This window comes from Poecilia reticulata, chromosome 10, assembly GCF_904066995.2.
Source record: "Poecilia reticulata chromosome 10, P_reticulata-male-v2, whole genome shotgun sequence".
Classification (NCBI taxonomy): Eukaryota; Metazoa; Chordata; class Actinopteri; order Cyprinodontiformes; family Poeciliidae; genus Poecilia; species Poecilia reticulata.
Genome location: NC_088839.1, coordinates 26,471,224 through 26,719,589, shown reverse-complemented (window position 1 = coordinate 26,719,589; position 248,366 = coordinate 26,471,224). Strand labels below are relative to the sequence as shown.

Sequence of the window (248,366 nt, the reverse complement as noted above, 5' to 3'; positions counted from 1 at the left end):
TTTAAGGCGTTTTAAACGTTATCATTTTTGCTCTAATTCGATGGATACAGACACAATTATCTGTTTACTTGTAAGCATCTGTTGATTTATGAAGATCAAATTACATCAGCCTCACTTCAATATGCTCTCTTGTCTTTCCCACATTGAGGAATGACTAAAACAAATTGTCTTGGTTTGTAACGTTGTGTCAATGTCATATTTGTACTCCTAACGACCACAAGCAGAAATACAAGAATCCAATATGGCTGCCATGCATCTAAAATGGGGAAAGTTACAGGGACAAACTATTTTCTTGTACACCTGCTGGGTTGTATCTAACTAAAACAGCAAAAGCACACCCTGTGCCGTGTTTCAGTGCATAGATTGAAAATAAATGCAATCTTAGTTGCACATCAAGATTTTCAGCTTGCTACAAGAATGCATTGAGCTCTGGTGTGACAACATTCCTTCATCCCAGATCCAAAAAAACTGTCTGGTATCTGCAGCCGCTTATAAAGGATTTTAAGAGCTCTATACAATTCAAATAAGCCTTGCCACTTCACAGAAAGTAGTCTATAAGGTGAGGACATTCAAAACAGCTGCCAACATTTGGCCATCCCGTTATCCTCAGAGCAAACCACAAGATGCTAAAAGAGGTATCCAAAAACCCTAAAATGTTATTAAAATGTGATTGTCGAAGTAGATCTACAATCAGAAGCAGATTGCTCAAGTTGACTTATCAAATTAAAACATGAGAACCAGGCTGAGGTTCGCCAGAGAGAACAGAAACAAAAACCAGGATGTCTGGAACGTCTTTCTTTGGAAAGATTAGTCTAAAATTGTTCAATATAAACCAAACATCCAAGGTAAAGAGCCTCATACTGTGAAACATGGAGGTGGAAGAGTCAAGGTTTGGGAATGCTTTTGCTGGCAAGCTCCGCATTATTATGGTGTATTAGAGGCTTCTCAGGGAAAATATGAGATTAAAGCTGCATCTAGTCCCTAGAACATCACAATGACTCAAAACATGCAGAGATAGCCACAGATTTTAGGGTTAGGGTGTCCTAACCTTTTCCTTCAGTTAGAGTAAAAAGTCTTTCGTTTTTTCATAACTGGTGGGAAGGTTATTTTAATAATATTTTAGCTTCAGAGGTCTTTCAAACATGAACTTTCAAAAAGAAAAAACAAACAAAAAAAGCGATTGGAGTTGATTGGATTATATGGTAAAATGGCCTACCATAAACTCTTGCAACCAGAGCTGAAAAGTTTTATCGCCTCACCGCGCTCGGATTTACAAGAGCTGAAAGTGCTTCGCCGTCCATCGTGACAGAAAAACAGTGGAACAATCTTTCAGAGAGTTGACACACGGAAGTCCTCCACTCAGACGTAATAAATTAACCAATTAAAATCCCACAAGGGCAAAGGCTATAGATCAACTTATTTCTAAAGTAACAAGCCGCAGTTGACATGTCAAATTGGAAAAAGTGGAGCAACACCTCGAATAAAACCGGATCTTACTTCCAACAGTGAAATTACACATTTAACATAGACAGAAACACTTCTAGACTTTATAATATTAAAAAATTGAATTGCAGTCTCTATTGAACCTCAAATATGCTAATTTCTTTACACCGCATTTGATTAAAAATCACTGATCAGCGAAAGGTGCCTCGCCATGTAATGTTTGAATTTATTGGAGCGGATTTGTTTCTCACACTTGTTTTAGCAAATAGAAAATAAGAGTTCAAACATATTTTAGGTTGGGTCTAACTCTGTTAATGTATTATTTAAAAAAAAGGAAATAAAAGGTGATAAATCTTGTACAAAAACACTTTATTTACATTTATAAAGTTGCCATTAGACGACAATATACCCGCATCATTAAAAGCTGCTCTTGTGCTAAAAAACAAGTGAAAAATGATTTGTCAAGTAAACGCATCGGTTCAAACTTTACCGGAATGACTCTTTTCTTCTTACATTTTTATCAAGCACATACACTTCCTCACAAACAAAGCACCATATTTATATCTTATAAACTCACAAACAACTTAAAAGATTTTTTTGACTTTTTTTTTTTTTTTGGAGTTGAAAAAAATTTCCCATTTCATTAGAACTATTCTATTAAAAGTAATATTTCAAGAGCCTCCAGCATGTCGTTGTAATACAAAACAAACAAACAAACAAACAAACAAACATACATACAAAAAAATAGCAAAGCGGGTTGGGAGTTCGGATCCTTCTGCTGCCCATCAAGTGTCCCGCATGTCAGCGTGTTGGAGTGCTCGGTTTAGGAGAGGTGGCGGACCGGACGGTCCACATTTGGACTGTTCTACTGAGTCACAGTCACCTGCTGGATATTCCTGATAGACGGCAAGGTGTTCATTCCCTGAGGAGGGTACAGAGAGCTGTGGATCTCCGTGGGACTGAGGGAGCCCGGCACCGGCAGAGGGCTCACGGAACCCGGGTCACTGTGCACAGACCCGCTGCTGCCGTCAGACTGACCCAATTTCTTCTTTATCAGCTTCCTCTCTTTCGCTCTGCGGTTCTGAAACCATATTTTCACCTGAGAAAAGAAACAGTGAAATTCAGAACTAAAAATATTATATTATATTATATTACATTATATTATATTATATTATATTATATTATATTATATTATATTATATTATATTATATTATATTATATTATATTATATTATATTATATTATATTATATTATATTATATTAGTAGATAGGTAACTCTTCTTCTTTTGAACATGTAAAACCACCTTATATTTATTTCACTTTACATTTTTGTAATTGAGTAAAATCTATAGCTTGTTAATTTTAAATTAGATTGTTATATTTCCTTCGGTTTTAATATATAAAAATAAATTGGGGTTTTGGCGTAAACTCCAAATATTTTCGTAAGATTTTCCAAAGTTTTTGATAAAGGAAAAAAACACACAAAAATACAAATAAACAAAACAATACATATATTTTAAAATCCCTTTTAAGCCATTTTTGTCAAAAACAATAAACAAGATAAATCCTAACATCCAGTATATTTAAAGAAACAATACCATACTCTGTTAAGGCAGTATTTAAAATACAAATAAAAACAGATGGATATTAGAAAGCATGCATTTATCATAAAACTTTTTCTTAAACTTGCACAGGATGTAAATAAACAAATCGAGATAGAGAGGACGTTTTGATATATCTTTTTTCTTCTTCTTCAATGAAATAATGTAAAACAATGTTAACAACAACCTTCGTATTATAAGCATTTGTTTTGAAACTGCTCAGACAGTTGAATAATAATTCCCTGAATTTTAGAGGAAATGTTGCCACATTTTATTAAGTCTTTAAAACATAAAATAGCTGAAGTACGCTATATTTAATGCTAATCATATATTGTCATGTATAAAATCTGTAAAATTGTTTTTTTTTCTGCTTCTCTGCACATAAAATCAGAAAACAAAGCGATACAGTTGTAAGAACACATTTTTGTGCTATGAACTGGAGAAATGCCACATTATGTTCACATTACAGCCAATGTTGTCAACGTTTTGCCACCTTTTTATCAAGCTTTGGTAATAATTTGACATATTACACCTCTTCTGAATGGATATGGATCAACATTACGCAGGAGAGTATTTTTATGCATACCTGTCTTTCCGACAGACCCAGGTTGACAGCCAGTTCGGATTTCCTCCTGATGGTGATGTATCTGTTGAAGTGAAACTCCTTCTCCAGCTCCAGCCTCTGATGGTCTGTGTACACTACCCTGTATTTCTCCTTCGTTCTTGTTTTACCTGAGAACAAGACAAATGGATCCGGTGAGGACAAGAAGGCTTTATTTATTTATTTGTTTGTTTTTATCTGAATGATCGTGAGTCTGCAGACAGCAGGTTGGGCAGGCTTGCTTGTCTGGACCGGCCAGGCATATCTGAGCGCCGCATCGTTATTCAGCCGCGTCTGAAATCAACATCTTCTCCTCAGATACGCAAATGGAGCTGCTTTTGATCTGGTTCTGATGACAAAGTGAATTTCAAAGAACCAGGTCTCGATTTTCTCTTTGTTATTAAGCAAAGACTGAAGTTAGGAACAAATATGTGGAAATTGACTGTGAAACAACTGAATTTGTTTGATGTATTCGACTTTACATTGAGCTATAAAAGAGAAATAAAGTAAATTAAAATGCAAAACAGTTTATTTGGAAATATTTAATATTGAGACAGTTTAACAATCTGCTTATTTTATTTCTGGATAAACGCTCCCAGCTGCGTGTGTGTGGGAAAAAGCCGAGAAAAAGTGACTCTTTCTGGGTGAAGTAGTGACTCTGGGGAAGGAATCTGGCGCATATCAAAGTGGATATGACTGGCAGCGATGGAAGCAGCAAACAATGTAACAAGGAAGTCAAGCTCACAACTCCAGGAATAATGACATTAACATCACAACTGGACACGGCGCCGATTCCTCACACCTTTTTTTTTTATTTTTAATATCCACCCACAACAGCAGATAGAACAGTTGGCAAAGCTGTAGCTTTATTACATTTATCACTTATATTCGTGTTCATAAACACCAGATAGATAGATTTATTCTCGGGGATCATTTCATAGGTTATGGGAGATGGCTTGCGTCTGCGTAAAATCCAGATTTATGACGCAAAATGGAGGCCTACGTCTGTCCAAGATGACGTTCTCACCTGTAGAAGATGCTTGTGCCGTTTTGCTCATCCACTGGTATGAATTGCGCCTTTCTCTCTCAGGAGAAAGCTGTGCAACAGTAACGTTGTCCGGCGGCGGCTGCAGCACCGCAGCTCCGGGGGGGTGCATGTGACTGTACTCGGACGAACAGTAAGAAACTTGTCCAGGAGATGAGTTGTTCATGGGGGGAGGAAGATTGTTAGGAGGTCCAAGACTATATGCACCCCAGTCCTCTCTCGGGGCGCCATACGAGGGTCCCCAACTGGCCCCGGATTGTGCGTGCGTGTCCATGTTTGGCACATGATGGTATCCTGTAAAGTCGGGGTACTGTGGAGACGAAACGAAGTTCTGTGGAGGAAGATTGATGCTCGATCTTCTTACTGGCCCTTGGTGATACATCCCGCTTTCTTTATCCAGTAAGTATCCAACGTACATATTTTGTACAAAAAAAAAAAAAAAAAAAAGGTTTCTAAAGTTTTTCTTTTCAGCAGCAGAGGGGAAAATGCAGCCAATCTCACGGCGACATTTTGACCCTGCCAACTGTTAGCGTCGATCCCTGCGCTCTTTGTAGTCCAAATGGTTTCCCAGTGTGAAATGCAGTTTGTCTCCAGCTTTACATGATGCGTCCAAATGACAAGAAGCTAAAGGTACACTGCGGCCTGCCTGAGGCCGGCCAACTCTTCGATCCTCGCAGATTTACATCTAAATGGAAGTGACCGGTGCTGCAGGCCTGAATGTCCCTTGCGTCTGTCCTGCAGCGCGTCATCCTGTGACAGTGGGCCTATCCCGAGCACGGGTTATCCGCTCCATGAATAAATTATCACCAGGGCCTATCAGCTGCACACACGGGCAATAAAACAGGCCTGCACGTCCACACACGCAAACAAGGAGGCCTGTGCGTAATTACGCACAGATTAACTTTTACAATAAATAGCTTGTTAAAATAATTTACCTTCGTTGCTTAAGATTGGTGACTATTTAAACTTTTATCACTCTGAATTAAAACGAAACCATGTCTGAAATGTTACTGTGGGAACCGTGACCACGCTTCACACGTAAACCCGGACTTATTTGTCAGGATATTCAATTGCAAACGAGGTGCAAAGTATGAGAGACTTTTTCTTGTTTCGTATTCCGTTCACACCTCTAGGTCGCACTTCGCAGCTAATTCCGGTTACAAGGAAACTCCTGCAGCCCCCTCTCCTCCTCCCAGAGACAAACAGTGGCCGGTGGCACCATCAGTCACCGCTGTCCACTCAAACTGCTTTTAATCTGACGCTTCACAAAAAAAAAAAGAGATGCGTTTGAATTCAATTATCGACTGAAACATTCAAGCACATTTTTAAGGAGGTGTGCATTAATAATGTTATCCTTCTTTAAATCTTCTTTTAAATCACGGCCTACTTGTTTATTGGTCACAAAAAGTTTATGAGATAGTAAAAGTGAGATGCTGCACACTGATCTGCAGAAGCATCTTTTAAAAGAGCCACGCATCATTTTTCTTTTTTCTTTTTGACATTTTCCCACAATTTTCTTTCATTGTTAGTTACAAAATAGCTGCACACGAAAGCATAAATGTGTGCATTTTAGACTAAAACTGCAGAATAAAACCTCGAATAAGCCAATTTGAACAATATAAATGTATTTTCAACGTGTTTTCCGTCCAGTCTCTCTCATTTCGATAGATTGTGTTATTTTGTAATCAGGGTATTTCTGCAGTTTTCGCACTTCACGAAGCTTTTTGGACCAAACGATGCCCCCTTGTGCTGACTGATCACGGAAGCACATTTTATTGTCTAACAGGCTCACATCACATAGACGTCGATGAAAGGTGGAAAATACGTTATTTTAATTTGGTATATTTATCTGAGAAGAACCGCAGATTAGATTTACAAAATCTAATTCAGATTAGCAAAATCTAAATTGGGGGGTCCTTGTTAACCTCCACAGTCCACTCCCTGTCCAGTCCGTCACCTTCCAACCAACCAAATAAATAAATAACAAACAAATAATGGTTGATTTGTGCACAGTATGCATTCAACATGTTTAGACGTTAACAAATGTAACGAAAACCTGAAAATGACGTACATGACTTAAAAATACAGGTATATCTCAATAAATTACATTATAATAAATTAAGTTAAAACTATTTTGATAATTAAATTTAGGGAGTAAAACAAGGATGAAAGTCAGTGCGACAGGTGTCTTGCATGTTCTGGATTCATCTGTGTTGTTAATGCTCAGACTCTGGCTGCAATCGATGCCTCATGAATCTCTTGAATGGTCTTTGTCTCATAATCCTCTAAACGCTTTAACTTTTGTCTGGACCCTTTTTTGCCAAAGTTTTTCCTTCCACTAAATTTTCAGTTAATATCCTTGGATACAGCAGATGGAAAACTGAAATTCCTTCATTGTTTTTTCTTTCTTTTTTTGTATTACAATCCTTTGGTTTAGTTAAAATAATCAGTTATTTTCTGTCCGTGAAGAACAGTAAAACAGTGCAACACTGCCATCAAGTGATAAAATTAAGGCACTGCAGAATGTCTCATTTCTAACGTCCAAAACGGAGGTGGATCTACTTCAGTGCAATAATTTATTGTGAAACATCAATCAATGGAGTTGAATAATTACATTAATAGTTTAATTTGCTTTTTTTTTTTTTTAAGTCGGAGCATCTTTCTCCTTATTTAATGAGTACAGTATAATTCACAGATGTTTGAGAAGTGACCACAGGAAAGGAGACAAACTAGGAACATCTGCGGCTATTTTTAGACAAATAGTTGACACACAGGCACTAGTGATGAGTTTTAATCTCTAATATAAAACATCTGCATAGAAAGACGTGGAAACACGAGCCAAATACTTTGTTTATGGGGTGTTTTACTGACAGCAACAGACTCAAATATTCTTTCTAGTTTTTGTTGTGTAATATACTCCATCAATATGTAAATTATTGTTAGAGATAAACATGAGGAAATGTTACTCTCAATGAAATGTATTACAGAAAGAGAAAATATATCATGTGCTTGTTTGTTACTTATCAAATTCAAAATGTGCGTAAACTCTACACAAAATTTGTTATCAGCAAATCAAATAAGTAAACAAACTAATTAGCAGACTTAAAAACAGCGCTTCAAGAACATCTTGTACAGTCATATTTTAAAACAGAAAAAAAGAGAAAACAACAACCAGTTGGCTGAAATGGAATTTACTCATTCTGACAAAAACAAATTATTTTCTGAGAAATATTTTTAGATGTGGGTATGTGGGGTTAAAACAACCCCAAACAGTCTGTGTGCTGGATGGATGTTACTGATTAAATAAAGGAGTCACAGCTGTCTGGCTCACTGGTGGAAGACGCTACAAGGCAGGGGTGGAAGCCTGAGTGGTTCTGGGTGTTCATCGACGTAGCTGGCCGTAAAAATCAAATCATCCGCAGACTTTCCAGTTTACATGTCGGTTTGCAGGGGAAGTATTTCTGTTGCAGCAATTTGGACTTTATTGTTGTTTTGTAAATATTTGAAGCTTCTTTATTGTTGAAGGGAACATCTGAATCCACGTGTTGATTTACTAACAGGTTTGTAAACCGGACAGATTAAAGAACCTATTTGATTATTTTCTTTTTTTCCTTTCCTGTTTATTCTTCCTGGTTGGGATTCTGAATCTGATACAAATCTAATAAAACTGAACTTTGATTGTTTAATTTGTTATTGTGATGATTCTTTAAAGAGGCAACTTTACATAAAGCCAGCATTATGAGCTTTCTATTATATTATAAAGTTATTTCCTCATCAAAAACCTTCCATTTAGTGTTGCTTTTATTCTTTCATGGATGTTTGAGAAATCCTGTCTTCTCCATGGCAACCATTCAGCTGTGAAAAACGCCTGGGTGGACGTAGCTCCGCCTTTAAGACGCAGCTCCTCCTCAGAGCTGCAGTTTCCAAGCTTCCGAGTTTCTGCTTCACAGAGGAGCCCTCACCCAGTCAGCTCCTTCAGACTAGCCAGCAGCAATTAGCAAACACCTGGTGGAACTGCTGTTCTCGTTATAGGAGCCACGTCTCAGTGAAACGCTGGTAAAAACGTTGTTGAAGGGTTAATAGAGAAGCCATGTTGTGATGACTTCCCGAAGGCGGAGTTTCAGAATGAGCAGGACTTTTTAAAGAGACAGAGGCTCAATTTCAAGGGCTTGAATTTCTTTTAAGTAATATTTGTGGCATTGTGTGTCTGGGAAACACTTAATACTGCCCTTTGAACTTTAAACTTTGCGGATGCAGAAACATTTGATGCTGAAGTTGAGCTGTTTTTGCTCCCACACACACAGAGCAGTGAACACCAGTTCACCCTATTGTTTACCTTCCTGGTAGGGGGTAAAGGAGGCGTACTGAGTGCTCCTGCACCAACAGGAGCTGGGGACCAGACGCTGTAGCCATAGTGGCATCATTAATGCAAACATGATGGAGTTGTGTTGTTGCTCAGATGCATGTCTGCAGTGTTAATGCCTCTCTCTCTCTTTCTCTCTCTCTCTGCTGCTTCTGTCTGCATGTTTGGTGAATTTAAACAAAATGTGCAGCAGCAGACCCTCACGCTCGTGTTTCCAGCCTCAAGCTGTTTGTTATTGCGCGGTGACTGGTGTTCCCTTCTCCTTTCATCCTTGTTGCATCCAATTTCTTTGCAGTTATGTTTGGGTTAACTGATGCTTCATAGAAATGCAGCTTGCCTTAAAGTTTTTTTTTTAATGTGTTTTATAAGTTTTGCTGACAAAAATATGTTTTTTGGGGTAAAATATTGCTGCAGACACAATAAGGCAAACAGAAGCTTTAAAAGATTATTTTAAAGTTTTGTACACACTTGACTGATGGATTGCAGTGCAGATCTTTGGTGATGTGTGCGGTTGGATCACACTGAGTTTGAATCATTTCTGTCACTACGCGGTTTCAGTTTTTGGTTTTCATTTAAAAGTATTTGGAATAAGAAAAGTGGGACTGCAGGAGACACAGATGTGTGAGCTACATTATGTTTCCTCATTGAGAACTTTTACAATAAATATCTCATTCAATCAATCAAAGCAAACAGACTCTTAAAATACATAAAAGTAGAATAAAGTATAAAATACTGTACGGTAAAGGCATAAATATCATGTAGTTATATGGATTAGTGTGTTCTTGCTCAAACTAATGTGTAACAAAGTTGGTTAATTTAAAAATGGATAAAATGAGCATGTTTATTTGAGCATTCAAACAACTATTTATAATTAGTGACGGTAGAAATTGTTAAAATCAAACCATTCACTAAAAATTAAAAAGAATCTCATATCTAAAATTTTAACAACTATATTTGGTCTAATTCTAATCTAAATATTCAGTAAGGTTGAAATAAGATTAAAAAAAACTTTCAAGTAATTTTTCAGCAAGATAGAGGAGCTACTTTTAAATAAATAATTCACTAATAATGATTTTTTTTTTTTTAAAGTACTAGTTCTACTGGCAAATTATTTCACTTATAAGATGGAAAAATGTCGTTTAAGTGGAACAAGTACTTTTTCATCAACATTAAGGAATTATTTACTTAACTTAAGCTTTTATATCTTGCTGAAAAGTTAATTTTAAGTTAGTTTTGTCTTATTTCAGGTGCACTAAAACCTGGACAAAAATACCAGCCAAAGGATTGAAGTGATCCCAGATCAGCCAGACACCAGAGTTGTGTTGATTAACTCTGACATAATGATTAAATTTGGATTATTACTGAATTTATTAACCTTTATGGTCTCATTTTTGTCAAATAAGAAGCTGCAGCTGGCCTTCGTCTGAACGTAATGAGCAGCAAGCCAGAAAACATTAATTTTGGTTGAAGTAAGTTCATTTGGGGGCCATGTTATAAAATTCAGGTGGCCTGCAGAAATTGGCAGGAGAGCAGAGAGTCTTTAAAGGTCAAAGGTCAAAGTACAAGATGTTGTTCTTGCTTCATTCTCCACAGATGTTTTTGTGATGTTTTTTCCTTTTTCCAGATAAACTCTTTATTTAGCGTAATGAGTTTTTGCCTCGGCTCTCCGAGGTTGGGTTAAAGTTAGGAGTTTTCATGGAAAGTAATAAACTCATTGTTCTGAATTTAGGTGAGAGGTGTGAACGTGGTTAACCCGCCGCTCATCTGCATCTGTGGGGTCTGGGAATGCCATTGTGTGGGCATCTCTGTCTCCAGGGAGGTAACATTTAATTTTCTTCCTTTCATCCTCTTTTTTTTTTTTTTTTTAAACATTTTTTGCATAAAAATCCTCTGTCAGATGGAAATACAAGCTGTATCCCAGATGTTTCTCTTTCACTTCTTATTAAATTGTAACTTCAAATGTTCTGTGAATTCATTAATGGTTCTGCTTGTGTGATTAATGGAGTGCTTTTGCAGCTCTGTTTGCTTTGGGAAGAGGCTGTGGAAGCGGTCAGGGGGGAGTGGGAGTGGGGTGAAGGGGATCATGAGTGTTATTGTTAAATGAGGAAAACACAATCAGACAGCCAATGATGGTCACTTATTAACGTAATTATCCTGCAGTCCGCAGGATGGCAGTGCGTTTTAAAAAAATCTAACTATTGTGGAGGAAAATAATCAGTGTATTTTTTATTTATTTTTAAATGCTGCTGTGCTGTTGAGTCAGATGAATTCCTGATGAGAAATTACATATTTTTAGAAAAGCAGACTAAAATAAAATAAAGATTAAGGTTATGGATTTACAATGGTTTTTATTTATAATGGCTTTAAATTTCTCTTAAAATCTTTACAATACTTGTTTTTGGGCTGATAAACTTGAACAAAAACTGCTGGTCTGTGACTGGTGAATTTTTGGTAAAACATGTTTGTTTTTCATTAGTGGGTAGAAAATCGAGAAATTTTACTCAAGAGTAGAAATATTTTATAATATAGTAAAAGTAAAAAGTACAGTGCAGTAAGAGCAGTTCAAAAAGTAAATTATTTCCAAAATGCAACTTGAATAAATGTAATTAGTTACCAAACTCTGTTATTTCCTTATGATGCAGTCTATTAAAACAAGTGCACCAACTCCTTTGTGGCAAAACGCATCATGATGCTGCCACCACCGTACTTCATAGTTAACAAGATATTTTCAGACAGCAATATTTCCTCTTTCTTTCTCCAAATATTATAATCTTTGACTTTTTTTTTCAAGTTGAAGTCTTTGTGCCTGAGTCCATTTGTAAACTGTAAAGTAGCTTTTTGTATTGCTTTTAGAGTGATGTCTTCTTTATTTTTCAGCCGATGTTGGTATGGACTCACAACTCTGTCTTACTGGCTTCATCCAGAAACTTCACAAAGTGTTTTGCTTTTGTTCTGCAGTTGATTTGGACAATTTACTCCAAAACATGCCCCTCTTTTGGGGGCACGAGCAAGACGAGATTATCATATTTGCAAACTTTGATTAACATCACACTATTTTTTCTTAAATCTTTAACTTGAAAGCAGTGCTGTCCCTCTGGAAATGATCCTCCAACCTGCACAGGAATGGAAAATCACTGCGTCAGATGCAAAAGACAGAAAAAACATGACAGTCACGAACCCCGCTCCCCTCCTACATCCTTCCCCTGTTTGTTTGCATCTTATATTCCTGAAATAGTCTGCACAGGAAGTTGTTGACATACATTCAGATCCAATGCTTGGCACTCACCTTACTGTAAACACAGCAAAGGACAACAGGGGACAGTCATGTCCCATGTCCCCTAGTGTGTGTGTGTGTGTGGGTGTGTGTGTGTGTGTGTGTGTGTGTGTGTGTGTGCGTGTGTGTGTGTGTTTGTGAGGACCCCTCACTTGGACACACCTAGCGCCGGTAAAAACTGTCTCCCAGAGGAAGGCCAGTGTGTGGCGCCCTCCGGTCGTGACCAGGATGATTAAGAGTTCCTTCCTTTCCTGCTCAGAGGCGGACAATGTCCCAAGGAACAGACAGGCTGCTGACACCTTGTCACAACTAGGAAGTGAGTCTTCCACAATCCGAGGACCAGGAGCCGGGCCCACACTTCAGCCCAGACAAACCTCGCTGCGAATAACTCGGAAGTTTTTGGTTTACTGAGTCAACAGGCTGGGCTGCAGTCTTCTGCATCACAGTCCCAAGAGGTTTGCTTGATAAGTCTGAAAGGTCAGGGAGGCAATTATAGGAAAATCATTCACACTGAAAATATTAATTTTTCTCAGGAAAAATGTACAATTTCTTATTTTTTCAGTAAAATGTGAAAATCAAGGAAGTTTATTCTTAGTTCCCACAAGACTGAAGCAGAAGTGACCCGCGTCATTTTAGTAGGTAAGCATGTGCAATGCGTAGCGAACCTGTGGCTTTGAGCCCAACAAAAAAAAAAAAAAATGTGGACACTCTTGACCGGGGCCTCCCAAGGCATATGCGATTAGGACCCCCACGCCACCAGGGGGCCCCCAGGAGCACCAGGCTAGCATGATAGACAAATTTACATATATTTTAAATAACATTGAATATTGCAACCTAAATGCTATTACACACTGAAAAATAATAATGATTATTTTCTTTCTGTTGATGGCTGCTGCCACTATTTAGGAAATATAAGTTATAATTTTTTGTGTTTATCAGCTGCTGTTACTTTCAAATAGTTAAAATAAGAATGCACACTTAAATACCACTCAGCATTTCAAAATCCAAATTAATTTTTCTTTTTACTTTGTTACTCTTTAAAGGTTAAAATCAGTAGTCATAGTAGCACTGGTATAAAGCATGCTAATTATAAATGATGCTAATGATAGAAGGTGTGTTCTATTTCATTACTGAGTTGCTGCCATGCGATTGGCTGAGTTGGTCGTTTTTTATGTTAAGAAGTAATTTCACAGATGTAGGAAACAAAGTTGCTGACGAGTGTGTCTGTTAGTAGCACAAGTTCATGTCAAAACTCTGTGCTCTTCTAGAGTCAAATCTGGAGATTTTTCAGTACTTTTTAACTATAAAAAACTCCAGATCCCACACATGCTGGACACTCACTGTAACTTTAGATCGGCGGTAAGGAACGGCATTTACAAAAACTGCCATGGACCTTAAATCATCCAGTACTTCGTCTTCTTCTGTAAATTACTGTAATGATACTGTATAAATATGAATCTTAAATTACCGTATTTTCCGCACTATAAAGCGCACCGGATTATAAGGCGCACCCTCAATGAATGGCCTATTTTAAAACTTTTTCATATATAAGGCGCACGGCATTATAAGGCACATAAAATAGACGCTACAGTAGAGGCTGGAGTTACGTTATGCATCCACTAGATGGATCTGCACTAAAGTCAATATCAACAAAACAGTCTGACTCAGGTCGGCGAGGAGAGCCTTCTGCGACTGGGCCGGGGCGTGGCCGGACGATGGTCACCCTTCTCCGTTCGCACACAGCATGTTTGTGGAGATGTGGTGCTAAATGACCTGCAGATGACCTGATTATCAGGTCGGTAGGTAGATAGGTCAGTCAAACTTTATTAACAAACCAGCGTTCTGACAACTATCCCAGCATGCACCGCACGCTTCTTCTTCTACGGGCGAAAAGAAAGTCGGCGGCTGCTTACCGTAGTTGCTAGACCTGTTGTGGCTCAATATTGGTCCATATATAAGGCGCACCGGATTATAAGGCGCACTGTCGGCTTTTGAGAAAATTGAAGGTTTTTAGGTGCGCCTTATAGTGCGGAAAATAAGGTATTTAAATAAACGTGGTCTCTGGTTTTATCATGTAAACATTGACTTAATGTTAATATGTTCACTTTTTTTGTGTGGACAAACTGAGTCAATAAAGCAGAATGTGATTCTTAAACCAAAATTAAAATGTTTCCAGAGTGTGTCAGGACTCTGATGCTGGTGAACGAAATATAAAAATATAAAAACCCTTTGAGACCAAATGAAAAATCAAAACTCATCCGCAGCAGGATGGAGCCTCTCCTCTTTGAGTCACTGATGTCTGCATCCAGTTTCCACCTCTGTATCCCAGCAAAGTGATTCAGAAAAAGTATTTTTTCCCCAAGAATGGAGTCAGGACTAGAATGACTGTATAAATATATAAATCTTCATTCATTTATTTACTTCATACACTCTGTTAACAGTGTTGGGTAGCAAGCATCACACGTTAATAAATCTAAGCTGTAGCGCTCCATGTCGGGTTGAGTTACAGAAGGAAGCTTTATCTTTATAAATGTGTATTTGTCACAAATAAATGCTATAAAGTCAAATTTTCCTATTACAGTGAAGGTGAAATGTTCAAGAGGGAGAAATGAGCTAAACAAGTGAGGCGTGATCTATTCTGACGGAAAGGGTTATCCTTTAAGCACAAAGCAGATATATATATAAAAAAGACATAACACATCAAATACTGCAAACGTTAACTTTCTACTATATAGATATGGGTTAAATATAAACAATGCATCTAAAATCTTTGCAAAAAAATGTTACCTACAACTGTCTCAATAAAATACGGTAACAATACAAAATACATTTACTTGATATCACTTGGTATCAGTGCATAATTGTTCCCCACTTCATCTGAAAAAGCATAGATTCATTTTTACTCACAAATACTGTTTTTTTAGTGGTAATTGAACACAACATAGCTTTAAACTTTCACTCCACGGTTTCTGCTTCCATGCAGATGTTGCAAAACCAGACTAAGCTGTTGCTGCTGATGACTCAAAGTTTGTGCAGCCAGTGTTGGAAACTTTGCAAAACGAGGCTCAGAGAACAGCCTGCTCACCTGTTTACGAGGAGAATTCCTCTACAGTTCAACAAAAACAGGAACAAAACACGGGAAAACGTCAGAAAATATGATCTGGAAAATATCCTTTGGTTAACCGTTAAATCTGGGTGAAAAGCGAAACAACAGACGACAGTGTTTGCAATCTCTACATAAATATACAACTTGTTTCTGTAATACTTTTTGGATCAAATGTTCCTATAAAGATTTATTCTAATTACATGTGTTGATATACAAATTGTATTTTAGACCAAAACAAAGGAGGAGAAATAAAATAGCAGTGCAGCGTTTAATTCGCACCAAACAGGAGGAGGAAATCATAAAAATGTTTCGCGTTAAGGTAACATCTGAACCCTGTTTCCTTTATTAACCTGGGAGTTTTAAAACTCTGAACAGCAAAGCAAACAAATAAACTGTTTCCTGTATGGGTAGACCTGAGTTAAATCAGCAACTTTTTTATTTGTTGGATAAAATCACACCTCAAACGGAGATTACAAACATGAATGTTTTCTATTTTTTTATTTTGTACAGTAGTTTAGGCTACCACCTTTAGTGCTCTCCTGGCATAAAAACCCTTAGAATAAATGAATCTTCTGTTGTAGATGAGTGTGAATTCAAATCTCACATTCAGAAGAATGTGGAAAAATCCACCCTGATAGTAATATTTGTATTTTATTTTACAAGAAGTTTTGTTTAATTATGAGAAAATAGGCATAGTATCAGCAGAATAAAAATGCAGTTTTACCAGAAAAATGTTGAAAATTATGAAAAAAAGTAAGTTTTAGTAAAAAGCTTCCAGAGTTATAAAAATCTGACATGAGCGGCTCAGTTTGGCTCTTTTTTTTTCTTCTAAATTTGTTTGCTTAAACTTCTGCTATTGGAGATTTGATGCTGATATTAAAATACGAAGTATTTCCCTATTTTTTATGATATTCTCAACATTTCTCATTTCAATTTTTGTTTTCATAAAATTGTGACTTTGTGCTCTTATTTTACGACTGTATTCTGCGAATATTGACATTATTCTCTTGATATTTCAACATTTTGTCGTACGACTTTACTCTTCCATTACCATAGCGACAACTTTATTCTCATAATAAAAATATTTAGCCTGCCTCTAATAATTCATTGTAGATTTTACCTGAATTCATAGCCCAAATAAACAAGAGTGCATTGGTAAAAAAAAAATAAATCAGATTTTCCAGAAATTAAATCCTTAAAAAACAAAAATTTTATTAATCAATAAAATCGATTTATCGCCCCATCATAAGTCGCAGTAATAAATAAAAAAACAAACGTAAATCCTCCATATAGGTTTATTTACTACGCCCTTAAGAGAACTTAAAATTTTCCGCCAGTTTATGCTACATTGTTAAAAGATAAATTTATTCTAAGATTATTTTATTCCTTCTTGGGTTGAACTGGTCTTTGCGGATCGTTTGGGATTGATGCGATTTGTTTCACAGTAGATCAGAGAAATACCTGAGGCTGTTTTCAGCTGTTTGACAGTGAAGGTTGGGACAGACCAGCAGCATTATCGAGAAGCCAACATGTGGAAAAAAAAATACGGGAATCAACAATCCAGAGATCCACAGGGGAGCGCAGTGGAGCTGAGTCACTTCAGAGTCCGTGAACAGGGAGTCTCGTCTTTTCCTCCCCGGCCGCTGACGCACGGGGGGAACAAAGCCGAGGCCTTGACGCTTCCACTCTGGGGTCCTCCGGTGGGGTTCGGGTGGAGGCTACACGGGAGGCGTGGAGTAGCGCACCACGGAGTTGTAGTCAGGCGGTGGGCTGTGGCACTCCAGGCTGACGTCCAGCGCCGAGTCGTCCAGGCTGAAGTCCAGCGGCGGGACGGTGGGCAGGAACTTGTCCTTCTCCGGGTCGTTCAGCACCGACTCTTTACTCTTACTCACCGCCTTCATCCTGGAAACACAGAGGAAGGAAAACATAAATAATGTTTTAGTTTTATTTAAAGTATGTAACTTTTATAAACAGTAAAGAGTTGGACAGTAGTTAGTTACTTTTACTTGAGTAACTTTTTTAAAAAATGTACTTTTAGGAGTGTATTTTGTTAGTTTTACTTTTACTTGAGTAACTTTTCTAGATTGATGTTTTAAAAAAGATTCACCAGACACAGACAATCACCTGTTGTTTTTGTTCTTTATGGAAATAAAACTGATTTGGAAACATTTTCTTTTGCCTGATTTTGTTATTTTTGTTGTCATTTTTGTACTTAAAATACCAAAAATTTCCACTCAACTTTATATTTTGGCTTATCTGACTATGTAATTTTTAAATATTAAATGACTGATAATTTGATCAGTTACTCAGTACTGAAGTAGACTTTTTACCAAATTCTTCTTGAGTAATTTCTTGGACGGATACTTTTTTACTTTTACTTGAGTAAAATTACAATGAAGTAGCATTACTCTTATTTGAGTACAACCTTTGGATACTCTGCCGCCTCTGGTACTGAGACAGATAATCTGTTAAATAATCCAGCTCCTCTGGCTTCTCCCAATGCTAATTAGAAACAACCAATCGGAGCCAGGAGGCGGGTCTTAGTGCTGTCAATCAAGGGTTTTTAATGCCATTAATGGGCCTTATTTGCTAGGGATGTGTAATAATATCGATTTTGCGATATATATTGATATTTTCTTTCCTAGAAAAAAATCGATATTCATCCGCAAGTATCGTAACATCCACTGTCACCTTGCTCACTCACTGCTTGCTTCGCCAGGAGAGTGATTCGGTCATCTGGTGATTCCTTCAGATGTTAAGTGTCAAGGTTAAAAAGGTATCAAACTATTCAGAGCAGGTACTTGGTGCACTTTATTTACTTTACAAATGCATGTAAGCTACAGTTTGTACTGTTTCAATTAAAAGAAACATGTTTTCTCACCACTTCTTTGATTCATTTTGTCCAGTTGTCGACTTTAAGTCTGTGTCCATGTCCAACCAGAACCAGGTATTGTGTAGTTGGTGCTTTTAATCAGTTTTCAGTTAAATTAATTAAATCCAACTTTATAACAGTCACAAAATGTCACCAAAATCACCCTGTCCCTCTAAAATCTTTCAGAAAATCGCAAAGTGTATCGAATTATATAGTTTGCTGAATATCGCAATATATCGTATTGTGAGCAGAATATTGTGTATCATATTGTGAGATTATTGTATCACTACAGCCCTATTATTTGCATGACTGTAAAAAAAAAAAAAACATGCCTTCATAAAATAAAACTGGACGCCTGTTTGATCCAATTTCCTTTACATATTTCCAGCCTTATAACCAGATAAACCTCCCTGTTTTCATGCTCGATACAATCAATCATCCTGAGGTTTTTCTGCTTCCTTTTATGACTGAGTGTTTTTGTCTTGGACCAGAACCTCTCCCTTCAGAGTAAAGGTCAGCTCCCAGCAGGAGCTGGGACACCAAACTGGAATTCGGTCTTGATTAATAAACTATCTGGTAAACCAGTTATTAAAGCGCAACATGTTATTTTCTCAGTAGTGGAGTGGAGTGGAGTTTTTCTATTGAAAATGTTGGAATAAGTTAGATTTATGGTGTTTTTCTGGGTGAAAGAAGGAAGGCGACTCCTGCAGGGGAGGTCCTTGTAAACCCTCTTAAGTTTAGAAACTGGCAGTGATTGAGCGGCTGCCCAGCGAGAGACGACTCCCCTTGAAACACAGATAATTGTCTGGATGCTTGAGCCAACTCTTTGTGCCGGGCGGAGGGTTTGATTGGACAGGCAGACCCATAATGTTTCGTTTTCAGATCTAAAAGACACTTTGAGGCGAAGTGGTGTGAAGTTGGGTGAGCTGTAAGTAAATTACAGCTCTGTCCCACATGTTACTCCCCCCCAGCTACAAGCTAAATCAGCTGTTTTTCATGCAAGTTTCGCCTCTTTGCTCTTTGCCTTGATGAAGATAAGCACTTTGAATTCAGGCTTCAGTGTAAAATATAGAAGCTAAATTTATAATTTTGGGGATTTTGAGACTAAATCTCCACCATATTAGACGTGTTCCTTCAGTAAACCTCTAAATTGAGAACATATTGCCTCAGATTTGTTTTCCTTCTTCAAACAGCTTCATTTCTCACTGAAAACTGCTGGATCCTCGAGTTAAAAGAAGATTTTTCTTTGTTTTTAGCTCTTCCTTTTCTCTCTAGCATCTCTATTATTTTGACTCATACACAGTTCCTTTGGACAAAAGAGAAATCGGGCCGCTGACTTCTTTTTACATGTGTGAATTTGTCTGACAGTTATAGCGTCTGCATTCCAGCCCGCTGAGCCGGTTTCCACGCTGGTTTTCTGTGATCGCCGTCTGTGTTTGTGTTGGTTCGTTGCCTCTGAAGGGCACTGGGAAGGTCGCAGCTTACGTACGCCAAGGCCATGATGCTCAGAGGTCGGCCTGCCAACGACATCAGAGTCTTCATGTTGTCGGACGAAAGGCCCATGCCGCTGTCCGACTGACCCTGAAGAACAAGAAGATGGGAAATGATTAAATGATTATTGCTAAAAGTGTAAGAGAGAACAGAGGTGTGCAGGAAGTTTTGCATTTGCTTTCCAAAGAGCAAGACATTTATTTGAAGTAGTCTTTAGGCTTTCTTAATGTCTGTGAAACCATCTTGGTTGCTTTTTCTACTTGTTTGCAGCTTTTTCACAGAAACACAGTGTTATATGTGAATCAATCACGGATAAAAAGGCTCCTAAATCAATTATAACACTACTTAATTACACTGCAAAAACACAAAATCTTACAAAATAATTTTTGTCTAGTTTCTTGTGCAAATGTCTTTGTACAATTGAAATAAGACTGAAAGTAACTTTGTTGGAGCTTGGTTTAAGTCAGGGGTCTCCAAAGTGCGGCCCGGGGGCCATTTGCTGCCCCAGAACTGACTGCGTGTGGCCCTTCAAGAATGAAACAAATGTGGCCCCCAGCACAGTGTTTGATGTTTTTATTTTCACTTAGTTCAAAATTACCACAGACAAACTAAAACTACTCTTAAAATTTAAAATGTTGGCAACAGAACTAATTATTTGTTTTAAAAAAATGACGCTCCACATCTATTCAGTGACTTTGCTGCTTCCATTAATTAATTTATTAAACCTGATTAAAAACAGCAATAAAATCAGGCCTAAATCCTGATTTTATTGCTCAAAATTGACTAAATTTTGTTACATTTCTTCCAGTCGACGCCTAAAGAAATTGGAACGTGAGTCACATCTCAAGGTCTTTTTTACGTTTCACACATCCTTGTCCAACAACAAACTGGAGTTCCTTATTTGCTTAATTAAATTATTACGTGTTTAATTTAACTGGTAAAAGAATGTTTATTTTGGCCATTACTGTGCAATAATTGTGACACAAATCGGTGTTGATGCACCAACAGGATGGGATTTCTTCCATTTTTCTTAAATCACATGTCAACCTTAAGGTCAGGGGGCCAAAAACGGCCCACCAAAGCTTTTTATGCGGCCCTCTGGACTCTAGAAGGCATCAATCCAGTTTTTCGCAAATCATCGAAATTTATGCAAAAGATCTCTAAAAAGATTGACAGAATCAAATTAATAATTTTATGTTTTATTGCAAATCTTCCACAAAATCGTCAATCATTGGGCTTAAGTGATGCTAACTCCCACCTGTAGGTGGCAGCATTTCTTACTAATATGATACTGCGGCCTCCGCCTTTCTTGATGTCAAATTATAGTCCGTGATTGATGCAGTGAGTAATAAAAGTCAAATTTATCGTCATAAATAAGTGCAAATATTTCTAAATTAACACAATAAGTTTGTGATTTTGACTGCAAAAAACAAAACTGATCAATATGAAAAGATGTTTAGCATTATTTGATTTACAGAGAGAAGCTATTTATCAACATTTTAGCAGTTTAATTGGTTTTATCAATGCATTCATGATATTGATGTAGCTCAAAATCAAAAGGACTTTGATATTCCTGTCTTAAGATACTTTTTATGTTCTCTTGTCCTCTACTTTCCTGATTTATTTAAGCTCACACTGCAAAACCAAAATCATGATCAGTTGCAAGGAAAAGACAGAAAATGTGTGTAAAAGCAGCTGAAGTCTGAAAAACAACTTTAGGGAATAACTTTAAGTCTCAGTAGCTGCACCCAAACAGAGCGTTCATTTTGCAGTTTGTGTTACTGACCTCCTGGTTTTCATTTGTCCCGTTCTCCATGGTGATCTCATCAAAAGTTTTCACGCTAGCAGGGCGGATCTTTATGTTCCTGCGGGAACGAAAAGAGAGAATCCAGCTTTGAGACTCTGTTCTGATTCTACAGAGTCAAGTTCAGCAACAGAACCACGGGAACCTAATCATTTATATCAACATCGTTCAGCATCCATGACACTGTACTTTGATAACACTCACTGTTTGCTTTGCATTTCAACACTTGGAAGCTCAAACAGAAGCTCGGTTTTTACTCCAGGGCTGACTGTCATTACCGCCTTTCAGCACCTTCTCAATAAACACTCTTGGAGGAGCTGTGAAAACCCAAGAGCTCAACAAATATTTTTATAAGTGGACTTAAATCTTGACGCCAGTGCTGTGTTTTCTTTTTTGGGGGCGGGTGGGTAAAATCTCAGGAGCTGCGAATGTGTACATTTCTTATCGGGTTCTCATTGTGCTCTGGCCACAGCTAAACATATCTTCTGAGCTAAGAACATTTTGTGTTTTTGGATATTTTTCAGTGCAGAAAAGTAAAAAAAATCTGGGTTTGTCCACAACGATGTCTTAGAAAGTTCAAGAGGAGAGCAGAAGGAAAACAAAGCAAAAACGCAAAATGTTGCCTAGTCTAGTTTCTGATTTGAAATAAGACAAAATTATCTTACAAGTAACTTTTCAGTAAGACATTGAAGTTTGTTTTAAGTCAGTAAGTCCTTAATATTGTTGAAATAGTTCTAATTAGAATAATAATGAAATAATCTGAGCTTTTTTTAAGTGAATAATCCATTAGATTAAAATTCTAGTTCTACTGGCAGATTATTTCCCTTTTCCCATGTTATCAGTGAAATTATCTGATTATGGAACAAATACTTGATTCATCAATTTTAAGGAATTATTGAGTTAAAACAATTTCCCATATCCTGCTGAAAGGTTACATATATTTTTTGTTCATTTCATAGATTTGCATTAAAAGCTTTATGACCTGCATCAAATGTTTTAGATTTCTTTCCACAAACTTCTCACAATAGTTTGCTGGAGTTTTGGCCCATTCCTACGAACGTCTGTTCTTTTTCCAGTGCAAATATCTTAGTACACTTGGGATAAGATAAAACTAACTTGGAAGTAATTTTTCAGAAAGATATAGGAGCTTGTTTAAGTAAAATCAACATTAAGGAATTGTTGATTAGAACAAGCTCCCATTTCTGGTTGAAAAGTTAGTTTTGTCTTATTTTAAGTGTACTAAGATACCTGGATTATATCTAGACCAAAAATAATTTTCTGTGTTTTTGCAGTGCAGCCAGGCTTGCAGCTCTGTGCAACTGGCCACATAATGAGCTGGAATTCGATTATAAGCAAAATGCAAGACAAATGTAAAGATAAAATAAGTTAAGGAGGTTAAAGTGTCACATATGATCCTACTGGAGCCGTAAATGTCAACACCAACATTTTAAGATACAGAAGAAGAAATCTGCAGAGCATAAAAATCTGTCAATTTTTTCAAGTTTAGGGAAAAGTTTGGTGAAATTTTGTCAAATAATTCAGTAAGGGAAGGCGCATAAAGTGCAATGAGTTTGTTTATGTAAGGTAGCCAATGAAGAGCAATCCGAACTCTCACCAGCTGCCCCCCGAGTCCCGGTGGGAGACGGGTCGTGTGGACGTCTCCTCCGTCTCCTCAATCTGCTCTCCCACCTTCGCCAGCAGGGCTGTGTTGATGGGTATGTAGTGTTTCCCCTCCTAAATCAACACAAGAGGTAGATTTATGGCTGGTGCTGTGTGCGCTGTGCAAACAAAAACATTCAAGGTTGGTGGCGGCAGGCCAAAGAAACCAGGGTCATGCTTAATAAATCCAAAACCGTTTAATATGAAGTTTAAGCAGCCAGTTCATCACCGCGCTTTATCCTATTTTGAGGCCATGTTGTGAGAGAAATTAAATCCCTTTATCTTCACAGTGTCTTGATTAATATATGTGTTATTCAGGTTTTATTTGACAGGCTAACACAGAGTGGTAAATAATTGTAAAGTGGAAGAAGAATTATGGATGTGAAGGCACCATTTTTCAACTTTTGCCACAGATTAAAATAAATATCAATCTCAAGGTCCAAGGACCAACTCTGTCACGCCGTTGATTTTTATGTGGCTCTCTAGACTCCAAATTTTATCAATAAGTCCTTCCAGTTTTTTGCAAGCCCACAAAATTCATGCAAAATCAACAGCAAATTTCCCTCAAAAATGGCCAAAAGCATTGAGTATTTGTATTATTTCATCTTTTGTAAATTTTTCAGTGCTTAACTGTCTGCGCACTACAACTGATTTCAGCAGTTTATATATCAAAACGTTCAGCTTGCTCTGGAGACTTCTACTCTGTATTTTGGTAATTTCAGCTTTTGTTATTTTTTAAATATTTTACTCTCACGCAAATTTCATCCTCATTGAAATTCATGAAAATTTCACAAAATTCTGTAAAAACTCTGAGCTTTTTGGCATCTTACTACTTCTGCCTACATCCACCTAGAAACTTCATTCAACTTTTAAACAGTTCACAAGACATTAGGCTATCTCCAAACGATTCAGCTTTCTTGTATCACTTATGGTTTTTCTAAAATCACGATTTAAGTTTTATGTAAGTTTTTGCCCGTTTTCAGTTTTACAGTGTAATCCAATGGCGGAATTCTTCAACTGACAGAGTGTACACTCTAGTAACTGATGATTTTTGGTTTTTCACAAACAAAATGCTGCTCTTTGCACATCTTTCACCCCAGAGAAATAATTCATGCATCAAAACGTAGCCACATGCATCTGCTTTGAGGGAATATAAGCGTCATTGCAGTAGGTTTCACGGTTTTCTTCAAAACACTCCCTGAGTGCAGGGATATCACCCCTTCCTTCACTGGGCTCCATATAAAATATTTTCAGCATCATCTGGTGCGTTCGCTCTACAGATTATTATTATCACGACTGTTTTGCAAGGAGCAGCGACTTTTCTAGTTGTTTTTAAATTTCTTCCAGGTTAACATCTTTGCAGTCGGAAGTTTGTGACATTAAGCAGCGCCCCCACCAGACAGTCCTGCGTCTCTCCAGTAATCACTTTGCTCAGCATGTGGTTCCTTTTATGGGATGTGTGCCGTCATCCCAAAGTTGCGCTCAAGTTTCTTACTGAGTGTTGTTTCCCCTCTGAAATTACGAGGCTCAACGCTTCTTCCTGACGATGTGAAATTCCCGTGACTAATCCTGGTAATCTAGTGAGTAATCGTGTAATAACAAAAACAAGTTTTATTTTTCCAAACCTAGAGTTGGAGGCACCAATCTTTAATTGTTTAAAGATTTTCTCTTTGTTAGTGTCAGAAATATACACAGAGGCTCAAATATATACATACATTCCAACTAACATTTGAAACTATGGCTCATCCATTAACAAGTAATCGCTAACTGTAGTGTACAGACTCAAAAAAAGGCCATTTGCTGAAAGAACAACACAATCAGAGCAGTAATTAAGCAAAAACTATATACATTTTGCATTTAAGATAAAAAGTTTTCTCCACAGAACTTAAGAAGCATAGTTTTAACTCAATTCAGTAATAAAATCTCCTATTTAGCACCTTTTTCTCTCTTCATTTTAATCAGTTAGTCTAAAAATGAATCACCAGGTCACCCTACACTGTACTGATGTAAAGTAAAGCAGAAAGTACTTACCGTATTTTCCGCACTATAAGGTGCACCTTCAGTGAGTGGCCTATTTTAAAGCTTTTTTCATATATAAGGCATTATAAGCATTATAAGGCGCATAGAATAGACGCTTCAGCTTGGGTTGCCAATTTGTTCCATACTCTATTATTACACAACCACATTTGTAAAGAAGTGGTCCCCGAGTACTTTATATAGTAGTCTGCCCCAGTCGTTGTTTCACTCATGGTGTTGATGTTGCGATATTGTGCCCAACTGCTTTCTGGGTAACACAGACCAACCGACACGCTGCCGCCGCAGTCTCTGTCTCTCTTTTTTTTGACATGGAGATGTTAAAACTATTTTTTCACTGATGGAAAAAAAAAATCAAGCGTTCACTAAAAAAAAATAATGTTTTATTGCATTTCAGACAATACAATATTAATTTAAAAAAGGAACTAAATTGGTTTTTAATGAGGCTTAAGTAGTTAAATGAAAAATTATTTCTATTTAACTTAGTAGGAGACATTTGTCCAAAGATTTGTGCCTGCAGGTGCTTCTAAACCTGTTAATTATAGAAAAGCATAATAAAATCAACTTTCTGTTCTTAAATCGCTAAAGTTGTTTACTGAAAAACAAGACTTAAATGAATCAGTGATACTTTTTTCTGACTATAACTGTGAATCCACTAAGTGTGAGTCCATGAACTGAAGCTCCAGCTATGCAGAGTTTTCCTTTGTTTTGTTTTGTTTGTTTTGTGTGCTGTACCTGTTGCACGCTGGCCTGCAGCAGATCGCCCAGCCTCTCCACCAGCTCAGTGAAGGTCGGCCGCTGCTGTGGCTCTCCCTGCCAGCAATCCAGCATGGTTTGGTATCTGTAAGGAAAGGAGAAGCTTTCAGCTCCAGAAGCCTCAAACCCGCAGACTGTGTGTTTCCACTGATATACAGTGAAAATTAACACTTTTAGGAAGATGGAAAACAACCGTAGGCCCTGGTGGTTTTTCATTCTTCTGCAGAAACAAATGCAGCCTGTTCTCCTCATGACAAGCTGTCAGCATCTCCTCCATTTAGTGGAGAATTAGAAACATCTGTTACAGAGCGTGCCTCAACTTCAACCTTTCTTATATTTTATTAAATTACAACCACAAATTTGAGTGTTTTTTATTTAGATTTAATCCACTATAAGCAGTTCGTAATTGCAAAGTGGATCAGATTGAAAGCATCTGAGAGCAATTTTTATTTGGTCCTGCAGATTCTCAATTAGATTTAGGTCTGAGCTTTGACTGGTCCGTTCCACTACATTAATTTATTAGATGTAACACTGCAAAAACACAAAATCTTACCAAGTATTTTTGGTCTAGTTTTTAGTGTAAATATCATAGTACACTTAAAATAAAACAAAACAAACTCAAAAGCAACTATTCAGCAAGTAACTTGTTTTAAGTTGATTCCTTTAAAAATTATGAAAACGTACTAACTAATTTCACTTAAAATAAGACATTTTTTCAATGTTATAAATGAAATAATCTGTCAGTGAAACTAGTAGATTTTTCATCATTATTCAAGAACTATTTACTTAAAACAAACTCCAATATCTTGCTGAAGAGTTACGTTAAAGTTATGATATCTGCACTAGAAACTAAACACAAATAATTGGAAATATTTTGTGTTTTTGCAGTCAAGCCATTGTTGCTCTGGCTGTTTGTTATGAGTTGTTGTCTCACTCTGAAATCTTCTGCAGCTTCAATGAGTTTTCTTCAGGGATTTCCCTCCGTTTAGCTCTTAGCATGACACTGCCACCACCATGTTTCACCTCAACGCAGGTTTTCACCAATAAGTCTCACTAATGTTCGCTAACAAACCTCTGAGGCTTTAAAAGTAGAGCTGTGTTTACACTGAGATTTGATTAGACACACATGGACTCTATATTCCTATTATGTGAGTAATGAAGACGATTAGATACGGTGGATTGTTTTTTTAGGGACACTTTGCAGATTTTTATTTGGAAAAAAACACCAAAACCGTGCATCAGTTTCCTACTACTCCCCTTAAATGGTTAACTTTGTAATTTATAGAAGCACCACATCTTCACCTTATTGATTTATTACATTTTCATCTTATTAATTGCAGAGCTCACTCTTCCACTTGTCTTTCCTGCATGATCTGAAGCATTTTATTGACCAGGAAGTGCACACAATGCATCGGAGCACAATTCAAGACCCTTCCTGCCTGCTTCTTAATGAGAATAAATAGCACAGCCCCACATCACCGGGAACGCAGAGTTACTTTTTTGGAAAAGGAAGGATTGTGTTTTTAATTCATCTGATGGGAAATGAGCATCCTTTTATTGTGTACCCACTCTTTGCAAAGCATCCGGTGCATTCCTCTCCGATGCATCATAACATCGGAGAGGAATGCCAGATGAATTTCAGCCGGCAGAGGCGCAAATTAAAGGGCATCCCCTTGTTGCCTCGTGTGTTTTTAATCATTCCTCTATTTCCAAATTGGTTTGAGTTGATCAAAACATGAATTTTGTAGATTTCAACAGCACTGTGCATCCTGCTTGACCTATTACTCAGTGTATCTACACTTTAAATTAAAGCTAGACCTCTTAGTTTGAGAATGTAAAGTATTTAATCTGGTGGAGCCGTTTACCCCGAACTGGTGATGGAAACTACAGAAGTCTTGATCCGTCCGGAAACTTACAACCTGTTTTATTTCGCAGATCAATTCATTGTCTCTTTAGTGTGGCTGATAAATGATTTTTTTTTTCTAAAAATGCTTTGAAATGCTGAACCTTTTGATTAAACATCATTTGTATAAAGTGTATTACAATCTGACGGAGGTTTAAATTAAAAGCAGACACAGACGTCACGCTGAGGCTGCAGGGGGAAAAAAAATAAATCACTCAACTCCATCGCTGACTGACAGCAGCGACACCAAAGAAGAGGACTGTGTTCTCCCACAGATATTTATGTCCAACAGAATCCTCCAACTTCTGCGCAGAAATAAATTAGGTGCTCAGTTTCGTCTGTCAGAAAGCCCTGCAACGCCTGAAAGCTCGACGTTTGAACGGTAATCAGCTGCTAAGGTTTCCTCCCACAATACTCAGAGCCGATTCTTGTCATACAAGGAAGAAGCTAATTATGTTAGCGACAAACAGGAAGTAAAACTGAAAACATTAAATAGCTAGTAGATTCTTAATATTGTGTTATACATTATATATGATGTTTCATTTGTATTCACACCTCTGGATCTTCCCCATACTTGGTCATGTTACAATTATAAACGTTAACGTATTTCACTAGGACTGAGTGTGATTGATGAGCAAAATAAGACGCAGTTTTTAAAATGTGGATGAAAGGAAACCTACGCATTTGATCTCCACAGTATTTTTAACAGCGTCTCGATCCTCTTCTACGGAAGATGATTAGGGCCACAGAAAAAAAAAGAGTTCAGATTTTTTTTTCCTTACGATTTTGACTCAAGAAAAAAAGTCAGATTTTTCTTTTTAATGGCTCTAATTGTCTTCTGTTCTCTTTTGTTGGAGTGTTAAGGGAATAAAGTCAAAATAATCCCACAATACAAAGTATTTCCAGAATAAAGTTGCGATAGTACGAGAATAAGGTCGTAACAATATCAGAATAAAGTCACAAGAAAATTAAAAAATAAAATTACAATAAAATCATAATATTACAAGAAAAAAGTCATAGTATTATATGAGAAACTATGAAAATTAAGTTGTAATAACACGAGAATAAAGTCATAATATTACAACTGGTAATATTATGACTTTATTTTCCTATTATCTTTAATTTATTCTCATAATTCCGACTTTAATCTTGTAACATTCTGACTTCATTCTCGTAATTTTATTTCTTAATTTTCGTAGCCCTAATTCTCCATCATAACAACTCTCAGTAAACCCACTCATTTAAAAGCTCCCTAAAGACTAGCAGTGCTCTTTTAACATAAAGCTTCCCGTTTTTATGAAGCTTTATTAACATAAATTCTCACATTTCAGAAGGAGCGTAATCTGGCGCTCTCATCCTAGTCCCGTCTTTCAGCCTGCAGCAGAACTCCTCGTCAATCTGGACCCCAGGATACGGAGAGGCACCTTGGGAGACGCAAAGAACAGAAACCGACGTCTGCATCACATTTAGCTTACAGCATTTGTTTTCCTTTAAAAAGAATAATTTATAGGGATACATAAATGGGAAACATGTTTTAATGGTGTAGCTTAACTGACAATGTGAAGTGACATCAAACAGAAACATAAGCAAGAGTTTTAAAGAAACGCATGATTCATTGCTGATAAGGCTGAAAGCTAATTTAAGACAATCAGAAACAGTTGCATGATGTAACTGTGGTTTGCTTTTAACATATGGTAAAAAAAAAAAATGTGTTACTGTTATTCTCATTCAGACTCCACCATAAATCCGTCTGATTTATCACTGAACCGGCTCAAAAGGGAACCTCCGTTCAACTTATTTATTTTTCATCCGTAATGTGGGAAATAAAGAGCTGAATGACTTCTTCCATGCCATAAGAAAACATAAAGTGAAACATTATATTTTATTTTTATTTGTCCAAATCCCCAGTTTGTCATCTTTGAGGCGATCCAAAACATATTTCTGTTCCAGGACTTACTGGTTACATGGATCAAAACTCCAGGAGAATTTTTATTTAGGTGAAAGTTGGTGAGAAACATAGTAAAAAAAACACATCAAAAAAGACCAAATTAAGCAAATAATATGGTTTCTTTGATGTATTTTTGACAGCAGTTGGATTTTGTTACCCACACGATGCTTTGAAATCTAATAAAATCTTGTTGCACAAAAAATATTAGTTTTAAATTCATAATTTTATCACTAAACAGTTTTCTCTTTAAAGCCATCAGCTTATTGATTTACGGCTCTACAGTTATAGTTTTTGGCTCTAAGCTGTGAATTCAATCAGAGTCACAGCTGATTTGTTTAAAATAATTGCATTTTTTAATGCTGGTATTTATTTTTTGACTTATGGTTTTTGAGTCACAGTAAACACAACCCGACTGTAAAAGTGCCGCCTTGTGTCCTTTTTAATTTAACTGAGGGATGAAAGCAGTGCAATCATCCCCTTATGTTCTCACTGTGACTTTTTACTGAACATTATTTTATGTTAATTCATGTTACAGAAATGAGTTGGGAATCACGCTGCCTGTTTACACAGCAGGGTACTGAACTTTGAAATCAACTCGGTTTGCTGTGATCCGACGCTGCAGAAAGGAGATTTAATGTCCCTTAACCCTTTCTATTTGGTGTATTGTTGGAGATTTTTTTAATTAAATTTTTTTGCAGTAATTTGAATAAAGTGTCACTTGAGGCATTTTGAGTAGAACATATTTACAGAAAAGAGGTTTTTTTTAAAGGAAAATTTTATATTTCTTTGTACAGTTTTAACTTAATCTGTGTCTGGCAGCTGAAGGAGGAACAGCTTATCCTGCTCTCTCCCGTCCTTACTGATAACTCTGCTTGTGGATTATTCTTAAAGTCACAATTTTTATGGTTTTATTCACATTATCGACATCATAACGGGATTACTTCAAACCTAAAGACCAGGAGATTTTCTCACTTTTATTTTTACCTCACTTTTCTTCACCTCCAAGTTGAACTAGGGCAAAATGCCCCCGTTCGACCCCAAGGACATTAGCAGTATTCTACAACGACTTCAGTTTTTAGAAACAAAGATTCAACGGCTGGAGGTGAACTTTGAGATCAACGCTACCTGTGGATATGAAACAACTCTTCCTCAAATCAGCGGAGAGGTTGTACACCCCGCACCAAGCAGCTCACCCTGGATCGCTCAGGGAGCCAAGCCAAAACAAAAGTCTCACACTGCAGATCCCATGAGACGACTAACGGGGAGAACCCCTCACCTGGATGAATCAGCGTGGCCAGCTCTGAGCAGAAACCCACCTTCAACCTCAACACCTGCTCCGCCAAAGAATAACAAACAAGCAGCCGGAACCAAAACGACTACACCGAGCCCACTCCCAAGGACAAAGCGACCAGCCCGAGCCTCAAAACATCCTGACTCCGTGGGAATCCCACTGAAAAACAGATTTTCTGCACTTCAGCACGAGCCTCTGAGTGAAAACCCACCTTCAAACATCAGCAATGAGGCTAAACCAACGCATCCACCGCACAAAGCTCCGAAGGACAAAGTGACCACCAGGAAAACGAAAGGTATGCCAAGAGTGCTTATTGTTGGAGATGAGGCAGTAAATAGAATCAGTCATGTTTGCAATCCCAAGAAAACGAGAGTGGTTTCTTTTCTTGGTGACACTGTATCTGATCTGACCCGCAAAGTGCTCTCTCTAACCACTGATCAGCCAAACATGGAGACTTTGGTTGTGCATGTTGGAGCCAACGATCTGGCAAAGCAAAAATCCGAGATTCTGAAAAAGGACTTTAATATTCTTCTGGACACTATGGGAAAATTAAAAATGAAGTTATTTCTCAGTGGTCCAATTCCATCACCTCAATGGGGAGACGAAAAACATTCCAGGCTGCTTATGATAAACAAATGGCTGATTAAAACCTGCTCTGCCAGCTCAGTGACCTTCATCGATAACCTCTGGATCTACTGGCAGCGCTTTCACCTCTTTGGAAGAGGAGGACGCAATCTTAACAAACACGGAATAAGGCTGCTCACTGCAAACATTTTTCATTTTATCAACAAGAACAACAATGTGACCATCGCTTCAGAAGAACAGGCTCAAGGATGTCTGATTAGGATGGAGCCCTCCGCATATCAAGAACAAACTACTCCAATACAAACTGATAAAACATCGGCTGTGAACAGAATGACTGGTTCCCCTCCGCCTTCCCCCATCCCACATCTTTCCCCCCTCCCTTCTCCTTCCACCCTCCCTTCTCCTTCCCCCCTCCCTCTCTGCTCCTACACTCACTCACACTTATTAGAAAGTGACCCACTAAAGAGAGTCGGGCTTCACCTGAGCCGCTTGAAAATGCTGGTGGAGAATTCAGGTCAGAGAGAAAGACGGACGGACTCTTTCTCATCCCAGCTGGATAGTATGGATCAACAGGTTCGCCTCGGCACAACTCTCACTTCATCTAAGCCACCTGCCTCTGACCTCCCTGAAGATCCAGCACTCTGCATTTCTGAGGTCTGAGACCGGGGTCCAGATATTATCCTTACACCCGTCTTCCTCCAGAATGTGTCTGGCCCCCCAACATTGCGTAGCAGGACAATACCTGTCCGGATCACTACAAGAACAGTTACAAAAAACAGAAATACAAAAAACAGTGGTCTTAATTCAAACCTCAGACTGATCCCCTGTCTAAAGGAACCTCAGACTGAAGAGCTTTCAGCCTCCGAGTCACTTAAACTGGCTCTTTTAAATACCAGATCTCTCTGTTCTAAAGCTCTATTAATTAATGATTTAATCACTGAGCATAATATTGATGTTTTATTTCTGACAGAAACATGGCTGAATGACAATAATGAAGCAATCGTACTAATTGAATCAACGCCTCCTACGTACAATTTTTTAAGTGAAAATAGAAAACACAAAAAAGGAGGAGGCGTAGCTTCAATATTTAAGAATACCATAAACTGTAGTAAAATCTCTTTGGGTAATTTTATGTCTTTTGAATATCTTGGAATCGAGGTAAAAGGCCACAAACGAACTTTGACACTAACTCTATACAAAACACCAACATATGTGGAAAATTTCTTTGCGGACTTGAATGAGCTTCTATCTCTCATATGTATTGATTACGATTGTTTGATAATTGTCGGTGATTTCAACATTCATGTTGACAACCCCCAAGACCGAGGGGCTAAAAAGCTCTGTAATATATTAGAGAGTTTTGGTTTAACACAACATGTCAAACAAGCAACACACACTCAGGGACACACACTGGACCTGGTTATCAGTAAGGGTGTGAATATTTCCAATGTCTCTGTAACTGATATTGCCCTGTCTGATCATTTTGCTGTTTTCTTTGACAGTTCTTTATCCGTTAACCCACTTGAACAAACAGCTACTATCACAAAACGTACTTTCACAGAAAACACAGCAGAAACATTTAATCAAATCTACTCTTCTTCCTCACTCTTAAGTTATAGTGACGTAGATAAGTTGGTGGATGATTTTCAGTGCAAACTTTCAGATATCATTGATTACATTGCCCCCACTAAAGTGAAGGTTGTGACTGGTAGGAAGAAATCTCCATGGAGAAATGCACAAGTAGTTCAATCTGCAAGACAACTCTGCCGTAGGGCCGAACGGAAATGGCGTAAAGGTCAACTGCACGTTTATTATGACATCTACAAGGAAAGACTACGTAACTATCACACAACACTGAAACATGCGAGAGAAGCTTTCTTTGCAGATGTCATAAACAAAAACATTAACAATGCTCGAGCTTTATTTGCCACTGTTGACAGGCTCACAAATCCTCCAATGACGTTACCACCTGAACTTCAATCTATTGCCGCCTGCAACAAGTTTTCTAGTTTCTTTTCAGAGAAAATTCAAAAGATCAGAGGATTAATCTGCTCATCCACTCCAAAGACAGTACTAATGCTGGGCCCAAACAAAACAAATGCAGGAAAAATGACCCAATTTCTACTACTAAATTATAAAACCCTAGAAGAAATTATAAGTCAATTAAGCTCCAGTTCCTGCTGTCTGGATGTCCTACCCACACATTTCTTTAAGAAAGTCCTGCCTGTTGTTGCTAATGATCTGATCCAAATAGTAAACTTATCGCTCTCTTCAGGTGTTTTCCCCCAGGCTTTGAAAACAGCAGTTATCAAACCACTTATAAAAAAGAACAATCTAGACAAATCCCTACTGCAGAATTACAGGCCGATCTCCAACCTCCCATTCATCAGCAAAATTATTGAAAAAGCTGTTTTTAAACAATTAAATAACTTCCTAACAATAACAAACTGCTTTGACTCCTTCCAGTCTGGTTTTCGTGCTCACCACAGCACGGAGACGGCCCTTGTAAAAGTGTTCAATGACATCCATATAAATACAGACTGTGGGAGAACCACAGTGCTGGTTCTGTTGGACCTCAGTGCAGCTTTCGACACTGTTGACCACGACATTTTACTGAATCGACTGGAGAGTTGGGTCGGACTCTCCGGTCCAGTGCTCAACTGGTTTGAATCTTACATAAAGAACAGGGATTTCTTTGTTTCAATTGGAAACTTCTCATCAGAGAGGTCAAAGGTCACATGTGGGGTACCCCAAGGTTCAATCCTAGGACCCCTTCTTTTCAATATTTATATGCTCCCACTGGCAAAGATTATAACAGGACATAGGATTAGCTACCACAATTATGCGGATGATACACAGCTCTACATCACGATGTCACCAGGTGACTCTGAACCCATCCAATCACTGAATAGATGCTTAGAACAGATAAATGTGTGGATGTGCCAAAACTTTCTCCAGCTAAACAGAAACAAAACTGAAGTTATTATCTTTGGACCTAAAGAGGAACGAACTAGAATCAATGCACAGCTTCAGTTATTACAACTAAAAACCAGCGATCAGGCCCGAAACCTGGGAGTAGTGATGGACTCTGACCTGAACCTTCAGAGCCACATTAAGACAGTCACAAAGTCGGCCTTCTATCACCTGAAGAACATCTCTAGGATTAGAGGACTTATGTCTCAGCACGATCTAGAGAAACTCATCCATGCATTTATCTTTAGCCGCATTGATTACTGCAACAGCGTCTTCACAGGTCTGACTAATAAATCAATCAAACAGCTGCAGCTGATCCAGAATGCTGCTGCTCGGGTTCTGACTAAAACCAGGAAGATAGAGCACATAACACCAGTTTTAAAGTCCCTACACTGGCTCCCTGTAGCTCAGAGAATAGACTTTAAAATACTGATGTTAGTTTATAAATCTCTGAACGGTTTAGCACCACAATACCTTAAAGATCTGTTATTACTGTACCAACCATCTAGACCCCTCAGATCTTCTGGTTCTGGTCTGCTCTGCATCCCCAGAACCAGAACCAGACGAGGAGAAGCAGCATTCAGTTTCTACGCACCACAGATTTGGAACAAACTTCCAGAAAACTGTAAAACAGCTGAAACACTGGGTGCCTTTAAATCTCAACTTAAAACCCACCTGTTTAGAGTTGCTTATGGCTAAATTAGGGTTAGAGTGCGGGTTTTGATGTCTTCCATGTTTTTATGTCTTTAATGTTTTTAATTTTTTTCTTCTTTCTTTTCGACGTTTTAATGATGTGATGTTTTTTGTTTTTTTATTTTTATTTTTTAAATTTCTCTCTTTCTCACTGTTTATTTCTGTTTTTATTTTAATTATGTAAAGCACTTTGAAATGCCTTGCTGCTGAAATGTGCTATACAAATAAAATTTGATTGATTGATTGATTGATTAATTACTGCTCTGAATATATTGTTCATTCAGCAAATAGCCTTTTTTGTGGCTGTGTACTCCATTAATTAGGGCTGGACAATAAATCAGTAACAATAAATATCATGATATTCATGTGATCAATATCAATAGATAATATATCTGATAGAATATTCAATATATAGAATATTAATTGAACTCTGATCCAGAAGCACACAGCATTCTGGGAGACGTAGGCAGTAAAAAGGCTTTAGCTAGCTAAGCAAAGTTGGTGGAATCAGTGAACTCACTCACTTTTTGGTTACCTAGCAACAACTTGCTGAGTACCTTGCAGTTACCTAGCAACAACTTGCTGAGTAACTTGCGGTTACCTAGCAACAATTTGCTGAGTAACTTGCACAGTAGCAGTTTAAGGTTTTGCCACTGTGTCTCATAACTACTTAAAAATAAAAAACAGCGGCGTGAAGTGAACGTCGTGGATAAAACTGGAAAGATCATGTCACCAGTCTGGCAGTACATCAGGTATTTAAAGTTAAAAAAAAAACAATAAAACAATAATTATTGATATTGACTGATATAAAATGCTAATATAGTCCAGTCAAAAAAATTTGTTGATGATTATTACAGAGATTAATCATGATTAATCTTTTTAAATCTTAGTAATCAGGCCTGGATGTGGCTTGTAAAATTAAACCTAAAACTGTAATTAATCATAATTTAACATAATACTCACTGCATTATGGGTTGGTGACACTCACCTAGAGAGAAGATCTCCCACATCAGGACACCGAAGGACCAAACGTCGCTCTGGGTTGTGTAGATCTTATCAAATATGGCTTCAGGAGCCATCCACTTCAGCGGCAGCCTAGCCTGTAACCAATGATTGATTCAAGTTCATCTTTCTCTCCCATTTGTATATCAAACTTATCAATCCACACAGGAACTACACATAAACATCTACGTTTTTACCCTGAAATCAGTTAGCAGAGCTCAAGATGTCGTTTCTTTCTGCCAAATCTGCAGCAGCTAACTGTTAAATGCAGACAGCTGTGTAAATAACGGAAATAAAAATAAACTTACATCGCCTTTGCGCACATAATCCGGGTCCTTATAAATGTCTCTGGCCAGCCCAAAGTCACAAATCTTCACCACATTGTTCTCAGACAGTAAAATGTTTCTAGCAGCCAAATCCCGATGAATGCACTGATGACAGAGAGAAAAACACTCGCTCAGACTCAAACTATTTGAACTCAAGCATGACAGGCTCCCCAAACTGGCATGCAAACAATGGGGCAGGATATACATATGGTCAAGAGATCAGTAATAGTGCTGCGGGATTTTTTGTTTTTGCTTCTGTTGGAGGTGTTTTACAACAATAGCATTTTTCTCTAATCAGTTTCATCCGGTCTCCCCAAAACTATGAATGGGATCAAGCTTGGCATCCTTTACAAACCTCAGGGGAGACATTATCCAGAAAACACAGCTGAAAGTGGGTCAAAGCAGCAATGGCACGGTCACTGTAGGCCAAGGGTGTTCAATGTGAGGCACGGGGGCCATTTGGGGTCTCTGGACTGACTTTATGTGGCCCCCTCCAAGCACAATTCAACCACAAATTGATTAAATTAAGACAAAACTTTTCAATTAAAATCTGCTCACAAAAATGTTGGAGGGAACACAAAGTTTCATCATATTTTCATGTTAAACAGGACCTACATCTACTTATTGAGTTATGCTCTAACGTACACCTTAATGAAACTTAGCCAAACACAGGAAGTGTTTTCTGACACAGATCCTGTTTCTGCTGTAGGGAACAGACAAAATAGTTTTCACTTTTCTTCAATCAAGACCAAAATAATGAGCAAACTAAATGTTTTTATTTAACAAGGAAAATGTGCAAAACCCATCTATGATCCCATTGATAAAAAACAATCTGATTACTTTATTTGTTTAATTAAAATAGTTTATGCTTAGTTGAGTAGGTAAAAAAAAGTTACAACATTTTTGGAGATTTTAGTTTTTACACTGCAAAAACACAAAATCTTACCAAGCATTTTTAGTCTAGTTTATAGTGCAAATATTTTTAGTTTACTTGAAATAAGAGAAAACTAACTTACAAGTATATTTTCAGTAAGATACAGGAGTTTGTTTTAAGTCAATGATTTTTTATTATTAATAATAATATTATTTTACTTGTTAAAAGTGAAGTAATCTGCCAATGGAACTAATACTTTTGCATCAATACTAAGGAAATATTGACTTATTTATTGCTGAAAAGTTTCTTCCAAGTTAGTTTTGTCAATTTCAAATGTACTATGATATTTTCACTAGAAACTAGACAAAAATACTGTGTATGTTTGCTGTCTGAAAACATGCAAAACACACTTTTCAACATTTTCACATTCTCCATTAAACTCTCATCATCACATGAATCCATGTCGTGTTTTTAAACGAGAATTGGTTCTCAAATCGTTTATGCTTGTGCACAAGCGACTGCAGAAGGGAGTACCTTGCGTGACGCCAAGAACTCCATGCCTTTTGCAACTTGAAAACTGTAGCAGATCAGATCCTCCAGCGTCAGAACTCTCTTGTATAAATCCTCCGGTTCTGTAAAATGAAAAGCATAAAGTGTTTTTCCATCTAGGATGATTTTTCAAACATCCAAAGCAGCTAAATCTCCTCATCTACGACTGTTTTTCAAAGCATTCGGTGTGATCAGCCTCATACACCTGCCAGATAAATCAGACAAGATAAAACTTCCCGTGGGAGGAACAAATATAAAGACAACAAGTCAACTTAAAGTGATGTCCTGTTTCCTCCTCTTTAAAACATCCGTAACAGATGAGAGATCAAAACAGCTTCTTTTGTGTTTTTTAACAAGATGTCAGGTGAAACGTGTGGTAATGAGCCTCGTCTGCTGAGCAGCTTCTCAGGAGTCCTTCCACCTCTCCACCTGAGTAAACAGCTAATCAGATCTGAAATAACACTTCGGAAATAAAAAGGCCGGCATGCTGAGCCCGACAGGAAACAAACAGACGCCTCCCCAGACTCAGTGGGATGACAGCGGCTCCTGCTGCAGCGATTGTACCGCCGAACGGGGGGAGGAAATGTCCCATCAGACCTGAAAACAATCTGCGGGGAGCTCTCGTTCCAGAAACGGGCTTGGCCCTTTTACCTTCTTCCTCTTCCTCCGAGTCGCAGTAGCTCTTATCTTCGTTAAAGCCGGAGCTGGCCGAGCTTCCGGTGCTGGCCACGCTCTCCAGGCGGCGCTTCATCAGCTCGCTCAGCTCGCAGCCGGACCCCGCCGACACCACCTTACCGTCCTGCCGCTGGCCGCATCAGGACGAAGCACAGAGTTAAACACTGCAGCTGATTAATGTTAAGATCAAAGGATCACGCTGCAAAAGCACAAAATCTTACCAAGTATTTTTGGTTTCTAGTGCACAGAAATCTTACTACACTTGAAATAAGACAAAACTAACTTATAAGTAACTTTTTGGGATTTTAACTAGTTACATTTACTTGAGTAGCTTTTTTAAAAATATGTACTTTTAGGAGTATTTTTTACTTTATAGTGATTTTATTATGAAGTATTTCTACTCTTGCTTGAGTAAACTTTCTGGATTTTCTACTCACTGAATGAAGAATAAACACGTTTTAACCAAAACAATCACCAGACACAGAGACACACCTGCAGTTTTTGTTAAAGTTTAATCAGTTTTTTTATTGAAAGAAACTGATTTGGAAAAAAATTATTTAGCCAGTTTTTGTTATTTTATGTTATTTATATAAATTATTGTAATTTTGGTCCTTAAGATTCCAATATTTCCATTTAACTTTATATTATCTGATTATGTAATTTTTAAATTTTGATCATTTGATCAGTTACTCAGTAGTTGAGTTGACTTTTTTACCAAATACCTTTTTACTCTTACTTGAGTAAAAATACGTTGAAGTCCTTATTTTATTTCCAATGTTTTCTTCGATTAAAAATATTCCCTGGAGAAAACATGGTCCTATTCTGCAAAAATCCAATATCTTACTGAATAATTTTGGTCTAGTTTCTAGTGCAAATATCTTAGTACACATGAAATAATACAAAACTAACTTCCAGCAAGAAACAGTAGCTTGCTTTAAGTCAAAAATATTGATGAAAAAGTATTAACTATAAGTAAAATAATCTGCCAGTGGAACAAAACATTTTAATTTAAAACCTGGGGAAAATGTCCTGTAGGATTTTGGTAAGATTTTGTGTTTTTGCATGAAGAGAAAGAAGAAAGCTCACCTTGTACACCAGGAAGTCGTCTCTTTTGCTTCTTAGATAGTTGGACAAGTTTCCGTATTTGCAGAACTCCACAATCATCATTAAATGTCCTGTTAAACACAGTTTTTGTGATTATTGATACTGATATTTTTAATCTACAACCTGATTAGAATTTTGTTACAGGTTTGCTCATCTCTAAACACCCTCTGCATTGCAAAAAAAGAGAATCTTACCAAGTATCTAGTTTGCACTTTAAATAAGGCAAAACTAACTTAACAGCAACTTTTCAGCAAGAAATAGGAGCTTGTTTAGAGTCAATAATTTCTTAATGTTTATGAAAAAATAGTAAACCCACTGGCAGATTATTTGACTTATAATGAAACATCTTTCCCTTGTTATAAGTGAAATGATCTGCAAGTGGAACCAGTACTTTTAATCAATTTTAAGGAATTATTTGTTTAAAACCAACTCCTATTTCTTGATGAAAAGTTACTTTTAAGTTAGTTTGTCTTATTTCAGACGTACTGAGATATTTTCACTAGAAACTGGACCAATAACACTTAGTAACATTTAGTGATTTTGCAGGGTGAAGCTCACCTCCAGGTTTGGTGCAGGCTCCCAGCAGGTTGACCACATTCAGGTGGTTGCCGATGTGGATCAGGATCTTTAACTCCGACATCAGAGCTTTACGCTCATTCGATGTAGCGCCACCTGCAGAAACAGACAATTTCAGTAAATATCATTACACTGGTTTTTTTAAACTTTGTTTTGATGAATCTCTTGAAAACCTTCCTAAAAATATATTTTAGAAGAGAAACAGACAACCTCCACTGTATCAACAATGAGAAGAAGGTGCTTTTCTATTTATATTTCTTTATTTCTATATAATACTTTATTTTTAACAATTTTCCCTAACAGTTTTTAAATAATTTTATGATTTTCATTATTTTTAAGTGCAATTTAGCAGCTTTATATTTATAAGTTACAGTTTTCAATCTTCATTTATCAAATTTTACCAACATTGTTTTTCACTTTCTGTTTGCAGCTTGTTTACTTTAATCTGTATCTTTATGAAGATTTAAAAAAAAAAGTTTCTGAACGCTTAAGAGCTGCTTGAAAATAAAATTTGTCTATAGTTTCATGGATTTTGTACAGTCTCAAATAGATATGTTTGCATATGTTTCCAAAAAACTAAAATAAATAAAGGATACCGGATTTATAAAGCAGCTCTTAATATATCTAATCACAACTCAAAAAAATAAATCCAGACAAAATAAGATAAGCATGTGTGCTTAGATTACATATCTGATTGCGGTAAATTTAAACAATAACAATGTCTTGAAATATACAAATGAAGACTTTTAGTCTGCTGCTTTGGCCAGCATCAGATTTATGAGACAAAAGCAGCCATGCAGTCTGAAGTCACAAAGCTGCTGCTTTCCATTAAATCTGACCTGCGTCCACTTTTCCTCTCAGAGTCTGTGATTTATCCCCAGACACAATTCATAAAGATAAGACAGCAGACAATAAGTGCAGCTGAGAGCCGTAATGTTGATGTTTGATATTCACTTTCTGGTCTTTTGGTTCTAATAAAACTGAAAACATTTTTAATTTAGCTGCCTGTTTTATGCCTTTTAACTTTGATGCAGATGTAACTCATTGGAAATATTTGAAAAAGTAAAGAACATTCATAAAACTTTAAACCACAACTAAACCAGTGTTGTGGTTTAGTTCTTATTCTATTGTTTTAAAACAATAGAATAAGAAAGTTTGAAGATTTGTTGATAATTTTGCTCTCATTTCTTGCACTTTTGAACTTTTCTTCATCTGCAGATGTGAAGGACTCTTACTCAGTCCCTACATTAGCTGGAAGGTTAGAGGTCTTAGCCTTTAGCTCTGCCTCCCTCTGCAACAAACACATCTCCAATTCTTTGCTTTGAACTATTAAGTCGCACAAACACCATTTGCACATGTTTTTTTTAGTTTTTTTTAGAAGAGAAATTCATTTGGTTGGTCTCTTAACCCAAGGAACTGATGTTTTTCAAGTTTTCTCTTTAGTCATAGCTTGTTTTTACTCTGTTTCATTCCCACCTTTAAGCATTTTTACTGCAACAGTCTTGCATGTTGAGAGCTTGTCAATCCCAAAAGCAGATGCCTCGACGACCTTTCCAAAAGCTCCGTGGCCAAGAGTTTTACCTGATAAAGAAATCAAATATGTCAGAAGAGGATTTAAATCAGACTCCCTGGGGATAAATAACCAAGCATACAAAGAAAAACAAAAGTTAAGGTTGCAGAAAACATACGGGGGCTTTGATATTCTAGTGTTTAGAGATGAATTTATGGTCCACTTAAGCCGGGGCGACAGTGCAGGTCAGTGTTAAGTGATGACTCAACTGTGCAGCTGCAGAGCGATGCGACATCTCTGCCATCTATCTTAGTGGCACTCACGATGAACAGCTTCCACAATTACCTCTTAACCCCTCATAATGTTTCTTCCTGACAGATCAGGAAGAAACACTAACAGAATTTATTCTAAATAAATCAGTTAGAAGTAAAAGAACTAAACTGGATGAATAACTTGGTTCTGTTAAGTATGCACATCTGTAAACATACAATGTGGAAAAATCTAATCTTACCAAGTATTTTTGATATTATTTTTTAATAATACCAAAGTAGTAACTTTTCAGCACAATAGGAGTTTGTTTTCAGTCAATAATTCCTTAATGTTGATGTAAAGATATTAGATTATTTCACTTATAATAACACATTCTACCCATGCTATAAGTGAAATAATCTGCCACTGCACTTTTTCATCAATATTAAGGAATTATTGACTTAAGCAATTGTATATATTTTGCTGAACAGTTACTTATAAGTTACTTTTGTCTTATTTAAAGTATACTAAGATATTTGCACTAAAAACTAGACAAAACTACTTGGAAATCTACAGACAGGGGTGTCCAATTTTTTTTCCCCCGTTGGCTAAAACTGTCAGCTCAAATGCCAGGCCAAAACAAAAAGAAAAAGAAAACAAAAAACATTTTTTACACTTATGAGATGGGAAAAATGTTTTGTTATAAGTGAAACAAATCTGCCTGCAGAATTGGTACCTTTTTAAATCGATATTAAGAAATTACTGACTTAAAACAAGCTTGTTGAAAAGTTACAAAAGTTACTTGTAAGTTAATTTTGTCTTATTCATCTGTGCACTAAAATCCAGACAATAATACTTAAATCTGATTTTGTGTTTTTGCAGTGCAGACTTTGTTCAAACACCTTTAGATTCAATGTTATCCTCCAGTTTTCTTTGGTAGGAGTCGACCAACATCTAACATCTTGAGTTGTTAATGTGTGCAGAGTTTCCCCAGACCGATCAGATTATGAGGACAGGTGCCTCCACATCCCAACAAACATTCATACTAGTGTTAATGTGCAAATGTTCGACGCAATGGCTGTGACATGTCTGGAAAGAATCAATAAGTCAAAACAAATAAACATTTTTATACTCTTCTCTTGACTGAAACTTCATACAATCAGATCCTGTTGATTATTTGTCACTTTTCTACAAACTCTGACTCTACCCAGGCAATGCAAAGGCTCAAATAATTGATGGCTGGTGTAAAATAAAGAATGCTAAATGATTTCTTGTTATAAATGTGTTTGTTTTTTATATGAATTGTACAGGACAGGTGTCACAATAAGGGGACAAATCTTTCCATTTTAAACAAAGGTGTGGAAATATTTCAGAGCATGTACATGCAGTTAAACTCTAAAAATTGGCAAATGACACGTGATTTTCGAGACTTTTTTCAAAAAGCCTCCAAATTGAATCCTACACTTGAATACTACACTCTAGTGGAAAACTGAGACTCTTGAGCAATAAAGCAGAGGGGGACTGGACTTCTTCTAATGTTTCTTGAGGATTTTTCACCTTTCATCCAAAAGACGTTTTTCGTTTTCAACATGGTTGCCAGAAGCAGGATTATGAGTTGCAGTCATGACACTAATTGGTCTGTTAAGGCGATTAGGACGAGTGAGTCACAGCTCTACCCTCTGCTCAGCTCAGTGTTTGGGTTGCTCACACCTCGGGATCTCACATTGCACCATTACAGACGTATCTGGATTGTCAAGTAAAAACTGACCCGACGTTAAACATTGCAGTGACTCACATGTCCCAATTGTCCCTTTAGTGACTTTAATGGCTCTAATAGTGTAAATGTTCTGACTAAAACTTATAAGCCTGTTTCTTTCAATCATGTTCACAACTGAAAAACCTTTTGAAGTTTATTTTAGCATATTTTGTGGATCAGTGACACATAGTCAGTATTCTTTTGGTTGGGAAAAATGATAATAAACGCATTATGTATCAACTACGATGCAAAATCAAATCTGAGCGTGTGTTAAGGTTATATTTTTGTTGAAATATTGAATTTTCTGAGTATTTGTTTTTTGTTACTGCAGCTTACCGAGACGCAGGCGGTCACGAGGAAACTCCCACTTGCTGCTGTCGTACTGAAGAAGATCGTTCTGCTCATCGAGAGGATACTCATCAGGATCGATGATGATGGACGGACCCATCTTATAGTGCGCCGGCTGCTGAAAAGGAAACAGAAGAATCACAATTATTATCTATAGTTTTTGTTATTATCTAGTTTAGTTGAATAAAACATTTGAGCAAGAAGACACTTCACTTTAAAGTAACTACTTATTTTACCTTTGAATAATTTAAATTATTGTTTCAAATTGCAGGAACAAAATTTCTGATCTGATAATGAATTTTACTAAATATCACAATGAATTCAACTCAAAAACATTTAGTGTTAATGGAACATTATCCGCTTTAAAATAATCATTTGCCTTAATAAAACACAAGAGTCAGATCAATGTAACGCACGTCCATCTCAGGAGACAAAAACACGCCGCTAAGCATTCTGGGAAATAGCTCCCACTCCTGTATTTTTCTTCATTCGATTTTTTTAAGTGCTAACCTACAAACTCTAGTTTATTCAACTCTGGGAGGTTTGACAAAGTTAATAAAAAGTTAACCCAACTCGCTACTGTAAGTTTATCTTTCACAAACTCACATTTAGGTTCAAAACCTAAAACTGACTAAATTCATTTGACTTGAGTAGAAGACAGTAGACACAACTAAATGACGACTCAGATGTTTTACAGTGTAACTATAACTGCTGATGATGAGTGTTGAACATTAATTGTTCCTCTTTAGGCCCAACTACTTTAGTTTTATTTCTGTTTAGTGCTGTGCTCAGCACTGAAATAAGTTCTTAGTTAATAGTTTCTTACATCTTAGGTTTCATTTTGAGCAATAAGGCAGAAGAAAAGGCTGAGATGTTGTTTCCACATGACTCAGCTGGACCTAAACACTTAGAAATCCAGCTAAATGTATCATTCAGTGTTAAACTGCGTCACAACCAGCATGGGTTAGTGATGTCAGTGAACCAAACTGGTTTCCACTTGGAGGAAAAATCCACAGAATTAAAGCTGCAGCGCTCTTACCTTTCTCAGCTTTCGGATGAACAGGATGAGCATAATCCAGAGGAACGTGGCAGCGGCTCCAGTGGACACCAAAATTATGACCTCAATGTTTGACTTGCTTTCATCTCCTGGAAAGAGAAGAGCTGTCGTCAGCTGCCTGGATGCTTTGCTGTGAAATCGGTGCACGCTTTTCAATTCGATTGTTAGCAAGAAGCATTTGGAGAATTTACCATCAAAACCCAAACCGTCTGTTGCAAATTTACAAATAAAAATCGCAGTTGTTGCCTGAAGTCACCAAGGCTTTTATGTCAAGACATTCTTTCTCTGTTTTGTTTACTTGTTAACTTCCTTGACTTTTTCCTGTGGATGCACAGAAAAAAAAGAGGTGGAATCAAATTTTTTTGTGGAACAAACACACCGCATTTCTCCCAAGGATTTTTCCTTCAAACATTGTTTTTGAAGTAATTCGTGCAATCACTAACCGTTTATTTTCCAGTCTCCGACTAACATTCACACAGAAAGGACAACTATAAATCTTGATTAAAGAAAGGCTGAATGGCTTAATCAGTTGCAGTGTTGTGGAAAATTACTCATTTCCACATTTTGTTCACAATGCAACCACATAATGGGATGTGTTTATCTGGGTCAAAGTAGCATATAATTGTGAAATAGGATGCTCATCTACGGACTGAAATGTCTAAAGACGATCTTTACAAAATTGGATGAATGGGATCCATCTTAAAATCTTAAAGCTGCAGTAACTTTTATAAGAAAAAATATGTTTTAAATATTTGTTGAAACTGTCACTATAGTGTGATAGTATAATATGAGACAAATAAACTGAAAAAAAAATCAAGCTCCTGCGCCTTCTTCCAGTGCTAACTAGAAACAATCAATCAGAGCCAGGAGGCGGGTCTTAGCGCTGTCAATCAAGCTCTGTGCTACGATACTGCTTCAGCAGCATTAGCTTGAGCATCAATAACGGTGGATAAATGATTTTCCTGTATTGGTGAGTTATATCTCCGTCATCAGCACATTTAGCAGCACGTTCACAACACTGATTTACAGCGCTAAGACCCTCCTCCTGGCTATGATTGATTATCAAGGAGGATTATGACACTGTCACACCACTGTGACAGTTTTAACAAATATCCATAAAACATATTTTTATGTAAAGGTTACATACTGCAGCTTTAAGACCAATTCTTAACCGGATTTATGTATGAACTTTGACTGGGCCATTTTAGCAGATAAAAATGCTTTGATTTATAGACCTTTCCATTGTAGATCTGGCTGCATGCTTTGATCAGATTCTCATGTATTGAGTATTTTGCTTTGTTTTTATTCCACCAAATATTGATTTCTGAACTCTTCTTGAGTTAAAACATTAGTGTTGTTGTTTTCTTTGCATTATTTGAAGCCTGAAAGCACTAAATCTTTTTCATTATTTTAACCATTTCTCAGTTTCTGCCAATAAATACTAAATTTTGGCTTGGATTTCCAGAGACATGTTGTCAGTAGTTCATAGAATAAAATAACAATGTTCATTTTACTCAAACTTAAACCTATAAAAAGTAAAATCAGAGAAACTGATCATTTTATGGTCTCTTAATGTTTTCCAGAACTGTATGTTTCATCTCCGTTAACTCCTTTCTTAAAATCATTCTGCTCACCAACTCCATGACAAGACAGTTAAAAGTCAATTTAAAAAAAAGGAAACTTTTTCACATGAAAATGATCTTATAAGGTAAAAACAGTTTAGGTTTCTCTTAAATTCCTCAAAGTTGAGATGAGAATCCAAAATGACACCCAGATATTTAAACTCATCAACTTTTAGGATTTCTCGCTGATCAAAATTTGCGCCATATTGTAAAACACACTGCAGCCGCCAAACCTTTAAGAGTCATTAGTGACACTCTTGACACTCCACAGAGGTTATGTCCTCAGGAGAAACGCTCACAGCCAAAACCTTGATCATAAAACCCATGAAGGAATTCACTTGGCATTCCTGGCAGCTGCCAGTTTTCCGTCAGGGGCCATTTTTCCTCACTAAAGTCAGGCCAAAGCTATTTGCAGTGATGAAAAGAAAACAGGGGGCCAGAATGGTCTCTTTGATACCTTGGGATGTGGAGATAAAAAAAGAAAAGAAAAAGGCTCCGGCCTTGCTGCTTGGACTAATTGGTCTGTTTGATCTGATCTACTGAGCTGATGTTTTTCTCCTCTCTCTGCAGAGAGACGGACTCACCCAGCACAGTGATGACGGCGCTTGTTTTGGCGAATCCCTCAGCGTTTTGGGCCACACACTCGTACCGGCCCTCGTCATCTTTTTTCACCCTTTCGATGATGAGGGTCCCGTTTTCTCTCAGTGATACACCTGCAACACAAAGCTTTGAGCTGATTGTGGTATTTCAATATGAAAAGCGCGATTCCCTACACTCAGGATGCGCAGATGAGATGATTTCTGCATCTCACAAATAACAGCACCAACAAAATTTGCATACATTGATGCTTTATAGTTAAACAATTGAATAAAATTAGCATCATATCATGTTATGTGGCGTTATTCTGAAACATACCAGGACTCTCTTCCACTTCGACACCATTTTTGTACCACCGGATCAGCGGACGAGGAACCCCCGAAGCAAAGCAGTCCAAGACCAGAGTCCTGCTGCTGTTCACGTCCAGATTGGTCAGATTCTGGCTGAGCAATGGCCGCTGCCTCTCTGCATCAAAATGAGCAGAAAACTGAATTAGAGCTGCAATTAATTTAGAGAAAACATTGCAACAACCTGTGCTGGAGTAAGCAATAGTATGGAAGTCCAAAAGTGCCACAAATTGTTGGAATAAATGAGTCTGTCATTGATTAGTTAAATGCGGCAATAGTCAATTAAAATAAACAAATTTAGAAATAGTAACAGTCTTTATTGGAGTCCGGCAAAAGGGAAATTTGGAGTAGCAGATATAAAGTTTCACACAAATAGTGAAAAGCAATATGCATGAGCATAATGCATAGGTTAAATAAATGTTTATTTGATTCACAAAAAGCAAGTGCACCAATTGCACTATTTAATTATTACACTGTCCTGTTGCAACACATCCTGATTTAATTTTATACATACTCATACGTAGTGGGCGGGACTATCACTACTCCTGAAATACGATTGGAATGAAGCTGACATGCTGTTCAGGTCGACCAATCAGATGCTAACGTTTACTTAATGAGCTGTAGTGAAAGTTTTAATTATTTCTTGGCATAGGAACCATAAAATAAATATAATTTAAACATTCAGTAGTACATTTCATGTATTTTTACTTTATATATGTAATTATTGACACATTAACTATTTTGATTCAAATTAAGATCCTGTCTTGTGGTACTTTATTAGACATGATGGAAATGTCGTTTCTAACCTTTCAACTCCAAGGCGACCATCTTGACTTTGGACTTTTTCGGTTTCTGCAGCTTATGTGCGTGGCACTGGTACCCTGCGGTGCTGCTTTCAGACACATTGCGCACATTGAGAGATATGGAAATGGAGTATCGGTCCACCAGGAGGTTGGATACCTCGGTGGTGATTGTTTTATTCCTGGAGTCCAGCCACTCTAGGCCTGTGTAGAGGTAACGGGTCGCCCTACAGGTCAGGGTGACGTCGTCTCCCTCTATGGCTGTTCGAGGTTCGATGGCGACTTCCTCCAGTTCATCTAAACAGAAGAAAACTTTGCATCATCTCCATAAATCTTCCCCAGCTACAAACGTGCCCAGCCGTCAGCATTATTATGCACTAGTCGTGCTCTTTAAACCATAAACCGCTTGTCAGAAGAGAAGGGATGTCAAATTTGAAGTTGTTTCCTGTTTAATCACCATTAATTGGAAGCATGTTGGTGGACAGCGTGCCTGACGGCACTTCTGCGCTCCAACTGGAGCGAGAATGACTATGTGACCCACGGGAACCAGACTGCTTGTTTATTCAGTGTTGTTGGAAAGCATTCTCTGTTCTCTGAAGACAGATGTTATTACAATTGTCCTCTTCTCTTTTATTTCTCCATCTTCCTCACCCTTGGAGGAGAGCCGGGTGCCTCCTGGGAATCGAATAAACCTGCAAGTTGTTCAATTTTTAAAAGGTTTTTCTGCTCATAAGGAGAAGTGATTTGCTCAGGTTTTATTAAAATACAAAAAAAAGTGTTTTTCTTTATTCCAACACGTCATTCCTGCTATTATTACATAACCGTCTCAACAGACAACCTTTTGGGGAACATTTGGAAACGCTCAGATGCACATGAAAAGTAAATTCTCACTCGTGCACACAGGCTGAGAGAGAAAGAGGAATGACCTGCTGGCACCGGAGCAGGAATGCAGTTATTCATAGTTGTTTTTAAACGCGTGCCATTACAGCGCCCCATATGGCTCAGGACACGTTCGCCTCTCTTCCCCCTTTCGGGCCGTTCAGCTACAGTGGAAGATGTTTTCAATTAATGCCCCCCTCTGGTCTCTTTATTGCACAACACAATCTGTGCATTCCTTTCCCGCTCTTGCAGTTCATTAAAGCGAGCACTGCAGATCATTTGAAATAATCCAGCATTTCTTTGAGCGACACTTACCATCAACGTAGAATGGGAGAGTCATGCGGAAAGTGTCGAGTTTGTTCTGGGCTTCGCAGAAGTAAAGTCCAGACACACGAGCGTCTCTGATTACCAGGGTGCTCACAGTCTACGAGAGATGATTCAGATTAAAATCAATGATTAAACAGATTATCAGAATTATAAGGAATATTCTCTTTTACGCTTCTGTCACCAAGAAAGCTACAAGTCGTCATGTAGCAAATTATTCACCAACTACAATGTTTAGTTCACTTTTATTTACTTTACTCACTTCAGTTTACTTTAGTTCAATTCACTCTACTTTAGTTCAGTTCAATTTAAATTCTTTTGTTTCACTTTATTTCTGTTCAATTTAGTTCACTTATTTTTGTCAAACATGTTCACATTCACAATTCAAATACCATAATATATATTTAGATAATAATTTGTGCAGTTATCTAAATATTAAAGTATAAATGTATTTAATCCAGCCCCCTTTCTTTGATGTGTCTTACTTTTTACACGTTGTTCTTTATTTAAAGAAAGGAAAAGGCAAAATTTTGTGTGATTTTGTATACATACCAGGAATCTAACTAACTATAATGGAAGAAAAATGATACGTGATACAAATAAAAATCTGAAAAATGCGATGTGGTTTTGTATTTAGCCATTAATGTGATATCACAAACTAGAATCCGTGTAAGTTTAAATCAGGACACTTTAGATCAACCAGTTAACCTGACATGTTTTAGGACGGTGAGAGGAAGCCGGAGTACCCAGAGAGGATCCACCAATCCACAGGGAGATCATCAAATCTCCAACCAGTTTCTGTGAGATTTAATCTCAAAATCAACACAGATTTTTCATTTCTAATTTCCACACATTTCCAGAGAAGATTTCTGGATTTTCATTTTACTTTGAACATTTACCTAAACGCCGTCCAATCCCTACTTACCTGCAAACGACTATTTCAGTGTGTTGTACTTCTACGTACAGAGTCCTGATGTTAATGAACGGATACATCTGGATTTTTAAAGCCCACTGAGTCACCCTCAAGCCTTTGCTAAAGGCCGAGAGCTGGGCCACAGTGTGTATTTCCTGGAAAGCAGCACTAATGACATACTCAATTTATAAAAAATACAACATTTTAATGGCGTAGATAGACAAAATAATAACTGCAGCTTGGATGAGAGCCAGATGGCGGTGGTTCTGTTTAACATTTTTGGGAACATCTGTTTTCTTTGGCATGCACTGAGCTACAATGAGGAGGATTGTCTGGTGTATGCTGGGTCATAACTTCCTGGACTGCCATTGTGTTCGCTCTCAGACTAAATTAACCCGTTTCAGCCCCTTAAAACGTCCGGGCAGCACCGAAAGATTAAAGTTGTCGGCCAATCCATGCTGATATGTCATCTGTAAAAACATGGCGGAGAAGTCTTATCGTATTATGTTACCCTCCATGATGCAACCTGAGATTGAAAACATTCACACTCCTCAGAGGTGACCTGACCAGACGCACTGTGACCCGCATGCCTCCCCCCCCTCCTACCCACCAGGCCAACGTCTTCCCTCATACTGTGAGTTGGGCGAGCTTCGCCTCTCCACTGGGCCGCTCCGAGGCCCGGCCCCGACTGTGTTCTTATTCACAGGCCAGCACGATTTATGTGGGCTGACAGAGAGGAATTTGCTGCCAACAAATCCCTCTCCCTTTAAACCGCGGCTTGTTATCATTGACCCTCAGTGCTAACCCTCATAAAATACCAGCGACTGGCCACAAGCATGTGTAAATTAGTTATGCCGCCCCATTTATGTCAAGGAAATATTAGAACTGAGGCACTGTGCATTTGATAAATTTACAGTTAATTAAAGGTGACCTATTATTCTTCCTTGAACTGGCTGGATTGGTTTATGGGCTAAACAAAACATGTTCATTATACTTTTTATTTTTTTTAACAAAATCCTTCTTAGATGATGAGGTTTCAGTCTGATCGGTTCTGCTTATTTTGAGTTCCAGAATTAAATTAATTACACAATCATACATCTTTGAAAAGCAGAACTGCACTGTAAAACATTTAAGCTGCATTCAGTTGTGTCTACTATCCTTTACTCTTTAAGCCAAATAAATTTTGATTTTAAGATTTTCAACCTTAATATGTGAGTTTGTGAAAGATAAACTTACAGTGGTAAGTTGTGCTAACTTTTGTCAAACCTGCAAGAGTTGAATAAACTAAAGTTTTTAGGAAAGAAGAAAAAGATAGGAGTGGGAACTATTTCCCAGAATGCTTAGCGGCATGTTTCTGTATCCTGAGATGGAAGTGCGTTACATCAATCTGACTCTTGTGTTTTATTATGGAAAATGTTTATTTTAATGCTTGAGGATAATGCCCCGTTCATAATAGAAATGTGGCTCTTTAACTGGGTGAAGGCAGTTTTTTTTTCTTGCAGAAAGTAAAATAATTATTTGGTTTAAATTGCAGAATTAAGTGAAAACTCACAATTCAAGATGAATGATTAATTGATTAATAATTAATGTTATCAGAATTTGAAAACAATGTTTAGACAACTTGTATCTTGTTGTTAAATCAACTTCATGGACGTTAATTTCTGAGCACAATTTTCTTGTTGACTTAAATTTCACTTTCAGGGCAGCAGGTGGAATTTGATGTTCAAGTTAATCCACCTTTAAAACAAGGAAGCAGCAAGAGGTTTCTGGATGTTAAGTCAACAACAAAATACTTGTCTTTTCCAGCAGCCATTGTACAGCGCATGCAGCAGTAAAACCAGCATTTCACTAGTGGAATTTGTACTTTTTCATTTATATTAAGCAATTATTGACTTAAAGAAGAAGCACCAGTATCTTGCTGAAGTATTATTTCAAGTGCAATAAGGTATTGTTACTAGAAACTAGACCAAAAATACTTGGTGAGATTTTGTGTTTTTGCAATGAGGTTAGCTGACTGCTAGCCTCAGGCGTCGTCATTTAGAGGTCAAATGCACGGATCTACACCTCTGTGTTTAACGCACAACCAAATCCCAAATAAATGAAACACACACGTGTTTCAGAGCGTTTCTCACACGCAGTAGGACTGAATGCGTGCAGACTTCATTTGAATCAGATGGACTTGCGCACCAGCTCTGTGCATTTGTGTTTGAACTCAGCGAAAAGTCATTCAGATGTCAGTCAGATGTTAGAAGCAGTGCAAGTATTTTCTCTGCTGCATTTTTATGGTCTGAAGATATTTTTCTCTCTCTCAAACTGTCACTGGGTGTTGAAATTTTGTGTTTAAGTTGGCTGAGGCTTCCTTATGCCTATAGCAATAAAGCAGCCTAAGTATCTCACGTCTTCCTGAGTATTCCTGGAATAAATCACGTCTCTTTAAGTGCATAAAGGAAGATAAACAGATTTTGTGCCGGTTAAGGGAGCTGAGGACATTTAATTGTTTGTGGTCACACAAGGTTGCAGAATTAATCAATTAATAATTATTGCTATTTTTTCAAGGTAATTATGAACAAAAAAAACTGACATGAGCTGTTTAGAAATGAATAATTTAGTACACACCTTGTTTTTTTCTTGAACCAGTTCCGTCTGGACATTTATACTGGTGATCAAGTTGTGGAAATTATTACTTTGTTCATTAAGCGTCACCGGGACTGGGTCATTGTCGGAGATGCATCTGCAAAGAAAAGAAGTTTTAAAACTCTTTATGTTGCATTTTCAATAATCCAAACTTATCCTGCAAAGATTAGATCAACAGAAACCTAAACAGCAAATGTCATCATATTCTAGAAAAATAAGAACATCTGAAACATTTATAGATCATAACTGACCTTTTCTGTGTTTTTCAAAGCTGTGTTTAACAAAAACTCTTTCCAATCCGCAATGTTAAAAGAACTATTGCACATCAGACTTGGTTTATTTATTAAAAAAGATCTGTGGAATTAGGAAAGGTAAATTGAGCAATGATTAAACAGCAAGACCACGGCTGTTGTTTGTGAGCATAAAGTGTAAATTACACAACTAAGGTCTAGGACTAAGGCCTCCATATGCAGGTTAACCCCTGTGCCACCACAGCACCACTTTTCATGTTTTTTAACTATTTTCAACGTCCGTCAAACATGAAAACGCCTATCATGAGCTACAACCCAAAATGCAAAGAAGTTGCTCATTAAACTGATTGAGGTCACTTCTTGGAGAGAAAACTATCTGGGAACAGTCCAAGTCTGGATTGGGTCTGAGAATTTGATTTGAGCCAGCCTCCCCTCACCCCTCGTCCCTGAAACCTTTCACTGCTCGTGGTGAACAATTAACCTGATGAGGCAAAAAGGAGAGGAGGAAACAGCAGTAGCGACAGGAAGGGCTGTACACCGCCACGTACAGGAATCGCCGCACTCTGGACTGAGGAGATAAGGCCGATCCTAAACCTTGACGGTCAGCTGGGAACAGCTGATAACTCCTCAGCCTGGAGATAAAGACATCCGCATGTTGCCCCCCTCGTCACCTCTAAACCCCCCAGTTTTCTCCAAAAGATTAAAGGTGACCCATTATGCTTCCTTGAACAATTTAGGATAGGTTTAGGAGCGATACAAAACTGTTCCTTGCAGTTTTTGCACAAAGTAATTCTTAGATTAGGAGATTTTAGTTCTGCCTATGAGCAGTGTTAGGGCCTCTTTTCACTTTAAATCCATATAAACTGTTCCTGGCCACACCCACCAATTCAATGTTTACACTTGCACATGAAAATGGCTGAAAACAGATGCGCACTTATGCAATCGTACGTCTTTGAAAAGCAGAAGTGGAGCCTTCTGCACAACCAGCAAGAAAGCAGCAAGTTGTTTCTGGATGGTAAGTCAACAACAAAACACTTGACTTTTCAGGCACAGCATATCTGGGCAAAGTAGAGAGTCTTTAGTCAGAGCCTTCCTCTAATTTGTTGTAACACAGACTGCTACAAGAGATCTTTCCTGCCTACAATAACTCTTTGAAGAATTTGAATTAATATGACATTTAATTTCCCATCGAGATCAATAAAGTATTTTTGAATTTGCATTTGAATGCATATAAAACCAGCTGACCAAACATTCTGGAACGCTGCTGGGGTTGCTAGGTAACAAGTTGGATTATTTTGGGGTCGCTAGGTAACGGGGAAGTGCCTACTGATTTATAAAGTTACATTCAGAAGGTTTTTTAAAAAACGTCTCATTTTCCAGACACTAAAAATTATTAACTTATTGCGTAAATGTTGCTGCTTTTGTTTTTTTCTTAAACTGTTTTGACTGTTTTAGAAGCAGTAGAGACGCAAATGGAAGAAGTTTTTGTATAATACGTCCCCTTTAGGATTGAGGTATGAGCTTGAAGGGCCATATTTTGGATTTACAGTGACATGTTCTGTGTTGGGTGACGCTTGTATAAAACAAACATTTTTGTGCAATTGGCCTCCCACCAGGCTGCAGTTGTTCCTCCGTCTCATTAGCTGGTCACCACAGTGCAGCCACTGTTCCTGATGCCAGCCTCGATTATGCTTAGGTCTGTACAAAGACTTTGTTTGACCTCTGCTTTGATTTATCAGAAATTCATAAACCGCACGTTGTTCTTGGAGAAAATGTAAAAACTTGCAGATTAAAATCATCTAGCATGAAACATAATTTAGTCTCCTTCGGTCCACTTTGTTGTTTTTGTCAGCGTAGTCTGAGGCTGATATGCCAAATGTAATGGCCCATTGTTTTCCTGATTTTAGCACTCCAAGGTTTGCTGGTACCCCCAACAGACCAGGACCTCAGTAAACGTCCTAATATTTATTCTTTTCGCGGGTTCACTTCCAGGCCGGCATTCGTGCAAAGTCACTCGGCGCTGTTCAGCTTTGCAATAGCTCAGGGAATCTGAGATTTAATAAATTTCCCCCATGTTTCTCATTCAGCCCACAGATCTATTGACCAGAAATGTGAGGGCAGTTCTTGAATGTTTCCATGTTTCGATTTATTTGTCATCTTCGGGGACAGACTGAGCTGAATCAGAGTGGATGTGTTGCAATGTTGGCTACCCAGGGCGGAATGGTGACTCAGTTTCCTATAATAAGCATTTCCTCATACTTGTTTTAGCTTGTGGTGAATCTGGTGGTCATAATTAGTTCATTCTTTCATTAGAGATTAAATTAAAGATAAAACCCCTATATTCATTCAAAGTTCAGTATAAATATTTTTTTCTGAAATAATAAAAAAAGAGAATCATGATTTTGCACAAATCTGTTGTAGCTTTTTTCTGAAATTTAGAAACAGAAAGTGAAATTATTGTTATTCAAATGAAAACATAGGTTTAGAAGACAGTTCTTCTTAAAGTGCATCCATGATCTGATTTCTGCTCATTTAGGCTTCACTTTTGCTTTAAATGCAGCGTTAGCTCAGGTTTGCTGGTGGAAAGTGAGCAGGGATCTGTGTCAGACAGCAGGTTCAGTAACCGAACTCAGTGAGTCTCTCTGTCTCCATCATAATGCTGAACCGGCTGATAAGAAAAAAGACTCGAAAGGACTTGAAATACCAAGTTTCAGATTTGGGACTTGAAGATAAAGTCTTGAGACTTGCAAAACACTGATCGGGTCTCACCTCTGTGAACTTGATGTTTTAGCTTCCAGTAAAGTTTTTTGTCGAGTGGGAAGCTACAGAACCGTGACTGAAAACACAAGATGGTGACTCACTGTTCACTGTTCACTGTTGTGCTGGTGTGACATGGCTGCCACAGCCAGGTGATGCTGGGCAGCGGCACGCCGAAGGCGGTGCAGGTGAGCTGTTGCTGCTTGCCAGCCATGTACGGCTGCACGTCCTGGTTGGAGAGCTCCGCCTCAAAAATAGTCGGCTTAACTGCAAGAAAAGAGAGAGAAACAGGTTGTGGTATTCCATAATGTCCATCCATCCATCCATTTTCTTGACACCCTTGTCCCTCAGTGGGGTCGGGAGGGTTGCTGGTGCCCATCTCCAGCTAACGTTCCGGGCGAGAGGCGGGGTCACCCTGGACGGGTCGCCAGTCTGTCGCAGATTCCATAATGTCTTATAATGAAAAACGACAATCATGATTGATAGCTGAGGGGAAAAAGGCATCTTTGAGTCCAATTGTCCTTTAGATACTGTGCAGAAGAAGAATGGCAGGGCGGCTGGAGATCCAGGGGCCTGGAGGTCAGAGAGCGACCTTTCTGCGACCTCACGCTCCGGTCACTGATTCAACCGTGTAATGAGCAACAGATCAAGATACTTGTCCCAACTCAGGAGGTTGTCCAGATCACTCAGCAATTCCTAAATATTCACAAGCTACAATGATTAATCGGATTAATCGTGATTAGTTGTGATTCATTTTAATTAATTGTGATTAGAAGAGAGAAGAATGTACTTTATTGATCCCTAATGGGATTGCCAAGCTACTGCATCCAAGATCCATTCATCCATCCATTTTCTTTACACCCTTGTCTCTCAGTGGGGTCGGGAGGTGCTGGTGCCTCTCCAGCTAACGTTCCGGCCGAGAGGCGGGGTCACCCTGGACAGGTCGCCAGTCTGTCGCAGGGCAACACAGAGTCTGACAGGACAAACAACCATGCACACACACACACACTCACACCTAGGGGCAATTTAGACAGACCAATTAACCTGACAGTCATGTTTTTGGACTGTGGGAGGAAACCGGAGTACCAGGAGAAAACCCATGCATGCACAGGGAAAACATGCAAACTCCATGCAGAGAGGCCGGGGCCGGGAATCGAACCCAGAACCTTCTTGCTGCAAGGCAACAGCTCTACCAACTGCACCACTGTGCAGCCCACTGTGCATGAAACTGAACTGTTTATTTGCATATTATGTTACTGTATCGCAAAGAAAAGGCCTAAGTGGTTAAAAGAAAAAAAGCAGAATGTACCAATTTTTATTCGATTAATCGATTAATCATCAGAATATTTGATAGCATAATCGATTACTAAAATTATTGTTAGCTATACAAGGTTGAAGTATGAAAAATCCCACTTCCATCCGTCAAGCATTCAGAACTCGTTCATAACTTCAAACATCAAAACCCACATAGTTCTCTAATTGTTGCCTGAAATATTTATTTACTTTTGTTTATTTCTGTCTGAGCGCGTTTTGTTTTTTTTGTTTTTTTTTCAGTCATTCCAATAACTAAAACTGGCATAAAGCCTAACAGTCACGGATCATAAATAAAGATTGCACACGCCAGAAGGGGTCCAACTTCTCCACTTTTTGGCACGGCATCGGGATTTCTCAGAAAACTTTGAAGAAGTTAATAGAAAAGGTTGCGCCCTCTCTCCCCCACCATGGCAAGCAGTGCCTCTCTGTTCTCTATAGAAAGCAGACTACCCTCAACAGGCCTAAAATGTTTACAGCCTCAAGTGTTAACGGCCATCAGCATGGCTCATAAAGTCATCCAAACACTGAAATCCAGGTTCTTGTACTTGTTGCATAGAACATTTTGTTTCTGTGAGCAGCCCTGTCTGTGTGTACACATGCGAGTGGCACAATAGCGCTCTGGCCGTTTACACGCCGCCCCAAGCCCCTTCAGAAGAGCCTCAGTAATCAACAACAGCTGCCTGTGCTACGTCAATCCAGCGCTGGAAACAACAAGCCCCCAAATTCCTCTCATTCTGGAGCTGCTACCTGCCGTCCAGAGCAGCTGGGCCTCAGTCGCATTACCTCAGAGCGCTGCGCAGCGTTGGCCTACCTTCAACGATCAGAGTGTAGCTCAGATTCCTGAACAAGCCCCGGCTGCCCACGGTTATGGTGTAGACCCCAGAGTGCCTCTCCTTCAGTTCGAGGATGGACAAGCTGTAGATGGACATCTTGTAGCAGGTTGAGTTCTTAAAAATGCCGACGCCGTCTTTGTACCTGGGATTTGGAGGGAGAAAAAATTTAATCATGATGATTTAAATAATTAGTTTTTATTATTATCTGAAGCAGATTTTTTTAAATGTAGCTTCATACACTGCAAAAACACAAAATCTCACAAAGTATTTGTGCAGCTATTTTACTGCTCTTGAAATAAGACAAAAATAACTTAGTTTGTTTACTAACTTGTAAGCAAAATTAATCTGCAAGTTAGTAAACTAAGTTAGCTTACTGACTTGATTTAGTAAACAAAGTATTTTTGTCTAGTTTAAGTGCTGCTATTTTACTGCTCTTGAAATAAGACAAAACTAATTTACAATCTGAGCCAGATTGTAAGTTTACAAGTTATTAAACTAGGTTAGTTTACTAAATTGACTTAGTTACCTAAGTTTAGTAAACTAACCTGTTAGTTTGCAAGTTTACTAACTTGTAATCTCCACTATGTTAGCTTACTAACGTACTTTAGTAAACTAACTTAGTTTACTACATATTATTTCAAGTTTACTAAAATGATTTGCACCAGACCAAAAATACATAAAATTTTACATACAATAAATTTTGTGTTTTTGCAGTGTAGGAGATTGTCAACATCCTCTCACTACAACAAAACAAAATATTACCCAAGTATTTTTGGTCCAGTGCAAATCATCTTACTAAAGTTGAGATAAGACAAAACTAACTTAAATAAATTAATAAAGTATATAATTACTTAATACACTTTTTCTTTCTTTTCTTTTTTTTAAGTACTGGTTCCACTGGCAGATTATTTTACTTATAACAATACATTTTTCCCATGTTGTTGCTCCAGTTTCAAGTCTTCTTCTGGTACATGATAATGAAACACATTCCCACAGCATGATGCTGCCTCCACCTTGTTTCACCACAGATGAACAGCGTCAGTTTTCAGATACAAAGAACTGGCATGTAAAGTCAAACTGTGTTCTCATCTGACCAGAAAACCTTATTCCACTTGTTTTCTTGTAAAATGTAGCCTACCATAAAATCACGTCTGGTGGTGGCAACGCTTTGACTCTGGGATCCAACACAACCTTCTTTGTATCCTCTCGGACAATCACCAGGCCGCTGTTGCTGTGTTTATGAGATATGTTGAGGAATTGATGCTCTGCAGCAGAAGAGAAATTATAAATAAAACAGAAACCCACTCTGTTTAATGAATAATATCCAAATTATCCTCATATCACTACAGAAGACCCCCTGTTACATCATGCTTACCATAGACAGTTACTCTTGCTGAAGCATTGTGGTATGTTATTCCATCAGTCGCAGCTGCGCAGAGATACACTCCTCTGTCTTCCATTGTTATGTTTGGCAACACCAAAGTCTTGCTCATTTTGTTAAAACGACCACGTGTCAGATCAGCTTTGTTCGTATGGTATCGATTTTCCTGGGGAGAAAAAAGCATCATAAACATCACTGCTGTAAGTTTTGACGGTCACATTTATAAAGCCATGCCTTGCTTACTTTACGCTTTGGAAAATCCCAGATGAACTTTATTCTTCCGTTTGGGCCCGTCTCCCCGCTGCAGTTAAGGACAAGCGTGTCGCCAACCAACACTTTGACACGATCTGGTGTGACTTTTAAATTATTTATATCTTTAGCTGGAGAACGGAGGAAAATGTGTTAGTAAATGTTACATTTTCTGCAAATTTCTCAGAATAAAATTTTAACTTACAGAATTTGTGTGGAATGTAGGAGGACGTGAAGTAATTCCCACCAAAGTGAGAGCTACAGGTGAGCAGCACATAGTAACTATCAGGAATCGTGAACCCCACTTTGGGATCCCACACCGTCTCTACTTCTTTTGACAGCGGTGGATTCTGTAGTGATAAAGGCAAGGTTACTTGTTTTAAGCAACATTTCTAAAGTTCACCTATTAGCCTTCTTTGAAAAGGCTACTGTAGGTTTATAGGATGCATAAAACATATTATTATTATTATTATTATTATTTAATAAAATCATTCTTAGATGATGAGATTTTAGTCTGCTCAGTTCTGCCTATTTTGAGCTCCTTTCATAATGAAATGTTATGAAATAACATAAGCTGCAGCTGGCCACGCCCCCAAATCCAACGCTTGCACGTGAAAATGGCTGCAAACACATGCGCAATTATACAACCGTACATCTTTGAAAAGGCTTAGTAGAGCCTCCTGCACAACCAACAAGAATGCAGCAAGTGGTTTCTGGATGGTAAGTCAATGACAAAACACTCTTCCTTTCCAGCAGCCATTACACAACAAACACTGTGGTAAAATTAGATGGCCAAATATGCTGGAGCTATGCTTGGGTTGCTAGGTAACGGGCAGAATTCTGCTGGGGTTGCTAGGTAGCGGTGCACTGGAACTTACTAATAGGAAGGTTTTTGACATGGTTTTGACATGGCTCATTTTTCAGACACCAAAAAATTTTAACTTATTGGCAAAAAAGCAGCTTTCTAAGCGTTTGTGGGGTTTTTTTTAGAAGCTGTAGAGACACAAATGGACGTACAAAAACGTGAAAAATGTGTCTGGTAAACATCACAGACTGCAGAGAAAAGCTTTCAACTTCATTTAATATGCAACTTCTGCTTTACTAAGATCACCTGGGGACTAACATCTGCTAGAGTGAGCATCTAATTAGTTTTATCTGTGTATACTGAGCGTGACCTCGGCAATCATTCATGCAAGTGGAGCACAGAGTCTGAAAAAGCTGTACGTGCCAGCTCCTGTTTGTTCCCAGGTCAGGAGACAAGCGTTGGGCTGGGACAAGAGGCAAAGGATGAGAAGGAAGTAAGGAGGCCAGGAAGGAAGGAAGGAAGGGTGTCATAGTTATAGTAAAAACAGGAAGTTTGTACAATCTGTGCCATTAGATTCTGATGTGATAAACTTTAGATGAAATAATGAATGGATATCGTTAAATGCTTTATACCTGCCGTTTCCTGAACCATGTGCCGTTTCTTTTCTGTTACATTTCCTGATGCTTATATGAGGCTAAATTTGGAACCAGGGTCTATTTCTGCAGAAGAGAGCTCCTGGAGCACCTTCCTGTCCTCACAGGAAGCAGACAACACGACTCTGTTTACCGCAGCTCAGCTTCAGAGTTGGGTTACATTTACTGGAGCAATGTTTTGGAAAAAAATTCACTTTTACGAGTATTTTTACTGTGCTGTACTTTTTAGTTTTAGTTTAATCTTAGTAAGAAGTATCGCTGCTCTTACTTGACTAAAATTTCTGTATTGTCTACTCACTGAATGAAGAACAAACATATTTTAAGCAAAGGTTCACCAGATAAAGTTTTATATTGCAAGAAAAAAAACTATTCTGCCTAATTTTCTTATTTTGTAATTATGTTATCTATATCAATTGTTTCATGTTGGTTCTTAAAATACCAACATTTCCACATAACTTTATATTTTGGTCAATCTGATGATGTAATTTTTAAATTTTAAATGATGAATATTTTGATCACACTGCAAAAACACAATATTTTATCAGGTTTTTTTGGTCTAAATGTTTCTTGTGCAAATATATTTGTTACAAGTTCCACTTCACAAAGAGATAAGAGTTTATTTTAAGTCAATAATTCCTTAATGCTGATGAAAAAGTACTAGATTAATTTGCAGATTATTTTATTTATGACATGAGAAAAATGTCTTGTAAGTGAAATAATCTTTTTCATAAATTCGAAGGAATTATTGACCTAAAACAAGGTTATGTTTCTTGCAACAAAGTTACTTACAAGCTAGTTTTGTCTTCAAGTCCACTAAGATATTTGCAGTAGAAACTAGACAAAAAAGATTGTGTAAAAATTTGTTTTTGCAATGCATGAGTCGCCTTTTTTCCAAATACTTTTATACTCTTTCGCAAGTTCTTGGACGGCTTCTTTTTACTTTCACTTGAGTAAAAATATGTTGACCACACATAAAGTGTGGGAACCAGTTTTGTCCATGACGGAGACCCTCCACTGATGATAAATAAAGACTCCCTGCTGTTAAATTAACAACAGTTCTGTTTTCTCAGATGATGCACCGCGTGATTTTTCAGAGTTTCACATGAGCGCTTACAACTATTTAACCTCACAAGCGGAAGGAGGCGTGTGTGAACGTTTCTTACCGCTATCAGGTGTACAACAGCATCAGGTGAGGTGGTCCTGCACGGCACGACGAGGGTGGTTTCATGTTGGTAAATGCTCAGAAACAGAGGTCTATTAGAGGAGTAGGGCTCAACAAACAGCTGTTCAGGGTCTACAAAAGGAAAAAAGCCACCAAAATTAGCACCATATATGAAAATATGTAGCAGAAGAAGCCGTTAATTAAAAAACAGACAGAGATTCTGGGAGCAAGATTCCTGCAGAGCTCTCTTATAAAAAAACAAACAAAAAAAACTATGTTTTCACTTCAGGCTAAACCTTCCAGATGTTTCAGTTCTTTATATTTATTATGAAATATTAAAAACACAAATCTATAATTATCTTCCATAATTTCAAATTAAAGAGTCCAGACAGACAGACAGACAGACAGACAGACAGACAGACAGACAGACAGACAGACAGACAGACAGACAGACAGATAGATAGATAGATAGATAGATAGATAGATAGATAGATAGATAGATAGATAGATAGATAGATAGATAGATAGATAGATAGATAGATAGATAGATAGATAGATAGATAGATAGATAGATAGACACAAAGATTAAAAAACAAATAAAGATGGAACAAAATAGAGAAAGAAGGAAATGAAAGAAAGAAGAAAGAAAGAAAACGCAAAACAAAGCAGGAAAAGAAAGAAAGAAAAGGAATAAAAAAGAAGAGAAAGAAGGAATTGTAGAACTAAAGGAAGCAGAAAAAGAAACAAAGTAGGAATAGAAGGAAAGACTGAAGGAAAGGAAGAAAGAGAAAGAAACAGAGAGAGAAAGAAAGACACAAGGAAAGAGAGAAACAGATATAATGAAACAAACCATAATCTTGCTTCATTAGAAAGCCACTTTAAATGTTATAATTTTTTTTGTTTTAAATGTTTGCATTAATTTATGCGTCATAACATCAAAATTAAAAATACATACAGAGGCAGAATTAAAACATCTGTCATAATCAATACATTTATCACATTATTGTTCAAAGTGTTAGGAAGAATTGATGCTCCTCTAACTTTATCCATTGGTATTTCAGGTTTCCCATCCCTCCTTTAGAAATAAAGTCTGTGCAGCCATAATTCACTGAGTCAGTTGGGATTGTCTCCAACTTCCCATGACGCTCCAAGGATTGGCACGTATTTTTATTATTGCCCGAGCCTCCCAGCTGGACGGCCTGCGCTGAAAAAGGACAAAATCCAGGAATTCAACGCAGAGATGAACCGATTAGTTAATTCTGCCCAGATAAGGCTGCAGAGCCCAGGAGGAGCTCTTAGCTTAGCGCCTGCTGGGCAGCCAGGCATCAAACTACAACGGTGGGAACTCAAACAGTCTGCGATCGGTGTGAGGTCAAGCATTATTGGCGTGATGAAGGGACTTTTATCTGAGAAGTAAGCGTGTATCATAATCTAATAAACAACTGAGGGGCTTTGAAAGTAGTTTGCCAGACTAAACACGGGCAGAGTGGAAACCACATTCCCAGAGCAACAGGAAAGGAAATGAAGAGTATCCAGCTTTGTTCGAATGCGAACCATTTCTTGGACTCAAATCTAAGAGCTTTGTATTTATATAAACTTCTTTACTTTGGAGTTTCAGCTCAGGCTCCGTTTGAAGAGTACAGGAACTGTAACCGGTGCGATGCAATGCTTTAGGGAAGACTTTGGAAAACAGTAGCAGGAGCAGGAAATCAGTCAATGACCAGAGCTTCCTGTGCAATCAGGCTCACCCTTTAACCTCCAGGAGAAACCACAGCACAAACTACTCCCCTTCTCTCTGTTTCTCTAAGGAAACTAGAGGAAAACCGATGAAGGAGGCTGCAGACTAACAGAAAAATGGAGGATAAGCACAACTCTATATAGCTACAAGTCCTTCTGCTTCTGGTATTCATTAATATTTAAGCTATTCTGCACCAAAGAGCAACAAAGCTAAAATTTGGGGTCTCAATATGTAGAAAAAGGTCAAACAAAAATAGCTTTGTTTCACAAGGACTGATAAATATTTGCTTTTAAGAAGAAAAGACATTTTGATGCCTAATATTTTGGGATCCTTTTGTTTGTAGTTTTGTCTTATTTCAATTGTATTAAGACATTTGCACTTGAAACTAGATTAAAAATACTTTTGGAGTGTTTATCTCTATATTTAGAGCAGAGGTGTCCAAACTTTTTTGTCAAAATCATTGAGTCTAAACTAGTTTAGAAAAAACCCTAAACTAAAATAAAGCATTCCTTATGTTCATTGTAGATCCAAAACTTAAAAAAGAATTTGCATGTTAGCTGTATTAATCAACATCGAGTTTAAAAAATGTTTTGGCTCAATTAAGCAAATTTATTCTCGGTAAAAGAACAGGATTTGGGTCATTTTCTTTCAAAATGTTTGATTCACTGCAAAAACACAAAATCTTACAGAGTATTTTTGATCTAGTCTTTAGTGCAAATATTTTAGTACAGCTGAAATAAAACAAAACTAACTTACAGGTAACTTTTGAGCAAGATGTAGAAACTCATTCTAAGCCAATAATTACTTAAATTATAACCCTATAAATGTAATTTTATTTATGTCATGGGGAAATATCTTGTATGTGAAATGATCTGCCAGTACTTTTCTAAATCTTTTTTTATGTTTTCTTCTTGAATCTGGGACCATTTTTCATAAAAAAACAGGTGTGCAGGTTTGACTGACACTCTGAAGTTTTGCAGCTCATTTGGGATAACCTTTGACCTCATGGTTATCTCTCAGGTTGATGTCTAGCCCTCTCTGGCTTGTCTGAGAGTTTTGGTGGCCTGTTATTTCTTGGCAGGTCTTCTGAAGAACAATGTTTTCCCCTTTTCTACAAATCTAGATTTAATAGTGTTGTAGGCTGAATCTAAATCTAAACTGCTTTGTTTCATAAGGACTGATCTGTATTTGCTTTAATAAAAAAAAATGCATACAACTTTTGATGCATAATATTTCTAAAGGAGTGTAAAATAGATTTTTTGATTTTTATATCATTTTATTCCCTCATCAAAAAAAAAGCTGGAGTGTTGCTCTGATTGATTAATTCAGGTGTGTAGCAGCACCAGTTCTTAAATCAGGTTTTAAAACATTGGAGGCATGCGTCGGGTCAACGTTTTGTCAGGAGAGTTTCCTCTGTCTCACCTTTCACATAGATGTAAACTGAGGAGGAATGCTCTGAGCCAGATTTGGAGTATTTGCAGGTGTACGTCCCCGTGTCGTTGGCCGTTAGGTGTGTGACTGTGAGTCTGCTGCAGTGCGAATGATGCCTGGAGTCACACTTTTCCACCTTAACACCCTCCCCCAACTGGATCAATCGATTTGCAAGGATCCATTGTAAGATGCCATGACCTCTGGAAAAAAGAAAGAGAGGGAGAGAGAGAGAGGCGCAGATGATGATATTTACCAACTCTGTGCATATTTCAGAACTATTTTTAGTTAAAGTGTCACAGCTGGCAAACGGCCTTGCAATCTTTTCGGTTCAGGACGACAGCGGCTGCTTCCCCCCCTTTGGGGATTTTCTGCCCTGATGTTCATCCTGAGTTTATTTGGAGTTAATCTCGAGTCACCCGATACCTTGAACTTTCACATGGGAACATGTTTCTCTTGAAAGACGTGCTCAGCTAACACATTCTTTCCACGCAGAACCCATTTTAAAACTCTCATTAAAGCGATCCCAGAGGAACATCAAACATGTCTAGTATGCCGTTGCCTTTGCCTGCAGAAATTTTGGGTCAACCAACCTTTAGTTCTCATCCAGTGACAGAAAACAACGCAGGCCTATATGCCTCCGAGAGGCTCGCCATACATCGCCTTGTAGGGAAGCATTACATTAGATAGCCACTAGTTTCTGTGCATTCTTTGCAAGCCTGCGAAATGATGCAATGCCCCAAATACTTCATCAATGTGGATGTAGCACACTTGGGTCCCACCAGCTCTAAAGGAAATAGCAAGAGGCTGATAAATTTGGACCACCACCACTGGTTCCTGTCAAACGCTCTCCCCGTTTCGCTGTGGCTGTTTATTTTTCCTCTGGTCTGCAGCCTCATATAAGACATAAAAGCAAGAAAATTGCATTTTTGAATTCTCTACTGGGTACTGCTCTGAAAACAAATCAAAAACTAGATAACTGGATTTCTCTGGTTTTGTATGGTGATTGCAATTAGCCATTAGTGGTCACATCTTCAAAACCAAAAGTTTATCTTATGTGGATTAAATCCACAAAAATACCAACAGATGCATAAAATTTCCTAAAGTTTCATCATAAATATTCATATTTTGAATATTTTTTGTATGAAATATTTATTATGCAGTGTATGTTTAAGACCATACACTGCAAAAACACAAAATCTTACCAAGTACTTTTACCAAAGTTTAGTGCAAATATCTTAATACACTTCAAATACAACAAAACTAACTCACAAGTAACTTTTCAACAAGACATATGAGCTTGTTTTAAGTCAATAAATAAATAGATTTTTTTTTAATACAAGGCTTTTAATATATTTCCTTATGTTATAAGTGAAACAATCTGCCAGTGGAAAAAGTACTTTTTCATCAATATTAAGGAATCATTGATTTAAAAAAAAGCTCATATGTTGCTGAAAAGTTACTTTTAAGTTAGTTTCTTCTCATTTCAAGAGTACTAAGATATTTTCACTAGAAACGGGACCAATAATACTTGGTAAAATTTGTGTTTTTGCAGCGTAAATCTGGTTAATTGTAATTTATGTTAAAAATATGGATAAGCACTCATGCCGCTTTGGGGAAGTGTAAACTTCACCATCGCTGGTGTGTTGCGCTGCATACCTGCAAGTGAGGTTCAACGAGTTTCCCTCATGAAGAACCAGTGGATTATCAGAGGGGCGGATTTTAGGATCCCTGTCCACTTGTCCTGCAAAGACACATAAACACACACAGCTCAGCATTTACAGTCCCTCAGTAATGGCGAGTGTCAGTCACCATGCGAATGCCAAACACCGGTGGAAATTCCCATGATTCACCACATTGCTATGCTTGTGGGTTTCTTTCTTTTGTGCCGTTCTGCCCCTGCCTCTGCAAAGTGACGACCCGCTGCGCCTGTTTCCGGCACAGGAGGGCAGGTTGCTGAATCGGACGGAGGTCCGGGGTGAGCAGCTGCTCGGACAGAGTCAAAGAGCTGCTGCATGTGTCAACCACAATCTATTATTTTTTTATTCAGACCCTGTGTTCTGAATGTTTGATTCTCTCTTTCCCGGCTTCTATCGCTGTTTGTCCAGCAGGTGGAATATGTTTCAAATCACTTCCACAAAAAGCTAAAAATCAAGAAATTCATGCCCTGTTTCAGAAACGCATTGTTACTGCTCCATCTGTTATTTTATACTGATCACGTAATATTAAAAACATGAATTGAAAAAAATATATATTTTTCCTATTCATAAATTTGGAAAAAATTATATATTTTTAAAATAAATTTTGCTAAATTTTTGATACATTTTTCAGTTTAAAAATGGGGAAAATTTATATATATATATATATATATATATATATATATATATATATATATATATATATATATTTTTTTTTTTTTTTACACATTTTAAAATAATTTTTCCACATTTCTAAATTGAAAAAAATTATTTAAAATTGTGTACCTAAGAATTTTTTTGTACATTTAAAATGATATAAATGTTATATCATTTTAAATGATATAACATTTATATCCACTATATATATATATATATATATATATATATATATATATATATATATATATATATATATATATATATATATGTGTGTGTGTGTGTGTCTTACATTGGGATAATATTATTCTTGGTTTTCACAATTATTCAAGAAAAGAAGAAAAAACAATTTTTTCATAAATTTTATTGTATTTTTAGCAAAGTTTTTAATTCACAAATGTAAATTCAAAGAAGAATTCCTTGTTTTGTGAGTTTGAACCTATTTAACTACTTTCAGCGTATTATCTAACTTCAACTTATGTACATGATGTTGCAATAACCCCCGGCTGTTGTTGCTACTTCTACATGGTATTCTGTTTTTTGTGTACTTGTTCCGCCTCGTTCTTCAGTAATAATAATAATAATAAAATCTCTCTTTGCAGCGTCTGTTGAGAGGTCTCTCTAACAGAGGAAGCGCTGTGCGATTCCCCCTGATGTTCAGGAGCGACCGCAGTCCCAGATGTGGTTTCCTTCTTTTCAGAAAATCCCTGAACAGACTGACACAGCAGCCCAGAAACACGAACTTTATCAACTCTATCCTTCAAATGTGACCGTCTTTGGGGAAGGTTGAACAATGAAGTCGCATAAACCCGAGCTGATGGACATGCATGTGTAAGCACATGTGCACCTGGAAACCCTGACAAGCACAAAGCGTTTAGGAATACACACACTCTGCACGCTGGCCAAGTATTTTCCTATTATTTGGAACAGCTGTTGTGCTAAGAATGAGCCAACGTTGGCAGTGGTACTTAATATCCACTTCCTAACCAAATATTACAACATCATTGTTTTATTGTTTAAGGCTGAGCAGACTGGGAGGACTTTTCTCTCACACGCTGTCATGTTGTTTCACCACATAATTTTAACTACATCAGAGATTTTCTGCTCTTGGTGTCTTGAAACCGACCCATTGAACCATTTCCCATTTTGTGACCCCAAACAGTTTATTGGGATTTTACTTGATAGAAACTATGAAGTTTTGTGAAGTGGAGGAAATATTATGCTTGGTTTTCTCTGTTTCTTTACTAAGAGAGTTAAAAGTGCAATATGGATAAGTATTCAGCCTCTCTGAGTCAATGCTTTGGAGAAATACATTTATTGCAGTTACACAGTGGAGAAAGTACTCCTCTGATCGCAGCATGATACTGCCGTTACCGTGTTTCTTATTACAAACAGTGTTTTATGTTTTACTTTGGTCCGATCTGATCAAAGCTTCAATCAAACTTTATTAAGACTTAAATTCAATAACGGCTTTCCTCTTTTCTCATTTGCATAATGACCAGATTCACGGAGTGCACACCCAGAACTAACTAGTTACGTTTACTTGAGTGACTTTTTTTATTTTTTATTCACTTTTAGGAGTATTTCTGCTACGCTGTACTTTTTACTTGTACTTGAGTGATTTTATTTTGAAGCATTTTTACTCTTACTTGACTCAAATTTCTGGATTCTCTTCACAATAATTGAAAAACAAACATGTTTTAACCAAAAATTCACCAGACTCAGACACACACCAGCAGCTTTTGTTAAAGTTTCATAACTTTTATTTTGACAGAAACTGATTTGGAAAATTTTCTTTTGCCTGATTTTGTTATTTTTTTGTTACTTATATGAATTATTGTCATTTTTGTCCTTAAAATACCAAAATTTCCACTTCATTTAATGTTTTGTTCTGTTTGATGATGTAATTTTAAATGTTAAATGGTTAATTTGATCAGTTACTCAGTATTTGAGTAGACTTTTTATCAAATACATTTTTTACTCATACTTGAGTAATTTCTTGGCTACTTTTTACTTTTACTTGATTAAAACTATATTTTAGCATCTCTACTCTTATGTGAGTACAATTTTTGGGTGCTGCCTCCTCTGTCTATGACTAATTGTTATCTTAATTCCCTTCCAGAGCTTTAATCTCTCTTGAAACATCAATTTTTCATTTGAGATGTTCAAACGTTGGGATGAGTTTTTTCTGCTTAAACCTTCCCCACATATTTTTTCCTGACCTTTCTGCTGTATTTCTTCATCTTTGCGATGCTGTTTGTTTTCTACAGAACAGCATCTGGATTTATACTGAGATTAAATTAAACACAGATTAATTCTGTTTGCAATTATGTGATTACTGAAGGAAAATGCTGGACTGGATTTCATGCAAGTGAAGCAGAGAAAGTAAAAAAATAAAAAAGTTCTGTTTTTGTCTTGGCTTGTCGCATTAAATACCAATGAAATACAGCTTGGGTGAAACTGAAGGCCTGGGGACCAAATCTGGCCCGACGAAGCTTTTTATGTGGCCTTCTAGACTCCAGACATCCAATTACATCAATTAGTCCATAGAACTTTTTGCAAATCTGCAAAATTTCAACACAATTCCTACAAAATTCACGTGAAATTCACGCAAAATCAATCGATTATCACATTTTTTCTGATTTTACAACTAATTTTCTTCAAAAATTGTCAAAAACATTGAATTTAAGTCTTTCGTAAAAATTCCTGCAAATATGTATAAATTAGTACAACAAACTCTGTGATTTTGATAGCAAAAAAACACAAAACCAATCACAAAATCCTGAAGGGACTGAAAAAATTTTCAATATCATTTAATTTAAAATTTTTTTTTACTGAGCATATTATAATAAAGCAGCTATTAATTAATATTTCAACAGTTTAATGGGTTTTATTGATACATTCTGGCCCTGTAAGAACTTTCAGATCTGGATACGGACCAAAATAAAAATAAGTTTGACACCGCTGAACTTAAATAAATAAGACCGAGTTATACACTGAAAATCAAAACCCGCCAGTTGAAAAACGATGTGAAAATTGGGCATCCTGTCCTCTTAAGCTGAAATAATTTCTTCCCCTTTTCCTCAGTAATGAAATACAGATGGATGAAACAACAGGGGTCACAGGCATGAAAATAAAGACAAGAGAGCAAAAAAAAAGGAAATCTCATCGTTGTCTTTCCCACAATTCCCACCTGCCGCTGTCCAGCTCTGACCCTGCAAAGCATCCAGACACTCCTAACCCCCTGTACCAGCTGTGTAATGCATTCCTGCTGGATATTTTCTGAAGATTCCCACAATTTGTGCTTATTTTGATGGTTCAAAGGGTCCTGGAGCTGGTTTCTATTAGCATCTATTAAAGGGAAATAACAGGTTTGGATCAAACAGCGTTAAGGAGGAAGAGGATGGGTGAAGAATACACCAGCTGAATAGTATTAGATGTGTAAAAATGTGTGGTAATTGCAGTGGAAACCAAATAAGCACAGTACAAAGCGACTTATAAACTCTGTCTGCGATTAAGCTAGAGAAAATGTTTCCTCTTTCAGATATAATTGCTAAAATGATTTTTGTTAGAAAATTTGAGGAATTTTCCTTTAACTTTCTTGAAATTCAGAAATTTACTTATGTGCTCTTTAGTCAAGTTTCTGGATAAACATGCTTGGTTATAAAAAGATGATGATATTGTGTCATAAATAACATTTTACTTTGTTAGAAAATAATGTTGGTAATACTTTTATCCTGCATACAAATATAACCACGCATCACTTTGCGAAAACGTGTTTGTAAAGGCAAAGTGTTACATAAACAGAAGTCCTGAGACAGGAAACACCTCTGGCAGCGAGTCGTCCATTTTGAACTGTGCGTCAAAGTCGCTTGCAGCAGCTGTTACATAATAAAAACCAGTATTACTGTAAGAGGTGGCTAGAGAGTCACTGAATCAAACAGGAAACTTGAGACTCTGCCCTTCAAGTGCGGGAAATAATATGCGGAATTCCCTTTTCTTCTGCAGAAAATACATCACATCTTCCTGGTTTTCTGGTAAATTATGACAAAGCTGGCAGAAAAGGGAACCTTGACTAGCATTTTGACTAAACCTAAATTTAGTCAATTTTAGCAATGCTAGTCAACAATATTGTTCCTTTGTTCAACCTTTGTGACAACAAACAATGTTGCGACAGGGATGTGCGATATGGCATAAAATTCATATCACAATAAACAGCTCTGGAAAAAATTAAGAGACCACTTAAAATTCTAAATTTTTTAGATTTCACTTTTTTATAAGTAAATGTTTGAGTAAAATGAACCTTATTCTTTTATTCTATGAACTACTGACAACACGTCTCTGAAATTCCAAGCAAAAATTTTATATTTGCAGAAAATGAGAAAAAGTTAAAATAACAAATAAGATGCAGTGCTTTCAGAGCTCAAATAATGCAAACAAAACAAGTTTATATTCATTTAGAACCAACAGTACTAATGTTTTAAGTCAGGAAGAGTTCAGACATCAATATTTGATGGAATAACAACAAGGTTTTCAGTGGGATTGAGTGCAGGGCTCTTCATTTTTTCCATATATTGTGATATAATTTATATAACTTATAAATCCTCAATGTCTGACCGTGACATCTGCTGCGCTCCATCTGAGCATCGCGCTACTACCACGGGAGGTTAAACCTGAGCTAAGTTCAGATAATTTATGTTTTTGAATCTGTCTTTTTAACGAGCTCTTCCTTTACGCTGTTAGCCATGCTGCTTCCCACTTGCTCTGTTTTTTGTTGCCAAACGGTTACATCATCAACAAGCTTTACCATGGTTAGCCGCGGTTACAGATTTCTATCGTTTCCACAGTATATATCGCGCATTCCTAATTGAGAAAAAGCTAAATTGGATTTAAATGCTGCAAAAGTGGGTTTATATTTCCTAGAGTCCCAGCACTCTCTCCACCACAGCCACCTGCCATAATAAGAAACATTTGCCCTGCAGTTCTCTACCACAAGCAGACTTCTTTACCTCTTCTCCTTTTCTGCCAACTGCAAGGTTATGACAACAGTTACTGCAACCGTCTTTTTTATTAGTCATTTATTAGCCTGTGGAGATTTGAGGGCAAAATGCCTCTGACTCCTCTTAAAAAAGCAAAAGAAGTGAACATCTGGACAAGATGGGTGGCCAATCTAAGTTATATAAAGCTGAGATGAGCCAAGAACCAGGAGTCTCCTGCACGGGAGTCCAGATAAGTAAACCTAAAGAATTCCTGCTCCATAATGTGTGATTAGGGCAGGTAGTTAGACAGAAGCCCCATGAAATTAAAATTCCCTGCAGGACTTAAGGAAAATATATCGCTGCAGACGAGCCCATGCATCCAGATGTACGGACCAGATGTCCTAATAGTCAAATAAGAACAGAGACATATAAAGTAATTTGTAAAGAAGGACGTCTTCATTTTTCTTCTTCTTGTTTGACAATCCATTTCGGGGGTTTTTTGGGCGATGCGTCTCAGTCTGTGCAGACTGAGACGCATCGCCACTGAGCAATGAGCCCCCGCTGACCTTGGCTGACCTCTCACCACTCCCATTTTACAGTCTGCTTTACGTGTATGAGGGAAATGCAATAAATGAAAGCAATGCAAGGCTCCACGTTTATAAAAAATATGATTCTCAAAGCTTATTTATGAAATTAAAAGAGTTTTTCCTCTTGGAGGAAGAAGAGTTTCATCGCCAAAAGTTATGACTCAACCTGAAGCAACTTAAAAGTTAAATATTAACAAATGACCTAACTTTGTTCCTTAGGTTCCATAATTGACAAAAAAAAGTGCTTTTATGCTAATTTCATTGAATTGAAAGTAGCCCTATGACTGTGTTAAATTCACAGTTATCTAACAGATTCTACTTTATTCCAGTTAAAATATGTATCTATCAAAAGCAGATCTTTATCTGTTACTGCAGGGAATGACGGTGTTCACCAGGGCTCTGCTTTAGGTTCAGTTTAGTTTGACTTACACACGCTTCATCTGAGCTATATTTTCCACAATATTAGCAAATTTCATGTTTGCATGAATTGTTATGCTGATGACACTCAGTTGTACCTCACTTAGTTTACATTAAACTGATCAGTAACTAATGCTACATTTCCATTGTTACAGTGAAGACACCCAGTTGTACCTATAATTTATTCAATATGTGTCAGATATGAAGCTGGTCCTGAGGATGCAGAGTTGGATGACTTATAATCTTCTTTTTTCAAGCCCAGATCTCTAAATGAAAATACAAATTTAAATGCAAATATCAAATTTTCTTATTTTACCTGTGTTACCATGAGCTACATTTGTTTTGAGAATCACAAAATGTTCTCATTTTTATGGAAGAAAACATATAACAACATTTTTGATTGGAATGAACGTACTTAAATTTAATCAATCTTATACGTTTATTTATTTTATGTTGCCAAGTAATGGTATTTATCAGGTTTAAATATATGTTAAACATAATTTCCAGTTTTTATGACCTGTGTTTTTTTATTTATTGTAATCACATTTAATTTTTGTGTATTTCTTTGGATTTCATCCGTGTTTTAAAACTTCTAAATAAGATTTTACGCCTACAACTTTAAGGTTTTTGTTGTACTATTTGTTTTGTTGAGTTTTGTCAAGTTTCTTTATTAAATGTCCTTTTTAAATCTTTATTGCCTTTTATACATGTGGTTATTGCTTCTCTGCATAACTCAGAAAATTATTTTAAAAAAGCATTCTGATCCTTTCATTTTGTAGAGTTAAGAGTAACATCACAATTTTATGTCCTTCAGCAAACCTGTTACACACATCAGCAGATTGTCCCTTATAAAATGCTGCTCCTCAAAGAAACAATGCCCCCTGCTTCCTTTCTGCCATTGTCTTGTGCATCAGGTTTGAGATATTTAAAAATCATCTCAAGAAGCTACGGGAAGACATTTTTTGTGCTCAGGTAGCGTGTCACATTTCCGTGACCTTTACTAGCCAGAACAATTCCAAGCTGCCTCTTGTCGCTGCATCCGTTTCCTGCGTGCGTCTTTCCCACGCTTTGTGCGTGGACAGTGAAGGAAATCTACTTAAAAACACTGCTAACAAAAGCTTCATATGCTCAAAGTGTGTGTGAGTGGGAGGGAGGCAAAGAGTAAGAATGGGAACAATGTTTCCTTTGTTTGGATGGGTTGTTTATTTGGAAGCCTTAGTGTGTATCGACCTGACACAAGGTGGAGGAACATCCATGTTTTCTGCCCCGTCTCGTTTTGCAGGAGCTGCTCTCAAACAATGAAGCTGGATTCACAAACAGAAAAAAAGAGAGAGGAAAACTTGCAATGTTGTCTTCCTCACTCAGAGATAACAATTCCTGGAATAAACTGTTTTTCCTCAAAAATAAAACAAAGAGCAAAGTCTTGAAAAAAGCTAGGAAAAACAGATTTGTCCATGAAATCACTCTTGTGTTTCCAGAAAGAAGTCTCCCAGTTTACCTGCCAGGTTTAATTGATTTTTACGACCCGTCTTTTTAAGGAATTTCAAAGGGACAATACTGCCTCTGGCGGAAGATGTCAGAACTTCAACATCCAAACAGAAAGTCCTAAAATGTGGGTGCAAGCTGTTTTCTGTATCCATATTTAAAAAATAACCCATAAAAGTTGGACACCATTTATAGGTTACAACCAGCAGTATAAAACGATTCATATTCAGCGCTTCCTTTAAGACTAGAGCCAAAAACAAACAGAATCATTCACAGAAATGAATCAATATTCACGCTACAATTTTTTTCTCCATAGTTGTATTCAATATCTTACCAGCTGTGAGTGATGAGCAGCAGAAGATGACGGCGAGCAGTTTGAAGCAGCTGGAAGAAATCATCCTTCCACCATCAAAAAAATAAACAAAACTTGCGTTTAAAATATTAATTCCCTCTCGGATTTTTTTTTTAGATCCAGATATCTACCAAAAGTCCCCCCTTTGGAGCGCTGTCTGTCGTTTCAAACGCGTCTTTTAAATCTGCAAAGCCTCTCTCAGGTGAACAAGCGCAAAGCTGCGGCGGTTCTGACGTATCCCATGTCCATCCAGGTTTCGCGGAGGAGCTCTCCTGCGCAGCAGCTGGGAAGCCCGACTCCAGAGCCCGCGGTGAGGAGACGGATGGACCGCTGTCAGCAGGGCAGGTGCACCAAAAAGAGTGAGAGGAAAGCCAACATATAATGGTAAATAAAAGTTCAAACAGCTCCCTTTTAGAGCTTCTTTGTGCGCGTAATAAACCAGAAGAAGAATCAATGAGCGACCGGCTTTCATGCGCGCCTTGGATCACTTCTCCTCCCTTTCAGCCTCTGAGCTGCACTTATCCATGCGTGACATCACTTTTGTGGAGAGACAGAGGAAGGACGCAACGTCACAGTCTAAAAAAACTGGACTGAACAAATCGTAGAAAGTGCTTATATACCGTAAAAGATACGTCCCCCCCAAGTGCATTTACGATGTTACCCTCACATAAAACCCAACCTTTAACTTAAACAAGTTTATCCAACTGAGATCTCTTATTTTTGACCAATACAGAAGCAATACTGTACAAGATCACTGAGTGGCAGAGGAGAGTAGAGTACCCAATAATTTAACTCATATAAGAGTAGCGCTATTTCATATTTGTACAAAAATAAAAGTGAAAAGTAAAAAAAATATTTGATGAAAAGGCTTCAACTAGTGAATAATTGATCAAAAATATTAAATTATGCAAAAAATTGTGGTATTTTTAAAGGCCATGGCCTTTAAAAATATGCATTCATATGAGCTAATAACAAAATTGCAAAAGTACAAAACTCAAGCAAAAGAAACATTTTCACACAACAATTTCATTCAATGTAAAATTGATTAATCTAACTCAACTGCAGCTGTGTGTCTAACTGGTGATTTTTTTTTTTATCAAAACAAGTTTTTTATTCACTTTGAAGTTACTCACAGTTGGTTGAGAATCCAGACTCACGTAAGAATAGTGATGCTACATTTCTCCAGCAAAAGTAAGAAGTACAGCACAGTAAAAATACTCATAAAAGCAGGACCGTGCAGAGACCACTAAAGGGTCAGGTGCTCAAAAAAAAAGGGCACATCTAACCACATTTTAGGACAGAATATTAACAAAGCCAAACAGCTTTCAGAGTTTAATAAACAATGATAAATTACAAAATTGTGAGATATACAATCAAAACTAAGGGAAATCTCTACATAGAGCATAACACTATGCATATGTAAAATATTTTATTAGTAATTTCTTTTCATTTCACTAGTGCAACAATTCAGAACTACAATCTGCAGAAGATTTAGTATTTACTTCAGTATTTCATTGTACCACACCAGCACAACCTCAGTTTGAGTTGATGATTGTTTTACACATTCATGTTTTGCTGTATTGAAAATGTTTTAAAGGTTATAAAAAGAAAAAGAGAATCTTTATGCTTTTAGCTTCTGGTCCAGATGTTTTTTGTTCATTTTAATTGAACTGGTTGCTAATTGTCTTCTGCAACAAAAGTTAAATTAATCAGAAAACATGATTAATAACCTTATAGGAGAACCTGGAAAAGAGTAAAATGAACTGGTTTGTTGTAAATAAATGCATTTCTAAAAAACAGATTTTAATTGTGCAGCAGATCAAGACCAAATTTTGATCATTTACTAAGCTGACCTCTGACCTGTGTTAAACAATCAGCCCCCTGTGAGGCTGAGGTTAAAGGTATCATAATGATTTTGTCACTAAAGGAGAAAAATAAACCCCAAACAACTCCTGTGATTTTGATTCAATCAGTCGGCTCAAGCTTTTAGAGTAAACATGGACTGGATTTATTTTTAACTTTGGCAACAGGATACGCTGCTTTTTATATCAAAGTAAATAATCTCCCTTTGTCCAGCGGGACCCTGCAGTGTGTGGATGTGCTGCAGACTGTTTTCTTTTATCACCACAACAATCACTGCAGGTCAGAGTTGGCGACTCTTGAAATAAGAGCATCCTTCCCTTGTATTTTCCGTCCACATCTGGACTCAGCTGCTTTTTGGGGGAGTGGATGGCGAAACACTGGACAAGTGTCTCTGCTCCTCTCTTCTATCACTTCACAAGGACAAAAATGTAAAATGTGACAAGAGAGCATGAGAAACCATTCTCTGAATCTCAGCTATGAATCTTATTTTCTTTCTTTTGGGAACATGTAGTCACAACTGAAGTATTTAGATATCTGCACTTCAGTATTTACAGCACAGATTAATTATTCTTTGACTCATAAAATCCTCTTGAGAAAATCTTGGTGAATAAGAAAGAGAGCATACACAGTTGACTAATCTCTGCATGGTGTATTTAGAGAAGATACAGTCTGTAGTTGTGGTTATGCAAGAATTGAATTCCATTTAATTCACATTTTTTGGTAAATTAACACATAGATGCAACTTTAACTGAAAATTGATTTAAAATTTTAGTAAACCATCAAATTTGTACTTAAACTAATTTCCTCACACATTTTAAGAACTGAGAAACATTCTGAAAATATCCACAAGCAGCATTTTCACCGAGTTTAAATCTTAATGTTTTTGCACAAACAGGCTTCAAATAGTTGTTGGTATGAAAATATGTGAGCAACAGCATCAGATCTTTGCCTTGTTCATGCAAACATTAGTGATGCAGTTTCTTCAGCGTTGGGTTAAAATAAGTTGTTTCAATAGCAGTATGTCATTCTTTAATGCAATGAGCCACATAAAATAAGTGAAACTTACTTATGCAAAGCCTCCAAACCTGCCAGGACCGTCTGAATCAGGGTCGGTACAAACCTTTTTGGGGCCCTAAGAATTTTTTTTTTTTTTGGGGCAGTGAGAGGCCCATACCAACATGTCAATACCAGACTATTTATACTATTTATTATTGCTTAGCTACTCTATGTGTAGCTTAGCTGATTATACCTACCATCATTAGCATCATTGGTAATTAGCATGCATTATACCAGTGCTATTATGACTTTTGATTTTAGCCTTACAGGAGTAACAAAGTAAAAAAAGAAAAAAAGAAAATTTTGTAATGCACAGAGGTATTTAAGTGTGCCATTTTATTTTAACTATTTGAAAGTAACATCAGCTGATAAACGCTAAATTTAATAACTTATATTTCCCCAACAGTGGCAGCAGCCATCAACAGGAAGAGATTAATCATTATTATTTATAGGAAACAATACACAATTTGTTTTTTCCATGCGTATAGCATTCAGTTTGCAATATTCAATGTTATCTGTAATATTTGTATATTTGTCTATCATGTTACTTTGATGCTCTTGGGGGCCCCCTGGTGGCCTGGGGCCCTCAGTGGCTGCTTAGCTCGCACATGCCTTAGGCTGGGCCTGATCTGAATTGTTTTGTTTTCCCTTTTGTTTAAAGCATGTTTTTGTTTAAGAAAACAAGTGAATAAAATAAAAGATGTAGTGATTTTTTTCATTTTAGTCTTTAAAACACCAGACTTTGCAAATAATTTTGCATTTTTGTCTTTCTGATGACATCACTGATAAACAGATGTGGCTAATAACTACGTACATTTACTCAATTACATTTACTTAAGTAAAATTATATTTTTAGGAGTATCTTTACTTCGCTTTACTTGAGCAATATGTTTATAAAGTATCATTACTATTATTTCAGTAAATTTCTGGATACTCTACCCACTTCAAGTCCACTGTAGGAAAAAAAAATAAATGCATGAGATATACACACACTTAGAATTTAAGTCAAAGTGTGACTTCTTGTTTATATACAATCTTTTTTATTTTAATACATTGTAAGTACTTTATTTGCATTATTAGCCATATTAATTTCATAGGTTTGTTTGGTAATTTCTTTGGGAAAAAATATTTATAAAAGTGTTTCTTCTGGCTGAATCTGTTATTTTGTAATCATATTATTTAATTATTAAAACATTTTTCATGTATGTCTTTAAAATTCCAAAATTTATACATAACTTAAATTTTTTTATGTCCTATTACAGTATTTTTAAATATTAAACTAGATGATCTGATCAGTTATTTAAATACTTAACTAGCCTTGTATTGAAATACTTTTTTTACTCTTTACTTTTTACTTTTACTTCTGAATTAGTGCAACTCTTCCTCAAATATAATTTTTGGATACTCTCCCCACCTCTGCTTTTAAATATTAAATCAGGAGTAGAGATCAAACAACCTTTTTATAAAATAAAAGCTACATTTCTTGGATGGCTACTTTTTACTTTTACTTGCGTAAGAATATACTGATGTAGTGCTACTCTTAATTTTTATCCACTCTGGTTTTGTTTTCTGATCATACAAATATAATTTATTCAGTAAGGAAACTGAATCAGTAAATGAACACATTATACTGAATATTTGTTAAAAATGGTTAAGTGTAACTAAATTATCAAGTAACGTAAATAAAAATTATTGTAGAAATTCTAGAATAGACTACATTTTAAAAAAGTACAAACAAACTGGAAAATAATATTTTCAAAGAAAAGTAGAATGAAAAATGAAAACAGCAGACAGATTGTTTAAGCAGAAATAGAGCAACCACTGAAAGAGTTGAGCTTCATGCTGTTTCTGTGTGTTGTTTTATAATCAGGCGTCTCGTAAAAGAGAACGAAGGAGCAACAGATAAGTCTCCTTGTGAACAATTGGTGGAAGTTGCTTGCTGAGCGGGTGGATTTGAAGTGATTTATTTTAAATGGTTCTGTTCAAAGCTCACTATAGGGGACTGACTGGTTCTACACACACAGCATGGATCCTTCCTTTTAGCCCAGATGAACCTGTAGAAATGTTTTTCTCCAGTGGCCCAGTTAAAGCCCCGCAACCAGAACCTCAGCCTTCCAAACAGTTTTACGTTTGGCAGAAGGAGTAAAAATGTACAGCCTGCTATATGAGAGGAACTACTTCTCAGATGATGATAGAGTTATAAATTAGTCATCTTTCACATGAGGGTCAAAGACAGAAGGCTGCCTGAGTCAAAAACTAAAGATTTGTCAAAGTTAGTCAACCATTAAATCCAGCATTGGATAGAATCCAGTTACATTGACTCCAGTAACTTTTTTTTGATTAGATGTACTTTTAGGAGTATTTTTACTACACTGTGCTTTCTACTACTTTTACTTGAGTAATTTTATTATGAAGTATTTCTACTCTAACTTGAGTAAAATGTCTGGATTTTCTTCCCACTGAATGAAGAACAAACATGTTTTAACCAAACATTCAGACACACACCTGCAGTTTTTGTTGAAGTTTCAGAAGTTTTATTTTGAAAGAAACTGATTTGGAAAAAAATTAATACATTTTAAAAAATGCCTGATTATGTTATTTTTTTGTTACTCATATAAATTATTGTCATTCTGGTCTTTAGCACACCAAAATTTCCTATTGATTTTATATTTTGGTCCGTCTGATGGTGTAATTTCTAAATATTAAACGATTGATAATTTGATCACTTACTCTACTTAAGTAGACTGTCTTTCACTCTTGAATAATTTCTTGGGCAGCTAAAAATATGCTGAAGTATTAATACTCTTACCATTTTTGAGTACTCTATTCACCTCTGATTAAATCTGACGTATTGAATGTTTTAGGAGGATTCACTGTAAAAATAATTTACTGGTACTGAAAATATTTAAAATTATTCTATCAAAAGCATTACATAACAAAAATACAGAAATATTTAAACTGGATTTAATCCTTTTTTTGAAAGATAAACCAAATATTTTCCACCCTAACCAAACTTTGATTAATGATTACGCCTGTCTTAAGGGAGTCCGGCCAGCCAGTTTAATTAAAGCTATTCGGCTTTCATCTGTAAATGACTGGAAAAATAATGAACTCCAAATTCACAGCTAGAATTCACAGTGGACACTTCAGATCATATTTATAGACTGCTGAAAATATGAAGAAGTTTTACTGAAGAAAGCCTAACAGATTCTGTCATCATTAAAGTTAGGTTTTATATAAAAAATGCTTAGAATTAAATTGAAATATTAAAAGTTGAATTAATTATGTATCATATAAATCAAGTTTGTCATCTTTCATTAGTGAAATGAGTCAACTTTTAGATTACATTTGATTTTCTTGAGATGCAGCTGTATGGCAGAGCCACATCTTGTAAAGAAAAACTTTAAATGTAAAGAACTCACCAAACGCAATCACTTCAAACCATTTTAAACCATCTGATGGTGTGCTCACCGAATAAGATACTACTGTCAATAAAAGGTTTTGTGCATGTACAGAGCTACACCATGGAAAAAAGCTCGAGGTAATTGCTATAGTAAAACAAGCAGTGAATATCTGGGGTTGTCAATTCCACATAACACTAAATTAATGACACTAATTATGCTCCATTCAGTGTTCTTGGCTTGATTCTAAAAATACAAAATTTCAATTAAGGTCCTAAAGGTCCAAAAATTAATGAAATTGAAAAACAAAAAAGGCAAGTTATTAAAGCGGTTAAGTTGTCATTCTACAAGACGTTTTATCTTTCTAACTGTAGCAGAAGTATGAAAAATCTTTTTATTGTTGTTATCATTTGGCTATATTGGAGTTTCGGAATTCCGAGTGTCTGTGAACGTAACTTTTCTTTCACCCTGATTTTCGCGGCGTTGGCTGTTGTCAGTGAAGCGGAAACAAGAAGCTAACCTGAGGTTTTTCTTTACTCTGAAACATCAAACATGGAGCATTTTGTATCGACTGTGAAAAGTGAGTCATTCACGACTTGACTTATATTAATTGTTATTAACAAACTTTGTAATTGTGTCACTTCCTGTTGCAACAAACCTAGCTTACATGCTAGCAGGACCGTTAGCTAACGGACAAGCTACACTGCGGACAACCAGTTGCTTTGGTCAAAAATTTTATTTAATGTCCACTTGTGCCACTCAGGTTTGTTACTAAATATCTATTCCGATTTTTTTTAGATCTTTAAATACACGAGAGAAGATAATGAACAAAGTATTTGGTTTGGATTTTTATATTTGTAATTAATTTGAATATGTAAAACCCAGTTTGTTGTCCGTGAAACTTTTATGTGATTTATAAAAGCTAAGTAAAGTACCATATTAGTGATTTTAAAATCTTTACCACATTAGAACTGGCCCACGTCAAAGACTGCAATATTTAGGCTTTTCAAACCTGGGTAATTATGGGTGGGTCATAATGAAATAAATATACTGAATCTGGAAAACACATGAGATTAGATAACTTTATTTTCTCAAATCCTCTCTGGTGCTATCCCTACAGACTCTTTTGCCTTTACCCATGTTAAAAATGAAATGTATCTTCATGAAACGTATGTCTTTGCTCTCTTTGTCCTGTTGACTTGTCCTCTTTCTTTTTTATTTGATCAGCTCTCACAGATAACCTGCTGCAGAAACAGATGTCAGATTTTGATGAGGCCATTGAGAAACTCTTCTCTAAAGTGTCTGGATTAGATACTTTGACGAAAATACCGTATTCACAGGTAGATTAGATTGTTGGACATGATTTATAGCCAGTTTTACTAGTTCATGTTGTTCTAGACAAGTAAATGTAAGAAAACAAACTAAATATATAAAGAATACCTTGGAAAATTGGTCATTATTCAGTTGGCAGTGGGAAACTGGTCCATCTTACAGCCAGAGCTACAATCTAACAGTTTAGATGAAAATATATTATATTCTTAGAATGGTTCAACTCAAGCACACACCTAAATTCAATTGATAATCTGTGGCAACACATTAAAATAGCCGTTTGCTTACATAAGGCATCCAATTTGATTTTCAGGTGTTTTGCAAAGAACGATGGCGGCCATTTTGGTCTTTCGATATGAAAAACCGGGTAGAAAAATCTCCAAAAAACTTGCAGTTGCAATTCCACTGAAAACAAGGAGAGTTATTTCTAAATGCCACACTTTTCAGATTTATTTTTCTGAAAACAATAACATTTTCTTTCACCTCACAATTGAACATATAATATTGTTTTCATTTATTAAATAAAATCCCAGTTGAGTTGATACAAATCCATGACACATTTTCGGATTTTAATTTGTAAAAATTTAAATAACCGCACATCTTTTTCCTTCTATTTCTACTCCTACTTTCATATAAAATACAGCTATAACATGGTAAAACCTTAAAATTGTTAATACTTTAACAACCTGAAAGTTTTAACTGCTTTAATACTTATAATGTGACGTTTAATTCAGGACTTTTATCTATATTGTTTAGTTCTGCCTCAGTTGCTTGCATTAACTTTATAAAGAACTATATTTGTCTGAGTTTCATCATTAATTCTCTGTAACTTTTCCAGCTTGAAGAGTGTGCCATCCAGTTGTGGAACTGGTCGGTGACCAAAAACGCCGGTGGTGCTCTGAGTAATGTTCAACAAGCCAAAGGTACGCTTCTAATCTCATGGTCTGCCTAAATGTAAGCTTTAACAGTATTCATGCTGATAAATGTGAAGTTTAGACTCAGAAGGAAGGCTGTGAACAGAATTAGTCCCAGTAATGTTGCATCATATTCAAACATTTCCATCACGCAGTTCGTCATGCCGCATGCAGTCTGCTTTACTGCTGTGAACCTGAGAGTCCAACAGAGGGCGCCATCCGCAAGCAGATCCTGGTGAGCAGCACTGTAGGCCCTCCTCGACCAGCGCTCAGCATTTCATGAGGAGAAGGCCCATTTATCAGTGTCTAATCTTTACAGATGGCCAGCAAAACGGGCAGAACCTGGCTGGACTGCAAAAATCCCCAGATGGCCGATCATTTCTTGAGGCTTGCTGTCAAGGTGAAGAAAAATGAACGCACAGACTCAGAGAGAGAGCTTTAGTCGGTGCAAGTTTAGAGCAAACAGACACATGGTGTTTTTATAAAAAAAATGCTTTGTTTGCTACGTCTCTAGAGCCTGGAAACCCTCTACAGCCAGCTGATGTCCAGAGGCGACGCAGCAGCCGACGTTACTTCCTCCAAGGCGGATGTGGAGAAGGACCTGCTTCGAATTCTGTCATGCCAGGCAGAGTCGGTGAGCGCATGTGATGTTCGACACCTTCGATGTGAATATTTGTTCTTGTGATTTTTGGCAGCTCAGCAAGTGCTGTTCTGACAGACTTGCAGTGTGAAGTGTGAGACAGCTAAAATGTGAACTGAGAAACAATGAGAGGGGGAAATCTTTAATATCTGACAGGGAATAGTGAAAGTTCAAGTCTGACCTCGGTTGCAGGCCGTATCCCAAGGGAATAGCGGAGAAGCCACGGTCTACATGCAGCGATGTAAAGACATGCTGCAGCGGATACCGAAAGATGTAAAACAATCCCTTCGTTTGCACATTTACAACTCTATTTATTGATTTGTCACATTCACTGTGCATATTGTTGCTGAAAGTGAGGGGGAAGCTAACTGTGAACTCACTCTCTGAACACAGACGGCGTACCTCTCCCTCATGTGCTACAACTTTGGTGTAGACACCTATAATCTGAGGAAGTTTGAGGACAGCACTTTCTGGTTGAGGTAAATATGATATTAAATGTTTATTGTTAAAAACAGAGCAGGGGGAAGCAGTAACTCTTATTTTTCAGCCAAAGCTACGACATCGGTAAAACGAGTGCGAAGTACGGTCCTGGCCCAGACGTTCTGGTGAGACTGAAGTTCAGAGTTCAGGAAAATCACTGGAAATGGTTACAGATTTAAACTTTTTTTTCTCACAATAGGCCAAAGATTTGCGTCTGCTTGCTACAGTTTATCTTGAGTGGGACTGTCAGAGGTTTCAGGAGAAGGCGCTCGATGCCGTCATCTTAGCCAACAAGGTAAGACACGAGACTGTGATTTAGAGGACAGTCATGCTTTGTGTTTGATTGTCTCTGTATGAATTCGGCAGGAGTGTGTGAGCACATCTGGGCTGTATTTAAAGATAAGAATCCTCCTGAGATCCGAGGCCCCAGACAATTACATCAGAGCAGGTTAGTTAATAACGGCTCAATGAATTATTTATACAGAATATCATTAACATTGGACAGTGAGGCGTCGCTACCTGAACATTCAGGGATTCTTTGAAACTACTGGGAGGTTCAAGATGGAGGGAGATAAGACTTCTTTTGTATTTTTCACTTACATTTAAGCTACAGCGACGTAATTCAATTGAATTTAATCTGGTAGATAATTACAAAGTGGTACATAACGGTGGTGGAAGGAAAACGTAACATTTAAAACGCAAGTGGAAATACCAAAATGTGAACTAAAGAAAAACATCTTTAAGTTCAAAACTTTTTATCCAAAAGACTTGTAGAGTTTTCATTTTATTTTCATTGTTGATGCACATCTCAATGATCAAATTTTTATTTCTAAAAACAAATTCTAAACCATGTATAATTTGCATCAATCTCTTGTGATGATCAAACCCCAATAAAATCTGATGGTGTTTGTGGTTTTATTGTTACAAAATGTGAAAAAGGTTCTGCAGATGACTTTGAGATTCACATTTTAAAATGTTTTGCAAATGTTTTTCCAGGACTTGATGAGTTGCTGGAATCACAAGTTCCTCTTGAAGTCTGTCTGAGCGCAGTGAAACTTCTCATGTCTGAAGACAGGTTAGAAAACAAAGTCTTGATTTGTTTTCCACCTTTTCTTACACACAACAATAAATCACCCGAACCCTCCTGTCCAGCCTAAAGTGGGATGTTTTTGTGATTATTGTAGAGAAATGCTGGCGTTTGACTATCTGAAGCGTGTGTGTCAGCACTTTGGCTCGTCCCCCGACCTGGGTGCTGCTCTTGTGCTGCACGTTGAGCTGCTGCTGCAGAGAAACAAAGAGCTGCTGGCCAAACAGAAGATAGAAGACATCATCACTGGTACTGTTGCAATCAGATTATGTTTAATTATTGCAAGTGTGCTGCAGTTTTCTATGCAGGTCCTTAAAATTGGTAATAAAGAGCCTTCTAGCAATTGATTAAAAGCCTAAATTTGGAAAACATTTACAGTTGAAACCAGATGTTTTTTATATATATATATATATATATATATATATATATATATATATATATTAGAGATGTGCCGTTCAGGTTTTTTTCTGCCGATTCCGGCAGAATTTTATTAGGTTAGATGGCACATCTCTAATATATATATATATATATATATATATATATATATATATATATATATATATATTAGAGATGTGCCGTTCAGGTTTATATATATATATATATATATATATATATATATATATATATATAATTTATTTATTTTTCTTCACTGTGTGAAGTTAAATCCGATTAAACATCTCTTGTTTTTTGTGGTTAGTTAAAACTACATTATTTCATTATTTTATTTTATTTTTGATTATTATTCCTATTGGCTTCATAACTTACTGATCTGTGTAACTGAAATACATGTTGGGTAATGTTTTATACCTTAAAGTTATTGAAATTGTGGACATTTTTTGTTAAATTAGTGTTTTGTTCTCTGACCTGGGAAATGAAAGATACATTTCAAAACATAAGTTTACCTGGTCCCTGCTGCAAAATGTAGAATACCATCCCAAGATATTATTAATAACAGTAATAAATGATATTATAAGATAGTGAATTGAAATGATCTTTTTATAGTTTATTTGTATTGTAAAAGTAAAAAAAAACTTAACCTTGAAAATGCTTGAAAAGTTCTTGAATTTCACTGTGGGAAAACGTTACAAACCCTGTATGTAAAAACCAGTTTTACCTCCCACAGGCCACTACAGCGGTAAACAGCTCACTCCAGATGCACTGACCAGTTTGCATGTCATTCTGTGGGATCAGGCATCAAAACATTTTGAGGTGCTCTGAACTTAATTTACAAAAAAAAAAAAAAAAAAAAACCTGATTTAATACCATTTGATCAAAAACCTCTTCCAGCTCATTATCTCTGCTTTGTCATTCAGGCTGGTAACTATGCAGAGGCTCTACAGTGGTATAACTACTCCTTCAGCTTCTTCAAGGCAGGTCAGATGGAGCCAAATCTAGCCAAGCTGCAGAGGAACAGAGCGTCCTGCCTGCTGCACCTGCAGCAGTTAGAAAAGGTAAAATTCCAAGCATCAGCTGTCGTGATGGAAATTATTCTGCTGCAGTAGTTAATGCACACCAGATCAGGTGATTTTTGTTAAATGTGACTTGTAATGCTTACTTAAACATGTTAGGGTAGGTCTATGGGTTATACAAAACATTTCCATTACATTTTTTGCACAAAATCATTCTTAGATAAGGAGATTTTAGTCTGGTCAGTTCTGCCTGTTTTGAGCTCCTTTCAGAAAGAGCCGTTTTAGAGCCTCTTGTCACTTTAAATACAAATAAGCTGCTTCTGGTCAACTTTTACACTTGCATATGAAAATAGCTGCAAAAAGATGCGCAATTATACAACCGCACATCTTTGAAAAGCAGAAGAGGAGCCTCCTGCACAACCAACAAGAATGCATCAAATTGTTTCTGAATGGCAAGTCAAAAACACAATACTCGTCTTTTCTAGCAGCCATTGTACAGCAGGTAACATTAGCTGACTAAAAGGTGCTGAAACTCAGTTTGGGTTGCTAGGTAATGATCTGGGCTTTGCTGGGGTTGCATTCCGTATGTTTTTGAAACGGCTCATTTTCCAGACACCAAAAAACATTAACATATTGCCAAAAAAATGGCTGGATGTTTTTTTTAAAGTGTGTGTTCTCTTTTTAGAAATAGTAGAGATATAAATGAAAGTATTAAAAATGTACAAAATGTTAAATATCAATAGTAATTTTCTGAAAATTGTTTTACATTTGTGTTCTCAGGCTAAAGAAGCAATTAAAGAAGCGGAAAGATCTGATCCTGAGAGTATCTTCACTCAGTTCTGCATTTACAAGATTGCTGTTCAGGACGACAATGTGCAGAAAGGTATGTGCATTAAATGCAGGAACTGTAACTTTAATGATGCAATTTTTTTTTTCTTCAGCAAATTATTTGTGTTGTTTCTTTGCAACAGCTGCAGAGGCGTTGAATGCGATGGGAGTCCTGTCCAAGTCGCCAGTATCCAGCGAAGACAGGCTGCTGCTATCAGAGAGCGCAGCTTCCTGTCTCCTCTGTCTGGCAGCTCAGATTGCTCTGGAGGTAGAATTCATCACACCGCTCGTTACTCGTTCCAGTCATGAGATTAGGTCTAATAGAAAATTCATCACATTTCCCAGTGCCATGGTGCTATTATGATGATTAGAGCGCCTCATCAGTGCTACTTGCAGTTCGGACACAAATGAACGTGTATATGTGGAGGGCGGGATGAGGAGTCATGATCTTGTCACTTGGATCATATGTTGTTGGGCAGGAGGGTTTGGGAACTGACAGAAGATAACATGAATCAAACGTACTTCATCTTGAAAAGCTCAAAACATTTAAATATGTAGCATTATTTAAATATCATCACACTGCAAGCAAATGTGCAATGACTTGTAGAAGTGTTGAACTTTTTCCACATTACCAAGACAGACTTCAATGTAGAGATGTTGTAAATGATTATTTTAGTAACCGAGTATTCTATCAATTATTCTGATGATTAATTAAATAATGAAATACAAATTTTATAAAATAAAACATTGGTAAATACTGCCATACTCAGTATTACTATCGGATATCAACATTGGCTCTAAAAACGGTAGAAACACGGACGTCATCATCAATCATGAAATCCACCCGGACCGAACTTGAAAATTGGATGTTATGCTGCTAACACTTAGCTTTCGTCAAAAACTTAAAGGCGGAAGAGAGAACACTGTGTAACATAAATAATCACCCGGCCGCAACATGGTGCACTAAATAATAAAACATAATTTAACAAAGCTTCGAGGGAGGCAAGTTTCCTCTACAAATCTTAATAATCGAGGTACTCAAGTCATTCAAGGAATCGTTACATCTTACTTCAACGAATACAAACGCCCACCACACGTTTTATATTTTTATTTATAGACGTATATAACACTTCCTTTCACAGTTAATTGCTTTTTATCTCATAAACTTCACGGGATATGAATATATTTTTAAGACAGCAATACAGTTAAATAATGTCTGAACATTTTGAATATTCATAAAGGGAATGTTTGTTTGTTTGTTTGTTTGTTTGTGACAGAATGGAAGACAGGAAACTGCAATGAAAGCTCTGGAGGTTTTATGTGAGAACTCAAAAGACGAAGCTCACGTTCTGAAGGGTCTCAGGTCAGTAAAAAAAAAATAAATAAATATATATATATATATATATATATATATATATATATATATATATATATATATATATATATATATATATATATATTGAGAAGAATGATATATAGTTTGCAACTTGTATTGTTAATTTAATTGTAATTGTAATTATTGAGTACCTTCATGCTCTTTTTTCACTTTTCATAGTGGATGTTACAACATAATGCTGTTTTTCTTATTTATTTACTTTCATAAACTTAAAGCAACAATACAATATTAAATAAAAATTATATAAAATGATGTCAGGTATAAAATTTCAGTGCTTGGTGGGTCTGATGCTGGATTTGCATAAATAAAGTAATTATTTTTAGCTGGTCTGCCTTACAGATTGTAGTGATTCTGCTTCTCGGTCACCTCTAATGATCCACTGACCCATTTTCTCCAGCTTCCCCTCAGAAACTGTGTTTCTGTATAACAATGTTAGTAGGTGAAAGAAAACGAGGTCAACGCCGGGTTCTTTGTTTTTATTTTCACAGGTGTTTGGTCCGACTCGTGTTCTCCTCAGCAGAAAACTCAGCTGATGGGTTGAGGTGAGGCAAAACGTAAAAAAGAAACAAACAAATGATGTAATGTGATGTTTGGTTAAGGCTACGCATCTAAAACAATCGATCCTTGCAGGGATGTGAATCTGGAGAAACTCCTGCCGTATCTGAAACGGGGTGAGCAGATTTATAAGTGATAAACATCTGAGACCAGATGGATTTACATTTATTTCACTCTCTAGATTTTTTACCTTTAATGTCATGTAGGATTACCAATACCAATATTATTTATTTATAAATATTCTGAATTAGCACCAAAAACCTGTGATTTTGATTACAAAAAAAAACACAAGAACAATCACAAAATCCTGGAGGGGTTTATTAATATTTAAACAGTTTAATGGGTTTTATCAATACATTGTGACATAACCGGACCTTTACGAACATTTAGATTTTTGATATGGCCCAAAATGAAACTGAGTTTGACACCCTGGTGTGTGTAAATATCTGGTTTCAGCCGTTTTCTTCACATTTCCTCTAAAGTCTCCATAAACCTGAAAGCTTTCTCCTCCCATCAGCTCTGCAGACAATTTCACACCAGTCTCATATGAGTGCTGAGCGGCACGCCGAGGACGCTAACTGGTTCAGAAAGATTGGTACCGACTCTCTTTCCTTGCCACTTTAATATGACACGCTGTGCTATCACCTGAAATCTTGCGGCAGCCTCATTTTGCCGGTGTGTGGGTGCTTCTGTTGCAGCCTGGAACTCGGCTCTGCAGTGCGAGAGCAGACCTGACAGAATGAGGGATTTCTTTGTGCTGTCCTACCAGGTAAGTGTGCCGGTTGACCCCGTCATGGCCGACTGGCACAATTAAGGGATTAAATGTTGCTTTGACAAGAGAGGCAGTTTTGCTGTTCACCTTTTTAGAATTTTACATGACTTAGACTTGTTTGTTTACAATGCATTAACAACTTAATTTAAAAAAAACTAATATACGAGGCGTCAGGAGAGCCGGAGCACCAGCACTTGGTTCAATTCCCCACAAAAACTTTGGAAAAAGAAAAACTAATTTACTGATCCAATGCTTGGATCAGGGATGAAACTATTGATTGTTAACTGGAGTATTCAGACTCCAAAGGTGTCATTGTCTGATAAAACAACATATTCAGAACAGTAATAAAGTCCAAACTGTACAAAATACATATTATACATTTTACACTTCAGATGAAAGCACCTTTGTCTGTAAATATGTTCTACCCAAAACTCTTGTAGTGGCAAAGTTTTAACTTGAACCGTTACAAATTCACTAAAAGAATGTTACGTTATTGCATCTAAGGCAATAAAATGTTTATTGTCCTATTATAAAAGAAATTATATGCATATTTGAATATATTTCTAATATTGTGTTAACAGGGTTTAGTGGTTAAAAGCCGTTTCTAAAAGCCATGACATCATCATCTCATTATTTAAAGAGACAATAGTCATTCAGTATGTAAACTTCTGATGTTAAAGACATGAGTAAATAAATCTCTTATAGATTATTAATCTAAAAACATAAAATTACTAGAATAAATAATTTTGGTAGTTAGAATTGGTGCCGATTCCCTTAATTTTGGGAGATTGGTGATCAGCCGATACTTGGATGTGAAGAGGATCTTATCTACCTCAACAAAGGTCTGGAAATCAGCCACTGTCCTCTTCTGCAGGTTTGACTGACACGCCGACCCACCAAGTCATGTCTGCACGTTTGAAATCACTCACTGTTGTCAACTCAGCGGCTTTCTTGCTATATTTATCAACATTTCAAACAAAAAAAAAAGATCATTATCGGCCAAAATCAGAATCGGCAGGTCAGGAATCAGCGATCTGCTAGAAAACTACAATTGCTGCACTCCTGATGTAAACCTCTGGTTTCAGCTGGACAGTGGTTGTTTTTTCCAGCGTTATCTAATTATTCATGTCTTCTTTAGTAGTTGCTAAAATGATTTCATCAGAATAAATAAATGTGTTTTCTCTTCAGGTTAAACCTGCAGCCTTTAGTTAAAGCAGTGCATTCCTGTTTTCCTTCAGTTGCCAGAGATAAATAATTTGTTTTTCTGCTTGACCTTAAAGCTCTCCCTGCTGTGCCCTCCTGACCGCGCTCTGCTCATGGGCCAGAGGACGTCTCTGCTGATGGCAGCTGCTGCCTCTTTGGAGCTCTGCAGGAAGTCTCCTCACTCCACCCAGGTGTGCCACCCACTCCTCATCCTCCACATTTAGCACGCTCACCATCAAAAAGGATGGAAATTTACCAAGACCAGTGGAGAGGAGGAGAGGTGACTAACCACATTACAGGCGTGGGCGTCTTGCGTCGGGAGGAGAGCCGGACACTAGATGGCGCCAGTAAATCCAGAATCCTTGTGTTGGTTTCACAGGCGGAGGATCTCACTGTGGCTCTGGAGCACATTCAGGCCTGTTGGGAGGTCTGCAAAACCCTGAAAGCATCAGGTACAGCAGGCGAAAATAACAGAAACCGACAGGAAGTGGGAGTTAGTTGAACAAATATTTCTCTAAATGGATTTGAAGGCAACCTTCCAGCGGACCCGACGGACTCCCTGCTGCTGCTGTACGAGTTCGAAGCTCGTGCGAAGCTGAGCGATCCGAAGGTGGAGACGATACTGGAGTCTGTCCTGGAGCTGGAACACGTCGAAACCAAAGTGTTGGAAACCATGGCAGGTTAATAAACACTCATTTCATCAGAGGAAACTAACTCTGATTTTACCAATGGGGTTTGAAGATTTAAGTTTTGGAAAATCAGGATTTTTATTTATTTTTTTCATCCTAGGCCCTCCATTTTGTTTGACAAGCATGCTTTACAACTTCTATCCATTTGGTATTGGTAAATTTAAGTCATAATGTTTCAATAACAGTCATAGTAATTATGAGAATAAAGTTGTATGACAATAAAGCCTAAATAATACAGAATAAAGTTTTAATATTACAAGAATTAAGTCATAAGACCTGGAGAATGAAGTAGTAATTTTACACTAAGATAATTGATTATTCAATCTTATTATTAAAAAAGAAACTTTTTCCTCCCAACCTTTTAAGACTTCTTTTGCATATTTATTTTATGATTATGTTCTTGTAATTCATTCAAAATTCTCGTAGGCTGGTAGTAACCGAAGGGTTGATTGAAATAAATAAATGTAATTTCTTCATTAGAAAAGAAAGCGAGAAAAAAAAGTATTGATTAAAATCAGAAATAAGCAGTAAAGCAGTCAATTGCACAATAAATAAAAATAAGCTTAATAACTTCCATTGTGATGATTCATATCTTTAATATCATCCTGTTACAGCGTTTACAAGTTTATTGATCTTTGAGAGGGCATGCTTACGTTAGTTTGCTATTCACAATATACATGACTTGGAAATGGACAATATAATCGCCATAATTTGCTATTGTGACCAGCCTAATCAGAAAATATGAGATTTTCTTTAAGCTAAATCACCCAGTCCTATCTGGAATGTTGTTACTTAAAGCTGCAGTATTTAACTTTTATTAAAAAAACATTTAAAAAATATTTGTTAAATCAGTGTGGTACCAGACATGATCTGTGAGAAGACAGATCCCATCTGCCTCGGCCCTGAACTACCATTGCTCCTCCAGTCCAAAACCAATCAGAGTCAGGAGGAGGGTCTTAGTGCTGTCAATCAATCTCATGTAGGGTGGAGAAATTGTTCATCTGCCGTTATCTGTAGCTACGCTAACTAAACTGAGCATTCACAACAGAATGTGCTAGCTGCAGCTTAGCACAAAGCAAGCGAGGAGATGATTGACAGAGCCAAGACCCCCTCCTGCCTCTTATTGGTTGTTTCTAGTTAGCACTGGGAGAAGGCAGAGGAACTGGGGGGGGAGGGGGTGGGGGGGGTTTCACAGATTTTGTGCCTTATATTGTCACAACTTAAAGACAGGTTCATCAAATATTTCTGATAAAAGTTACATAGAGCTTTAAGTATTTATTCATGCAGCTTTAAGTATTTATTCTGTTTTTATTGTTTTTTTTCTTAATGAAGGCTTAGCCATGGAGCCTCCGGCCCACTTCCCTCAGCTCTGCAAGAAGGCCCTGAGAGCTGCTCTCTCCCTGCACAGGAAGCAACCCCAGGCCGACCCGACGCACTGCAGGCAGCGCTGCGCCACATGAAAACACGCTTCCTTGTTTATGGAACCATCATTTCTAACTGTGTGTCTCCGTCTCAGTAAGTACGTCCACAGCCTGATCAAGCTGTCCCTGCCGAGCGGCGTGTCCGAGGTGGAGAGCCGCGTCCTGCAGGAGCTGTGGGATTACTTCGAGGACGCTCTGTCCATCATCTCAGCCACGGTGAGCCAGCGCCAACAGAACTGCTCCATAATTAACCCCCTCTCCTCCACTCTGCCGCTGCCCGCTGTTTCTTGGAAACCACTTTTTTTTTTTTTTTATCTATGGGCTTTCAGCCACACTTCAATTAGCAGATGCTTCCATTCACCACCCCTTCCTGCCAATTTGAATGTTAATGTTCTGCAGAAATCGTCACACTGCCGGTGAGCAGCGCCTCTGAAAGGGACGTGGGATTATTGAAACATCACGCTGCCTTTCAGGCGCTGCACATTTTCCCTTTCAGAGGGAGTTATTACTTGAAAGCTGTCGAAATCTTTGGATCAAAGTAAAGGGACAAGATTAAAAGTGTTGGAGAATATGAATGAAATGATTAAAACGAGTTAGTAAAAAGGTTAACACACAAAACGGCAAGATTTGATGAAAGTTTCTGAGTAAAGGGAACTTCAGTCACCCAGGTGGCTGAAAAAAGCCTTTTTTCTAACATCTTCCTGCTTTCCTCCGCAGCCGGACGGCTTCCCAGAGATGGAGACGCTGTGGCTGCTGACTCAGGCGTGGAACGCCGGGATTCTGCTGTACAGCCTGGCCCAGTACCACGAAGCCGAGAAGTGGTGCGGCCTCGCCATGAGCTTCATCCGACACCTGGGGTCTCTGAGGGAGAGCTACGAGACGCAGGTAGAGCAGCGGAGTCATCTACGGAAAAGGATTAGGTCCAAAAATATAATAAACTTCTGACCCGTTTCCTCAAAATTCAAATAAATAAAACAGGTACGTTGTTAGCATATGAAAATAATCACATAATTGTTTCTTCTCACGTAATACTTTTAAGATTAGATTTGCCTGATCATGCATACATTATTAAAGTTTTCAGTGGCACTAATAGTGTTCCTTATAGTCATTATTATTGGGCTCGTATCTGTAAGGTGGAACGTGTGTTTTCTGTTTTTGCACGTGCGCATGACGGCATATTATGGCCGTTGTAAATAGAACAAAAGAAGTAAATTTCCACTAAAAATCTCAAATTACAAGTTGCAAAAGTTAAACATTTTTAACTTTTCAGAATTTTTCATGTATTTTCTAGAAAATTTCTTAGATTAATCTCAATTTTCTGGCAAATTTTTGACTTTTGAAACTCAAATTTCCAATAAAATTTCCTAGAAAATTTCTGGCAGAAAATTACTTTTCTATTTTCTTTCCATCTGCAATGGCCCTAATAAGTTGCTGTACTTGGATCTCAGGAAATCATAGAAAAGTTATTTCAGTAATTTAACAAAAAAATGTACGCATACAGAGAAACATTGTTTTTCCAGCATTTACCAACACATCGTCTAGTAACTAGGGGTGCATTATGGGATATGTAGTGTTGGCAGAGGCCTGCAGTTTTAATTCTGGCTTACTGCTAATAAAACAAAGTCTTAGAAAATATTATCTTGAGTTATTTTCCACAAAGGCTTAGCCATGTATAGAACAGTGTTTAGTGTATAAACATGCATATTAATAGAAAGTTTAGTTGAAGGAAAAACATACAGGAAAAGGCAGTAGGGATAAAGTGCAGCCTTGAAAGGATTGTGAAGTGTAAAACCTTCCCGAATGAAGGTAAAGGTCAAGTTTCCATTTTATTTGGTAATTAGAATCTGGAGGAAGATGGAGAAACAGAATCCATGTTGCTTGTTTTTATGAAGTCCAAAGTCAGCGCAGCCGTTTGAGAGGAGGTTTTAGAGCACTTCCTGCTCCCTCCTGCTGACAAACCTCAGAGATACGACTTGGTACCGACCCACAGTGTACCAAAAACTGGTCCAACGCCCAGTGGTACTAGCCTGACCTTTAACCCCACAGATAATCGATGGGAATCTAGAAGCAGCGTGGGCTTCCAGAACCGCAGGTTGATTGCCTCCATGCAACGCTGCATTGATGCAGTAATTCATACGAAAGGAGCCCCAACAAAGGCCAACAGGAGTGAAATAAATAAACTTTCCTCTGATATTTCTTTGATGCGTTTTCAGCTAATGATGCTTAAGAAATGGTAAAAATCAAGTTAAATGTTTGTTTCCACAGATGACTGGGCTCTACAGTGAAATCCTGGACAGACTGGACAAAGCGAAGAAAAACATCCACACAGAGGAGTAAAACGTTCAGCTCTTCTCTCCTACATGTTCTGTGTTGTGAAGGTGAACCCAACGGGTTCATCCCATCAGTTTGTTACAGGTAAAAGTTCTTCTTTACATTCAAATATTCGGGCTTCTTGGTAGACGACAATATTTATTACAGCTTTCAGAAAGTTTGCAGACGATTTTTCATTCATTTTCTAGTGAACTATTAAACCCTCCTGTTTTTTTTCATATCTTTGAATATAAATTCCATAAAAACTTGCTAGATTTTGTATTTTGAATTAAATGTAATTGTACCGTTTTATATGCATATGAATGTTTCCATTTGAAGTTTTTTTGTCCTGTTGACTGATTTAAAAAGCATTTTTACATCTCACTTTAATTTTCATTCCTTTGTGTTCAAATACCCTAGAAATTTCATGCTCCGTTTCCCATCTGGTGGCAAAGTGTGGAGAAATGTTAACTTTTAAAACTTTACGCAAAACATTTGGTTAGAATCAGTGTTTCCGCCAATTATATGGAAGGCCAAAAAGGACAAAATTTAAAAATGCATCATTAAATCATGAATTAAATGCAACCTGGAAATAAAGGCTTAATTTAATGTTTCACAATTAATGTATAAGATGTAATTAAATGATTAAAATCCAAACATTTCTACAGACTAGTTTTAGCGCTGCCCTCGACTTTGACAGAAAATTAAATATTTTCATCCATCATTGTAAGTTTGTATTTTAACAATTTAAAGACATTAAATGGTAAAAATTAAGCATTTATTTAAAGTTTTAATTAAATGCATCATGTAATCAAATGATCTACATATTAAACAATTTATTTCATGGTGCATTTTATTAATGATTTAATCATTTGTTTTTGGTAACACTTTATTTGAAGGGGTGTGCATAAGACTGACATGACACTGTAAAAAACAACATAACATCTGTCATGAACATATAGAAGTCTTTGACAGTTGTCATAAAGTGTCATTCGGTAAATAATGACACTTTTAATGCAAAGTTGCTCTAAAAGTTGCATTAAAAGTCAATTAAAAGTGCCAACTTTGCATGATTTTGTAAATTATAATTTAATGCAAAGTTGTAATTTTTAATGGACTTTCAATGGAACTTTCAGAGCAACTTTGCATTAAAAGTGTCATTATTTACCGAATGACACTTCATGACAACAGCCATAAACATTCATAAAGATTATGTTCATAACAGATGTTATGTTCCGTTTTGACAGCGTCATGTCAGTCTTATGCACACCCCTTCAAATAAAGTGTTACCTTGTTTTTTGTCCCTTTTGACCCTCCATACACACAGGATGGAAAAAGTATATCAATACATAATGTTTCTATGGCATTACTTATAGGCGCTTCTTTTTTGTGGCCAAAACGGACAATTTTGCCTAAATATTAAAAATTGATCGATGTTGCAAACATTTGACTCCCCTAAAACGTTGCAATTTTATAGGGGATAAAAGGAAGAAGAGAAAAACAAAAGTAATCACTAAAGCCATCATTTAAAGGCTTACAAATATGAAAAATTATTTGTCTGTTAAAGACTTATTTCTATGGCCAAAATAAAACGAACCCCAAGGGTTTAGAATTTGCACTTGATTGCCCGAGCCACTTAAAGCCGAATAACAAGCACATCAAGATTATAACTGAGTCACATATTTTATTTTCAAACAAATAAACTCTCGTCAAGTCCCAAAATAAAACCCAAACAAAAAAAAGTTGCAGGACCGCGTTCCCTCATGACTAGGACAGGGAAGACCATGAGGCCGAGTGTCCTGATAGGCTGTACCACCTGCAGTGACAGGAAGGAAACTACTGTACAATCAAAGGGTTCATGTTTGCAAGCACTTACTGCACAATGTGCCAGAACAGAAACATATCATCACCCCAAAAAGTACAAACAAAAAGAAAAAGAAAAGCCTGAGCCCCCTCCCCGACCCCCTTCCCCCCGTAAAATAAAATAAAAATAAAAATAAAACGCATCATGTCTCTCGTCAGAACGTCCCTGGCCAGTTATACACACACAGATGCGTTCAGGTACCATTAACCTCAATGGAAATAGGAGTGATATCGAGTTCTTTGGGCTTTGACGCGGCTGACCGAGGTATGAATACACACGTTATTAACAGTCAGCTGGATGTCCGCTGAACACCAGAGAGGACCCACTTTAAGCGTCTAACGATGGAGGTTTCCGCCTGCATTGCTTTTATTTTACAATATATCTTCGTTGTTTGAATCTATACACCCAGACACAAGAAATCACACGTAGACAGTTCCCTACTCCAGGGAACCGGATCCCCGTCTCGCTAGCTAACCTTTCCCATGAGAAATACTGACGTTACAGCACATTTTTAAACGGAGCTTGAAGCTCAGGAGTAGCTCAAACTTTTACTTACCTGACGTCTGCGGTCTATAAAACCTGTCTGTCCGAGTTCGAGTCACACATGCATGAAGCACAGGTGAGGAGGGGACGCGTGGGGGAGGGGCTTATTTACATTGTTCAGCTACCACACCGTTTTGAAACAGTCTGCAAGCAGTTTATAAATGGCTCTGTTCCCTTCGGTTATTCCCTGAACTCTGGTTTTGACACAGGTAATGACAGCTGGTTTAGCAGTGGTGCCTGGCAAGTGGGCACACCTGATCGGAAAAAAACGCCCGCAGGTGTACAGGTGCTGTGTGAGCTGGAGAAAGAGAGAGAGAGAGAGAAAGAAAGAAGGGGGATCCCCAGACGTCTGGGTTCCAGGCAAGTTAAACGCAGAAGAATTAAAATATAAAAAACTAAAAGGCTGAGAGGGTTCAGAGGTCTTGGGTCACGGTTTCGATCGTTTTCGATGTCGAGCTGCGAGTCCTGCAGGAGAGAAAGCGATGATGTCCAGTTAAAAATGAAGCAGGAGTGCCCCTCTTTTAGTAATCCGGTGTCACCTCTAAGAGCTCAACACAGTGGTTCAGCGTCAAGGTTTATAGATACACAAAGCATAAGAAGATTTACTCAAACCCAACTTTAGTGTTTTCTCTTTTGCAGAGGGGGGACAATTCAAAAACAGGTTATACTGACTCTTTAATTGTTAGAACATCCAATACAATTATTGTCTTGTTCTACCCGTTTTTAAGGCCGCCACACACGGCGGCGGCAGCGGCTGATAGGACAGTACCATGTGACCAATCAGAAGTGAATCGTCCTGGAAGGCAGAGAGTGTAATGGGGTCGTCTACTGCTCAACATGAGTCGGGAGGCTCTACCTGTCTGGATCGGATAAAGCCAAATTGTTTGATTACACAGGAAAAAAAAAATAACAGGAAAAAAAGGAAGTAAAAGGAGGTAAGACTTGATTTTTGATCTATTGCACTTAACGTCTGACCTCCTGGCTCTTTGAGGGCACAGAATGTAAAGATCTCTCCCTCTTTGGCTGCTTCCAGCCTCCCTCACAGACAACAGGTAGTCACAAAACAGAATTTGTATTAGATGTAAGGCAGTTTGGTGTTTTGCAGAGAGCCCGGTTACACTTCTCTACCCCCGTCCTTTACAGAGCAGCTAAAAACCACAAGCCAAAAAATAAAATCGAATTTAAAAAAAAAATAAAATCCCACAAGAAAGGAAGGAAAAAATCTAAACAGCCCTCCGAATGACGGTTCTAACGAAGTGTAAAATGTGAAGTTTTCAATATGCTGTAAAATCTCAGAAGGACTTAATGATTTATCTTGTGATCTTATAATATAAATGTAGAGATTCACAACACATTTCTTCCTCTTGATCCGCCATCTTTCCAGATGACCAAACAGCGAGCTGGTTCGTGATGAATAGATCACCAGTTTTGTTTTTTTTAGTAGGCTCCTCCGCTAATTTCCTCCGTCGGTATAAACAAGAGAGACGAACAGTACCATCAGCAGGGCTCAAATTTGATCCAGTCCGTTTAGAAAAAAACCCAAAAAACTAAAAACAAAACCCTAATTGTTCTTCAACCTCTCGTCTTGTCTTTTTAATTGTGATCTGATGAACATTTACAAAGTGTTCCAACTTGGTATGATTTGTCTATATTTCTTCTTTTTGAATCACTTCTCCTCCTTCCCGACACCGATCTCCAGGCCGTTCCTAGTCCACAAAAGGAAGTTGATCCTTTTCCCTTTTTGCTTTCGTTTGACAAATTCCTTTGGAATGGCGATTCCAGTCTTGAATGGTTTTGTTGAGAAACTCATGCAGGGGTGTGCACAGTCACAGTAATGGTGATAAAGACTTCTTTTTCATTTAGAGAGTAACATAATGATGACACTAAAACTGGATATGAAACATATCTGCAAAAAGGAGGTGAGGAGCGCGGGAGAGGGGTTGGCATGTGGACGTGGGTAGGGCCTCTGGGGGGCAGGAGGGGAGCTCTGCGGCGCCGCTGCAGGTTGGACGGCCGGGAGCTCAGAGCTTCTCTGGGGAGGGAATCCAGATGTATGGCCCGGACTGCTCCTCGATGATTAGCTTGATTTTGTTGTAGATCTCCTCTAGCGAGTCACCCTGTACAATAGCTGCAAACAAACAAAAGATTTACTTCCTGATTTTATGTAAAATGAATCAATCAGTGTTCCCAACCATGGTCCTTGAGGAACACCGCAAGAGAAATTTACAAAGACTCATTTACAAAGGTTGGTTCTCAGTCAGGGCTGGGCGATCTGACTTAAATAGAAAATCAAAGATTTCTTTCATAATCTAGTTTTTTCTACTTCTCTTAAAGCCGCAGTATGTAACTTATATAGAGTGGTTTGTCACATATTTATTAAAGTTATCACTATCACCACCACAATTTAACACACTGAACTATAGTAGCAGACATTAAAAGGTCATTTATATTTTCACAGCACATTTAGTAACTGTCTCTGGTACCATGCTGCCCAGAGACAACAGATTCATTTATTTATTTTTAAAGGTTTTGGTGTCACTATTGGCCTTTACTCAATGTTCACTACTGCAGAAGTTAAAATTCTTGATTTTTCTTATTTTCAACTTTTCTTTTGAATATTTCAGACAGACTCTTTGGAACCAATATGTGACCCCACTGGTCCACTGCATTTAGAAAGTGTTTTACACACAAATTAAGACTGTTTGTCATTTCAGACAATTACAGTTTGAAAATAAACGTGGAAGGCTTTAAATCTTTCATTTATAACTACTGAGAGTAAATAAGTCAAAAAAGCAGCAACCAACCTGTGAAATACTCTCCGAAGTCTTGCTCCAGCTTAACCGCCTTGTCAAAGATTTTATTGGCCTGCTCGTACGTCTGCCGCTTATTCATTTCCCTGAATGGAAACAAGATAAAGTTACTCCGAAACGCTCAGAAGCTGCTGATATTTCGGTCGCACCGTGTTGAAAGTCTGCAGCTTACATTAGAGCTTCAACAGATTTTGGTTTTATAAAGATGGCGATCGGATAAAGTTGTGCTTGCTGCAGTCGTTTTATGGCGTTCCCAGACACATCCAGAATGCAGTGTTTCCCCTGAAAGCACATTAGGACCATTAAATACCCAAACAGACACTTTACAGCTTCACAACCTGCTGAATGTTATGATTTCCTCGAAAACTTGACGCCTACCCGCTCTGCCACAGTTCTGACAGACAAGATGCTCGTCCCGTAGAGGTTCTCATTAAACTGGCCGGCCTCAATAAATTTATTATCCTGAATATCTTTCTCCATTTGCTCCCTGGAGCCCACAAAGTGGTAGTCCTGCCCGTCGATCTCGTTCTCTCGCCTTGGACGGGTTGTGTCTGCGGAGGCAAACGGAACGGGTTTATTTCTCCGTCTCTGATTGTGAGTTCGCCACGGCGTGCACAACGTTGGGCGCCAACTTACGGGGAACGCACGAGCCAAACTTGTGGGGGAACTCGGAGATGAGGTCGTCGTTTACTCTGTCCTTCATTGGGCCCAAAATGATCACAGGCCTTGTGTAGTGGACTTGAATTGAAACAAGAAAAGTGAGTTTACACGATGACAAGAGACACCAAACATTTCCTCAGAGCACAGAGTTCCACTCACTTTCCTGCCGAATGACTGGCTCATAGGAGAGGATCGTGTCCTCTTGACCCTCTGTAAGAAAACGAAGCAAAGAAAATTTAAATATGATTTTTTTTTACTTTCTGAAGATACCAGTACCTCATTACTTTTCTCTCACTTTACAACCACAAAATTCAGTTTATTTCTATGGCAGATAAACACAAAGCAGTGTGTTATTGTGTACACTGTACACAATAACACACTAAATATAAAAGTGTATTTTATATTTATACTCCAAAATTAAATCCTGTGCAGTTAATGGCTTTAATGCTGATTTGATTAATGCTGTTTCTTAAAACTTTAATTTATGTATCTGGTGCTGAAACGATTAATTGTGATGAATCAATTAGTGAAATATTTGTCTATGTGTATATACATATATAACCTACAAATTAACCTACAAATGCGTACCATGCTAAAACTGTTGAAGCGTGAACTATAGGAATGATATATTACTGTATTTAAGCAATAAAATGTTTATTTTCCTACTTATTCATTCATTTTTGTGCATCGTTTACTGTATTTCTATTGTTGAGGTTAAATAAAAACATCTGCAGAATCTGTCAAATCTTTATCTGACAAATTGTCAGAATAATTGAAGTCATTAGTTAATGACTTAGTTAACTAATTAGTTAACTAATCATTAGTTGCAGGTCCCCGTGCTGCTTAAAATGTCTTAAATTGATTAGCAACAATGTTTATTGGTCTTAAATTCGTTAATCACCGGCCTTAACTTTTGTGGTGGCAGAACTATTTTATCTCAGATTTTCTATGTAGTTTATTTTTTTTCATGAGACTTTTCTGTCAGACAAATGTTAGAGCTGCATGTTTATTGCATTCTGTGACTAAAGGCAGTTCAGGCTACCGCTAACTAGCTGCTAACTTGCTAGTTAGTTAGAAAGGTTTTTATGGGTTAACGTAAATTTGTTGCCAGTTTGCAGGATGACGTCCGTCTTTGCTTCTCTTTGCTACTGGCTCACTTCTGTTCAACCCATTAGATGCTTGGCACTGACACTATGGAAAATATATTGACGTGTGATTTTAGCTGCATCTCTTATTTAACGCAACACTGTAATTGTGAAATTGTGTTTTTTCGACATGAGCGGAATATCAAAGTTTTGCCCACATTTGTTGTGGAAACGCAGCTGATGTGTGAAGCTGGTAAGAGACTTTCAGATTTTATTGACCTACCATATAAACTCCTGAAACACAACGAAGCACTCGATATACAATTAAAGTGACTTACTTGAACTACTTTCACTGTCACTTGTGTTGGATGTCAGGCATTCTGAAAAGCAAAAAAAATTAAAATCTCAGATCAAATTGTCATTTTTTAATTAATTCAAAGGTTTAAAATGTAATTTCACCTGCCTAAATAGCCTCAGCCCACCATGTTAATCAACTGTTGGGCCTTTTAAGAACGAAAAGAAAAGAAAAGGGCGAAGGGGAAATAAAGAAAGCAGAAGTTCTTCTATTTGCGACAGTCAAGCTTTTGCAAAACTAGGGAAGTGGTTTTTAGGTGCAAGCAATAGGAAATTAAGTGTTTCCTGTGACTAGACCCAGTATTCCCAGTCCAAATGCTTCGTATTGGTCGCCTCCAAGCAGACAGAGTTACAACACATGCATCGTAACTCTGTGACCTTAAGAGACAAACAGAAAGACCCCCAGGAGACTGAAGAAGTGTCACCCTGGCTCCCATAGGAATGCAGCCTCTGTACATACTGTGAGTCTGAGGGGTGTGTGTGTGTGTGTGAGTGTGTGTGCGCGCGTGCCCTCTCCACCCTCTAAATGTGTGTGGTTCTCGCATTCCCATCTGGGTCTGCAGTGACAAAGCGGGACAGCTGCTTGACACGGTGCAACCACACACTTACTCAAACTCTTTGATCCATAAAAGTCATCGCTTAACCCCGGGAAGTCCTAGATGTCCCGACAGGTGAGAGCGGAAACCGAGAGAAGAAAAGCAGAGAGGAAGAAGAAGAGGTTAGTGAGAGTCGGAGGGGGCGAGGCAGAGGAGGAGGAGAGGAAGAGGAGTGTGCCCGCTGACACACGGTGCCGTCATGCTCATTAAGCCTGAGCTCCACTTTGTTCATAGTAAGCCACTGCTTTTCAATTACACAGGCCCAATCCCATTAAAACGGGATTTTGACCTGCTAAGAGTTAAAGCTTCAGCCCAGTAATGAGATTCTCCTTGTTCTGGGGTCAATGACTGACTGGAGAATCGATCAGGACTTAAAGCTGCATCATGTGACCTTTTGTACATAATTGTTCAAACTGTCACCATGTCGTGACAGTATAATATGAGTCAGATAGCAGGCCTGTCGCAACAGCAAATTCAGCTAAATTATACCAGTAATTATTGCGATAAACAATAATATTGACACCATTTTCAGGTAATGTGTTAATAATGGCATAATAATTGAGGTCCACCCTCGTTAAGACAAACTTTAATTTTGAAAAGAACACGTCACACAGGTACTAAAAATTATTTTGAATATCCCAAATAATCAAAAACGGTAAATAAAACGGAAATAAAAACCACTTAGAACTGAAAACAAAATAACCCTTCAGAAAATATCAGAATGGAAATTACAGAGCCTATTTTAATTGATTTGATAAATTTAAAAAAGAAAAACAAAATCTAGTCTGTTTTCTTTTGGTACTAACTTGAAACAAACACTATAAGCGCTGTCAATCAAGCTCATGTATCCCGCTTGCACTCAAACAGTTTCTGCCCGTAAATCTCTGCCATTAGCATATCTAGCAGCGCTTCCACAAGATTGATTGACAGCACTAAGACCCTCCTGTGGGCTTTGATTGGTTGGTTTGGTCAGGAGCGGTTCATTTTTTCAGACGGCTGTAGTAGCACCGAAACGAGAAACTCCATGTTTTCGCAAATCATCTGTCTCATATAAAACTGTCAGGACATGGTGACCTTTTCAACAAATATGTAAAAAAGTTTGTTTTTTTTTCAAATAAAAGTTACATACTGCAGTTTTAAATAAATAAATACTAATAGCTGGCAGCACAAACGCAGCTAGACACTCCTCTGGAGGCGATGCGGTCACACCAGAGAGGAACCCCACGCCTCCTCCTGTGGGGAATCTCTCTGGGAATGGGAGCGGTGCCGCCACACACACCGTCCCTGAAGGTGAGCGGAAAGATGAAAGACGAAAGAAGAGAAGCATGAAGGGGGGGAAAGGACCCAAAAAAAAAAAAAGGAGAGAAACCCCCCAAACCCGCCCCTCGATCACACAGCTCGATACTCACGTTCAGGCTCCACCAACTCGTGCACAATATTCTCCTTGCTCTTGTAAAACGGGAACTTGCGTGAGAGGTTGAAGCTTTTTTTGCGCTTCACTTTAACTTGCTGCTGATGTGAGGGTGAGAGAGGGGAGGGGGAGATGGGTGGGTGGCAGGTGAGGGAGGGAGGGAGGACAAAAACGACAAAAAAAAAAAACACAAAAAAAAAAACAGACGAGGTTTCAATGAAGGTACTCCACAACCATGCAAGAACAGGGAGGAGGGGGCAAATGAAATGTAAACAATTCACATCAAACGATGAACATGAGAAACAGGTAATGGGTGAAACCGAATGCAGCGTCAATGTGAAGGAGACGGGCGACTGCAGACCAAATCAAACATTTACTGTGTATAAATTAATCAACATTAATAATTAGATTCATCCTCATTAAATTAAAATCAAATCTGAAAGCTAAAGCCTGTCCAGGTGCGTCTTAGTGACTCAAACCATCAGAAAACGATGATTTACTTCAATAATTCAGTTCAAAAAGTAAAACTTATGGTGCATCATTTACACCAGTCCTGTTTGGTCCACTTTAATCAAACTCTGATTTGCTTAGAAAGTCCGGTACATTACTGTGATGTAGACCAAAAAAACCTCAGTCTCTGTTGAAGTGAACTCTGCTGTTGGTTTGAATGGATCCGAACGCCAAGCAGACTGGAGACCGCCCCAAAAGCAGGAAGTGAACTATAGCACAGGGCATTCTGGGTAGATGCCACCAAAACAAACATGCGAGTCTAGCGATAGTGGAAGAAATTATTCGTGGTCTGAGAAATTCTTTATCACCTGAAATCTGATGCCATGATATATTTATTTACATTTCATGACGAAGAAAGCTGCCCTCACCGTCTTCTTCTGGGGTTTTTATGTCGTTTAATTCAGTGGTTCTTGGTGCAGCGCCTCCACAGGCGAGGAGGGGAACAGGTTTGTGAAGTGAAAGCAAAACCAACTAAAAATAGAACAAACGTTGCAACTTTGGTCCCCAGTCGAACCAGGTCTACTGGGCTATCAGCTGTGAAAGCATCTTTAATTACACACAGAGATAGTTTTCACTAAGTATTTATATGTGTTTGTTAATCCTACAGCTAATGCATTTCTAAAACTAAGTCACTCATAAACTGATGGTGGACCTCAAACATGGATTCTGTCTTTTCCCTCATCCTTGACTGACGTCAGACTGCCCCAGGGCAGCCGTGGCTACAGTCCTGTAGCTTCCCATCATCAATGTGTGAATGAGAATGAATGATTTCATGTAAAGAGTCTTTGAGTGTCCTAATAAAGCATTACATAAGTCTGATGTCATTTCACTTAATCTCCTTCAGATCTTTATATTTCCAAATTTAAAGAAAAGAAATTACCTTCATCTTAAAAGAGGACATAGAGACCACTGAGGAACCGTTCAGTGTGTTTTGTATAAAAAAATAAAATAAAAAATTGACATTTCCACCTCAGGGCATGTAGCTCATCTGAGTGTGGGTTTCTGAAACTTCTTCATGATGTTAAATACTCCTCTGAAGTCTGTAGTTATTTCTTGTGCGGGTTTCTCTGCCACCATACTTTTTTCTTCCACTCAACTTTAGGAAGCATCTTAATGCAATACTCCCATTTTTGAGAGCAGAATTAGGTTTTTAGGAGCTGCACTTTAGCTAAATCTGTGTTTTCAAACTATTCATACAGTTTTATTTGAACTGAATCATTGAACTTAGGTAACCTTTTGATGATATTCGGTAATTTACAACAAGTCTCCCCTTATAGATGGCTAATAATAGTTTATAGATGTTATCCATTCATTTATAAACAATTTATAAGTCATTAACCGTTTCTTGTGTATTAATTCTCAGAAGGAGAACATATGCTGAAATGTTACATTTACAAATAACTAGATAAAATATGTAGGTGAATAGACTTGGCTCACTCTTTGGCAAACTGGTAGATTTTGTCTCCTCACTCTTAATTAATGCATAATAAACAATTATTAATGACAAAGTGTTCAGAGCTGAATTAACATTTATTACCTATTTATTAGACTTCTACTGTAAAATGGTTCCTGATATTCTAATTTACAGAGAAGTGCCCGTGAATGTTTTGATTACAAACAAATCGTCTCCAGGGAGCTGCTCTGTAATCAATCGGGTAAATTGATCGCTCTCGCTTCGGTAAAGAGGTGCTGGTCGCTTTCCCGCTCGGCAGGAAGTGGGCCGTCTCCCCCGCTGGGGACCCGGGGCCGGTGGTCCCCCACACTTACCCTGTTGGACTCAATCATGCCTGTCCTGGCGTGGAACTTGACAGTTTTTAATCTGGCTCGCTCTTTCTTTTCCACTCTGGGGAAGGAAAAAAAACAAACATTTTTGGTTTTTAGATGTTATTACTCAAGCTTTTTTATTTCCTTTGAAGGAAATAAAAACACAAATGGAGGAATATACCTTTTCTTGCTTGGAATGACCCCGATCTGCTCGCTCTCTCCGTGCGGAGTGACGAGCCTCGCCTGCCACCACTCATCGTCAGAAGCGTTGATGACATGAAGGATATCGCCATAAGAGAAACTCAGGCCTTGGCTGGGCAGGCAGCTGTCTCGTGCTCGATCGTAGTCAAAGAGAGCTCTACAAAAAATAAACAGATTTGAGTTAGTTTGTCCTCTGATCTATTATATCTGTGCATAAATTCACAAAAAGCAAACAGAGTTGATAAACAGGAGGAGGAGCAGCAGAAATGCCAGACACAATATTTGGTTTTTTGTCTTTACTGAGTGTATTAACTAAAAATGCACTTATCTGATATTGATATCTGTATCGGTCCTGATATTGACAAATATTCTGCATCGGGTATCGGCGAACATGTGCACGATCCATGAGGGCGGATCTATTCAGTCTCATTCTATGCTTTGTGCTCTGAGAGGCGTCATGATTTATTTTACATTATATTTAGAATTTCTAATTGCATTTTCTGAACCAATTTTAAGAAGTTTATTTTTGCATGTTTTAAAGGAGTCAACTTTTTACATTGGCTGTTATAGTCCTCATTACATTGACTGAACAAATTAAAGTTGCTTTTATACGTTTGACAAATCTCGTGGCGCTATTGGTGTATTTTAGTGTTCTTACTGGCGCAGCACACTTTAGCTGGAAGCAGCTAAAGTGTCGTAAAATGACGTCGGTGAGCAAGTTTTTGGTAGAAAACCTTTGGAGTGGATTAAAGCAGAGACTACGAGCCAAACCTTCTCATCCAACATCATTGTCTGACCCCATATATACTGTATACATGTATGAGTGAATACTTTTGCCAGTACTGTGTCTGTACTCAGTCAAGAGGTCTGTCATTACGGCGGCAGTTTGAAAAAATACTTGTCAAACACAGAGGTGCTACTTGTTGGAAAAGCTACACTTACTTAAACTTGTACTGGTTGAAACCCAGTATTAGGGCCAGATTAAGAAAGCATAGGAAAAAAATTAATATTAAGACTTTAATTCCACTTAATTCTCGTAATGCTGACTTTATTCTGATTATTTTGACTTTATTCTTGTAATTTTGTAAGGTCCTGATACTCAGTCATACATCACAACAATTTTTATTTAATATTTCTCCTCATACCGATTATAAACGTTTCAACAACCAGCATGTTCATGGTCCTGCAGGGCCTCATTACCTTGTAGGACACGTAAAACAGCAGGCATTTCTAACTGGAGTAACGTCTTGTTTTACTGGTTCAGGTTTTCCTAGACCAACTGGCTAACATTTCGTAGGTCATATGTCACAGAGCAGACTGCAACCCAACCATCCTGTTCATCGGTTTTTAAGATTTCAACCTGCCTGACATAATCCTGCTAACCGAAACTAGAGCCGGGAAGACAAACGGTGAAGCGATTATGCTGCAATTCAAGACAAGCTCGACAAGTCTACTGTCAACACAGGCAAATTCCCAGCGTTATCATTGTTGCAGGAAAACATGGGACCTCTTTTAAGTGCACCTTACAGGCTGAAGGACTCCGCATTCCTGGAGCTGGGCAGGGAGGATAAGGCAGCTCCTGCTTCAGTCAGCAAACTAGACAGCTTTCCCAACATAACCATGGGTTTAGTCACCTGCACAGAAGCAGGATCTGCTCTACAAGCCTCACAGGACGCCATCCATACGAGAGCCATGAGTCACACTGGACATGCACAAGTTTTCATGGAAAATCCTCAGGCATGAACATCAACTTTACAGCATAAAACACTAAAATTCACTTTGAATTTATGGCAAGTATGTATCCAGTGGGATGGGTTTAAATATGAAACTTAAAAGAAAATAGAGGAAGGAAGGAAGATTGCAAGGACGGTAGGAGGAGGAAGGAAGCAAGTGCAAAAAAGGAGGTAAGGGCAAAAAGAAGTAAAGTGGTGAAGTAGGAGGGACAAAAAGAAGAAATGGAAGAAGAGAGGGGTAGAAGGGACGAAGAGGGAGAAGAAATGAAGGACACATGGAGAAAAAGCAGGAAGGATACAAGTTACAGTGAAAGAGAAGAAAGGGATGTAGGACACAAGGAAGATAGGAAGCAAAGACATATGGCAAGGAGGAAGGATAGAAGGAAGAAAAGTGAGAACATCAGACACGGAAGAAAGTAGAGAAGACAGGAAGCACAAGGAAGAGAAGAACGGTTGGTTGGGTGAAATGAAGAAAGGAAGTAAAGTAAGGAAAGAAAGGAAGGTGGAGCTAGGTCCACCCAGGCGTTTTGTAAAGCTGAATGGTTGCCATGGAGATTAAAGGATTTATCAAACATGCATTGAAAGAATCAAAACAACTCTACAGGTGTATTTGTGGTGAGGAACTAACATCATAACATGATGTAAAGCTAAAAAAAAAAGTCAATTTTACATGATACTGCCCCTTTAAGTGTCTGCAAACTCCCACCTGTAGGTGGCAGTATTTCTTATATCTACTACACTGCTGCCTCAGGCTAACTTGATGTCAAGTTATAGTCCGTGTTTGGTACGGCGAGTAATAAAAAGCCAAATTTACAGCCCCACATAAGCATGGAAAATAGCTAAATCCCTTACAGACATTTGTAAAGTAGCACGACGAAATCAAATTTTAATCTTTGCTACACCCTCCCAAAAAAGCCTAACACAATCGCAAAACATAAGTAATGAAAAACAATAACCATTCGTTGTCCATTACCTTCAGAATATCAGCCACACAGGACAGTTCATGATGTAAATAAAACTGCATGCTAATTGTTTACATTAGCATACAGCAATATAAAACTAAAAAGGACAACAACAAAAAACATTGATAGTGTCAAATAACCAAAAACACCAGTATTCATATTTGAATACAAGTTTTTGTCCAAACCAGTGCATTAACTGTTTAAAAATGTTATTTTTAAATGAAGATACACAACTTTAAAATGTGCATAGTGGAGAGATAAGCTGAGGTTGGGAGAAGAGCATCAGAGCTTCAGCAGAAATAAAAGGAAGTACTCCAACTATGGCGTTACATCACATGGTCGCCTCACCTTGAACCTTGTCCAGCCTTTTTCACTGTGGCTGTGCGAGCGGAGCGCCGCCACCTGCTTTCATTTCTAAATGAACCTCCATCCAGTTTGGCAACTGGCCCAAAGTGTCATAACGCGAGTCACTTTGACAAGCCCCTCTGTCAATCTGCATTAAAGGAAGCCGAGGCAATGTCATCCCAGGCGTCAAAACAACAACACGGGATGTCCGTCAGCTCTTACAAGATGAATGCCATCAACCCGATGCCCTAAATTAAACGTTCTCTCACTTACAGCTTAGCTTAAAATACAAAAAAAAAAAAAGAGAGCCATGTGTGCCTGCTTTTAAGAACACGTGCATTTGGGCTTCTTCCACCCCCCACAGACAAGCCGAGGTTTGTTATGCAAGAGTGGTTATTTTAACAGCAGATCTCTGAATTTGATGCAGCGAGTGCAGCTGCGTGTTTGTGTGTACCTGACATAGAGGGAGCGCTTCTCGCTGGTGCGCAGGGAGCCTGATCCTGAGCTCATGCTGCTGTTCATCATCTGCTCCCTCAGGTCGTGGATCTTCGACTCAAAGCGACTGTACTCTGCCGTGAAAGAAACAAAAACACAGAAATGTGTCAACATCACCTCAAAAATAGGAAATGGGGTCTTGAGCAAACAGGCTGCCACTCTGCGGGTGCAGTAGTAGGGCTGTCACAATAAGCAATAGATCAATTAATCACATGATGCATTAAACAAGCTCATGATTTCATGATTTTCTCTTTTCTTTCCATCAAAAACTGGATGACAAGAGTCTTGAATCTGGTGTTTTGGCCTCAACTGGCCCATTTTTGTAAAGGACAATTTGTTTATAGAGACTTCATAATTCATCGCTTTAGTTTTTCTATTTTGGATACTTAAAATTTCTTCCTGTTTGAGTGTTAAATGTTCATTAAAATTAAAAGTTTATTGATATTTGAGAATGTCTTCTTACATTATTATTATGCCTTTACCACTATATTACTCACAAATCGTCTCAGGGTGACAATTATTATCGTTTGTCGCAATAAATCAATCAAGTTTATTTGTACAGTACATTTCAGCAGTTCAAAGTGCTTGACATGATAAAAACACAAAAAGTCATTCAAACAAAATACAGTCACCAATTGAGAAACTAGTAACAAACAGTGCCATCATAGAATATGTTGGTCATTTTCCCAATAATTATTGTTCAGAAGAAACAAATGCCTTGATTTAAAGGATCTTAGTGTTTCAGCTGTTTTGTAGTTTTCTGGAAGTTTGTTCAATAACGTCTGGGTCAAATTTGTTATTGTGACAGACGAGTCCAGTAGTATTGACCGGTTTCTATAAAAGGAGCCCACTGAGTGTTATTTTGCTTTAACATTACCATAGATTAGAGTTTTATTTAGCCCAGCAGTTAACTAAAGTGAATAGAGGAAAGGTTCAGAGAATCCTTAAGCTGATTAATGACCCCGGGTACAGATGGTTTATCACAGATCTGCCTTACACATCCTGTAATGTCTCATGTCAGGTAATTAATTACACTGATTAATTAAGTTCAACATGGGCTCTTTAGTGAGGTTTAAAAAAGGGGGGAAGGCCTCCAAGAATTTCTCGTGCACAGCCATTTGTCAAAGGTGTGTAAATCCAGCAGCAGCTCCTCAGCTCAGGGATGATGTATGAATCCAGCTGGACCTTCTCATTAGGACGGCGCTCATTAGCCTGCTGAGCGCAGCGAGCTTTGCGTCGAGGCTGCTGGAGCGAGTAAGGCCACCTCATCAGAGAGCGATGGCAGATAAACAGATGGGCAGAAACACGAGGAGGTTATCACACAGGAGACTTAAAAACCCCAAACCTTCACTTTATTAAGCGCGCCTTGCTAATGCTAGGTGAGCAGGGCTGAAACGATTAATCAGATTAATCGATTTAAAAAAAATTGTCAACTAATTTAGTAATCGATTAATCATAACTGGAGAATACAGACTCCAAAAAAAGACATTTTCTGAAAAAGCAACATAATCAAAGCAGTAGCAAGTTGTACAATTTTGTACAAAATGTATTTTGCATCTAATGCATTTTAAAATGCAAAATACATACATTTTGCATTTAAGATTTTAAAAAATCCTTTATCTACAAAACTCCTCTACCCAAAACTTCTCAAGTGGCATAGTTTTACTTTTTCCTGGTTCAAATTCTGTACAAAAAATCTCCTATTAAGCACCTTTTTCCATGTAATTATTAACTGGTTCATCCATTTATCCATCCATCCACCCAGTCCCTTAGTGTGGTCGGGAGGGTTGCTGGTGCCCATCTCCAGATAACGGTTAATCCAAATAAAATAAAAATGATATAAAAAACAGATCAGCCCTACACTGTATTGATGTTAAGCTCAGATTTTCACATTTTGAAGTTAGAAGTATTTTTTTAGCTCATCCTTTGCCACAAATTATCAAGCATTCACAAAAGAAATTTTAGGCAATAAAATGCTTAGTTTAAAAAAAGAAAAAAGATTTAGGGGTAAAACAAAATAGCAGAATTTTCTACAGATTAATCAATTGTCAGAATAATCGACAGCATAATCCGTTACTAAAAAGTAACAGGTGAGGCTCTGCTCATAGCCATACAGTTACCTAAATAAGCAATAGAGATGCACAACTATTTTTTTTATAGTGAAACCAATACCAGTCAGTTTTCTCATTCCAAAAATCAATAACCGATAGTCGATAACATAAATAAAAATAAGACAAAAATATAAGGCTGTGACATTATTACTCTACTAGTTGACTTACTGAAAGATTTACATTTTTAAACTGAAAACTGTTCCTTCAACATTTTCCAAGATGTATCATAAACCAAAAAAAGCCACACCACCAGATACGTTATTGATTCTATTCATTATGATATTAAACAGATAAAATTACACCATAATCTGACAGTAGTTGTGTTAACCTGAATATCCGTATCCACTAATGTGAAGGTCTGGCCATTTATCAATCAGTATAATATAATTTGCATATTTGTGGGTGGGGGACCAAAACTTGCTTTAGCCCCCAGGGCCCACGTTCTTCTAAATCCGCCCCGATTGCGACGCAGACTGAGCAAGTTAAAAACATTCCTGAGGAGATTTTTGGTCCATGTTGACCTGATGGGATCACAGCAGGTTTTTATCAGGAGGATCTCGTTCCACCAACTTGTGGAACCTGTTAAAATACAGCTTCTACAACTGGCTTGTTGATCATGTTCAACAAGCCAGTTTGAGGCCATGTTGATCTGCAGGAAGTAGCAATCAGAAGATGGGAACACTTTGGTGACAAAAGGATGGCCACCGTCAACGTTAGGCTGGGAAGTTTTAAATGTTCAGCTGGTATCAAGAGTCCTGAATAGAGACGGACATCTGTGTCTTCATTTCATTGTGATGAGAAATTTGATTTAACATTAAGACAAACTCGACATGATTATATGATAATGTTTGCTAAAAGATTTTTTAGTTTTCCCAAGTATTGGTTACATGTGAGCAACAATAAATATTAAAATACTTTAAAATATGATTAAATGCAGTTATTGTGCACCACTTAAGACAATAAAAATACTCTGTTATCTTGAAGTACTCGTTATAATAATCCGTAAATTGTCTTAAATCAACAGCAGCATTTGTGATTGTATTAGTTTGCAGTAGAAAACAAACTCCTACAAAATACTTTAAATCCTTTATATCATGAATTATTATAGTAGTAAATGCCACAGAACATCACAATAACACTTTAAGCTATATTGCACATCTAGGATGCATGGTTATTTCAATGTGATTGGCTTGTTGCCATTTGAGTAAATTTTTCACAATATTTTATGGTATTTATTGTATACCAGTAAAATAGAAAAAAATATATATAATTTATTTTCAGTCTCTTTTAGGTAACTAAACTGCCACAAAAACTAATATTGCTCCTTAACTTCATGTCCATTTTAAAATGGACATGAAAACAGAGTAAAATGGATCCTTCAAGACACAGTCAGAGCCGACTGGTCAAGCAAGGTGGGAATGTATCAGTTTTTCTAAGAAAATAAAAAATGACCTGTATTCATAAAACTGTAGGAGTTGTAATTGGTGTAGGAAACATTTATACCAACATGCAACTCGAGAACAACTACCTCTCCAAGCCTTAAAGATCCAGTTTTATGAGTTTCACAGACTCATAAAACTGGATCTTATGACGGAGAGATTATTAGTAAATATTGCGATGACGATATCAGCTGCAATAAAACACATTTTACTCACCCAGCGGATTATAAGTGTGGTGGGCCACTAGGCTGAGGATTGTTTGCTCATCGATTATAGTTCTTTTCTTTTGTACACAAAGGAACAGTGAGAGCAAAAAGAGTCTCTTTGTGAAACGATTGGAAGCACAACAGAAACACAGCTTGGTCAGTCCGTGAACTCAAAGTGAGACTGAGGTCAGGTGACGTTTTATTCACCGGAACGCCGTAACCACTTCCTGTCTTTACCAGTCAACTCGCCAACAGCTTCAGCTGGTAAAGTGACAAGTCATGGATAAACAATCAAAAAAACCTTTGAATTAGGATGAGACAATTCAATATTTATTTTAATTGTACTTTTTTATGTTTGCATTTTTTACAAATTTATAGTTGTTTATGTGTTTATGTTTTCCAATAACAATTATCTGGTGATATTTTTAAATTTCCTTTAAACTTTAACGTTTTTAAACTCAAAAACACAGTGTGCCTACCAATTGTCACAATAACCAATATATGAGACTTCAATGCCCGTTTTTTTGTTGTTCCCGTTTTGTTCATCTGTTCTGGATATTTAAAATGTCTTCCCTTTTCCAGTGTTAAATGCTCATTAGAATTTACATTTTATTGATACTGAGAATATGTTCTTGCATCATTTATGCTATTATCAATATATAACTTGAAAATGGTCTCAAAACAACAATATTAGCGTTCATCATAACTTCTTGGACGATTTATCGTCCAGCATGTCCCGCCTGGACAGGCTGCTGGATGATGCCTCTGGTGCCCCTAAAACCGGGCGGGTTTTCTGGGGGAAACACTGCGGTATTCGGATCTGCATTACACTTTTCCAGACAAGATTGCCAAAGATTGTGGCTGGATTTGACAGGAAGAGATCACATTATCAAAACAATGCAACAAGTATCCCTGTCTTAATTGTAATTAGCCGACTACCTTACTGCTTGTATTGCTGAAAGCAGGAAATATTTCTTGTAAGCCACCTGAGATCAAAGTCCTTTTTCTATCAGGCAAAGACAAAGTAGCCTAATCAAAGCAAACACTTCATGACCACACAGATGACTTAGCTGAAGTTAATCCCAAGCTCCTGGAGAAACACCGAGCAGGTGCAAAAACAAGACCCAACTCACTCCCTCCTGAAACCTACCGCGCTCTCAAAGCAAACATGGATCCGCTCCAGGCCTTGCCATGGCTCTCCACCCTTTTCTCTGCTCAAAGAGTTAACAATGCAACAGAGTGACGCTGCAAGGTGAGGTAACCAGACACGGCCTGACTGGCTGTAACCAACAGCAACCATCTAGCACTCCTTGAAACGGGGCTGCACAGGCGGAAGCAGCCATTCAGCTGCGTCCAACTGGCTTTCAGGCACAGGAGAGCAGGGAGCAGAGCACGTGAAGCAGCTGCTGGGGAGCCGAGGGACCGCAGAACAAGACAGGGAGTCGCTGAATAAAAGTGAGCTCCATTAAAACCCCTCCTTCACAACACCACCAACCTGACAGCTCGTCCTCCGAGCTCTCCCAGCGAGATAGAACAAGTGCAATCAGATGCACAGGTAGTGATTTGCGTCCAAATGACTCATCTAAATAGTGGAAATTCAGGAGGAGCAGAAAAGAGCGATGCAATCAGTTTGAAGCCGAAGCAGAAAGTTGAAGCGGTAATCAGAAGATAAGCACAAACAGCCGCCACACCTTTCTGGTAACAGAGACATCAGACCACAGGAGGACTGCAGGAGTTTAGTGTAAATACAGAAATTCGTCATGTCACTGTAATGCAGAAGGTAATACAAGCAGCTGAGCATCAGGGCTGAAATGATTAATCCGATAAATCGGTTACTGAAATTATCAAATAATTTAGCCATCGATTAATCGTACGCAGACTCAAAAACAAAATTGCTGATGGATAAACATATTCAGAGTGGTAATTAAGCCAAACCTGTAAAAAATATAGATTTACATTTTAATTTAAGATGAGAAAAAACCTGTTAAAAATGTTCTACCCAGAACTCCTTAAGCTGCTTGGCCTGGTTCTGATTCTGTAAAAAGAAACTCCTATTAAGCACCTTTTGATATACAATTATTAATTGGTTAATCACATTATTGAAAGTGTTTGTTTTGGTGCAGATGCATCCTTTGCTACGTACGTTAAAGGAAAATATGTAGCAAAGGATGTAATTTAGGAAAGACATTTTTTATTTTCTTATTTTTTAGAAATATGAATTTATTTGCATTTCTAATATTGTATAAATATGGTTTAAGCGGTTTGATGAAAAATCTGCTGATTGTGCCAATTTTTTATCTGATTAAACGTCAGAATAGTTGATTTAAAAACTAATGGTTGGTTGAGGATCACACCTCGACAATCATAGGAATACAACACGTCACCTGTATCAACTACTTGTCTACATGCAAACATCAGACATGTGCAGCTACAGTAATGCAAACAACTCTGCCTGCACTGTAGAAACAAAACGATAGCAATTATTCAAGTTATCTATACCCCTAAAAATGAGATATTAGTCGTTTTTCCCTCAAGTATCCGTCGGTCTTTATCAGCCATGTGACAAACTTTTCAGTAGGAGTTGTTTTATTAGCAGAATCGTCTCGTACTGTAGTGGGAAGCTTTGATAAGGATGATGCGAGGGTTAAGCTCATGATAGCATTACCGGATGGAAACCTAATCATCACCAGGCGTGAGCTGTGTTAGAAGACAGTTTAATGTTGACAGTGAAAGTCTCTTTCCTCTCTCTATGACTGAGGAATGGACTTTTTAGTTATTTTATGAGCAACTTGTCAGCAGGAGGCTGTAGAGTTGTTTGAAAAATATTAGCAAAAAGACCAGCCAAACAGCAAAAGATTTAGTTTTTTACAGTGCACTAAACTTGAAATTATGGAGGCATTAATACGAATAAATGGGTTAAAAATGTGGTTTAAGTCTTCGTACTGGTTCACTATGTCTTTCAAGATTACATCTCAACAGTTATTAAATAAAAACAACCATAACACAGATATGTGTTTCAATGCTTCTTCAGTGTGAAAATCTATTTATTCACACAGCTGGATCCTGCTTGCTTTGGTAGAAGTCTACTGCAACTTGCTGTGAAAGATATGGAGTTAACCAGATGTTAAGAACAAGGGCTTTTGTCTAAAGATGAGCCTGTCGCATGATAAATTAAGACGAACTCAATTTTCATTTTCATGATTTGTTTTTCCTTTTCTCTCTCTCTTCCTACCAAAAATTTGGTGATAAGTCTTCAATCTGGTGCTTTTAGGGAATTTTTTAAGGACAATTTTGTTTACCAAGACTTCATAATTCATTTAATTTCTGTTTTATGTATTTATTTTGGAAACTTAAATGTCTTCCAGTTCCAGTTCATGAGAATTTGAAGTTCATTTTTGATTATTCCATTACCATTATATTACTTGAAAACGGTCTGAAAACCAACAATATTATTGTTTATCGCAATAAAGTCTGGGACAATTTATCATCCAGCAAAATTTATCGTGACAAGCCTAACTGTAGTGCCCACAGAGGAGCCAACTTACAACATTCCACGTCAGAAATGTTTCCCCGACACAGCAAATCCCTCTCACACTTTTCCGCAAGACCAAACATGAAATCACAGAAGTGCTAAACAAAGTGGGTGGAATGGGCCCAACGAGATCATGGTCGTCCTGCGACACCAGAAAGTCGCACCTTAATCACAGATGAGAGGCAGCTAATATCTTGCTCATTGCGAAGAGGAGGATTAAATTATTCTGCTTCCAATTTGTCTCATAAGTCGAAGCTGGGAATGATGTCTAATCCCAGATGAGAAGAGGGGGATTGGATCTCAGCAATAGAGTCCAGTACTATAATTCTCACCATTTCCTTCTTTCAAATAAATATTTTACAGCTCTATGTGTGCAGTTGGTTTAATGAGGTACAAACTGCCAGATGTGCTGTGAAACAACCAGACCTCCAAGTGTCACTACACGATACAGCAGCCATATTGGATACGACTTGGAGTTGCTAGGCGTTTTTGTACTTTTACTGACTAGGGATTCAGAAAAACAACAAATGGAAAATAGTCTGACTTCTGAGTGCGGAGAGAAACATAAATATAGCTACAAAATCAATGGCTGCTCGCTAAAAAGTATCTGGTTTTAGTTACTTTAAATGCCTCCAACATGGCTGCCGTTGCTGGAATGCGTAACTTCTCATGTCGGAGATGTGAGCTGTGCATCAAGATTTGTGAGCTGCGTCCTACAAAGAACCAGACTACCCGGTCGACCATGAAGACAGGAGGTGAGCGGCCATGAAATTGGACAGCTTAGCCTTTAGCTTTCTTAGGAGTAGGTCCTGTCGCCTAGCAACCGTGACTATACATAAACTGGTAAAATGGTGGTTGAAATGTTCCTGAGCTTTTTTCCCCAATTTAATCTTTTATTTTTACAAAAATTATCTTAAAAAGCGTGTTTGCAAATAAAAGCCTAACACAATGAATTTAACCTTTAAATGTTTGAACTCCTTGATAATAATTATATTTAAAACTGAACTCCCACTCCATTTCTTGTTTCGTCATTACAAGAACAAAAATGTCACGTTCGACCAGCAATGCATCTTGGGATTGAAGGATACACCAAACCTGTTCTTCAACTCATTAGGAAGAGGCTTTAAATTTGGACAGACTTTGCCGCATCACTGACATGTAATCAGTCGTCAGACGCATTCAATTGACCTTTAATCTACAGACAATTTCAGAGTAAACAGTAGAAATTAAGAGTTTTATATTTTAACTGTGGGAGGCAGCCGACATGCCCAGATAAAACACTTTGTAAAAAAAAAAAAACAACAACATGCAAATGACACACTTTAGAAAGATTCAAACCCAAAACCTTCTTACTCCAAGAGTTGCAACACTGTTCAGCTCACAGTTGTTCATGTTATTCAAAATAAATTAAAGTCCACAAGCATTGTTTTGCGAACACTGTGATTTCCATCCAGAAAACCGTTAATGAGGGACGTTAAACATAATTAGCTTTGTACAAAGCAAAGTGTGTTCTTGTGCTTTGCACTGTCCCAAGTTCCTCCAAGCTTCATGGGAATATTGCTAGTGTTTATTGAGCAATAAACCCCATGTGGGTAAATTCTGTAACATCTGAACAGTGGAAACATTTTAACCTTTAAAAGATGCATGTTTTAAAAATATATCGTCTCACTTGGAGAACCGTAGTTTCCCAAACGATCAGACCAGTTTCTGTGACTTCTCTATAAAACAAACACATTGTTTTGACAACAGTTTTAAAAAGGAGAAGGTTCTTCCTCCTCAGGTGAAAAACACATGAAGTACTACATGATTTTGTTGACTGATGCATTCTTGACTGGTGACCAGTCATGCATAAAAGATTCATTAAACAGGAACACCTTTGAAGTGCTGCAGTCGTGAGTGACTACAATTATTACGACACTGAAATCCAGGTTCCTTATATCAATTAACACTCCAGAGCTGGTCTGTATTTTTAGGAGTGACCCACAGGAAGAAAAAAAAGAAAGAGAAAGAAAGACAGCTAATGGAAACTGGGACTAATCTGTATCTCACTCCCACTGTGTGCCCTCATTAGTTGCACAGCTTTTTTATTTTATTTTGGGGGACGGAGGTTTCTGGTTTGATCCGGTTAGGCAACACTGGATGGGGGGGAAGTGCTTGTAATGTGAGAAAGTGCAGTGCTCTCAGGAATAGTCAAGCTAGTCGATGCTAACACTCCATGTTATAGTGCATTGCAGACGGCGCGTGATCAACTTCGCTTAAATGTGTTTGCGAAGGTCTCAGATGCACAGTGCTGTGAGCTTAATGAGGGTGACACATTTCCTCCATACTACTCCTCCCATTTACAACATCCAGAGACTTGGAGCAATTACATTCTTTCATGGTGTGACATAACAGCGTGCACATATACAAGCTTTTTTATTTTTTATCAAATTTAAAGAGCTGATGATGGTCTAATCAGAGGTAGCTAAAAATGACAAACTGAAGTTTCTAAATATAGGTACATAAACAAATGCATATTTTAGTAGTTTTCCATTGTTTTTGTTGTCTTTAGGTTGTTTTTTAGTTATATCAAGATCAGGTAGAAGAACGTGTACGTATCCTCTCTTTACAAAAGTTTTCAAGTCTGAATGTGTTTTTAAAATAAAAAAAATACAAATAAAGTTTTGATTCTTTAAAATTAAATTATTTCCTATAGCAAACATTTAACATTTGCAACTCTAAATGAGTTTTATTTAGCTGGACTAATGTCAAAAATGGCCCTTTGGATTGTTAAAGCTGCAGTATTTTTACATATCTGTTGAAACTGTCATTTTGCTGTGACAGTTTGGTGTGAGACAGATAATCTGTGAAAAAGTTTTGTTACTCTACCTTCACCAAGTGCTAACTAGGAACAACCAATCAGAGCCAGGAGGCGGGTCTTAGTGCCGTCAATCAAGGCACTAAGACCCCTGTCCCCAGCAGAGCTTGTTGTGGCCATGCTAAGGCTAGTTAGCATGGCCACCAATGACGGTGGGTAAACAGGAGTTGTTTCTCTGCCATTAGCACATTTAGCAGCGTATTCATAAGGTTGATTGACAGTGCTAAGACACTCCTGGCTCTGATTGGTTGTTTTTGGTCAGGAGCTGTACATTTCTTCAGACGGCAACAGCAGCACATGGAGGAAGAGGAGAAACTGAATCATTTTAGATTATTATAATCCTGTCACGACATGGTGGCAGTTGCAACAAATATAAAGCATATTTCTTATATAAAGGTTACGTCCTGCAGCTTTAAGGTTGCAGAAAGCCACAAACACCCAGGCAGGCCTCTTGCTAGAGCCTGTATTTTGCACTGCGGCCCCTCTTAGCGAACAGAGCTGGCCTTCGATCAAAGATCCATGGATGCCCAGTTCCTGGCCTCTGAGGAAACTCTGCAGGCATTTTGCCTGGCATAAACTAGCACTCATCTTCCACTCGCCCCCCCCTCTGATTGACTCGTCCCTGTACAGATCATTGGGGGTTCCTTCTGCTCCAAAGTTAAATGAACAACATGTCACACACTCCCTTTAAGATGCCAGTAGAATTGCTGGGCACAGATCACCAGAGGGGATGCAGGAAGTCAATCATTTGCCAGCACTTGGCATGTTGGTCCAGAGTAGTTAAGGACTGTACACTAGCAGATAAGTCCTTCACTGAGTAACAAAGAGGGCACAGAGCTGACAGCAGGATCTTTTGGTATGGAAGACAAAGCTCCCCTTTAACTAGCCACATAATTATTCAAGATTCTGCCCGACTGATTTGGCATGCAAGACAACATCATCTCTCAGAACCAAGTGTGAACATTTATTATCTGTTTTAAGACCAAAAAAAATCCAAACTGCACTCCTGTCAGTTTTAATCTCAGTCAGCGGGGTTTTTAAGCTCAACATGTACATTATTTGACATCTGATGGTAGTTTTTATAGAAAGAGCTACAGTGCGAGAGAGAGCATGCTACAACTTATACCCTTTTGCATTCCTCACATAGTCTAAATCTGAAAGCCTAGCCAAGATGTAAAGCTCACAATATCCTCTGTAGTGTTGTTACAGTATCAACACAACATGCTTGGATACACCGACACAGAACAACAGAAAGAGGCCTGAATGTGCCCAGGCAGCTCCAATGCAGGGCAAAGCTGGTGGAGCCATTTGGTTGAATAAACTTAAAAAAAGAAAGAAAATTGAGCAGCTCTTGTAATTTATTCAGCCAGCAGATAGTGTGGTGAGGTGGAGGAATAAAGGTCCGTCAAGATGTGAAGTTTACAATCGACAGGAGAGGTCAACATACACTCACCTGTCTGACCACACCTGTGACCTAAAGGTTAAAGTTACACAAGGACAACTGTTGAATGGCTTCTGCTGCTTATATCTGTAACGTGACTCCACTTAACCCAGTGGGAACAGGTTGTTATTAAAATCACCAGATAACTAAATTAGGTCATAAAATGAGACGAATCCAGGTAATGGCAGGCGCTGACATCTTTAGTAAGGGTGAGACTGTCAAATACTAGTTTAACCTACATTTTTATCCTTTATCTTCTCTACAATAACTCTCAGATACCTGAAATAGAGGCTTTTTTTAAGGTGTGTCAGTATAAAAACTCCAGGTTAGTGAGAAACGTCCCCAGTACAATAACAGGTAAAACGAGCATTTCCACTCACGGAGTTTGTTCCTGATTCCAAGGCTTGCTGTTCTCGACTCTTCCCTCTTCGGCCCACCTCGGATCAGTCAAAGCGTGGTTATTGTTTCGCTGGGGCAACCGGTGGTTTCTTTATCCAGCCATTAGGGACTTCATGCGGCTTCGGTAGTGCTGCTGCTGCTGCTGTTGTATCCGAGCCCATCCCCCATCCACACCGCCGGGGAGAGACCGATAAAGTTTGCCGCTTTCCACCTTCACCGTGAGGGCATTCAAACTTTCCTCCAGTGCCTCGGTGGGAGTAGAGCCCGGTTAGAGTCCCCTTCCCATCGCCGCCCCGGGTTTGTGTCCACAAGCTTCTCGTCGGGGGCTCGGAGACTGAACAGGGGCGGACGGGAGGTATTATTTTACCCGCCTTGGATCTGGCTCAACTCTTCAGCCTGCTAATACAGGAGCCCGCCCCTGAACCTGAATACCTTGCAGCCGACCTATCCGAAACACCGCCCATGTTAGCCGGGTAGCAGCACCGGGTACACCTGACTGCACGACCACGGCCCGCCGAACCCACCCAGAACCACACTCTGATAAGGTTATACAACTTTGAAAAGATCTACCTCTAAAAAGAAAAGCTGGAGAATGCCTTCGCTGCCAGCTGAGAGCCTGCCATAGTAGTTCCTACATTTCCCACAATGCAACGAGGAAGTAAAGCTGTTCACACACATTCTTTGGCTAATTAACAGACGTAGACAGAGAACCCACAAATTAGACTCAAGTAAAAATAGCACTACTTCAACATGTTTTTACTGAAGTAAAAAGTAGCCGTCCAAGAAATTATTCAAGTAAAAAGTTTGGTAAATTTGGTAAAAAGTCTACTCAAGTACTGAGTCACTGATAAAATTATTAACCAAAATTTAAAAAATGACATCATCAGATGGATGAAAAATATAAAGTTAAGTGGAAATTTTGGTATTTTAAGGACCAAAATGACAGTAAGTCTGGTGAATATATGGTTGGAACATGCTTGTTTTTCAGTGGGTAGAACATCCATACATTTTTCTCAAGTAATGCTTTTAGGAGTGATAAAAAATACTCTTAAAAGAACATTTTTCAAAAAAGTTACTCAAGTAAATGTAATTGTATAAACAACTAGTACACAAATCAGATAATTGTTTCCAAGTTGATGAAGCGATAGTTTTAGATGTTTTGAATGTATTTTCTTAAAAATAAGCAATATGTATAAATTAAATGAAAAAACAACAACAAGCAATTTTAACAAAAATGCAGTGGTGTCACTAAGACAGATGGTGGTTAAATAAGCAAGCTGATATATATATATATAAGCAAGCTGATTTGACCTGCGTTTTTAAAAAATAGCAATCTTAATTTCATGACTATGTTATATTAAATATGTGATCCTTGGTTATTATTTGAGGGTCACTAGAAAGGACAAAAACAAACGGCTTGTAATAATAAATGAATGTTGCAACTCTGGAGGTTTATATTTTTCTCTTTTAAGTTCAAGTATTAAATAATAAAAGTAAAAATTATTAAGGTTCCCCCGTGCCCAAACCCCCATCTGTCTTAGTGACACCACTGCATTTTTGTCAAAATTGCTTGTTGTTTTTTCATTTAATATATATATATATATATATATATATATATATATATATATATGTGGTGTATTTTCATAGGAGTGTGCGTTCAATAGAATAAAATTACACTTTACAATAAAAAAAAGGCTTTTTTGCAATGTCTGTCCAAAGTTGGGCATTTACTTACATGAAAACAAAGACTATTGCACAAAATTTAAAATGCAAATACAATACAGAATCAAAACATAACTGATTCAGTCCAATGATACAAAACCAAAATATTCAGCCAGATATCATTTATCTGACTATTTAAAACAATTTCTAACAATTTCCACTGAAGCAGCAGCTCTAAGTGGAACTGAAAGGTCGCTGAAATCTCGAGGAGTCGTACCACTTGAACATTTAAAAATTTGAACGAGGTTCTAAAATTTAATGGCATTTTCAAAGTTCATCACATTTGGTTTCTTAAGAAAACGACAGTAATGTGACCCACAAGCCTTCGTATCCAAGATCTTAATCATCTAATTATGAATAATTTTCGGTGATAACCGTAGAGCGAATGAGGAAAAATAAAATGAATGCATGAAAATATTTGCAGCATGAAACGGTAAACAAACTAATTAGTCTGAAGAAAGACATGTTTGCTTTTGCAAACATTACTTGATATCTTAATAAACTTTAAATGAGGATCAGAAATAACATCAAGATATTTTACTTCTAATTTGTTATTAAATAGCAAATTAGAAAAACATTAGTCTCCTTACAAATTTTGTCTGGCTTTGGTAAAAACTTTCAGATAATCAAAAATAACACAACTACAATGAATGCAAACGTCAACATTCTTAAATGAGGAATTAGTTTATAAAAAGGGAAGAAACCCAATCAGTCCAAGTGTAAAAAAGTAATTACTCCTGAAACCGAATAACTGGTTTTTCCGCTTGTGGAGGCAACAACCAGCATCGAGTGTTTGAGTCTTTTTACATTACTATGGAGGAATTTTGGCCCACATTCTTTACATAATTGTTGTAATTCAAGCATACTACAGGGCTTCCAAGCATGAACAACCTGTGAAGAAAGGCGAGTATCAGTGACATGACTTCTGTTTTCATTACAGAGTAAATCTGCTCTCACATGTTGTGTGCAACTCAGATACAATCAGTTGAGCTGCTGGATTGTTGGTCAATAAACATTAAAAGTTGAGAGTAATTATTCAGCGTCAGTGTGGCACGACTTTGAAATTTAAAAACAGATCATTTCTACCTTTGTGTTTCCTCTGGCTTGTCGGCAGATTGCTGTGAACTCGGCAGAAAGCATGTTCAGTCTAGGCGACCGTATCTGCCATGAACTGGCAGAATGACTTTCTTCTTGCAGCATTTCCTACAGGTGGAGCGAGGCTGTGAAAGCCCTCAATGCAGCATGCGCGGCGTTGGTAATTTCCCCAGTCAAGCTGCAGTTTGATCTCATTCAGATTGCTAATTAAGTCACACTGAAACCAAACCTCACACAGAAACGCTTCATCCCAGACCTCTGTGGTCTCTCTTTAGTTTTCACTGAAAGATTTCCTCACGCAACTCAAAATATCTAATAAACACTTTAATCTGACTTGACCTTTACTGATGTTTTTGCGGACACTTTGTGCTGATCATTTGTCCTTTGTAAACTTCCCATATGTTTATGAGTAAACAAGGGAAGGATGGAGCTGGGAAAGAACTTTGACGTATGTTTATAAAGGCATTGGTTAGTTCGCATGATTGTTTCTCAGGCCTGCTAATCTGGATTTTTGGTTTGTAATTTCCTCACATTAATAAACATTTCACCGTTTGGTCACAACAAAACCAGACACTGAAGACTGAACAAAAAAACAGCATAAGGGGAATTAGCATGTTTCAATTTAACATCAAATTCTTAAATTATGTTTTCTATTTTTGCGCTCCAATTCTAAATAAGGCTATCCTTTAGCTTCATTTTAAGTAAAATAGTATTTAATATTTGGACTTGTCAGGTTGCTCTGAACAGCTGACCATATTGTAAGCCCGGCTACATTTACTGCTGCATCTCCAAGTCTCTTAATGTGATTGCAGCCGTTCAGACATCTTGAAAGGTGAGACGTATAGTTTACGTGTGTCGACCTGGTAACATTTCCATTTCAGAGAAGCCCCGGTAATTTGGTATTTGACACCTAAACCTTCAGTTACCACTGAATCCTCGGACAGCAGTAGATGCATGATGGGAACTTTGCCAACATGCATATGTAAAACTCAACTTTGTAGTGGTGTTCCATTGGTACTTCCAGATGTGGGCAGAGTTCACAAAAATTTACTGAAGTAAGAATATAAATACTTCAGCATATTTTTACTTATGTAAAAGTAAAAAGTAGCCATCTGAAAAATCACTCCAGTACAAGAAAAAAGGTATTTGGTAAAAAGTCTACTCAGGTACTGAATAATTAAATTATTAATCAACAATTTTAAAAATTACATAATCAATATAAATTTAAGCTTAAATTTTGGTATTTCAGGGATGAAAACAACAATTCAAATAAGTAACAAAAAATAAACTCAGGCAAAAAAAAAAAGGTATTCAGGAAGGTCGCATGGATTATTCAGGAATAAACTTGTAAGACTAAGAAAAACTGCAGGTGTGTGTCTGTGTTTGGTGAATTTTTGGTTAAAACATATTTGATTTTCATTCAGTGGGTAGAAAATCCTGAAATTTTACTCAACAATGAGCGGAGATACTTCATAATAAAATAACTCGAGTAAAAGTAAAAAGACCAGCGTAGTAAAAATACTCCTAAAAGTAAATTATTTTCAAAAATATTACTCAAAAAAATGTAATTTACTCAATGTAGTAACTAGTTACTTCCCAACTCTGGATACGTCTAATGCGTTTAACAATTACAGGTTTGTGTTATGCTTGCAGTTTCTATACTTCTGCTTATCAAACTGTCTTCTAAATGTTGCAACTTTCAAAACCAGGGCTACAGTTATTCTAATGACTAAATTTAAGGAAATATTCAGTACCCTTTTTTCCTGCTCACCAAATATTGCAAAAACCAACAAGTTGCCTTACATATCTGTAGAAAAAGGAGTAGATCTTTAACAAAGTGAAAAACCAGTAGATTGTTGTCATAAGTTTCATTCAAAATTGTAAAAAAAAAAAAGAAAAGAAGAATGGTAGCCTTTACTTTACATGGTGGAATGGCAAGTAGCTGTTTTATTAGCCAATTTTGCTAATAAAGCAAAAGACTGTAATTGATTTTTTTGAATTGAGGCCAATCTCTGTGGACTTCTAAAACAGATTAACTTTAAATTAGCTCCAAATTTAATAGACAATTTCCTGCTCTAATGGGACTAATCTGTTGACACTGCTCACTGTGAAAATTGTTTTACAAGTGAAATTATAACAAGCACTTAATAAGGACTCAAGCGAAGATCAGTAGGGCTGGAAAACTGTCCACCCCAAAACTCATTTTGAAAAACCAACAGCTGCTAAAATAACGCTCTGCCGCCATTTTCACAAGTAGGATTAAATTAAGAAGTATAAAGCTGAGACACATTTGTGATAAAGCATATAAATACATGAAAGGTGACAGTAATTGCCTACCTTCAGGCCTGTACTGAGCAATGATGGTGACAGTCTGTCCAGCTCTCTTCAGGGCTGCAGCCGCCTGTTCATGAGTGGCGTTCCTAAGGTTCACTCCATTCACCTGCAAAAAAAATTAAAAACGATTTAAAGGTTTTGATCTGTAAAAAAATATATTCTCAGCTTTCTGGATTATACTCAATTTAAATACAAAGCAAAAGTCCTCAAGCTTATGTAACTTCAGATTTATTTTGTTCCATCCACAAACTTCAGTTTATTTTATTGGGATTTTATCCACACAAAAGTAGTGGATAATCATGACGTGGAAAAACACTGAGATAATTAGACTATTTTGCAAAGAAGAATAAAAAAGTGCATTTTTTTAAATGTTCAAACATGGTGGAGACATACTCCAAAAGATCTGCAGTTTTAGTAACCTCCTGAATGTTGATTCACATTCGACAAGCACTGTGCCGTCACTTAGCAACCCGATCTAAGACCAGCCCTGTTACTTAGCAACCCACATAGAGCTGAAGCTCTTTGGGTCAGCTGGTTTTACTGATGTACCATCCAGAACCACTTGCTGCATTCTTGTTGGTTGTGTAGGAGGCTCTACTTCTGCTTTTCAAAGATGTACGGTTGTTGAATTGTGTGTTTGTTTTCAGCCATTTGTGTGAATGTAAACGTTAAGTTAAAGTGATAAAGGCCCCGAAACAGCTCAGAATAGGCAGAACTGAGTAGACTAAAATCTCTTTAACCAAGAATGACTTTGTGCATAAAAAAGTAACAAACATGTTTTGTAATGTTCATAGACTTATCCTAACCCGTTCAAGGAAGCACAATAGGTCATGTTTAAATATTATGCATAATGTGTTGCTGGACTGAATGCAGAACTGAACTACAGTCATATTTTTAAGCATCACTGGATTTTGTGCAGAGAGCAGCTTGGCTCCCTCAGAGTTGTTATGGATTTAATGTCTTGCTCAAGGACATATCTGCGTGGGCAGGTGTTTGCAGGCTTTCTGAACGCCAGGCCACCTTTAATTCTATCATCATTATTCTGACAGCGGGAGCTGGCTGAAAATCTCACTTCCTCCAGCTTGTTACAGTTGTGGATGAGGGCAGACAGGAAGCTTGGGAGTTCAAATACTGACCGACAGGATCCGGTCGCCCCTCCGCAGCTCGCCGCTCAGGTCAGCCGGCCCTCCAGCCAGGATGAAGGAGACAAAAATCCCCTCTCCATCCTCCCCGCCGACGATGTTGAAGCCCAATCCGGTGGAGCCCTTGTGCAACACCACCTTCCTCGGCTCCCTGCCAAAGAAAAAGAGACGACGTGAGGGTGAAGGACAGGATAGAGTAAATAGACAGAAGATACCACAGGAGATCGATATATGCAGGGTGTTTTCAGACAACAGCCATTTTTGCTTCGACTGTGCATGATACCAAAATGTTTAGAACACTCAGTAGAGGATCTACCGGCAGATTCCTCAATCTGGAACCTTTATTTGTACTGGGAATGCTGTAAACAGAACATTTAGATGATTGAGGTTTAGGGCACCACAAACTGGCAGAAGGCAGTGAGTAACTCTGAAACACCCATGCAGCTGTCATTATGCTACAGAGGCATGCAAAGGTCTGGGTGTCCCAAGTCTTTACAGTAGATACTTTTCTCCTCCAAAACGCATTAAACACCTGTTTGATTTCTCACAAAAAAGAAAAGTTTGACCAGTGAGGAGCTGAAAATTTACAGTTTAAAAAACAAAATATTTATTCTATCTTCTGACATTAAATCAGACTAAACTTTTACAGCTTTAGATCAGTTTGCATTGACAAACTCATTTTTATTTGTTAGTTGAGGATTTTCTTTACACTCAAGTTATTATATGCATTGATAACATTTGAGTTAAATGGATGTATTTTCAGGCGACACCTAAAAGTGGCTGCTTCCTTGTAGAACCTCCTGGAGAAATCAGCCAACATATCAGGAAGACTCTTATAGACCTTCAAGTAATCTAGTTAATCCCTGCATACAATTTCCAGATGTTGCAGTTCAACAAGTTTTGGACTGAAACATGTGAATCTGCTGCAGAACTAAAGCTAAAGACCTTGTAAGGATTCTGGCTGAAGCTGGTGAGAAAGCATCATAATGCAGAAAGAAACGAGTCTGGAAGAAAAAGCCAAAAATCAAAATCAGCAAAAAGTCAGATTACAGTTTACTGGTGGATTTAAGGGCAAACACCCTAATTTTTGAAGCCATATTCAGAAAAAAATGACTGAAAATGCAGCTTGGGAAGCTAAAAAAAGCTGGGCACAATCCTACTAGAGTTGCTATTGGCTGTTGTTTGAAAGCAGCCAATCTAGAAGCTCCTTTCATTTTCTTTGGCTCTGATTGGCTGTTTCTCCAAAAGTGGAGATAAGGAAGATGTTAGCTTCTGCGGTTGTGATAAGATGTTTTCCACTGTGCATATTAATGGATATTAAGATATATTTGGTGTTTGAGCTAATAAAATAAGCAGGTGTAAATGTTCTTAAAGATTTTAGCTGCTCATGGCGCCTGTGGTCACTAACCCATGTGAATACTAGGAAATATGTTTAGATTTCTGAATTTAAAGAAAGCAAAAGAAATCAGAAATAGCTAGTCAGGTGATTTAATCCCAAATCATCTAAAACAGGAAGTTTAATCAGATTTAATGTTGAGGAAAATTGTGTTTGCGTCTTTTTATGAATAGTCTAAGTATTTGGTAGATTTTAAGACTGACATCTTTACAGTGATTATATGGAGAAGCCACTTTGAAAACATGTTGAAAAATGTTTGACCAAAAATAAAGCAAACCCCTCCTTATAAATGCTACATAAATATATTGTATATGCCTAAACATGTACGGTAAATGCAAAATGAGTCAAGATGAGGCTTAGACATTCAGGTAAATCATTGACTGCTGAAGATTCACCAACCAGTGTGCTGGTGGTACACTCTTCCTCTTTGCATCACTGTTTGCACAAATATGAGTCATCAGAAGTCAAACATTTATGACTCCTCACAGCGTCGACTTCAGATTTTAGTAAAACTTTTGGTAAAGAGGACAGCTTGTTAAAGTGTTGATGTGCTTCCAGTCCAAAACTACTGCTGCTGTTAGAGAAACTACGCAAATAATTGTATTTGTCAATTTATTCTTGAAAATACAGTTTCAACAACAGCTGCTGCACTAAACCACAATCAAAATGGATAACATCGTAAACAGAACTATGGAGGATGCTGGATTTGGGAATGTTGGAAGTCTTTTGGAAATATCAAGACTCAAGATTCTCTAGAGATTAGAGAATCTTTACAGTGATTCCATATAATCACTGTAAATAAGTCAGTCTTAAATCTAGATTCTCCAGGAAATACACACTGTAGTTTTATTAATGCTGTTAACTGTGCTGAGATTATGAAGTTCAAAATATAAAATTCTTTCATCTTTACTTTAAAATAATAATAATAAAAGAACATGATGTTGCCTTTCCTCATTCTGTATCAATACTTGATGCTTACTATCCTATAACACTGTTTTTTAAAGCTGTTTTATATCTTCCTATAATTCTTAAAGGGAAGGCTAAAGAGTTTAATATCAACAGGCTAAAAAATAATAAAAACTAACATAAAATTGGCAGGTAAGAGTCTTAAAATGAACAAACATCAGAAATCATCCACAAAAAATTCAACACTGGTGCTAAACCGGTACCAACACCCGTTTAGTACTGGCACTGCATATCGTCACAAATCTGGACAGATGTAAAAAGCAAACAGAAGTCTGACAAAGAATGATACTGGAGGATAATGATACCATCATGAAAATGTTTCCATTGTGGAAAATAAATAAAAACTTTGGAAAAAAAAAAGTATAATACTATTTAAAGGAAGTGTTATTTAAAGTTGGCAATGAAAGATGTGTAAATTTTCAGATTAAACTATTCTTTTCTATTATGTCTTATTAGTGAGTTGCAGTATATTTGACAGGTTGCACTGTTCACTACATCAGCAGTAACACCACTAGGTCCAAGGAGCTGTTATCTACTGATAGCAGCACTTTCTGCCTATGCATGGGAATGTTCACATGCATACACACACACAAGCATGCAGTGAAATCAGAGCACGACAATAGGCCACTACCCAAAGCTCTCCTTTAGCCTCTATGACTCATCCTCCAGCAGGCTGCCTGGGCTTTAAGATGCTGGAGAGGCCAAACCACCGCTTCAGTACAGCAAAATCACACACCACACATAAAAACGCAGACTCTGGGAAACCTAACAGTTCCCTCTCTCTCTTTCTCTCACACACACACACTCATATATACACTCTCAACAGATATCAACATCCACCGCTGTGCACAAAAACACACACAATTTCCTCTCAACAGAAAAGACGGCATGTCTCCCATTAGTGGTCTTCCCAGCCTGCGGTCTACAGGAACAATTACATCTCATTCCCTAATGGCTGCGCTCAGACTCCAAGTTAAGGCAGCTTTTCCTGTCGAACGGCGGCTGAGAAAGCAGTTCAGACTCTGAGGTTTATCTTAAATGGGAAGAAAAACTCTTAAAGGTGACCTATTAAACATGCAACAGCCTTAAAGAAGTTATGATAGGGTTCAACAAAAAATTTTTTCCACAAAATTATTCATAGACAATGAGATTTCCATCGTGTCATTTTAAATTTAATAAGCTGCTACTGGCCCAACTTAATGTTCGCACTCACATTGACAGATTTGCAATTATACACCTGTACAGCTTTGACAGGCAGAAGCGGAGGCTCCTGTACAACCAACAAGAATGCAGCACGTGGTTTCAGGATGGAAAGTCAACAACAAAACACTTGTTCTTTACAGTAGTCATACTGGAAAAACAGCATTAAAGCCAGTTGACTAAATGTGATGGAGGTTGGAAAACAGTCGACAGTTTTCCGTCGACTGTGACTCAAACAATCGGGAGGTTTTTGAAATTTTCCAGACACCAAAAAAAACATCAACATTTCCAAAGAAATTACTGAATGGGTTTTTTAAAGCGAAATTACAAAAATGTGTAAAATGTGAATTTTGCATCTTAAGTCCCCTTTAAATAACTGAACTAGGAGACTGGAGGAGATTATAACAATACAACTGTACCTACAACAAAAAGACAAGAGAAATGTGGCAAACAGAGAGGAAAAGCTTTAAAGATGATTTCTTTGATGCCTTTTAGTTGCCCTAAAACCAACGGTATGGATGACGGTGTTTAATGCTGGGTTTAATGTTTTCCACAGCTTCAAAAACAAATATCTGTAAACAAAAAACAGTGAGCAGCTGCTGCCATTAAATATGCTAAAACAGCCGACTTGCCTTCAGGTTAACTTGGACTTAAAATAACCCCGCTTTCCATTTTGAGCTTTTCATCTCGGCTTCAAAGGCACGCAGATCTCCATGGTTACCTTAGGATCCATATCCGGTGTGTGCTTCTGAAAGAGCGTTTCCCCACTGCGTGCTGAGGCAGCCTCTTCACCAGCGACATGGAGGATGAGATGTTCACCGTGAACATCTCGGACACGGCGTTGCTGCGGTGGCCGCTCACAGACTCTGACCCTCCACACAGAGGAGGTCCACACATTTAGAAGCTCTTTTCTGGGGCCTCCTTCCCCCTATCTCATCCTGGTGTGCTGTGATGAGAAACAGCTCCGAGGCGGGTCGCCATAGTTCACCCCAACGCTCCAGTTCCAGCAAGTTTTTATCCATTTTGTAGAAACTGGAAGAAGATTCCAGCTCAGATTTAATCTCCTATCAAGCTGCGCCGTTTCTGCTGTGACGCGTTGGTGGCTTCAGCTCTCTGCAGAGCAGCAGACCAGCATTCCTGTCTGTCAGCTCGCTCCTCCGGAGACTAGACAGATAGATTCCCAGGAACTCCTTGATAACTTGCAGAAGGTTGAGTGGGCTGAGGTACGCGTGGATGACCTTTCGTCATTTCCAAGCCTCTGATTTGCTGATCTTATAATCAATGACCTGACTGACTGCTGGTCAGCAACAAAGATTTCCCAACAGCAGGATAATATTTAGACTACTGTGGAATATTTCAGCAGATAAGAAAGACCACCTTATCTGAGGAAGAATGCGTTTGTCTTGTTTATGAGATTTTTAATTAGGGTTGTGAACGTTAACATGTTAGTATGCGATTAATCTAAAAAATGTAATGCATTAATATTACATAATGCCACGATGGGACATACTAAGAAAACATTACAATCCAGAGATTATACATTCTTATTCTTATTAAACATGGGGAACCAATATGTAATTTTATACTTTTGCCTTTTGTAAAGCACTTTCAACTGCCTTGTTGCTGAAATTGTGCTATATAAATAAAATTATCTTACAAGAATCCATCCATCCATTTTCTTTACACCCTTGTCCCTTATTGGGGTCGGGAGGGGTGCTGGTGCCCATCTGTTGCTGGTTGCCAGTCTGTTGCAGGGCAACACAGAGACACACAACCATGCACACACTCATTCACACCTAGGGACAATTTGGAGAGGCCAATCAACCTGACAGTCATGTTTTTGGACTGTGGGAGGAAACCAGAGTACCCGGAGAAAACCCACGCATGCACAGGGAGAACATGCAAACTCCATGCAGAAAGGCCGGGGCCGGGAATCGAACCCAGAACCTTCTTGCTGCAAGGCAACAGCGCTACCAACTGCGCCACTGTGCAGCCCTCCTTACAAGAATCAAGTCATAATATTACAAAAATAAACTCGTCTGAGAATAAAGGCGATCGATAACACCAGAATAAACTCATACAAGAATAAAGTCATAATATTAAAAGAATAATCATAGTATCATGAGAATAATGTCAAAAGAACGAGATGTAAAAATATAAAATTTCATATTTAGAGAATAAAGTCCTAATATGACTTTGATCAACATATGATTTTTATTTGCTTGACAATTTTGACAAAATGTAATGTTTGTTGCTTGTTTCATAATTGATGACTGTGCAAACTTGACTTTATTCTCATAATATTATGACTTTATTCCTTTACAACTATATTAATGCAAAATGACAACTTTATCCTTACAATTGTATGCTTTTCATTTTCTTAGCTGGTTTAAATACTCTGTTGTACAATTCAGATTAATCGCAGTACCGAAGTTGACCTAAAAGCCTCCTCTCAAAGCAGCGCGTTGCTCAAAGCGGAGAGTCTTGCACTCCGTTCAACAATGTGGTTTTGCAAACGTGCATAAAAAGATGAGTGAGGAGAATCAGACTCCTGTGCTCAGTGACAAATTTCACTTTAAAAAACTCAGTGGTTAAAAGCAAGCCCCCTGCATACAGAGAATTACGTCCCGAGTTCAAATCCCGTCCTCGGATCCTTTGCTGCATGTCTCTGCCTTCTTCCTGTCATATTACTGTCAAATAAGGTCCAGTAGTACCAAACATTCTTAAAAACACAAAACAAAACATGGATGTTTTGATAAAACCAAGGTAATATATACTTACTGCAGCAGGTTATTGATCTTCCACCAAAGCTCAACAAACATTTCTAAAAGATGTTTGAAATAAAAATCTTTTAAACATTCCTGAATGTGATGCTTAATTTGAGATAATAAAACATGTATTTGAAAACGTGCATTTTCACATTTCAGGCATTTTCACATTGACGGTGCCATTTTCAGTAGAAAATAGCTGTGAATTCTTACTATTTCAAATGCAGCATTAAAGCCTCCACCCTGCATCACAAGACCTGCTTCCCCTCCTCTCCCCTCCCCTCCGCCTTTTCATCCATGGCAGGAATGTAAACAATTCTGGAGCGGCAGAACCCTTTTCTCTTTATAATTCGGAGCCCGCCTCCTCCTCCCCCCGAGCCTCAGTGTGCTGGTTGGCTGAGGCTGCGGCGGCTCCGTCCCCAGGCTCTGAATGGATATCTGGGCAGCAGGGTCCGGCAGGTCGGGCTACCCTGGACGCAGCACAGTAATTGGCTCTGCTTGGTTGATTAATGGCGGACACTGCAGATGGACGCCATTTCCAGACACTTTATCTCTCCCTTCCTCAAACAGATGACGTATGTACTGTACTGTCTGCGCTTCACTGATTTAATTCCCCCCATACAACTTCTCTTTGCTGCTCTTTTCCTCTAACTTGACAGTGACATATTTGTTCACTAGCAAGGTGGAAATTCAAACACTGTCACCGTCTGTGACCAAATAGAAAATCAGTGGAGAATGATTAACACCTGCGATGTGTGAATCTGGCTTAATTAGTTTTATTTCAGCCTCCTTTTTTGTGTTTTTGCAGCCTTTAAATGTGCAAAGCAAACATCAAAGCGACTCCATTGGGTGAATTCTTGCACTCACCAGTTGGAGGTTTTTGTGTTTGCAGGAAAAGGGAGTTACTGATTAGCTCACCTGCTGCTGCGGGACTCAGGCTTGAAGCACTGTTGTTCAACTGCTGTGCAAAGGATCTATGCACCTTGCAAAAGCGCTGCGTAGCGTACGAAATCCCAGTAAAACTCATTCAGGTTTTTATTGGGTGTATATTGGCAAGGAGTTGGTAATTATTCTGATGCTGTATACCCAGTTATTCACAATTATCATTATTACTATTATCATTAGTAGATTTTCTTGTCTTGTTATGAGAGTTAGTTTGTAATAATTTTGTTTGTTGGTATGTGAATATTTCAAATTTCTGATAATTATTGACTCGGTAAATATTACATGTCATAAAATTCAGATAAGGGGTAGGATTAAATAAGTGACTGATCACTTCTTCCTAGTTCTTTTCAAACAGAAAGGTAGTGGTAAACTGATTGTTATGTTCTTGGCTATGCATGTTTTCTCTTGTCACACTGATTATTTGTTTTTCAAAACCTGTTTGAAATAAATGAAATAAAAGTAAATAAAATGCGGTGCAGCCACTTGTAGACAGAGTCAAACTGTGTGTAGATAATCTGTGACGTCCTCAGAGATGATTGTTGTATTATCTTGATGACCAAAAGCTAAGGTTGCAACTAAAGATCATTTTAATAATAGATCCCATTTTTCCATGAGTGACTTATCGCTGCAAAGCTTAAAATACAAGTTTATTTTACTGTTATGGAAAAAAGTTTGTTCTTTCAAACTTTAGCAGGATCTGCTCCCTGTTATTATAATTCTGGTTTTATTTTACGAGTCGCCTCTGTGTCACAGACCAAACAGAAGCCTCAAACCAATGGCGCTGCATGGCGGATAACAGTCCAAGAATCCAAAGTTTCCAAAATATTTGCACACAGAATCTGCTGTGGAGCTCGGCAGTATTTGCAGAGGGGAGCTGCTTCTTTAGCGATAGTTCACAAAGATGCATTTTAAACACGCGTTATCTCCCATCAGCCCAATGTGGACAGAAACCAGAAAGGGGCTAATATCAGATGGAGAACTGTGAGGGGGAGGTGCAGCCGGGAAAAAGACTGAAACATCTACATAAAACAGGCGTGTCCTAAATCCTCGAGTAAAAAGTACTCAGAGGACAAAAGAAAATTTTAAAAATACAAAAACCTAACTCATAAAATGGCTGATTGTTTTTTTTGTTGTTGTTTAGTTTGGTTTGTATTGTAGATAAAGGATGTTACTCATCGTAGATCCAAAACTTTAAAAATGATTTTGCTGTGGTAAAACAAAGGCATCTTATTTTCAAATTCTTTTGGGCTCGATTGAACAAACAAACATACTTTCACTTATAAGAACAGGATTTGAGTCACTCTTTCAAAATGTTTCTATATTTAGCCAAGTTTAATCAGTTAAATAAAATGTGGATGTTAATAATTTCAATACATTTCTTATAAGACTTTTGATTTGGGTGCAGCAAAGTTATCTTTTCAGGAAACGTCTCTGGATAAATGTGTTTCTTCATTAAGGGTGGGCGATATGGACTTAAAATTTTATCTCCATAGTTTGTGGTAACAATTAAGATTGTGATAAAAAAAATTATTCCTTTTTTTTTTAAGAAACTGTATGGTTGTGACAGCATTAAGCAAAGAACCACAAACACAAACATTGTTCTTGAAAAACAATGACTTAAAAAAAGTGTAATTTATATCACAAAACTGCATACAGTAACAACATTTAATCATATTTTCAAATGTACTTATATTTATTGAAGCTCTCATGGAACAAACAGAAAATAGCAAAAATAGCGTACTGTCAGTTTAGTTTTTTTATTCATTATCAATGAGTGAAATTTATCATGACAACAATAAATCAAAAATTTTTACGATATGATAAATCCTCACCCCAATTCTACTTATTATCAAGGTTTGGTAATAAAAAGAGTAATATTTTGTGTCATTTTCCATTATAAGAGAATAATGTCGGTCATAATTTCACCCTGAATATAAATAAAAAGTCTCTGCATCCACCGCCTGTGCTGGACACATTTAATTTGTATCAGTCTTGAACTGCAGTTGGGGGGGGGGGGCAGAGAAAATCACTCCAGGGGCCACAAATGGCCCTTGGGCCACACATTGGACACCCCTGATCTAAAATAACCTTGCCAGTTGGAGCCAATGGCTGGTAGAAAGGAAATGCAGCCTGCCTGTTAGTCTCATACAGCAAAGATGCTCATGTGCTGTGACTTGCTGTCAGACGTGACATCCTCCGAGACGACGCCATGTTTTTTTTTTCCCCCTGATTGCGCAGAGGTGTGCGGACGGCGGCTGTGTGGGCCGTTCTCATCTGTGCGGCTTATTTACAAGGTGTGTGATGGGTCGGGTGTATACTTCGGCGAGGCATCTCCCGCTGTCACAACGGCGCACTGCGCTTATCTGCGTGTTTGTCCGTTTGTCAGCACGCTATGAGCAAATGTCTCTGTGTACAGTATGCATGTGTGATCAGAGCTGGCAGCATGGGTGATGAGAGGGGTAAGACCGGAGTGCGTGGCCTGATTTTCCCAGTGTGCTGATGAATCATGACAGCTGCAGGATTGTCTGCTACTGCTGTTCGTCTGCTGGTCTGTACCGGATCAGAGTTTGCATTCGTGGTAGCCTCTTAAGTTTTAGCCTCACGGATCCTAATCAGAATAATCAGAATTTTCTCTCTGGCTGCTGCGTTATTCTTCCTGTTCCATCTCCTCAAACATGCGTACTGGAATCAGAGCATGGACTACTCGTTACACAATATAGGCTAAATTTAACACAAGCAACGGCTCATACGGAAACATTCTAGCGTTCATCCATGTGGTGATGCACAATGATCAAGGCTGTGAAAAGAAAATCAAAATGCAGGGGGGCCCTTTTGCACATTTAGTGCTGCCAAACAGAAAATAACCCACAAACCGCTGCCATAAATATAACGAGCAGCACCGAAAGCAGCGAGGTCTGAGATATGGGCTCGGTTTTATCAATGCCTCCTGACAGATGGAGTCGGGCAGCTTGTGGGAGCAGGAAGCCCTTTCGGCTGCGCTCCTGTGGAGATGTGTTTGTGAAGAGCAGGTAGGGCTCCATTTTACACTGAAGCAGAAACGGGCCGAGTGTTTGGATTTCAAGGAGGTAGATGTCTTATCTAAAACTTAAAAGAGGAGAAAGGCAACCATAAAAAAACCCAACAGAAATAAATAATAATGATGTAACTTTTAACGCTACATAAAGTTGCCCTTTAACATAATTTTACAGAAATATCAACATCTCAGAGGAAAATGCATATCCATCCTCTTTGTGATAACAATTTTGTGTTTTTAAACCTAGAAATAGAAATAAAAAGTTGAATCTCTAAAAACTCTTTTGTTTTTTCAAAACATGTGGCTCTAAAGAAATGTTATTTAGATGAAATGGTTCTTTGGGTTATAAACGTCACGAACTCCTGATAAAGTTTAATATATTCTGATTGTATTGTTTGGTATTATTTCCGTAGCCTCTTAACAAGTGAGACAAGTAACTTGTAGTAGCTTGTACTTTGCAGTGCCAGGGAATCTCTCAATGAATTCTTGCAATTTGGAAGCAGTATAGCATTTTTATAATGTATTCCAAACTGCACTTGAAATCTAAATCTAAAGTTAGAAGCCTTACACTTTTAGATAAATAACACTGAGAATTATAACATTTTCTTTGACTGTTTTATGGCTAAATAGTCATTTAGTTAAAATGTTGACATGGCTCTGATATTCCTCCAGCATAATGAACCAAAATGCATGCTAAAAATGTTCTATTTTCATATTTTCAACGTTTATTGAATGTTCTAAATTACTAGTAAAATGATTGTGGAAATTAATCATTTTAAACGTCAATTTTTAAAGGTAGTTGACAATACAAAAGTGTGCAAAGTGCTGTTAAAATACCAGGGTAAAAATGCAACCATGTCAACCATGTGACATGTATCCATGTTAAACTGAAATAAAAAGACATGTAAAAATAAAAAGGTGCAACATGCATCCTGTCTTAGTCTGCATACCCCAAACTAGGGCACTTTTTAAATCAGTTTCAGTCTTCGCCCTCATTAGATACACACCTAACAATGATTATTGCAATTATGTTGTATCCGTAGTAAAGATAAGCAGTTTCACTTTAATTTCCCAGACATTTTCTCTTTTGAGTCATCTAGCAAAGGCCAGAGGCAGAGTGGTTACAAAGGATGATCTCATTGCACACATCAGTCAGGAAGAAGTCAACACCGTGGCACGATCGCAAACCAGCAGGGATTCACCCCTCAAAAAAACATTACACCTACAGATAAATATAGCAGTGGCAGCATAATGAACTGGGGTGAGTTATCCTCAAATAGACCCGGTTTTTCCAAGGTGGATGAAATTATAATCAGGTCAAATTGAAATATAATCTGACTCAAAAGCTTCAGGTGTCTGGTTAAGGATGAAGATGAGGAAGGATTTATTTTCTAGCACCAAAGTAAGTCAAAACTTACTATACGAGAAGAAAACTAAAGGTTTGTAATAGTCAAGCCAGAGTACAGAACTAAATCCAACATTAAAAAGAGCTGTGATCTAGAGATGCTACTAATATTAGCTTAAGGATGTGCACACTTATGCAGTCCCACTAAAAATGTTCGAAGTATGAAGAAACAGTTTTGAAATGATTTTACACGTAGTTATCCGACTTGAGGGTGTGTACACTTTTGTGAGTTGTGGACTTGGATCAAAAGTTTGGTTTACTTTATAACTTCTGTGCAGAAAGTTAGTCAATTATCAAACCAGACCTGTTGCAGGAGCTTCAAAAAGTGATCAAACAGCAACTCGCTAAGAAACAACAAGTCAAACAACAGGTGTGAGTTGGGCTGGACAATAAATCAATATCAATATACGCTGCGATAGAAAGGTGATCCATATCAATATGTAACACATCTAATAGACTATTCAATGATTTCACTGAACTCAGGGACAGGATAAACCTTTGCTTCTTTCTGCTCCCTTTTTGAACAACTTGTGTTTTGTTTTACATAATAATTTTGCTTTAAATATTAAGTTGTTACTAATGTGTTTTTCCCCATGTATTTTTTTTAATTGTTCAAAATAAAGAGAGAAAGAAGGAAAGAAAGGAAAGAAAGAGCAATCTCCAATCCAAAACTGCACAGCATTCTGGGAGATGTAGGCAGAGAAAAGACTTTAGTCAACCACTCATGGCCGGCTAAGCAAGGTTTGTAGAATCAACTAACTCACTCGCTCATTGGTTACCTAGCAACAACCTGCTGAGTAACTAGTGTTACCTAGCAACAACTTGTTAAGTAACTTGCGCTGTGACAGTTTAAGGTTTCTTCGCCATGCCTCATAACCACTTAAAGTATAAAACAACAAAGTGGAGTGAAAACTGGGTCAATATCGACTGATATTAAATGCTTACATGGAGATATGTTTTTCAGCCATGTCGTGCAGCCCTAGGTCTGAGTAACTCAGTAAAGATGCATCTTCCAGTCCAAAGATATGCACCGAAGTCACAATCACAGGGTATGAAACTTTCCGACTGGACTCAAACGCCCTGTTGGTCATTGGAAATACTGTAAGAGGCACTACCACACGTTGCACCAACATGAAGCTGTCACATACACATGAGGTAGGGAAACATTTACATGCAAACACAAAGAGAACTAAAACAGGAAATCACAAAGGTCACCCTGCGACCCCTTCCAACCCTCCCCTCTCCTTCATATAGTTTTGTCGTTCTCATCCTCTGAGTCTGTCTTTGCTTGTATCATAGTGTGTTTTATTACACAGCTGTGGCAGTATTTACTGCTGATCAGGAAGCTTTCCTCTTCCCTGGTTCTACTCTGTCTTAGGCCAGATCCAGATGCTGAGATACAGAGAGGAGGGTTAGCTAAGTAAGGCGTGGTGGACTAGGTTAGTACCTGCCAGAGAAGGGGAGTGGACCTTGGCACAGGGGAGCAGGGGAAGGACAGAAGCCTCTGTAGTGGGCCTGGGGCGCCTTGCTATCCCCAGGTTTGTGGATGACACTGTAAATAGGTTCAGCCCTGCTGTGGGGTACAGGAATCACAGTGAACGGGACAAGTGTAGGACACAAAGAAAGCACACATACCAACAAAGATGCGACAAATACTCATACGACTCATGTAGACAGATTGTACAAGGACATAACAGGGCAACATAAACATTCACCCAGGAAAACACACACGCACACACACCAACAAACAGGGGGAATACAGCCCTCTCTCCCCAGAGCTCTGGGTTAAGCTGACTCAAAGCCTCGTGGGACAGTCCAATCAGGCCCTTATGAATGCTACTTCTGATCCACTAGCTGGATATGAAGTCAAAGGTTAAAACACAGTCATAACAAGTACAAGAAGTGACAAGGAGCTTCTCTCAGCACACAGCCACCGCACGCTGTCCAGCTATGATGTAGTGTGCACCGCCACGGCCCCGATGAGCTGACATTTGGAAATTAAGTCTGTGTTTCTTTTTCCACCGTCAAGCACTTCATGAGGATACTTAAAACTACTGCTCAAGCATGTATCTATAGAATCCCCATGACGATGCATGTGAAGCTAAAACAAAATGGAGGCCACTGGCAACTGAAAGAAACCCAAACGAAACAGAAAGATACTCCCCAGAAACATGAAACAGGTGCGCTCCACAGGCATGTTACACCAGCCAGACACAACTATGACTTGTTCAGAGTTATTGTTGTGACAGCATTGGAAAAAAACGAGAGAATCAGCCGTGGTGGGGATAAACTGGAACTTACCTCGTGAAGTCTTCCTCCCCAAGCATGTGGCGGGGGACGGGCGAGTACCTTGACGGGGTGACCTGGGGCGGCGGGTACACCGGCTTTGGCTCCATCGCCCCCATGTAACTGTGGCTGACGTGGTTGTCCACCATGGTGGGAAAGGCTGGAGGGAGGGCCAGGCCAGTAGGGGGAAAGAAAGAATGATTAAAACAAAAGCGCTACAGGAAGTAAAACAGCATCTGAAAATCGAAAATACCATCTATTGTTGTTAGGGTAAAGGTCGTTTCAAAAAACTTGGCTAACACTTTATCTGAAGTGGTGTGCATAATAATGATATGGCACTGTCATAAACATGATGGAAAATAATGACACTTTTAATACAAAGTTGCATTAAAAGTGTCTTTATTTACCGAATGACACTTCATGACAACAGTTATAAACATCCATGAAGACTCTTTCATGCTCATTGCTTCATCCGAGTGTGCAATACCAGGCCTGTCACAATAAGCAATAAATCAATTAATCGTATGATAAATTAAAACAAACTCAATAATTTCCATTTGCAATATTTATCGTTTTTTCTCTTTTGTCTCTTTCTGCCAAAAACTGGATGATAAAGTCCGCAGTCTGGTGCTCTGGTCTCAACTAGACCTTGTTTTGAAGGATAATTTTGTTTACAGAGACTTCATAATAAATTTTATTTGTTATTTCTTTTGTTTTGTTTCTTTACTTTGGATATTTAAAATATCATCCAAGTGTCAAATATTCATTAGGATTAAATGTTTATAGATATTTGATATTGAGTTATTGCATTTTTATGCGATTGTCATATTATTTGAAAAATGGTCTCAAAACAACAATATTATCATTTATCACAATAACATCTGGGACAATTTATCATCCAGTAAAATTAGTTTATTGTGACAGGCTTATGCAATGCTATTATTGTAATATTTTTTGGCTATTCCAAGTGTTGAGAAGTTTATTTTTATGCTAATATGTCCAACTGACTAAAATTTGGACAGAGTCTCACAATAGCCAACGCTCACGCAGAACAAAGATAACGTTGGCCAAAATGCCAAAGGTCACAGATGAGAAAAAGATAAAAGAAATAAAAAGGCTCACATCACACCTAATGATATCTTTGCATTATTTACTAATATTATCGCCATTGCAGTCCTAGTGTATGTAATTATCCAACAGTCTGTCTTTATCGATCAGCATAAAGAAAGACTGTTCTTTATGCTCATAAAGAACAGTCTAGTAAAATATGAGTTGTGAGTTGAGATTATGCACAAGTGGATAAAATGTGTGACATATATTAAAATTGATCACTTTTTCTTACGCAATACTAAAAGTAACAGTGTGAGGGTTCAGAGCAGCTGCTCTTCTGTGGAAAAATCTTGATCTTTATTTATAAATTAATCCGATTCTCTATCAAAACATTCTTAAAATTTCTGCCTTTATTTGAATACCATCATTGGATGCAACTGTACTAATTTCAAACAAGCTAAGTATTAGGAAGCAGATTTCTCTAAACCAAGGCTTTGCTGATCGTATTAAATGCAGTACAAGAGGATGCTGTGTACTGAAGACAAGACTGGAACAGATTAATAGAAACCACCATCAATGAGAGTCCCACTCTGGTCTCCTGTAACATTAAATCACTGCTCTGCTGAAATCTGAGAAGCTGCAGCTCAAGATCGTGGGCTCTCATGAGCAGGTGGGATGTGAGAAACCATCCACACTCTGTGGGTGGCAGAGAACTGTGCTTGTTGCTGTGGGAGAAACTGCGTGCGTGTGCACAAGCATTTACTACATGCACTATGTGGGTGTCTGGGCATTGCAGTTTGATCAGAGAACAGTGATCAACTCCTAAAAACACAAAAACTTTCATGACGAAGATGGAAAAGATGCAAGGCGTATTGTGAAGGTCTTCCTCTCGGACAGGAGAGGAGGATTCAACCAACAGGTCGATTCAGATACGTACTGCTGGAGTAGTCTGGAGGGGCGTACATGTCGTTCAGATGCACGGGTCCCGGCTTGGCCACCTTGAGGTAAACCATATCAGAGGTGTTCTTCAGCGCAGCTACCGCCTCCTCATGACGCACATCCTGCAGCACGATGTTGTTCACCTGAATGTGTTGGCCGTCAGAGAACAAAAAAATACGAGCTGTGACAACATCACAAAGCCGTCACACAAGCTAAGACGGTAATGATTCATAGCTGGTAGGTAACATGAGAGTTCATTTCATCAGCAAACGGAAAATGAAATAAATGTTGTGTTCTGTGGCATTGACAGCAGTAAAAAGGAGCATTTCTAAAGTGTTTAAGATCAGACTGAAGTTCTTCATTTATCCCTTTTATTATAGTTTTGTTAATACTGAAGCAACAGGTTTAAAGATGCTGCGGAGAAGCAGAAGAAGTCAAACAGTTCTGTTTTAAAATATCACATCCATGTGAATTATACTGATGAGACTTGTTTTTCAGGGAATAACGCTCAACCTTCTACATATTCATAAATTCAATGTACTGCTGGAAATTTTTCTTCGATTTATCAGCTGCATTTGATTCAAATTTTTCAGAATTTGAATCAAATGCAGCTGCATGTTGAATGTGTTCATAGAAACCGTGAAAGTCACATGATCTTAATGTGATTTGTTTTCTCAGTGAGTTAAAGCAATTTATACTTTTGACAATATAAAAGCATAATAAATGATACGCAAACTTCTAAAATGTAAAGTATATTTTTATTAATAAAATGCTAAATAAATATTTACGATTACTGACAAGAGTCAGTAAGATTTGAAGATGTTTGTCCAGACTGATTTAGCATTTCAATTAAAACATGTAGGAAGCCGTTGGGTCATTAACACCACGTCTTAAAATAAGATCTAAACTACCTTTAAATAAACAATAACTCCTGACATTTCACTAAGTGTAAATGAGTAAAACTTTGAAAGTCAGATTTAAGAGCTTGTAGAACTGTGTTTGTAATAAATTAATTTGATACTGTATAATTTATCAAATGCCTTTTGAGATGCTTTCAAATATTGTTTGAAAGCATCTGCAAAGAAGTAAGACTTCTATTATGTAGATTTATTTAGGGGTTTTTTTGCCAAATGTTCACAAAAGAAACTTTATATTAGATTCCTTCAAAGAACTCTACATTAGTAATAATTGCCCTCAAAACCATCTCCAGATTGATGAACGGCTCAAACAGTTTCTCTAAAATCGCTGCTGACGTGTTTCGTCCTTGAATATGTGTAACAAATACTCAAACAGTCAAATGCAATTGATCATCAGCATTCGCCTGCTACTTAGAAATATTATTCCAATAAAAGGAGTGAGCAGGAAATGAGCTTTTTATTTATTGCTTTGGGATTTTGTTTAGTTGTTTCGCATAAAATTTACTGCAGTTTGCGATGTCATGAGCTTTTACTTTCACACGACACACTGCAGTGCAATGAAAAAGTATTCCCCCTCTCAGACCATTAAACAAATTTTAGTGTCAAAGGTAAAAGCAGTTTTTAAATGTAGGGATTGTGTGAAAATATAGCTACCTCCCTTGTTAAATCATCAAATTAACTGTAATCAACCACAGTTTATTGTATTTTAAGCATCTAACCACACCTGATAACTATCAGATCTGTAGAGTTTAAAACAAAAAAAACATAAAACCTCCCTGGTGACATGAAGAGGGCTATTAAATCTCTAAAATGGCAGCTGGGAAAAGGAAACAAAGCCATTCCCAAAGATTGAGACTCTAGTAAACCACAATGAGAGCCACTATTCACTAACAAAGAAAAACATTTAGAGGTCAACCTTCTCGAGAAAGGCCAGTCTACAAAAATTACTCAAAGAGTTCATCTGCAACTCATGCAGGAGGTCAGAAAACAACCAAGAACATCTAGACCTCAACAAACTCCGCTGGTCTCACATGGTTTCTAAGAGATCAAATCTCTTAAAAATAAAAATCAAGTATTTTGGTTTGAAATGCAGATGTGTGAAGTGAAGTCTCATACAGCTAGCAGTCGGTCTCCAGTCTGCAGTCGTCCATCTTTCTGGGCGGCTCCTCCTTCTATGATCTTGGTGATATAAATGCTATTGTCTCCAGGAATATGCTGGTTCCCAATTCCCCCAGCAATGCTGAATCCCAGACCTGGTCGGGAGACACAAAGCGGGACAGTCACCGCATGTACAAATAATCAGCCTCTCAAGCAAATTATGTTTGTGTCCCAGAGTCTGACCTTTGGGGCCCTTCAGCAGGTTAACCTCCAGGATGGTCTCTGGGGGGGCCTGCCGCCGTCGGACCAGCAGTCGCACCACAGGCCCCGCCTCCTTCAGGGCCTCCACTGCTCGGCTGTGAACCACCTCGGAGACGTCCACGTCGTTCACGCGCAGCACGCAGTCGTTAACCCTGAGAGAGGTTCAGATGCACGTCACAAACCCCCAGAGGTGGACAAAGTAGCACTACTTTAACATATTTTCACTCAGGTGAAGGTAAAAAGTAGCCGTCCAAGAAATTACTCATGTAAGAGTAAAGGTTTTATTGGGTAAAAAGTTAATTTAATATTTAAAAATGACATTATCAGACGGACTAAAATATAAAGTTAAGTGGAAATTTTTAGTAATTTAAGGACAAAAATGACAATAATTCATCTAAGTAACAAAAAATTACAAAATCAGGCAAAATAAACTTTTTCCAAATCAGTTTCTTTCAACAAAAAAACTTATAAAACTTTAACAACAACTGCAGGTGTGTGTCTGGTGAATTTTTGGTTAAAACATGTTTGTTTTTCATTCAGTGGGTAGAAAATCCAGAAATTTTACTCAAGAGTAGAAATACTTCATAATAAAATTATTCAAGTAAAAGTAAAAAGTAGAGCGTAGTCCTAAAAGTTAAAAAAAAGTTACTCAAGTAAATGTAATTGTGTTATGTAACTCATTACTACTCAACTCTGCAGACTCCACTGTGTTTGATGCATAAAACACAGGAAGATCCCGTGTTTGATATTATCAGAGGACTCCATATCATAATGTTTTACATCTCTCAGACTTTCTGGGGTTTTTTTTGTTTGTTTTTTTTGCACTGAATCATAAGTTTGAGGAAGCACACAGAGCCAAGAGGCAGAGAGCTGAAGAAACGCTGCCTCCCACACAGCGCTGGCTGGCGGGACACGGTGTTGGTGAGCGCTAAAGATGTGAGCAGAAAGGTTAGAGCAGGAGGAGGATGGAGAGCACAGCTGAGCTCGAAAAGAGCAAAAGAAATATGAACGAGGTGGGGAGGAAGGAGGGGAACTCACCCCAGCCGTCCGTCCATAGCAGCTGCTCCTCCAGGAATTATCTTGGTGATGAAAATCCCCGGATCATCGGGAATGTGGGGATTGTCTATTCCTCCAGCGATGCTGAAGCCCAGGCCGGAGTTCCCCTGAACACAGGTTGGGATTGGTGTTTTCATTAGAATGCAGAAGAAGCAGCTCATGTTGGCCTGTGTAAAAGTATTCATACCACTTTAATTGTTTTTACAGGCTTGTCATATTACTTCGGAGACCCCTGAAGGAAATTTTTGCTTCTTCGTTGCCTCACAATCAATATTGCATTCCACTGCAGAAACAAAATATTAACAAGTATTTTGGTCTAGTTTCTAGAACAAAAATCTTGGTACACGTCAAGTACAACAAAACTAACTTACAAGCAACTTTTCAGTAAAATATTGGGGCTTGTTTTAAGTCAATAGTTTCTTAATTTTGATGTTTCCACTGGCAGATTATTTCACTTATAAAATGGGGAAAACTTCTTGTTATAAGTGAAATAATCTACCATCAGATCTAGTTTTTAAAATCTATATTCAAGAATTATTGGCTTAAACCAAGTGGAAAGGTTACTTCCAAGTCAGTTTTGTCTCACCTCAAGTGAACTAAGATATTTTCTTTAGAAAAGAGACCAAAAATACTTGGTAAATTTTATTTTTATTTTTGCGGTGTTTGCATTCCCTTCCAATTCATTGTCAAATACACCTCAGCCTATTTTGTATGCAGTCACAGTGATAAATGTTAATTTAAAATTATGCATACACCTTTAAAGATCCTCAGTGAAAACATGTTTACATTCTTAACTCTTTTCTACAGAAAACTGGTTGATAATCGATATTTTACCAGCATGTTTGTTTTTGTAATAACTTTCAATGGAGACGGGATTGCACATGAAAACGTCTCTTTAAAAAAAAACAGTCAGACCAACAAATACAACTAAAATTGTCAGATGTTTATATTACAATGTGAAAATAGTCCAAATTGTTTTTATTTATTTTCTTCATTTTGCCCTTTTGAGGTCCAATTTTAACTGTTTTGCTTCTGCATTTTGGGAATCAGTTTGTTGCATTTACCCAAAGGAAAAAAGTAAATAAAACTTCAGATAACTCACAAACAAGATATTAACATATATGACAAAACATTATACTGTAACAGAAATACTTTCAAAATTCAAGATGTCGCATGAATTGATGACTAAATAAACTATACTTAAATAAAACTTTTGTGAGACAATGCAAAAGAAAACAATATACCCATGTCCCCTATAGGACTCCGTACTTTACAAACACAAATTTAAAAGTGATAGTAGAAGGAATATTATGAAAGCTTTTCACATATTTTTATAAGTAATAAACTGAAAAGTGTATTTATTTGTATCCAGCCCCCCTGAGGCAACACTTTGCAGAATCAACTGCAAGTCTTTTGGGGTATGCCTCTCTACCAGCTTTAGATCAGGAGCCTGAATGTTTACACAGTTTGTATATCTAATTGAAGACGCCCTGATGCAACTTTTTCACTTCCAATACGATATCAATATTGCAGTTTTGAGCATTGGCTGATATTGATATTGACCTGACACGATATCAGCATGGCTCATGCATACTTTTATTACTTATTTTGTAGTGTGTAGCATGTATTTTTCTACAAAAGAAGATATTTTAATCTTTTTACACCACACAAACAGCACATATAGCCCAGTTAAAATATTTTCTGTTGCATGACTGAGTGCCTGTAGGTCTTTAAAGTAGACCGACACTGCCACCTCCAGCCATATTCATCCCTTTGACTACACAGGCCCCATTCGGATCCAGCGGGCCGAGGCACAGTGCTGCATCTGACAGCCGTGGCCGCAGAGATAGGCAGCAAACAAGACAGCTGAGAAAAGACTTCACTTTATTATTTTCTATAATTAATGAGAAACAGTCGCAACAAATTAGGACAGAGTGGGGCTGAGGCTTCACAGCAGTGCAGCTCCAGAGCAGGAAGGAGAAGCCATACTGGACCACCGAACGTTGCACAACCACAGACCCTGAAAGGTGCGACTCTGCATGCAGAAATGCCACTTTAAAGTAAACGGGCCAGAAATATGCTGTGCACTTATTCAGAGATACATCAACATGGAGGTGGAATAATGAGAGTGGAAACGTAAAGCTCCCCCACTTCAAGTTGAACCGCTCCTGCTAAGAGGAGCAGATAGGAGAGCACTTTTCATTTCTGCTGTCTGCAGATGGAATATATAAAAAGACTTGCCTCTTACTCGCATGAAACGTCACACCTAAGAGTCATTTACTGTACTTATGTACGATCAGCAGCTTCACAAACACAGGTTTCTTCCGTCTGTACACACATCAAGCTTTATGTGAGTTCCTCAAGCTCATTTGACAAAGAATGAGCCGCGTGCTACCACCTAGTGGGGAGAAATCCCTTATGCAAGAAATACATCAAAGAATGAAATACAACTTACCCTCTCTAAAATGATTTCCTCATATTTATACATCCCGTCGCTTCCGTTTACCTGTTGAAACAAAAACAAAAACGTCACAATAAGGATGATGAATATTTAGATTTAGAAAAATAAAACAGAAGCAGTAAATGTGGGTGAAATCTTTAACAGCTTCTGTTTTGTAGAAAGAGCCATAAAGAATTTATTAACAAAACAAGAGTTAATGCATTCTCCAAATGGTGTTAGAAGCAGACAAAATGGCATATGTGACAATGGAGAACGCGCTTTAAACAGAAGGCATTCACGCTATGAGGGGGAGGGCTTTTTATCCACACACAAACATACAAACACGTCCATGCAGAACAGAAAGTCAGAATAAGACGCATCCTTACTGTACAGCAGACAGCGAGAAAAGATACTTACATAAGGGCCTGCATCTAGTGAGTCTGCGTTGACAATGATGGGGGGAGGGTTGGCCTGTGAATATGAAGAGAGGCACATTAGCTCGGTGTGCGAGGCTGGAAGAGGCACAGACGTAATGAAGTATGCACAGTAGTGTTCGGGATGCCATAGGAACCGCCAACGAGGCTCGGTGGGACTGCGAACGCAGGAAGGGACGAGTCAGAGGAAGGTGTGAGGACCGAGAATGAGGACTGGGCTGGAGAGACTGCCGTTTATTAACTGCCACAGCCTGACGCGCTGCACACACCTCATAAAACAAACCCGCTTGTGTCTCCGCTTACGGTACGACACGTTTACACCAGTCTGGTATATGACTGGTATTGTGATTAATTGTGATAAACTCACATTTCTCACCACTTGGTCACTAAAACCTTTATCAGTTATGAGCAACACGCCAAATATATTATTAGCATGTCCCACGAAACAAATCAGGCGACCAAATATTCCATTCAAGCACACCTTTATGATCGCAGTTTGTGTTTAATTGAGCGCTAATGGTTTAGAGAGCAAAACGACATTAAAATATTTGTTTCCATCTATAAACTGAACCTTCAAATTGTCATTTATTGATATTTTGTATTGAACAATCCACCATTTAGTGAAGCTTTTATTTTTACTCGATGATGCAAAAGTATTTTAAGGTTTTTTCCACTGAATGGGATTTTAAATGCAATAATTCTGGTGGTGGTGTTGAATCTTACAGTCTGCAAATTCTGGTAATAATTGTAATGATTTTTAACTGTCTAACAGTGTATATAAAGGAAATCTATACTTGGATGGACTGATTTAATCAGTAATGATTCAGTTGAATCCATATATTTACAGACACTGTTTCAAACACATAATGTTTAGTTTCTGACTCTAACATTAAATCAGACTAAGGCTTTCCTGTTTGTACATTAGGAATTATTTAAAGTTGCTAAATGAATAATGAGCAAGAGATTATTTTCTTTAGAATTGCCTTCAAATTCAAAAATGCACATATATATATTTTTAGACTTGGAGTCAGTTTGGAACTAATATGGTGGTACAGTGCCAATGTTAATTTCGAAGATGTATTTGTGGATTTAACTACCTAGCCTGATGTTTTGAGATGTTTCCTGTACATTTCCACTTAATTCTCTTTTCCCTCCAGCAGTAAAACACCCCAAAGAATGATGCCCACAACAGAGACGGTCTTCCACGTTTTCCTCCAACTCTAACAATGGTCGACACTTCAAAGTTTTGTTTCATATTGCTTAGATCATTGTCCCTGAGCGAATTTCCAAACTGTAATCTGACTTTTTTTTATGTTGCTTTATGAGTAACTGTGTCATTTGGGTTTCCTTCAATTTTTAAAGACATAGTATTATGGCATGTAAACTTAAAGGTGACCTGCTGCTGTGATTCCTTGAACAGGTTAGAATAGATCTATGTGTTACACAAACATGTTCAATGCATGTTTGCTGCACAAAATCATTCTTAGATAATGAGATTTTAATCTGCTTATTTCAGCCTACTTTGAAATTTCAGCTTGAGTTGTTTTAGGGCCTCTTGTCTCTTTAGCTCTAAACAATCTAAGCAAGATGCTATGCTGCTGGCCTCACCCCTCCAACCCAATGTTTATACTTGCACGTGGAAATGGTTACAAACAATTATACAACTGCAGAAAAGCAGAAATGGAGCCTCCTGCACAACCAACAATAATGCGGCAGGTGATTTCTGGATGGTAAGTCAACAAAAAAACATTTGTTTGTGAAGCAGGCATTGTACAGGGCATACAGCAGTAAAACCAGCTGACCAAACACAATGGCGCTCCGCCTGGGATGGTAGGCAACAGTGCAGTGCCTGGTAAATGTGGCTTAAATATCAGGAAGTTTTTGAAATGGCTAATTTTCCAGATACCAAAAAACATTAACTTATTGCCAAAAAGCAGATGGGTAGTAGTTTAAGCCGTTGGGCTTCTTTTAGAAATAGTTGAGACCAAAATGGAAGTATAAAAACATGCAGAACATGAATTTTGCATAGTAGCTCACTTTTAAGACTTGGGAATGTAGAAACACTTAAAAAAGTTATTGTTCTCTTTACTACAGCAGTTGAAATAAACTTAAAAAGTGAGGAGGTAGTTCACTTTTATTGGTTTAAATAGTGTATGCAACCATCTGTTTTCAACAACACTCAGCTTTTGAACTGCTGGCAGAGTAGAAAAACAAAAGTGTTGGGTAATTTTTTCAGTCAGGAGGTTGATGACCATTTAATTTGTCTCGACTGGATCTTTTAAGGCCATCAATATGTCACACTGTGATGAATCTTTTGCTCTGTTGTTATTGTTGAAACTAACCAAATATCAGATTAATCAACAACCCTCATTCTTAGTCATACCCCTGCTGGTAACCTTTGTTTAATTCTGCTCATGAAATTTTAATTTAATGCATGATATGCTGATTTTTTATTGCAATTTCTAAACCCTCTGCTAGACTCCTTCCATTTTAGTCTTAAAGATGATTTTGGATAAAGTATGAATATTTAATCAGAGTTTTTGTCCCAATTTAACCGCACTGATTTTTTACTTTCAAGAAGCAATTTAATCTAAAATCAAGTGCAGCATATAAACTTAAAAAACAACAACAAAGAAACAATGATGCTGTCAGCTTGGCTCCATTGTGCCACCTGGTGTTTGTGTTCCCATTTGGGGCTGCAGGTTGACCGCAGAGGGAAGCAGAGGAGAGTGAGTTGGATACAGTTTGCATCTTCCAACTGGTTAGATTTTTCCTTGACTGATTGGGATGTTGTGCTTAATGAGATGCTGACAGCATTGCCTGGGGATGATGGGTCTCTGGAGGTCCAACCAGATATGTACCGATCTTTCCTTAAGTTTTCTCCACTGCATTCATTCTTACCCTTCACTCACAGTAGCATTGCTAGTCCTTTCTAGACATATGAATACTCCTGGTAAAGATGAGTAAAAAGGCTTAAAATAATGTAATCTTATATACTGCAGCAGCATACTCGACGTCCGAGGAAAAACGTACAAGGGAAAAAAAGATCCCTTCACAAATGTAACAAAAATCAGCAGTTCCTCCATCTTTGCCAACCACAATCTCCCTAAAGACAAGAAACTTTTAAAAAGTATATGCAGCTCTGGAAAACAATTAAGAAACCACTTAAAATGATCAGTTTCTCTGATTTTACTCTTTATAGGTGTTTGAGTAAAATTTACATTGTTCTTTTATTCTATGTCAACATGTCACTATAATTCCAAGCAAAAATTTTATATTTATTTGCAGAAAATAAGAAATGGTCAAAATAATGAAAAAGATGCAGTGCTTCCAGATCTTAAATAATGCAAAGAAAACAAGCTCATATCCATTTATAAACAACAAAACTAATGTTTTAACTCTGTAACAGTTCAGAAATCAATACTTGGTGGAATAAACAGGAGGTTTTCTATGGGGTTCAGTGCAGGGGCCTCTTCATTTTTTCCAGAGATGTGTTTTTAAAGTCGATCAAAGAGTCTACAATATCTTAAGTAGTAATGGACAATAGTAATCAACTTTTAGTTTGAGAGGTAAAAATACAAAGTGACACAGAGGCCCATCTCTTTTAGCCACTCTTCAAAATGACAAAGACAAGAGAACATGTTTTAATTGAATTTATACACACAGTTTGTTCCTTCCTTCCTTCTTCCATTTTGTGCACAAACAAACAATTGTGTGTCAATTTATTTTGCTTATTTATTTGCAGCCTTTACATCAAACCTTTTTCAGCTGAATGTGATTCAGATCTCTGTTTTGGAAAGGGTAATCTTATAAAATACGATAAATCAAACAACCGTTCTGCTGCCAGAAATTATTTATTCAAGATGCATAACCGCAAGATGCATAACCATCTAAGATCCATAACCACATGCATAACCACATTTTCTTTTAGAAAATTATAAAAAATTATAAATTTTAAAAAAAATTATGAAAAAGAGAATAGAAAGTGACCAAAAAGGACAAACATGGTGAAATGACCAAAACTCACTCACTTTAGAAAACCGCTCCAGGTAGTGGCTATAAAGTACTGCTACAAATAAATATGACACGGGTTTCTAATGATTTAAAAAAGCATTTCACAGATTTTTGATCTCTGGTAGTAACTGTGGAAATTGATATCATTTTGTTTTCAAAAGGTGCAATTTTAATCTTCAGTTATACTTAAAGCTCTGCTTTCAGATCCTCCATTAATGTCAAATCCTCATTAGGTCCAGACAATTAAACAAAACAAACTATGTAACACGAGTTTCAGTAAGTGACAAATCATCACATCTGTCAGTGAAGCTCAGCCATCTAAAATGAACTCAGATATTAAAGCTAAAGACATGAACATTGATTTTTGATTAACCAATATTCATCACTGTGCTACTTTCTCCCACTACTCTCCAATTTGCAATATTTGCAGTTTATTAACTTCAAATTTTGTTTTCTCTCAGTTTTTGTCTGCTGGATTTCCTTGGACAGAAAACGTTAAAAAATAATTTGAATACGGAATTGAACCAGGATGAATTGGGATGCAAGCCTGATTGAATTGAAAGGACTTTTACAATAATGTGTTGTAAATTGGTGCTGTATAAACAGACTGAAATTCATTTGATTAAAAATAATTTCTAACTCAAACTCTCCCTACATACACCTGAAAATAAACACACACTTCGTAGATGAAGCACATTTAGCAAAAAATTACAATACATGTTTTAATAATGTAACTTAGAGACATTGAGAATCAGATCAGTATCATTAGTGTATTCTTACAGTGCTTACACTGTGTTCAATACAGGGTGATTCCCACTATTTACTGACTGGACATGTACAAAACCAATAGAAAACTTTAAAAAAGTTCAAATGGAGCGATAAGTTTATTTAGTGAGCATTTCTGCCACCCCACCAGCCTGTGCTGCCCCTACCATTGAGCTATAATGTACATATGTTTATTTTTTTTATTTTAACTGCAAGGGTCTTGTAATAAGAATTTTGTTATGTTGGAATCGCCTCTTGCACCCAGGTTTTACCTTTTGGTTCCTCCATAAATGATTCATGCACCATTAAAGTCTCTGTTTTTAATCAGACACAAACGCACACTAACACTGTGTTTTTAACACTTTATTTGAAGGGTGTCCATAAGACTGACATGACACTGTCATAAATATTATATAACAACATTCAAGCAGACTCCTTCATGTACATGTACATGAAGGAGTCTGCTTGAATGTTTACAGCTGTTGTCATGAAGTGTCTTTCGGTAAATAATGACGCTATTAATGCAAAGCGGCACAAAAAGTTGCATTAAAAGTCCATTGAAAGTGTAAACTTTGCATTATTTGGTCAATGATGATCCTTTTAATGTAAAGTTATATTAAGATTTGCATTAAAAGTCCATTAAAAGTGTCATAATTTACCGAAAGACACTTCATGACAGCCGTAGCAAACATTCATGAACATTCCTTCATTACCATGACCGTTGTTATGTCATGTTTATGATAATGTCATGTCAGTCTTATGCACAGCCTTTCAAATAAAGTGTTACCATTTCAACTGATGGCTGATTAACAGGGTTTTGCTGAATTGTCATCATCTGAATGGGGTGTGTTGAAGCAGAGGAACATCTAAAACATGCAGGTCAGTGTGCCTTGAGGACCAGGGCTGGTAAAAACTGCTCTAAAAGATGTCATCAAAGGTTTGCCATAAGTTTTTCCTCCATTTCTCCAACGTTTCCTTCCTCTCTGCTTGGAGCTTCCTGCTTCTGGAAGTAGCTGTTAATGGAAATGTGGGGTTGTAGGTCTGGCCGCTCCATTCAGTGGTGAAACGCAATGACTCCAGACAGCTGCGGATGCTACCCTCCCCAAGTCAGCACTATCGGGCCTTCGCTGTAATCTGCATATGGACTAACAGATGGTCACAGTTGTGCTTGTACATTTCGGTAAAAAGACCCCAATCAGATGCCCCCAAAAATCCCAAAGTGATTTTAATCTTGACAACATCTGTAGCAGAAGAGTTTATGACAGCTGGTATTTTAAATCAGAACAATAAAACCAAGTTGATACGGGAAAAAAAAAGAGAGATGAAACAACGCCTCAGGGCTACACAGGAAACACACTGACCACTGTTGTCCCTGAATGACTGACTCAGTCCATTACTGAGACAACATGTGACAAAACACACTACTGCAAGATGATGGCTGCGGTGCTTATCCCAGCAATCATACCGGAGCACTGAAGCCCTGTGGGATCACCGCACCTACATGCAGCAGCATTATAACAACCTGGGTTTGCAGCTTAATCCCACAACCTGATTCCCATGTAACAAGCAAACAGAGGGGAATAATGCAACGTAATCTCAGCAGGAGCAATCACAACATGGGTTTGTTTAATCATTAATGTTCATGTGTCTTCAATCGTACTGGAAAGGCCCTCAATCCCACTGCCCTCATGGCTCCGTAATCCCATAAAGAGCATAAAGATGGCTGACTGACGGCCATAACATCTGACCGGTTTATTGGAGAGGCTGTGTTTAAATGTTCCCTCAGAGGACGACAAATTGAAGACAGAATCTGACTGAAATGATCTTCATCTTCCTGCCAATTGGCTGGTGGAGGATCAGGAGAGGATAGGGATGTTTGGAGTGTGTTGCAGGTGAATGTGGGTCAGGCAACATCTAAAAAGCAGTGGCGAAAAAGATTACAGATGTAGGTCAACGGCTAAACAGCAAACCTGGACTTTACTGAAGTCTCTGTTATGTAATACTACAGGTTCATCTCATAAATGGGAATTACATAGAGAGACATTAAATAATTTCAGTAATTCAAATCAACAATTAAACTAATTTATTATACAAGATGTATTTTTTGAAAGTTTATGTAGATTTTGATGTTTTTTGGCTTGGAGCTAATAAAAACCTAAATTGTTTGTTTACATTTAGATTAAACCACTAAAAAGTGATTTTTAATATGGAGATTTTGTTTACGGGCTTCAAAATCCTGGGGAAACTCAGTAAATTTAAAACTGTTCAGCAATCAGGCAATGAAGGCAAAAGATCACAAATGAAGATGGACTCAAAGTTTTATCGCGGCATGTTGTAAGTTGAGTGGAGGGAAAAACTGTGCCAGAAAAAGGCACACTAGAAACAGAAAAGCACAGTATTGAGAGGATTGTAAAGAAAAGCTCGTTAATGAGTTTGGGGGATATTAACAGGGTGACATAGTTTGAAATATTCTGACTTTTCTTTAAAACAATATTTTTAACGGTCCTCTGTAATTAGTTGTATCAAAACCAACAGTTAAAATGCTTAAAATGTATCACTTAAATGTAAAATAAATCAATATGTTAGTTATACTTTAACAAAATTACTAAAATGAATTTACTTTTTAATATTTTATTTTGGATGATAAACCTAAACTGATTTCAGACTTTTTTTTTAGATTTAACTCTTGATATCAAAATTACATATTTGAATTTTTCAACATTAAGTATTAATTTAATGTAAGTGGTTGAGATAAATCCCTGTTTGCCTCAATAAGAACAATGTCTTTCCTTCGTCCCCAACACTGAAATCAGCTGCTGCTCCTCTCACCAAACTCTGCTAAAATCTTCCTGACTTGACAAAAGGTATAAAAGCAACATGTGCCAACCTGAAGAGACATGTTTCAAACACCACCGTTGTTGCCATCTTTTTACAGAAACTGCTTATTTGAACACAAATATATTAGCAAATGATCAGCTGCACTTCAATACCTGGACTGTCCAATATTCTACAGCAGACTACAAACTAGTGTAACTCTAGTTTAGATGAATAAAGCTGCATTAAACACAACAAACCTGATGAGAAATGCTCCGTGGGGCTTGTCTAATATCTGTTAAGCTACACATCTCACCTGAGGAGCCAACTTTAGCAGGAATACATTATAGTAATAGTTTCTGTATGATTTTAGCAGGTTCTGAAATCGCTGTGGAATAGTCTAGGCCTTGGTTCACTTCGTTGGGATTTGTACGCAGACATTTCTGCTGAAATTCATACCAGTTTAACTACTATAAAAAGTCTTTTGTTTTAGTTCTGGGGTCGATTTGAAGATTTTGCACAAAAGCATGTTCATCTCAGGATCTCAGGAGCAGAGACTCTGTATTTGTCTCCATCTCAGCCAAAAACTGCACTCGAGCAAGAGAAGCAATACTGTAACATATTTTTACTTCAGTAAAAGTTAAAAGTAGCCGTCCAAGAAATTACTCAAGAGTAAAGAAAAGTATTTGGTAAAAAGGTGAATCAAGTACTGAGTAACTGATCAAAATATCAATCATTTAATATCTAAAAATGACACCATCAGACGGAACCAAATTATACAATTATGTGGAAATTTGGGTATTTTATAAACCAAAATAAAAATAATTCATATAAGGTGAAAGAAAATGTTTTCCAAATTAATTTATTTCAATGCAAAGCTTATGAAACTTTAAGAAACACTTGAGGTGAGTGTCTATCTAGTTGATTTTTTGGTTAAAACAAGCTTGTTCTTCATTCAGTGAAGTTACTCACAGTAAGAGTGACAGTAGCCATACTTCATAATAAAATTACTCAAGTACACTATAGTAAAAAAATACTCCTAAAAGTAAATTTTTTAATAGTTACTCAAGTAAATGTAACTAGTTACTATCAAAATCTGCTCCTTCCTGAATAGAATCATGACTGGACATTTTTTTGTGTTCATATATAATTGTTTCAACAGATTAGCATGGTACCTGAGAGTGCCAGACAGTGACAAGGTTATGTGTCTTTTTATGTTGTGTATGTAAATATAAGCACCGACAATATCACTGTGTACTTTCCCTCATCACCAGATCTAAAGTTCCACCTTAGTTTGATGAATTAGTTCACTGCAACCATCATGATTCAAATAAAGCAATACCATCAGTCTAAGTCCTTCACGTTTTTCTCTCTACAAGAACAAATGCTATCTTGCAGAACGTGACGAAGTAGCGTGACCGCTTTAACTTTGAAGACAGATGTTTTTCTTAATAATGCAACTATAGCAGATGGCAGATGGAAGGAACTTACAGCTGGCTTTGATCCAATCACAATGCAAGACAGCTGATCCAATCACAATGGATCCTGTGAGCGTTTCTGGCTTAACAATTATTATTTCTTCATCAGATAGCAATCACATGTTTACTGAGAGACGTCCCAAATGATTTAGCATCAAGGATTTGTGAGGGACAAACAGATACTTGTTTTTTTACTTGGTTTTTTTCCCTTCACTTGTAGGATTACAGAAGCTTTGGCACAACATCGTGTAAACACCCTGGGCTGAAAAGCAGCTGAAGCAAGCGAGCATACCAGACGCAGAGACCTCATGTACAGACAATGACAGTAAGTCCAGACTGCTTCCCCAGCGTGAGATTATTACAAGTCCCTGCTGACCAACAGGAGTGATGAAAGCACTCTCTTTCTCCTGCTCCTTAGGTCCAGTCACCCATCTGTCCAACACACTTCTCCATTTATCAATCTCATGTCTCGTTAGCGGGGACCGTCTCTTGTCTTTCGGCGTCTCCGTGCATGCATATCATGTCCCGCTCGCGTTGCATCATGCGGCGCTCGCTTGGCTGCAGACCCTCGGGACAGTAAAGCGACAAAGACTCCCAGTAAACCTTGGCAAGCGCAGGGCAGAGGCTTCATCCAAAACTGTTAAATAATCAATGTGTTCCCATGGCAACCAGCGCTTCTATGGTATTGGCTGGGAAGCCTGTTCAGCCACCGCCCCTTCCTTCATCTCTCCAACTTCTCACTGCTGCCTCACTGCAGTTAATGCAGCTCAGACGTGAGGCATAAAGTGGATGTTGCGCGTCGTCTTCAGGGCTTCCCTACCAAGATCAGATACACACATGCATTTCCTCAAATCACAACAAATCCTGAGTCTGTCTGCCCCTCTTTAAAGGAATATGTAGAGATGAGTATGGAAAATCTGGTAATGTAGTGAGGAAAACTGGCTAAATTTGATTTGAATCAAACCATGTGATGCACACATGCATCCTCTGCTGCGCTGGTTTAGATGGTAAACTTAGTAGACATTACTTGCATTGGATAATCAGGATTAATCTAAAGCTGATTAATACTGTGGATGATACTTATTAAAGCTTTCATATGAAGTTTTTGGCTTCTTGGTTCTGTGGTCCATGTAAGTTACCCATTGGTGGATCTAAATGAGTTTAAACATCCAACTCACCCAATATTGTAGCAACTGTAATTTGAATAGTTTCTCATTTTTGTCACTTTAAACCAAAGAGTGAGATTTATTGGGATTTGATGTGGCAGATTTACACAAAGTGATATATATTTTTAAGCAGAAGTGAAAGGATGCATTGTTCTCATTTTTGGATGCATAAACATCTTTAAAAAAACAGTGTTTTATTTTATTCACCTGAACTGAGTCCATACTTTTTCTGTTTTTTTCTCTTGACCAGTTTCTCTGTTGCTACTTAAAAGCAACTCCTCATCATGATTGTGTCACCACCTTGTTTTAAAGAGTGAGCTTACGTTTAGGCCAAAAAGGTCACGTTCTGTCAAATACATTCTTCAACATGATATCTGTGTCCCCTGCATGGCTACATGGCGAACTCCAAAATGTGTTCATGTAAAGATTAAATTACACAGATGGACTCTATTTATTATTCCTGAAGGAATAATAAATAGAATAATAAATGAATTTTATTTAGGGGTGCAGCACAAGTGGATGCTCTATTTTCATATTTAATTTTCTTTTTTAAAAGTTATTTTATAATAATTTCGGTATTTATACCCAAAACTACAAAAATGATACAGGTTCAAAATGAAAATGAAAAAACAAAGACAGAACAACAAACATTTGCATGTGCCTTCTGTTGTACATTAACTTATCAAGACCCTGGTAATAATAAACCTAATGGTTCATTTTTAATTTTCATTTTACCACATTTTTTTGGCCTTTTCCATCATGTTCCAATAAAACAGATAAATGTTTTTTTCTTGCAACACATGAAAATGTGAAAAGCTTCATGGGTTGCTGTCTTGTTGCATTGCTGAACTGAATGATACTTGAAAAGAGTCAATTCATTAAAAATAAAGCCTCACTTTCTTCTTGAAGACTCAGCATGATTTCCGTCTTCCAGCCCTCGACTTTGTTGCAGGCAGAGGGGAGGAAAAACAAGAGTTCAGGATGTGCACACCAATGGCATGCTGACGGGGCAATAACCCTTTCCTTCTTAGGGAAACATTTACATATCAGCTCCATTCCCACCGAGGCCTCCAGTGGCGACTTTACCGTAAAATACGACAGAAAGCTGCACTCAGCCAATGAGGTGATATGCAGTGCATAATGGAAATTGTTCCTGGATGTTAGTTAGTGACAACTCCTACAGCACAGTAAGGCATTTGTATCTAAAAAGGCGCTGAATTATGTTTTCCAGCAGAATGTGGGATGAAAGACGCAGTCAGTGCTGCTGCTCCGATCTTCCAGCTCCCATTGGCCGATCATAGGCCACGTTGCAGTCCAATCAATAACTACTAAATTACCATGCACCCAACATCTCATTCACGCTGAAGCCCCCACCCACTCCAAAGCCTGCGCCTGGAGGGAAGGCAAGTAGTGAGGTGAGCAGAGGCGTGACAGATGGACGGATTTGAGAGCGGGAAACGAATGACAGCAAGAGATGTTCTAAGTGCACAAACTCAATGTCACCGACAAAGACGGCATAACGAGACGTAATAAAGAAAATCCAACGCCGTCAAAGGTCAACTGTTACTTTTCTCTGGCTAAAACACCAGCGTTTATCTGGATGAGAAAATTAATTAGTTCACCCATAAAGCAGCAGCGTTAAAGCTTAAAGTTTCCAGATTTGATGGCTGTGATTGAGCATTCTGACTAAGCCCCCCCGCCTCCTCCCAACACGTACATCCATGAAGCTCTAATTAATAGCCCGTCACAGCTGTCAGCAGCACTCCCTCTTCATCTTTATGTAATATCACAAAAGCATGCTCTGGCTTACCTCTCCGTCATGCTGAGCAGCTCCAAATGGGAGCCGGCTAGTTTGACCTTCACAAGTGCAGCCACACAGGGAAAAGTACTTAGTGTAACGAATATTCATAGCAGCGCTGCTCCAGAAGCGCCGTCGACAAGTGTGCTGACAACAAACCAGATCTGAACCTGACTGTATCCATCCGTTTTTGACTTAAAGCACTTAATGTGTGCATACTTTGGTAGTAGGGCTGGACGAAATGGCTGAAAACGTGTCACGGTATAAGCGTTTGATAATTAATAGTTTTTTGTTTTAAATATGTGAGATACTGCCAAACTGGTGGCACGACCTTTCCTCTTTTATCCACAGTTTTCATACCGTTCTTTAGTTTTAAGCATGGTGAAACCTAAACTGCTGCTGTGCCAGTTACTCAACAAGTTGTTGCTAGGTAAATTACTGTAAGTAGAAAAGTAAGAAGCAATTTGAAAGAAAACTATTTTCTTCAATATGTCCAAGAGAGAGTCAGACTTTCAGCAGATAACAGGAAGGTAAAAGAAAACACAGCTAGAGTTTCTGTCCTATCCCTTTCAGTTTTCAACCTGTTTTTGTCATTGAACATACTACATTTAAAGTTGTTAGAGAATACACACAAAATGCTTCCTATTAGGCTTCACCACACTAACTGGAAATTTGAATCCATTAAATCATGTTTGGCAGATCACATCGCTACAAAAATAATAGCTTGGAAATTGGCCACAAGTTCTGAATTGTGCATTTCTAACACAAAACAAATACGGTTGCACAATATAAGAAATGTGTGCATTAAGAATATTATAGACATGTGACCTTTAGTGTCAGCTATGTCTGTACATGATATATTCAAAAAGAATTGTACAATTCTTAAGATTAGTGGATTTTCAATAAAAACCAAAAAAATAATTTGCACTCTGCCAACACAAAACTACAATTAGAGAAGAGTACAAACATAATATGACTGTTTCCCTATGAATGATCATATTCCTCATACCAATGTATCTCAGCCTGACTTTCTAATCATACGGGTAGATCTAAGGAGGAACGGCAAAAGCAAATGAGATGGATTAGCAGTGCTTGCCAACAACTGACGCCAACAACTGTGAAATATTGTTTATGTTGCCCACATATTGAGCTGTTAGCATATTGTGACAGTCATGATACTGTAATACAGAAAGTCTTCAGTCAGAATCCTTTTCAAATTAGCTGAAAGACTGCTACTGGAGATCCATGACGTCTCTTTGAAGATACTTTTATATTAGTAACAAAAACGCTTAATTTCCTTGTGGGGCAAATAAAGTTTTTCAAATAAATTTAATTCAAACACATCAAAGATCACAAATGATCATCTAATCTTGTTTTTTCTGTAAAAACAAAATCACTGGTCGAACAATCAAGAGCAAAACATAATTTCTTCCACATTAATTTAACTGAACCTTTTATTTGCAGGTTTTATACCATTTTAGGTTAATCAGGGTTTCAATGAGCATCTAATTAGTAATTCAAGCCTCTCTGTTACCCTGTGGTATAAATCTGAAGTGACACAGAGACCTATTTCTTTTAGCCAATGGCCCCAAGGGTGAATACCCATAGTTGTTTATTTATTTATAACCATATTTATCTTGCTAACACACTCAGTGAGCAGGGAGGTAAAAAAATATCCAGAGATCACTATCAGAAAACTGCAGCAAAGAGAGGTCATCAAGTCTCAACAGCAACCATTAGACACATCTACGTGCTAAGGGGATGTTTGGGGGAAATGTCAAGAAATATTCAGTGAGTACAGCATAGTGGAGGAGCTGTGATGCTGTGGGCTTGTTTTGCTTTCAAAGCCCCAAGATTTTGCTGGAGTATTGGTAAATGGCTCGTTTTGGGGGGTTTTCAGCAAGATAATGATCCAAATACCTCACTCTACATGCTTCAACTTGTGAAATAGCAGAAGAAAAGTGATGTCTTATTAGCAAAAATAGGATGGTGCAAAGTATTTAGTTAAAAAATTGTTTTCCCTACTCTGGATCATTCTTCCAAGGGAAAAAAATGCACAGTGAGATCAGGCTGCTGCAGTAAAAAATGTGTTGCCACATCTTTATCAGAACTGGTAACACATTTATCTGCATGTAATAAAAACTGAAGCTAAAATACCAATTTTGGACCCAATTTTTTTAGAGAACCCAAACAACACTGCATACTGTTGGTTTTATTTTCTGATTTAAATCCCACAAGACTGTATTTCAATTCACATTTACACAAAAGGCGAAGCTAAAAGCAAACATAACTTGATAAATTGACTTTATCAAAACTGTATGAGATTTGCTATTTCGGTCTAAAAACTGTTCAGCTCACACTGTTCAGCGTGATTTTTTATTTTTTTTGCTATAGCGTACTTCTCATGTATACAAATCAGCATAACAAGTGGTGCCTCAGTGTTATTTTTCTGAGTCATTCCTTTCAAACACTGCTAACAAGAGGGTGACAGAGTTTGTTGCTGCTCCGCCTCATGGCAACAGAAGACTAAGGTTTTAACATTTAGCTGTATAACTAACCAGCCCCATGAAAAACACTGACTTTCCCCACATGATGCAATATTAAAACAACCTGCTGCTTCATCTAATTTCCATCAGCAATCAGCGTCTTGGTCACACAGCCAACACCAGGAGGCTCAACAGGCTCGAGTCATGTTGTTTCTGAGGTGAAGCTCCAATCTGCAGGGAAGCCTGTCATGTGTGCCATCAGTATGCTTCACATATTTTCACCCCATCTTCTTCCTCTACAGCAGAGGTCACTGCAGCATGTCAGCCTTACGCTCTCAGATAGTTAAAATCCTTTGCTTCTCGGCTGAAGGAGCTGCTGAACTGAAGCCCCACTCCTCTCTGATGCTTTGGAAAAGGCAGATTGTTGCCACTCTGACGTTAACTGATTAGTCACATTTTTGTACAAAATGTCTTTCTTCAAAAAATACATCACATTCTTGGTATGTGTGAGAAAGTATTTGCCCCCTTGCAGATTTCTTCTATTGTTGCTTTTTTTTTTTTACCTCACACCTAAATGTTGTCAAGTATCATCAGACAAAGGAAGCTTCAGCGAAAACAAAATGCAGTTTTTAAACAAATATTTCTATTATGAAGGGAAAAAAATCTCCAAATAAACTCGGTCCTATTTGAAAAAGTGATTGTTAAATCAAATGCAAGTGGCTGAAGTATTTGGGTCCCAAATCCCAAAGCATTTGGGTAAAGCAGTAGCACACTTATTTGCTGAATTTCTTTAATTAAGCCACATTGGAGGGTTTTCAATTGGAATTAGATTCAGATTTTGACTAGGCTTCTCCAACACCTTTATTTCTGCCTTTGCAACAGTTGAGTTGCTGGTGTGCTTTGGATCTTTGTTCTGCTGAATAACTCAAGTGTGCTTAAGCTTAAGGTGGCAAGCAAAGACTATACTTCAGGATTTTATAGCATTCATTTCTTTGAAGTGCTCTTGGAATATTTGTTTGGCAAGTTGGCAAACCCTGGGAAGGCTCTCCACAGAGTCTCACAGCCTTACAAATGGGTTTAAAAATCTTTATCAGCTAGTACGTATGAATAACTTTGTAATCTGATATTAAATGTCTTAATCTAGGGTATGACGTGTTGCTTTTTAAGATCTTTTAGCCTACTTCATGTTGTTCTATTTAAGTGATTTCTCAACTCTAAAGGTCTGGTTAAAATGTGGATGATCACAGTTAATTTATGATTTAACAAAGTGGGTAATTACTTCTTCATATAGCTTCAGGTTAGTTTAGATAACATTTTTACTTAATAAAATCATCCTAATCTTTTCCTATATTAAAATCTGTTTAATGACCAGAATCATTTAAATGTGTCAAAACTACATTTAAATCTTATAGAGTTTCTGCAACTCTATGAGGTGAAAATACTTTTTCACAGCACTACACATTGATACTGTTTATGGGTGTAAAGATGGAAAGTTGCAGCCAAGTTTTGCAAAAGATGACGATGGCATTCATGATCCTACTTATAGTAAATCCATCTGAGTTTCAACATTTCAGACAATCAAAAAAAACTATCAATCCAAAAATGCTTTGGTTGTTCTTCTGTACAATACGAGATATTTAGACTCCCTCACACTACTGCACATCTTTCTTGTGTTTCTGTACCACATGAAGACAGAAACACAACTAAAAAAATAAAGTATCACTTTCCTATGAAGATGAAATTATACCTAACATGATCTCAAACTAAGCCAACGTGCAGATATTCCCAATATATGCAATGACCACGTGATCATTTTGCTTAATGCAGAAGCTCTGTCTGCACTGATGATGGGGATTCACTCAACTCTAAATCCCAAAAGGTTAGAGTGACTGATATGATGGCATAGCATCATTTTTAAATTAATTTAGCTTATAATTACCACTTGCAGTATACATAGCTTATGTATTATGACCTATGACTGAAGACTGCAAGGCAATTCTAAATCATGGGTAAAAAAATAAGTATAACATCATGGAAAATATGCATTTTTACACCCGTCATTGCAATATGCAGACACTGTACAAACTGATGGCACATTATGAGCGACACATGGAGTAAATGGCTTTATCGCCTTAAACTTAGACCCATGTAGAAACAGGCAGTTTACCAATATCAAGTGATATATTTTTTTAAACATTACAGCTTCAAAAATGCTAAAACTGTTCCGCAATATCGTTCCTATGTATTAAAATTATTTTAACAAGATGCCAGTGAAAGTGCCAGAGTAATCAGAGCTAAAAGCACACAACTCTTTTTTATTTATTTATTTATAAAGAGAAAACAATTTCAGATTTTTGGGAATATTTCCAAGAGTGTGACTCTTCACTCTTACTAAAGTAACACATAACTGTAAAACTTAACTTGGCAAACTTCAATCTAGCTAACAAAAAAGCAGTTACATAATATTATTAGTGTACCTCAGTTTATACCATGATGCAGTGAAACTGATTTATTTTTATTCAAGGTTTTCATATTCTTAGATTCTCGTACTGACTCACATCCAAACCCACGTTAAAAGTGTTTTTCAAACATGCCAACACACAGGATTAGAAACAAGGAAAGAAGCTTAAACCTCCCAAAATTCAACATAAAGTACTACGTTTGATGATGATACCTTCTTATTAAGCATTATGTCTTAACTTCACAGGCCGTAACCTAAAACTCTGGTCTATGAAATACATATAACGCTGATAATGTTGTTTATATTCCAGATAAAACTCTGCTCCAGCAGCTATTTTTTTACCATTATTTTCCTCATTCCTTTGCAGAGCACACTAGAACAAACTCTTCACTGTCCCAATTTCAAGCCTTTTGTCCTCATTTTAAATATTTAACAGCAGTTCTGTTGCAATATCCTCAATGGTGATCTTAAACTGTTGTGGCCTTTTTACACGACTTTCTTCACAAAGTCACACTGTTTGCTTGCTTAGATGTGACTTTGCATTATTTAAGCTGAGATAACCAGCTGTTCAGACAGCACTTGTTTACAAATCCAAAGCCAGAGACAATAGACAGATAAAAATATCTGAATGCTTGGAGATCCACTTTAATGACATTAAAGTGAAAAATAACAAAGCCAACACTGACCCACTGGCCTTCAAGGGGTTCCACTTATCTCTACTTTCAGCTGCAGAGATCGAACCGTCTTGGTTGAGGTTTCATGCTTCGCTATAAGCTCCACTCAGGAACACCCACACCGACACACACACGTCTCTCCATTCACTTCCCTTACTTGTGAGTTTTGGCTCACAATAAGTGTAGGTGTTGAAAGTGATGAAAAATTACAGTAAGTAGGACAACAGGCGCCGCAAAAAAACAAGAGCCATGCTTCTAGTTTCCCTCTGATAGTTAAGAATACATGAGCACATTTATCCATATGCTTATGTATTTAGTGCCAAACAACAGAAGGAAAAAAAAACAGGGCATTGTTTTAAACGATTGTAGCACTTTAGCAGTTGCCAAATGATTCAGCCCTATTGTGGAGGGCAAAGACTCAGAGGCCCCTAAAGAGAGCAGCTAAGCCAAGATCAGAGTCGTCGTCTTACTGAACTGGAGAGATGACACACTGATCTGAAAACACTCTGTCCTTTAATACGCTCAGACTTCTAGCATCGTTTTATGTGATTAAACGCTGTATACCAGCTGGCTGTCAAAACACAACAAACTGTCCAACTGTTGAGTTGGACAGAGACGAAAAGTAGTGGACCGTGACAATCCCGACTCAAAACGGACGCAGCGACAAACACAAATGTTCTCAGCTTCAGATTGTGTTGATGTCGAGATAAAAGTCGGTTTGAAATGTAAATGGTCAGGAAGGCAGGTGAAGGGAATAACTGAACATTTTGAAATCGAAACCCAATTATACCAGGTTACTCCAGCTGTCATTAGGCGAGGCACACCCTAGACACGTCGCCAGACCCCCACAGAGACACAAACAATCACACACACACTCATTCCTGAGGGTAATTTAGAGAGATTCGGTTAACCTCACATGTTTTAGAACTGGAGAGAACCCACACATTCACCAGGAGAATATGTAAAATAAAGAAAGACTATTTAAAAAAGTTAGATTTTAAGTTTTATTGTGTCAGCTGGGAATTCAATGAAGTTATGCATGAATCTTCAGTTCTCTTGCTGTGACTCCCTTTGCCTCATTTTGTTTTCGTATTATGCAAGTCAGTGTGGTGAGATCATAGTATTATGTCTGCTTTCAAAATACAGACAGGATGTCAAAACTGCAGGGGTGTGGCATATGACATGGCACCATCAACTGAGCATAAAATCTGTGTTGTTTGTGATTCATAAAACCTTTGTCCTATTTTTAAACAAATGAGAAAATAATTAAATCCTGAATATATAAAAGGTAAAACCAGGCCTGATTTATTTGACTCTGATTACAGATTTGTGAGATGTAATGTCTTCTTTGATGGGCTTCATATATTTTTACATCTTTACAGGCTTAAAAAAGCACCAATATAACTGCAATAATTTTCAGTTCTATTTCTTCAAGCAAAATTTTAATGACCATAAAGAGATTTAGGCGCTAAATCCAAACAGATTTTCTTAATTATTTTTCTAAATTCCACATGCATGAATTGTTTTTGCCTCTTTAATGTCGTACGAGCGGTTCCTCTATTCCCATCCCTGGCTCCCGCCTGTTCGGATGTTCCAGTGAACATATGCAGGCCTTCGGATTTGGCTGATTATATAATTGGACATTTTAACGGTGAATATCAAGCCACAATGGCCCATAGTGGGGTTTTTTAAGCCGGCTGCTCATGATGTGCAGGCTCTTGTTGCACAGCAACGTTCTCGACTGGAAGTGTTTCTTATTTATACAAGTGGCATAGCTGACACCACTGAGCAACGGAGTCGACGTTGAATAAATCTGTTCACATAGAAATAGCACATTTTAATTGTTTTATATATAAGTTGATGTTTTTATATCAACCATTGCACATTTTTGTTTAGGTGAAAGAGAAATTCTGCTTTGAGTCGTGCAGCTGTATCAATGTGCTGATCAAAAGACGCCTGCAGAAAACCAGAGAGCTTTTGGTCGCCTGCGTATCAGCACTGCAGTCTGTGGTAATTAGCGAGCTGAGCAGCGAAGCTACTGTGCAGCTCTGACTGAGCCTGCACCATGGCAACACACAGGGCTGTTTCTGAGCACAGCCTCCTCTCCTCTTCCCCATTCCTCCCCCTTCTTTCTCTATTTCCTTTCCTCTTCTTCACTGCTTCATCCCTTTCTTTGCACCAAACCTCTCATTTCTTCACCTCTTCCCCCCATCCCTCCTGCTGCTTCCCCTCTTTTCCTCTGCAAATCCCACTCTAATGCATCCCGTCCTCTCTTGCATCATCACAGCCCGAATCGACACGACATAAAAGGCGCTCGAAGAGGGCTCGCCGTTGCTGCTTTCCTCGACGTTCTGGAAACACAGACTGATATTTTCATGACATATGGCTTCCTGCATGACGTATTTATACATCCTTAATTAATCCTGGACTTTACACTGTACATGCTAATCACAACAACAAAATATCATCCCAAGTGTCTGAAGGATGCAAATGTATCAGCTTAATTTGTGTAGACCAAACAAAATAAAATGTATTTACTGAAGAAAAAAGTGTGTGTCTTAATGAGAAGTAAAAAAACTGACCAGAAAATGTGACAAAAAATTTTGGTTGTTTTTTCCCTTTAATGACATGAAAAAAACTGAAGAAGACATTGCTTGAAATGCAATAAAAATCCAGATTACAGTTTGAAAATACACTTACAGATCTTCATGATAGTGAAAAACAGGGAAGCTTGAAGCTTCCTCCACTGAAGTAAGGAAGTGGAAGTATCATGTTATGGGGATTTTTTACTGCAGGAGGGACTAGTCCACTTCGCAAAATAGATGCTAGTGGACAAATAGGCCAAGTCATGCCTGAAAATTACATTAAAAAAATTAAAACTATGAGCCTTGACCTCAATCCCAAAGAAAGTTTGTGGCTAGAGTTGAAGTTGTAAGTAAGTCAGTTCTGTCAGGAAGAATGGGACAAAATTACAGCAAATATTATGAGAAAAATATGAATGAAAACTCAAAATGTTTGACTCAAAAGGAAGCTTAAATGGCAGATCCTACAGAGTTGTATACAAGAAAACAGAAAAATTTACTGCCTGATTTAAATCCAGAAAGTGAGGAAAAAAGGTAATGTAATTTTTTAAGTAATGCATGAAAATCCGTAATTAACCGTATACATATTTGATATATTTCTTCACTACAATTTCACCACCGTTTAAATATCACACATAAATCTACCATCTCTTTTTTCTTTAGTTTCAGACATATGACCCTCTTTTCTTTCTTTAATCAGAGCTTTTTATAATGCGCATATCGAAGTTGAAACAAATGATGTTAAAAGCAACCATTAAAGCCTAACCCAGCTAACCCTGTTAAAGCTTGAAGGGCAATGTGCTGAAGAAGGGTGAGCTGCAGCTGCAATGTGTTATGAAGAAAGTAAATCCCTCTTCTGAGGCAGAAATTAGTTTGTATTTAATACCTATGTCTTCAGACATAAACCTCACTGCTATGCAAGACACAACAAAGCATTTCCTTAGTTCTCTCCTTGCATGTCTCAACTTGTGTGACATGAGCTTAAGGCAGGAGAAATAGTAAGGGCAAACCTTTTAGACTGTTTTTTGATAATAGAAAAGAGTCCTGCATAATGTCTAAAATATTTAAGATTTCATGCCCAGATTTAAGTACTATTCTTTTTAAGGAATTGCTTAGTTTTATGTTTTCTTCTCCTTGAAAATGAACTAAAGATCTTAATGTTTAGATGTAAGAAGTTGGTTCATTTAAATGTTTATATCAGAGTTAAAAAAGAGAAAAAAATATCAAGGTTTTAATTTGAATTCTACAGTCGAAAATCTCTTTATCCACAGCCAAACAATTCCTCTACCGACATTGGCTGAAATGTCGGTAGAGTTTCTAGTAGAGTTTTCTAGAAGAGGCCATTTCTCAAAAGGAAACATAAAACGCCCAAGTTAGAATTTGCAAATGGACCCAAAAACAAAGATGGATATATATTTAGTTTGATGAAAACAAAATTAAAGTCTTTGCCTGTTACCACCATCCAACATTTCACTTCAAGCCTGAAACGTGAGATCAGCATTTCAACTGTGAAGTAAGGAGGTGGAAGCATCATCATGTGCAGGGATTTTACTGTAGGAGAGACTGGTGCACTCCACAAAATAATGTGTGAACAAGGCAACCTGTAAACCCGAATCAGTTACTTCAGTTCAGTCAGGAGTAATGAAGTCTGCTTAAACATTTCAGCAAACTTTGAAGAAGCTTTAGAATATAGTCTAAAAGATAAAGCTCAAATATTAGCAAAATGTCTGTAAAAATCAGAATTTGAAGAATTTTGTTAATAAAACACCCTTGGTTATGTTAGCGGACATGAAACAGAAAAGGTGAGGAAAAAAAGATTGTGTCTTTCTTACAGTGTATCTAAATGTCTGGTTTGCCAATGCAACATCACTATTACAGTTTGTGAACCAACTTCGGTGTTAATAGCCTGGAGATTTTCTTTAATAACCATCTACAAACATCTTAGAGGTTCATAATGTAGCATTTGGATGAGTTGCTAAAGGGGTTTTGAAATGTTTAATCATTACATGAATCTGCTTTCGACTTGGACCCACCCATACCACACATTAGCTCCATACTGACAGGAAATCTATGTTAATCCCTTTAAAGGCATGAGCATTTAAATGATTCAAAAGTTCATTTGTAATTTCTGTGATCTCTGATGATTACAGGTTTAATGTCAGGTTTTATCACTTTGGAATTTTCCATAAAGATTAGCTTTCTTAGTGTATCATCTGTAACCATTTTTATTTTATATATCCGTTTATGAACTCGTCATTATGATATGTGCCATCCTAACTACCATCCATCCTCTTGGTATTCTGTAATTAATTACTTTAAAGCAAGCATTTAGTCTTATTTTCATTATTTGGACAAGTATTTGTATACCGTATTTTCCGCACTATAAGGCGCACCTAAAAACCTTCAATTTTCTCAAAAGCCGACAGTGCGCCTTATAATCCGGTGCGCCTTATATATGGAACAATATTGAGCCACAACAGGTCTAGCAACTACAGTAAGCAGCCATCGACTTCATTTTCGCCCGTAGAAGAAGAAGCACGCGATGCATGCTGGGATAGTTGTCAGAACGCTGGTTTGTTAATAAAGTTTGACTGACCTATCTACCTACCGACCGTCTAGAGCAGGGGTGCTCAAGTCCAGTCCTCAAGAGCTACCGTCCTGCAACTTTCAGATGCTTCCCTGCTCCAACACACCTGGATCAAATGAAAGGATCGTTACCAGGCCTGTTTAGAGCTGATCCCGGTCTGTTTGAGTAAGGATATTTCAAAAAGTTGCAGGATGGTAGCTCTCGAGGACTGGACTTGAGCACCCCTGGTCTAGAGTCAGGTTGTCTGCAGGTCATTTAGCACCACGTTTTCCACGAACATGCTGTGCGCGAACGGAGAAGGGTGACCATCGTCCGGCCACGCCTCGGCTCAGTCCCAGAAGACTCTCCTTGCCGACCGGAGTCTGACTGTCTTGTTGACATTCACTTTAGTGCAGTTCCAGCTAGTGGATGCATAACGTAACTTCAGCCTCTACTGTAGCGTCTATTCTATGCGCCTTATAATGCGGTGCGCCTTATATATGAAAAAATGTTTTAAAATAGGCCATTCATTGAAGGTGCGCCTTATAATCTGGTGCGCCTTACAGTGCGGAAAATACGGTACTTATAAGACCTTTTTATTAGAATTTAGCCTTGAATTTTTAATGTACCACTGGGTCTGTTCGCTGAATGCTCATCATTCAAATGCATGTATACTCAAAGTGAGTTTCTACAATCAAATCCCAAACTTAAAATGGACCACAGCATAAATACATTATCAAAGAACTCAGTTTATGTCAGCCATATGTACAAACAACAATGTAAGCATATTACTTTTGAATAAAATACTTAATCGTCTTTAAATGCATGTAGAATATGCAATGAAGCTAATTTTTATTGACCTGCACCACTCCTGCTCATTATAATATAACAAAGTAAGGTAATGAATTAAAAGTTTGGTTTTCATCTGAGCTGCAAAAAGATGTGCTACATTCTGAAAAAATATTTGAAAAAAAAAATGTAAAGATACACACAGCAAAGTAATAAAATCCCTGAAAACAAGTGCAGAGTAGAAACGTTATACCAAAAGTGCAATAAAATCTGTGATATTAAGTTGGGACTGCTTGTAGTGTTTATCTCCGTGATACACGACCCTTCTTTATCTTTCTGTCTCGGAAACTTGAGATGTGCGCAATCTGTTTTTCTGGACTCTCTGGGCAGTCAGGTCATTATTTTACTAAGAGAAATGACCAGTAACAGAAAGAGGAACATGTTTAAAGATGGATTGCTCTGCGAACATTAGGCAGACATAGCTCTGGACAACATTAGCCGTCTAATCAGAGGGGGGGCAGGAAGTCATGTGAGCCAAACGTGCATGAAGCACTGTGTGTTGCTCCTGCCATTTGTTTCTTTGTACTGCATTCACAAAGCAAAGAGGAATATATCCACTTAGGTAGAAACTGTTCCATATGGACAGTGAATATTTATTTTTGCATTTGAAGGACAATGTAAACACAGCAGGTCATTTTACCCATTTTGAAAAAACTAAATCAGGTGTTAGCATTTTTGGTCAAATGTGTTTGAAACAAACAGCTCTGTTTTTTTAAAAACGCCAATCCATTTTCTCTTGTTCTAACTTGCATTTTTATGCCTGTTTCCCACCACATACATGTATAACACCTCATTGGAATGAAGGCAAACGGCATGAGAACAGAAGGATGCTACGTACTGAAGCATCATTTGGAAAACGATGCTCAAGAGAGAAAAAAAAAAGCCTCTGATTTGTTTAATGATTGAGGAAAAAGTGGAGGAAGAGAAAGACGGGAGCGACAGAAATGAAGAATGCTTCAAAACACCATCCACACCCCCACACACAGAAATAAGAGGCCAGACCAAATGGCTGAAGGGTTGCTTGGATAATGCATTAGACAGAGATGGCACTCAGAGCAGCTACACATGGTAAGAAACGCGCTGCTTCGCCAAATGTCTTCAACACACACACATACACACACACGCACAAAGAAAATGGATGATAGAATGAGGAATAGCAGTCTGAAAGATGAGCTACATGAGGAAATGCTCAAGCTCATCATCAGGCAGTTTGTGAAGAGCAGCTTTTAAATTCATTCAACTCAAAACTGAATGAAAACTGTGGAAATTTATTTATACTGCATGCACACACAAAAACAAACAGCTTTAGGAAGCACAAGGCGATCTCCATCTAGCACCATCAGGTGACGTAGATATAGAGGTGTAAGGATCAATCGGTCCTGATTTCCTTAAGTTTGGATGATCGGCCGATACGTACATGTGAAACCGAGCTTATCCATTGTCCTTAGGGTGCATTCACTTCTAGTTCATTTTTTTTAGAAAGTCCAGTTCGTTTGGAGACGTGTGAATACACAATCAAACTCTGGTCTGCCTACAAACCTCTGTCTTGGTTTGAAAGCATATGTGAGCGCCAAGCGGACCAGACACTGCACCAAAAGCGCAGGGGATTCTGAGCCGATTGTTGAAGAGTTTTTGCTTGGTAAATTTCCCAAAGACTAAAAAGAAATCCTACAACTGCTAAAATCTAATGCCACTCCATCTTTATTTACATGTTGTGAAGAAGGAAGTTGTGCTCAGTGATTTGTTGAGAGGTTTTTATGTCATTTCCTTCAGAGGATCTTGGTGAGAACTTGATTTTCAATTAGTTTGGTTTGTTTGTTTGACAGTGCAGTGTGAAAATGAACAGCACCAGCTGAAAATGTAACATATGTTGCCATTTTTGTCCCCAATCGAACCAAGTCTACCTGACTTTTAGGTGTGAAAACGCCCTTGTTTACATTTAAATAGCCACAAAGCTGCTGCATGTGGGCATTTTCATTTCGCACTACAAGGAAATCTAAAACTCAGGATACTTTATTTGTGGTTTGTTTGTCCTCAACTGACATCTCTGTACACATTATTTTCAGTAAGAGGCTCAAAACGGCTCTGTAGTCTAACTTATTGTGCAAGTTTTGTTTTTAAAATGTAAAAAATAAAATACTAAAGAAACTGAATTCTTTAGCTTAATTTCCTTCATTTAGCAGTGTTTGTAACAGCGGCAGTTCTTAGCAAAGCTAAATATTTTACATTCTTACAGCCAATGGGAATATTTAAAATCAACTCAAGTTGAGGGTATGACAAAATAAATGAAAACAAATTAAATATTTTACTAACCTCTTAAAAAGAGAAAAGGCTTTTAGAAAGAATCAAGAACTTAGTAGATACGGCACGTAAAATAAAAGCTACTTAAATAATGTATTTATTTGAACTCGCAGACAGCTGGAAATTAAAAAGTAAGCCCTATCTGTACATAACAGCGTCACATTTACAATCATCCTCTTTGACAGTTTTATTGAGTAAAACTACTTTCATTTACAAACCAGCTCCCATCATTTCATCTTTAGGATTTTATCAAACGAAAGTGAATTACTGTAAAATTAACTACACATCGCCCGCAGATGTGCAAAATTAAAAACCTATTTCAAATGGTTTGGATTCGGGCCTGTGAGACACAGAGAGGCTTTTAATGTGAAACATCTTAGCAGGAAATACCACATTTGGCAGACCTGGCTAGTAATAATAGGGTCTGATACAAAAAAGAAGAAATCAGGCGACTATGTAACGATAGATAAATAGCTAGATAGACAGTTTCTAGTGCAGATGTCTTGGTAAACTTGAAATAAGACTAACTTAAAAGTAACTTTTCAGCAAGATTTAGGCACTTATTTTAAGTAAATAATTCCTTAATTTAATTTAATAATTCCTAACTTATAAGTTAGTCTTATTTCAAGTTTACCAATATATTTGCACTAGAAAGTAGACCAAAATTACGTGGTAAGATTTTCTGTTTTTGCAGTGTAGAATATCTAAAAATAATAGAATTAGTAATGGTAAATATTTCAGTTAAAATATAGCGAGTGATGCATGATGTCCAATTTAGTAGAATATAGTTAGAGAATTTTAGCCCAATATAAAGAACTCCTAAATAATTTAACTGCTACACTAGTCTTTCAAGGTTAGCGATTAATAATTATAAATATTTTAGTTACTTGAATGGCTGTATGTTGCTGAAGAATAAGAAATTCATAAGTTGCTCAGCCAGTTTCGATTTTGGAGGCATTTTGTCTGAATTTAAACAATACACATATGAGAAAGCAGCCTTTAAATAATGGCCCACTTCAGTGCCTAGAGAGGCTCAACATGCATTAATTTTGTTTCTTTCACTTCTTAAACAAAACAACGGTTTAATTGAACTTAAATAAAGATAAGTAGCAACTTCCCAGGTACAATCTGCTATATTTTTTAGTTGTTTCTTTTTATTATTCAGCTCTTGAGTTCTGTTTGAAATCTATGTGCCTCTTTCTAAGTGTTACCAAAATAACAGCTGATATGGCAGTGAAATAAAAGCAATAACTGCACAAGCACTGTTGAAAGCACCCACACACCCCCACAAAAATGAAGAGGAGTCAGAAGGCTCCGGGACCAGCTATTCACTGATATTGATTGGATATACACATATTCCATGGCAACATGTGGGTGATGGAAGCTGCTACAGTTTGCAAAAGAAGTCGGCACATTCTTGCAAACAGAGGTTGTAGAAAATAGACATAAACATCAGTTCATACTTCTACATGCTGAAGCGACCAGGGCTTCTTTTAATTAACATTTAAAGAGCGAAGCGTGAAAGATCCCAGTGTGCCCTCCCTTTTAGCCCCAACAGGAAGTCTCCCGCTGATTCAGGAATCCAGTCTGCCCTGCAGAACGCTGTCACATTTCTAGGCCAGTTTATATTGTGATCAGCAAAAACCTCTAAATAAAACAAAGCAGGCAAGCAAACAAACAGCACCGTCCCCTCCCCTCCCGTACTACCCTATTCTCCTGTGCTGACTGGCAGTGGGAGCCAGAGTGGGGAGCAAGCAAAATGATATGGGGCTGAGCGCTGGCCAGTCCTCTGACAATGACCATATGGATCACAGGGGCATGGCAGCCTCGACTTCCAGTGGGACACACACACACGCACCCCCACACGCACACACACACGCACACACTCAGTGTCATTCACCTGAAACACTCGAATAAAATCCTACATAAACCGTAAATCATCAGCTAACATAAACCACATAATGAGCAGAAACAGGCGTTGGTGTTGAGACATTTCCTCTGAGTTTTCCAGACATGACTTCCATGTTGAAACAAAATGTACAAATCCAGCCTGAATGTCTCAACAAGGCAACAAAGCCACTGAGTGGAGGCTTTTAAATTAAATGTAGGAGGAGGGATTCGACACAGTTCAGTCTCCAGGTCAACATTTTATATCTTTGTTATGAATCAAGATCTCCAGCTTCCACAACGGCGACTGGCTTGTCAAAGGTTTTTGCAGTACAACAATGTAAATATCTGATCTGCCTTTTCTCACAAACTTCTCTTTTACTTGGCCTGGCCACTAAATAGTAAATTTTTCTTCCTTCAACAACAGAAAATTACTTAACATGTATTATCAAATTACTGTTAAGCATCAGTGAATGTATTTATTTGTATTAAAATGCATAAACTTTGCCTGTTAGTGGACTTTTGTTAGCACTGAAATATAAAACTACACTGGGTGTGTATAAACAAAATTTAACCCACAAACTTCTATTTATTCCCTTTTCTTTCTGCAGATCAAGGGTTTTTGATTTGTGTCTAATTTCTTACATTTTTTTCTATTTTGGCTTCGTGTTTTGTATAATACTGACATATAGGAATCTGCCATGTTTGTTCAAACATGTTTACACTTGAGGTTAAGATTTAAACAATATTGAAACTCAGTAGAGACCAGAGTATGCATTAAAACCCTAAATTTCTTTTTGCCGTGATTGTAACCGTCTGAATATGATTATTAACCGGAGTTGCTGCCATGTAACTTCTATTGCAAACAAGATGAACATTAATAGTCCAGTTATTAGATCATAATGGTAAAATTTCAACCATGATGAAGTGATAGGACAAAACAGAAGATGATAAGTTGCCTTACTAAAAGTGATAGTACAAGCCACTGAACTGAAGGTGTATTAAATTTTTCATGGACTGCTTCTGCATTTCTTAAATTATTAATAGCTCATTGGATTATGTCCTATTTAACTAATTATAAAATCTTCTGAGAACCACAAGGCTTCCTTTCGTCTTGTTATTTAAGTTCGTTTGGAGACTGACAATAATTAAATCAATCAACTTTTTATGAAATGTTTGAAAACTGAGTTATTGAGTTAGTTATTTAATACGCAGCCCAAAATTATAATCTTTAATATCCTGTTTACTCCCAAACATCCCAAAAACCATATAAAAATGAATGAAATATTTACAGCACAAGCATCAGCTTTTAACATTAGACTTTAACAACCTTAAACAACACATCTACCATGGAAACAAGGTAAATAAGAATGATAACTGACCGGAGTATTAACCATCCACCACCAACAAACTAAGAAAAGGGATTTTAAATTTAAAGCCACAGAATTTTACAGTATCTCTACAATAAAGTCTCTAATAAACATAGCACAAATCAATAAAAGTGGTTACTAACAGAGTTTTTAAAATGTACTCTGCATATGTAACTACTCAGTCCAGTAAAGGGTTTAACTTCAAAGAAGGAGGGAAGGAAATGACTTACATTAAACACAGAAATCCAATAACCTTCTTCTGACATGATAAAGACGTAACAAACAAAGCAGCTTCCTACAGAAAGCAGCCCACCCGTGTTTCAGTACTTAGGGTCATCTGGCCTGTCTACAAGGAATTTCTATTACATTATCTTGAAGATCCGTCTCTCTTTAATCAACTTATTTCTCTTTAATTTACTACGTTAACTTTCCACTGCATCCTATGGCGGTTTCTGATTCAGAATGTCAGTGTTTAATAAAGGTCAGAATTATATAAATATTTTTTTCTGCAACTAAATTGACATAATTTTGTTTTCAGCCATCTGGATTTTGTACACAATTTGCAGGCAACTTGTATTTATATTAAATCATTGTATTGGCGAAACAGAGCTCAAATTCTGCCTATATCAACTTAAATCATCAAACAATGGTACTTTTTCTTCTTTTTTATTTCATATGTACGAGGAATCAGGTTAATAATGCACAGAATTACAAGTCAGTCTTATTGCAAGAGACTCAAATTTAAAAATCTAATTTTGAAAGCGGTAACAGCTGCAAAACATTGCAAAAATTATCAGAGAGCTGATTGTTCCATATAGTTTCTGTATCTCTATAGTCATACTGATCCATTTTACCTGAAAATTTTTTCTTCAGCAGTGGAGTCCTAAGCAGTGAATGTTTATGAGGATCTTTGCATATGAATGCAACCTGAACCTGTTGTTTTTATTAAAAAACTAAATAAAACTAAACTAAGCAAACACCAAAATATGAGTTCAGATGAGGATCGTTTGCCAGATTAAAGTACATTTTTGAAAATAACCTTTAAGCAAATATAAAAAATTTTCATTACTCTTCATTAGGATAACATTTCTGTATTAAAATGTTTTTAATTGGTCTAATGTAATATTCTAATCTTAAATGTCATATTTTCATTGGCCGAAAAGCACAATTACCAGAAAACATCCGTCTGCTTGTAATTCCTCTACATAATGTGGTTCATTTAGCGAAATAAATTAACTTTTCGATAATGTATATTCTCCAGAGCACATGTGTCGAACTCAAGACCCGGGGATAGAATCTGGCCATTTTTTATATAGCCCTCTTGACTCCAAATTATACCAATAACACCCAAATCTGCCAACTTCACACAAAATCAAGAGATTTTTTTCTGATTTTACTGCCATGTTTGCTCAAAATTTGTCAAAAACTTCAGGTCTGCTGCCTCAGCTTTACTTCATGTCTAATTATAGTCTGTGATCAATACTGCGAGTATCAAAAAGTCACATTTAACATCAAACATTAGCGCAATGTTTGATGGGTGTCTAATATTGTAAAAATTCCTTAGGAATATTTTATTTCTGAATTAGCACCACAAAATCTGTGATTTTGATTAAGACACAAAAACAATCAAATTCCTGGAGAGACAGCTATTTATTAATATTTTAACTGTTTAATGGGTTTTAGGAACATTCAGATTTTTGATAAGCTGAGCTTTGTTTATTCCCTGCTCTGGAGAATACAAGAGTCATTAAGATCTGGAAACCTTAATGGCTCTTAATATAAGATAGCTTAAAATGTTAACCGCACAGTCATTTAGTTTTAAAACATAAAAATAAGTTTTATCAGAGTGCTTTTTACATGTCATGTAAAGTCACCTCTGCTCCAAATATAAATAATAACCACTCATGACTAGAAGGCCAGAAAAAACTGGGTAGAAATGGAAGAAATGAAGTTACCAATCACACTGTTCATGGTCCAAGTCTTATATTTAGAAAAAAATCTGCCTTTCTGAGAAGTTCTCAGATAAATCTCTTCATCTCTGAACTGATGAGAATATCCCTGGTTTAGGACGGATCCTTTTAAGATCGCAGTGTGTGATCCAGCTCAAGACATTTGGACGTGTTGCACTTGTAAATCCCATCCGTTAATACGCTCTGGATCGCCGCTACAGGAAAGGCAAATCAAATCCAACCCAGCAAAATCTCATCAGACAGATGTATAGACCAATGACACCAATAAATCAATCTGACTGTAAAAATGCAAGAACACACACACAAGCACAGACACAAGTACACACACACACACACACACACACACACACACAGTCTGATCAAGGCCTGAAGGCTTTCATGTAGTAATCACCTATGGGAGTGTTAAGCAAGGAACGCCCACTGTGTCTGTGCATTCATTTAATACACTACTACACAGTCTGTTATGAGCAGTACTTCTGGCAGAGCACTTTTTAACTGAATCTTGATGCTAATAAATAAGGTAAACTCAGATTAATATTTAAAGCTAATCATAGCCACAGAGTTGGAGAACAGACAAAGACAGATTGGAGCCCGGCGGGAGAAAGAGGGAGCTTTCTAACGGATGATCCCAGTAGACTGAGGTCTCCACTTTCCTCAGATTTAAATTCAAAAGCTCTTGTTTTAAAAGAATGTTCTGACAATCCCAGCTGAAATCAGCCATAATTAACCTAGCAAGCTCCTAACAAAAGTGGTACAATCATTTTGTAAATAGACGACACGGGGGGGAAATTAATAAAGCATCATCATGTGCCAGGGTGGGTAATGATTTCCTCACATTTACGGCTTATGTTTACGGCTTTAGGTTTATTTAGGAGTGGCAGTGATGCTTTATTATTGTCTCTGAATGAATGAGGATAGTTTCAGCCTTTTATCATGCTAGTTTCCAAAAACATGGGGAGGGATGTTGGCATCATAAACATCAACTTACTGTATAATTCTGGTAGGAATACCAACATGAAACTTACAACAGATGTTGGTAGGAACTCGGGCTAAACAAGCCCACAAAGAAGCAAATGACATTTAATTTATAAATTACATTTTGTAAAATAAATTGGAATGACACAGGGAATAAAAATTCTGTTGAAAGGCCTTTTTATGACAACTTCAAGATGTCTTGTGTCGTGTTCATGGAGAAATGAGTGCAATGCATTGCCACGGTGTGAGCTTTGGGTCTTTCAACAGATTTTCAGAAGGATTCGAGTCAAGGCTACTGAATGGAAAAGTCTATCATCTTTATTTTGAGCTCTGAAACTAATTCATTTCTTTGGTTGTGTGGACTCAATGTCTTAAAAATCCATCTTTGTTCATTTTCACATTTGTGTAAAGACTACATTCAGCCCTCAATTAAAGGCTGACAACCAGCAAACCTACCTACAAACCTACTTGTTGGTTGGGTGTTTTTGGAATGATATGCACTTCTACTCCTACTGCAAGGACATGGTGCACTCAACTTTTGGTCTCATCTAACCTCACTATTTTATTAGCCTATTTGAACGTTCTGCAACAAACTTTCAGCAAGATCTAACAAGCTTTTTCTTCAGAAGTGAAGCCTGGTGCTGCTGAACAAAAAATAACTTAGGTAGTCACGAATGTCCATTGCTGAGGAAAAAGCTTGTTAGGTTGTTTAAAGTTTGTAGCAGAACATTTAAATAGGCTAATGATGCTGTTGTTTACTGTAAAACTACCTCTGCATTTCAGATGTCCAATGATGTGGTCTCTGGGTTACGGATGACAAGTCTTTTAATTGTTTTATTCCTCTTTCAGAAATCTAGGAACACCTGTGATAGATTAATGGTGAAATTATGTCCTTTTAACTTGGATCACTGGAAATACTAATAGTTTAGAAATACATCTTTAACCAATAATACCATCAATATCTTTTGCAACAGTAAGGTTGCAAAGGTAACGAGAAACAATTAAGGTATTTCAGCTCATTTCTTGCCTTTCTTTGCCCTTTTGCAGCTCATTTTCTTTGTGTGTTTAATTATTTCCCGTATCATTTCATTAATATAGTTTATTTTCTTTTCATTTGTTTGCATTTTTTACTAATATATGTTGTGAATTTTATATAAATCGGTCAAACAGAAATATTGAGGTGTTTAATGACTATTTCAGTAAAATAATTGATGGATAAATGTCCTGTTCTCCAGCTATGGATATGTAGAGAAAAGAAGAGCCAGATTCACGTTTTCCCACAACGATGAGCAACATTGGCAGATCGTAGACGTATGTTTCTAGCCATGTCATGTTGGACGCAGACAGAAGTGGAGACACAAACTGGCCATTTACATGGATGTTGTAGAAGACGGAGGGACAGATGTTTTCCCGTAGTGTCAGTGTCTCTCCAGCTCCTCTCTCTGACAGCACCACCAACCAACTCCTCTTACATAACCACAAACCCCCTTTTGGGCCGCTGCCTGCCTTTATTGGCTTATTTCTCTCCTTTTCAACCTTTACATTTTTACCCCACTTAACCCTGCAACACATCCCTAACTGCTCATCTGAATTTCAATCCCTTTACGTCACAGATAAACTGTAGCTACTGTTGCACTCAAGGCACGTTGAACGTGCGACACGTTAAACAATTCATATACAGAGGTGAAAATTCACATCGTAGAAAGACGCAAAGATCCTGTACAGAGGCGTTTTCCTTAGTGGTGCATTTTCAACCAACTCAAGACCCCTGAGTGAATAACAGCGCAACTTAAAGATATTTTATCGAGTTGTAGCCAATTTATGCTGTGCAGCTTTAGTACTGAATGAATTTCTTGGCTACATACGTGATGCAGTCCTCTAATGGACATTAAAATCTCCATATAAGCAATAACTCCTTACATAATCACATTTGTTGCAAGCTTTCAAAATGTCTGATTGGTCTGGATGAAGCAAGAATGTAACGTTACAGAAACTGAAAAATAAAACACATTCATGGCCCTAAAGCTGAAATACCTCCTCATTAGCTTTAATCTGCTAATATCAGCAAGCTTGCGGCTCAGATGAAGGCTCCATTTTCTTCTTGCCTTCCATATTCCAATGTTTCATCCTCAAATCACAATCGGACATAAATGACATCAATGCAATGCAAACAATGCAGATGGCTTCAGTTGCCGCGAATGCAAGACTGCATAAACACATACTCATGCACAGTAAGAGCCATTTCTTGAATCTCATGTTCGCCAAGCTGCCCTTCCCCCCACCCAAAGATCACTCTCATGCTCACATACGTGCACCTTGATTAATTAAAGGCTGAGCTTCTGAAGCTGTCCTGACCTTTTCTTAACCGTCATTTATATACACACGTGTAAATAAATGACAATAATGGAAACAAAATGGAGCCCACTGGGGGGGAGATAAAGCTAGTTTCATTCATTCTGTGCAACATGTAAGGCGCAACATTTAGAAACAGGCTGAGTTCTTTTGTTACAAAACAATCTCATTATGCTGAGGTTGTTTTAATCACAAGGCCTGCCTAATGAAAACGACACTGGTGTCAAACATCGATTTCATTATCAATTTGCTAATGAGACTTTATCCCTTACTTAGCTGATCAGAAACAAATCCATTTTTCCTTCATCTAATTTTTCGGATACTAATTTCAGAGTAGAAATCTAAATTTGAAAGCATAAAAAAACCCACAATCCTTTAGCCTGTGGCATCAGCATCAGTGTAAGCCTTTGACGACACATAGTAGGTGTGTTAAATCTATAGGCATTAGTCATCTGCATTAGTCCCAAACATGCAGATCATCTCCATGTACGTGCACTGAAACCAGATTCATCCTGTTCCAACAGAGGAACCCCAGTCAACAAATTAAAGAGAGGGGGGGTTGAGGTGACTGCTAAATTAGAAGTATCTTTAATTAGCTGAAGTAGCTGATTTTATTTGTCACTATTGCAATCACTTATGTGATCTCTACAAAACCCTAACAGAGTGAGGAAAGCGGATTACCTGGTCGTACCACTCCCGGTTGGTGCAGGTGCACTCAGGCCACCATCCTCCTTGTCCACTGGAGTTGTTGCCGTTTACTTTGGGGCCACACTTGGACTGGCCCTTTGGGTTGGGGCCTCCAGGGCCTCCACCAGACATAATCTTGCCCTTACTTCTCCCCAAAGTGCCACCTCCACCACCTCCTCCTCCACCCCCACCGCCTCCTCCTCCTCCCATGCTTCCACCCCCTCCTGAGGCTGGAGGGGGCAAGGTCTGGCCTCCCCCGTACCCAGGTGGGTATCCATAGGGCTCGGCCTGCCAGTCTCCTCCGTACGCTGGGGGGTCCATCCTGCGCAGAGCTGCCATACGGGTCACCTCATAACATTCTGGGCACTTGCAGCAGTGATGGTGTTTGTGCATGCTGGCTGTGCTGGCTGGGCTGACGCTGGGATGAGCGGCGTGGCACTCGGTCTCTGCTGCCTCCTCAGATCTCACACGGCACGCGGCGATCGGCTCGCAGAGCGCTAGCGTCGAAGGAAATAACACCAATCACAGGAATTTGTAGATTTTCCCCTCTATCGTGTGTTTTTTTTCCTTCTTTTTTTTCTCTCTCTCTCTCACTCTCTGTTTTGGTCAAATCCGGTTGCTTTATTCCTCGTGGATGTAGAGAACAAAAAAAAAAAAAGAAGCTGAAACTGAGACGGATGGGAAGCAGCAACAGGAAAACAAAAAATACAAAATGGGCACGTAGTCTTTGTCCTCTTGACGTAGAAGATCAAAGGAAATATTTAAGATATTGTATGCCACCACGCAATCAGAGACCAGCCCTGATGATAGAAATATCTTCTTGCTTCTCTTGGTTCACAGTGATACGCATATAAATTCATAGATATATAGATTCTTTTGTTTATATATCATATATATTTACACACACAAATACATATAAAAATATTAATATAAACAGACGAGCACAAATACAGATATGTACAAGGATAAATGTATATTTATATATATAAATATCTATATGCGTGTGTACAAATATATATATAGATATATAAACAATATGTATAAATAAATGATATCCGCAAATGAAAATCTTCCTTAGTTGATTCTGTATCTTCTTGATGTGTCAAAAAAAAAATCTCACGTTTTTTTTTTTCCTCCTGCGTTGAAAATCGTTGCCTTTTGCTCTCTGTCCCTTTTCTCAGGCTGCAGAGAGGAGCTGAGCGCTGGATCGCCTCTCAGTCAGCTTGCCCTAGATGTGGATTATTCAGAGGGATGCGAGTGAGCAAGAGGGAGGCTGGTGAGAGAGATAGAGAGAGGGGAGCAGCAGCGAGGGAGGAGGGGGAAGGATACATAGCAGCATCCCTCTAGCAGCTCAGTCCTGACAGCCACAGCCAATCAACTCGCAGCGTCGCCATCAGCAGCAGCAGCACCAACAGGACTGAGCGCTTCACTAGCTGCTCTTAAAGGGGCAGCGACACCGACGCCTCACTGCTGCCCGCTTTGGGTGAGAAGGCACTTCTTCACGAAGTACGCCACAGTAAAAAAAAGGGGGAAAGATGGGAAAAAAAGCATCGCATGTGTTAATTTTCTTAACATTTTCAAGAGAAAGAGCAAGGGAGTCCTAATCCGCAATCAATGACAACCACAGACTGTAATCCATCAAAAGTGAGTCTAATCCATGTTTTTCATCAAGCCAGTGCAGCCAAAATCCAACTTACAATGAGCACCCCTGTCCCTCCGACTGATCACTGGCCACCTCCCCGGTCATCTCCAGTTCAGCTGCAGACTTAACGCCTGTCCTGTGCCATCACTGACCATCCTGAGGCTCTGTGCCACAACACACATCCGCAAATAATCTCACAGAAGAAGCATAAGACAATCACAGAGTTTTTACATTTCAGCCATTCTTCATCTTTTTTTTTATTATTCTGAAAGACGTGGTCAAAAGGAGCAGTGGGAGAAATCTGCCCTCGTGGATCCTCATTTAGGAACCATAGGGGAATTATTTCATGTTCACAATGATGACATCAACACATGTGTACCAAACCAATAAGATTACACGCTTTGGCTTTCGAGTGGGTGGAGGAAGAGATTGAGAGTGTGAACGTGTGAAGGGAAAAGGAGAGAAGGAGAGCCTATATGGCTTTCATGTTGCTGTGGCAGTTACATTTCAGTAATTTGATAGGACTGCCTGGGAGCCGCTTTACATGCTTATGAATTTGTAGTTTAGTCACAAACCGGATACAAAACATCCCGACACAGAGTGAAAGGTTTGTCTTTACAGGGAGCTGATGGAAAGTGTTACAGTGTCGCCATTAAAGCCCTGTACGTATGCATTATTAATGGGGAACGGAGCTGGGTGTGTCATCGTGTGTTTCAATGTAGCCTTGCATGTTACGGCGCTTATATTTGAACACGGTGTGCTTCAGATTCAAACTCAACATCAGAGTAGCATTCTTATCAAACCAAACAGGATCTTAAGACGAGGCCAAAAGTGGCTCACGCAGCAGGCTCAGCCACACTTAATTACATGCAACAGTAACTCACTTCATTTTAATGATATTCTTTCACTCTATCCTAGTCCTTCCTTCAAGAAGAAGGAGAGACTTGTGCAATCTTATACAGAAGCAAAAAACCGCGAACGCCTTGTGATGCGGCCACAAACTCTTCCGAAGTCAACGAGAGCGTCGAGGCGAAGCTTTGAATCAAACGATGTAAGCATATCGATCCAGGCACACATGACCGCGCGCATGTGGCCACTAATCCTTCCCGGTGTTATTCTATGGTTCAATTTAAAGCCATCAGAAGAGCAAACATACGCAAACAAAACAGATGTATATTGATTTGCAAAATAAATGTAAAAATGAGGAGGTAAGAGAATTTTTCAGCAACGAATAAAGATCCACATACAAGATTGTTTATGCTGTGAACGGCAAAGTAAAGTTCAAGAGAGGAAGGAAACAAATCCATATTTAAAGAAGTTTAGGGTTTTCTACATTACAGGGAGAGGTGAAAAGACAAGGGTGATAATTATTGTCATTATTACTATGGGATAATAATTAAGACTTATATAAACAAAAATATCAAAACTGATACTAATATTACAAATTCAGAACTGTTCATTCATGATGCCAATAAAACAAAATAAAAACAAAAATAAATTTCAAATTCAGTTCGATTAATATTCATTCCATTCAATTCAGCCGGCTCCAACTAACATCTGCATGATGCAAAACATATTCACTGCAGTTCTCTAATTCGATAATAAACTGGCCAACTGCATTGCTTCTTTTTTTAAAAGAGCACAGTAATATTCAATAATTACAATATGCCATTGAGGCTGGTTTTTCAAAATAACATTTACGCAGGTATTAAACATACTTTTCATTTATTCCACACACTTTTTATTGGTCTGAAGTAATATCCTAATTTTAAATGTTTTCATTGTTTGTATGCATAAATAGAGGGATATAAAGTGTGTAATTAATCTATATAACTGCTTCATGAAGAGAAACTCGGTTAATGAAATGAATAAACTTTTCTATAATATTCCAGCTCATTAAATATGACGGTAAATGAAGGTTCTGATGGGAAAACGTCCCATAAGCAGAATCAGTACATATGACCTTGTAGAATCAAGAAGGAGGCAAACAGAGAAATGATCACAGACTGATCAGTGTGGACATACGTTACCTTTTAATATTGTTTGTTATATCAGTAATCAATGTTAAATATTCATTATTCTTTAAATATTCAAGTACTGCCAAAATGTAGTAGTTTATAAAACCTAAAACATGACAGGGACAAGGGTGTAAGAAAATGGATGGATGGATGGACATAATAATGATCAATGAATAACAAATAAGAAATTAAACTAAAATATAATAAAAAACCGAAGTTTTAGGCAAAATTCAAAAAGGTCAAATTCATATGAAATTATATACATTCCAGTTTAATCCTGATTAATTTTAGTGAAACCCAAATCTTTCCTTTATCATATTTGCAAGGACCAATTATAGCTATGTAAATTTATTAATTAGACTGCTTTATAAATTGATTTCTATTTGAAATAAATGTGCCCTCTGAAAATCTACTGGCAAATGAAAAAGAAGATGCATTAAATTAGGAAATCATCTTCCTTGCAGCCCTTTCAACACTATCAGCTCAGAACCAGGCTGCACAGCCCTTATTACATAAACCCACCTGGACATCCTGTAACACACACACGCACGCACGCACGCACGCACGCACGCACGCACGCACGCACACATTCATGTAGTCATAACGAGCATTACAAGCCCCAACCACTGCACAAACCGTGCATTGAGCTTTTCAGTCATTTCTAGGCATTTCTCTGAGAAGCTGTGTGGCTGCTCCTTTGTCACCTGACAGGATGTATGACCATAAAAGGACAGTCGGTAGTGAGGCAGTCTTAAAGGGGCAGGTTCTTAATAAAAACACACTAAGCCTCTGCTGTAACATTCAGTTATTGCAGGAAAGAATGAAGAAGCAAGTTGTATATGTGCAAAAAATACCAATAAACAATAAGTGTACATGCTACTTTACATTTATTGCATCAAACTTTTGTAATGTGGTGTTATGCATCATCTCATGATGAAATACAGAAGAAGAAGGTGACAAAGACACCATTAACTAAAGAAAAAGCAGCTGCTCGGCTATACAAACTAAATCCAGCACCACCAATTGATAGAATAATGAGAAAGGGAAATATACCCGCTGTGGGGAGCTAAAATTGATGGTTAATGAGGGAGATTTTATCAGAGCTGCACCACTGAGAAATGGTGGATTTTGTGCAAGCATAAAGGGAATGAAGAAGCAGAAAAGCTATGAAAAGGGACACAAGTAGGTGGTTAAAAGACCAGCTAAAAACTGACAGGAAGGTGAGCGTATTTGGAAAAATATGATGAAGCTGCTGCAGGTCCACGACAGATGCCATGGAAGAGGAAAGATGAAGCTAAGGTGCCCTGTGTGTGGGCAGAAATGCAATGACTACAGGGGGCTTTACTGAAGCATGGTGCTGAACAGAAGGGGAAGTAAAAATAGAGAGATGCAGAGAATACAACAAAGTGCTTATGCATCTGTGAGTGCAGCGGAATGCTAAATAAACTGTAATTGCCTATTCACCCCGCCACAGAAGAGTGCAACGCACCTGAAATCAGTGTGCTTGCTGAGTGTGCATCGACGCAAAATGTGCAGAACCGCACGCGCCGGAGAAGGAGAAGAAAGAAAGAGAGAGGAATAAAAAAGAGAAAAAAAACAGACACGAATTAAAAGAGGAATGAAAAAGACAGCATGAAAAACAGAGAAGCGAGGAGAGAGATAGAGCGGCAGAGCAGTCTGTAGGGATGCAGGCGGGGGAGGAATGTGGTTTCCATGGTAACTGGGGGGATAGGAGGGGAGGCTGAGCTCTGGGTGTCCGTTCCAGCTCCGCACTGCACCGGCCCTCGCCTCTCAGCCGCCTTGCTATCACTCTCCAGCCTCCCCCTCCACATCTTTCTCTCTACGCCCCCCACCACCGCCTCTCCTCTCTTCCTCTCGCTCTCTGCCGTTCCCTGCGCCTCACCTCCCTCCCCCAACGTGACAGTGGGAGGATCAAACATGCATACAACCTGTGCCGTCACTGGATTCTTATGCAGCCATTATCATCCATGCACACTGAACCCATGTGCTTACCGCCTGCACCCCTCCCGTTTGTTTTTTTTTGTTTTTTAACCCCCTTCAACTCCCCTGATCCTCATGCTTACACCCCCACCTCCACCACCCACTCATTGCACTAGATCTGGGCGCAGCTGAGGAGCAAAGCGCCTGCGGCCACTGTGCTGCCATGTGCCACTGGCCGTGTTGCAATGGGGAACGCATGTGAACACAAGGGCCTGTAAAAGCACTGAGGAAAATGGCAGGCTACTGAGACGCATCACGAAAGACAAGGACCGATCCGATTGCTCATGTGAGAAGCATATTGGCCAGCATCTGAAGAAACTGCCAAACATCTTGTTTATCTGGCAAAAAGTTGGTTCATACGAGGTCAAAAGCAGCAGCTGAAGAACCGAGATCCTTTAGTTAAGCAACTAACCGACACTGCAAAAAGTCTGACACTTGAAATCCTGATTCGAAACATTTATTGAATATTGACGTTCTGAACAAAAGAATCCCTTTCAGGTGACATCTATTGGTTATTTTAAATTTTTTAAATACATGCAGGGTCTTGCAAAAATGTTTGTATCTCTTGAACGTTTTTATTGTAACACATCGCCGTAACCTTCAATGTGTTGTAAAAATCTGATAACGCTAGCATACATATGTATTTTGTCTCCTGATTTAATAACTTATTGAGCCACTTTCAAACAGATGCATTTTAGGAAAGACACTTAGGTTGTATTTTGATGGCTTGCAGACAAATAGTTCAAGATGCTTTCTGTGATGCCTTAATAGAATAATATTAAAAGATGTATGCATTTGTGTTTAACAGGTTTATTGCGAGTATTTCTGTCATTTCTCCACTGACCTTTGGCATCTCGACGAGGGAGCGCGCCACAACACCAGAGACTCGCTCCACTTTGAGGGGACTGCTCCTGCTGGTCACTCGAACCCGAGACACGCCTTCATCCTCCTGGTCCTGCAGCAAGCACAGAAGTTTGGTTTTATATTTCATAAAATAGATTTAAAGATCTTTCTGCAATTCTGCATGACAGGAATCCCTCCTGTTCCCCACCATTACAAGCATGATGAAGCAGGCATAGAAAAGAAGATAGATTTGTAGGGCAACAATAACAATTGTTTTTATTTTTCAATAATTTTTTCTTAGGATGAAAGTACAGTATTCTTAATATTTCTTCAATAGAAATAGTTTGTGTAAGCTATTCTTGCCAATTTCAAAACAATCTCTTTAGCTAAACAGCTTAGTGACTAGATGAAACCAGATATATACACTCTAGAAAAAGACAAATCACCTTTGTTTCTCAGTTAACTTTTCATGTTATTTCTATTTATGTACATTTTAAAAGTTTAATTATGATTTAAAGTCTAACAGTAAGGAAAGAAGGTTATGTGTCTATTTCTGATGTGTATAAACATTTGGTTTCAGCTGTAATTATTTCACAATTCAATAGAAAATGCTAAAAGAATAAACAGACATTTGCTTTTAACTTGCCTTCACTTTCACAATTTGTCACTAAGAAAATGACTAAAGAAAGATGAAATTGGTGAAAAATTGCTCAAACGTCTTTTCCTTTATCTTTTTTAAGACGGTTTGAAAAACAGCTCCCACAATGCTGCCACAAACTTCACTGGAGTTTGATTACAGTGTGAACATAGAATAAAAGTTTAATTTATTCAAAATATATTTAGCTGAAAAAGTAATTTGTCATGAGTTCGTAAAACATTTGACATTATAAATTTGCTTTTAAACATTTATTAATACCATGACTAGATAAATTATGCTGAACTATAATTTGTCCTAGAAGTTATTGCAATAAATAACTTCTATATTACATGCAACATCTAACCTGAATGCACTGAAAAGGACAACATAACATTAATACAAATACTTTATTAAAACACTAATTAGCATGCGTGCACCTCCTGGTAAGTAAAAAAAAGACGACTTGCCTGTTATATAATCCTGACATTATTTTCACCTGCTGGTGGGGCTCAGGTGTGAACTGTTTGATCTCGTCTTTTATGACAAATTCACGTTAGCCAACTCGGTACAGCAGCAGACTTACAGCCAAACAAACTCCCAAAACAAATGGAACACAGCATAGTAGGCTTCATGGTGACCAATGAAGCTTGCATAGTTAAGAGTCTTATGTACCTGAAATGTATGACCACCAATGCTGCAATTTAGACCAGAGTCCAGTCAGTGACACCAGAGGGCAGCCTTTAGAGCAACTCATCACTACTAGCAAATGGAATTACTAATAAAAAAAGCTCTGTATATAAATCCCTCTATAGCACCCGAGTGAAACAACATCCACTCGTCACAAAGACAAGTGTTTATATAGAAACAGCCCTCAGCCATGAGCATGCAGGCTGCAGTGCTTAAAACGAACAAACAGGAAATAAAAACTTCTGTAAATTTATGTCATGTTTGCAGCCTTTTCTCAACAATTTCTTCAAATTTAAAACAGAGCTTGTGACATGTCAGACATGAGCGCGTTTAGCTTTGACAGCTTTGTTTCCTCGTGGCAGAGGTGACAGGCAGGTCAACTGAAAGCAGAAAATGCCCCTCCCAGCTTCCTGCTCTGGCTAATAAAAGCAGCTAAGGGTCTGATATTCAGAGATAAATATAAACGACCGCAGGTGTACTTGAACTGAGCTCACCAAGTTTTTTTTATGTGTAAAATAAAATACTTGAAAGGCTTCTAAAAGAGTGTGCTGTAACAGGTTTTCCATTCTTCATGCAAAGAAGGGCATTCCTCCTCCTCCTCCTCCTCTCACCTGCTGCTCTGCACCAAATCATTGAATTTGCAGACTCATTTAGTTTCCCTCCCATCCTCCACTCATGTGACAGCAGGGTTTGAATACAGATGAGCACTTCAGCGGATATACATGAAGGAGCTTGCTTTTTCCCCTTTTAAACTTCCCAACAGGACCACTTCATCCTTCCAACCAGTTCAGGATTGTGCCTGCGCCCCACAGCCAGCTGGTACCAAAGGAGGACAGACCAGGAGCCACACAGCACCGAATTAGAAAGTCAAGAGGGTGGATCACAGGGGTACTGAGAGGAGCTGAATAACGTTCAGAATGTGGTCATAATTTAGGGTTTAGATGTTCAAACTGGGAACGGACATACTCTGAACACGTGGAGCTTGAATTAACCAAGTAGCAGCAGTTCATGCTTAACTAATCCAGTAATTCCCAAACAACTGCAAAACACTGAGGAATATCTTAAGGCTTGAAAAAAGCAAAACAAAATTCTCAAAAAGGGGCGGGGGGATTTGTTACAGAAAATAAGTAGGTTTTATAAATTGGTTTAAGAGGCGAAGTCATTCAAAATTTCAAGCTTTAAAAACATCTGACTAACCGCAGTCAAAGAAAGCAGCTGCTAAAAATCAAAATAAAGAATCACACTATGAAACCCAGAGAGGGTGTTCAATTTGTGCCTTTAAAATAAATCTGAAGCTAAACTGGGTCAGTTAACCTACCAGAAGTTTCCAAAGTCGTGACATTATCATTTCTTTGTTTAATGAGATGTTGAAGACACCATTAAATACATCTCTAACAGACTTGTTTTCTCATTGTGGTGTTTAGCAAATAAAAATACTTTTGGTTATTCTAACTGACCCAAGACAAGAGAAGTGTCATGATTTGCGGTAGATGGTGAGGAAGACACTTGGACCCAGGTTGAAATGATGATTTAATGATGAATAGTATCACTAAATCATCACTTGATGAAGTCCAAAAGTCCAGGCAGCACAGAATGAACGGAGGCTCAAAACTGGTAGCAACTGGTTACTAATCAAAAAAAACCATACTGACAAGAGACTTGATGGAAGACAAGACACCAAGACGAGACGACCAGACAAGGACCCACCAAGGCACACAGGTGGGTTTACATACACAGGGAGACAATCAGGGGAAACAAGAAACAGGTGTAACTAATCAAGGGGAAGACGGGACAACACAGAGAATCCACAGACACAGAAATCTAAATAAACACACAGAAACAACCAAATCCTTACAAGACGTTTGGTCTGATTTAAGTTTAGACAGTAAAACAAATGGTGTAGGTGCCTTTTTATTCAACATTTGTAAACTTCTGGTTTCAACTGTACATTAGAAAGTCACTTTAGCTGGAAAAATATTATACTGGAGCATCTTTTAGTATGTAAACAATTGTGGGAGTCTGTGTAAAAATAATAGCTGTCCAGTGCAAACATGACAACAGTTTAAAAGTTCATTAAGAAGTGTTTACACCAACCCGTTCTCCCTCCGCCACTCCCAAAAATGTCCTTGATGTCAGGAATAGTTTCCTGTGGTTTAAATAATTATGTGTGCCTTTCGTCATCCACATGAAGTCAAAGCTCCCATGACTCAGGGTAAAACGTAGAAATCTTAGGAACGCAGGTAATGACATCTTGTTTCAGCTGCCAAGTAAAAGCAACTCATACACAACACAAGCGGCATCTCATTCAATGTAAACATAAAGCACATTTTCTCTGATCTACAATAAAATGTGAAGCAGTGAAATTACCTCCCACACATCCTGCCCGCTCTCTTCCTTTACAACAGTTTGTTCTGCATTCAACTGCAAGGTCACCTCGTAACACTCTTGAATATCTGTGGGGGAAAAGAAGTAAAACAATAATGACTTTTTTTTCTCTCTTTACTTGGGCAAGAACAAACATAATCACTTCTCAGTTATATTTTGTTTCTGCTGATAAATTTCAGGAAGCTCACAGTTTTCATTGGGTAAAATTGGAAGATTGGGATTTAATTGTTTACATGGAAGTTATGTCTTTACATTTCCAAACATACGCCATAGATTCATTTGATGAACTATGTGACTCCGGCGCAGAGTATCAATCAGTGTCTGAGAGAATCACATAACATCTTATAGCTCTACATAAAAACAAGATCATGACCCCTGCTGACACCAGAGTATTAGTAAAGATTGTCTCTATTACCATGCGTTGATGTGTCTTAGAGGACTTATTCTGTATATTTTATTCACTAGAAGGTCAGTAAGAGCCAACACAATCAGTTACAAAAAAAAATCTTAGTGAATGTTCTCTGTTTATTATTCTACACACATTACATGTTCTTTCTGATTCCAGACATCCATGATTTATTATTGCTTTTTCCATTATAGAGGAGAGAGCGAGAGTGTAACTTTATGGTTCATTCTCATATGGTACAGTGTTGCTTATGTAGAGGCATGCAGGCAAGCCTCTACAACAGCAAAAACACTCAAAATGTTACGCTTGTAGCCTGTGAATAACACTACTCAAGGTGCATGATGTATTGGTGTAACTCCAATTCTCCTTTTTATTTATCTTTCTAAGAAAGTCCCAAAAGCAGCTACAGGTCAACACAAGGTTAACTTCATTTTAACGCGATTAGTGAGTAAAAGCAATTAATTAATAGGATGGATGGATGGATGGATGGATGGATGGATGGATGGATGGATGGATGGATGGATGGATGGATGGATGGATGGATGGATGGATGGATGGATGGATGGATTTTCAATATTTCAGAGGAGAAAATATAAAGGATTTATGGGCCAAAAGAAAAAATGACCCATATTCTCACCTTTTCTTTAATTTAGGGTTGGTAATTGTTGAGCAAAACCAAGTTTTAAAAAAAACTTAAAATACAATTGTGCAGTGGAGTCATGAGCCAAAGTGGACTGTGTATCAAGAGACTCCATAAAACGGAGAACATAAATAATAAGTCTGGTTTGAGTGTGCCAAATAAATTTAAATGATGTCAAAAACAAGTGTAACCAAACACTGAAAGATTCTGTTCTTGGATATTAGACCTTTAATATTCAAAAAGTCAAGATAGGACAGTAAATCTACATGATAGGGCTAATAGCAACAACAGCTGAAGGGACTTTATTCCAAGTTTTTAGGATTGAAACTTGCCGGTATAAACGGCAGTCTTAGGATTAAGGCTCAGTAAACGCCCTGGAAAACCGCAAGACAGAGTCGGAGCAAAATTAATCCAAGACTTTCAATGCTATGAAGCAATTTTACTACCTCAGAAATAAAGGTGAAAGATCTGGAAAATTGTGTTTGAAGAAAAACAAAACTGCTACTGATCAGTCTTCGACAGGCAGACAAAGTTGGAAACTGCTGAAGTTTATATAAAATTGTTACAGAGTTGAGAGATTTTGTCTCCTGGAGAGAGCACACCAGACTCTAGAACCATCAAACCAAACAAGAAAAGGGCAATTATCCTTTTCTTGTTTTTAAGATCATCGCTTTGTCTGGGGTTCAACAAGACAGTGGGGCATCATATTTTGCTTTTGCCAGTGTTTTATATTTATGGATAAACTGATTGCAGGGTAATGAAATTAGTTATTTAAGTGCCCTTTAGAGGCCTGATAATTGCATCCATTTCAATTTAATTTTCAAGCGTTAAGAATGCAGAGCTGAGTGGAGCATTTGGATCTTGTACTGTGATTAGGTGAGGTTTTTATGGGGTTGAGTTGCAGTTGTGCCGACTCAATAGCAATGGTGCTCATGTGCAACATTAATGGTATGTAGACAGTAGCAGTTTGGCTTATATGCTGATCAAATGCTACATGTATCCCATAGTGTCAAATGTGTAGGTAGGAAATGCAGGGACGTTTTTAATCCTTAATGTCTTCCTATGCCTAAGTAATAAAAGGCAGATGCACAAAACTGTAACAGGTGAAAATAACTAACATACCTAATTAGCTACTAATGAAAAATTGCCAAAAATCTGCAGAATATCTCCTATTTGAAAAAAAAATTAAAAGAGGAAATGTTGATTAGGACATATTTTTAGCTAAAAGTCAGCATTATGTTTATTCCATGCATTTTTAGAGTGTTTCTTAACCGTGCCACACTTTCTCCTTTCAGGTTCCTTCTGAGTGGCAAGCATTTGATGAGAATGTACTGTGACATTTTTGCTGATGCCAAACACAGGACTAGCAACTGCAACGTTGACATAAGGAAATGACAGGAGAGTTCATCAGCTTTCAAAAAAACAGGTTCACTGAAAGGTCGAGTCGGGTTTCAAAATTCCTTTGAAAAGAAGATCTTGTCGTTTTCCAAAATCAAAGTTATGTCATTTTTATTATAAAAACTATAAAATTTTGGCTTCTGTGTGTGTGCTTGAGACAGAGACATGAGCCAGAATGTCCCAACAAGACAATGTGGGAACAAAAGTGTAAGAATGGAGCATTTGACTCATCTCTGTGTCTGAATGTGGAGGAGTGAAGCCATGTGTGGGAAGAGCAATTTGTTGACCAGCTGACTAAAGAGCAGCCTCACTTAGACAAACTCTCATGTACATGCAAACACACACATACCTAAGCTGAATAGTTCAGATTTTGTTCCATGCTAATGTTTTGTTATGTCGGTTGGTATTTATTTAACCTCTAACCAAGAATTTCACTAAATGTGGAAACAAACTTTGGATATTTAAAGTGAGGAACTGAATGTGAAAAGTCTAGTTATAGAAGCATTTAAGTTTAACTGATCAGACAGTAAAGACAACCATCAAAACAATATAAAGATGTGTATGAATCTCTTATTGTAGCGGAAAGGTGGTAGGGATTGATCCAGTGGTCAAACCCCGACTTCAACATCTTTGTTAAATATAAACTTTGGCGATACCCAAGAAACAAAAAGCTTAATTTGACATGTATTTTTCAAGGCTAAATAAAGACGTGCGTCGAGTGTTCGGAGTTCTGTCTTGACTTTGCAGCTTTGTTATCCACTACAAACCATGACTTTCTCATATTGTTCATCTGCTGTAAATAGTTTTCTTGGACTGACACTTTTTGACTGTACTCTACTCCTCCACATTCCTCATTTTTTAAAAGACAACTAGTACAATGTGCTGTCCTTGTCAGAAACAAAACTTAACCAGAAAACTGGTGAAAAAGCAGCCATGAAGCAAATATTTTTCGAAGACTTCGGAAAGCCAAGAGAATATTTACCAAAGATTACCAGAAAGTTTGGCTTGTTGGAAGCAAAGCTGAAACACATTAGAGGTGGTTTAAAGGTTTTCCACAGTTAAATACTTTCAAAGATGGTAATAATCGTCTCCAGTCAACAAGGAAGTTCTGCAACAGATGGTGCAGCCTCCACAAAGCCCTTATCGGCATTAAATCGGTCTGGAACACCAAAGCGCTTGACACAGACTAAATATGTAAAAGTGGAGGCAATTTCTCCAGGATACCCGCCAAACACCTTAAAATGTGAACAAATATGTCTCTGCAAACTACTTGCTGTTGTAAACAATGCCTTTTGTATATATACTTACTTTTTCAGTGCTCTTTTTTAGGATGTAATCAAGAAAAACGTGTTACCTTTCATCTTTAAAAAAAAGCATTCTCCTTATTTTTAGTGTGTTATCATTACATTTATTCATATGGCCTGTTCTTTTAATAACATAAGTGCTATTTCTACTTTAAGTGATAAAAAAAAAACCTGCATCTGAGAAGTCTTGCAGGATTTGCTCTCTGACTGCATCTTGGGCACCTCGGTTTCCAGTTAACACTTCTAATTACTTTTTCTGTTCCTGTAAAAGGTAACAAGCTCTTCTGAAGGTGCTCGATCACATCTCCTTCAGATGTCAGCGTTCTAATTCTCAGTCACATAAAGTACAGACAGCTTTTCTGTTTGCACATCTTGTGGCCTTCTAAAACAGTCTCAGCAATGCTCTACGTCTGGAGACCACATAAATTCCTGGCCAGCAGACAAAACACACAATTTAAGGCAGAAGCCACTCTGACTGAACTTATTCTAGATCTATATTTAGATGGGAAAAAAAGTTTGCATTATCCTGGTTGGAGTCTTTTTGACACAACTGCACCTTCGACTAACGTGTCAATGCAGTTTCGGGGAGCCACAGACCTTTTTGTCATATGTACCTTTTGACTTAGATTGATTCATCTCTGCACGTCCTGCCAGGCTGAATCACACACACAGACACAAATGTGCCCCTGGATCTTTACATGATGACGAGCAACCCACACGACACTGATGGAAAACTAGGTCACAATTTCAAAGCAGGGCAAACAATTCACCCCCTTCTCACAGCCTCAGTAAAACATTCCTCAGGCATTCAGGGTCCTCTGTAATGTAACGTGTGTCAGTCTCAACTCCCACCACCCCGGTGCTCTGCACCATGTGCTTGTGTTGGAACAATAGGACGGATGCACAGTTAAGGCAAGCTTTGTTTGTGACAGTGCAACCATGCAGACATCCAATCAAGTGGCCAATACCTGACTCGCCCACGTTGGATGCAACACCTCTACACACCCACAATGGAGCTAAGAGATGTATTTACCTTACCGTCGTGTTGACACATCAATCCGAAACTGGAGTTAATTATTTTCTTGCTCAGCTTAGACGGCTTCGCTTTTAAGCCACCGGCACAGTGACAAACGCAAAAATGCTGTAACTGAAACCAGTTCGCATGGCCCTGAGCATGTGAAGGTAAACACACCAGGACCGGATAAAAGAATGACTAATGTTTATATTGCGCCGTGTTCTGATTATAGAGCTGTGAAACGGCTGCACCTGCAAGCCGCCCTTTCTCCATGAGAACCACATGTTGAACGAGGGATAAAGCCTCTCCAGCCCTGCACCTGAAACAAAACGACCACAGGCCTCTCTTTACTCTTCTGTTCCCTCCCTTGCACGCTGCTTGGTTGAGCTGGAGAGCTGTGGAGGAGGTTTGGCATGGCAGCCAAGAGCAATTTATTTTCCTGTCTGCCTCAGGCTCGGCCTTGATTGAAGATTCTTTGTGAGGAATGTTTGGAATCCTGATTTGGAAAAGCTAATCCTCGTTGAGTCTACCTCATTTCTATAAATACGCCACTGTGTGTCAATGAGCTCGACCAAAATTACAAAAATTTTCAGGCTCATGAAATTCACATTAACATTTCATTGGTGAAACTGAGGCCTGAGGAAAGTACTATTACAAGACTGGACAGGGCTGCACAGTGGGCCAGATGCTAGCACTGGGGTCCGATGTTGACCGGCACCTTTCTACTCAGGATCGAATGTTTTTTAGCAAAGTATGAAAGATTTAAAAAGTGATGTTTTCCAGGGCCAAATGTATGAGATTATAGTTTCTGTAAAATGAAAGATGTCAAAGTGGTTGAAGAGATTTAAAGACTAAGGAAATAAATATTTTCCTTATAATACATTGAGGCAACTAGCAATCAGAGCATCACATGTAACATCTCTGATTTACCAGCATCCCCACCAGGTACAAACAACACTTGATTATTCTGGTTTCTATTACTCATCTCCTACTGTGGCTCTTTGTCTTCTTCTGTGATGAGGAAGATCACCTCCCACAGGCTAAATACCCAAAGCTCTCAAGATAATTCTCAAATATACACAGCGATGAGGACAATCCATCGCTGCAATTTATTAAATTCCATGCAATTTATTAAAGGCGATACACCAGTTCTCTGCTCCTTGGTCTGTGTTAGTGTTATACTTGAGCTGCACAATCAAGCGTTGAGATAATCCAGACATATGCTCTTAAAACCACAGTAAACGACAACTTAGCTTCTACTCCAACCTCCTGACGTCAAAGAAGAAGGGAAAAAGTCTAATAATTCAAGCCCTTATGCCTGGAGTTTGCATCAATCTCACACAGGAAACAATACTTTAAATCCCCCTCCGTATGCCATCACCAGAAACAACAGTGTGCTGTGTTTCTTTTAACTGCTGCCTGAGTCATGACACCCCTCCCCCTCAGATCCCCAGCAAAGAAGCAGCAGTGGGTCAGCAGAAGCAATAGCAGAGCCGAGGGCGAGGATCATTATAACATGGCTGTGGTAATTAGAGGGACCACTGAACCATTGGTTAAAAAGAAGCAAAGTGTTTTATCTCCTGTAAAAAAAAAGAGAAAGAAAGAAAAAAAATGCTATGTTCACCCTGAGCCCTCAAGCTCTTTTTCTTTCCAAAACACCAAACTAGTCATGAAGGTGTAGGTGGTTACAGCAGCTCTTTATATGAGAACACTTTATGATTAGCATTACCAACAATGACAACAGCAATTATAAAAACTTAATGGTCGACTCAAGTCAGTTCAGTTTCATAAAGCATAGGGTACAAAAGAGAATATATGGTCAATTCGGTGTGAGAAATGTGCCAGAATGTCCTGGATTAATACCAATTAGTGTATATATAGACTGTTTTTGGCTTTAATAGGGTTTCGTTAAAATCCAAGAATGCTACAAAGTTGGGGGTTGGTATAGAGCAAACCTTTGTGGGGGACACTGAAAGGCCTCTTTCATAAAGCTTAATTGGGAAATGTGTGGACTCAGTTAACGTCCCATAAAAATGAATAAAATGTGACCCTGTCTGTCCGCTCCTTTTCGGTTTGCAGACAGCTGCACAAATTAAAATAAGCTGTCCACATTTACAAAGTCCATATTGAGAAACAGCTGTAATTTCAGCTATAGGGTAAAGTTTGGAAAGACTTTAATAGTGTCAAAGTAAACTACTTTGTGTTGTTTTCCTTACCGAGAAGAGCTTGGAAAAGCTGGCTGCCCAAGATGGCAGACACTTTGCCCACACTGGTCTTCAAGGCCTGCTCCTCTGGGCTGGTCAGGTTGGCCTGGTATTGTCTGAGGAGCCCCACAGCCCTCTCTGTGTCTGCGTCACAAAACATGTGCATTTCTTAACAGCACTTTTACAAGGAAGTGTTCACAATTTATCACAATCGTGTCAAAGTGAGTATTTAGATACAGTGCCTTATTTGTCACAGACTAATGCATGGGATTATTTTCCAGTTTACACGTACAAACACAAACACGAGTTTTCTCAAATCTTGGTTTTGGTCAGAGGTTTTATAAGTAATGTTTTTAAGGATACTACACTGAGTTTCCATGTGGATGAAAGGAAAAAGCACATCAAAATGTATTTGTTTTCCCAAATATCCAGCTATGGATATTTACTGGGTCTCAGGCTGGATAGAGAGTCCTAATGCTTGAATAAGCTTATTTGTAGTGTTAGCTTTTCTCCATAGATGGTGTGTTTCAATTAAGTTCAGTTTTGAATCTGATCAAAGCCCCTTCTTCTACATGGCGTGTAGCAAACATAACTTCTTTTTGCTTTCTTTCTTTGTCTTTCTTCCATAGGTGTTAGATTTGTAGAGTGTTCTACCAATAGTTGTCTTAACAGATTATCCTACCTAAGCCTTAGATCTATGCAGCTCCTCCAAAGACACCAGGAGCCTCTTAGATGACGCTCTGATTATCTGTCCATCTGACGGCTTAGATGGACAGCCATGTTTCTGTAGTTGTGGAGTTGAGCTGAAGTCGTTTACATTTCCCAATGATGTATTGAGATGCTCATAATTTGGGAAGCTGTTTTATATTTAAAAATATTCCAGTTTGTACAGTCTGATCACAATACATGATTTAATATTTAAAAATGATGTAATCAGACAGACAAAAATAATAAACCATGTGCAAATTTTAGTATTTAAAAGACTACAGTTATATAAAAAAGTAATGCATTTGTTTCTTTTTTTTGTAATTGAAACATTATTATTATTATTTTTTTTAAATAGGCCGAAGAGACACTTTTCCATAAACTTTAGGTGTGTATCTCCGTCTGGTGCATTTTTGATTGAAATGTTTGTTCTTCATTCACTAAGCGATACTTCATAATAATATTACCCAAGTAGAAGTAAAAAGTACAGTGTGGTAAATATACTCCTCCAAGATCTTTTTCCCCCCAAAACGCCACTCCAATAAATGCACCTGAGTAAATTTAACTAGTTTCTACACACTTTTGAGTAGATTTATCTAAAATTATAACTTGTTCTTTTTCAAAAGGTCATGTAACATTTGCAGTTCAAAAAGAGTTGAATTGAAGGTAAAAAGGTTGCAGACTCCTCACCTACTACATACATTATAAAATTTGTGGTTGTAATGTCAAAAAAAGTGAAAATACTTAAGCTGTATTCTACAGTCACTTGTGTGTTATATTGTTTATTGTACTATAATGCGATAAACTTGCATTTAAGCTGTGGGAAAGAAACCCCGAAAGGGAAACATTTATATTTTTGTCACTGACAGAAATAAGTTGAATAAATTTCACGGAGGCAGCTCTTTGTGTTGTTGAACCCGGTGGGTGGTGAGGGCAGAGAGATGATGCACATCACGAAGGTAAATCTGCTTGCAATACCTGAGCCTGAACACTGATCGATGATCGAGACAACAACAAAACAAACAAAAAACTCCGTTAGAAATCATTCGCAGCCCGGAAGTGGAAGTCCCCGGGATTTTTACCCCCCCCCTTTTTTTTTTTTACCCCTAAGGACCAGAAAAAGTAATTCGGGTTTCTCCAGAGATTTCAGCTGAGATTAGAGAGGCAAAAACTAAAACGGTCGCTTGGGTTCATCAATGCGAAGGCACCAACCTGAAAATGTAACTAAAACTTACAGGAAGCACTAATTAGAGAGATGGAGAAGTACTTACCATATTTATGCACCATGGAGGGCGCGACTTGAAACGTCATTTATACAGAAGATGTTTTGGTTTTGAGATAAAATAACAAAATAAACACAGCCTTTCTTATAAAAGTTACATCTCCAGTTTAAAATCCACTCGCGGTTCCCAGTTTGCCAAACTGACTTTACCAGTATGATTCACTACCTGAAGCAGAGATGTGACTGTTTACTTCATGTTAACTTTCCCAGAAGTTTTGGGCAAATCGGTCCCCGGTCCATGTCACGTCCCTCCTCCCGTTGGACACATGCCTCGCCACGATGCCGAAGTTCGCCTCTGATTTGTACAGGGCTATTTCACTCTGTTGTGTTTTTATTTGAAAGCACAGTTGTCTTTAAAGAGCTCCAGTTAAAAATCTGAATCACTCATAGTGCTCTAACCTGGACTGCAAATGTTACATGACCTTTTGAAAAAGAACAAGTTATAAGTTATACACAAGTTATACACAAGTAAATGTCCGTCACAATAGTTACCGTGAATGTCGGTGCTTCTGTTGTTATAACATTTACATAGAATTCATATATATATATATATATATATATATATATATATATATATATATATATTAGACAAAATTGCAGTTTTCAAATTATTGTCATAAAGCAACCTTGACAAATAAATTTTTTTTAAAGCAGAGTTTATTTCCCAAAGCTATGCCTGAAAATCTGCAGATTCACAGACCACACTGGTGAAATGTAGTTCACAAGATCTTGAATGCCACATTTAAAAACAGAATGAGAAACAAAGTCATTGGCATTTGTCAGCATTGCATTAACAAGTCCAAGAAGTCATTGATAGGTTTCAGATGCAACCAATGGAGAAAAAGACACATTAGCCAAACATCTTAATGACCAAGACTTAAAATATTCAGTGGGCTGATGAGACAGAAGTGGAGCTTTTTTAGAAGGTCTGTGTCCTGTAACACCCTCAATAAAACTAGCACAGCATTTTAAAAAAGCAACATACACACAGTCAAACATGGTGATGATGCTATAATGGTGTGGGAGTGCTTTGCCGTTTCCAGGTACTGTAATTGATAAAACTACGGGTTCTGTTCTCCAGCAGAACAGAATTAGTTCAGGTACTCAAGCCGACTTGGTGCATCAGAACAAACATCTCAAGAACACCAGCAAGTCCAACTCTGAATAGCTAAATAAGAAGGTGTTAGAGTGGAATAGGTAAAGTTTGTACTTCAATCTGACTTCATTAGAACAAACACAGTAAGGTAAATAACATTACATATGCTTAGAGAGATGTTTCCACCATCCCTGGGTGTAAGGTCTACTTTTTTCACCCTGTCAAAGCAAACAAAATGTATTCTATACCTAGTACATATCCACACTGAAAACACATTCAAAGTATAATTTTATTGTATTTTATTGAAGTTTCACCATCTCGCCAGGAATGTTAGCTGGAGATAGGCACCAGCAACCCTCCCGACCCCCCTTAGGGACAAGGGTGTAAAGAAAATGGATGGATGGATGGACGGACGGACGGACGGATGGAGTTTCACCAAATTGAATGTTTCGTGAGTGTAGAGGTGGTGAGGGTCAAATATGTATGGATGGCCATTTTAAAATAGAATAAAGTTTTTTCAAAGGCATGTCTTAATAAAATATAGTTCAGGTCTAACAAGTCAAGCATTTACTTTTTAAAACAAGGTTGATCTTTTTCATAGTCCTTTAAATTTGTGAAATAGCCCTTTACCGTGAAGCCGAATCAGAAGCTAACTTCAGCGTCGCTGCCTCGCCATCGTGGAAAAGATCCGCTGACTCAGCCGTACGTAAGTTTAAAAAATATATTAAACTCTCTAATTTACATTCTATACCATGTTTTACCCATCATCATCCGCGGTAATTAGCTTTAGGAAGGCTGAACGGTTTTTATTTTTATCAACATGAAGTCGTCTCGTTAACATCTTCTTGAAGTGCGCGCCATCTTGTGGCGACATAACGTAGTGCTGAAATAAATCACAGTTTAAAGGAGAACTCCACCGACTTTACGAACCTGGCTGGTTAGCTCCAGGAATGAAAACGTTAACTGGTAAAATGGCTCAAGTGATTCAACCGTAGGTGGGATCGTAGACTACAGGTTTAAAGTCTCAGATAAAATATGTCAGTAGTTTAAATAAGTTTGCTTACCAGTGCTGTTTAGCCGGCTCCTCATCCCTCTTGGAGGCTAGCGGATGGAGACTACAGTAGCCGCTACCATGGCAGCTACTAGCATAACACACCCAAATCTCCACACAACGGTTGGTAGCAGCGCTGCATTCTGGGTAATGTAGGCACGAGGATTAAAATCTCGGATCTTTTGGTTGAATTTAACATTCTAATCAGTCTCTCTACCCAATTTTTAATATTTAAGTTGCTTTATGAAATATATATTAAATATAAATGCTTTTATTACAGCTCTGACAATATGTTCAGATAAATAGTTGTAATAAAATTAATCATGCAAAAATAAGAATACATTCGGATTATACTTTTAATAAGCACTACAGCTAGATCTTCAATAAGATAAATAAAACCGGGTATTGTTTAAAATGGTCTAATTATTGGTGCATTAAACAGCATGCAATATGGTTGCCAGTAGTCCGACTCACTGCTTTGTGTTTTTTGTATTTTTTATTTTACTTATTGTTTACTTATTTTTCTAACAAAATAGAAATATCTTTTATTGCCCCACAGTGGGGAAATCCCAGTGTCACAGCAGCAAGTTCCGTGTGAGCATTTATATTTACACAAAGGTAAAACAGTAACAACAAAAACAATATTCAATAAGTAAGGACAACAGTTACAACATGAGAAAATAATACTGTGCATGAAAAACACCATACTCTGTATACAAGGCTTTAAATTGATTAATTTGTTTTTATTTTAAATCTGTATTTAAAAAAATATTAACATAATTTTAAAAAAAGCTATTCCACCAAATTTATTGTAATTTTGTACAATATTAATTCAGTGCAAAACACACCTTTAAATGAAAATTATACAAATGTTATTGTTTCTATAAAAAATAATGTACATCACAGTTATCACAGTTATCTAGATTCATTAATCTTTCTGAGTTCACTGTAAAAATTTAGAAAAGGTCTCATTTCTGCAAACTGGTTATGCTTAAAGGTTGAAAACGAACACAGCCTATTACAATGTCTTAACTTTATTTCTTGTCAATCAGATTCAAAATAAATGAATCCTTTTTTTGACTGGATTTTACACAAGACATGCCACATTGAAAAATGTCAAAACATTTGAAATATTTTATCGTCAGTTTTCTATGTCACAAAAATCTGATAAATGTTGGATCCAAAAGTAATGGACCCCATATTGGAGAGATTTTGACAGTTCTGTAATTTTCATACTTTCTTCTTAACTCATAAAATGGATCAAATTTGGGTTGTTGTTGTTGTTTATTCCCTGAGAATAAAGTGTTGGGATTACACACAGAATACAACTCAAACAGCAGCACACACACAAAATAACAAACATTTTGGTTAATTTGGCTCAGGTTACAGATATGTTTTTTATGGCGTAGTGGAGCTGTAGTTTAGCTCAAAATGATTCATACTCATGGCAGACTTATGTTTAAAGTTGTCTTTTAATTTTACCAATGTGATTTTTTTTTTGACTGGCATTAATAATAGTGTTTTAGAGTAACCCAGTCAAGAGTCTCATCTTGAATCTGATAGGAAATCTGACAACTTGGACTTGTAAAAATGTAAACTCTAAATCCACCAAGGTTATGAAACATTTCAGGCTTATTCGTAGCTTTCCTTATATCGTACAAAAATATAGTGCAAAGAGAAAGCAGTTCAGAACTTAATACAATCAGAAGGTCAAAGGCACTGTATTTTATTTAGCAAAAAGATAAACCTTTAAACGTAAAAACCCTTGCAACCAAACGCCATCCAGTGGCATATTAATGATATGTGAATAAAATCTTTTTAAAAATCCAGTAAAAAATAATTTCTTGTTTCACAGCTTAATACAAAAATGTGTGGTGATGACACTTTAGTTCTTTCTTTAGCCCTGATGAAGCTTTAAGCCGCTGTGGTGACCCAGAAATGGATCCAAGATGGCTTTAGGTCTTCTGATGCCTGTCGAAGTTCAAGCTAAATTTGAGGCCATCAGAGGCAAAAGCGTTGATTCTTCATGGTACAGAAAGAAAAAAAAAGATATATCAATACCTGTTATTGACAAGGAAAATTATTTAAAAGTTTCAGCTGCAAGAAAAATTGAAATTCTTAAGAACGCTTAAGGTGGGAATATTACCTGGGCTTAAAGATGCAGTAACTTTAACAAAAATGTGTTTCTTCCATATTTATATTACCATAATTTATTTGATTGATTGATTGATTGATTGATTGATTGATTGATTGATTGATTGATTGATTGATTGATTGATTGATTGATTGATTGATTGATTGATTGATTGATTGATTTGTTAAAACTGCCTCCATTTTGTGACAGAATGTTATAAGACAGATAATCTATGAAAAAAGTCAAGGTCCTCCACCTCCTTCCAGTGCTACTACTGTGGTCTGCAAACAATAGTACCACTCCCAGTCAAAAACAACCAATCAGAACCAGGAAGAAGGTCTTAGCGTGTCAATCCACCTCATGTATGCGCTGCTAAGTGTACTGTAGCTTACCGTTACAGTAAAACCAATTATCTCCCGTCATTAGTGACCATGCTAACTAGCCTTAGCATTCGTAGCAGGCTATGTTGTGGTGAGGAGGCAGCGTTCAAAGGGAGGAGACGAGCATTAGAGTGATTGACAGCGCTAAGAACCTCCTCCTGGCTCTGATTGGTTATTTCAGACTTAGTGGTGTGTTTCTTCAGTTAGTACTGGGAGAACTGGTAGAAGGCAGAAGAGCTCAAGCTTTTCTCAGATTATGTGTCTTATACTGTCACAACAAATATGTAGTAACATCTATTTGTTAACTGCAGCTTTAATCAAGTGACATTAATTTATTAAAACAAGAAAACAGGCAGTAGATTAGTTGATATTTAAATTAAGTAAGGGTTGCATATGTAGGATGATGTGTAGATTTTCTTTTAACTAATTTTACCTTCTCTGTGATGGGAGCTTTTGTTTTTCCTGCCACACGCAAAGAAAAAGATTAGTGCAAAATTATCAACATTTTTCAATAAAAAAAAAATTGCAGTTAGCTTACCGGTGATAGACAAAGACAGCAATCATTATCAAAATGGATGCAGCATCTACTGAAATCCATAATGTTCTATAAACAGAAAGTGCCTGAAACATACAAACCAGGGTCACAGAGTTCAGAAAGAAGTGGTACAAAACGGAACCATGAAAGTGTTGGATGATCAGTTGATAATTAAACCGCTGGAGTGGGAAGAACAAACAAGCAGCCGCTGTTACTGCATGTGTGCACATCACTCACCATGGTCCAGTCAGGCTGCTCCATTTTGCTAAACACCTGGCAGTTGTTAGTAGTGACTGAACTGGCTCCTGCACACCACAGCAGAGAGAACATCCAGCGCTCATTGACCACATACATGTTCACTTTAACGCCGCCATTTCGAAGGTCCCTGTCGGATATAAACTCAGCATGAGGTACAAAAGAACATTCAGGACTGTAATATTGTAAACACATAAAGGCAGCAGATGGGTTATACCATAAACTAGGAATAAATTCAAAGCAGGAACCATAAATGCCCATACTGTGTGTATTTAAGTAAAAGTATGTTTGTAACTGTGTGTAAATGAATGACCCAGCTGCAAAATTAAAACCATCTGCTTAACACTGAGCAGTTTTTGCACTGTGACATTGCTTATTATCCTGCTGTTGCTATGGGGAGGAGTGTTTGGTCTGCAGCACAGTGTAGGTGGATGGTTCGTGTCACAGTAGCATCAGAATGAATACCAGCAGCACCCAAGCTTGTCTTCAACAATAACCCAAATCAGCCCTCAGGTGCTGAATTTTAATATTGCATCGCTTATTGCAAATGGAATTTAAAAACGGAGTTAAATATTTTATCTTAATGTGATATTTAGAATTGTTTGATGATGTGAAACCTTTCAACAAGGAATCTTGTTGAAAGCGAGCAAAATCCTGTTTTACATCATTGTACATTTCCAATTGTCTTTAAAATGCTTCAAATTGGCACATCTATATAAGTTGGTCTTTTAGCGATTTAAAGATTTATGTAAATACATTAGAAAACTGCAAAGAAAACCACCAGAAAGTAACCCAAAATAGGCATGGGCATGTATTTTATTACAGCCTTTTGTGAAAATTACCTTTTTTTTTAGATTTTAACACACAAACCTAAGGAAACTATAGAATAAGTATCTACAAAATTGGCCCATAAATCAAAAATATTGCACCGTATTGTCCTGTTGTTGTTTATAGATAAACTCTGAAAGTATAAGTTGATATAATTAGTTGACCTCTCTCAGGTCTAGCCTGCAGTCTGCTGCTTTACAAACATGCCTCTTGCACTGTGTCACCTGTGGTATAAATACAGCACTACCTTAATAACAGTCTTGATTGATGAAACTTAAGCTTCCACAACATGGCTGCCTGTGTTTTCGCAACTATCAACTGTCATAGTTGTCTGACTCATAAGTGAGGAAAGAGTAGCTCCTTCAGGGTGCCGCCACTTTACTCTTCGCTGACAGCAATCAGACGTTTGTCTGGCATTTCATTAGAAGGACTTATAAACTCTACATACAGTATTATGGAAAATGTTGCAGCTTTGAAGTCGTAGCTATTCCTTTAGCAATTTTGTCATCATAAACAACTTTGATGCCAAATAGTGGGTGCGTGGGTTTTTAACAACCAAATGTTACAGTCAATCACCAGCCACTGTTTTCATCCTCAGTTTAACGTGGATTATATCTCGCTCAGTGAATTTTGGTTCATTGTATCCTATTTCTGGGCTATTTAAACTACGGTTTGCCTTGACAACAGTAGTCTTACCACATCTAATCCAGAGTGGATTTGCAGAAGTGGATAGACTCACATTGCTGTCAAGGCAATGCGACTTTCATCATCTATTCCATAAAAAAGTTCCTTGCACACTTTGCATGCATTTAAATCTAAACTACCAAAATATTGATCAATATTTTTCAAACTGTTTTGTTTTTGTATTAGTCTTTTACAGACTTTTATTTTTTTTTTTACATCTGACAAAAGTTAAGGATCTACTGATATACTAAACTAACCTTAATTGGCCAGAAGAGGGCAGTAGCTAGAGTCTCTGTTATGTTTTAGATCCAAATGAAGGCAAAATGAAGATGAAATGAATGTGTCAGACATTGAGACTTAATATTCCTTGTGATTCTTTAGAATAAAAGAAACTGTTTGTTTACTCTAAAGATGAACTTAAAGAACTAAAGAGATCAGAAAATGATCTTAAAGTCATCAGGTGGATTTCCTCAGCCATGAACAACACGCTGCAAATTCAGAAAACATCTAAGCCAAGCAAGACATGGCCCTAAGAGTGAAGCTCTTTTAGAAATAGTCCTCTCATAAGTGGCAATATTTAATATTGGCCAAATGGGCTTTTGCCCAGGGTGTTTATCAGCAGGGGTGCAAAAGCACAACAAGTTAAACTAAATGTAAATGTTTTCTCAGTATCAGTTTATTTTCTCTTAATTAAAAGTTTCCAGATCAGAAATCTCAGAGATTTAGCTTGTGTTGATCGTTGGGGACACATGCCACACAGGCATGACCAGGCATGCAAATGTAAACATGATCAATAATAAGTTTTGTTGTATAAATGTGAAAATCCAGTGTCACAAAGGAATGCAGCGGTTAATGTTTTTGCTGCATCGCAACACTTCCAAAAAGTCAGTGAACTGCTCCGATTCATGAACTCCTTTAAACATGTTGCAACACTGTTTTTCATTCCTTAGTAAATGTTTTATGACTGCTCATCCGTTTAACAACACCCCTTTAGGTTCGGGACGTTATTCGGCTGTATCCCCTTGAGCCAAGTTTCACATGTAAAGCACTGGCACCTTGTCCAGACATGCTTCTATTCACTACACTACTCTGCATGCCAAACCCAATAAAAACAGTATCTGCAGACAATCTAAGTGTTTTTTTTGTTGGTTTTCATCTTGTTCTTAGGTCGTACCTGATTTCATCTGCAGACAGGTCACTGTATTTAACATTAAGGTGAGCTCCATTTTGTGCAGACATCTCTTTTGTATTGTTGTACACCTGGATGAAGCTTGAAGTCTTCTTCACATATTCTCTGTTTTGTGGTGGAAGCCAGTAGATCTAGAAAAAGACAAGACTTTAAAATCCTGCAAAATGAAATGTTTTCAAACTTGCAAGGACATTTGAACCTACCAATTCGTGGTTGATGCCTGAATCCAAGATCACTTTCACAGTGTCCTCAGTGTCATTAGTGTTACTACAATTTTCGGGACGATACAAGTCAAATATAATGGAAATATTGTGCAGTTTGGCGAGGTCTAGAAGCTGCGTCAGTGTAGGAATAGTCTGTATTTCAGCTCTCTCTCTCTGGCTTTTGTTGAGCAGGTGAACGGTTTGAAAAGGATCGTTCTGGAAAGACAGATCATTTTAGTGTTTTTTGCTCGTTTTAAAATTCAAACTTGTAGCAAGGCTCATATCAGAGGCAGCACTCACCTCTATGAACCATTTCCCTGCATTTAGAGACTGCAGCTTGCTTATGTCCACCTGATTGCCACAAGAAATCTTTTGTGTATCATTTGTTGTTCTTTTGAGGAATTCGTTCTTATTGTCGTGCATCAGAAAGGGAATTCCGTCTTTGCTAAATGAACAAACAATAATTATTGAGACTCCTGTAAATGCTTCATTTTTATCTGCCACATTTACAAACAATCCTCACAAAAGCATTGATGATAAATGATAATAGAAATATTAAAGGGCAAAATGAATAAAAGCGGTAAACAATTTAACCCTACCTGAGCTGCACATCAGTCTCAAATACTTTTACTTTGCACTCTGTTGCACTCCTTTCAAAGGACATCATGGTGTTCTCTGGTGCCAGCTGAACACAGTCAGAACATATGAGTGAGAAACTTTTTTTGCACAAACTACCCTGAGGCTGTGAGAGCACACAAAACTCAGTGCACATTATATTAAATGGAGCTTATTGTTGATCGAGCAGCAGAGCATGGCTGCAGCTGCTGGCCATATGGGGCCCCTCATATGACTTGCAACGGTGCAACACTTTCAAAAATAAGAAAAAATGCCTTGTTGTTGCCCAACACACAATCAATATTGATTCTTAAATAAATAAGAAGCTTCAGTTAAATATTACTGCACTTCTTTCCATGCAGGTTGTTTATTTTTAAGTTTTTGTCTTGTTCAAAAGGATGCTCACCATTGGTGCTCCTCTGTGGCCCCAGAGGTCTGGTTTAGTCAAATTTATTTCCTTTATGTCGATCAAACAGGGTGAGTGGATGAGCAGGGGACACAGATAGATGAATGCCGACAAAATAAGGAATGATGCTGCAATCAGGAACTTTGATTCTGGAAAGAAAACAAGACAGCCAACTGTTTATGCTGAGTAGGTTTGTGTATGGTTTCACACTATCATCTTTAGAGGTTTGAAGGACTAGCAGCAGGATGTCAGCGTTGATTTCATCTTTGCAACATACTGTCTTCACCACTTTTCACTAAAGTCAATTATTGGCAAAAACAAACTATACATAATGTACGAGTGATGTCAAGTAGTCAATTAATTATTAGCTGCATTAATCAAAAAGTAGGTTGATATATAAATGTTAAATAAATGAAGAAGTTTGCTTGTTTTACACTTGACTGTCCCTCCCTGCCCTTGCCTGTCCTGCCTGCTCTGTTTTGTCCTGTCTTTTTCTATATTTTTTTTAGCTTTTCTTTGCACATCCTACCAATCTACAAATTATGGATCTGGTCAACCGATCTCTCAATGCAATTGATCAAATTTTCTTGACGAGAAGACTGGGCACAGGAGAGCTCTCTTGACCTGCGGGGACACACCCGGCGGGATTAGCCTGGATTTATTCATGATAACGGGATTTCTGCTGTTTGGAGCTTGCGGATTCCTGGCTTACTGACAAATTTGTGACGGACTTGGCCGAAATAGCGAACGCTCAGACTTGTGGTGTGGACAGAGACACAAGTTGGATGTGAGCCTTGCTGAGACTCGCAGCCCAGCTGAGGACTCTAAAACTCACTAATGGGATGGAATCAATCTTGGAGAAGTTGCTAGTTTCGGTTCAGTGGAACGACCAAGCTAATCTGGATAATTGGGAACTGAGATGTATCGGAGAGACTTTAGGGAAGATTGAAATTTATAATCTACCCGACCAAAGACATTCTGTATCTGAATTGGCTTTCCCCATGTTGCCTTGGAAGGGCAGCATGTTTCCAATCTCCTTGAAGATATGTAAACATAACGCTCCGTCCCACCTCACCCCCTCCTGTTATCCATGCAGCTGTGGAGCTGAGCGCTCCCAAGGATGTTCCTCGATAACAACATCTTTATAGGACTTCTGCCGGCAGGCTGAGCAACGTTGTTTCATGGCCCTGTGACGTCACCGCTTTCACTCATGTCTTTGTTTTGCCCACTGTTTTGTCTGAATGTTGCCATTTGCGATAATGTGTCCTTTCCTCTTAGAAACTGTGGAGCACTCACTTTTAACCCAGAAAAGTTATTAGAACAAACTTGAAATCCAGAGATTCTAGTTTATTAGTCATTATTTAGCTTATTTTTTAGAAACTGTAGAGTATTCACTATTTAGGCCAATATTAGGTTAATTTTAGACTATTATGCAGAGACTCATATTATTGCAACCCAGAAAAGGAATTAGAACGAACTTAGAATCCAGAAAAAAATTTTTGGTAACACTTTATTAGAAGGGCTGTGCATAAGACTAACATGACACTGTCATAAACATGACATAACACCAGTCATGAACATAAAGAAGTCTTTATGAACGTTTATGACAGTTGTCATGAAGTGTCATTTGGTAAATAATGACACTTTTAATGCAAAGTTGCTCTAAAAGTTGCATTAAAAGTCCATTAAAAGTGCCAACTTTGCATGATTTTGTAAATAATGACACTTTTATTGCAAAGTTGGCATTTTTAATGGACTTAGACTGAAACACTTAGAAACCTGATTATTTAAATATAAATCATTATAAATCATAGAGGGCTTTTTTTGTTTTTACCATGACTGTAAATGTATTCACAATTTTTTTTCAAAAGCTACTTGCTTGTTAAATTAAATGTCCAAGCAAAACCCATTTCTAAAATATAGATGAGTTTAAGCCAACCAATCATTCTGAATTTTAGAGAAAAAACACAGAAATTCACAAAGCTCGCTAAAAGTTTTAGCGTTTTTTTTTTTTTTTAGAGTCAACCTCTTCAGATCTCAAACTGCAGTTGAAGTTTTTCCAAATAATTTTATGGCAATTTGTTCATCTGCTCCTGAAGACGAGCTTCGCTTGACACGGAGAGATTGTTTGTTAGAAAACCTGCTAAGCATGTGTAAAGTGGTAGCTGTTTGTTCAGCAGTTAATCTTCATGACAAAATGTAAAATGTCATGTTTTTTGACAAATTGTCAAAAAAAAAAAAACACTATTTAAAATCTCATCTTACAGGTTAAAGGAGGTACTGTCCTATGTTGCGCAATGCCTCATGTTTACCTTGGCTCCTGCTGTCACTTTTGGCTCAGCATCAGAATGAAACTGTGACAGAGATTTCTGTTTTTTTACTATTATACTTCTAACTGACACAAACAGCCATTACTGTGTTGCTTGTCATAGTTGAAAAGGATTTGTTTACTAATGTGCTAGAAAAACAGGTGTCCAACTTTCTCTCTCATTCTGGTAAAAAATAAAGAAATGTAACAATAAAAAGTGAGGATAAGCGTTGGGATGAAGAATACCAAATTGGTGTCGTACATATGGATTAAGTAGAAAAACAAACTGAAATGTATTTTGAACTGAAATGTTTTATTCCTTTAAAAATAAACACCCACATTTGTCCTTCATTTTTTAAAGAATGGCAGAAGCTGTAAAAGATTTGAGTGTTGCTGTTAAAGAAAATTAATTTCCTTTTCTTACATTCATTTTGAACTGCAAGTTCAAAATGAATCTGTAATAACAAAGCAGATCTGAAATGCATGTTAAGCTTATCTGGCTCTAAATGTTGCATAATGTACTCACATTCCCTCACATGAGTAGTCACTTCGTGATTCATAACTATTACAAATTATTTAATGACTAATCCTGCAACTGAATTTATGTCTCATGAAATCAGTCTATGCAATGGTGCAGATGAATCATGTGTTTATTTACTGACATGGATGTGAAACTCACTTTCCTGGACCTGGTTGAAGGACTGGAAGACCAACCAGCTCAGCAGGGTCAAGGCTCCAACAGCACCGAATTGTAAGAAAGGAGCCGTGTACTGCAAAGAGAGAACAAAAAAATAAAAAGGTCAGCTTGGAGTCTGGAGTTAAACCTCTACATTGTGCTTGGCAATAAAAACTATTACAATAATTTAGTGAGAAACGGAAAATGTAAATGGCTATAATAAAGGTAGGCTTTAAAATTCAATGAGACAGACATTACACATGCCCTTTAGGCCTTTTGGAGAAAAAAAACTGCAAACTGAAGTGTGAAGTCGATTTGCATTTTCCGGTCATACTCAAACATATTTGCATTTTAAAAACAGTATGCACAAGTTACAGTAATTTACAGTCTTTCAAAATGAAAAACTGTTGGCTGCTGCACTTCCTGCTTTATTTGTAGCATTAAGTTTATAAAGCAGAAAATGTATTTCTTCTCAGGTTTTATCTGCAAGCCCTAAAATATGTTACAGCTGATTTATCAGGAACTCGTATAACAGCAGAGAAAAGATGCTAGTGTCTGCAGCTGATTGATTTCTATCAAAGAAGACTGTATGGTGGAAATGAATCAAACTTCAATCAGGTTTTAGTTTAGGGGTGTGCATATTTATGCAACTAAGTTTTTATATGCCTGTCAAACTGATTTTTCTGTCAATTATAGGATATATGACACATCAAAGGGTGAAAAAAAGTTACGAAACAATCATTGAGCCGATTTTTCAAGTCTCATAAACGTAAAATGATATAAGGGCGCTTAGAGAGTCAAGAAACATTGCATTGCTTCTCTTATGTTAATGTAATATCAATAACAACAGGCATTGGAAAAAAATGGCAAAGAAATAAAAAACTTGATCAGGTGAATCCCCAACTTTGATGATCCACACACTCACTGTACCTGAAGTGAAAGAGGAACAATATGCCATTCTTCTGGCTGTTTAAGGGTCATTGCTGAAATCATAGCAACGATGAGCAGCACTCCAAAACATATCAAAGCCTGCATATCAGAAAAGAAAATGTGATAGTTAGTGCTGTGTTTAAATCTGATCTTCTATGTTGAACAAGTGAAGGTTTGTTCTACCTTGTGGATCCAGTGTAAGTCAAGATTTTCTCGTAAGACAACTTGGACCAGTGCAAAAAGCTGCAATCAAGATAAAATGTTTACGTTTAGACAGAAACAGTTGAAGAAATCCAATTTTATTCAATTTGATATGATGCTTCTCACCACCAGAAGAAGGCAGTAGCTGGCAAACAGGGCAAAAATGATCATGGCCACCATGAAGTAGTTCATGTGCTTGTGAAGATGGGAGAATAACAACCTAATAATAGAACAGAAGAGATTAGGACTCGGGTAACAGAGCAAAAGCCACCACTGAAAACAAAAAAGCAAGAATGGGTCCTTGGTTTCCTGTTGTGATCACTCACGTATTAAAATCATCTCGGTCGTTGAAGATGACCAGCCAAATGTAAAGCCAGCAGACGGAAATTAGGGCCCCAACAGTGACCATTATGCACCAGCAGGTTGAGCGCTGTGGCAAAAATATAAGATCATCATTTGTTAGGTTTCTAGATAAAAATGATGCAGGTCATGCAGGTAAGTGAGGTGAAAGATTTTAAACATTCTCTCCTTGTTGACTTTGTGCTCCTTACCGTGACAGCTCAACTAAAACATCCCTTTATATTTTCTCAGGTAAACACACCTGCACTTTTACAATGGAAATGATAGGACATCGTCATTCTCCTTCTCTTTGTACTCCAGGTAAATCTAGCAAAACCTGTCAAGGCTTGTCAGTTTCTACATTGTTTTTGGCACAAACTGGAACCATTAGTCATCACATCTTCATCACCTTTTTATTAGTGTTTTAGCACTCTCTGACAAGCAAAACGGACCGTTTTTAATTTAAAATGTGATTAACAGAAGACAAACTTATTTGTAATATTTGTTTTTGAAGATTTCAACCGTTTGTAGACTATTAATCTGTGGTTACTGGGAATAAAAGTTCTGCTCAATACTTTAAGTTATCCTTAACATTAATAAAACAGCTAAGGTCCGTAAATTTACAGAGGTGCAACTCAATAAATTAGAATATAACAAAAAAGTTTATTTCACTTATTTAAAAAATAAAAAGGGGAAAGCCATACAAATATGACATGAAGATTCTTTATATTTCAAACATTTACTTCTGTAGTGTTTTTATTACAAACACAATAATTTGTTCAGCAAACAATTAGAATATTATATGAAAGGAGACTGTTTACAGAGTGCTGTATGAAAGTATATTAATGGAAAGTTAAGTGGAAGGACAAAATGTGGTTAAAAAAAGACAAATACCAAGGAAACAACTAATTTAAATGCGAGTTTGGAGCTTCAGGACAGATGCATCAGATATGGACTTTTTAGCTGAATTAAGTGGTTCAAGATCCACCACACACTGACAGATCCATAAAACAGGATGTTGCATTCTTTGAGTTATACCTCTCCTGAACCAGAGGCAACATCACAAAACTGACTCGACTACTGCACAGAGGTCCAAATGTAAGATTTAAAGAACTCATTGTCCTGGACATAGAATACAAGCTCCATCATGTTCAATAGGACTTCTCCTACTTAGACATTTGATCTGCTGGCTTTAATCCACTTGTTTTACCAAGAACACTTCACGTTTCCCTCTTCTGTCAAGCTTTATGCTGATTTTGTTTTCCAGCAGGAGTTAGCAGTTGCCCACACTGCCAAAGATGCCAATACCTGTTGTAACTATCACTGTTCTTGATCGGCTAGCAATGGAGTATTGTCAACAGGAAGATGAAACACCAGACCTAACAATGCAGAAAAGCTGCTGTTGAAACAACCTGGGCTTCCTCACCACTCCAGCAGGGCCCCAGGCCTGTAGTAATTCATGCCAAAGAAGCCTGAAACTGCAGAGTTTTCATTAGCTGTAATCCATAATCAAAATCAAGAGATACAAGAACATGAAATATATCACTGTGAATTTGACTGTGATGCAGCTGTTGCTCAATGGCAAGTGTAGCTGCTTGGGATTTTGAATCTGTGGCTTTGATTCCAGCTTCTTTCTTGTGCCACATTTTAATGTGGCCCTGGGCAAGGCACTTAAAGCCAAGTCACCCACTGGTCTATGTATTGTGGTATGAACATGTCTCGGTTTGTGCATGCAACTAGGCGAACGTGTCTCTTGTGTAAAGCACTTTGAGCGGTTGGTAGAGAAAGCTAAAAATAATAATAATAAATACATCCGTTCATCATTTCTTTTTCTTTTTTTTTACTGAATTACTGTTAATTGACCTTCTCTATCGACTAAAAATTAATTGATAAGCAGCTATTTTCTCAAAAACCCGAGTTTTGTCTTGTGGTAAGAGGTCCAACCTTCTTTCCATAACATAAAGGCTAATTTTCATAGCATGCTAATGTAGCTCCATCATGCAGAACCTCTGCTGAAAGACAATCAAGTGTTTATTTCAAAACAGAACCGCATAAAGTGCATCATATATCCCACACCAGACTGGACCATTTCACTTTTCCGTTCTGGTATGCTGTTGCCATTTTTATTCCTATATCAACTGACTCCACTTAAAGCTGCAGTACGCAGCTTTTATAAAAAACATGTCTTTTTACATACATGGTAACTGTTGCCATGTTGTGATGGTTTGTGATGAAACAGAGAATCTGTGAAAAGATCAATCTTCACTCTGAACTACTGTTGCTGGCTGAACAAATACACCGCTCCCAACCAAAAACAACCAATCAGAGCCAGGAGGAGGGTCTTAGTGCTGTCAATCAATCTCATGTTTATTGCTAAATGTGCTAGTGGTAGAGAAACAACTTAATGTAACTGGAAAACTGTTTATCCACCGTCGTCAGTGGCCATATTAACTAGCCTGAGCATTCACTACCGGTGAAGCCGGGGGAGGGATGAGCAGCACCACATGGGGGTGATTGACAGCAATAAGACCTGACACTGATTGGGTGTTTCTTATTAGCCCTGGGAGCGCTGAAAGAAGGCGGAGAAACTTGATTTTTTTTCCCCAGGCTATCTGTCTCATACCATATTTCATCAAATAAGTAAAAAAAAATTATTTTTAAAATAAAAATTACATACTGCAGCTTTAAAAATGACCAGAGGCGCCCTCTTCTGGATGGTGGGAAACTACAACCCTGAGAAAGTCTAAATTGCTTGGAATTCATTTTAATCTGATAAATCATTGATTGACAATTAAATTTGTATGGACCTGAAATTTTTTATGTATACGTACCTTGTTCTCGTTGTCCCTCTGCTCCTCTCGACGGCAGCTAAAGAAAGCTCTGCTGAAACCTCTGCAACATCTGCCCAGGGCCATCACAGCTCTTTAAATTCACAGTGAAGAAAATGTCTGGAGGAGGATGGAGGAACTCTTATAATCCTTTCTGTGGACACAGAAAAGAAAGGCTAGTCTCATTCATCTCCCCAAGCACATGGAGCAATGAGGGAGGGGATAGAAAGCAAATGAGGCAGAGGTTCTTTGGGTGCTAAGGCAATTTCTCAAAGGAGTCTGTGTACAAAAGAGGGGATAGTCACTAGCCTACAATGGCCAACACCATGGGGTATTGAGCGCTGCACAGTCGGTCCTGGGAGAGAACTCTAGCTTTTTGCAGCACAAATGGTCACAGTGACAGGCACAGCCAAGCACCGATAGCCTAAGCAGGAAACAAACTCCCAGTGAGTAAAAAGCTGCAAACAGAACAGCTGGACCTGAAAAACAGCTAAAAGTGTACAAGGGATTAGGCTGTCCATCACCTTTCTAGAAATGGGTCATATAACAAGATAGTCGACATGTTGGGACTCGGCATCCTTCAGTTGTGCCAGGTTTTGGTTGCCCGCACACGTAAAGGACATGGGAAACGGTCCTGTCACTTGTGTCACTCCAAGATGAGTTATTTGGGGCATCAGTTGTGAAATCTACTGTTTTACGACCCGTTTCTCGCTAGACCTGCTTTCACTTGAGATTCTGCCAGTTTCCTTATCACTTGAGTGGTTTTCGTTTTTACAGATAAAGTCCTCCGGGTCTTCACTTGAGGCTTCAAAGTTAGCTGATAGGATCAAGTGAAGAAAGATAAATCTTAATGTTGCATGCTGCTCTGAAAAAGGTTGAAGCCTTACTGGTGGTTCATGAGATTTAATTACTTCAAAAGCACATTCCATTCATCATAGCACTGAAATCCACACATCACCACTGTAAGAGCTGAAACACGTAAAAGATGAGTGTAACTAAGCTTTTTACAATGTTTCCATTTATGTGCTACTTTAGGTTTATGCCACGTAAACCTATTAACAGACAGAATACAGATTGAAATAAATAATAATAATAATAATACTTTATTGATCCCCTAAATGGAGAACATTTTATATATATTTTTTAAATATATTTTTTAGAATTAAATCCTTGTAGCACCTTTTCCCTCTTTATAGCTGGTGCCAGTATTAAACAATGTTTAAACACGTTGCTTCGTGGAAAAACAAAGTGCCGTATAACTACGAACTGCTGTACTAACTGCTGTAACTGCAGTGACTTACTAACTGGAGTTATTTGTATGTAAACACAGCGGATGCGCACGCAACTTCACTGTAGAAAGAGTCTGCTCACTGGTTGCCATGGCTACCCGCATTTATCTGGCTGTTTTAAGACAAGCTAGCTTGTTTTCAGCGTACTTACAACAGCGTGATAAAATAAGTTATGCTACCAAATTGACATTAGTTACCCATTGGTGACCAGTGAGTGGATAAATGTCGACAGAAAATGGCCCAAATTTAAGTGGGCGGAGATTATTACTATCAGTATTAAATGAATTTTGTTCACGGTAAGATCGTCACCTCAATGAGAAATGTCGAGTTCTAGTTAAGACCGACATATTCATGATGAGCAAGAGCACCGAAGTAGGGCTCCTAAAATATCCGTTTTCATAATAAAAAAAAAAACAACAATAAAAAACTGAATTCATATTTAGCTTGCAAAGAACAGATGAACAATCATTTCTTCATGTTTTGGTCACAATTAGCAGTTAGCATTAACATCAAAATTACTGGCAAAATGAAACGCATTCAAATTTGCTGTAATAAAAGCACTTATGCTTACACTTAGCATTATTATTGTTTCTATTTATTGTAAAAATGACACCTAGACATTAAAAAACTCTGCTGGAAATAATTTGGAGGATTAGAGTTAATGAGGACTTGTTGGGGCAGGTCTGCATACCTAGTGAAACCAGGAAGTCTTGAACCTAAGCTGAAAGTAGAGCAAGAACTATAGACTAACCACTTTGACAGCTTATGTCACGGTAACAAAAGGACACAAACATGTGATCGTTACCTGAAAACAATATGCTTCTTTGTTACAACAGTCACCCACTTATGAATTTACGAGTTCATTTGTTGTGCAAAATTACTTTCTTCCTTGCAGTTTATGTTGGGGAAGTAGAAAACAAAAATAACCACCTTCTGGCAGAGTAAATTATCACATGTAGAAACAACTTGCAATTTGTTTCACAAAGTTTTCTTTATGACTTCACACCGCATCATGCAACCTATACTCAAAGAACTGTGGATTTCTAAATGAGCTTAATGAGAAATGTTAGAGAGCCAGGTTTATACCGCTGTTTAGATGAAATGAGGTTTAACAAAACAACTTCCTCCTTAAAATAAATGTGAAATCTTTCTTTGTTCTTGTATTGGTGCAAAGGAGTTTATAGTGATAAGAATTGTGATACAAATCTGATAACACAGTTTGGTTTGTTGCTGTTTCTGCTTGAAACCTTTTTCTTCCCCACTGTCAATAAATATAATATACTTGAAAAATGAATAAATAAAATTCGACTGGGCTGCTTAGAGCAACAAATAGATAATCTAATCCAACTGGTGAAAGGGCCAGAGATTGAGTTTTATTTTAAGAGACAAAATGTTAAATTGTTTGTCTTGAAGATTTTTTGTCTTACTTTTTTTTTTGTTTGTTTAAAAAAAGTTTTGTGGCTGTAGTATACTTTTTTTTCAACAGTGGACAGAAGTAGAGCGAAGGGAAAGACGATGAAGCAAAAGACGTGTTAAGGATTGTATCCACTGCATATATTTGTAATTTTGCGTTTTTATGATGTGAAACATTTTGAACAACTATTTCTATGTACAAATAAAACATTTGTAAATAAAATTTATATTTTATTTACATACTTTATTGCTGAAATGTGCCATAGAAATAAACTTGATTGATGATTGATATACGATGCACCTGATCTGTCACTGAGCCACATCTATGTTTTTCTAAAAAGAAAGTGTGATAAGTTTCTTAACATTTTTCAACTTTGTTATCACAATAAATGCCACAAAATAGATGAAAGTTTATTTGTTGTCTTTGCTTACTCAAGATGTTTTTCACCAAACATCTACAAATACTTTATATATTTCAAACATTTTAACTCTTCTTTACCGATGACCCATTTTTAGATTTCAGAGAAGCTTCATTGTTAGAAACCTTTTCAAATTCATTTACTGTTAAATTTTAACCTCCAGCAACTATTTCCTTCTTCCCTTTTTTATTGCATTACTTGGAAAAGGTGACCTTTTATTTATTTCAATTATTAACCAGAAAAACTCCTTTTATACTTTTCCATCTAAAAAGCCTAAAAATACCAATAAAATCTACAATTCTAACATTTTGTCACTGCTGAGATTTATCCTTTTCTCATAATTTTTGTACTTTGATTTCATGTTTTTATTTGAGAAGTATTACTAGCGAACTCAGCTAAAATTTTATGTGTATTTTTATGTACAAATACAAAAATGTGTAGATACAATTTATATTTTATTTACAACCTTTATTGTACCCCCCCCCCAAACTCTTCTTCTTCTTTTTGTACTGTTCAATATAATTTTTTAGAAATGTATTAAATATTGTTCAGAGTTAAGTGTTTTGTGTTCACATAAATACAAAAAGACAAAAAAAAAAAAAGTATATGAGACCAGACTGATAAAACCATTTGGGTTCAGGCTGTTAATTTCATGGCAAACAAATGTGCACATCTGATTAAAGGTCGTCTCCGCTGCATCATGGAGACAAACCCCTCTAATCTAACCACTTAATCATGCTTCTCAAAGAGGATTAAAAGCACGCGCAATGTTTCCACCTAACCCTTCATTACCGAAATGAAACCACGAGTGACACACAGACCTTCAATCCGGCTCACAAACACGCGCTGCTCTTCGGATCCCTTCTCCGTTTGGCTCCTCTACACCTCTGCTTCGCTTCTCGCATCTTTTTGTATGCAGTCTTGATTCGTGGGCTGAATGAAAATTGGTCCTGATGAATGAATGTGGGGGCACGGAGGGGGAAAGACACAGAGAGAGAGAGAGAGAGAGAGAGAGAGAGAGAGAGAGAGAGAGAGAGAGAGAGAGAGAGAGAGAGGGAGGATCCGTGTGCGCTGCGCAGGTAGATGCTCTAAAATGACTTTTATTTTAAAGTGTCGGTATAAAACATAATAAGAAGGGACTTATTTAATTTAAAATGTTGTAAATGTTGCTTAAAGATGCAATATTTACTAAAAGCAGCAAGAAAGTCATCGGTTCTAAACCCGATGTATTTCTTCAATGTCAATGCTTGGATTCTCTCCTCAGTACAAAAACATAACGTTAAGGTAACTGTTTTTTCTAAGGTGTGTGTGAGTGTGTGTGCTTGTCTATAGCTATAGCTACTGTGTGTCGCTCTATTGCCCATTTTCTACGGTAACAAAATGTTTTGGATATTACGGTCAGTAACTGTTGGTGTTTCACAATTTTCTACCGTAAATTTACTTACTTTTTTGCAGTTTCGACTTACGGTATAGTTCCATGTAATTCCTACGGTAATGAGATGTTTTTGGATATGACGGTCAGTAACTGTTGGTCTTTTACCGTTTGTTACCGTTAATTTACTGACTTTTTTTTACAGTACAGTAAGTCGACACTGCAAAAAAGTCAGTAAATTTACGGTAGAAAATTGTGAAACACCAACAGTTACTGACCGTATTATCCAAAGAATCTTGTTACCGTAGAAAATACATGGAATTACAGTAAGTCGACACTGCAAAAAAAAATCCATAAATCTATGGTAAAAAAAAAAAAAAGGTAAAATACCAACAGAAACTGACTGTAATATTCCAAAGCATTATATTACCGTAGAAAATACATGGAATTATCATAACTCAATAAACATATATCCTAAGCAATTTTGACAGTCATGAATGTAGAAAATACAGAAATATATTGTAAAAATATAAGTAATTGTAAAGTTCATAAAAAAATATTGTAATATTGCCAGCAGTTAATTACCCTAAACTTAACAGTACTAATCAGCCAAAATTAAAATTTTTTACTGATATTTATATCTACAATGTAAAACCGTAAACAAGACTGCAAAAGTAATTTTTACAAAGAACAGAATGCTGGTGTGATATTTTGGTTTCTTTTTTAATAATGCCTTTAATACACCAAACTGAAATCTAAGCAGTAGACCAGGCATCGATCTGGCAACCCACCAATTGCAAAGCAAACTCCTACAGCCAACGCCACCATCATTTATGAGAATATTTGATTAAATGATGCGTTTGAGATTAATTGTATGCCGACCATAGATTTCTTATACATTAAGAGAACTGTATGTTAGCCCCTCTTGCTTGGATGAAGTTGAAGTTGGTTTCCAATTGCTTCTTCCAATTTGGGAAATGGCTAAAGGGCAATTCCACCTAATTTTTCACTACCATCAGCGTATTTAATTAACTCTAGCTAAAAAACGACAACATCTAGACTCTTCAAGTCTTGGCTAGATTATTCTCAACTCATATCAGAATATTTAAAACCAAGTGTGGGATTTGTGAAACCTTTATCTGATTTGTGAAACGTCAATAAAGAACAATTCTAGTGTTACCCAAAATCATAAAAGTTGTGAAGTCGCCCTTCATTCAAGTTTCATAAATCCCACACTTGGTTTTAAATATTGTGCTATTAGTAGAGAGTAGTCTAGAGAGTTTTTTATTTTGTTATTGTGATAAATAGCAGGGTTTACAGTAAATGGAGACTGTTACTTGTCATGTAAACAAATAATTATCTAGTTTGTATTACTGCTTGATCATTCAGCATCAGCAGCAAGTTTCTTTCAACTCTGTTCCTGTAGTTGAGTGTGGCTCAGGAAACTGTGGTGTCCTGAACTCAACACAATAAAGTCACAGTGCACTAGCTAAGGCTGCTAACTAGGAGGTGCTAGCTCAGGGTGCTGAGAGCCCAGTAGGCCTGGTCCTTGTCAGGATGCGGCTACTGTCTTTGAAATCAAGCTTCTGCTATTTTTGCGCGTTCACAAGGAGAAGGAAACACATCTCTGCATCACAGGTGAGCTCCTATCATGGTTTTAACTGAAGTTAGATAACTTAAACCAACTGATAAAGAAATGTGTAATTTCTGAGCCATGGTGTTTATGTACATGCACTGCAGCTAGATATTTGTACTATATGGAATATTTAATTTTCTCAGATGCAACACTTCCGTTAATGTTTCTGTTGGAACGACTGCAGAGATTATATACTGCTCAAAAAAATAAAGGGAACACTTAAACAACACAATATAACTCCAAGTAAATCAAACTTCTGTGAAATCAAACTGTCCACTTAGGAAGCAACACTGATTGACCCGACGAGGGTCCATGAGATTGTCCTGTGGTTCCTTTTCTACTTTTTTTGTTCTCTGCATTTCTGTCTTTTTCTTTCTGAATCACCATGGCATGGTCCATCAATAAATTACAGCAAAAGGGTAAATGTGAATTTTGTAGACTTTTCCCATGACTAATAAATTCTTATTGTAAGTCTTATCTGTACATAGAGAATCTATAACTTATTTTGAGTCACTGATATGTTAACTGACAGAATTTTGAGAGCTGAACTAAGGATTTTTCAAGCAAACAAATGCTATTTTTGCTGTTTCTACGAATTGTTTTGAGAAATGTGCTTACTGTTGTACAATGACTTGAGAAATGCACCAAAAGTAACTGAGAAAAACTAACATAGCATAAATCGTCTCAGGCGTATCTATTTGTTTGCCTGTATGAAAAGTGTACACATTTACAGCTTTGTTTCTGCTAGCTTGCAGGAATTGTAACTTACATAAATGGTTGAAGACAACTTATTGGCCTTCATGAGACTCAGATAAATGGTGAGTATCTATTTCATAAATTGCCTAAAACGGTTATATTTGTTTTTATTTATGTTTTTTGTTTGTGTATTTTGTCTGGTTGCAGAGGGGATCACACCTGTCGACAACAAACAAAGGTTTAAGAACTACTGAATTTTCAGTCAGAAATGATCATACTGCCTGGTTGAAGTACCAGTCTCCATATGCAAGTCAACAAAGGTGAAACAAACATTTAAGCGAATGGTGCATTTATACGATGTTCATGTAGTGCATCTTTCTAATTTTTGCTTTGTTTGTTTTCCAGCAGAGAGGAAAACCCGATTGGCAATATGCGAGTCTCAATTTCAACCAGTGACTGGGAAGACTACAACCATCCTGAGCAAAGTCTGAACTCAGTGACTTGTGACTGTCAGCCCAGATCAAGAATCCTTTTATCACTGGTTTTTCTTCTACAATAGGTTATCTCTTATGTGGACACATGCTGTTTTTTTGTTTGTTTTTGTTTTCCAGATCTCAGTAATACCGTGAGGAAACTGGACAGAAAATAGAATCAGTTCTATTTTTAACTGAATTTTTAAATAGAAATTGTTTCTGTAAGTGGATTACTCGTAATCTGTATTTTTGTTTAATTTGAATTTCTTTATAACTTTCTGTATAGAAATGCTGACAAGTTACACTTCCTTGTTTGTTGTACTATAATTTTTATGGTAAAATTCTGGTAAGAACAGTGACCAGAAATTTACCATAAGGTTTTTGGGGGTTTTTTTAATAATAAAATGTCAATATATCATACAGTCTGGCCGTGTTTTTCACTTATGTAGATACTATGCCTCAGGCAGTATGACCGTATTTACTATGGCAAAACCACATATTAATTTTTTTATTTAACATATTTCAGGAAATACAGTGTTTTACCATATTTGGGAAATACGGTAAAATACTGGCAGTTTTGGTTGCCAGAATTTTACCGTATTCTTAAAAAATGGTAAAATACTGCATTTTAAAAATACGGTAAAATACTGGTAGTTTTGGTTGCCAGAATTTTACCGTATTTTTAAAAATACGGTAAAACACTGCATTTCCAAAATACAGTAAAATACTGGCAGTTTTGGTTGCCAGAATTTTACCGTATTCTTAAAAAACGGTAAAATACTGCATTTGCAAAATACGGTAAAAAACTGGCAGTTTTGGTTGCCAGAATTTTACAGTATTTCTAAAATACGGTAAAAAACTGGCAGTTTTGGTTGCCAGAATTTTTCCGCAACCACAGCTGCCAGTTTTTTACCGTAAATTGAGGCCGTTTTTTTTTTTTTACAGTGTAGTGACGACTGGCGACCTGTGTCCACCACACACATCCCACCTCACCGGGAAAAGAGAGGAGTCAAACAGTCAAACCACTGCTGTTCTTCTGTTAGGCAGCTTACTGTACTGCAGATAAAATCTCTTTATAAAATACTAATGGGAAATTTGATCACTTGTACCAATTCAAGTGTGAGTCTCTCTCCAAACTGAATAAAGTTTTTGAGTCATTTGGGTCGCTGACCCAACAACTGCTAAAGGAAAAGCCTTTGTTTCATTTTCTTTCTGAATGACACAAAAGTAAATGTGGTGGTGGTGTCATGTTGTTAGTAGTGATTGTAGATCACTGGTGACTTTAGTGAGTGAGTGATGGGGAGGTCTGACCACTTTAAGCTTGTATGACTTTTTGTCTTTGATCACTGTTTAAACCTGAGAATCAGTTTTTATGCTGCTTTTGGACACAGATGTTCCGCCTTGGATATTGACAATACTGATGAAACCAAAACCATCTTAACTGCAGCTTGGATTTATGTTTTGACTATAGGAGGTGCGTCAACAATGATTCCCCTATTCAGCTGCTCAGTGACCTCGTTTTACAGCCTTTAATATTTGTCAGCAAAAAATGGACAATGAAGTTTCTCGCACAGCTGGAACGCCACTGCACCAACAAAAGAGGATCGCTTGACAGAAGACGACAGTGGTATGCAACCTGAATGTTTGGTGCTGCGTAGGCCTGTCACCATAACAAATTTTGCTGGATGATTGTCTAAAAAATTATTGCGATAAACGATAATATTGTTTCAAGACCTTTTGACATTGATTTCATGGAAATTACTAATAATACATGTGATTTCCTGATAGATACTTTATTTTCAAAAGAACACGTAACACTGAAACTGATAAACTAAATAAACAAAACAACCAAAAACAAAAATAAAATGGATTCTCAGTCTCCATTAACAAAAAACGTACTTGAATAAAAACTAAACAACATAAAGCCAAAGTGGAAATAAATATTGCATTCAACCAAAAGAGTGCAGATTATGAAGTCTGTATACTATATTGGCCTTCAGTAATCACTAGATTTAAATAGAGAAAACGGGCACATCCGACTACCTAATGCAGTAGTTCACACTACACGATATGTTGCCCCTATTTTCCCTTTACGAAAATCTTAGATCGTTGGCCGATCTAACCGATCATCCTGTACTGTATGGTGTGTTACGGTAGATCGTCGTGGCCGCTCAGATCTAAATCAGGGGAGCTTAAAGTTTAAAGCTGAATGTGACAGGTAGCCAATCAGAAAGCCGGATTATCCTCCTCCGCTTTCTGAGGGAAATTACGGAGGGGAATCCCAAACAGCTGAAACAGCGCGACCCGAAATCCAGCGGACATCGGAGACGATATGTGGAAACAACAATAATGTTTATTCAACATTTCGTGCAAAGAATATAGAAATGACAAGGGGATGAGTTGGAGATAAATTGCAACCGCAGTTGATAAACCCGGTAGGTTTTCAGCTGTTCTTCGTTAACGTGACATAAATAGGTTATAATGATTTTCATTCAGTCAGGACTTTGCTGACTCTAACCATGCATCACAGGTAGATTCTAGTAAAGCATTGATTAATGCCTGATTTTAAAATTAGTTAACTGGACTTGTAGCCATTATTTTGTGCCCATGTGGCTGGACACCACACGGCACGACGAACCCGATCGAACCGTTATGCCTAGGATTTCTGTTTGCTAAGGTGTGGTCTCTCAGGGGTTAAAAATGGGCGGACAACTCGTGTCGTGTGCGCTGGACATTAGACTAAGGAAATGAGGAAGGGAGGGTAAGTGAAGAGCACCGGAGCTGAGCCTTTTTTCATTCAGTGTCAACAGAAAGAAAAAAGGCCGGAAGAGACGATAAAGACGATAATTAAAATAAGGTCGATAGGTTTAATTTATCGTTTGATTAAATGATTTATCGTTTATCGCGACAGGCCTAGTGCTGCGTATTGCTCTTTTAAACGCAGTTTGGTTCTGAACCCGGAAATCTAATGGAATGGAATCATAATTTAAAACAAAAGGAAATGCTGTTGAAAGTCTTAATGCAAATACTTTTGTTCCACAGACAAAGAGAAGTGCAGTTAATGACAATGCAGAGCTTCAAATAAAAACAGTGCAACAAAATGTGACAAAGAAAACATCTGCACCTCTTTTCTGGGGCTTCCTCATCCTGTAAGCAGAACAGCATCACATATGCCTCTGCAGCAAGCTGCTCAATCAGCAACCAATGAAAATATGTTATCCATCATGGAGAAACAAAATGAATTAACTTTCATGTTGGTTTGTCAACAAAGTCTCTATTTGTTACCCAAAAGAGAAATTCAACCTTTTGATCCGCTTCATTTCCAGGCCTTCGTGCGTTCATTTGAACAGGTCATTGACTCAAAGACTGGTGATTCTGAAGATTGCCTGCATTAGGGCAGGCCAATCAACTGGTCAAAAGCTGCCAACATATGTCTGATGGTGCTGGATATGTATAAGAGCAAAGACTATTCTGTATCAGCACTTTGGAAATGGACATGTTATTGCATCTGCTTACCTGAATAAAGTGCATTCGTGGCCATTGATTAAATCAGAAGCTGTTTAGGCAAAGAACTGTTTGTTCTTACTTGGATGTTGTAATGTGATGGAGGAAGTTCATGACTTTTCCCTATTCAGCTGCTCAGCGACCTTGTTTGAAAGTTGCTAATAGTAAAGAATGCAAACAATCTTTGTGCATATCTCCAATGTTTTTGATAAATCTGGCAAATAAATACGAGTAAATGGATCAAAAATTAATAAACACAACTAACAAGAGAATGAAATAATGGAGAGGAGGAAAGCCCCAGTTATTATTCCTTGGAACAAAACTGGCCTAACGTTTGTTTTTATACTATGGTTACTTTCGTATACAATTACATATTTGGCGAGTCATTTGCTTCTATTTTTGCACAGGAATAATAGAGGGTTAAAAGCTATAATATTAGCTCAGGTAAGGGAAGAAGCTCATAGAAGCGGAAAAGTGAGTGATTGAGTTTCTTCTCAGGAATGGAGTTACGCATTAGCAGAATCTGTAGTTCTTTTGTTCTGTGACTGGTGCTAGGCTACGTAGCAATTATTCCTTCAGAGCTCATTGCAGATTGTCACCATCTACAGGTGTTTATGCTTTGGCTAATCTGGGCTTCTCAAATCACTTCTGAACTTTATGGATTATTGTTTAAAAAGTCTTGCCATATTTAGTGTTGCAATTATAATTAATTCTTATGTTTCCTTTACTAATTATTCATCTTCTCCCAATCTGTCTGTCTGTTCTTTTCCACAGCTGTTCCTTTCCTGGTTCATCTGTTCATTCTGCTCTACACTGCTTGATACTACTCCTTGTTTCCTTTTAAACTTATTTAACATTATCTTCAGTGCACATCTCTGGATTTTCAGCCTTGAACTTTGTTTTTGTAAACCGCTTTTTGTTTGCTTAATGCTTTTATTTCTGCTCCTCTTCTGCCTACATTTGATCCTCATTTAATGACAGAGGGAAATGATGATTTGAATTGTTTTTCATACAGTCTTAATACAACTTTTACGCTAATATATAAAAAAAAACACAGTTACAAAAGCTGTTATGCAATTACATATTGTGAACGTTATCTTTGCGGTAGACTAGCTAGCAAAAGTAGAGAAGAGTCTGGGAATTAATTAACAAGAGGCAATAAATCATTAGTGATTTACAAGTTTTAAACAATTTGATCAAGACTTGAAAATCACCAAGATTCAAGAACTGCTTGCAGAAGAGGAGCCTAAAGCAGAAGTGCATTCCTAATACAGCTCAAGCTACAAAGATCTGCTTCATAACGTTGAGTGTTTTTAAAAGTCCAGTATTTTGGAATAACTATTCCCAAACTGATTTTATTCCAATGTGCATATGCTGTTAAAAGTAAACGTGCCATCAGATTCTACATTGCTGCTCTTCCTGTTTGACTTGTGCCGCTCACAACCTGCTACACAAACATGGCTGTGCATGTCACGTTCATTGTTTTATCAGGAAACCTTAACCATAAATCATGTCAGTCTTTGTCTTCTACTTTACCATTACCTTGGATTCCACCTGTGCTATCTAAATTAATACCAAAGGTGTTCAATGCCACCCTACTCGCATGATATTTCCTAAGGCAATGTAAGTACAAAGTCATAAATTTCACCAGATAGAACTTAGTGAACCAGTTTTTTAAAGTAACAATAATCTAACAGAATCATTCTGTTTTTGTGATTAAACAACTCTCAACAGACAACCTAAATGTAGTGGAATATGATGTGCTTTCAGTGTTAGAATAACACTACTTTCTCATCTTCCTGATGAGAATAACTCATGAGGAAGCTCTTACCTTCCTGATGAGTCAACTGTACTTTGCAGAAGTAATTGCCCTGGCAAAGTTAACGTCTCAAACATTTCCTTCATCTGTGCAAAATGACTCTCGCTGTTCTTCATTGGAGTTCCAATATCTTAAAGGGTACGTGTTATTCAAAAGTCACATTTTGCACATTTTTGTACTTCCATTTGAATTTCTACTGCTTCTACAAAAGAACCCCAGCAGGCATGTGCAGAGGGGGGCTGGGGCCCTTTTGGTCAAATTTTTTATTATTTTTTTGGTATTATTTTCTAAGCCCTCTTCTGACACATAGTAACATGTACTAAAATTATTATTATTATTTTTTTTGTTTTTTGTACAACATAATAAGCCCTCCGGTCACCTTGTTACCTTTGACCTTTCGTCCGTGACGCATGACGCAGTTGCCTCTCGCGCAGTGAGATAAGACGGCTAACTGGAGCTCAACGTAGCGAACGTTCCAGATTACAGAACAGCAGGGCCGTGCAGAGGCTACTATAGGGGCAAGTGCTCCAAAAAAAAAAAAAAGGGGGCACATCCAACCATTTTTTAGGACAGAATATTAACAAAGGCTCTCAGCTTTCAAAGTTTAATAAACAATGATAAATTACAAAATTGTGAGATATACAATCAAAGCTAAGGAGAATCTCTACATAGAGCACACAACTATGCCTATGCAAGATATTTTATGAGTAATTTCTTTCTGCAGGTCTATTTTGTTATAGGAAAGTATTGCAATATTCAAACCTGCAATTTAGCAAGATATGAAAAGCAGAGCTGGACCACCAGACATTTTTTTGTCTTTACATAATTACCCTATTAAAAATATAAACAAGGGCACAATGCAACCTTTTAGTGGACTGTAATCTATAAAACAGCTGCCTGTTTGCTGCAGTGGAGATGAAGATGGTCCATTCAGGAAAGCAGAGCTGCATCAAACTTTAACGTGGAACTGCAGAAAAGAAACAACAACAAAAAAACAAAAGCAAATATTTAATTGTTAATGTATGTCACAATGAGAAAAAAAAGCCTACCGAGTTTTGCTTAAAAAACTTTTTAAAACATTTAAATCACACATTTGTGTCATGAAGTGAATTTTTTTTTTTTTGCAAAACAAACTTATTTGTGCATGTCAGAAATCTTTTCTTAATATTATAAGGTTTTGTTTGTGACTCAAAGTTTTGCTTGTGATTCTCACATGAGTCGTGGGCAGGGCCCAAAATCGCAATAAAAGATTTCTGATGTGTGCAAATTGACAGAGTCAATTAAACTTAATCGCCTTCCATATTCTTTCAAACAATTGTTTCTTTTTTCTTTTGTTGCGCAACTCAAAAAATTAACCAAGCCCAGATTTCTATAGGCCGTCAACAAAATCAATGAAAAGCAACAAACTATCCTAAAAATACGAATTTACAAAAATCAAAGGGCCTATTTAATATTTTGACAATATATAATCTATTCGGCCACAAAATTAACAAAAAGAGAACGACCTTTTAATCAAAAAAGTAATTTTTCAATCATTATTTCATAATTTGAGTGGGCGTGTCGCCACCGCATTTGTATTTTATAAAGAACACAAAGTACGTAAAACAAAGGACTCACCGTCGAGCGGTAGACAGAAAACACCCAATTAAATCGTTCGGCTGTGTTAATGAGTCTCGATCCAGTCGTGTTCTTCCATACGTTTGGAAGACGCCAAGACGAGCAGCTAGCCACAGAGACAGCAGCAACATCAATGGAGGAGATCCGAGTTGACCTGTGACCCGGAACTTAAAGTGTGCCGTCACTTGGACCCGCCAAAATAAAATATGGGTTGATTATTTTGTACTGGTTCCATACAGGTTGTTTTGCCTTTGTTTACCTTTGCTGTGGCGCATCACAACACAGCCGCTGTAATTTCTGAACGACAAACTTGGACTAAATCCCTCGTTCTTTGTGAGTATAAGTCATTTACAACAAATATCAAACACAGTAAATATGTTTCATTAAGTATTTAACAAACAAATGGCTTCTACCACAATAATTATGTGACATTAAATTGTCTATATAAAAATATAGTTTGGTGCTGTCGAGCTCAGAGTCTGAGAGGCTTTTCCTTTAGCCTATCAAACAAAATAGAATTATTTGTGAATAAAATTTAATGTCCCTTTTCCACCGGCTCTACTTCAGCAGCCCGGCTCCGAGCCGGAGCCTGTAGCACGGATCTGTAGCACGGTGCTGCCTGGCGGTGGGGGGGTATAGCGCCCCACCAGTGGCGAAACTACACATTATTCAGGTGGAAGCGAAAACATCATCGGCGTGTCGCCCCCTCCAGACGGAGTTTTTGGCGCCCCCTCTGGTGCTGCGCCCCTATGCTTGCATACGCTGCATACCCACTTTTTGCGCCACTGCGCCCCACCTTTAGGCGCCATTTGCTGCGCTTCTATGCGACCTAACTCGAGTTGTTTTTCTGATACAAAAGAAGAAGAAGCTTCTTTTGAGCTAATTTTTATAGCCTGATTGTGATTTTTCTGAGACTTCAAGAAAATGCGCGGTGGGAGGAAAGCTGCGATTGTGTGGAGGAGAAGCTGATCTCCGCCTTGCAGCGGGAGGAAAGCAGGTGGCTCAGACGGCCAAAGAGGATTTTTGTATTAAACTACTATAAAACTTGTAATAGTGCCGAATATACATCCACTAATGTTAGTCAGGGTGTTGCAAATAACTTAAAAGTGTCAGAATTTATTCATAATATAATTCAATGTGTTTTCAGGTGTGTCCGTCTTCTTGTCAGTCGGTGTTTACCTTCAGGATGTCCAGAGACGTTTAGCATACATTCGTTTTTTCTGACTTCTGCAGAAAAAAAAAATGTCATAGTACCCCCAAGAATTTAAAACTATTTTCACCCCTGCTGATTTTTGTTTATGTAAAATATCAACTACCCACTAAACTTCCAAATAAAACCATTTAAGCTATTCAGTATTACATCTTATCTTATTCCTATATGTACCGAAAGTCTCAAATATCTTCTCCATATGTCTGGTCCAAGTATACCTATTTGTGAAATCCCAAAGGAAAATGTGTTTTGTTAATCTATGATCTGGGACATTAATGAACGTATTCCACAATCTAACCATATCTGCAAAATGGTTAGATATTGCAGATATCTAACTTCACGTGGTCAACCCATATGTCCATATAATGCCATTTTAGGAGTATTTCTATGCACATATAGGAAATATCGCAGGGCTCTACACTGAACTTTTTCACTGGGAGGTTGTTGACAGTAACTCCGACACCGTAATCCAATACTGGGCAAACACAAGACCTATACAACTCAGTATACACCTTATATCAATCAATCAATCTTATTTCAGCACATTTCAGGAACAAGGCATTTCAAAATGCTTTACATAATAAGTCATTATATTAATTCAAGTGCCATTGTTAAATTCTTAATTGATTACATTTCAAAAGCAACTCTAACCAGCTGGGATTTTAGTCTAGATTTAAAAGAAGGCAGTGTTTCTGCAGTTTTGCAGTTTTCTGTAAGCTTGTCCGATTGGACTTTTATTCCTTCTTCCAATGTCCTTCTTCCAATGTCAAATAGTCATCCACAATAAATCCCAAATATTTATGTTTTTGAAATAGACAAATCTGTAGACCCAAAACAAAATGTAAATGTTATCAATGCACTACTCTGTTTTCTGAAAGGAATAACTTCAGTTTATTCATTTCAGTAAACTATTGCTGAAATGTTTACTGAAACATTTCAGCAATAGTTGAAATGTTTCAGCTATAAACATTTCAACTAAACAGATTTCAATGTTTACTGAACATTGAGTTTGAGACTCCCCAAGTCTCAAACTCCCCAGTTTGAGACTTGGGGAGTGGTTTAATAATAGTTTTTGACATTTAGATGGGGGGGCTGCACAGTGGCGCAGTTGGTAGAGCTGCTGCCTTGCAGCAAGAAGGTTCTGGGTTCAATTCCCAGCCTGGGGTCTTTCTGCATGGAGCTTTCATGTTCTCCATGCATGGGCTTTCTCCAGGTACTCCAGTTTCCTCCCACAGTCCAAAAACATGACTGTCAGGTTAATTGGCCTCTCCAAATTGCCCCTAGGTGTGAGTGTGTGTGTGCATGGTTGTGTGTCCTGTGTGTCTCTGTGTTGCCCTGCGACAGACTGGCAACCTGTCCAGGGTGTACCCCGCCTCTCGCCTGAAACGTTAGCTGGAGATGGGCACCAGCAACCCCCCCAACCCCACTGAGGGAAAAAGGGTGCAAGAAAATGGATGGATGGACATTTAGATGGGCAAAAATCCTGTTCACAGTATGTGGGAAAAAAGCTTGAACAGCCTGGTTCATTTCACATTTTATTCAATCTTTCATTCAGACTTCATTTGACAGATTACTGTAACCCATAACCTTCCCACATTTTAACTTATCAATAGCTTTATGAAGTTCATTTTCTGAAATGTGAGAGTTTAATTGAAGATTTGAGGAACTCATTGGCATGAAACTTCAATTTGATTCTCAGTAGCTACTGTCCTTTCTAAATGAGATTAATCCCATTCAGGAGAGACACAACTACCAGAAAATATATTTTCAAAGTCAGTTTGCCACTTGTGCAAAACTTTGTTATTATTAAGACATAAGGAGCCATCCTCCTGAACCACTTCTAAGGGAATCTTTTTAGTTTTTTCTGGAGCCTCATTGGTTTATCAAGTTCCAAAGTGCCTGAGGGTTATGAGTTTGATTTGTATATAAATAAATCCAGTTTCTGACAAAGTGGTGGTGTTCTTTCCAATTAGTTACTCAAAGTGCTTACAGCTAACAAAAAGGGTCTAATAACTGGACATTCCCAAAGACAATGTATCAAAGTAATTTTTTGACAATTTCAACATAGTAGATCAAGTTTGAGACCAAACATGTCCTATGAAATCTTTGCCTGACGGTAGATTATGTAAGCTTACACTAAAAAGTATGAACACATACTTTCTAGTGTTCATTCCTCATCCACAAACAGAAGTCTTTTTTAAAGTTACTGCTGTAAAAGCTTCTTCTTTTTTGCTTTATATCTTTTCTCTTTTGGGAAAAAAAAAACCCAATCCTATATTGTTACATAGCCGATATACAAATGGATAATTTGTCGGAAGGAAAAACAAAAACAATTTTATGGTTTTTTAAATGTTTTTTAAATCTTGTTCTGACAGTACTTGTCAGAACAAGATTTAAATGTGTTGGTAAACTACATCAGATATTTTAAATAAGCGTATTTTTTTCTGATATATTTCAGCCAGTTTTAAATTGCCTTAAAATGATCAGTTTTGGTAATTTCTTCTTTATCCCCCCATCCTGGCGGGTGTATGTCGCTCCATCCTGTCTAAGACGGGACCTGTGTCGTTCTTCACCAGCCAACAGTGGACCTTTGTCGTTCTGTACAGACAAAGTGGGGACCTTAATTTTTCCTGTAATGCCTTTTACATGTTCTGGAACTAAAAAAAATATACACATTTAGTAATTTATTTCTGTCTGTTTGTCCATCCCTACTTCATTAAGAACTTCAGAAGTAAAGATATTTGATAAAAGGTAATTTTCTTCTTTATCTGGAGTGTTTATGTCGCTCCATCCTATCCAAGAGGGGACTTGTGTCGTTCTATACAGACCAAGTGGGGATCTTTTTTTTCTGTAATAGGTTTGACATGGGCTGTTGTAAATTTGTCTTTAAAAAATGTGCTCTGTAAATAACTTTTTTTACTCTTTATTCTGACCACTTTGTGCTGCAGGTCCCTTCACTATTGGAATGTCAGTTCATATACCATTTAACATTTTCATGATGAGGAAACATTTCTGACAAATGTTGGGATCTGTAGTTTATATCAACTGAAATAGTTCACCTTAAGTTGTTTTGATTCAGCTTACATATTTTTTTGTTTTAAAAATAATTCAGTTAATTTCTTCTTTATCCCCCCATCCTGGAGTGTGCATGTCGCTCCATCCTATCCAAGAGGGGACCTGTGTCATTCTTCACCAGCCAACAGTGGACCTCTATACAGACCAAGTGGGGATCTTTTTTTTCTTGGAATGCCTTTGACATGGGCTGGAATTAAAAAAATATACACACATATTTATGTGTCTGTCTGTCTGTCCATCCCTACTTTATTATTATAATCATCATAGCTGAAGAGACCTGTGTTCTTCTTCACCAGCCAACAGCAGACCCCTGTCAACAGTAGACTAAGTGGGTGTCACGTCCACGAAGCTGTGCTGTGAGTGTGTGTTGTCTCCCACCCTCTCTCCTGCAGGGCGTGTCGGACAGGAGTGGCCAGCTGGAGCTCATCAATTCATCAGGAACAGCGGTTAAATAGAAGCCGGATCCTGATAGCGCTGCCAGATGGTTCTACGCTTCCAGTGAGTCCTCGTTCCTTGGTCAGAAGTAATCCATGATGGCCATTGTTTCACTTTTTTGGGTAATATTTGTATTGAAAAGAATTAATTAAACAACATCACCCAGTTAAATCATAAATTTATGAAAATAGTTAAAGTAATTCATTGTAGTAAGTAAATCCTCTTTAGGTCAACAATGGATAGAGTCAGTTGTATTGCAATATGTAAAGGTCCCCTCTTTGTAAGGTAAAGGTCATTCAGAGATCTAGGTCCCCTCTTGGCAATTTCTTTAAAAATGATTAAAAGTCGAATTTTCAGTTACATTATGGTAATAGAGCTTTAAAGTACATTTTATTATGGGTTTTTACTTTTTCAACAAACTAGAAACAGAAGTCCCCTATTGGCAGGACTAAACCGATAGTCCCCTTTTGGTTTGGTATGCGTGCGTATGCATAGTTGGGGGGTCCCACGCTGGAATACGCTGAAGATATGTTTATAAATAAATAAGCGAACATCTTGTGTGAACAAAACAAGTTTCATGCCAGAACTTGACAAGACTTTTTTTTGGCTGGGTGGCAGCTTTACGCCTATGTTCACAAGAATTAAACCTGTGTAAAATTGAGCCAGTAAGAGTCCATTAAAGGTTTCTAGGTCGTCAGAAGTTCTTCACAGAAAGACGAGATATTCCACAGAACAGCTGCAGAAATGAAAAGTAAACTTGAAATCACCTCCATTGTTTAGCTTGGAATCCAGGAACGTCTAGCGTTGTAATGTAAAAGTAAACCAACAACCTATTTTAACAGGAACATCAATGAAGATGCATTCAAGACATTGGAATGCAAAAACGTAATGAAAACAATGTGAAAAATAAATAAAAAGGCTGATAAGATCCTTCTTCAGGTGTCAAAGTACCAACTTGTCCTTTATGCAACATGTTTTTTATTTCCTGCATTTCCCACTGCTGAAAGATCGGAGATATTATTTTCCAGCAACACTATTTTAAAACATTTTAATCTAATTTTATTTTCCCAGAAATGAGCCTCAAACATTTCAGAGGACCCTGAAACAAATGTCACAACCTATCAGCATCCTCACAGATCCATTTGACAGCAACTCTTTACACAATCTCCATGAACTTTTTGAACTGCTGACATCCGAGCCACAAAAACGGAGAACCGCTAGACTTCTGCGAAACCTCTGCTTCAAGATGTTTCATCTTTTTTTTTTTTTAACAATATGTTTTTAACAAAACAACTGAACTGATTTGAAAACGCAGTGCACAAGGCACAGTCCTATAAGAGCAGTTGAAATGACAGTCTGGAAAATAATAACATATGTTTAAAAAAAACAGTTTCATAGTACCTGGACCAGCTGCAACATGTAGAAGTGGAGTTTAGAGGCACAACCATGCATGTTTAGACCATCTGCTTCGCATCAGGGTTTATAACAACGAGGGAGGCCAAATATTTTTGTCCCTCAGGCATATTTTGGATTTAAAGCTATTTATATTTAATTAGGCAGTTTCTGACAGGAAATGAAAAAGATGTCTCCAAACAAGATGAGATGATAAAAGCGGGATATCATGTCAGAAAAAAAGTCTATTTACATTTAAATTCAAAATTAAGATATTTCTATCTTTTTTGGAACAATCTAAGAAAAAGTTTATTTAGGCTTTAAACTTATTAAATCCTTCTTTTTTATTGCTGACTAGTGTTTTACTTGTATCCTCTGGTATTTTGATGATTTATGTTTAATAAACTCCAAGTCTTTGGTTTCCATCACCCTAATCTTTAATTTCCTCCACAAATTCTCAGTCAGGCTGCAGTTGCTTGGATCCCCACAACTAATATTAAACTAATTAATAGTACTGCCACTCAGACAAAACTGTTGCTAAAATCAGTAAATTGACCTTTGAAATGACCAATTTGGGGCTTATTTACACATTTGTGAAATCAAATAAAGTGCTTACAAATCAATGAATGCATAAATAATTGCGTGTACATTTGTATTTTTTTCTCAATATTATCTTTAATTACATGTAATTATTTAAGAAAAACCTCAAATGAAGACTGGAATTGTATTTGAGCTCATTACTGAATACAGTAACATGCAAGCGTATGAATTTGAAATGATTTAATTCTCAATGTAAATGCAAGTAAAATCGCAGACAATAATTAGCTAAACACTAAACAACGTAAAGAAAACAAGCAAACTGATAATTAAGGAAATTAAACTATAATAGAACAGAATCCAAACCAAACACACCAGTTAAAATCTTAACTGTTTTTCCTAACAACCGACAGGCACTGAACACGAAGCCAAGGAGAAAAAAAAAACTATAGAGGTGGAAATAAACCCCTACATGCAGGACAGGTGTAGAGATAAGCTAATATGAAACAGGTGTGATGGGAGATTAGAAAACAGAACTAAATGTAAATGGAGCAAAGCAGGACAGGGTCTGAGTTGGTATTGAAAGACGATCAAGCATTATGCAAGACGACATAAGAAACCATGAAGGCAAACAGAAACTGGTTCATAAAACTAACAGATACTAACCAAACTAATTCTTATTTCCTGTTAGAGAAGCTGAGTGACATGACCAGGAAGCTGGAAGTGAAATATGAGGTGAAACAGTCTAGTCTTCACTTACTCCTTTTTTTATTTAATTAAACATAAGAAATATGATATTTTTAAAAATGTGAGACATAAATTCCTATTTTACAGTTAAACATCTGCTATTTAAAGATACACATCTGAAACTGTATTATCAGCATGACTGTAGCTACATTTTTATTTCAGAAAATTATGTATGAACAGCATCATTAACCTTTGACAAAATTGTTGCTAGGCTGAGCTGCATCTAAATCTGGGGAAAACATGAGTTACTGCAGCTGATCCAGACGCTGCTGCAGGGATTTGCGCTAAAACTAAAAAAACTGTTTCAGGAGTTTTAGAAAAGAACTGTATAAACCTCAAGAACACTTATCTAAAACTTAAATACAAGAAAATGTAGCTTTTTATCCTGCTTGGTTCTACATATAATTTATCGTACTGCATATATTTACTAGGCACAAAGGAGCACTGTCTCAGGTCCTTCCTCCCAGCACCTTTATGACTTTGTAACCATCACAGCTCCAATTTCCCTGAATTTCTCAACTGTCATGAGACAGGATTTCATGCAACATACTGTTGCCTCATTTAATTATGCACATCGTACTGGCAAGACGTTGGGGAAAAAAAATACACAAACAGTTGGATTTTTTTAAATGGAGTAATGACAAGGTGTGGCATTAAACTATGAGGAAAGTCACACAATAAAATGTTCTTAAAATGCCAACCCTTCCCCTCATGTCAGCAAACCGTCCCTGTATTTGTTGATTTTTCCAAGAAGCTAAACAGAAGAGCAGTTGTCCTTTTCAGGAAATGTTTGACTGAACTTGTGCTATGTTTCTTGGGAATGTGGGTGGAATAATATGCAAAAACAGAAAAAAACAAACATGAAGAATAGTGTTGAAAAACAAAGACAGATTGTCTTTAAAAAAATCTGGTCTGATGAAGGGAAATTTAAAAATCTTTAAAAGAGAGGAGTAAAACTTCCTGGCAGTAAGATATATGTATTACTCTATTAAAAGAAACAGTAAGTGTGTTTGAAAATTTAAGGAGAAAATTGAAAGACGATATTAGATTTAGTTCGAGTTTAAATTGTAGTATGAATTGAACAGTAAAGCATCCTACAAGACTCGGAGTGTGATCAATCACAAGAAACAGTAGAGTATGCAATTATTGGGATGTCAAGAAGACATATTCTCCAGTGTAAGTCTCATTAGCTAAAAGTACAGCTGACTTACTTAGTTAAAATTCTAATACTTTTATAGGAAGACGTCTCTTTTCTGGTTCACAGTTTAATACAAAGAAAAAAGGTGACGATAATGATTCCTGGTAGTATTAGAAAAGTGTTGGGAAAGAGGAAAGAAACAAATTGACAGCTTTGGGTGGGTTGGGGATGATGGAGCGAAAATTTTTAATGTATATTATAAGGAATTTAGTCCTACTGTATTGTGGCCTTTGAGACCTACATGGACTTGGAAATATATTAATGTAGACAGAACACTAACACATGTTAAGAAGAGAAACACATTAGATATTTGCCAAGAATTTCATAATCAAATGCAGAATAAATATAATGACTACTTGCAAATTTATACTGATGGATCAAAAGACCCCAAAAGTGAAGCAACCAGTATAGCCATAGTGATTCCTGAATTAAAGATTAGCATTTCAAAAAGAACATCTGATTATTTGAGTGTATTTGCGGTACAATTACGTGCTATTTTAGTAGCCTTAGAATGGGTGGAGGAAACTAATAGGAATAAAATAATAGTTCGTAGTGACTCTCTATCTGCATTGATGAGTATCGGAAAGGGACGTACAAAAAATCATCAAAATATTTTATATGAGATTATGGCTGTTCATCATAGGATATGTGAACAAAATAAAAATGTTATATTATTCTGGACTCCTGCTCATGTAGGTATTATGGGGAATGAAAGAGGCTGGCTAAGGAGGCGATTAGAAAAGATGATATTGACATGCAAATAAAGTTATCTAAATCTGAAGGCAAAAGTATAATTTGGAAAGAAAGCAAGAAGATATGGGAAGCTGGGTGGGTAAATGAAATAAATGGAAGACATTTATTTAGGATACAAAATACAGTCGATGTAGATAGAATCAGAGGAATAAACAGGAGGGAGGAGATAATTATAAATAGAATAAGAACCGGGCATAGTTTCCTAAATGGAACTCTTTTTAAGATGGGGAAACACCTTACTGGTTTATGTAAATGGTGTGATGATGTAGAAA

The 248,366-nt window shown here is 37.6% G+C and overlaps 5 protein-coding genes and 2 long non-coding RNA genes across 24 annotated transcripts; 2 read left to right on the top strand and 5 right to left on the bottom strand.

The window, feature by feature from the left end:
• Positions 1-2,266: 2,266 nt before the first annotated feature.
• On the bottom strand, positions 2,267-6,330 carry cdx4 (caudal type homeobox 4). Its single transcript, XM_008420785.3, is given in 5 exon segments — positions 2,267-2,308; positions 2,310-2,414; positions 2,417-2,542; positions 3,632-3,777; positions 4,674-6,330. Coding segments are annotated over 5 exon segments (855 nt in total). The 5' UTR covers positions 5,110-6,330.
• Positions 6,331-14,710: 8,380 nt separating this feature from the next.
• On the bottom strand, positions 14,711-76,888 carry kdrl (kinase insert domain receptor like). Of its 2 annotated transcripts, none has more exons than XM_008420784.3 (30): positions 76,313-76,888; positions 67,816-67,900; positions 66,151-66,359; positions 62,992-63,122; positions 60,576-60,720; positions 60,365-60,501; positions 60,116-60,287; positions 59,879-60,005; positions 58,719-58,882; positions 56,698-56,860; positions 53,568-53,682; positions 50,030-50,138; positions 48,842-49,132; positions 48,007-48,153; positions 47,676-47,804; positions 45,452-45,558; positions 44,401-44,527; positions 42,026-42,130; positions 40,532-40,645; positions 39,956-40,044; positions 38,846-38,999; positions 38,180-38,277; positions 36,754-36,876; positions 36,432-36,543; positions 29,278-29,377; positions 26,030-26,135; positions 23,217-23,335; positions 21,584-21,662; positions 19,796-19,887; positions 14,711-17,336 (listed from the first exon to the last, which is right to left on the bottom strand). In XM_008420784.3, the coding sequence occupies exons 1-30, from the start codon at positions 76,374-76,376 to the stop codon at positions 17,153-17,155; spliced, it is 3,897 nt and encodes a 1,298-aa protein (XP_008419006.1). In that variant the 5' UTR covers positions 76,377-76,888; the 3' UTR covers positions 14,711-17,152. The 2 variants fall into 2 exon arrangements, with proteins under 2 accessions (XP_008419006.1, XP_008419005.1); XM_008420783.3 differs by having other exon boundaries at positions 44,401-44,530; positions 76,313-76,887.
• A 6,201-nt stretch (positions 76,889-83,089) lies between these two features.
• tex11 (testis expressed 11) lies at positions 83,090-109,665 on the top strand. 3 transcript variants are annotated; one of them, XR_534691.3, is made up of 30 exons: positions 83,090-83,230; positions 83,878-83,990; positions 84,818-84,902; positions 85,049-85,128; positions 85,213-85,293; positions 85,408-85,527; positions 85,726-85,806; positions 85,927-86,012; positions 86,081-86,138; positions 86,213-86,308; positions 86,380-86,461; positions 87,010-87,088; positions 87,198-87,349; positions 88,224-88,309; positions 88,414-88,551; positions 89,290-89,392; positions 89,481-89,605; positions 90,615-90,700; positions 91,222-91,275; positions 91,364-91,404; positions 91,806-91,883; positions 91,987-92,057; positions 93,341-93,454; positions 93,643-93,715; positions 93,794-93,943; positions 95,285-95,393; positions 95,469-95,589; positions 96,091-96,258; positions 97,639-97,788; positions 109,433-109,665. XR_534691.3 is itself a non-coding variant. In XM_008420766.3 (29 exons), the coding sequence occupies exons 1-29, from the start codon at positions 83,203-83,205 to the stop codon at positions 97,708-97,710; spliced, it is 2,730 nt and encodes a 909-aa protein (XP_008418988.1). In that variant the 5' UTR covers positions 83,090-83,202; the 3' UTR covers positions 97,711-98,067. The 3 variants fall into 3 exon arrangements, 2 of the variants coding, with proteins under 2 accessions (XP_008418988.1, XP_017162589.1); XM_008420766.3 differs by lacking the exon at positions 109,433-109,665 and having other exon boundaries at positions 97,639-98,067; XM_017307100.2 differs by lacking the exons at positions 83,090-83,230; positions 109,433-109,665 and adding an exon at positions 83,331-83,413 and having other exon boundaries at positions 97,639-98,067.
• On the bottom strand, positions 99,348-210,120 carry dlg3 (discs, large homolog 3 (Drosophila)). 13 transcript variants are annotated; one of them, XM_008420772.3, is made up of 25 exons: positions 210,012-210,120; positions 205,877-206,008; positions 198,880-198,965; positions 195,190-195,300; positions 153,473-153,526; positions 153,071-153,121; positions 150,598-150,722; positions 149,542-149,711; positions 149,317-149,453; positions 147,282-147,426; positions 145,310-145,472; positions 144,456-144,581; positions 131,289-131,445; positions 130,156-130,258; positions 112,976-113,090; positions 109,462-109,638; positions 109,284-109,359; positions 107,005-107,107; positions 104,984-105,025; positions 103,720-103,770; positions 103,537-103,638; positions 103,279-103,451; positions 103,073-103,182; positions 102,895-102,986; positions 99,348-102,218 (listed from the first exon to the last, which is right to left on the bottom strand). In XM_008420772.3, exons 1-25 carry the CDS (start codon positions 210,034-210,036, stop codon positions 102,112-102,114), a joined length of 2,733 nt encoding a protein of 910 aa, XP_008418994.2. In that variant the 5' UTR covers positions 210,037-210,120; the 3' UTR covers positions 99,348-102,111. The 13 variants fall into 13 exon arrangements, with proteins under 13 accessions (XP_008418994.2, XP_008418993.2, XP_081467913.1 ...); XM_008420771.3 differs by lacking the exon at positions 210,012-210,120 and adding an exon at positions 207,841-208,041; XM_081611787.1 differs by lacking the exons at positions 198,880-198,965; positions 205,877-206,008; positions 210,012-210,120 and adding an exon at positions 198,165-198,236.
• Positions 210,121-210,885: 765 nt separating this feature from the next.
• Positions 210,886-229,168, bottom strand: gdpd2 (glycerophosphodiester phosphodiesterase domain containing 2). 2 transcript variants are annotated; one of them, XM_008420761.3, is made up of 16 exons: positions 229,076-229,168; positions 224,513-224,663; positions 221,669-221,772; positions 221,469-221,562; positions 221,325-221,384; positions 221,142-221,240; positions 220,215-220,305; positions 217,228-217,376; positions 216,806-216,891; positions 216,507-216,651; positions 216,207-216,422; positions 215,989-216,134; positions 213,285-213,432; positions 213,051-213,133; positions 212,946-212,974; positions 210,886-212,020 (listed from the first exon to the last, which is right to left on the bottom strand). In XM_008420761.3, exons 2-16 carry the CDS (start codon positions 224,594-224,596, stop codon positions 211,980-211,982), a joined length of 1,575 nt encoding a protein of 524 aa, XP_008418983.2. In that variant the 5' UTR covers positions 224,597-224,663; positions 229,076-229,168; the 3' UTR covers positions 210,886-211,979. The 2 variants fall into 2 exon arrangements, with proteins under 2 accessions (XP_008418983.2, XP_017162590.2); XM_017307101.2 differs by lacking the exon at positions 229,076-229,168 and adding an exon at positions 228,452-228,562.
• Positions 229,169-229,274: 106 nt separating this feature from the next.
• On the top strand, positions 229,275-232,338 carry LOC103471628 (uncharacterized). Of its 2 annotated transcripts, none has more exons than XR_534690.3 (3): positions 229,275-231,456; positions 231,542-231,654; positions 231,740-232,338. It is a non-coding gene; the product is annotated as an uncharacterized LOC103471628 (long non-coding RNA). The 2 variants fall into 2 exon arrangements; XR_534689.3 differs by having other exon boundaries at positions 231,743-232,327.
• A 5,382-nt stretch (positions 232,339-237,720) lies between these two features.
• LOC145553129 (uncharacterized) lies at positions 237,721-242,827 on the bottom strand. Its single transcript, XR_014089354.1, has 2 exons — positions 238,748-242,827; positions 237,721-238,097 (listed from the first exon to the last, which is right to left on the bottom strand). It is a non-coding gene; the product is annotated as an uncharacterized LOC145553129 (long non-coding RNA).
• Between the last annotated feature and the right edge of the window lie 5,539 nt (positions 242,828-248,366).

Excerpts from the sequence above, each read along its gene's own strand:
- kdrl (XM_008420783.3), bottom strand. The coding sequence starts at position 76,376 with ATGATTTCTTCCAGCTGCTTCAAACTGCTCGCCGTCATCTTCTGCTGC. Across the intron at positions 58,883-59,878 it reads CCACCAGACGTGATTTTATG|GTACAAAGACGGCGTCGGCA; the intron begins GTAGGCTACATT and ends TCCAAATCCCAG. Across the intron at positions 23,336-26,029 it reads TGCAGGCCAGCGTGCAACAG|GAGGGGAAACACTACATACC; the intron begins GTACAGCACACA and ends GTGTTGATTTAG.
- tex11 (XM_008420766.3), top strand. The coding sequence starts at position 83,203 with ATGGAGCATTTTGTATCGACTGTGAAAA. Across the intron at positions 85,807-85,926 it reads TGCAGCGGATACCGAAAGAT|ACGGCGTACCTCTCCCTCAT; the intron begins GTAAAACAATCC and ends CTCTGAACACAG. Across the intron at positions 93,455-93,642 it reads AGTCTCCTCACTCCACCCAG|GCGGAGGATCTCACTGTGGC; the intron begins GTGTGCCACCCA and ends TTGGTTTCACAG.
- dlg3 (XM_008420767.3), bottom strand. The coding sequence starts at position 189,077 with ATGCACAAACACCATCACTGCTGCAAGTGCCCAGAATGTTATGAGGTG. Across the intron at positions 153,527-188,678 it reads ACCGGGAGTGGTACGACCAG|GCCAACCCTCCCCCCATCAT; the intron begins GTAATCCGCTTT and ends TCATATTCACAG. Across the intron at positions 103,771-104,983 it reads TGACAGTGAAAGTAGTTCAA|AGGGTCAAGAGGACACGATC; the intron begins GTAAGTCACTTT and ends GTTTTCTTACAG.
- gdpd2 (XM_008420761.3), bottom strand. The coding sequence starts at position 224,596 with ATGGCCCTGGGCAGATGTTGCAGAGGTTTCAGCAGAGCTTTCTTTAGC. Across the intron at positions 220,306-221,141 it reads TTGTTCCTCTTTCACTTCAG|TACACGGCTCCTTTCTTACA; the intron begins GTACAGTGAGTG and ends CTCTCTTTGCAG. Across the intron at positions 216,892-217,227 it reads GCCACAGAGGAGCACCAATG|CTGGCACCAGAGAACACCAT; the intron begins GTGAGCATCCTT and ends GACTGTGTTCAG.